This window comes from Salvelinus alpinus, chromosome 1, assembly GCF_045679555.1.
Source record: "Salvelinus alpinus chromosome 1, SLU_Salpinus.1, whole genome shotgun sequence".
NCBI lineage: Eukaryota > Metazoa > Chordata > Actinopteri > Salmoniformes > Salmonidae > Salvelinus > Salvelinus alpinus.
The window spans coordinates 36,833,144-37,117,528 of record NC_092086.1 but is presented as its reverse complement, the minus strand read 5'-3'; the positions used below and the strand labels follow the sequence as shown (position 1 = coordinate 37,117,528).

At 44.0% G+C, this 284,385-nt stretch overlaps 18 protein-coding genes across 35 annotated transcripts in view; 8 read left to right on the top strand and 10 right to left on the bottom strand.

Moving 5' to 3' along the window:
- The window catches only part of hsd3b7 (hydroxy-delta-5-steroid dehydrogenase, 3 beta- and steroid delta-isomerase), a 19,047-nt gene extending 1,745 nt beyond the window's left edge, over nt 1-17,302 (bottom strand). Inside the window, exons 1-7 of one of the 2 annotated variants that reach the window (XM_071399738.1) lie at nt 17,149-17,302; nt 9,001-9,263; nt 4,381-4,536; nt 3,162-3,270; nt 1,259-1,358; nt 530-692; nt 1-350 (exon numbers count right to left, since the gene is read on the bottom strand). The exon at nt 1-350 is cut by the window's left edge and continues 1,745 nt beyond it. In XM_071399738.1, the coding sequence (XP_071255839.1) occupies nt 1-350; nt 530-692; nt 1,259-1,358; nt 3,162-3,270; nt 4,381-4,536; nt 9,001-9,160 (1,038 nt within the window). In that variant the 5' untranslated portion in view covers nt 9,161-9,263; nt 17,149-17,302. Of the gene's footprint in view, nt 351-529; nt 693-1,258; nt 1,359-3,161; nt 3,271-4,380; nt 4,537-9,000; nt 9,264-16,755; nt 17,118-17,148 lie in introns of those variants that run through there. The other variant, XM_071399728.1, reaches the window with a different exon arrangement.
- Nucleotides 17,303-24,516: 7,214 nt separating this feature from the next.
- On the bottom strand, nt 24,517-39,566 carry setd1a (SET domain containing 1A, histone lysine methyltransferase). 3 transcript variants are annotated; one of them, XM_071399696.1, is made up of 21 exons: nt 39,412-39,566; nt 38,393-38,537; nt 38,188-38,286; nt 37,808-38,078; nt 37,489-37,613; nt 37,066-37,322; nt 35,163-36,894; nt 34,112-35,053; nt 33,110-33,283; nt 32,252-32,333; nt 31,981-32,141; nt 31,637-31,673; nt 31,320-31,512; nt 31,104-31,159; nt 29,686-30,998; nt 28,926-29,277; nt 28,329-28,510; nt 27,797-27,907; nt 27,297-27,416; nt 26,977-27,114; nt 24,517-26,755 (listed from the first exon to the last, which is right to left on the bottom strand). In XM_071399696.1, exons 2-21 carry the CDS (start codon nt 38,528-38,530, stop codon nt 26,582-26,584), a joined length of 6,657 nt encoding a protein of 2,218 aa, XP_071255797.1. In that variant the 5' UTR covers nt 38,531-38,537; nt 39,412-39,566; the 3' UTR covers nt 24,517-26,581. The 3 variants fall into 3 exon arrangements, with proteins under 3 accessions (XP_071255797.1, XP_071255817.1, XP_071255808.1); XM_071399716.1 differs by having other exon boundaries at nt 28,926-29,274; XM_071399707.1 differs by lacking the exon at nt 39,412-39,566 and adding an exon at nt 38,739-39,405.
- A 2,185-nt stretch (nt 39,567-41,751) lies between these two features.
- Nucleotides 41,752-46,493, bottom strand: LOC139574775 (PAT complex subunit CCDC47). 2 transcript variants are annotated; one of them, XM_071399664.1, is made up of 12 exons: nt 46,346-46,493; nt 44,931-45,223; nt 44,711-44,803; nt 44,234-44,530; nt 44,082-44,147; nt 43,841-43,942; nt 43,603-43,713; nt 43,332-43,417; nt 43,107-43,165; nt 42,875-42,984; nt 42,558-42,725; nt 41,752-42,409 (listed from the first exon to the last, which is right to left on the bottom strand). In XM_071399664.1, exons 2-12 carry the CDS (start codon nt 45,213-45,215, stop codon nt 42,329-42,331), a joined length of 1,458 nt encoding a protein of 485 aa, XP_071255765.1. In that variant the 5' UTR covers nt 45,216-45,223; nt 46,346-46,493; the 3' UTR covers nt 41,752-42,328. The 2 variants fall into 2 exon arrangements, with proteins under 2 accessions (XP_071255765.1, XP_071255758.1); XM_071399657.1 differs by lacking the exon at nt 46,346-46,493 and adding an exon at nt 46,189-46,340.
- A 164-nt stretch (nt 46,494-46,657) lies between these two features.
- LOC139574789 (DDB1- and CUL4-associated factor 7-like) lies at nt 46,658-53,921 on the top strand. Of its 2 annotated transcripts, XM_071399683.1 has the most exons (7): nt 46,658-47,736; nt 49,626-49,784; nt 49,998-50,109; nt 51,019-51,137; nt 51,971-52,180; nt 52,304-52,421; nt 52,528-53,921. In XM_071399683.1, the coding sequence occupies exons 1-7, from the start codon at nt 47,599-47,601 to the stop codon at nt 52,698-52,700; spliced, it is 1,029 nt and encodes a 342-aa protein (XP_071255784.1). In that variant the 5' UTR covers nt 46,658-47,598; the 3' UTR covers nt 52,701-53,921. The 2 variants fall into 2 exon arrangements, with proteins under 2 accessions (XP_071255784.1, XP_071255777.1); XM_071399676.1 differs by having other exon boundaries at nt 52,304-53,921.
- Nucleotides 53,922-55,603: 1,682 nt separating this feature from the next.
- Nucleotides 55,604-93,508, bottom strand: LOC139574760 (voltage-gated inwardly rectifying potassium channel KCNH6-like). 3 transcript variants are annotated; one of them, XM_071399631.1, is made up of 17 exons: nt 92,841-93,508; nt 88,628-88,858; nt 83,513-83,677; nt 83,247-83,350; nt 82,693-83,032; nt 82,545-82,595; nt 81,696-81,910; nt 64,406-64,831; nt 63,823-64,240; nt 63,416-63,615; nt 62,564-62,816; nt 59,529-59,722; nt 59,080-59,167; nt 58,664-58,948; nt 58,348-58,537; nt 57,776-57,983; nt 55,604-57,566 (listed from the first exon to the last, which is right to left on the bottom strand). In XM_071399631.1, exons 1-17 carry the CDS (start codon nt 92,914-92,916, stop codon nt 57,285-57,287), a joined length of 3,726 nt encoding a protein of 1,241 aa, XP_071255732.1. In that variant the 5' UTR covers nt 92,917-93,508; the 3' UTR covers nt 55,604-57,284. The 3 variants fall into 3 exon arrangements, with proteins under 3 accessions (XP_071255732.1, XP_071255740.1, XP_071255748.1); XM_071399639.1 differs by having other exon boundaries at nt 83,525-83,677; XM_071399647.1 differs by lacking the exon at nt 82,545-82,595.
- An 18,488-nt stretch (nt 93,509-111,996) lies between these two features.
- On the bottom strand, nt 111,997-117,411 carry LOC139574754 (glial fibrillary acidic protein-like). The gene is made up of 9 exons (XM_071399623.1): nt 116,834-117,411; nt 114,329-114,389; nt 114,093-114,188; nt 113,786-113,947; nt 113,462-113,587; nt 113,076-113,296; nt 112,781-112,824; nt 112,518-112,603; nt 111,997-112,291 (listed from the first exon to the last, which is right to left on the bottom strand). The coding sequence occupies exons 1-9, from the start codon at nt 117,358-117,360 to the stop codon at nt 112,241-112,243; spliced, it is 1,374 nt and encodes a 457-aa protein (XP_071255724.1). The 5' UTR covers nt 117,361-117,411; the 3' UTR covers nt 111,997-112,240.
- Nucleotides 117,412-125,066: 7,655 nt separating this feature from the next.
- Nucleotides 125,067-144,962, bottom strand: LOC139574649 (mitogen-activated protein kinase kinase kinase 3-like). Its single transcript, XM_071399409.1, has 17 exons — nt 143,231-144,962; nt 139,341-139,440; nt 138,091-138,221; nt 137,889-137,929; nt 137,327-137,426; nt 136,970-137,083; nt 136,676-136,814; nt 135,564-135,694; nt 135,289-135,362; nt 132,842-132,915; nt 131,696-131,791; nt 131,369-131,530; nt 130,992-131,140; nt 129,630-129,761; nt 129,361-129,490; nt 129,011-129,188; nt 125,067-127,836 (listed from the first exon to the last, which is right to left on the bottom strand). Exons 2-17 carry the CDS (start codon nt 139,342-139,344, stop codon nt 127,608-127,610), a joined length of 1,884 nt encoding a protein of 627 aa, XP_071255510.1. The 5' UTR covers nt 139,345-139,440; nt 143,231-144,962; the 3' UTR covers nt 125,067-127,607.
- Nucleotides 144,963-145,932: 970 nt separating this feature from the next.
- LOC139574735 (LIM domain-containing protein 2-like) lies at nt 145,933-161,068 on the bottom strand. 4 transcript variants are annotated; one of them, XM_071399600.1, is made up of 4 exons: nt 160,817-161,068; nt 150,204-150,248; nt 149,742-149,878; nt 145,933-149,663 (listed from the first exon to the last, which is right to left on the bottom strand). In XM_071399600.1, exons 1-4 carry the CDS (start codon nt 160,817-160,819, stop codon nt 149,504-149,506), a joined length of 345 nt encoding a protein of 114 aa, XP_071255701.1. In that variant the 5' UTR covers nt 160,820-161,068; the 3' UTR covers nt 145,933-149,503. The 4 variants fall into 4 exon arrangements, with proteins under 4 accessions (XP_071255701.1, XP_071255685.1, XP_071255693.1 ...); XM_071399584.1 differs by lacking the exon at nt 160,817-161,068 and adding an exon at nt 152,004-156,405; XM_071399592.1 differs by lacking the exon at nt 160,817-161,068 and adding an exon at nt 150,346-151,955.
- A 9,540-nt stretch (nt 161,069-170,608) lies between these two features.
- LOC139574669 (ATP-dependent RNA helicase DDX42-like) lies at nt 170,609-177,736 on the bottom strand. 2 transcript variants are annotated; one of them, XM_071399449.1, is made up of 18 exons: nt 177,608-177,736; nt 176,936-177,175; nt 176,652-176,799; nt 176,439-176,500; nt 175,907-175,943; nt 175,141-175,293; nt 174,914-175,018; nt 174,645-174,764; nt 174,365-174,541; nt 174,144-174,272; nt 173,926-174,025; nt 173,762-173,809; nt 173,571-173,668; nt 173,141-173,417; nt 172,729-172,955; nt 172,516-172,626; nt 172,295-172,393; nt 170,609-172,179 (listed from the first exon to the last, which is right to left on the bottom strand). In XM_071399449.1, exons 2-18 carry the CDS (start codon nt 177,166-177,168, stop codon nt 171,511-171,513), a joined length of 2,793 nt encoding a protein of 930 aa, XP_071255550.1. In that variant the 5' UTR covers nt 177,169-177,175; nt 177,608-177,736; the 3' UTR covers nt 170,609-171,510. The 2 variants fall into 2 exon arrangements, with proteins under 2 accessions (XP_071255550.1, XP_071255556.1); XM_071399455.1 differs by lacking the exons at nt 175,907-175,943; nt 176,652-176,799; nt 176,936-177,175; nt 177,608-177,736 and having other exon boundaries at nt 176,439-176,475.
- Nucleotides 177,737-177,746: 10 nt separating this feature from the next.
- LOC139574683 (STE20-related kinase adapter protein alpha-like) lies at nt 177,747-186,215 on the top strand. 4 transcript variants are annotated; one of them, XM_071399484.1, is made up of 13 exons: nt 177,753-177,864; nt 178,184-178,263; nt 178,432-178,489; nt 179,568-179,596; nt 183,164-183,266; nt 183,393-183,514; nt 183,782-183,890; nt 184,088-184,211; nt 184,287-184,458; nt 184,560-184,664; nt 184,779-185,029; nt 185,122-185,164; nt 185,241-186,215. In XM_071399484.1, exons 2-13 carry the CDS (start codon nt 178,252-178,254, stop codon nt 185,394-185,396), a joined length of 1,284 nt encoding a protein of 427 aa, XP_071255585.1. In that variant the 5' UTR covers nt 177,753-177,864; nt 178,184-178,251; the 3' UTR covers nt 185,397-186,215. The 4 variants fall into 4 exon arrangements, with proteins under 4 accessions (XP_071255603.1, XP_071255585.1, XP_071255612.1 ...); XM_071399502.1 differs by lacking the exon at nt 179,568-179,596 and having other exon boundaries at nt 177,747-177,864; XM_071399511.1 differs by lacking the exon at nt 185,122-185,164 and having other exon boundaries at nt 185,241-185,432.
- A 39-nt stretch (nt 186,216-186,254) lies between these two features.
- Nucleotides 186,255-189,197, bottom strand: LOC139574715 (E3 ubiquitin-protein ligase RNF113A-like). Its single transcript, XM_071399540.1, has 10 exons — nt 188,996-189,197; nt 188,609-188,688; nt 188,424-188,522; nt 188,162-188,269; nt 187,896-188,005; nt 187,680-187,786; nt 187,463-187,552; nt 187,257-187,350; nt 187,031-187,137; nt 186,255-186,411 (listed from the first exon to the last, which is right to left on the bottom strand). The coding sequence occupies exons 1-10, from the start codon at nt 189,096-189,098 to the stop codon at nt 186,344-186,346; spliced, it is 966 nt and encodes a 321-aa protein (XP_071255641.1). The 5' UTR covers nt 189,099-189,197; the 3' UTR covers nt 186,255-186,343.
- Nucleotides 189,198-189,562: 365 nt separating this feature from the next.
- LOC139574680 (RUN domain-containing protein 3A-like) lies at nt 189,563-203,977 on the top strand. Its single transcript, XM_071399471.1, has 11 exons — nt 189,563-189,768; nt 198,663-198,778; nt 199,088-199,221; nt 199,363-199,448; nt 199,552-199,641; nt 199,731-199,811; nt 199,919-200,084; nt 201,459-201,616; nt 201,756-201,875; nt 202,319-202,410; nt 202,718-203,977. Exons 1-11 carry the CDS (start codon nt 189,662-189,664, stop codon nt 202,858-202,860), a joined length of 1,293 nt encoding a protein of 430 aa, XP_071255572.1. The 5' UTR covers nt 189,563-189,661; the 3' UTR covers nt 202,861-203,977.
- On the bottom strand, nt 191,438-196,202 carry LOC139574720 (autotransporter adhesin UpaG-like). Of its 3 annotated transcripts, XM_071399563.1 has the most exons (3): nt 195,483-196,190; nt 194,650-194,734; nt 191,438-193,490 (listed from the first exon to the last, which is right to left on the bottom strand). In XM_071399563.1, the coding sequence occupies exon 1, from the start codon at nt 195,936-195,938 to the stop codon at nt 195,690-195,692; it is 249 nt and encodes an 82-aa protein (XP_071255664.1). In that variant the 5' UTR covers nt 195,939-196,190; the 3' UTR covers nt 191,438-193,490; nt 194,650-194,734; nt 195,483-195,689. The 3 variants fall into 3 exon arrangements, with proteins under 3 accessions (XP_071255664.1, XP_071255654.1, XP_071255674.1); XM_071399553.1 differs by having other exon boundaries at nt 191,438-194,734; nt 195,483-196,202; XM_071399573.1 differs by lacking the exon at nt 194,650-194,734.
- Nucleotides 203,978-204,412: 435 nt separating the features above from the next.
- On the top strand, nt 204,413-209,189 carry LOC139574702 (glycoprotein-N-acetylgalactosamine 3-beta-galactosyltransferase 1-like). 2 transcript variants are annotated; one of them, XM_071399529.1, is made up of 5 exons: nt 204,413-204,545; nt 205,675-205,858; nt 206,014-206,296; nt 208,397-208,811; nt 208,914-209,189. In XM_071399529.1, the coding sequence occupies exons 2-5, from the start codon at nt 205,675-205,677 to the stop codon at nt 209,052-209,054; spliced, it is 1,023 nt and encodes a 340-aa protein (XP_071255630.1). In that variant the 5' UTR covers nt 204,413-204,545; the 3' UTR covers nt 209,055-209,189. The 2 variants fall into 2 exon arrangements, with proteins under 2 accessions (XP_071255630.1, XP_071255625.1); XM_071399524.1 differs by having other exon boundaries at nt 204,415-204,541.
- Nucleotides 209,190-211,422: 2,233 nt separating this feature from the next.
- On the top strand, nt 211,423-220,033 carry LOC139574642 (protein FAM117A-like). The gene is made up of 8 exons (XM_071399400.1): nt 211,423-211,958; nt 215,278-215,423; nt 217,511-217,606; nt 217,854-217,967; nt 218,457-218,573; nt 218,747-218,930; nt 219,019-219,175; nt 219,256-220,033. Exons 1-8 carry the CDS (start codon nt 211,841-211,843, stop codon nt 219,515-219,517), a joined length of 1,194 nt encoding a protein of 397 aa, XP_071255501.1. The 5' UTR covers nt 211,423-211,840; the 3' UTR covers nt 219,518-220,033.
- Nucleotides 220,034-228,706: 8,673 nt separating this feature from the next.
- Nucleotides 228,707-234,089, top strand: LOC139574636 (solute carrier family 35 member B1-like). The gene is made up of 9 exons (XM_071399389.1): nt 228,707-229,301; nt 229,821-229,924; nt 230,079-230,209; nt 230,313-230,343; nt 231,239-231,396; nt 231,534-231,660; nt 232,284-232,390; nt 232,609-232,762; nt 233,067-234,089. The coding sequence occupies exons 1-9, from the start codon at nt 229,180-229,182 to the stop codon at nt 233,117-233,119; spliced, it is 987 nt and encodes a 328-aa protein (XP_071255490.1). The 5' UTR covers nt 228,707-229,179; the 3' UTR covers nt 233,120-234,089.
- A 3,683-nt stretch (nt 234,090-237,772) lies between these two features.
- LOC139574662 (cytochrome c oxidase subunit NDUFA4-like) lies at nt 237,773-242,582 on the top strand. The gene is made up of 4 exons (XM_071399436.1): nt 237,773-237,996; nt 241,570-241,655; nt 241,842-241,902; nt 242,322-242,582. The coding sequence occupies exons 1-4, from the start codon at nt 237,955-237,957 to the stop codon at nt 242,376-242,378; spliced, it is 246 nt and encodes an 81-aa protein (XP_071255537.1). The 5' UTR covers nt 237,773-237,954; the 3' UTR covers nt 242,379-242,582.
- A 28,169-nt stretch (nt 242,583-270,751) lies between these two features.
- LOC139574656 (speckle-type POZ protein) overlaps nt 270,752-284,385 on the top strand; it is a 150,711-nt gene continuing 137,077 nt past the window's right edge. The window contains exon 1 of the mRNA XM_071399423.1: nt 270,752-270,848. The gene's annotated coding sequence lies outside the window, so the exon portion shown is untranslated. The remainder of the gene's footprint in view (nt 270,849-284,385) is intronic.

Here is a 284,385-nt window from a genome sequence, read left to right as displayed (position 1 = left end):
CTGGTCCCAGTCATAGAGGGGGCGGTACTGGAAGTGGCGCTGGGCCTTGTCTGAACCCACTGTGAAGGAGGTGCTGGCCACAGCGAGTGTGTAGCGGTTGAGTAATGGTGTGTAGCTGCACACAGGCTTCAGCACCCAGCGGAGCAGGTCATTCAGGCACGCCACCAACCACAGCACCAATAGCGGCACACGGACCTGGCGGAAGTTGAACCCAGACAGGAACTGCATGTTGAAATCCTCATAACTCTTGTAGGGTGAGTCGTCATAGCAGAAGTAAACTTCCCCTCCAAGCCTTTGGGGGTGCTCTCTCAGGGAGCGAGCAGCCAGCAGATGCATCCAAGCCACGTTACCTAAAAAAAAAAAGACTATGATGAGAACGTGCATACCACTAGCCTAATCCACTAGGGCTGTGGAACAAGTTAAGTAGCCACCTTGGTACATAACCAAGAGCCCAGTAGAAAATCAGCTAAAAGGACGACTCAAGATCTTGTAGGTGTGGCTAGGTATCAGCATGCGTTTCAGGACTCACCTGCATAGACACGACCATGTTCCGTGTCCTTTGGGACGCCTCGAATGATCCAGCCCCCTGTACTCACACCCATCTGATAGAAGTCCCTCATCAGCTGGTGCTGCTCACCATAGATCCCTGTGGGACGGAGGGAGCATGTGTACAAGCAGGCCCCTTCATTCACCTGGCCAGAGAGAGGAAAGGAAGGATGTGGTAACAGAGCATTAGAAACCGATGGGAAAGGACGGGAAATGAAAACAGTTTTGAAACCCAGAATCCCAAATATGCAGTTTTAACTCAACATGTTAACAGAAGGGTGGAGTAGACTAACACACAAGGCCACAAGGGAACACTTAAACAGCTTTTTGGCAGAGTAACAGTCGAAAATAATTCTACCATTTATCATAACTCTGAAATATTAGTTTTTCGCGCAGAGTAACAGCACAAATATGGCCATTGGGCGAAAAAATCTTACATGTATCATAAGCTCCAAAACATTTTTTTCATGGATTACTATAGTATATTTGTGTTCTGCGGTACCTTTTGGAGCATTTCAGTCAAAGAGAGAGAATAAGTATCTGAATAAGGTCCATGAAGGGCTTCCCTATCTGAATCAGGCTATTAATGAGGATACCTTTAAAGGCAACTATCCCCCGGATCTTTCAAATGTCCATCAAATAAAAGTGTGAGTTAGTCTGTGTGTGTTATTACCGCGTCTTTGTATGAAGTGTGATGTGTTAATACAAGTACCTTATTGCCGTTGGCCTCCAGCACCAGTTCCTCTGCCTTGGCCTTGCTCCTGGGGTAGGGCATATCGTGATAAACATTGTAGATGGTGTCTTCATCACCTCTGTGCATGAAAGAGAGAGAGGGAGACGGGGGGGAGACGGGGGGGGGTGTTATTATTTGATGACCTTGGAACAGAATATCACATTCACATGTGAAATGTGGAATGATGCAGTATAATAGCCAGATGGACATTGGCAGTTTTATGGTGTTGTTTCTCCTTGCTGGCTGTGCAGGACTCATCCTGTTGTTTCTGTGAATATTTTAGCAAAGTCAGTCATGCATGTAAAGGCTAACAGACATTTTTACAGACACTGAGTGCTGATGTGAAAGGAAGAGAATGGCAAACACATCTGCAAATCCACAGTGTGTGTGCGCGGGTCTGTCTGCCTCTGGAAAATATCTTCAACATGCAACAGCTGGCAGGACGATTTCAGGGTTGGCTGGTGATTAACTATTTCTCTCATCCCTCGCTCTCTGTCACTCTAATTCCTTGGTATGACAGGAATGAGTTTTTAACACCTGAAATGTTACGTAAGAGAATCAATGACGCTACACAAAAACATCTACGGCTCCCAGGACCTGCCAGCCTAAAACAGGTATAACCAGACAGTGCTTTAAGGCTTTGTGTACCTGAGCCTATTACCTAACACAGGGCTGTTATTATGATTTAGTTATTGTTGCCACACAGTTTTCCTGACATCATCACAGAGCATTGCAAAGTACATCGGCCTGGCTATGTTCATATTGAACTGGCAATGTGCAGCTTCAATTCAATGGTGCAGATGAATTCTATCCTGTGATGTTCCTAATACTGACTGTCATTATCTTTGTCACATATCCACTTGTCTTCTTATAGGGACCATATGTGATAAGTACATTCCTAAACACACCTAGTTTACCAAACATTAGGAACACCTTCCTGATATTGAGTTTCACCCCCCCACTTTCTCCCTCAGAACAACCTCAATTTGTCGGGGCATGGGCTCTACAAGGTGTTGAAAGCATTCCACATGGATGCCGGCCCATGTTGATTCCAATGCTTCCCACAGTTGGCTGGATGTCCTTTGGGTGGTGGACCATTCTTGATACACACGGGAAACTGTTGAGTGTGAAAAACTCAACAGTGTTGCAGTTCTTGATACAAACCGGTGCGCCTGGCACCTACTACCATAACCCGTTCAAAAGGCACTTAAATATTTTGTCTTGCCCATTCACCCTCTGAATGACACACATACACAATCCATGTCTCAATAATCTCAAGGCTTAAAAATCCTTCCCCTTCATCTACACTGATTTATGTGGATTTGACATCAATAAGGGATCATCGCTTTCACCTGGTCAGTGTCGTGGAATGAGCAGGTGTTCTTAATATTTTGTATACTCTGTGTATAGCATAACATGTCTGCCACATCAGAGAGGCTAGTGTTTTTGTCTGTGTAAGAGAGGGAAGGATGAGAGAGAGAGGGATGAAGGAAGCGTGCCTTGATGTGGGCTCTGCTTAATGTCCATCATCTACTAGACCTTAACGCAACACTATGACTGGAATGCTCTATCTTTCATTTCTCTCATAATATAATATTTATAGTCTCTCTCTATTCCTGTCTCCCATCTTTCCCCTGACCATCTCTCCTCGCAGTAAATGTCTCTCGATGGAGAATTAGGGAAGAATAGAGACATACAAGTTCATAGAGAAATCAGAAAATAAAATAAATAGTCACATGCCTGATATAATACAGATAAGGGAAATCTCGACCATACGGGCTAGACAAAAGACAGATGGAGGAGAGGTAGTGATTTAGTGGAAAGAGGAAGAAAATAACGAAAGCCTAAAGGAGAAACAGATATTTGTGAAGTAAAACTCTACCTGATAAAGGGGTCTCCTTTCACATTGGGGCCGACCACCTCCATGCTGCTGGTGTAGACCAGATACTGAATACCATTCTCCACACAGGCATTGATCACATTCACAGTTCCTGTTAGAGACGGAGGGAGGAAGAGAAACATTCTAGAGGCCGATAACGAGAGGTTATCATTGATTTAATTCCAGAAAGAAAGGGCTAGGGTGTGATGCGGTCAACAGGAAGTGCGTGCAGAACATCTGGACAGAGACGTTGGCAGAAGATGAGCACCTGGAGGAGCATGTTCTAGGAACTAGCCCCGGATGAAAAGTGTTTTCTCAGAGCTCAACACAAACATCCTAGAAGGATTTGAAACATCTGATATACAGTAATTACACTAACTAATACAAACAACTATTCCTGTGAGGACAATGTCACATTTTCCAAGAAATGAAGAGCAGAAATATGGGACAGATACCCAGATCTGGGACAGTGAGACACACACACACCACAGTAGGCCACCCAGGAGACGGGGAATAGACAGAATAACTACAAACTGGAAACAAAGTGTCAGTGTTCAATTAATTGGGCTTATATAATGCTTCGAAGGGCTTGCTATTTTAATTTGATGTTGTTAGTTTAATAGAAACCAGATGACTTGCAGTGGATCACAGAGAGCAGCAGAATCCCTTCAATAAGTGACTATAAAACCATTGTTGTAGTTGTCATCCTTTAACAGACTCAAGGGGCAGTTTTATAGTCAGAATGTTCAGAGGAAAACACCACGCACTATAGGAAGGGAGAGGCGACAAGCAAACAGGAAAACCGTGGGTTATACCATGAATCACAATAACTTTAGGGAACACTATTTCATGGGTTTTCATGAATCTCCATAACAGTTCCTGTTGTGGTATTAATTTACAGTCAAGAGAAGCCAACCACCCCTCCTATGTTTGTCTCGTTCTATCATCAATCATCTCCAAGGCAACCATTTCTCCCTCTTTTCCTTTCCCTCAACATATTTTCCATTCCCTTCTTCGTAAATCCTCCTGTGTCTTAAGGCTTCCACACATCGCTCCGAATGTGGATCTAGTGTTCGTCTGCCCACCGTTCAGCGCGCTGTGTTTTAGGGACCACCCGCTGTAGACGTCTGACTGACCACATTTTTTATGCAATTCTACATGTAAAAATCGGTGCGTATTCTCGGCCAGTGAATGCTATTGCTGTGTCTGTCTGAGCCCTTACCTTGAACATTCACAGCCTGGATGACTGTCTCAGGGACTCTGTGCCAGACATCCACCAGGCTGGCCGTGTGGATGACCAGGTCTGCCCCCTTGGACACCTCCAGGACACTGGAGTAATCTGTGATGTCCCCCTGCGTCACCACCACCTTTACCCGCTCTGACGGGGGAGAGAGGGAGAAAAGTGGAGGGGGGGGTTGGAAAATGTTAGATATAATGTAAAAGAGATTGTTTTCACCGGAATGAAATATCTATAAACTGATCTACAATGCACAATAATACAATTGATCCTAGATTGAGATTGGACAACAAGACATGGACATCATGTACAGAATAATAGCCTAAGAGAAGAATCAGACATATTGTGGTTAGAAGGTCTAGGTACATATGTTGTGTGAGGAGGAACCAAGTCTTTCTATGCATAGCTATATGAAGTATTCTTTGACTTGAGTGTTAATTTGTTTCCTCTAAATCAGATCCTACATCGCCTAGCTACCTAACCAAAGCTGGGTCCACTGAGGAACTCTGTCTCTGTTTCTGGGAAAAATTTAATCTGACTGTTGCTATAAAAGACCCAATCACCCCACCACAATTAACGTCTTCTCATACAAGGTCTTTATGTTTATTGGAACACCGGTAGGTGGATCACAACAAAATCACGTTCTTCACAAATGTGCCTTTTGAGAGTATTTGTCTGTTTGTTCCGTCTTTCCTTCTTGGAATGATAAGATGGAAAAGAAGCTGCCCTTATTCTCAATGTGCTGTCCCTGGCTTGGCTTATCTAGATCATGGCCTTGAAATATATCTGATGACCATGAAGCCAGGACGGGGCAGGAGTCCAAGTAACCACAGGAATGGGCACGACTCTTAAAAAACACACTCTTGCCTTGAAGTCACACTACTGCAGCTGTCTCTTTCAGCTCTGCCTCAGTGGCTTGGTTAAGTAGCAAATCAAATCAAATTAGTCACATGCGCCGAATACAACAGGTGTAGTAGACCTTACAGTGAAGTGCTTACTTACGAGCCCCTAACCGACAGTGCAGTTTAAAAAAAATACAGATAAGAATAAGAGATAAAAGTAACAAGTAATTAAAGAGCAGCAGTAAAAAAAATAACAATATATACAGGTGGTACATAGTCAATGTGCGGGGGCACCAGTTAGTTGAGGTAGTATGTACATGTAGGTAGAGTTAATTAAAGTGACTATGGATAGATGACAACAGAGAGTGGCAGTGGTGTGGAGATGGGAGGGGGGGGGAAATGTGAATAGTCTGGGTAGCCATTTGACTAGATGTTCAGGAGTTTTATGGCTTGGGGGTAGAAGCTGTTTAGAAGCCTCTTGGACCTAGACTTGGTGCTCCGGTACCGTTTGCCGTGTGGTAGCAGAGAGAACAGTCTATGACTAGGGTGGCTGGAGTCTTTGACAATTTTCAGGGCCTTCCTCTGACACCGCCTGGTATAAAGGTCCTGGATGGCAGGAAGCTTGCCCCAGTGATGTTTTGGGCCATTCACACTATCCTCTGTAGTGTTTTGCGGTCGGGGGCCGAGCAGTTGCCATACCAGGCAGTGATGCAACCAGTCAGGATGCTCTCGATGGTGCAGCTGTAGAACCTTTTAAGGATCTGACATTATTTGATGATTCCATTGAACCAAACCAAAGCTAGGTTCTGTAATTACCCAGTAACTACAGCAACTGTAATTGAAGTAATTACAGGAAGTGAAAGCTTCAGTCAACCTTGTCCTCTGAAGTTTACAAGCCCCTCTCTTACTAGGCTACTGTAACTACATGAGATGCAGCAGCAGTTCCCATGCTACGCAACATATACACCAATAACCAAGCTAAATTCTTGGTTTTGGTTATCGTTTTAATCACTCATACACCTTCTCTGTGAAAACATATGTATGCTTCATATCTAAAGAGAACCTACAGAACGTAAATAGTTTAGAAACATTTCAAGCAAATGCTCAAAGTTAAGTTGCAAATCTCATTCAATCACAGCATCTTGGTCGTCTCAGTTCACTGTTACAGCGAGATTAGAACTAGACTATGAGCTCTGATTACATAAAGTGTACTATAGGCCTCCCCCTGGCTGGGCTATATGAATACTACCAGCCACCAGGCTTTGTGCACGCCTTGGAATAGCCTACATCCCTCAAACTCAAGTCTGGGCCTTGAAGCCAGCTCCACTGCGTTTTTTCAATGTTCCCTTCTAATCAGTGACTGATTTAGACCTGGGTGCAATTATTAATCAGGTAGAGCAGAAAACCAGCAAGCTCCAGACATAGTAGGAGGTGAATACCACTGGCCTACATAATGAATGGTAAGCAAATCATTTTTTCAATTTTTCCTCAGCCCCTACATCTCCTCTACTTGAAAAGCACATTCTCACCACATTCTCATCATGCCGTCCCTAGGAGGGGTGCGTCACTTGAGTGGGTTGAGTTACTGACGTGATCTTCCTGTCTGGGTTGGCGCCCCCCCTTGGTTTGTGCTGTGGTGGAGATCTTTGTGGGCTATACTCGGCCTTGTCTCAGGATTGTAAGTTGGTGGTTGAAGATATCCCTCTAGTGGTGCGGGGGCTGTGCTTTGGCAAAGTGGGTGGGGTTATATCCTTCCTGTTTGGCCCTGTCCGGGGGTATCATCGGATGGGGCCACAGTGTCTCCTGACCCCTCCTGTCTCAGCCACCAGTATTTATGCTGCAGTAGTTTATGTGTCGGGGGGCTAGGGTCAGTTGGTTATATCTGGTGTACTTCTCCTGTCTTATCCAGTGTCCTGTGTGAATTTAAGTATGCTCTCTCTAATTCTCTCCTTCTCTCTTTCTTTCTCGCTCTCGGAGAACCTGAGCCCTAGGACCATACGTCAGGACTACCGGGCATGATGACTCCTTGCTGTCCCCAGTCCACCTGGCCTTGCTGCTGTTCCAGTTTCAACTGTTCTGCCTGCGGTTATGGAACCCCTACATGTCCCAGACCTGCTGCTTTCAACTCTTAATGATCGGCTATGAAAAGCCAAATGACATTTATTCCTGATTATTATTTGACCATGCTTGTCACTTATGAACATTTTGAACATCTTCTGTTATAATCTCCACCCGGCACAGCCAGAAGAGGACTGGCCACCCCTCATAGCCTGGTTCCTCTCTAGGTTTCTTCCTAGGTTTTGGCCTTTCTAGGGAGTTTTTCCTAGCCACCGTGCTTCTACACCTGCATTGCTTGCTGTTTGGGGTTTTAGGCTGGGTTTCTGTACAGCACTTCGAGATATTAGCTGATGTACGAAGGGCTATATAAAATAAACTTGATTTGATATATGTTTGATACTTACGAAAAAACAAGGTGTTCTAATATTACCTGGATGTAGCCTATGGCAATATAGAGGTTAAAGACTAACAATGTAAGCCTATATGGGCGATTTCATTTGTAATCAATGCCATGTATTTAGCTCATCAGTCAAACACATCTATGGAGTGATCGTCTATCACTGAGTTTGGAGGAAGGCTCTGTCCAACAAACCTGTCACTCTGTGATGAGCGCAACCTTCCCCACATACCGCCCTGCCTTTGATTCATATTCCACAGAAACTGAAAAGTCACACAAGGTGACAGGGTGCAGGTGGAGATTCCTGTTATGACAGTGACATGTCACAGGTTAGGGGAAATTACATAGGCCGGCTGCAGTGTTCAAGAACAGGAAATGGAATTAGGATGGGTGTGGGCCATCTGTGTCCATGACCCCATCATGTTATGACATTGTTCATGCAGACCGATGCAGTCAAATCAAATCAAACGCATTTATAAAAGAGCTTTACATCAGCAGATGTCACAAAGTGCTTATACAGAAACCCAGCCTAAACCCCCAAACAGCAAGCAATGCAGATGTAGAAGTGACCTCAGCAGAGTGTAGATGTGTTGTTTACTATCCTAACATTTCCTTTCAGTGACATTCGCTAACTCTCATCTCTGTCACACTCTAGTATGTATCTGACTTTCAGCTTTCCCATCTCTCCCTCCTATCCCATATATGGCTCTGTTTCTGTAGTGAAGACTGACAATGGAATAAAAGTTTGTACAAAGTTAGTAAATTAAAATGTGCATGTTCTTATGCCTGCGAATATATGAGTAAGAAAGGTGTAAGCCAAAAATAAACGGTGTCAGAAAAGAGTTTATGGAATACAGCTGATATCCAGAATCTATTTGATTGGGTATGTATGTGGGTAAAGGTCTGTGATGCTAGTCTAGGTTATTGCACTAACTGTTTCACTGAGGAGTTGACACCCCACCTCTTCTCAGTGCATAAACCCCTGAACATTCAAGATTAGAGGTCTTGCCCACTTGAGCCTCTATATATCTTGCTAGGAGTAGCTTAGCCCAATAATAATTGTCACCATGAATAAGGGTTAAGAGTAGCTTAACTTTCATGTTTAAAACTCCACCAGTCCCACAACTGCAAATCATTCTGGACATTTATGAGCCGTTTTCAACTCAGCAGCCTCGTGTGGTGTATGGTTATGGCAATGAAATATGCATAAAACATTATTAAACAAGAAAACTACAAATGGTGTTTGAGCATGTCAGTGAAGTGCCAGACATTTACAATTTATGTTTGAAGCATATATTTTTGTTTTACCTGTGCTGTGGCCATTTAAACTTGAGTCGATGTGTTTGTCAAAAAGCCGAATTTCTGTTACCGCATCCTCTTTCTCCAAAAGGACCTGTAACAGGTGTTGTCCGAGGAACCCACAGCCCCCGGTGACGAGATAAACCAGGCCCCGTTCTTTAGTCGACATTCTTCACTGTTGCTAGTTGCTACTATCAACAATTGATGTTAGGTTGATTAGTTACTGAGTCGTCCTTGTTGATCTTCTACAACTCCCTCTGCGATCCAACGTTCTAAAAGAGCGGAGATAAACAACGAGAGAACAAAAGTAAAAAAGACAGGGAGAGGTAGAGGTGCGTTCAGTCCTCTTAAACGTTTGCTGCGTTGAACAGCGGTTTGTACTGAACGACACGTTCCCCCAAAAGGTTCTTGTACGTCCTTGAATAGACTACCGTTTGGTAGATGTGGCGAGGTGTGGCTAGAAGCAATGAGTGACGTGTTTTAAAAGGCACGTGGTCATGCTGACAGTGTTCCCCAACCCTCCTCGTTCCCCAACCCTGGTCGTTCAGTACAGCACCGTTTCCATTCAAATGAACGTTCCAGAACGTAAAAACGTACTGAACGCAGCCCTGATCGGTTTGTACACAGCGATCGTAAACTGGACTTAATTGATGACCTTCGACTTAGTGTTTGTTCTATCATCAAAGAAAGGCAAAGATCACTATGCAAAATTAACTCGATTGGTCTTCTCGATTAAATGTAGCTTACTGTAGATAGGCTATATGCCACCATGATTAGATTAGAGTTTATTAGTCACATGCATGCACAGGGTTGCAGATGTAGTAGCAGGGTACAGTAAAATTCTTACACTCTGAGCTCCGACAGTGCAGGTCAAAGGGAAGTGATTGAAACAATACACCAAAAAATATATACACATATTTCCAACTGTAACAGTGATAAATGTCCATTGGGGTGGGGGCAGGATACATGTTTGTTGAGGTGGAAAATGTCCATAGAGGGAGCAAATAGCTGACTAGTGGTGGCTATTCAGCAGCATTATGGTCTGGTGGTTGAAGCTATTGGCCAGTCTGTCAGTTTTTGCTATTATGCTCCTATACTGCCCGCGTCTGAGTGATGGAAGCGGGGAGAACAGGCCGTGGCTCGGGTGGCTGAGGTTCCTGATGATCTTTTTGCCCTTCCTGTGAGACCTGGTGTTGTAGGTGTCCTGGAGGGCAGGCAGTGTGCACCCAATGGTGCGTTCAGCTGAGCGTACCACACTCTGTAGCGCCTTACCGTCAGCAGCGGTGGAGTTGCCATACCAGGCTGTGATGCAGCCCGACAGTATGCTCTCGATTGTGCTCCTGTATAACACTGCTGCTGGCTGTTGCCATGAAATTCTACTGTATCCTACACCCCGCCCACGCAAGTTCACATTCCAAACAAAAAAACTACAGGAAGGCAACATCTATGTAGAGCACTGAATTATTTATTTATTGAGTTAGCTATATGACAGAGGGAATCTGGTTTGGGGACTAGAACAGTCATAATCAGTACGGACCTGCTATGTTCATTAGAAATATATTATTCACTGTCAGCAGTGGCGTGTATTCATGGACGCCAAGGGAAACCAGGCTTTCCCAAATATATAACCAATAAAATAAAATAAAAAATAATGTATCTTTCATCTCTGTGTTTTCATAAATTTACGTCAATTCGCAAGTAGCTGAATCTCACCGGAGAAATCATCCGAGCGAACGCAACAGCGTCCCTCTGTCTCAGAATGTGTAGCCCATGTATCTGATGCTGTCTGGACCAAATGACAAATTATTTTTTTTTTTAATTTTTTTTCACCTTTATTTAACCAGGTAGGCTAGTTGAGAACAAGTTCTCATTTGCAACTGCGACCTGGCCAAGATAAAGCATAGCAGTGTGAACAGACAACACAGAGTTACACATGGAGTAAACAATAAACAAGTCAATAACATGGTAGAAAAAAAAGAGAATCTATATACAATGTGTGCAAAAGGCATGAGGTAGGCAATAAATCGAATAATTACAATTTAGCAGATTAACACTGGAGTGATAAATCATCAGATGATCATGTGCAAGAAGAGATACTGGTGTGCAAAAGAGCAGAAAAGTAAATAAATAAAAGCAGTATGGGGGGTGAGGTAGGTAAATTGGGTGGGTAGTTTACAGATGGACTATGTACAGCTGCAGCGATCGGTTAGCTGCTCGGATAGCAGATTTTTAAAGTTGTTGAGGGAGATAAAAGTCTCCAACTTCAGAGATTTTTGCAATTCGTTCCAGTCGCAGGCAGCAGAGAACTGGAAGGAAAGGCGTCCAAATGAGGTTTTGGCTTTAGGGATGATCAGTGAGATACACCTGCTGGAGCGCGTGCTGCGGGTGGGTGTAGCCATCGTGACCAGTGAACTGAGATAAGGCGGCACTTTACCTAGCATAGCCTTGTAGATGACCTGGAGCCAGTGGGTCTGACGACGAACATGTAGCGAGGGCCAGCCGACTAGGGCATACAGGTCGCAGTGGTGGGTCGTATAAGGTGCTTTAGTAACAAAACGAATGGCACTGTGATAAACTGCATCCAGTTTGCTGAGTAGAGTATTGGAAGCTATTTTGTAGATGACATCGCCGAAGTCGAGGATCGGTAGGATAGTCAGTTTTACTAGGGTAAGTTTGGCGGCGTGAGTGAAGGAGGCTTTGTTGCGGAATAGAAAGCCGATTCTTGATTTGATTTTGGATTGGAGATGTTTGATATGAGTCTGGAAGGAGAGTTTGCAGTCTAGCCAGACACCTAGGTACTTATAGATTACATGTTGCCGCCATAGCATTTGATTGATTGATGCCAGCAAGCATTTGGCCTCCCTTGATTAAATAAATAAATAATTAATTAATAATAATTAGCCAATCAGCACTGAGCTGAGCTCAACTGTGGGTTGTCCTGGTGCCACAAAACGCCACCCAAGGGAGGCCAGTTTGGATTTGGCTTCAGACCATTCAAATAACTTCCTAAGCAAAACGTAATTTTCTGGTCTGCTTGTGTTGATGTCCTGCAGTAACTAGCTTGCTAAATCCGCCCTTTCCTAAGCCATGGATGGAAAAGGGATTTGGACTTAATTATCTGCACAGGCCAATGATTATGACATCAATTCTGATCTAACCATAAATGAATATGTTGTGCCACTGGCCTGAGACGATTGAAGTTCAATATGTAGCCGAGTAGGCTCACGGTAACTAACTAGCTAGCTAACTTAGCTGGTTCATTGTTGCCCATGCCAGGTAGTTAGGCTAGCAAGCATTTTAGCTAGGTATCCTATAACAACAAAAACTAAAAGTGTATGACAGAGTCATAGACCGATTTCCCAAAATGAAAGAGAGGATGGCATTAGCGTTCAACTAGTCTACAAGTAGGGTGAGTTAACATGTTATGTTTTACTTGCACACACACACGTCACCAAAGATCCTGGCATACAGCAAAGCTACAGGATAAGGCACAGAGAGCCATTTCAGAGACGTCCACCTAAAATGATAGGTGGTACTACATTTAAAGCAATGCATATGAACACTCGACATACAGGCACGCCACAGACACGGACACAGACACACACCAATTCCATTAACACATTTATCTCCAGGCCATCAGACTGTTAAATAGTCACCACTAGCCGGCCTACTCTACCATGCACCTTAGACTGCTGCCCTATGTACATAGTCATTGAACACTGGTCACTATAATGTTTATAATAATGTTTATATTCTGTTTTACCCACTTCATACGTATATACCAGTGGAGGCTGCTGAGGGGAGGACGGCTCATAATATTGTCTGGAATGGAGTCAATGGAATGGTATCAACCACATCAAAAACGTGGTTTCCATGTGGTTGATACCACTCCATTCCAGCCATTATTATGAGCCATCCTCCCCTCAGCAGCCTCCACTGGTATATACTGTATTCTATTAAAGGCTTATCCTATATAACTACTGCTGTACACACCTTTTCGATTCATATACTGTCCATACACACACCATTATGTACATAAAGGACACTGACATTGCACGTTCTGATATTTCTTCATTTATTTTATAGTTTTGAGATGTTAATTATTACTGCACTGTTGAAGCTACAAACGTAAACATTTCGCATTACCTGCGATAACATCTGCAAAATGTGTAACAGACCAATCAAATGTGATTTGATCTAACAAGGTTATTTTTTATTTTTGAGTGTGATAGCTGGCCTCAGCCTTGAGATTGGGAGCTTAGTTATGGCACCTCATCAATAAATACACTGAGAACACTTTGTTGATAGTTACTGATGCCTCGACTGATCGTTGTCAAGGGGTCGTAATCAAGGGGTCAAACAATAAGGAATCACTGTTGGGATTATGAATATTACTCATAAGAAAAAGGGATATATTTACGATAGACAGGGAAGTTTACATACACTTAGGTTGGAGTCATTAAAACTCGTTTTTCAACCACTCCACAAATTTCTTGTTAACAAACTATAGTTTTGGCAAGTCAGTTAGGACATCTACTTTGTGCATGACAGAAGTAATTTTTCCAACAATTGTTTACAGACAGATTATTTCACTATCACAATTCAAGTGGGTCAGAAGTTTACATACACTAAGTTGACTGTGCCTTTAAACAGCTTGGACAATTCCAGAACATGATGTCAAGGCTTTAGAAGCTTCTGATAGGCTAATTGACATCATTTGAGTCAATTGGAAGTGTCCCTGTGGATGTATTTCAAGGCCTACCTTAGGCCTACCTTTCAAGGCCTTCAAGGCCTACCTTTCAAGGCCTACCCTACCTTTCAAGGCCTACCTTGTACAAACAATAGTACGCACGTATAAACACCATGGGACACGCAGCCGTCATACCGCTCAGGAAGGAGACATGTTCTGTCTCCTAGAGATGAACGTACTTTGGTGCAAAAAGTGCAATTCAATCCCAGAACAACAGCAAAGGACCTTGTGAAGATGCTGGAGGAAACAGGTACAAATGATCTATATCCACAGTAAAACGAGTCCTATATCGAAATAACCTGAAAGGCCGCTCAGCAAGGAAGAAGCCACTGCTACAAAACCGCCGAGAAATGTCCTCTGGTCTGATGAAACTGTTTGGCTGTAATGACCATCGTTATGTTTGGAGGAAAAAGGGGGAGGCTTGCAAGCCGAAGAACACCATCCCAACCGTGAAGCACGGGGGTGGCGGCATCATGTTGTGGGGGTGCTTTGCTGCAGGAGGGACTGGTGCACTTCACAAAATAGATGACATCATGAGGTAGGAAAATTATGAGGATATATTGAAGCAACATCTCAAGACATCAGTCAGGAAGTTAAAGCTTGGTCACAAATGGGTCTTCCAAATGGACAATGACTCCAAGCATACTTCCAACGTTGTGGAAAAATGGCTTAAGGACAACAAAGTCAAGGGATTAGAGTGGCCATCACAAAGCCCTGACCTCAATCATATAGAAAATTTGTGGGCAGAACTGAAAAAGTGTGTACGAACAAGGAGGCCTTCAAACCTGACTCAGTTACACCAGCTCTGTCAGGAGGAATGGGCCAAAATTCACCCAACTTATTGTGGGAAGCTTGTGGAAGGCTACCCAAAACGTTTGACCCAAGTTAAACAATTTAAAGGCAATGCTACCAAATACTAATTGAGTTTATGTAAACTTCTGACCCACTGGGAACGTGATAAAAGAAATAAAAGCTGAAATAAATCATTCTCTCTACTATTATTCTGACATTTCACATTCTTAAAATAAAGTGCTGATCCTAACTGAAAACAGGGAATTTTTCTTGGATTAAATGTCAGGAATTGTGAAAAACTGAGTTTAAATGTATTTGGCTAAGGTGTATGTAAACTTCCGACTTCAACCCTACATAAGTATATGGAAAAGCATCTATTCTCATTATAAACTGAGACAACTGTGGTTCAGAACACACAACCCAGTTGGTCATCAGTGTCTGTCTAAAAGTGTATGACAGTCACAGACCGATTTCCCAACATGAAAGAGAGGAGGATGGCATTGGCGTTCAACTAGTCTACAAGTAGGGTGTTGCTCACACACACACACACACACACACGATATTTAACATCGATTGAACTAAATTGTTTTTGGTATCTTTAAGTTTGTTTTCAGTCTATTAAACTAAGCATATATAGCCTTGTTGATTTTATGATGTTTAAATGTTTAAGTTGAATTGGTGCTGGAATGGCGGAGGCAGTGCTCCTGTTGATTTTGTGCTGACTTGCAGTAACTCTGTGGTTGTAAATCAATAGTTTGTTTATTTAGTAAACTGTCAAACGTTAACTTGCTTGAGAGAACTGTTTGTTACATGCGATATTTGCATTGTGGACTTCACACAGATGTGGCTCTCCGGTTTTGTGATGAAACAAACAGTATGTGTAGTTGAATTTATTCCGCAACTGTGACTGTTGTCTTCTAGCTGTCATGGCCTTATTGTATATAACGGTGGTGTATGAACTAATGGCTATAGAGCAAACAACGCAATTGTCACAACAGGTTGAATATGTCTTTTTTAGTGGCTTGGCTTGGCTTGCTCAATGATTTTAACCACAGAACTCTACTACCTGTGAGTCTGGGGCAATGAAGCAGACAGCCCCAGTGGTCTGAAAAAGTCTTAATTCCTTTAATTCTTTCTCTCTGACTGGACTGGATTGAATATCATGTCAAATGTCAGAAGCCTTATTGTTATCCTGTTTTAACAACATGGCCATTCATCCAACATCTCTCTGTGTCCAATAATAGCCTTCTTGAACAGCCCTGTAAGTCATGCACACAGCAACATTTGAATGGACAACATGTTGTGAAACAGATATTGTACTAGCCTAGACCTACATGGAAAGTGACACACACGGTATTGTATTTCCATTCCTTGCAAATTTCCAGACAGTCACATGATTCACAGACAAGTTACCTATAGTCTCAGCTACAGAATGCAAAACATTGTCATTGCCAGGTTAAACGAGAGCATATTACTCACAGCGCAGAATCAGGCAGTATTTACTGGTTAAACAGCCTCGTTATACCCATCCTGAACTTTAAGTTACCATCTGCTAAACAGTCTCATTGATTTGGTTGAATGTGGACTATAACTGATTTTGACAATCTTGATCAATTATCAATGAAGATTGCAAATTATTATTTTAAAATGCATGTCAAAGTGCCCCCAAAAGAACAGACCAAGCTTGTAAGTGTCCTAGGTAGGGAGAAACCTCAGCGCCTCATCGGTTTAATTTTGAAGGCCACTAGATGCTTGAAGACAAAGTGAAACCGATGCAACTCCAGTAAATCATTTAGCCATTATGTTTGGGTTATGCTCATTCAATGAGGTATGTCCTAAATGGATGAATGATAAACATTCAATAAATAACTTCTAAAATGTCCTATTTAGGGTTTTACAACTTGGCTTCACATAGTTTTGTAAATTATTTTACAACATGCAACTTTGCATAATAACATATTGGTTATCATGAGTGAGTTCAATCACCCTTGTTATAGAAGCAGAGTTCATGAAGTTAAAAAATAACAAAACCAGCTCAGAAAATGCATACTTCTTCGCCACATAATGGCGTCTTCCTTATTTGTGTTTCCTCCTCCTCTGACACTACACTTTGCAATCCACTTGGCTTCATTTAGAAAGCACCAAGATTTCTCCATCTCTATCGCTCTCACACACACAGGAAACACTCCGTTTTTCAGGTGGAACTTGACTGACAAACGTACCTTCTGTTGTATCCTCTCTATGCACGAGAGCATTGCAGTTTCCGGCAAGCCTGCAAGTTCCTGTACGACATTGTGTGCGTTCCACTATGCACACTCACCCTGATGACATACAGTATAGTACCACACAGGTACGGGAAAGACGATATCAAAAAGACTACTATGTATTACAAAATCGCTTGACGACCCTAAATGGATATTATTCTACTAGGGTCTGGTACTTCCCCCCTGAAAGCTAGATTGCAGATGATTAAGAAAACGGAAATCTAATATCCCATAACTCTTTGCACCAATGGGACGGCGCTAGTCCAATGAATTTGTTTATTTTCGAAAGCTGCCGCAAGCAATTATTACGTTCATTGTAAGACTATCTTATCTCTGTGTTCGTAAAATCACCTTGGAGTGCCAGAGTGCGCTCTGTGCGTTCGTAAATTCAGTGCGTTGTCAGATTGTCCGTTTGTATATTCGGAGCCGTCAGAGAGGAGTAGGGTTGGTCCGAGCGTTCTGACCTCACAACCGCAGTCAATCACCTAAACTAATTGGCTAAAATTGGCTAGCTACTTCCAGACAGAAATTAGAGAACCTAGTCTGACCATTTAACTCGCTCTAGCAGAGCTGCTTAGGCTATTTTCATGTTATCTAGAGCGTTGGTGACTAACTGTGCTGCTGGCAACAATTGAATGAAGTTTTTTTGACGACGTTTTTTTTTTTTTTTATGCAACAATTTAAATTCTTACATCATACAAAACAGAACGCAGGTATTAACGAGAAAATACTAAAAAAAAAAAAAAAAATTCTTGTTAGTCTTGTTATTCACTAGGGTTAATGTTTTAATAAAATAGTTAAATTCAAATTTAAAAAATGTGTAATTTTGCTATATAAGTTTGGAATTTTTGTTTGTGTATAAACTATTTGGCAACAAGAATTAAAAAAAAATCACAATCATTTCAATGGTCTTGTTATCATTGCAATAGTAAAATATTATATCTTTCAAGTCAAAAACATGGTTAGTGTTCATAATGGTAAACAAGTATTTTGCAAGGTTTTCCCAAAATTCTGACACAAATTTACATTCAAAGAACAAGTGAGACAGATTCTCACCTTCTTTTTCACAGAAAACGCAGATATCATCAATAGCCACAAATCTGGATATCATAGAATTACATGAATATATCTTATGTAAAATGTTTAAGTGCACTTCCTTAACTTTGTTTGGTATACAATATTTGTAAGGCCTTAACCATGCATTTTTCCAGACAATGTCAGGAATAAGCATGTTCCAGAAAATTTTTCCTCTCGGTGTAAGTTGGTTTTGTGAATGAAGAATTTGTCTTATATATTTATTATAACAAGATTTCTCAAGTAAGCCCACACCTTCCAATCTGAGTTCTGGATAAACTTTGTGATCATTACCAAAGCTAAGATGAGTTTTCATTAATGTAGTTAGACCACTGGGAACGGCTTTGATCACAGAAATAAACTCTCTGAAAGGTATTGGAACCTCGTTCAATGTTATAAATTGTTCATATGTGAGAATATTACCCATGTGGTCGAAAATATCAAGAACAAAGTCAATATTCCTCTCATGCCAGCTGGGGTAGAACAATTACTTATTCTTTACAGTTATGTCTGAATTATTTCACAAAAGAGCTTTATGTGGGAAAAAAATTGTGCAGGAAACATATTTTCCAGGCCATTAAAGCTTGTTGGTGAAACCTAGCCAATTTAGCAGGTAATCTTTCAGGAATATAATTACATTTCAGTAAAAATTGAAGACCTCCCAACTTATTAAACACATTATTTGGAATGAAATACCATATTGAATCAGTATTGATCAAACATCTTTTCAACCAGTTGATCTTGAAAGTGTTATTTATGTCAACAAAATCCAACACTTCTAGACCGCCTTCAGCTCTTTTGTTAGAAAGAACTGACTTTTTTAGTTTGTGAGACTTATTTCCCAGATGAAGTCAAGAAAGGTCTTATTGATCTCTTTACAAGTAGCAGGATTTACACATGAAGATAATGAGGGTTACACAAAACGAGACAGTCCCTCTGCCTTGGACAGAAGTACTCTCCCAAGTATAGAAAGATCTCTTTGTAGCCAATTATTAAATATATTTTTGGCTTTCTTAATTTTAGGAGAGAAATTCAAATGTTGTCTAAGTGTTTTTATGACAGATGTATTCGTAAATATTTAACACAGTCCTCTACAGGAATATTTTCTATTTCTTTATCATCAGAGTCAAATAAACACAAGATTTCACATTTAGAAACATTCAGTTTTAATCCTGATGCAATAGAAAATGCAGTTATAGCATTAAGGGCATGGGCGACCTGGTCTTTGTCTCTTAAAAAAGGAGTAGTAGCATCAGCCAGTTGGGAAATGTTGATTTCTTTGTTAAAAATGGTTAAGCCATACAAATTTGCATTATTCAGAATATCTAGAGAAAGAAGTTCCACAACCAAAATGAATAAAAATTGCGAAATTGGGCATCCCTGTCGTACACTTGATACTGAATCTTTTGGAAGTATTAAGGTTTAGTAACACAGAACTATTTATATCTTTGTAAAACATGCAAATTACTTTGATAACATTTTCACCGAATCCAAAAAAGTTTGAGGCCTAAAGAGAAATTCATGTTCAATTGTGTCAAAGGCTTTACAGAAGTCCAAAAATAAGACAACCGCATCTGAGTCAATTGCATCTGAATAATCTATAAGGTCCAAGACTAAACGAATGTTAGAGTTTACGTAACGGCCCTTCATAAATCCTGTTTGAGTCTCATTGATAATGGTATCTATTCCTTTCATTAAACTTTTGGCATTAACCAGAGCAATCAATTTGTAATCAATATTTAATAAAGTAATTGGTCTCCAATTGTCAATGAGACAAGGGTCTTTATCGGGCTTCGGAATCAATTAAATAAGGCCCTGTTTCATAGTGGAGACCATTTCCCCACTTTTAATGCAATCTTGAAACATATTAAAAATCGGGTCTTCTAGTAACTCCCAAAACCAGGTGATTTCCCTTTTTTCATTGAATTCAGAGCCTCTCTAATTTCTTCAATTGACACAGGTGAATCGCAAAATGAGTGGAAATCATCCTCACAGGGACATAATTCTGAATGTGGCAAATGTAGCTTTCACAACCATTTTCCTGAAATTGAGAGCTGTAAAGGTTTTCATAAAAGGAATTGACAAATGATGATATTGTAATGGGATCTTTGCATAAAACATTGTTAATTTTGAGTGCAGTTATAGATTTTCTTTTGTAGTTTCTCTTTTCAAGTGCAAAAAAGTAACTAGTGTTTCTTTCCCTCTCTTCAATCCATTTTGCTCTTGACCTTACAAAGGCACCCTTTGCCAGATCCGTGTAAAGCTGTTCTAATTCTAGTTGTAAAGACTTGAATACAGACTCCTCTTCTTCAGATAGATTACCTTTCTTTAGAAAACTGTCAAGCTTGCTCATCTCTTTTTCTCTAAGGTTCTTTAAGTGCATCAGCTCTTTGGCGAGTTTAATGGCTACCACTCTGACTTTATATTTGAAAAATTCCCATCTATTTCCATGACCCAAGTCTTTTCTTGCAAAAATATCTTTAGCTAACGATTTGATTTTTTCAATTAGAGTAGAATCTTTAAGAAGTGTGATTTTTAATTTCCAATATCCTCGAGTACCTTTTGATTTTTTAGTAGCTTGTAAACTCAGGGAAATCAAGTGATGTTCAGAAAAGGGAGCCAACTGATGATCTACATCTATAACAAATTGTAACAAAAAGGCGGAAATTAGGAATAAATCTATTCTAGATTTACGTGACATAGTTTTGTTGGTCCAGGTATAACCCTTTGCATCCGGATTGAAATAACGCCAAGCATCCTCAACACAGAGATCCTTGCATAAAGTAGTGATAATATTGCTATTTTGAGGGCTTTGACTCGTTCTTGGAGGAAAACGATCAGCAGATGCATCAGGTGTTCATTTAAATCCCCTGACATAATTAGAAAAGCCTCTGAGTATTTGATGCTTAAATCCTGTACTTTCCGGTTAAGTTGGGTAAAAAAGGTCATTATTATTTGGAGAATGTGAGTTATGTCCGTATACATTACAAATGATGAAAATAGCATTGTCAAGTTTAACAGTTACTATGACCCATCTCCCATCTTGTGAAGATGTGGATTCTAGAACGTCACCTTTAAACTTGTGAATAAGTGTCAAAACACCAGCAGAGTGATTTGATCCATGACTGAAATAGGCCATATCTCCCCATTGTGCTTTCCAAAATTTCAAATCACTTTCACCCGAATTAGTTTCCTGAAGGACAAAATCTGCGTTACTGCGTTTACAATGTAAAAATAAAGCTTTCCTTTTAAGATTTCTCAAACCCCTAGTATTCAGACTAACGATATTGAGTGAATTGACAACGAACTCCTGCATTAAAAAAGAAAGAACACAAATTAGATAACACAAGTAGTAATGTGAATAAAACAAACAGTGAACCTTGAAAGGATTACTCCGACGGAAAACCACTCAAATCAAATTTTATTTGTCACATACACATGGTTAGCAGATGTTAATGCGAGTGTAGCGAAATGCTTGTGCTTCTAGTTCCGACAATGCAGTAATAACCAACAAGTAATCTAACCTAACAATTCCACAACTACTACCTTATACACACAAGTGTAAAGGGATAAAGAATATATACATAAAGATATATGAATGAGTGATGGTACAGAACGGCATAGGCAAGATGCAGTAGATGGTATAGAGTACAGTATATACATATGAGATGAGTAATGTAGGGTATGTAAACATAAAGTGGCATAGTTTAAAGTGGCTAGTGATACATGTATTACATAAAGATGGCAAGATGCAGTAGATGATATAGAGTACAGTATATACATATACATATGAGATGAGTAATGTAGGGTATGTAAACATTATATTAAGTGGCATTGTTTAAAGTGGCTAGTGGTACATTTTTACATAATTTCCATCAATTCCCATTATTAAAGTGGCTGGAGTTGAGTCAGTATGTTGGCAGCGGCCACTAAATGTTAGTGGTGGCTGTTTAACAGTCTGATGGCCTTGAGATAGAAGATGTTTTTCAGTCTCTCGGTCCCTGCTTTTATGCACCTGTACTGACCTCGCCTTCTGGATGATAGCGGGGTGAACAGGCAGTGGCTTGGGTGGTTGTTGTCCTTGATGATCTTTATGGCCTTCCTGTGACATCGGGTGGTGTAGGTGTCCTGGAGGGCAGGTAGTTTGCCCCCGGTGATGCGTTGTGCAGACCTCACTACCCTCTGGAGAGCCTTACGGTTGTGGGCGGAGCAGTTGCCGTACCAGGCGGTGATACAGCCCGACAGGATGCTCTCGATTGTGCATCTGTAGAAGTTTGTGAGTGCTTTTGGTGACAAGCCGAATTTCTTCAGCCTCCTGAGGTTGAAGAGGCGCTGCTGCGCCTTCTTCACAACGCTGTCTGTGTGGGTGGACCAATTCAGTTTGTCCGTGATGTGTACACCGAGGAACTTAAAACTTTCCACCTTCTCCACTACTGTCCCGTCGATGTGGATAGGGGGGTGCTCCCTCTGCTGTTTCCTGAAGTCCACAATCATCTCCTTTGTTTTGTTGACGTTGAGTGTGAGGTTATTTTCCTGACACCACACTCCGAGGGCCCTCACCTCCTCCCTGTAGGCCGTCTCGTCGTTGTTGGTAATCAAGCCTACCACTGTAGTGTCGTCCGCAAACTTGATGATTGAGTTGGAGGCGTGCATGGCCACGCAGTCGTGGGTGAACAGGGAGTACAGGAGAGGGCTCAGAACGCACCCTTGTGGGGCCCCAGTGTTGAGGATCAGCGGGGTGGAGATGTTGTTACCTACCCTCACCACCTGGGGGCGGCCCGTCAGGAAGTCCAGGACCCAGTTGCACAGGGCGGGGTCGAGACCCAGGGTCTCGAGCTTGATGACGAGTTTGGAGGGTACTATGGTGTTAAATGCTGAGCTGTAGTCGATGAACAGCATTCTCACATAGGTATTCCTCTTGTCCAGATGGGTTAGGGCAGTGTGCAGTGTGGTTGCGATTGCGTCGTCTGTGGTCCTATTGGGTCGGTAAGCAAATTGGAGTGGGTCTAGGGTGTCAGGTAGGGTGGAGGTGATATGGTCCTTGACTAGTCTCTCAAAGCACTTTATGATGACGGAAGTGAGTGCTACGGGGCGGTAGTCGTTTAGCTCAGTTACCTTAGCTTTCTTGGGAACAGGAACAATGGTGGCCCTCTTGAAGCATGTGGGAACAGCAGACTGGGATAAGGATTGATTGAATATGTCCTTAAACACACCAGCCAGCTGGTCTGCGCATGCTCTGAGGACACGGCTGGGAATGCCGTCTGGGCCTGCAGCCTTGCGAGGGTTAACACGTTTAAATGTTTTACTCACCTCGGCTGCAGTGAAGGAGAGCCCGCAGGTTTTGGTAGCGGGCCGTGTCAGTGGCACTGTATTGTCCTCAAAGCGAGCAAAAAAGTTATTTAGCCTGTCTGGGAGCAAGACATCCTGGTCCGCGACGGGCTGGTTTTCTTTTTGTAATCCGTGATTGACTGTAGACCCTGCCACATACCTCTTGTGTCTGAGCTGTTGAATTGCGACTCTACTTTGTCTCTATACTGGGATTTAGCTTGTTTGATTGCCTTGCGGAGAGAATAGCTACACTGTTTGTATTCGGTCATGTTTCCGGTCACCTTGCCCTGGTTAAAAGCAGTGGTTCGTGCTTTCAGTTTCACGCGAATGCTGCCATCAATCCACGGTTTCTGGTTTGGGAATGTTTTAATCGTTGCTGTGGGTACGACATCGTCAATGCACTTTCTAATGAACTCGCTCACCGAATCAGCGTATTCGTCAATATTGTTGTTGGACGCAGCTGAGGTAGCGGTGGTTAATAGTATAACAAATCGATTTACTTCCTTTTTTTTTAGTTGGCAAGTGTTCATCAAGTGTAGTTCGAACAGTACATTTATTCGTGGTAGTACATTAACTGTACTCTTGGCAGTACTCACAGTTCCAGTTTGGTTAATGTCAGTTACCCAGTAATCATACATCATTCGATAAACGCGTGTGGGCCCTTGAACCCAGCCTTCTTTCCTTCTTGTCGTGCCTTCTGTATAAGCAGCCACAGTTTCTCCCTGGCAGCCTGATCCTGCGGTATGAGAGCTTCTTTGATGCGGAGCTTCTTCTCGTCCAGAAACGTGTTCCCCTTGGCCGTTCTCCAGACGATGTCCCTGTAATTGCGCTTAGTTAAGTGCAAGATGATATTGCGAGGGGGTCCATCAGATCTTTGTTTCCCAAGTCGATGTACCACATCAATCACGTCTCTTAGCCTGTCTTTGATGCACGGAGCCACCTTTCCCAGGATATTAATGACTGTTTCCCTAATATCCTCTCCCTCTACCTCTTTTACACCTCGGATTTTCAGATTCCACCTGCGAGAGTACCTTTGAAGTTCAGCTACATTCTCACACAGCTCATTATTTAGGATTGCATTTTCTTCAACTCATTCTCTAGGAACGTTATCTTTTTTGCCGACGGTTACTGACACAGTCAACCATTGTTGCGCTTTCGTAAATTCCTCAGTTATTCTGCACTCTGGCACACTTGGACGAGAGTGCTCTGAAACCGCATTAGATAGCCAGAGTGAATATAACAACACCTATAGACAACCCAGGTGCTAGGGGAAAATCCAGACACTCAACCAAGGCTTTAAAAAAACAAAGCTTTCACTTTAATTAAAAAATATTTTAATGCACCATTAATAAAAGAGTCCAACGCATTAATACAAGAGAAATATTGCAAATAATATTAAAATCTAATTAAAAGGAAAAACAAAAAAGAACAATGGAAGGTATGTACAGTTTTCCTCATGGGAAGTAGGAGAGGAACAACGTATTTACAGACTGGAACCAGTGTGTTTCTACGAGAAACAAACACCTCTACAATATGTACATTTGTCAGAACTTTTTTTCCATCTTTTTATTTTAAAGTTAGAGGGTTGGTTTGTACTGAAAAGCGCCTGTTGCAACAAGAAATATAGATTACTTTTCTGCTGTGGAAGAAACAGAACACGGAGGGGCCTTGTGACATTTAAAACATCTCAATCAAAGATTAAAACTTGTGACAGCGACTGCTTGAGTTGAGAGAGCATGGATAACAGTGAAAAATGACCCCTCGAGATCGACTTAACTAGATTTACCAGATCTGATCTACACAAGTTCACCCTTTAAAACCATTCAGAACACACACTCAATGACAAAGTCCAACATACACAGACCTCAACACTTGTATAGAGGTCAATGGGGCAGAGTTATGTTTGGGCTCCCGAGTGGCGCAGCGGTCTAAGGCACTGCATCTCAGTACAAGAGGCGTCACTACAGTCCCCGGTTTGATTACAGGCTGTATCACATCCGGCCGTGATTGGAAGTCCCATAGGGTGGTGCAAAATTGGCCCAGCATCGTCCGGGTAGGCCATCATTGTAAATAAAAATTTGTTCTTAATAACTGACTTGCCTAGTTAAATAAAGGTTACATTTAAATTAAAAACATTTTTTGAACAGATTTGTCTGTAATGGTTTGCCAAATAAGGGAGATTTCATAGAAACAGTTTTCCTGACAGTGTGCCTTGACCATGTCATACAAAAAGCGCAGACAACCTGACATTTGCAGGTTGTTCAATAGCACAAAACTTCTAATTGACAGTGAGAGCACATTCACACGACAGGAATAAAATCACTCGCTCCCGTAAGAATACATTCTCTTAACACAGATACACACGGGTCAGGTCCTTTCTCTGCTTCCTAATGTGAGGAGGGACAACATCACAATGGGGAAAGGGGAACGTAAAAGGAACAAACAATGCATTCCAAATTGAGATAAACCTGCAGACTAAAACTCAGCAGCCATCTTAAGCTTTAAAGATAAACTGATGTGACGCCACACACTATTTGATCTACAAATTATTTGTTCTTATTTAGCATTTAAGTCTATGGTCTCACATCCAAACAAACTGGTGAGGGGAGAGTCACACACCCACCTACAGCTCACGCAACTAAATCAGAACAAGAATAAGAATATGCAATACTATAAAATGACAAAGCTCAAACAATCTTCATGTTTGGAAATCTTGCATAACTGAAGTCCCAATGGATTAGAGTGTGTAACTAAAACTGCGCTGCGAACGAGCGCCTTTAAAACCCTGAATATGTTTGTAAATCCTGTGCGTCTATGTGCGGATTGGTGTGGGTAGAGAGTTTGGGTTAGCGGGAGCTTTCGGACCACTCCCTATCTGTGCGGAGGCAGACAAGACACACAAAACCAGTTCTGATAGGTTACGGTTGCATTCTCTATTCCAAGGAAAGGCTGTTGGCAGGGGGGGGGGGGGGAAATTGCCACCCTTGATCGAACGGGAACAAGTGGTCCTAAGTTATTAAATCCTGCTACAGCGGAGACTACTGCTGCATTTCAAGGGTTTGGGGTACAGGAGGGGGCCCTATTATTAATCACACCCCTGGGAAGGAGAGTCTCACAGCCCCTAAGATAATAAACCATAACCCCAGGTAAATTAAAGCATGTGAACAGTGCAAACGTTACATGTCTCTCTGTTTTCTGGATATGGTACAGACAACTGTTTGACAGTCTGGAGGAGCAGGTGGGCTTTGGGGTCAGGAAGGGGGCTGTTGGTGGTGGGTGTGGCTTTGTTCTTGGTTATAGTCGGAGGTTGTGGAGGGGGGACAGGAGGGACTGAAACGGGGAACTGCCACACCTCAGTGTGAGAGTGGTCATGCTGTGATATCTAGTTGAGCGTCCCACGGCAGTTCTCTGTTCCACACAGACAGGGAATCTTATTTTCCTCTAGAGGGAACTTGTAGTCGTAGGTAATCTCTTCATTCATGCCAATGGCCTGCTTGGAGTAGATCACGATCTTCTTCTGGGATTCTATGGTGATCACCTTTGCATAGCAGTTAGGCTGGGGAAGGAAGAGGACAGAGACCAGTTATAGGTAATTCAAAGAAAACAAAACGACTTAAGAGGATCTTACCAGTCAATGTTACTGTGAACATTGTGTGTGTATCAGAGTCACAAAATATCTATGATAGAAATATGTGTATTTCTATTTAGTCTTCACGTTGCTTCACTCCATTGTTATATCCTGTATTGTTTTGCTTGTGCAGGTATAGGCTGACTCACAGTGCAGCAGTGGTTGATGAAGCGTGCCAGGTTGCCTAACTTGGTAGCATCAATGATGGTGTCGTGGTCCACTCTGAACAGGTAGCTGCTCCCAATGCCCTGCTGGGCATAACGCTTCTCTCTGTTGTCAGCCACCATCTGGCAAAGAAACGGGCACAAACAGCCAAACAATGATGCCAGATGAACACCCAGGAAAGACAAACACTGATGTTTGCCATGTGTCTATTGCTAATGCTGACACAACACTATGGCTGAATGACGTACAGACTACAATATGGCCCTACACACATACACTCCTCAAGCAGTACAATGACCAGTACCTGTCTGATATTCTGGCCCACATACTCAATGACCATCTCGTCAGCAGCAATGGGTTCCATGGTGAACAGGCCCCATTCATGGATCCTACTGCGGCCAAATCGAAGCTTCTTCTTACGGAACTGAGGAAGGAAGCAAGAGTTAGTGCCATAGTGGTGCAATACTCATTTAGTTACTCTAGTCCAGGGTTTCACAAACTCAGTCCTGCACCCCCCCAGCACTACACAACTGATTAAAATAACCAACTCATCAAGCTTTGTCTAGACAACCGGATTGAATGCAATATCACCCTTATCTCTAGATTTCACCATAGTCCTGGATCAAAGTCTCATTATCAACACACTGGCATGGGTTTAAAAGGTCAAGGTCTTCATTACACAGTAACAGAAGTGAGTTCTCAGAATGAAACCCATGGGAAATGACATGGTGGTTGTAGAGCAGAGGTAACACAGCAGTTAGATAATATCAGTGGTACACACAGTTCCAGGCTGCTGTTGTGTACCTTGAGCTGATTGAGTTTGAGCAGGTCAGAGTCCATGACTGCAGGGATGCCTATGGCACTGAGGAGGCGGCGCTGCTCCGACCGTCTCTCTGACAGCAGCCGGTTTGAGCCCTGAGGGGGAGGACAGAAGGAGAGTTACATTGTGCCAGTGACACACACAATCACATGGCCTTGAGTTAAATACTATCTGGTCAGAGGCACTTTGCCCTAAATGCTCAATAAAATAGTTAATCTGAGGTTAAGCGAGTTCATTTTCATTGCCTCGAGCAGACGCCGCAAAGCTGTTGAATACATCTGCATGACAAACTCTGCGGGACTTCCTACAGCATTGTGAAGCATATGCTAAAATAAGAAATACACTACTTGTTCACCAACTTTCCTGTATTCAATGACCAAAGGTCATCAATCTTATTGGAACAAAACCTGTGACCACAGAGCCTATGACAAGCAACAACATGACACCATTGTATGAAAAGCCAGAGACTATATATAGTATAAAAAGGAGAGAGATGGTAAAGAGAGGTGTGCGTACCGAGGCGTCGTAGTCGGCAGCCTCCAGTAGGGCCTGCTCAGGCAGTTCCAGATCCAGGTAGACATCCTTCTCCTTCCTGCTGATGGCGTAGTAGCCCTCGCTCCTGGCACAGCCTGTCACGTGCTCCCGCAGCTGCCCGTCTGCACTCTTCTTCTTACGCCGCGGGTTGGGGATGTTGGTAAGTGCAGGCCACACGTTAAGGCTAACAACAGTTACTGTTGAACACACACCAGTCCATCTTAATACACATGCATCATTACACACCATTTCATCTACTTCCACCACAGGAGGTTGGTGGCACCTTAATTGGGGAGGATGGGCTTATGGTAATGGCTGGAGCAGAATAGGTGGAATGGTATCAAATACATCAATCACAAGGTTTCCAGGTGAATGATGCCATTCTATTTGCGCCGCTCAAGCCATTATTATGAGCCGTCCTCCCCTCAGAAGCCTCCACTGACTTCCGCATACCGGTACATTACTTAACACACAGCTCAACTGTTCATAAGAGGCATCAACACATGGAAGATCCTAAACCACAAGCAGGGCTTCTAACCCTCATTCCAAACCCCCTGCCCTGCCAGTAGTAAAGGATATCAGTGTGGTGGACCCAGTGTGTGTCGTTGAGCCAGTCGGTGCTGTGGTCGTCCTGCAGCAGCTTCTCGTAGGTCGTCTTCAGCAGCGTCATGTCCTCCATGTCTAGACCAGAGTTCCAGATGTCATACAGGATGGTCATCTGCTCAAACTCGCTGCGCTGGTCAAACGTGACGGGCTCCGGGGCAGGGATGGGCTTGGGCCAACGCTGCGACGAAGTCAACCCGGCCTCCTGGAGGAAGAGGCGCTCGCTCTTCCTCACATCATCCCACTCTTCATCTTCCTCGTCCTCTGTGTTAGACAGCTCACCCGGCTCCAGCTGCTCCACGTCCACATCCTCCTCCAGGTCCACCTCCTGACAGGAACCGGGGGCAGGAAGAGGGAGAGAGTGGGAGAGGGACAGGAACAAGGAGAGAGTGGAAGATGTCAACTCAGGAACTAAAATTAGCCTGTAACAGGTTCTTAAATACTGGTCAATACAGGCCATAGGATGGGACTTTCTAGATTAGACTGTAATTTACTAGTAATTTGTTTGACATTATTAATATATATTTACATGACAATTTGGCCATGTAACTGTCAAGCTGTGAAACTTTGTGCAATTGAGGAAAGACGTTGCTTTGCATGTCATTTTAAGACAACAAAGTTACAGTAAATGTAAGCTGTGGTTGAGCAACACCCCATCTTTACATGTTGATGCACCATGCTCAACACTTCTTAGTTGTGACACTTGACTCAAGCACAAACCCACAAAACCTCACACCTCTAGTTTCCTCTTCTGTTTCTTGGTCTGATGTTCCTTCTGCTTTTTCGTTTGCTGCAACTCCAGATTTTCCTTATCTTTCCTCCTCCTCTTCTTGTTCTTCTCTTTCCCCATCTCCTCCAGTTCCCTGCCCCTCGCCGCCATTCCCTTCCTCTTGGCTGATGGGGTGAGAGGTGTCAGCACAAAGGCCTTGGCCATGTCTCCATCCTCACACAGCAGCCCCATGCCAGACAGACACTCAGCCTGGTGTCTGTCCCTAGAGGGCAGGGGTTCCCCTATGACCTCCTCAGGAGCTTCCAGCACCCCAGAGATGGCGTGATGGTTGAAGTCTGCAGGGAGGAGCACCCCAGGCTCCTGTTTGGAGACACTCCTCTTTTGGGCAGGGATGAGGTGGAAGGGGGCTTTGGAATAGTTGTGTTCCTGCAGGGCAGACAGGCCCTGTGGGTCCATAACCAGGGGGAGGGCTTTGGGAGAGAGTAGCATCTCCTCCTCCATCTTTTGCTCCTCTGCCTCGTCTGACGTCTCCGTCTCCTCTGAGTCTCCAGCGTCTGGGTCCAGCTTCAGGGCCACAGCCAGGACAGACAGATCAGCCGTGGGGGCCGAGCCCAGTTGTAGCAGGCTGGATGCTCCCAGCTGCTCACTGAGTCTCAGCCTCTGCAGTCCCTCCTCCTCCTCCTCTCTGAGGGTGTGGAAGGAGGGGAGAGGGGTGGGGGTCGACAGGCTGACAGTCCTGGGGCGTCCCCTGCCCCGGCCCTTTGTGACAGGGGGCGGGGCCTCCTCGAAGGCCATCTTGACCATGGAGGCGTGGTCCAGGGGGAGGTTCTGCACGGTGCGACACACCCACACTGGAGCGGAGGATTTGGGGGAGGCCCCCCGTTTGTTGGGGGACTTGGTGGGGGTGATTGGGGGGGACACCAGAGGGACAGGGCTCTTTTTTGAGTCTTCTGGGCGTACAGGCGAGGGAACAGTGAGAACAGGGGAGGGAGAGAGGGCATTGCCTTCGCCTGGTTTGGAGGCAAAGGGGAGGAGTGAGAGAGTCTTGGAGGGGGTGGTTCCAGGTGTGGAGGCGATGAAAATGGAGTCTGGAAGGTGAGATTTCATGTGGGACAAGAGAGGAGAGGCAGTGGAGGGAGGTGGGGACAAGGGGACCGTTGGAAGGTGGGGTTTGTAGTCGCTCTCCCTGGTAGAGAACGAGACGGTCTTCCTTCGCTTCTTGAGAGGAGGCACAATGACAATTGGGGAGGAGGGGCGGGGGGCTGGAGGACGAGCGTTTGAGCTGAGTGTTGATGAATCCTTCTTGCTGGCAGCAATTTCTGAGATATGGGCACATATTTGAATTATGAATCAGGTGAAAAACAACATTGGCACTTGCCATGGAAATGAACATCAGTAACAGAGAAACTAAATGTGTGACTAACCAGCTTTGATCTCGGCGCTGAGCGGTGCTTTTGGAACAGCAGCTGCAGACTTTTCTCTGGAGTGCACAACAAGTGGAATGGTCAGTATCAACCCAGACACACAATGAGCAACAAATCAAGTTTCAATAAAGATACTTCCATAGAAAATATATAGAAAACATTTTGGATACTTATATACAGGTATATTCAAAATCAGGAATACTGTTCAAAACGTACCGGTCATCCCCCTTCTCTGTATCCAGAGCTGTGCTGTCCATCGTAGACTCATCCATGGTGTCCAGTCCACTGCCGGCCTGCTCTCCTTCCTCCTCGTCTTCAGAGGAAGAGGAGGATGATGATGTTGAGGAGGAAGAACTCTCTGTGGATGAGGAGAGGCTCTCATCATCGCTGTCCGCACTCAAGGCCTCATCTGAAGAAAGAAGTGAGAGGAAGTGAGAGATGATAAGATGGCATGATGGAAAAGGTAGATAAGAAAGCCTGTGATGGGGGCACATTGGCTTCAATAAGGACAACATGAAGAATGCTAGATTTACCTTCTGACCCCTTGTCACTTCCCTCCTCCTCATCCTCCTACAGAGAGGAACAGAAGGACACAGTTTGTGATAATATACAACAGTGTCTCAGGTTCAACCCAAGTCAATGAAGCCAAAGTACAGCAGAGTATGAAGAGGTATACAGTGAAATGCTGCCATCTAGCCAGCACTATGGGGAAATACAACAACACTGCCAGTATGTACTGCTTGCGGAAATCATCAACTGATTAGAAGAATCCTGCATTATTGTTTCTGTAGCCATTTATTCAATTTTTGAGATAAGATAAACTTTATTATGTGGAGAAACATTTTCATGCTAAATTATCCCTTGCACATGCACACACCTTATCTGAAGAAGAACCGTCAGAAGTCTCTTCTCCTTCGCTGTCCAGGTCCCAAGGTTTCCGACTTCTCGTCTTCTTCTTCCTCCGCCTGCTGTCCCTCTCAGCCCTGTGGCCCTCCCCATCTGCCATTCTTCCCTCTAGACCCTTGTCATGGTACGAGTCTGGGGGGAGAAGGAGAGAGAAGGTGAGCAAACATAGGAAACACAAAGACGGTCGGTGACAAATCCCCAAAGGGATTCCCAAAGGAGGGGGTCATTGATGAAAAGCTCACCTTCGTCGTCATCCTCTGGCGGTGTCTTGGGTCTCTTCATCTCTCCTACCTCTGCTAGCTCCAGAGGTTCTTTCCTCTTCACCTGGACACAATACACACACACAGTTAATATCATGATAAGTTATGGTGGAAAAAATCCCTAAGTGAATGGATGGATACATTGGAGTAATGTCTATATACATGAACATGTATTAGTGTAATGTCTATATACATGAACATGTATTAGTGTAATGTCTATATACATGAACATGTATTAGTGTAATGTCTATATACATGAACATGTATTAGTGTAATGTCTATATACATGAACATGTATTAGTGTAATGTCTATATACATGAACATGTATTAGTGTAATGTCTATATACATGAACATGTATTAGTGTAATGTCTATATACATGAACATGTATTAGTGTAATGTCTATATACATGAACATGTATTAGTGTAATGTCTATATACATGAACATGTATTAGTGTAATGTCTATATACATGAACATGTATTAGTGTAATGTCTATACATGAACATGTATTAGTGTAATGTCTATACATGAACATGTATTAGTGTAATGTCTATACATGAACATGTATTAGTGTAATGTCTATACATGAACATGTATTAGTGTAATGTCTATACATGAACATGTATTAGTGTAATGTCTATACATGAACATGTATTAGTGTAATGTCTATACATGAACATGTATTAGTGTAATGTCTATACATGAACATGTATTAGTGTAATGTCTATACATGTACAGTACTAATCCATCTCTATTTCCTATGCACAGTACAAACATGTATGTATCAGTAACTGACAATTCCCCAGTTCCAACTGCTGCCTCTGTGTACTTGTTTACCTTGAATGAGGGAAGTCGTAGCGCCCCTCTCAGTGAGAAGCCTTCCATTCCTCCACTCTTGGCCCAGTCCACCAGAGACATGAGGGGCTCCCGGGGCTTGCTGCTGGCCTTGTTCTCCTCCTTCTTGTCCTCGTCCCTCACTGCAGCCACACCCCGAACCATGGTCTGGAACGGCTGGGGAGGGAGGACAGATGTGGATTTACAAAAGCCAATGGGTATCACAGAAAATCAAATAATGGATAAAAAAAATAAAAAATAACAGGAAAACCATGTATGACTTAAAAAACAGAAATCAGAAACCCATTTAAATTGACCAGATGGGTATACTACGATGCAAGCTAGATCTACTCAGGGTTTTCAGAAACTAGCCAGCTTCAGTTAGCTTCACATTCCAGCTCAGATTTCATCCGTAATACAACGGTGGATATTGCTTGTCCGCCTGCCGCTAACTCTAGCAGGCTTGTAACTGCGCTTGCATGTCGCACGTCGCTAATCGAACAACAAACTCGTCGAGACAATACTGAAACATCAATCCATGGGCGAGAAAGTGACACATTTTAATTTGTCCCAAAATCTATAGATACATGTTTTATTGTGCGTCAAGTTTCAAATGCATTCTGTCATTACTAATTGTAATGCGATAGGTATTTTAACATTTATGTTTAACATACAAAAAAACATTTGATTAATAAAATGAGGGGGATGATGGAGGGAGGGAATCTTGATGAGAGGGAGGGAATCGGATTCATTTGGTCCTCAACTCATGGCAGACACTTCATTCAGGATAAATGGAGTTAGCCCTAAGTTAGCCTGCAGGTTAGTTCTGAAGGATTCGTTGCCATAGAAATGTACCTGGCTGAAGGGTGAGTCACTTTCATGGTACCAGTTATCCCGAGTTGAACTCAAGGGTTGACCAAAGTTACCTCACTAACTCCTCAAACCAGTTATGTAGTATAGGGCATTTTTTCTGTGCTTTCTGAACATGTTGTTCCACTCTCTTACCTTGGCTTTGGTCTCCTTGCGCTCCCACCACTCGTCAAAGGTTCCAAAGGCGATGTTCTCCACCATCTTGCGGTTGAGGTCCCTCTGCATGATGCTCTTCATCTCCTGGATGAGGGTGGCCAGCACCAGCTGCACTGTGGCCTCGTGGGGGTTCTCTGTTAGCAGGGGCATTTGGGGGTCCCCCTCCGCCCCGTACTGGGCCTCTCCCCCCACAGGAGGCATAGTCCCATAGGGCGGAGGGGTGTGGTACGCGTAGTGTTCGGGTAAGACATGCGGGGCCCAGCCCGTGTGTGGAGGGGGGATGGCGTGGTGGTGGGGCATCTGAGAGGGGCCAGGGTAGGCGTAGGGCATGTGGGGGGGCATGTATTGCTGGTCCTGCTCATAGCCACCCCCTTCTTGGTCCATGTAGGGGTGGTGGGTGTGTGGGGGAGGGGGCATGGAGTGGTAGTAGTCTGAAGGGGGGGCGTCGCCAGGGGCAGCGGTGCCATTAGAGGACATCCTCAGCTGGTGCAGCCGACTCAGCATCTGGGTCTGCATCTGGAAGGACATGGGGGCTCCGCCACTGTACTGGTTCATAAGCTCCATACTGCTGGCATAGTCATACATGTGTGGGGGCATGGGAGGAGGGTACTCAGAGTGCAGCTCCATGTGGCCCAGCGGTGGGGGGATGCAGGGGGGTGGAGGGGGCTGCAGGGAAAAGCCCGGGGGAGGGAGGTGAGGGGGGTAAGAGGGGATGGGTGGAGCAGGCATGGACGTGCCAAAGTGCTGTGTGGGGTCAGTGGGGGAGGCAGAGGGGTCTGTCTGGGAGGGCAGGGGGGCCTGGGATGAAGATGGAGAAGAGACGGAGGAAGGAGTGGCGTGGTGGGTGGTCACTGCTGTAATGGTGTGTTCTTCATCCTCGTCGGAGATCTCCATGTCTTCCCCAGAGGAATGAGGGGATGACTGCAGGAAGGAAAGAGGAGAGAATTCACAAATTTCCCACACTTTTGCATCAACTGACAATCCCTGCTAATACACCAACGTTTCCATACAATCTGTAAGATGTTCTTACCTGACTCTTTCCGTTGTAGGGGGGTGTCTGTGCCCCTTGTCTGGTCCTTGGATCAATAGGCTCAGGTTGGGCTGTCTCCTCCTGCAGAGGTCCTGTTCCATGGAGACTAGTATGGTCATCTGTGGTGGGGACGCGGGGTGAGAAGGTGGAGGAGGAGGAGGGGGTAGCTTGTGCTACTACAGTGGGACTCTTCCTCCCCTCTCCCCCCGTTCTCTGCTTCCTCCCTCTACGGCCGTCTCTATCCCTCTCTCCTTTCCTCCTCTGCTGGCCTCCACCATCTCCTCCTTGTCTCCTCCGCCTGTCTTTCTCCCCATCCTGCTCCCTCTGCTTATTGCTCCTGCCTTCGCCTGCTGCTCCTCCCTTCCCTGCTCCTCCCTCTCCTGCTGCTGCCACCTTCTCTCTCTGCCTTTCGTCCTTCCTGTCCTCTTCCTCATCTTCATCGGAGGGCAGGAAGGAGAACTTAGCTTTCTGCTCTTTCAGGAGCATCTCAATACGAGAGTCTAAGCTGCTGCTGTGGTAGACAAATGGCAGGCTTTCATTGGTGGAATCTGGCTCCGGGGAGGAGGAGTCTCGCTGGGGGGGTGGGGAGAGGGAAGTGGAGGAGGGGAGATGGTGTGGGAGGGAGGTGGAGGAGGGTGAAGTGGAGGAGGAAGCGATGGAGGAGTGGGGTGGAGAAGAGGGAGGGGTGGAGGGATGCTGAGGAGGGGGAGGTGGGGTGGTGGGCTGGCGTTTGGGCTTGGTCCACGTCTCCTCTCTGACTGGGCTCTCCTGGCCAAAGTCAAGAGTGCTGAGCGTCTCTGCTACAGCCGCCGCTATCACAGAGGCAGGGGGGAGGGGAGGTGGTGGAGGGGGCGGCAGAGGGGTGAGGTGGGATCGGGGGTCCTTGTCAGACACAGACCCCCTCTCCCCAGAACCAGCACCACTAGGCTGGGCACGATACACTGAGGAGGGCTCTAGGCGGGAGGACACAGAGGGGTTGTGGGGAGGGGGTTGGTCTTTGGAGGAGGAGTAGGAGGGGTAGGCAGATGGAGGCGGGGACAGGCTGTTGGAGGAGGAGCGGTGGGAGTTGGAGTTGAATCTGGGGTCGGAGCTGTTTGAGTAGTCGCTGTCTCTGTCCCTCTCCCTGCTGTCTCGGTCGTGGCTGCTCCGTCGCCGGCTGCTGCTACTACTACTACTACTACTGCTGCTGTGATTGTGTGAGTGGTGGTTACGGTGTCTGCCGTGTTCTCTGGAGCCCAGGCTGTCCCGTCTGTAGCCCCTCTCCCTCTCTGAGTGATGCGAGTGGTGGGAATACTTGGAGGAAGAGTTGGCCTCCTGGTAAGATGACCTTCTAGAGCCAATCCCACCGGCACCGTACCGCCCTCCTGAGTCCCTGTCCCGCTCTCTGTCCCTCTCTCTGTCCCGGTCTGTCAGAGGAGGCTGCTCGTACTGGGGTGCAAGAGGTGGGGGAGGCATTGCAGGGTGGTGTGCCATGTGCTGTCCAGCCCCTCCAGTGTTTGGGTATGTGGGGTAGAGCGGGGGCTCGTTAGGACGGAAAGGGCCGGTAGGGGGGTATGTGGGGCGACACCTTTGGTAGGGGTCTTGAGGGGGTGCATGGGGGTCCTCCGAGTACCGGGGAGCTTTGTATGCCCCGACTGAGGAGGAGACGGTAGAGGAGGAGCAGGAGGAGGAGGGAAGCATGTCCTGGGGAGGGTAGCCACTGGTCAATGGGCCAGCACTGTATCCAACTTGTCTAAGAAACAAAAGGAGAAAGAGGGTTCATAGAGGGTTTATATATAACACAAGTTACCACATTGACTATTACTATCCTAATAAAGAGAAATGTGTATATCTTTTTGGAATGACAAACACATTTTTGGATAAATGAACAACTGAGCTACTATGCATTCTCCCCAATACTGACCTGGCAACAGCGTAACCCGAGTCCTGTGAGACAGAGCGAGGGGTGTAGGGCGTTCCTCCTCCCTGCGAGGAAGCGGAGGAGCCTGGGGTGTAGGGCCCCCCCATGGAGGAGGGGGTCGTGTCTAGACGCTGCTCACTGAAGCCTGTGTCCACAGAGCAGGGGGTGGTGCTCCCAGGGGTGAGAGCCGGTACCCCTGCAGCCAAGCCCACAGCCAGGCCAGCTATCTCAGAGGACAGTCTCCGCCTGATATCTGACGACTGCACAGAGAGAGAGGAACAGGAAGATGGGAGAATTAGACAATGAAAGTAAAAAACATTACACAGTAGAAATTTATGAAAGCCTCTCAAGAATGATGGACCATAAAGGTAAATCCTCCATGAAACTGTCAGTAGGATGGTTGTGATGAGCCCTTGGTGAGTGTACCGTGTCTGGTTGTGTTGGCGCTGGGGGCTGGAACCGCTCTGTCAGGGCCTTGCCTCCTGTGGGCACAGTCTGGGGCGTGTAGGAGCCACTCACTATCAGGTCATAATACTTCTGCCTCTGCTGGCCTGCAGATACACACAAACATACCCATAAGACAAGGATGTAGCTAATATCTTCACAAAATTCAAATGTGACAACAATTATGTCTCCATAAAACACCTCTATACTTCAATAGTAATTGCAATAGAAGTTATTTTTATACAAAATAGATTTTATATCAAATCAAACATAGATATTAAGCCATGAATCCATGTCATACCTTTGATGTCCAGCTGAGCGTGAATGATGTTACCCATGACGGAGGTGTTGTGCAGGTGTTTGACCGTGTCCTTCGCCCCCCTGGTGCTGGTGAAGAGCACGCGGGCCAGGCCCAGGTGCTTACGGGTCTTGGGGTGAAACAATATCTCCATCTCCTCCACCTCTCCAAACTTTGCGCACATCTCAGCTAGGAAGGGTTCCTTGATGTTGTCATTGAGGCGAGCGAAGGTCACCTCCTTGAGGGGAATGGGGCCCACGTAGAACTCATCCAGCTTTGGGAACAAAATAAGGAAATTAGAGATAGCATGCTACAGTGCAGCTTTTAGAGAGTGAGGCTGGTGTGAGTGTATGATGAGTCAGCAAGTTAGTTAGGGTCCTAACTTTGAACTTGGGTACTGGCAGGGCCATCTCTGTGTGCCTGGACCAGATTCTACGAGGTCGAGGGTCCCGCAAATCTCCCACTGGGGGGAACCCCGAGTCCTGGAGAGATGACAAGTAAAAGTCAAAGGCTCATGTTACAATTCAGGACATGTACAACAAGCCTACTCCAAAAAAAAAAAAAAAGGTATGTAAAAACAATACCAACCGGCACACTGAAATGCACCCCATCATATCGGTATATTTTGTTGTTAACCCTCCGGATGGCTGGGTCTTGGACGAGCTTATAGCTCTTCCATTGCAAACTGAGAGCTCGTTGTGTATCCGGCTCACTGTCTGGATCCATGCTATAACTGTAAGAGTGAAATGCAACTGAATTAAGTGTTTTGGCACTAACGTTTCCATAATTTTGTATCCTCATAACAGGCACAAGTATACATGACGCTAGCTACATACTCGTATTTGGTTAAATAAAACATGTTTTAGAAAACCTTTGATAAAACAGGTCACATCAATGTAACATCAAACGTCAGTTCTTGTCATTGGTAACCTACCTCTGGCATACTGTAAACTCGCTCCAGCCTGGTGCTGCTGTCAAAACATTGACAACGTCACACGCTAGCTAGCTGTGTTTTGATAGGATTCCACTATTTTCAACCCGCTAGTTATGATTTAGATAACTACGGTAGCTTATTGTAACGTTAGTTATATACTTCGGATCACCTTAACTAACTAGCTATATCTAAACTAGATTAGCATGTGTAGCTAGCGTTAGCTGCTACCATACTCAGTTTCATTTAACAAGTTAGCTTGTTACCTAGCTAGCTATTCAAATCCCAACTAGCTAGTTAAGTTTCATAAATTTTAAAGTGGTTATTCAAAATATTATTTCTGTACAACGATGCAAAGATCGACCTAAGTTAGCTTGCTAATCGTCATTCACTCGCCTAACCGAACCTGCCTCTTTCAAACCGATTGCCCGTTTCATCCGAAACTACCAACCCGCCGCTCAAGTGAACCTAGGCCTAGGACGAGCGGGGAAAAACACTGAGTATCAAACTGAAAAGATAACTCCGTTTTTGCCAGTGGGCACAATAGCTCAGTTCTAACAATGTCGATACTTTCCCGGTGCTGTGTAGTTACCATACAAAGCGTAATATTTCACGAACTATTTGTTTATGTCCTAAAACAAAATAATGTTAAACGAGCGGCCATCGCGTAACAAACCTGAAAGCCTCGCCTGCACTCCATCAGTCTTTGCGAATACATTTCGTCATTCGAAGTCAGCACTTTCCTCATACTCCATCCAGATACACGAAAATAAACGGAATAGTCAACTCAGTCAAAATACAAACGTCACCGACTAAAAATATATTAACATTTTTTCTGTTGGGTGTGCCTACTACATACAGGTAGCTATAGGATTTTAAAAACTATTCGTCTGTGCCTTCTCTTGTCTATGACTACTTGTGGCGAATGTAAGGATCAATGTATCAGATGTGGCCTTAGAGATACCCATTCCATATAGTATAACTTGCAGGACATTGACACAGAAAAATGTATTATTTAATTATCCTCATACCTCCAGTTTTGAACGTCTTTACTTAGTTATATTATGCATACGGAGTACCAAAGAAGTTTCAAAAGAACTACTGCACAAGTAAACTATTAAGGGACAACACTGCCATCATGTGGCCAAACATGGCACCGCAGGGAAACGAGACACATGATCACATACGTCACACAAGTAACAAGGGTTATGTTCATAGCTGCGGGAAGTAGGGTTTCTGCAGCACCCCCTTAAACAAAAACATTACTCCTGTGTGAGCGGACAAAAACAAAATATTCCTCAGCAAAGCACAACTAGCTAGTGTGTGACGTTGCCATTGTTTTGACAACAGCGCCAGGCTGGTATACAACGAGAAGTATACAACGGACGTTTAAAGCTACATTGGTGTGGTCCTTTTTATCAAAGGTTTGCGAAAACATGTTTATTTATTAATCAAATACGAGTATGTAGCTAGCATCATGTATACCTGTGCCTGCTATGACGATTTAAAAAAGGTAACATTACTGACAAACACTTAAGTTCCATCTCCTACTTCACTCTTCCAGTTATCACATGGGTCCAGACAGTGAGCTGAATACACAACGAGCTTTCAGTTTGCAATGGAAGTGCTATAAGCTCATCCAAGACCAAGCCATCCGGACAGTTAACAAAATATACATGATACAGTGCATTCAGAAAGTATTCAGAACGCTCTACTTTTACCACATGTTGTTTCTCATAATACACACAATACTCCATAATGACAAATCTAAAGCAGGTTTAGAAATTTTGGCAAATTTATTACAAATAAAACATAACATTTACATATGTAATCAGACCCTTTACTCAGTACTTTGTTTAAGCACCTTTGGCAGCGATTACAGCATTGAGTCTTCTTGGGTATGACACTACAAGTTTGGCACAGATGTTAGGGTTCAAGTCTTGGCTCTGGATGGCCCACTCAAGGACATTCAGACTTGCCGCGAAGCCACTCCTGTGTAGTCTTGGCTGTGTGCTTAGGGTCGTCCTGTTGGAAGGTGAACCTTCGCCCCAGTCTGATGTCCTGAGCGCTCTGGAGCAGGTTGTCATCAAGGATCTCTGTATTATGCTGCTTTGATCTTTCCCTCATTCCTGACTAGTCTCCCAGTCCCTGCCGCTGAAAAACATACCCACAACAGGATGCTGCCACCACCATGCTTCACCGTAGGGATGGTGCCAGGATTCCTCCAGACGTAACGCTTGGCATTCAGGGCAAGGAGTTCAATCTTGGTTTCATTAGACCAGAGAATCTTGTTTCATGGTCTGAGTGTCTTTAGGTGTCTTTTGGCAAACTCCAAGTGGGCTGTCATGTGCCTTTTACTGAGCAGTGGCTTCAGTCTGGCCACTCTACCATAAAGGCCTGATTGGTAGAATGCTGCAGAGATGGTTGTCCTTCTGGATTATTCCCCAATCTCCACATTGGAGCGCTGTCAGGGACCATCGGGGTCTTGGTCACCTCCCTGACCAAGGTCATTCTCATGTGCATTTACCACAGGTGGACTCCAATCAAGTTGTAGAAACATCAAGGATGATCAATGGAAACAGGATGCACCTGAGCTCAATTTCGAGTCTCATAGCAAAGGGTCTGAATACTTTTATGTGTTACTGCAGATTTTTTTTTTCAGTGACCTTGAAACATCCTTAATTAAATTGTCCTCAACATGACTTCCTAGGTGGGTTTTTGTTAAACTACAGTACTAGGTCATAAAAATTACAATACTTACTCCCCAATAAGAATCAACATGCTGGCAGAAATGGTGGTTTCCAAAAAAGGCTATTGTAGAATATAGGAGACAAGGGAGTTGACATTAAGCCCACCAGGACAGCTTAGTTTGAACCCAGTAGCCTAGACAATCTCTCTGCGCACTCAATCTTTGGGTCAAATTTAGCGCTAGACTTACCGTCCCATTGGTCCATTTATAATCACCTACCCGCAAGACACAACTCCTCTAAAAAAAGACAGAAATTAGATTGTTCAATAGCTTCCAGTGCATTTTATTGTTTGCTTAGAAATTCACCAGACAGACATAGCTTGTAAGGACTGTCACTTAGATATAAATTAAAATGGGTTACTTTGCATCTCGTCTTGTAGCATCCACAGTGTTAACTTAATAACTCAAACAGGCCTCACATGCCTTCATTCCTATTAAAATATGAACATTTTATTTCCCACCAAGAGGTGCAACCCCCAATCCCTGTCGTTTCGATTAATAAGCTCATTGAGCCGACTTGCTTTGAAAAGAGCAATGAAGACCTAGGCAGAAGAAACGTCAAAACAGGAAAAAAAAAACTGGCACGGGTCGTCATGGCGACAGACTTGATATACAAAACTCCTCTGTCCCTCTCGCTTGTCACTAGCAGCTCACTCACAGCCAAGGAAAACCCCACTCTGATTGGACAAAGTGTTTCCATGAGAACAGAAACAGCTACGCTTGACACACCCATGGAGAAGGGAATGTCTGTGTGAGCCAGAACTGGGCGCTGAAGTGAGAGAGATGGATGGAAGCAGTGGAAACCGTCTGAGCTGTGTGATTGAATCCCTGTAGCTGTCTGTCCTCACATGGCTTTGACTTTGATCTGCTTCATCTTCATCTGCTTCTTCTCAATCTTCTTCTGATCACGACGTTGAGCAGCCTCCTGGAAAAGGGGGCAACACCATAGAGACAGTTAGAGCAAGAGGTACAAAGAAGGCCAAGATGAACAGTGTGCTGTGTTCCAATGTGTAATGTTACAGTGTGTAGCGTTCCAGTGTGTTATTCTGCTGGTGGGCTGTGGTGGAGCTGACCTCCAGGCGGCGCTGTCTCTCAGGATCCTCCTCGCTCATGATCCTCTCCTTCTCAGCCCTCTTCTTCTCCTCCCGCCGGGTCTGAGCAGCCTCCTGGCGCTGATTGTGGGTCTGCTTCAGGAAGTTCTCCTCCACACGGGCACGGTTCTTATCCGCCTTCTGTTTTCCCTGGAGGACAGACACAGGGAGAGAGGGTGAGCAAGGAGATGCAGTGATGGATGAAAGGAAGACTGTAGATAATCAGAAATAAAAAGTCTGCCAATAGGCCAGATTGAGGGTGTACTAGGAGACTAGTGTAATTATCTTGCCATTCTCACCTCTCTGTTGAGGCGGAGCTTCTTGACCTTGTCGATGCTGTAGATGACCATGTTCATCAGGGGTAGCAGAGTGTCCATGTCTTTGGGAGACGTGTTCCCCATGCCAGGCACTACATGCACAAACACAGGAAAACATTTGTTAACATTTCATTCAGTCACTACGTATCAAATATGGTGAATCGGCTGCATGCCAAGTGTTGGAAAGCACTTCAAGTGGAAACAATTGGCTCACCATTAAATGTAAACAGCAGCGTCTTCTTGGTCTCAGGCAGCTTTAAGGGCTGTCCATCCCTGAAACACAACAGGGTTGAGAAGGAAGCTTCAGGTAACAGAAACAGCTGTACATCATTTCATAAGAAGCTTTAATACAAGACCAGAGGTAGGGGTTGAGTAAGGACATTGGTGTGATATAGTTAGTATGTTGTGGAAAAACTGACTTGCTTGCAGGCACACTTACTCTTGCACAACTTTTGAACCAGAAAATTGGTCAGAGAAATGGATGGACTCGATCTTGTCAGCATGGTTGGTGATATAATGAACCATCTGAAAGACAAAGACAGTGGAAGGTGAATGAAAGAAAAACAAGGGGTCTGTCAAATTGTGGCACACTGTACTCTACATGTCATATTCTCCCACTACAAACAATAAGAGACCACTCTGCAATAGCCTAGTGACAAAGTCCCCACTGTAGTGAGTAGGCCACAACAGAGGTCCCCTTCCTTGCTCACCTTGCTGTCCATCACACCATCCGTGACCTCACCCATCTCTGTCAGGATGGCCAGGAGCTCAGGAAGGCCGTACTTTGCTCCTGACTTGGGCTTGTCACTGCAGAACTCACTCTGGGGACAGACAGACACACAAATAAAGACGGGTCAATACATACACCCACGCAGCCTGAGGCTTATAGATGGTTAATAGTGTCTGGAAGGCTGAATGAAACTATAGTGATGTTGGCCCGCCCCTCACCAAGTCCTGCATCTCTTTCTGCATCCGGGCCATGGCCTTTTTGGTGCCCACAGCAAACACAAACGTATCCATGTCCTCATCATTCAGAGTAACTTTGATTTGCTACAAAGAAAAATAGACAGAAATATACAGCAAGTCAGACAACAGAAAAGGTCTACCTTTAGGAAAGTATTTGTAAGCGCTGAGGTGAGTGACAATGTGACTGGTGATGTACATGTATGCAGGCATCATATGTACCCACCACTTGATCACAGACTGGCCTCATCATCCTGGCCAGTACATTCAGCAGGTCCTGCCTCTTCACAAACTGGAACAGACCAGAGAAAACATTGAAACAGCAGCTAGTTCTCACACAAACACTTTCTCTATCTTACTCACACACACTGTAAATACCTTAAGCTGGATGAGCATGCCTTCACAACACACTCGACCTGAGCACCACAGGTTGTAGATGTGCTCATTCTCCTGGTTCAGCTTCCCGGTGCTCACTGCATCCTTACTGGTGCCATCGTCACCCACCAAGGCAAAGTTGCTCTCCAGGAGCTCTCGGTGGGAGTTGAACCAGGCTGTGGCCAGACGGCTGTTCTTGTTCTTGCCGATGATGTAGTTCATGATATAGGCCAGCAGGCCCGTCACCATTAGAATTTCCATGTAGTAGCTCTCCCAGCTGTTCTGAAGGTGGGCCGGCACCTGGAAGGGGAAGACGGACAGACTTCATCACCTTGACAACCACAACATTAAGGATGTTTGATCTTGGAACTCACATTTAAGAGGGATGTTCTTCTTGGTTGTCAGAGTACAGTTTAAGAAATAGGTCTAGAATCAATGGCTTCATATTGGTCACTAGTCTGGTGTTAACAGTGAACTTACTGTGTGGATGATCAGAGGGTCTTTAAGGGACTGGCTGGGCTTCTCCATGCCATCAAACTCGTCTGGATCGTACTTGCTGTACATGTCTTGATCCTACAGCAATACACAATTAAATAATGATTCGTTCTGGCACAAACCAAAAACACAGGTGCATGGGATAGTGTGCAAACTAAGTTGTCCCTGGTCATATGCAAGCTACCAGGCCACTGCAGCCCCTAACCTGTGTATCGGAATCCTCAAAGCCGTCCTCCTGTCCGTCTTCCTCCAGCTCCACTGTGGCCTCGTCCTCATCATCCTCAGCAGGCTGAGCCGCACGGGGTGGAGGGGCTGTCTCTGGCTCGGCCGCAGTGTCCTCGCTCACATCCTCAAACTCAGCAAAGTCATTGTCATCTGCAAAGTCTGCCAGGTCTTCCCCATCGTCAAAGTCATCATTGTAGCGTCCCCTGGAGACGGGCAGTGCTAGGAGAAGTAGCAGCGCGGGCAGCAGGAGGTACACACTCCTCATGGTTGAAGCTGTGCCAGCACAGGTGAGAGGAGAAGAAGAGCAGGAGGAAGATAAGGTGGGAAAGGTAAATTCAGGTCAAACCAGGTGGGTTTGGAGGTGACAGAAGGTCCAACCAGCAATAGACAGAATGCCTCAGTCAGTCTCACACAGGCTGGCTGTCACAAAGACGTTTCCAACAAACATCTGCATTACTGTGAGTTGATTTAGTTACATGCCCAGGATAGTAACTTGTTTGTTTATAACACATATCTATAATTTCATGCCTCTTACATCCACTCCCACTGAAAAGGTCAACATCCAAGAGAGTGGTAGCTAGGTCTGGACACTGTCAAATTACCTAAATCAAAAATGTGTCAGTCTGAACGCCATATAATCTGTCCATCAATCGGATTGGACATGGATAGTGGTTATTGGTAATGACCCAGTGACCCTATGATTCACAAGTCATCAATATTCTAAATATATGGCTCGCGTTGCCTTCTTTATAGACACATCTTCATTCTAGACACCGTAGTCCATTTATGCTAGTTATTAACTACCAGCTTAACTAACCACAGCTACAAATATCTTGCTTAGCATTCAGGTGCGCTAACTAACGTTAGCTGTCTGTTGCTAGCCAAATCCACTCTCTGACTCTGTTAGCTAGCAAGCTTGACTTGGAGTAGATAGCTGAAATCATAGAACATTTCAGATGGCTAAGACTACAAAGAGTTAGCAAATATGCAACCACAGTTGACGATTTCTGGTTAACAAACTAACGTTAGTCTAGCAAGCTAGATAACTCACTGATTAGACAACGTGTCCCATCCCCCCCATCTCTTCCCATTCTAACCGAGCAAGCTAGCTAACGTTTCCAACCAAGTTATTGCCACCCTATAGCTAATAAGTGGTTGACAATATAACAATAGCCGGATTTATCAAGTTGAATCAAACTAAAGCAAAACAACACATGTAACGTTAGCTGTATGAATACCTATGGAGTGTTAAAATATGTTCCTATGGAAAACGCTGAGGTCGTCGTTAGCTTAACTGTTCAATACAGTCCTCTTGACAGTAGATTCTACCACAGAGTTTCTAAAAACCCAGAGGCGCAACCTCGCGAGACTTCCTGGACCGCTTGCGAAACTTACCAGGCCGGGGTTTGAGAAGTCAAATATTCTTCCTTGTTGTTGTTTTTCTCGAAATCTAAAGACACAGCCTAGATTCAAGCCAATGTTGTAAGTAGTTAAATATGTTATTACTCCAACCTTATGAAAGTGACAAACTGACACTCTTTCATGTTCGTTAAAAACAACTTTATAGCGAAGAAGTGCCTTTGAGTTGACGGCGTGCACATGCGCAGTTTGGCCGATACGTTACCCGTTGACGTTCAGCTAGCCTACCAACGTCGCCATGACACCGCCTACAAGTGTGATTAGGGGTTTCTATTGGATAATCAGTTTATGGCGCTTTCAATACAACTGGGAACTCCGGGGGAAAAAAGAGGTCGAATAATAACACCAGTGATCTTCGGGTCGGAAAGCATGAAAGATGCCAGAGTTTCAGACTTGGAATTCCGAGTTGCATGACTGTTCAAAAGTTTTTTCCCAGTTGTATAGAGTTTATCAACTATATATATTTTTGTTCATTTTAAATAAGCCTAACTCTTTTCCTAACCTTAACCTAATTATCGTAACCCGCTACGTTAATTCTCCTAACCTGTTACGAAAAGTTAATTGTGACATAAACTGTATCCAAAATCCCTAAGCAGAGTCCACCACCCTTGTTACGCTGTTAAAATAGTAAAAACAATATTTGCATATTTTAGAATGGTGTGATTGGTATGATGATTTCCACACTTTAATGGAGTGATTGTAGTCTATGAGCTAGCGAGCGTCACACCGCCGACATTTTCTTCGATGGGAGGAGATTTGAGGAGAGTGATGACCCACCCCTCTTTGTGGTTAGTGTTGTTGAAGTCGGAGTCGGGTCAAAGCTAGCAGGGGACTCAATTAGAAAAGCAGGCTCACTTACCCGGATCATCAAAATCGAGCGAATAGCAAATTCAGACTATTGGCCGTAAGCTAACGTGTGTCTCGAAGCTTCATTTAAGCTTAAACGTCGCCTTCGTTATCCGACAGTGATAGCTATTACGCGCTACTAGCTAGCTAATGGCGTTAACTGGGCTAGTGTAGTATCCATAACTAACGACTGTTTGCTAGCTAGCTGTCGTTTGACAGCCTTTGTCATTTGAACTGTTCAAGTCTTCAATTCGGAAAGTCTTTAACGAGCCGTGGGGTGTATTTTGTTCCAAGGAAACAGTTGTTTTGTTTTATATAGGTAAGGATTTGATATGGTTAAATAAAGGTTAAATAAAAAAATATAAGAGCTCGTTTATTGAGCTATGTCTCTCCACGGTAAGCGAAAAGAGATCTACAAATACGAAGCGCCATGGACGGTGTATGCCATGAACTGGAGCGTTCGTCCCGACAAACGCTTTCGCCTGGCCCTTGGAAGTTTCGTTGAAGAATATAACAATAAGGTGAGTGAGAAGATGACCTGTATATTTTTGTTAACCAGTCCCAGTGTAGAATCAGAACGAATTAGTTGGGACCACCGTGACTCCCACAATGCTGTGATTACATTTACATTTAAGTCATTTAGCAGACGATCTTATCCTGTGATGTGGGCTACCCAGAACAGATCTTAGGTATAAACAGAACTCAGAACAAGAACAGATCTTCGCTTCTACAGTTGTAGAAGACCTCACCCACAAAGAATGAACATGATCAAAAAGTTAATAAAAACAGTATGAAGTGTGTTTAAGCTCTGAGTTATTTGTTCCTTGTTAAATACAGTCGTGGCCAAAAGTTGAGAATGACACAAATATTGATTTCCACAAAGTTTGCTGCTTCAGTGTCTTTAGATATTTTTGTCAGATGTTACTATGGAATACTGAAGTATAATTACAAGCATTTCATAAGTGTCAAAGGCTTTTATTGACAATTACATGAAGTTGATGCAAAGAGTCAATATTTGCAGTGTTGACCCTTCTTTTTCAAGACCTCTGCAATCCGCCCTGGCATGCTGTCAATTAACTTCTGGGCCACATCCTGACTGATGGCAGCACATTCTTGCATAATCAATGCTTGGAGTTTGTCAGAATTTGTGAGGTTTTGTTTGTCCACCCATCTCTTGAGGATTGACCACAAGTTCTCAATGGGATTAAGGTCTGGGGAGTTTCCTGGGCATGGACCCAAAATATCGATGTTTTGTTCCCCGAGCCACTTAGAGCACCTTGCCATAAGGAAAAAGTGATAACTATCATGCTGGAAAAGGCATTGTTCGTCACCAAACTGTTCCTGGATGGTTGGGAGAAGTTGCTCTCGGAGGATGTGTTGGTACCATTCTTTATTCATGGCTGTGTTCTTTTGCAAAATTGTGAGTGAGCCCACTCCCTTGGCTGAGAAGCAACCCCACACATGAATGGTCTCAGGATGCTTTACTGTTGGCATGCCACAGGACTGATGGTAGCGCTCACCTTGTCTTCTCCGGACAAGCTTTTTTCCGGATGCCCCAAACAATCGGAAAGGGGATTCATCAGAGAAAATGACTTTACCTCAGTCCTCAGCAATCCAATCCCTGTACCTTTTGCAGAATATCAGTCTGTTCCTGATGTTTTTCCTGGAGAGAAGTGGCTTCTTTGCTGCCCTTCTTGACACCAGGCCATCCTCCAAAAATCTTTGCCTCACTGTGCGTGCAGATGCACTCACATCTGCCTGCTGCCATTCCTGAGCAAGCTCTGTACTGGTGGTGCCCCGATCCCGCAGCTGAATCAACTTAAGGAGACGGTCCTGGCGCTTGCTGGACTTTCTTGGGCGCCCTGAAGCCTTCTTCACAACAATTGAACCGCCCTCCTTGAAGTTCTTGATGATCTGATAAATGGATGATTTAGGTGCAATCTTACTGGCAGCATTATCCTTGCCTGTGAAGCCCTTTTTCTGCAAAGCAATGATGACGGCACGTGTTTCCTTGCAGGTAACCATGGTTGACAGAGGAAGAACAATGATTCCAAGCACCACCCTTCCTTTGAAACTTCCAGTCTGTTATTTGAACTCAATCAGCATGAGAGTGATCTCCAGCCTTGTCCTCGTCAACACTCACACCTGTGTTAACGACAGAATCACTGACTTGATGTCAGCTGGTCCTTTTGTGGCAGAGCTGAAATGCAGTGGAAATGTTTTTGGGGGATTCAGTTAATTTGCATGGCAAAGAGGGACTTTGCAATTAATTGCAATTCATCTGATCTCTCTTCATAACATTCTGAGGCAGCAGACTTTGTGAAAATTAATATTTGTGTCATTCTCAACTTTTGGCCACGACTGCATATCAAGAGCGGTTTCTGATTTAATTATTGTTGTTTCTCTTCAGGTGCAGATTGTGGGTCTGGAGGAGGAGAGTTCAGAGTTCATCTGCAGGAACACCTTTGACCACCCCTACCCCACCACCAAGATCATGTGGATCCCGGACAGCAAGGGTGTTTACCCAGACCTGCTTGCCACTAGCGGGGACTACCTGCGCATCTGGAGGGTATGCATGCACCCACAGCCTCCTTGATACTAAATCATACGTAAACATAATAGATGTCATATGTTGGGCGCTCCCTGGCCTGCACCCTCTTCTAACTATTGTGTCCCTCTTGCAGCATCTGGAGTTGCACTCTAGCTCAGTTACTTGCCCAGAGGGGACTATTTTCTACGTAGTTGTATAGCATCTCATGGCTTGTTAAATCTTACCCCTTAGGTCAGTGAAACAGAGACGCGTTTGGAATGCTTGCTGAATAACAACAAGAACTCTGACTTCTGTGCCCCACTCACCTCGTTTGACTGGAATGAAGTGGATCCTAATCTGCTGGGTAAGAGATGGGGCATATGCATATAGTAGAGCTGGGACTATAAACTGAAAAGTATTGACACCGACCAAATATCATGGACATTTTGCTGATCTCGTTCATTACAATAAATAACCTATAGGTGCCCTAGTAGAGAAATGTGAAGTTTCAAATGAAATAAGTTTGCTAATATGGGTGATTGTTAATACAACAATTGATAGCTACAACATTCAAAGTAGTAGATTAAAGAGTAATATAAAAAAATAACTGTGGTGCACATAACTTGAACAACAAGGTTATGACATTTATCGTGATAATTTAGTCCATTGTGACATGGATGTTTGTCCATATCGCCCAGCTCTAGCATATAGTCTATTGGTTTTCTGTCAGTGTCTACAGCATGTCAGAGTAAGTAGCGTAAAACAATTTAAATGCAATCTCAAATAGCTGCCTGTCACTTAAAATCTGGGCATTGTCACATATTTCAGCATATAAATGCTGGGTCTAAATTAATTGTTTACAACTGTTACCATGGACACAGCTCTGATATTCCCACAGTCGTGCATTACATTTTTCATTTTGTCAATATTGCAACCGATGGCTCCTCCAAAAATAAAACACACCATCAAATTAATGGTGCTAAAGCGTGAAATGGAGGGTGTGTGATAGGCAGCCTTTGCAGGTCTGATCTGCGATGGATTTGTTATTATAATGTTTATACTGGTCAAACTGGTAGTCTTTTCAACATTTTATTGAGCTGTGTGCATAATGGAAATAGATTCCTGGGTATAAAAGAAGCCTGTCTCAAATAAGCGCCGGTTGTGTAGAGTGATTAATGCAAATAAACACCCATGCTATTAATTTAGTTTTACAGTATGTCTTGTTTGGTGAGTGTCAGTGTTTTTAATCCTGGTTCTGATCTGTCCATTACAGGCACCTCCAGCATTGACACCACCTGTACTATCTGGGGGTTGGAGACTGGCCAAGTGCTGGGCAGAGTCAACCTCGTATCCGGCCACGTCAAGACCCAGCTCATTGCTCATGACAAAGAGGTGTGAGGGCTGAGGGGGAATATAGGCCTTGCCTTGAAGTTTAGTTTGCTTGTATGAATGTGCATGTTTGAGACTGTATGAATGTGCATGTTTCAGACTGTATGAATGAGTAAGTAAAGGCTAGTTGTCGTGAGCAGGGGCTAGAACCTGTTCAGGGAGCAGAACCAAAAACCGGAAAATAATGACATTTTTTGAGGAACGGAATTGGGAACGAAACTGGTGTCTCTAGTGTTCCGTAACAATCCTTTATTCCAAATCTTGAGAACCGATTGATGTTATTTTTTGTTCAAAAAATATTCCTGATGTGTAATGTTTAATTATGTAATTCAGTGAAGTTACGTCTCTAAAGGTATTCTAGTAATAGCCTAAACACATCCCAATTCAGATGATATTTAGCGCTTCAAACCAAGCCCCCGCCATGTCCACCCCTCTCTCTCCCCACCCATGAAATTGTCTTCTCTCGCGCCTGCACTTAAATGGCCAATTAAACATGTAAACAAATAGCTTGCGCATACACTGCAAGCTGCTCCATCCAAACTAATTGATGAAGCAAATGAATGAGCTAAATGTGAAAACGGTTTATTTTACAGCTTAAACATTTTACCAAAAGGAGCGATATGAACTGTAACTTTTTTGGGGTTCCAACCAGTTCAGAATTGTATTATGCTGGTCGGACCACTGGAACAAAACAAATAGGGGTTCTTTTCGGAACCGAACGACTGGAAAATCATTTTGGTTCCAACCCCTGGTCTTGAGATCATAAAGTGTGAATGTGTGTCCGTGGGTATACCAGTGTAATAACTCTGCATGTTGGTGGTGTTCTCTGTCTGTAGGTGTATGACATCGCGTTCAGCCGCGCAGGCGGTGGTCGGGACATGTTTGCGTCGGTCGGAGCGGACGGCTCAGTACGCATGTTTGACCTGCGGCACCTGGAACACAGCACCATAATCTATGAAGATCCCCAGCACCACCCCCTACTGCGCCTCTGCTGGAACAAACAGGACCCCAACTACCTGGCCACCATGGCTATGGACGGCATGGAGGTCAGTCTATTTAACTCTACTTTCTCATTCCTCTTTCAGTTTGGTTTTGTCCATTCTCTCTTTGTTGCTCCCTCTCCTTATCCCCATCTAATGTGTTTATCTCTCCTGTGCTGTGTGTCTCAGGTTGTGATTCTGGACGTGCGTGTTCCCTGCACGCCGGTGGCCCGCCTCAACAACCACCGGGCCTGTGTCAACGGCATCGCCTGGGCTCCCCACTCCTCCTGTCACATCTGCACTGCAGGCAAAGCACAAACAGCTTCTTCACCAGTTCACCTTTCCTCAGACCCCATTCTAAGTCTTCTCACCTTCTCCCTTCAGTGTAATAATAATGTCTTGTCTTTCCTCAGCCGACGACCACCAGGCGCTGATATGGGACATCCAGCAAATGCCCAGGGCCATCGAGGACCCTATTCTGGCCTACACAGCCGAGGGGGAGATCAACAACGTCCAGTGGGCCTCCACCCAGCCTGACTGGATCGCCATCGGCTACAACAACTGCCTAGAGATCCTGCGGGTCTAAAGCCAACCTTCACCTCAGGTGTGGATGAGGACAATGTGTGGATTCAGAACTTGGACATGTTTTTTTGAGTGGAAGTAAATCTTGCAGGACTGCCTCAAACCACTACTCTGTCCTGGCTGATTTGATGTACGTATGGGAGGCGGTGTGAACTCTTTGTCCCACTCCACAATGTCCTGGTTTACTCTGTTTTTGATAGAACTAATCCCTGTGTCAAAAGGAGTATGTTGTCATCTTTATTGTTTTGGTAATCATCAGTGTCTGTACAGCGCCAAAATGCATCAGTGGGTTCAACAATTCTAGATGGTCAATTCATTATGGAGTGAAACAGTGCAGTTTGAACTGAAGACTGCCTCTTGAGTGTGTTTAACCTGTTGTTTTAGCCATCTCTATAACATAATGACATATTTAGTGTCAGGAAACTGGATTTAAAATGACACTCACTGTCAGAAAATGTCATCTGGGTGTATTTCTGAACTGGTTTGAATCCAGTTATAGACTTCTGAATTTGAAACCATAAGGCTAATTTTAAGGCCTCATAATAATTTTTTTTAATGGTTTGCTGGTACCAGATCACTTCCATGATTATACTGTGATAATCTGACATATAGTGAAGTGTTATGGTTCAATACCACAGGAAGTTGGTGGCACTTTAATTGGGGAGAACAGGCTCATTCTAACAACTGGAGCGAAATAGGTGGAAATACATATAACACATGGTTTCCAGGTGTTTGATGCCTTTCCATTTGCTTCGTTCTAGCCATTATTATGAGCTGTCCTCCCCTCAGCAGCCTCCTGTGTTCAACACACAGTTGCATGTCTCACAGTTTGGATACTTTGCCATCAGCCCCTTTGGACTAGACCAGAACCTACCAAAAACAAGCTTAATAACGTTTTCTTCATTTTGAGTAGAGTTGCTTGGAACAACTGCAGTTCCTATTCAAGATTGTGTGAAACAAATACGTTTACTTAGCCTAGTACTGAAGGAGAGTGAAACCTTTTTTTCTCGTGTCTCGCTCTCCCTATCTTTTTATTGTTCTCTGTACTCGAAGGTCAACCCCCTTTTCGCATGTTTGTACAAGGGGAAATGTACATTCTTATAAATATATGAACCAAGATATTGATCCAAGATATTGATAAGGCAAATCTACATGTAGCTTTTTTCATAAAAGTTTGTATTACCAAATTTGCTTGAACTAATAAATATTCCTTTGTGTTTTTGTAGATGTTAATTGCATCACTGAATACACACTGATAGGTCAGGATGTCATGATTTATTTAGGTGGGCATAACGTCACTTCAATGTGCAGATGGCAATGTATTTCAGTGAGCAGGTATAGTTCTGTCAGCTCCTAACATTACATTCCCTCTGCAGTGTTCTTAAAGGTCTAATACGGCTGTTTTGATCTCAACATTAAATCGTTTATGGGTAACAGTTAAGTACGTTAGTGATTATTTTAAATTAAAATGGTCAAAAAGAGCAATTTCTGTTATGTAGGGGGAAACTGTCCGGTTGGCATTTATTGTCATGAACGTTGCACTGGAGGCAGCTCTACAGAGTGGTCACTAGCTGCTGACAGCCACATAGTCATAATGTCTCATTTTAAACCTAACCTTAACCACACTGCGAACCTTAATGCCTAACCTTAAATTAAGACCAAAAAGCTAATTTAGTTTACATACATTTTTTTTGATATAACCAATTTTGACTTTGCAACTGGCCCATTTAGCAGAAATAGCTCAGTTCTGCTTCCAGGGCAATATTCATGACAAATGTCAACCTGCTGAAAACTAGCTGTTATCGGCAGAGAGTTTGGGAACTCTCTTTTTGATCAATTAACTAATTTACTTCCTGGTGATGACACCAGGCAGGCCAGAACTCCATCCCACCAACATTTCTCACTCATAATTTTCACAATTTGAGTATTAGTGTCTTTGGCTATTTCAGCTACACCCGTTACTGACAGGAATATAAGATCTAGTAGACAACCATGCGATCTCCATAGACAAACATTGGCAGTAAAATGGCCTAACTGAAGAGCTCAGTTTGTCAGATTTCTGTCCTGCTATAGCTGCCCCGGTCAACTGTAATGCTGTTATTGTGAAGTGGAATCGTCTAGGAGCAACAACGGCTCCACAAGCTCAAAGAACGAGACCGCCGAGTGGTGAAAATCAACTGTCCTCGGTTGCAACACTCACTACCGAGTTCCAAACTGCCTCTGGAAGCAACGTCAGCACAATAACTGTTCGTCGGAAGCTGTTTCTGTGGCCGAGCAGCCGCACACAAGCCTAAGATCATCAAGCGCCGGCTAGAGTGATGTAAAGCTTGCTGCCATTGGACTCTGAAGCAGTAGAAACGCGTCAGTCCGACGGCCAAATCTGGGTTTGGTGGATGCCAGGAGAACGCTACCTGCTCTAATGCGTAGTGCCAACTGTAAAGTTTGGTGGAGGAGGAATAAGGGTCTGGGGATGTTTTTCATGGTTCGGGCTAGGTCCCTTAGTTCCAGTGAAGGGAAATCTTAACTCTACAGCATACAATGACATTCTAGAAGATTCTGTGCTTCCAACATTGTGGCAACAGTTTGGGGAAGGCGCTTTCCTGTTTCAGCATGACAATGTCCCCATGCATAAAGCGAGGTCCATACAGAAATGGTTTGTCGAGATCGTGTGGAAGAAGAATTTGACTAGCCTACACAGAGCCCTGACCTCAACCCCATCAAACACCTTTGGGATGAACTGGGCGTTTAACATGGCCCAACTGAATGAATTCCTGGTTTTAAAATATGATTTATAAGTTCATGTCTATGAATTCCACAAAAGTAAGCCCAACTGAAGAATAGTAAATGGTGCAAACCACTTAAGTCCAAGCCCTCAACCAAAAATAAACAACTTGTCAGTAGTTGAAGTTTCTGTATTATTTGTTATAAATAATCTTTAATCTAAAAAAGATGAATAAGAATTATGATTTTGTGCTTCAAGAAACCTTTACAGAACAAGAAAGGCTTAAAAAACATTGTTACATTCTCCTGAAACTGTCAAAAATATCTTGACACTGGGATTCTGGGAAAATGACACTATCCCAGTGACATCACTTGATTGGCAGATTACATCCACATCACTTCCTCCCAGGTGGGCATCAAACATCCACTAACTTTGGCACCTTGAGTCATTACACACATTTGGGCCAGGATCCATTCTGATTGCAGATTTGGACAATGCACCACTTGAACGTAATTTCCGATTGAGCCGACATATGCAGCGTTTACCGATAATGTGGTCTCTTCAAAAGCGGGAACATTGTCTTGTAGAATCAGATTGAATCCGGGCCTTTCAAAAGGGTGATGTTAAATATGTGACCATGTGTCTTACTCAAACATAGTCAACAAACATTGCGCACACACACATACACACACACACCTGAAAAAGAGATGATGCATCCTTGGTGTAACAACAGTCCTGTGAAACAGAACAGATATATAGACATACACAAACATGATGACCCAAGCAAAGCAGTAATGGCTGTATAAATGAAAGTGTTTATAATGCTTCACAAGTGCTACATAACTACAGCATAAAAGAGATGACAAAACTGTCCGTTATGCTTTTTCCCCATGTCAATTATCTGTTCTCATGACCCCTGACAATGTTGACTCAAAAATGCGACATGTCACTTCATGTTAACAAATATTGCTTTCCATTAAGTCATATGATGGTAGAACATGAGAGTAGAATTACTGTATTCAAAAATGGCCACTTTTACAGTAGTCATTCCTACCATACAGACATCAACAGTATTTAGATGGCATTTATACCATCTCTTTATATCATCTGTTGATAATATGTTACACCAACATAGCAATAGTGTGAAAGAAATAACTATTTGATTTTCCAGATTGACGGTAAGATCCTCATGATACTATAAAAATACATTTCAGTTCAACTTATAAACAGCACTGAGCCTGAATGTGCAGTTCCTCTACAGTGTAAACATACAGTACACACAGTTATATGTATTTTTGGCCAAATTCTTATCTCCCAACAAAAAGGACCATGGCATAAAAGGACCATCACTTAACAAAAGGAAAACGAGAGAGGAATGACAATACTACAGCTTTGAGATCCAGGGAAAAGGGGGTTTGGGGTTATTGTTAGTGTCCGTGTGACGTGTGTGTACGTGTGCTTCTAGTCAGCCCAGTTTCATATCAGTTCTCCATAGGCAGTGCCAGGCCCCCAGGCTTTGTGGGGTCTGGGTTGCAGAAATCCTAAACCCCCTCTCAATAATGCCCTAGGCTCTGATAGAGAGGAGAGGTTGTTTGTCGCACAGGACCAGAGGTGCCTCAGCCCCGGGCACTGTGAGTCAGTGAGAGGGGGCCCTCCATAGAAATTCCTCTCAGCTATGTGGAAGGCAACCCACGTTGATCAGCAGCATCTTACAGGTTAGGGGGTTGGGTGGGGATTGGAGAGGAGGAATGAGAGAGGCGACGATTAGAGAAGTGACTCTGCCAACATGTGATTGTTCTCCTGTGGTGGTGCAGGGGGTGCTAGGAGTGAGGGATGATCAGGTTCAAGGTTAAAGGTCAGAGGGTTTTAGCTGCCTGGCAGGATGGGGTCAGAAACGTGCCTCTGAATCTCCTGCCCCTCTGTGGAGGTCTCCAGGTTGTCAGGGAGGGAGGGGAAACGCAGGCTGCCACACAGCAGTCCAGAGGGCCCCAGGGTTTGGCAGGAGACATGGGGGGGGTTGAGGCCCATGGAGGACCCTGGAAGGGGCTCTGTCTCAGGGGACATGGACATGGTGTCATCAGAGGCCACCGTGAGGTGGATCCCACTGGACAGGGAGTCCTTGGACTTGTGCTTGTCTGAGTCCGGGCTCTGCAAAGGAAAAAAACGGGTAGAGAGGTGAAGCACAAAAGCGATTCAGTAACTCGGTATACTGACCAACCTTTAATACCAATACCTCGCTCTCACTCATATTATCAGCCCACTGTTTCACAATATCATATAGCTCTTCGAGGACAGAGCATTGTAGCAAGCAAAAACTGATATATACTGTACTATCTGTACACCATACCAGTACCCACCTGCAGTGGCGAAAGCATGCTGTCAATCTTGATTGGGGGCATGGAGGGGACAGTGTGGATGATGGGGGCTGCTGTGCTGTACAGGGTGGTGGGGTGAGCAGGGTGAGGGCTGGGCAACACAGTGCTGTAGGCCGGGGGCACTGGGGTTATCTGCCTTTGGAGCAGCTGCAGGATCACGTGGATGTCTGCAGTCATCCGAGTCTCCAGTCTGGGCAGGGCCAAGGATGGAGGCAGGGTGGGAGAGGAAAGACCAAAGATGAATAAAGTCAATCATTTCTTCCTCTGTAATCTCTCTCAATCATTTCTTGGTCTTCCTCCATTATTTATTTTGGCTTCTTCTCCAATTATTATCTTCCTTTACCTGTCTGTAAATCTTCTCCTCTCCTCTCCTCTCCTCTCCTCTCCTCTCCTCTCCTCTCCTCTCCTCTCCTCTCCTCTCCTCACAATTCCTTTCTAAAGATCCCCTTTGCTGTGCCCTCGTCACTTTTCCTCTCCTTTCCTGTCATCCCTTTTCCCCTCCTCTTCTCTCCTCTCCTCACTTTTCCTCTCCTCTTCTCTCATCTCCTCTATACCTGCGGAGCTGGGACTGTAGCAGCTCCACTCTGGACTCCAGTTCATTGGGCCTTTCCTCTGCACAGGGAGGAGAGTGGTAGGTGCCCCTGACTGAGGAGCAGCGCCGCTGGGGATCTGACAACTGACTGGTCCTCCGGTCAGGCCAATACCCATACACCCCTGGGCCTGGCATGTTGATGGGGGCTGCAGCTGGGATGTAGAGAAAGAGCAGAGATGCCTGTGGGAATGCTTTGATGCAGGTTATAACATAGTACAGTCCATTGATCTTAGTTAGTTCATGCCTAATACTGTGTATCTATATCTCAGTCTCTTTACCTGTGTATTGGTGACTTCCTCGGTCCAGGGGCGGCCCCATGCTGGCTGAGGGTTCGCTGGGAGGCAGCAGGCTGACCACAGCAGGGGGGTAGTCATCGGTGTCGTCCACAGAGGGGTACAGCTCTGCTATGCTATGACCCAGGGGCTTCATCTCATCGTCACTGGACTGGGAGCAGGCGCTGGCGCTGCTACACATGCCCTCCCAGTGGGAGCTTGTGTCCGGGCCGCTGTGGTTCCCCAAAGGACACGACTGGTCTGGAAATGAGTCCTCACGGTCCATGCCGTCTACACACAACCAGGACAGGTACAATGATCACCACAACTTTAGACATATCATTGATAGTAACACTACTTTAACTTTTAACAATGTATAAGAAACCCATGAGGACATAATGAGCAGAAGCACACACACTCACCAGGCCGGTTTCTCGTGCGTCGTGGCCGCGGCCGTCGGTATCCACATTCAGAGTCCTCACTGGGAGGTGCCTGGTTCATTCTATCTACCTAATACACATCAGCTTCAGTAACTCAACAAAAAACAACTTACACTTTACAACACATTACACACACATCATCAATCATCAGCTTTATACACAATAAATATTCAAGAAGTAATGCTTTTGCATTAGTTTGCCTAACTAAAACTCATTGACCTTGTGTTAAGCTCTCTTTATGACTAAGGGCTGGTTTCCCAGACACAGACTAAGACTAGTCCTGGGCTAAAAAGCACTTTCATAGGAGATTCTCCATTGAGAATGATTTTTAGTCCAAGACTACACAGTCTGTGTCCAGGAAACCGGCCCAACATGAACAGTACCTACTAGTGGTTGGAGGGTGCTCTCTGTCTCCCCCTGATGGTACTCACATCTCGGAGGTTGAAGGTGATCTCCAGGTTGGTCCAGAAGCAGTCTGAGAAGTCTGGGTACATGTCCAGCACCTCCAGCAGGTCCTCCCTCAGGATCCTATGGAGGTCACAGTAGGTCAAAGCCCTGACGTCTGCACTGGACTTCCCTGGACGCCCAAAAAGATAGATGGGTTCGCCGAAGATATCATTCTGACCTACGCAGAGAACGAGAAAGAGAGAATGGAGAGATGAGAGGTTGAAAGGCGTGACACAGGTGAAGAGGAAACGGAGGTAAATAGAGGGACAATGGAGAAAGCAATGTTTGAACAAAAAAATTATTGGACAACATAAGCATTAAAAACACTCATAAACTCACTCACATACACCACCAGGGGGAGTGAAAGACTCCGTCTACAAGACTACCCGGATTTTTCAGAGAGTAGAACAATAACACTAATGCTCTACATTATTCCAGTTAGGCCTGACTTTGTGTCCACTTAAATGCAGAGGGGAGACGAATCAAAGCGAGACAGGCTAGCATAGAGAGAGTGGGTCTGAGCAATCGGGTGATCGGTAATCAATGACACTGTGGAATGGAAGTGGAGCCGTGCCCAAACACCTCTGGCTAAACAGCACACCACAACACAGCAGTGTGTGTGTGTGTGTGTGTGTGTGTGTGTGTGTGTGTGTGTGTGTGTGTGTGTGTGTGTGTGTGTGTGTGTGTGTGTGTGTGTGTGTGTGTGTGTGTGTGTGTGTGTGAGAGAGGGAGAGAGAGAGAGAGAGAGAGAGAGAGAGAGAGAGAGAGAGAGAGAGAGAGAGAGAGAGAGCGAGAGCGAAACAGACAGACAGAGACAGGAAGACAGGCAGAGAATGCACTAAACCACATAAGCTTGAAAGGGAAGAACGAGGGGAAGACTTAAGAAAGAAGGAGAGGCTACCCAGTAACCACCACCACCCTTCAGTCTACCCAGTAACCACCAACACCCTTCAGCCAACCCAGTATGGCCACCACCACCCTTCAGTCTACCCAGTATGGCCACCACCCTTCAGTCTACCCAGTAACCACCACCACCCTTCAGACTACCCAGTAACCACCACCACCCTTCAGCCTACCCAGTAACCACCACCACCCTTCAGCCTACCCAGTAACCACCACCACCCTTCAGCCTACCCAGTAACCACCACCACCCTTCAGTCTACCCAGTAACCACCACCACCCTTCAGTCTACCCAGTAACCACCAACACCCTTCAGTCTACCCAGTAACCACCAACACCCTTCAGCCTACCCAGTAACCACCACCACCCTTCAGTCTACCCAGTAACCACCACCACCCTTCAGCCTACCCAGTAACCACCACCACCCTTCAGTCTACCCAGTAACCACCACCACCCTTCAGTCTACCCAGTAACCACCACCACCCTTCAGCCTACCCAGTATGGCCACCACCCTTCAGCCTACCCAGTAACCACCACCACCCTTCAGCCTACCCAGTAACCACCACCACCCTTCAGCCTACCCAGTAACCACCAACACCCTTCAGTCTACCCAGTAACCACCAACACCCTTCAGTCTACCCAGTAACCACCAACACCCTTCAGCCTACCCAGTAACCACCACCACCCTTCAGTCTACCCAGTAATCACCACCACCCTTCAGTCTACCCAGTAACCACCACCACCCTTCAGCCTACCCAGTAACCACCACCGCCCTTCAGCCTACCCAGTAACCACCACCACCCTTCAGCCTACCCAGTAACCACCACCACCCTTCAGCCTACCCAGTAACCACCACCACCCTTCAGTCTACCCAGTAACCACCACCACCTTTCAGCCTACCCAGTAACCACCACCGCCCTTCAGCCTACCCAGTAACCACCACCACCCTTCAGCCTACCCAGTAACCACCACCACCCTTCAGCCTACCCAGTAATCACCACCACCCTTCAGCCTACCCAGTAACCACCACCACCCTTCAGTCTACCCAGTAACCACCACCACCCTTCAGTCTACCCAGTAACCACCACCACCCTTCAGCCTACCCAGTATGGCCACCACCCTTCAGCCTACCCAGTAACCACCACCACCCTTCAGCCTACCCAGTAACCACCACCACCCTTCAGCCTACCCAGTAACCACCAACACCCTTCAGTCTACCCAGTAACCACCAACACCCTTCAGTCTACCCAGTAACCACCAACACCCTTCAGCCTACCCAGTAACCACCACCACCCTTCAGTCTACCCAGTAATCACCACCACCCTTCAGTCTACCCAGTAACCACCACCACCCTTCAGCCTACCCAGTAACCACCACCACCCTTCAGCCTACCCAGTAACCACCAACACCCTTCAGCCTACCCAGTAACCACCACCACCCTTCAGTCTACCCAGTAATCACCACCACCCTTCAGTCTACCCAGTAACCACCACCACCCTTCAGCCTACCCAGTAACCACCACCGCCCTTCAGCCTACCCAGTAACCACCACCACCCTTCAGCCTACCCAGTAACCACCACCACCCTTCAGCCTACCCAGTAACCACCACCACCCTTCAGCCTACCCAGTAACCACCAACACCCTTCAGTCTACCCAGTAACCACCACCGCCCTTCAGCCTACCCAGTAACCACCACCACCCTTCAGCCTACCCAGTAACCACCACCACCCTTCAGCCTACCCAGTAACCACCACCACCCTTCAGTCTACCCAGTAACCACCACCACCCTTCAGCCTACCCAGTAACCACCACCACCCTTCAGCCTACCCAGTATGGCCACCACTACCCTTCAGCCTACCCAGTAACCACCACCACCCTTCAGCCTACCCAGTAATCACCACCACCCTTCAGCCTACCCAGTAACCACCAACACCCTTCAGCCTACCCAGTAATCACCACCACCCTTCAGCCTACCCAGTAACCACCACCACCCTTCAGCCTACCCAGTAATCACCACCACCCTTCAGCCTACCCAGTAACCACCACCACCCTTCAGCCTACCCAGTAACCACCACCACCCTTCAGCCTACCCAGTAACCACCACCACCCTTCAGCCTACCCAGTATGGCCACCACCACATCGTCTCTCAGAATCTCTATGGACCCTCTAGAGATGAAGTAGAGAGCTGAGAGGACGTCTCCCATGTGGACCAGGGTGTCGCCCGGAGGGGCGTGGGTGGTCTTAAACCTCATGGCCAGCGCCCGCAGACAGCCGTTACTGGCCCCCTTGAAGGCCCTGCAGTTCTGGAGCAGGCAGCGGTTCAGGTGGAGGCAGATATCAGCCTGCAGACACTCAGGGAAACCCTTCAGCACCTAGAGAAATGGGAGAGGGAGAAAGAGCGAAGAGAGAGAGACAGAGAGAGAGACAGAGAGAGAGAGAGAGACAGAGAGAGAGAGAGAGAGAGAGAGAGAGAGAGAGAGAGAGAGAGAGAGAGAGAGAGAGAGAGAGAGAGAGAGAGAGAGAGAGAGAGAGAGAGAGAGAGAGAGAGAGAGAGAGAGAGAGAGAGAGAGAGAGAGAGAGAGAGAGAGATAGTGGGGGAGAGCTGTTTCAATTGATGCTCACTATTGACAAGGGGACACATGCACACACACAGTGTCTATGTGATCAACTCTGTTCAGATTGAATTGACAGGTGTGCTCTCTGCTACGTCATGTTCCTGTGGTGTTAGATGGCTAATGCTTTTCTCTTCTCTGCAACCAGCAGGACGCTATCTATCTACTAACACAAAGGATATGACGCACATCATTTCCATTGTTAGGTCTCCCTGTCTGAGCACCTAATGTCGGCAAAACTCAGGTGGCAATTAGGGAATATGTGTTTTTCGTGCGAATATGAACGTGTGTGTTTTCCGCGTGCGTATGGATGTGTGTGTGTTTGGCTGTATATGAATGTGTGTTTGAGAGTGACTCACAGCGTTCATGTCGATGCCATTGGTATAGGACCAGGCATGTTGGAAGTACTCCTCCAGTCTCTGGCGTAGTCCCTCTGGGATCTGGTGGAAGCGGATGAACTCTTTGACACGCAGCATCTGGGTGTGGTAACGGGCTGTGCCGGAGTACAGCCTCTGGATGATAGCCGACACGTTACCAAAGATACTGGCATACATCAGAGCTACAGGAGACGACAGAGAGACATGTCAGTGACATCCACCTAAAATGATCGGTGGTACTACACTCAAAGTAATGCAGCAATGCATATGAACACTCTGGACACACAGGCACAATACAGACACAGACACACTGGTGACATACTCAGACACACTGGTGACGTACTCAGACACACTGGTGACGTACTCAGACACACTGGTGACGTACTCACAGCCGATTAGCATGATGCAGATGGAGAAGATCTTCTCAGGGTTGGTGTTGGGGGAAACGTTGCCGAAGCCCACGCTGGTCAAGCTGCTGAAGGTAAAGTAAAGCGCTGTGACGTATTTATCCTTGGTGGAGGGGCCGGAGGCAGGGTCTGTGTCGTTGTATGGTTTACCAATCTGTTCAGCCAGGTTGTCCAGCCAGCCGATCTTCATGCCTCCGATGCGGGCCGAGTTGGTGCGCTCCGCGTTGCCGATGGCGTACCAGATACAGGCCAGCCAATGGGCGATGAGGGCAAAGGTGCACATGAGGAGGAAGAGAACGGCAGCGCCGTACTCTGAGTAGTGGTCCAGCTTCCGCGCCACACGCACCAATCGCAGCAGCCGAGCAGTCTTCAGCAAGCCAATCAGAGTGGTCGTCTGGGGCTGAGAGGAGAGAGGTTCAATGTACAAACAAAGCAATTAATGTAAAAGAACAAGAAGATTTATGAGAGAGGCTTTGTTGAATTGGTACACCGACCAACACTGCAAAAAAAGGACCAATACTACACATAGATTAAAATGATCCACCTTTTCCTCCATCCATCTCACCTCATCAGAGCCAGAGCGGAATATGAGCAAGTCAAAGGGGATGGCTGCCACTATATCAATGAGGAACCAGCCTTTGAAGTAGTGCTGGGCGATGCGCCCCGGGTGGCTGACCACCTCGTCATTGTGATTGACATATGTGGTCCGGAAGTTGATGAGAATGTCCACGATAAACATGACGTCCACCACCAGATCCACCACGTTGAGGGGGTTGCAGGTGTAGCCACAGGAGCGCCGGAGCTCGTCCTCCACCTCGTTGAGCAGGAAGGCAGCGGAGTAGGGGGTGAAGACGGCCGTGTAGATGACCAGCAGGAGGATGACCCAGTCCCACACCGCCTTGAAGGGACTGTAGTGGAGGATGGTCCACTTGTGGATGCGAGGCGCCTGGAGCTTGTACTCTGGCAGGACATCAGCCCCTAGGGACAGTACCTAGAAGGGGAGAGGGCAGAGACGGTCAGAGAGTCCTGCTGAATCTAGATTAATCATGGGCAGTAAAAGTGAAACAGAATTGAAACGGAATATCGTCACAATGGCCCCTCACCACCCTGCTGAAAAGGCCTTGATTAGAACCCCAATAATATGAGATGATAAGCCAAACAGCCTTAGCAAAATGGAAAGCTGTATAAGAAATGGGAAAGAGAGTGAGTCATGTCAGAGAATTGTGCCGAGAAACCCGAGGGACGTGGGTTCAGGGAACCAGAGCAGAAGACAGTTCAGAAGAGAGGAGCAGAACAGGACCTGATATTGTCTTTGTTGTGCCCTTTGGGGGAAGGGGAGCAACTGTGTTCTGTCTAACTACCTACTGTGTCTGACACCGCGGGCCTCCAACCCACGTCTATCACCTCAGCACAACTAGAACAGCAGCAGCAAAAAAACACAACAACCCTCCATTAGCTGTTCAAGCACTGTCACAAATCAATCAGAGTTAATGTGTAGTCCAGAGTGAGTGACAAAGAGGGAGTAGTGTGTGTGTGTGTGTGTGTGTGTGTGTGTGTGTGTGTGTGTGTGTGTGTGTGTGTGTGTGTGTGTGTGTGTGTGTGTGTGTGTGTGTGTGTGTGTGTGTGTGTGTGTGTGTGTGTGTGTGTAATACAATGCAATGAGTGTAAATGTTCACACAAACATCCCTCAGTCTCACAGCTAGCCAGTCATGTTGTCATGAAGACAATTATGTCCTGGAGTATAAACAATATCTGTCTCAAAGGACTCAACACAAACACTGTAGAAGCCAACGCACAGCTTTTCACAAGACAAATATCTACATGGTTGACGGGGGTCTGATTTCTGAGTGTTCAACGCAGTCAGTACAGCCAAATAGGAACCAAATCAACTATAATAACCAGTATGTAAATCCTAGGTGCAAATTGAAATACAGAGAGGACCTTAGTGATTGTGTTCTCATAGTGACAGCACAGACCATAATATTACCACATTTTTTAAATTTTCCTCACACGCCATCATCGAAACTACAGTATCTGAATCGACAACAATAACCCAAGAGATCACACTCACATAGATAATTTCAATCAGTCTGACCCTAGTGCTCCTACTAACCGGTACAACGATGAGAGCCTCCATATCCAGGAGCTCCAGTTTATTCTGGTCCCGACCACAGCAGCAGCAGGAGGAGGAGGAGCACGACACCCTGGTCCCCCTCAAATTCCCCAGCAGCCCACCCTGTCTCCCCCGGAACATATAGGTCCTCCCCTGCTCCATCCTAGCCCGCTATGTGCAGCACAATGCTCCAGATCAGCTACCCAGTGGCCCAGTGCCTATGTGCCCAGCTCTAACAGACCACTGCTGGGGAGTGGACCCTCTCTGGCTGCCTGGCTGTCTGTACCCTTCTCCCCCGCCCCACCTCGCTCACTGGCCATTTAAAAGACCCTGCTGCAGCTCACCTGCCACACCATGTGACCCCCTTCACTGTCCCTCGGCCAATGGCAGAGCAGGGTAAGTGCCCTAATTTACAAGCAAATCGACAGGGATTGTTACAAAGAGCTGGGTGATTTTGGTTCATTTTCACTAACACCTTTTGTGAGTGCTTGTGTAGGAGGGCAGTATTGGTCAAAACTGTCTGTGTGCTTGACGTAGAGGCTGTATGGATGACATGGGATGTTCTCTTGATAAGTGTGTGAATTAGACCATTTTCCTGTCCTGCTAACCATTCAAAATGTAATGAGTACTTTTGGGTGTCAGGGAAAATGTATGGAGTAAAAAGTATATAATTTTCTTTCGGAAAATAAAAGTAAAAGTAAAAGTTGTCAAAAATATAAAAAGTAAAGTAAAGTACAGATACCCCAAGAAACTACTTAAGTAGTACTTTCAAGTATTTTTACAGCTCTGGACATAGGCAGACCATGGTGCACAATGTGCTCTCTGATATCACCCATATGGGCTCCCGAATGGTGCAGCGGTCTAAGGCCCTGCATCTCAGTGCAAAGAGAAGTCACTACAGTCCCTGGTTCGATTGCAGGCTGTATCACATCCGGATGTGATTGGGAGTCCCATAGGGCGCCGCACAATTGGCCCAGCGTCGGCTGGGTTTGGCCGGGGTAGGCTGTCATTGTAAATAAGAATTTGTTCTTAACTGACTTGCTTATTTAAATAAAGGTTAAATAGAAAATAAATAAAAATCTGTTGTTGTCTCACTCGAGAGTCATGACAGTTAACATGTGCTGCAGGCTAGGCTGGTGCAACCTCCCTGATCAACATGTGCTGCACACTAGGCTGGTGGAACCACCACAGTCAACATGTGCTGCAGGCTGGGCTGGTGGAACCTCCACAGTCAACATGTGCTGCAGGCTAGGCTGGTGGAACCTCCACAGTCAACATGTGCTGCAGGCTAGGCTGGTGGAACATCCGCAGTCAACATGTGCTGCAGGCTAGTCTGGTGGAACCTCTGCAGTCAACATGTGCTGCAGGCTAGGCTGGTGGAACATTCGCAGTCAACATGTGCTGCAGGCTAGGCTGGTGGAACCTACACAGTCAACATGTGCTGGAGGCTAGTCTGGTGGAACCTCCACAGTCAACATGTGCTGGAGGCTAGTCTGGTGGAACCTCCACAGTCAACATGTGCTGGAGGCTAGTCTGGTGGAACCTCCACAGTCAACATGTGCTGGAGGCTAGTCTGGTGGAACCTCAACAGTCAACATGTTCTGCAGGCTAGTCTGGTGGAACCTCAACAGTCAACATGTTCTGCAGGCTAGACTGGTGGAACCTCAACAGTCAACATGTTCTGCAGGCTAGTCTGGTGGAACCTCCACAGTCAACATGTTCTGCAGGCTAGTCTGGTGGAACCTCCACTGGCTCATCCTACTTTGCATGTATAGTTTGCATAACTATGAACATAGCCATGGTGACAGAATAATCTGTAATAACACACAGCGTTACCATGGTGCCCTTGCTGCCAACCCTCTCCAATGTCCCTACTTAGCTGGATCACAAAATACAGGTACATTAAATGCGGCATGTTTAGTGCTACAAGGTTTTTGCCCTACTAAATAACCTGAGAGTACAAGGTGAAAGCTTCCTATGACAATTTCCATCTCTTTCCAGAACATCTGACCTCTCTCAACCCTCACAGCTTTGATTCTTAAATGGAAAAGATGTTCAGACTCAAAGTAAGAGAACAAACCTGTCCCCACATACAGTCAGTCCTAGAGGTGATAAAATGACACCACATGGTTAGCCTCCTATCAATTCCCATCCAGACTACACACTGCCCACTTACCGCTCTATGACCCAACTCTCGCCCAGTCCAGGGGGTGCTGCTCCAGTAGTCAGTAAACTAATCGAATACAGGGAATAGTAGGACTGAGCTTTAATTAAATGGATAGATCAGTTAATGCATTTCTTACCCTGAATAAACAATTTGAAACAACAAACTGAAACGATTGACTGAAGACTGGGGATGTCAAAATGCACTGCAGAACCTCTCATAGCAGAGCATTTAAAGTACTGTACAGATGTAGGATCTTAATTTTAGCCAGTTCGATACAGCAGGAAAATAACTCTGCAGCAACAGGAAATGTGAATTATTATGTGGATTATAATTAATGGCATTTCAAAGTGGAAATTATAAACTTCAGAAGCCTTTTTAAACCTCAAATACACAACACGTTTTACATTTTCTGCATTGCAGGAAAGTTCTCCTGCAACAGGGTGATCAAATGAAGATTCTACACCTGCAGTACTGTTTGCTACATACCGTATGAAAGGAGACCTGACTGCTGGGGGCTACATAGGGCTCAGGACCTTAGGCCTTATTGCTATCAATGTTTGTGGCTAAATGAGGGTTGTGATTCCACGTGTCACTGTGCTCTTTCTCTGACAGATGCACTCTCGTACCAACGATCAGGATTCTCCCCCTGAGGACTGAATTTAACATCTAACATGATGAACCTGTGGGAGCAAGCTGAGGGATGGGCAGTGTGTGTGTGTGTGTGTGTGTGTGTGTGTGTGTGTGTGTGTGTGTGTGTGTGTGTGTGTGTGTGTGTGTGTGTGTGTGTGTGTGTGTGTGTGTGTGTGTGTGTGTGTGTGTGTGTGTGTGTGTGTGTGTGTGTGTGTGTGTTACCCAGATTCACTCATCTGGGTAATTTCAGATTATTGACATAATTTCCAGTCCTGTTTCATAATGACAGCCTGAATAAGATCCATGCCGTCTGCACCACAATGTTTTACCCAAACCACTCAGGGCTTATAACAGTTAACAGTCCTTATTGGAAAATACAATGACATCTGACATAGAATACAACAAATACCTTTTTAAAGATTAAAAACAAACACTAGCTATTTGCATAAAGAACACCTAACTATGTTAATACTTCAGTAACAATCCAGTCTGAAATTAAAAACCTGTGACACTAGTTTTGTTTCATACACCAAAACAAACACCTCTAAGGTACTGTGAACTGTTCTCTTGAAATTAGAATAATAATTTTCAGAACAAAATGAAATTTGATTCATGCTAATCAAATGAACATTCCAAATTCCAGAGACCAACAAGTACCCTGGAGCCCACAAAACATCAACATAATTATCACCTATGAAAACAAAGTGGGCGACAAGTGACACAAGACAAATTATGACGACAACAAGATGACATCAGCACTAACAACATCCATCACAGTCCCTGCCTCACTGTCAATACGGAGGATGGAGCTAGGTAGCCTGCTACGAACCACCAGATGACCATGAGGGTAAGAGGAGAGGCAGAAAAGGACAGGAGTGAGACAGGAAGAGAAAGAAAGAAGAGAATAGGGAGTGAGAGAGTAGAGTTGGAGTACTCACAGGTTGGAGTTTCTGTTTCAGGCTCATGTTGAGGAGTGTGGCTGGAAGAGAGGGCGGGAGAAAACTGAGAGAGGGGAACGTTTGTAAACACCGCCCTCCCTCTCCCTCTCCCTCTGCACCCCAGCCCTCACAGCTGGAGCCCCGCGGCAACACTGCTGCTAATACAGTATGCACAACACACACACAGACTCCCACACACACTCACACTCACATACAAACACATACATACAGTACACTCAGACACAAACTGAGACACACACACAAACTGAGACACACATGCACACAAACTTATAGCTAACACAAACAAATACAGTATACGCAGAATCATGAAGCATGTTTTAATTTAGAAAAACATAAACAATATCCGTAGGGAACGTCTGGAGCAGTGGAGGCTGCTGAGGGGAGGACGGCTCATAACAATGGCTGGAACGGAGCGAATGGAATGGTATTCAACCATGTGTTTGAGGTATTTGATACCATTCCATCAATCCCACTCCTGCCATTAGCATGAGCCCATCCTCCCCAATGAAGGTGCCCCCAACCTCCTGTTGTCTGGAGTTATTTTAGTAAGAATTGTTCTACCCTACAGACTTAGTCAGAGACAGGGGGCGCAGTAGGGGGAGATGTAGGGTCTGTCTCTCTCACTGACTGTCATTCACCATCTGTCACTCTTCTACGGACCACTGATTGTACAGTCAATCACAAAATGTGCTTAATCTTACGCAGACTAATCAATACCAGCAAAGATCAATGACAGGGATTATTTCCCTCTTTTTGTAAGGCGCAAATCGAAATTCAATTATAAAAGAGGGGATTACCAAGAAGCTCAGTTGCGTAATGAGACATAACCCAGGCAAAATCCTACATGCATTCTGTACTCATAATAGATAAGGTAACTGCCATGTTGACTGCTTTTTCAGACCATTTATTTTGACCAATGGATAGTTGTTTAGTAGTTAGCCACCGTAATGTGCTCTTGCAGTGATAACGATCTGTTTGACCTAAAAACGGACCATTATGTCATGGTGGAGATTTTCCTTGTTCAGAACATTGTAGCTCTTCAAACGATACAGGGATACGGTAAGAACAACATGTAGAGAGAATGGACTGGAGGTGGAGAAAAGGAGAAAGGGAAGGGGAGAACCAGAGAGATAGATGAGAGAAGATGGAAGATAATGACTGACATCTTGTAGACACCAACAAACATAAAGGAGATAGTGGAGGGCGGGCGGGCGGGCGGGCGGGCGGGCGGGCGGACAGACAGACAGAAAGAGACAGATGAGAGAGAGAGACCTCTGCTGCCCTCTACTTCCATTAGTACCAGAGGCCAAGGTCATCGTCAGTGTCAGGCCGCGCAGAGGGCCGCTCGATACCCCCCTGCCTCCCAACGCCTCCCCTTCCAGCATCACCAGAGGGCCACTCGATACCCCCCTGCCTCCCAACGCCTCCCCTTCCAGCATCGCCAGAGGGCCGCTCGATACCCCCCGGCCTCCCAACGCCTCCCCTTCCAGCATCGCCAGAGGGCCGCTCGATACCCCCCTGCCTCCCAACGCCTCCCCTTCCAGCATCGCCAGAGGGCCACTCGATACCCCCCTGCCTCCCAACGCCTCCCCTTCCAGCATCGCCAGAGGGCCGCTCGATACCCCCCTGCCTCCCAACGCCTCCCCTTCCAACATCGCCAGAGGGCCACTCGATACCCCCCTGCCTCCCAACGCCTCCCCTTCCAGCATCACCAGAGGGCCGCTCGATACCCCCCTGCCTCCCAACGCCTCCCATTCCAGCATCACCAGAGCATAGGGCTGTTACGGTGACCGTATTACCGTCACACCGGCAGTCATGAGTCATATGACCGCAGTCAAATTCCATGTGACTGTAGTCACGGTAACTAGGCTTCTCCAAGCTCTGATGCTGATGGTCATTAGCAGCCTACCAAACTTGTTAACTGCCTGGTACTGAGCACTCTATTGTCCCTCTAATCACTCTGACATCAATGCAAATGTTATCAAAAAATAAAATAAAACACTTCATGAGAGCCCATGAGCTCATGTTGAGCAACATTTCTATAGGCTATGCAATTGCGTGAGAAAACAGAGTTTTGATGGCCTCTATTAAAAAGAGGAGGCTCCCATCAGCTTTCTATAGGCTAGGCCTACTATATTTATTTATCAACTTTCCTAATATTAAGCACACTGCTTCGCTTTACAACAAGAGTATAGTCGACCTGGCTGGCATGAAAAGGAACCACGGGAAAAGCGTTTTCCATTCTCTATTTAAGTGCATAGATTACATGTATTTTTCCCCCTGCCCCTGTTCCGAGACAGGTGCATGATGATGGTCCATTCTAAATCAAAACAAATTTCACACATATGCTATTTAGTACATGTAAAGACAAGATTAAATCAAGAATAGTCTGATGGTGACAATATTAGCCTATCACTTCTGAATTATATATTATCACTTGTGAATGATGCCCAGCTTGTAAGGCAAGAAACAGTTCATGCCTTTTTTTGCGATTTTTTCAAATCATAGTCGCACACCTCATGTAGCCTAGCCCAAAGGCCTATGTGTTTTGTTAAGGTTTGTATCACAACTAAAGTGGCCAAATAACTTCTTAAAATTAAGCACATTAATCCACTTTATAACCATGTAGAGCAGGGGTTGGTAAACTTTTTGGCTCGAGGGCCAAATCCGGATTTTGAAATTCTACAGTGGGCCGCATTTTTTGGGGGACCAATTACTTGTTAAAATCAATTTGTGGTGTCCTCCCGAGTGGCGCAGCGGTCTAAGGCACTGCATTACAGTGCTTGAGGCATCACTACAGACCCAGGTTTGATCCCAGGCTGTATCACAGCTGGCCGTGACTGACGGCCACAACGGGACATAAAAAACTGTAATATCTTATGTTTCACCGAGTCGTGGCTGAACGACGACATGGATAACATAGAGCTGGGTGGGTTTTTGGTCCATCAGCAAGATAGAACACCTGCCTCTGGTAAGAGAAGTGGCGGTCACAGTCTATTTGTAAATAACAGCTGGTGCACAAAATCGAATATTAAGGAAGTCTCAAGGTTTTACTCGGCTGAGGTAGAGTATCTCATGATAAGCTGTAGACCATACCATTGTACGAAGAGAGTTTTCATCTATATTTTTCATAGCTGTCTATATACCACCATAAACTGATGCTGGCACTAAGACGGCACTCAATGAGATGTATAAGGCCATAAGCAAACAGGAAAATGCTCATCCAGAAGCGGTGCTCCCAGTGGCCGGGGACTTTAACGTAGGGAAACTTAAATCCATTTTACCTAATTTCTACCAGCATGTTAAATGTGCAACCAGAGGGGAAAAAAACTCTCGACCACCTTTACTCCACACACAGAGATGAATACAAAGCTCTCCCTCGCCCTCCATTTGGCAAATCTGACCATAACTCTATCCTCCTGATTCCTGCTTACAAGCAAAAATAAAGCAGGAAGTACCAGTGACTCACTCAATACGGAAGTGGTCAGAGGACGCAGATGCTAATAAGAAATCCCTCTATGCCCTCCGATGAACCATCAAACAGGCAAAGCGTCAATACAGGACTAAGATTGAATCATACTATACCGGCTCCTATGCTCGTCGGATGTGGCAGGGCTTGCAACACTGTTTTCCCGCTAATTGATTGCATTTTGGAACATTTACACTTATAGCCTACTGCCGTGTGCTCATTTCTGCGCTTATAATGTGAAGAAATAGCATAATAGTTTATCAACATTTTAAGGTAAATGTTATGATCTGTTGCGTCAGCCTCATTGCTTTCCACAGTTTTTTTGATGCGAGTTGTATTAGTTTGGGATCTATCGCATCTCACAACTTTCCCAGAGTATGTTTGTATTATTTATTTATTGCACAGAAGGACAAGTTGACCAATAGAATAGGTCAACTTTTGTACTATGGGGGATAGTAGATTAACATAGGCTAGTGATTTTGCTGTTTGTTAGGCCTACTCATCTTCTTGGCTGACGAAAACATGGACTGTTCTAACATCTTCAATATGCGCTTCGGAATTCGCACAGTTGCGTCCCCAATGTGTCTTCACTTGTAGCCTCCTTCTTAGATTAAATGCCTGTGAGAAGGACCCAATCACATGACAAGCATTGGCAAATAATCATTGAAATATTCGAGAGAGCCATGTGAGTGAGAGGTGTTTCGGAGCACGGCAGCCAGGAATTATAATTATTATATTCAGCCTAAGGGCACAACGGCCACTTTGGCCTTCAAAAGGGATGGATTTTTTAGGGGGCATTACTGCCATACAAGGGGGATGCCGCCGGGAAATCCGAGGCCTGGTTAGAATATTATCAAGTGCTTGTCAAATTGTGACAAGTGTGTAGCCTGCACAAGAAACAAATCAGAGCTCATGCCTTTCATGTGACTTTTTTCAAATCATCATTTGAGTCCCATCATGCAGCCTGAGAATGTATTAAAAATCAAAACATTTGCCCAACATTTGTATCACCACTAAAGTTCCATTAATAACTCTAAATTAAGCATACAGGAGGACCAAATTCTTTGTTAACCACTCAACACAGAATAGCCACATGTGTGCACTCCCTCAAATAGTTTAGAGAAAATATCCTTTCCATTTTATTAAGCTATGTTCAATTGTATTCTTCATACTATAAAATAATAAAATATAATGTCACAGAAATTTAAGCAAATCTCGTCTCCTAACTAGTGTAGCCCATAGCCATATGGCATAGCCAGAACAGGGCCTAACACTCAGAGTATGCTATTCTGTTCTGAAATAGACCACATTTTCTTCATATCATGTTTCTTTAGACCTGTCTGAAATAAATAATGGATTTATTGTGATGGTGTAGGCTATATTACATGGATTTATTAGACTTTTTAAAATGTAGATGTTCCAAAGGTCTGCATCAGTGGCTTGTAGGCTACAGTATGCATGGAAGCCAGGAGATCCTAAACGTATTTATGTTAATTAACGGTCAATTACTGTGAGACCGGCAGTTATTTGCATGACTGCCACCGCCCTACCAGAGCAACATGTTTCATAACAACCCACCTTGACCCCTTCCACCCCTGCCAGCAACACACACAGACACATGATAGCAGAACAGCTGAAATACTCACATACACAGTCACGGATGAAAGTGGGAAATAATCGTGGGAACGGGAAGTAGAGGGATTGAGTATGAACTGCACGTCTTAACAATAGGGCTCAAGCCCCATACTGTATATCGTGCTTTGATATGATGATATATATATATATATTTATATATATACAGTCGTGGCCATAAGTTTTGAGAATGAAACAAATATTAATTTCCACAAAGTTTGCTGCTTCAGTGTCTTTAGATATTTTTGTCAGATGTTACTATGGAATACTGAAGTATAATTACAAGCATTTCACAAGTGTCAAAGGCTTTTATTGACAATTACATGAAGTTGATGCAAAGAGTCAATATTTGCAGTGTTGACCCTTCTTTTTCAAGACCTCTGCAATCCGCCCTGGCATGCTGTCAATTAACTTTCTGTCAATTAGCACATTCTTGCATAATCAATGCTTGGAGTTTGTCAGAATTTGTGAGGTTTTGTTTGTCCACCCACCTCTTGAGGATTGACCACAAGTTCTCAATGGGATTAAGGTCTGGGGAGTTTCCTGGGCATGGACCCAAAATATCGATGTTTTGTTCCCCGAGCCACTTAGAGCACCTTGCCATAAGGAAAAAGTGATAACTATCATGCTGGAAAAGGCATTGTTCATCACCAAACTGTTCCTGGATGGTTGGGAGAAGTTGCTCTCGGAGGATGTGTTGGTACCATTCTTTATTCATGGCTGTGTTCTTTGGCAAAATTGTGAGTGAGCCCACTCCCTTGGCTGAGAGGCAACCCCACACATGAATGGTCTCAGGATGCTTTACTGTTGTCATGCCACAGGACTGAAGGTAGCGCTCACTTCCGGATGCCCCAAACAATCGGAAAGGGGATTCATCAGAGAAAATGACTTTACCCCAGTCCTCAGCAGTCCAATCCCTGTACCTTTTGCAGAATATCAGTCTGTCCCTGATGTTTTTCCTGGAAAGAAGTGGCTTCTTTGCTGCCCTTCTTGACACCAGGCCATCCTCCAGAAGTCTTCGCCTCACTGTGTGTGCAGATGCACTCACACCTGCCTGCTGCCATTCCTGAGCAAACTCTGTACTGGTGGTGCCCCGATCCCGCAGCTGAATCAACTTAAGGATATGGTCCTGGCGCTTGCTGGACTTTCTTGGGCGCCCTGAAGCCTTCTTCACAACAATTGAACCGCCCTCCTTGAAGTTCTTGATGATCCGATAAATGGTTGATTTAGGTGCAATCTTGCTGGCAGCATTATCCTTGCCTGTGAAGCCCTTTTTCTGCAAAGCAATGATGACGGCACGTGTTTCCTTGCAGGTAACCATGGTTGACAGAGGAAGAACAATGATTCCAAGCACCACCCTCCTTTTGAAGCTTCCAGTCTGTTATTCGAACTCAATCAGCATGACAGAGTGATCTCCAGCCTTGTCCTCATCAACACTCACACCTGTGTTAACGAGAGAATCACTGACATGATGTCAGCTGGTCCTTTTGTGGCAGGGTTGAAATGCAGTGGAAATGTTTTTGGGGGATTCAGTTCATTCATACAAACTGAGGCAGCACACTTTGTGAAAATTAATATTTGTGTCATTCTCAAAACTTTTGGCCACGACTGTACAGTACCAGTCAGTTTGGACACACCTACTCATTCAAGGGTTTTTCTATATTTTTACTATTTTTTACATTGTAGAATAGTAGTGAAGACATCAAAACTATTAAATAACACATATCGAATCATGTAGTATCCAAAAAAGTGTTAAACAAATCAAAATATATTTGAGATTTGAGATTCTATAAAGGAGCCACCCTTTGCCTGGATGACAGCTTTGCACACTCTTGGCATTCTCTCAACTAGCTTCATTCATGAGGAATGCATTTTAATTAACAGGTGTGCCTTGTTAAAAGTACATTTGTGGAATGTCTTTCCTTCTTAATGCGTTTTAGCCAATCAGTTTTGTTGTCACAAGGTAGGGGTGGTATACAGAAGATAGCCTTATTTGGTAAAATACCAAGTCCATATTATGGAAAGAACAGCTCAAATAAGCAAAGAGAAATGACAGTCCATCCTTACTTTAAGACATGAAGGTCAGTCAATGAGGAAAATTTCAACGTTTCTTCAAGTGCAGTCGCAAAAACCATCAAGCGCTAAGATGAAACTGGCTCTCATGAGAACCGCCGCAGGAAAGGACGACCCAGAGTTACCTCTGCTGCAGAGATAAGTTCATTAGAGTTACCAGCCTCAGAAATTGCAGCCCAAATAAATGCTTCACAGAGTTCAAGTAACAGACACATCTCAACATCAACTGTCCAGAGGTAACTGTGTGAATCAGGCCTTCATGGTTGAATTGCTGCAAAGAAACCAATAATAAAGGACACCAATAAGAAGAAGAGACTTCCTTGGGCCAAGAAACACAAGCAATGGACATTAGTCCGGTGGAAATCTGTCCTTTGGTCTGATGAGTCCAAATTTTAGATTTTTGGTTCCAACCGCCGTGTCTTTGTGAGAAGCACAGTAGGTGAACGGATGATCGCTGTATGTGTGGTTCCCACCATGAAGCATGGAGGAGGAGGTGTGATGGTGTGGGGGTGCTTTGCTGGTGACATTGTCTTTGATTGATTTAGAATTCAACGCACACTTAACCAGCATGGCTACCACAGCATTCTGCAGCGATATGCCATCCCATCTGATTTGCGCTTAGTGGGACTATTATTTGCTTTTCAACAGGACAATGACCCAACACACCTCCAGGCTGTGTAAGGGCTATTTGATCAAGAACGAGAGTGATGGAGTGCTGTATCAGATGACATGGCCTCCACAATCACCCGACCTCAACCCAATTTAGATGGTTTGGGATAAGTTGGACCGCACGCAGAGTGAAGGAAAAGCAGCCACCAAGTGCTCAGCACATGTGGGAACTCCTTCAAGACTGTTGTAAAAGCATTCCAGGTAAAGCTGGTTGAGAGAATGATAAGAGTGTGCAACGCTGTCATCAAGGCAAAGCGTGACTATATGAAGAATCTCAAAAAATATATATATTTTGATTTGTTTAACTTGTTTTTGGTTACTACATGATTCCATATGTGTTATTTCATAGTTTTGATGTCTAAAGAAAAACCCTGGAATGAGTAGTGGTGCCCAAACTTTTGACTGGTGCTGTATATATATTTTTTCATCATGTCAGAGCACGATATATATATATATATATATATATATTGTTTCTATACTGAACAAAAATATAAACCAACATGCAACAATTTCAAAGATTTTACTGAGTATGAGGAAATCAGTGAATTTAAATTAAATCATTTGGCCCTAATCTATGGATTTCACATAACTGGGAATACAGATACGCAACTGTTGGTTACAGATACCTAAAAAAATGGGCCTCAGGATATCGTCACGGTATTTTTGGTAATTAAAAATGCCATCAATAAAATTCAATTGTGTTTGTTATCCATAGCTTATGACTACCCATACCATAACCCGACTGCCACCATGGGGCATTCTGTTCACAACATTGACATCAGCAAACCGCTCACCCACACAACACCGTACACATGGTCTGGTCTGCGCTTGTGAGGCCGATTGGATGTATTGCCAAATTCTCTAAAACGACGTTGGAGGCGGCTTATAGTGGGGAAATTAACATTCAATTATCTGGCAACAGCTCTGGTTGACATTCCTGCAGTCAGCATGCCAATTGCACGCTCCCTCAACATTTTTGACATCTGTGGCATTGTGTTGTGTGACAAAACTGCACATTTTAGAGTGGCCTTTTATTGTCCCCAGCACAAGCTTCTTGATATGCCACACCTGTCAGGTAGATGGGTCATATTTGAACAGGAGAAATGCTCACTATCAGGGATGTAAACAAATTTGTGCACAACATTTTAGAGAAATAAGCTTTTTGTGGGTATGGAACATTTCTGGGATCTTTTATTATTATTACTATTATTTCAGCTCATGAAATATGGGACCGACACTTTACATGTTGCGTTTATATTTTTGTTTCGTGTACATTATCTCTAAAACACTTACTTTTTAGAAAGAAATTGTTGAAATCGTCAAATATCAGTTGGAAAGGTACAAGGTTGGGGTAAATTCCATTTCCAATTCCAGTCAATTCAGGAATTCACTGAAATTTCAATTCTCTTCAATGCTTTTCAATGAGGACAATTTGGAATTGAAACGTGGTTTACTTTCTGAATTGACTGGAATTGAAATGGATTTGACCCCAACCCTGGGAAGGCAACATAATTAGCCTGGAGAAATCCAGTATGTTTGTGCTAACATTTCACTCCTTGCCACTCCATGTCATGCCAAACATGATGATTTCTCCAGGCTAATTATCTTCTAGATGTGTGAACTTGTTGGTGAGGGTGATTAAAAAACAAACACCACAGCTCACATCATGTGAGAGTACATGTGTGTGGTATTTATAGTGATCAGCAGCTGAGGACTCTACCAGGAGCAGGTTTGGAGGAAGTGGAGAGGGGGGCATCTATTGGCCCGATCGATTTTTCCATTGGTAGGAAATAGAGGCACGCCAAATTGCCTCCCATGTGCACCCAGCGAGCAAGACAGGGGGCATTGACACGGCAACCTAAAGAGCTCACCTCTCACTCAGAGCAATGCTAACATTAGCAGCAAGTCAAACTGCCCATTCACAATCAATCAACTAAATTCTGATGACATAAACCCCCGTTATAACACTCAAATGTACTGTCATAAGACATGTATGTTCACTTGACACACACACATCTAGTAATACCACAAAAATCCCTAATATTGAGTCACATTGCTCCACTTGTAGTGGACAAGTGAAGTCAGGGCAGCCAGGGTTAGCGTGTGGGTTCATCTGGCTGGTGGCCACTCTGACTGTCCCACCACAGACATGTGGGCCAGTGTGCTACGCAGTGGTGTTGTGGGGCCATCTCACTGCGTTAGTGTTTCCATGGCATTACAGGTTATGACAATGTACTCAAACTTAGTGTGATGACATGTGGGTGTGAGAAGTTCTTCTGCTGGCACAGATGTCACACTATGGAAGGTGGGATCTTTCTTTCACACATACAAACTGTCTTTTCCCCATTCTCCCTCTTTCATATACATGCAGAGACAAGAGCATATAGTACAGTAGTGATGCTAAATAACATCTCCATACATGTAGCCAACAAAATGTTCATACAGGAGATAATATCCTCTTACACACTGCATGACAAAAGTATGTGGACACCTGCTCGTCGAACATCTCATTCCAAGATCATGGGCATTAATATGGAGTTGGTCCCCCCTTTGCTGCCTAAACTGCCTCCACTATTCTGGGAAGGCTTTCCACTAGATGTTTGAACATTGCTGCGGGGACTTACTTCATTCAGCCACAAGAGCAATAGGGAGGTCGTGCACTGATGTTGGGCTATTAGGCCTGGCTCGCAGTCACCGTTCCAATTCATCCCAAAGGTGTTTGATGGGGTTACATTGGGGCAGGTAGCGTTCTCCTGGCATCCACCAAATCCAGATTTGTCCGTCTGACTGATAGTGAAGTGTGATGCATCACTCCAGAGAATGCGTTTCCACTGCTCCAGAGTCCAATGGCGGCAAGCTTTACACCACTCCAGCCGACACTTGGCACTGCACATGGTGATCTGGCCAGTACAGTAGTGTAATACTGCAATATATGCCATTTACGTAGCAGATGCTTTTATCCTAAGTGGCAACAGTGAATCTTTATATTTCCGTAAGTGACACAAGTGGAAATCGAACCCACAGCCCTGGTCTTGCTAGTGCCATGCTCTTATGAACTGAGCCACATACAGGACCACTACAATTCATAAGTACAATACAATACTGTAAAATACAATACATATTACAGTACAGGTGGAAGATATATGATTGTCATCCCCATGAGCGTACCACCCTCCTTCAGGCCATGAATGAGTCATGTAATGACATCAATCCAGACTTTGTCAGGCTTGGATTCTCCATGCCAAAAGGTTTATCCCCAGGTGCATGAACAATGAGGACATTTACTGCGATGTCGATGAGAACCAATGGCCAAATGCTCAAGACAGACTTGATGCAAACTAATGCTTGCTAAATGTTATGTTTCTTTCATTTGATTACAGTACACCTATGTTGGAATTATATCTGAACAATACAGACACTTTTTTCATCAATTGTGTAAGGTTTGATGTTCAGTCAATTTCAATAGATAGTGCAAGTGTATTGTCTAATGTGAAAACAGTACTGTGGCATATTATATTCAAAGGGCATTTTGAAACACGTATCTATTGGATTAACTAGCTGTTAAAATAACTACATTGAGAAGATATTAATATGTTGTGTTTTGATGATTAAATAAATGTTCACATGGTATTTCACAGTACATTTATTTTTTTGAATGAATGGTTGGGTGGTGAAAGATGCATTCAAACTAAATAAATGCACAATAAAATGTTTTATGAGACTTGCCGTGTTACAAGTGTTACCAGTTTGGAGTTTTGTATTAAAAAAGTTCACCACATACTTTTGAAAATAACACCAAAGTGACTGAAAAAATTTTAGTATTATATATATCCTTCCTGTTTGTGTGTTTGTGTGTGTATGTGTGTGTGTGGATGCATGTGGAAACTCTTGAGTGACATGCAGCTGTTTCTTCAGCAGAAAGCTTGCAACACAGGAAGTCAGACCGAAGAGATGTAATCCACCACTTCTCAATAACCCAACGTTCCTTTTACACAACGTCCTGTGTACACAATATCGCACATGCCGTTCTGAAAAAGCTCACTTTAAAAATCCCTGAATATATAAGCAGAATACAGGTTGAGTCAGGCAATCACATGGTTGTGGTTGTGTGATATGAGTGCTAGTGAGGACCTTGTGTCTCACCTGTGTGACATGTGTGACCTTCTCTGTGACGTCTCGGTGACGGTCCTTTACTTTGCTGGGAGCGATGATCTCGATCTCAGTGGGCGAGGGTGGTCGCAAGAGGTCGGAGGCGAAACTGAGTGTGAGGGGGTTACGAGTGCTGGTCCTGCGAGTGCTGGTCCTGCGTCGCATCAGGTCCGAGTCTGAGGTGGAGCTCAGAGTACCGGCCTTCAAGTCTGCACACAACAACACTCATCTCTCATTACTGTGTCTCTATCTACTTTCATCGACTAGTTTACATATTATATTATCATTCAAATCCTTTATTTAAACTGCAAGTAACACATTCAGAACTAAAAATATAATGTGTTATTATGCAATTTCCATTCCTCTAGGTGAGAAACATCTTGGTTTATACTGAGCAAAGCATCTGAGTGAGAAAGATACAGAGAAAGTGTATTATCTATTTCACTTGTTTTGGCAATGTAAACATATGTTTCTCATGCCAATAAAGCCAATTAAATTGAATTGATAGAGTAATGAAATGAGAGGGAGTGTGTTAATGCATTGCGGGGATGTATGTATTCCTCTACATTATTTCCCTGGGGTAGATGGGAAGTCCACAGCCCTACACTCCATCCATAGCCCATAGTATTAGGTGTGTGATGAGTAAAGGCGCACAGACACACAGACACACACACACACACACACACACACACACACACACACACACACACACACACACACACACACACACACACACACACACAGGCTATAGGTTAGAGGCATTGATTAGTGACCCTGCTGCTGCACATGCTCAGTGCTTGAGTAATGGGAGTGAGGATTCACATTTTCTAGAGAACAGAATACCTCCAACAGGCCCAGGTAGCTTTGGCTTGGTTTGTTTTGATTCAGATGGAACTGTAAGAGGAGACAGCCACATTTCTTCCTGTCAGAGGGGGTACAAAAATGGCAACAGACTACACTTTTGACTGGGTACACACACACACAAACTCACTGCTGATGGAGCGTGGGTCTCCTGGTCGGCCCGACTCGGCCCTCATGCTGTCGAGGTCATCCAGGGAGGAAGCTTTGCGGAGGCTGCCGACAGTCTCTCTGGAGCGGCTCCGGGGCAGGACCGTCCTGGGAAAGGCTGCACTGGAGAAGGGGCTGCTGGGGAGGAAGGGCACGCTGGGTTCCAGCCGCTCCGACAATAGGGACAGCAGTTTGGGGGAGTAGTGGCTTGCAGGCTGGGAGGACTCATGGTCCTGCTCTATCAGCGCCTCTGTCTCAGACTGCATGCAGCTCTCCTTGGACGGGATACGTAACTCTTTCAGTGGGATCTCTTCACTGTTGGGCTGAATTAGGGAAGGAGGAAGAGGACAATCATAGGTTAAATATTGTACTAGATTTCTACTTACTGCTAAATGTATGTGACTGAAGCTATATTCATTACAAAACATAAAGGATACAGGAACTGAGATAATCAAGATATATTATATGTAAGGTCATATTTAGACGAGTACTGTGTGTATAGGCCTATGTGTGTATGGGAGTCTCTGGGCACCTTACCTGTAGGTAGTCCACCACCACCCCCTCAAACTGGTCTTTGGCGAGGGAAGACCGACGCATTGCACGTACCAATGGCAGTCTCAACTTCAGCCTGCGACTCTGCCCTGAGAAACCACAGAGGGCTTATACATACACTTTACATAAATACACCTACAGTACCAGGATGTAGTCACATTCTGTATGTTATAACACAGCTACATTCAACATGGAATAAACAGGTTGATGCAGACAGACAGACAGACAGTATCACACACACACACACGTACTTCCACACTGACCTGCCCATACCCAGCCCTGGGCCACCCTCTGTCTCAGACCTGGTTTCTTGAGGGAGGGGTCAATGATTTCCTGGAAGTTGAGGATGAACATGATGACCTGTCCCTCCGCTTTCTTCACTGGAACAACATCAATCAGACAGGGCCTGCAGGTCCCTGCAGGGGGGAGAGACATAACATTATAAAGCTGCTAATGGCCATCCTAACCTGGGCTCAAAGGTAACTAAGTAGACTTCAGGACAGCTCAAGTAACTATAAATATTGTTTCATCTTATCTGACTGTGCTCTCTTTAACACTGAACACATTTAGACTCAGAGTCTCAGGTTTCATGGTTGGTGGGCTGTTACTGCCATCTCATTTCAGTTTTATGTGGAGAGGCCTTTCAAACAGCAGTACAGTCTTGTAGTTTCTTTCCATGACTGGATGTTTTCCCAGGGCATTTATGAGACCCTCCTTTCTGTTTAAGTGAAGCCAGGGTGGGGGCTGTCAACATGTCCTAGCATAGGAGAAACAGATAGAGGGGGGAGGCAGCAAATGAGATATAGAGGGAGATAGAGAATAAGACCAATCAAAATGTAGACAGACTGTAGGAAGAGGGGGGGGGAGAGAGTGGGAGAGAGGGAGAGCTAGAGAAAGAGAGAGAGGAAGAAAGAAAGCAAGAGAACTACAGAAGAGAGGGGAATAGAGTGGCATATCAATCGTAGTACTGAGCGATTAGTGCTTTTGAGGTGCATTCTTCTGTCTCTTCTGTAGTAGGCGTAAATGAAACACAGACCGAACAAGTAGATGTGCAATGGATTATAGTCAGTGTAGTTAATTACCATGTTTTATGCACTAAACTATGTAGAATATTGGCTTGTTCGAAACTACAACTCCATACTACAAGTTCTTGAAATGTTCCGCATTGACCTCTGCAGCAGAGGTAACTCTAGCTCGTCCTTTCCTGCGGCGTTCCTCATGAGAGCCAGTTTCATCATAGCACTTCATGGTTTTTGCGACTGCACTTGAAGAAACGTTGAAATTTTCCTCATTGACTGACCTTCATGTCTTAAAGTAATGATGAACTGTCGTTTCTCTTTGCTTATTTGAGCTGTTCTTTCCATAATATGGACTTGGTATTTTACCAAATAGGGCTATATTTTGTATACTTCCCCTACCTTGTCACAACACAACTGATTGGCTCAAACGCATTAAGAAGTAAAGAAATTCCACAAATGAACTTTTAACAAGGCACACCTGTTAATTGAAAGGCATTCCAGGTGACTACCTCATGAAGCTGGTTGAGAGAATGCCAAGAGTGTGCAAAGTTGTCATCAAGGCAAAGGGTGGCTCCTTTGAAGAATCTCAAATATAAAATATATTTTGTTTTGTTTAACACTTTTTTGGTTATTACATGATTTCATATGTGTTATTTCATAGTTTTTCTACAATGTAGAAAATAGTAGAAAATTAAGAAAAACCCTTGAATGAGTAAGTGTGTCCAAACCTTTGACTGGTACTGTAGGTAGAAGCTTACAAATAACATTTTGGGTGAGTTTGGACATTTACGCAAGGAAATCAAAAGATAGCAATGGCAGATGTACAGATAACTCATCCAAAGTGCTTTGACTTCTCAAACATGGCAGAAAGCTAACACAATATGATGCCCCGTCACCTTATTAATTCAGCACTTACTTAGATACTGTGCATTCGGAAAGTATTCAGACCCCTTCACTTTTTCCACATTTTGTTACGTTACAGCCTTATTTGTCCTCACCCATCTACACACAATACCCCAGAAGGACAGAACAAAAACTTGTAGCAAATTTATTAAAAATAAAAAACTGAAATATCACATTTACTGTACATAAATATTCAGACCCTTTACTCAGTACTTTGTTGAAGCACCTTTGGCATTGTTGACTTTCAATATAAAACACAACCCCGTCAATACACAGATGGACTCACCTGTTCCTGCTTACTCCCATTGTGCTATAACACAAACAAACATGTGACTGGCTCAACTGATCTGGGGAACTACGGTAAGTCTCATAATGTAAAATAATGTGACAGGTGAAAAGAAGAACATGATCTGCTTTATCTCCTAACGCTCTCCTAACATATTGCACAAGTTGACTGCAGGTACTTACATAAAAAACAGACACAAATATTACAATTTATTGAAAAACTTCAAAGAAACAGTTTCAAAGGTATTGACGGTATTGAAAAACCATCCTGTAGCTATTTCCAAATACCCTGGTATACGGGGTATACCTCCCAAGCCTAATTGATTCCCATTCAAAATCCTATTTTCCCTAACCCCTAAACCTAACCCTTAACCAAACTCTAACCCTAACTCCAGCTCTTAACCCCTAATCCTAATTGTAACCCTAACCCCTAAACCTAACCCCTAAGCCTAAAACAGCCATTTTCATTTTGGGGACCGGCAAAACATCCCCGGAGTAATGTCCCCAGGAAATGTCCTTGTTTTACACTCACACACACACACACATTAACAAACAAACCCATTCATTCAGTTTTAGGATCAATTAAGATCAATCAAGTACAGCAGCATAATGCATTTTTATTGTGTATGATGAATTGTACCCATTTACAATTCATTCGTGCTTGTGTGCGCACCTGCGTTCATGACCGTATGCATTACTGGGATACAAAATAAATAGATATTCAGTGGATTTGAGCTGGCACACTGACAATATTTCCATGACAACAAGCTCTCCGACACGGCACTTCTCATGCCCAACGTAACGGCATTGTGTCTACAGCCTCACTAGCCAGGTCTGTTTGGTTGTCCCTCTGTCCTTTGTAGGGGTCGCGAACAAACTGGAAAATAATGACATTTTTAAGGAACAGAATCAGAACCAGACCAGGGAACGAAAGTGATCTATATTGTTCTGGAACAGAACCATTATTTAAAAGTCCCATAAAAAAATGCAACAAAGCGCCTATGCAAAGCTCTTCCTCTGTCAATCATTAACTTCTTCCAAAGTCTGCCAGCTGAAAATCTTTGCCAGTGTGTGTGCTTGTAGTCTATCTGCCCCTCAGAAGCATAGCTGCAGCCTGCGGACATTACAAACATAATTCAGAAGATAGGGAGAGAGATTTTTTATTACAGAAGGATGGATTAACTTTTTCAATGCTAGTTAGGGATCCTAAAGTTCACATTGGATTTATTAAGGTAAGATGTGTTTTTAATTCAGGTGCCGCTCTGCACACGCAAGCTTGTTAGCTAGCCAGCTACGCTGGTCCAACGTTAAGCCAACTCTAAAGTTCAAAGACATTCAAAATTCTTCCATAGAAGCCGCTCCTTCGTAGGTATAATTCTGTGGGCCTGATTCAAATAATGCATGTCATCACAAGATCCCCAGCGTTTCAAGCCAAGCCTCCTCCTCCACCCTCTCTCGCTGTCTCCCCACTCGCAAAATTTTAGTTGCATCTCACGCCCTACACTTGTCTTTCTATAACGCATGTGAACAATTCACTGAGCTATAGCGTGCCAGCTCTATAGCAAGCTTGTAAGGGGTGCGTAACCGATGGCAGGGAAGTCAGACGCAGGAGAGCAGAACTTGGTAATAGCCTCAGCAGTTAAATAGCAAAACCAACGGCATAAAAAATAACAAGCTATTGGGTACAAAAACCCGTCGCGGACCAATCAACACGTGCACAAGCACTTACAATAAACAATCCCACACAAAGACATGGGGGGAACAGAGGGTTAAATACACAACAAGTGATTGAGGGAATAGAAACCAGGTGTGAGGAAAAACAAGACAAAACACATGGAAAATGAAAAGTGGATCGATTATGGCTAGAAGACCGCCGAGCGCAGCCCGAACAAGGAGAGGACCCGACTTCAGCGGAAATCCTGACAAAGCTACTCTATCCATACTGCATGATTGGAAAAGTAATTTAATGTCGAGCTAAATGGAAAATAAATAAAGGTTTAAAAAGGAACAGAAAGTAACGATATAAACGGGTACTTTGGGTGGGTTGAACCGGTTCAGAACTGTATTTTGCTGGTCGGAACAGTGTAACGAAAAAATGTATATATGGTTCTTTTCAGAACAAAACGATTGGAAAATTATTTTGGTTCCAACCCAGGGTCCTGTGTTGATGTACAAGAGACAAAACACAGGAGCATACAAGTATTTTTAATTTTTTAAATAAAACAAAATCACAAAAGTAGTGCACGGGGCCTTTACTTGTCCTGTATTAGTGGACCTATATAGCCTTCCGTAGCACGGGCAAAAAATAAATAATCTGCACCCCCCTCATCCCCCTGCAGCACCCCCAAACTACTTAGTGCAGCTATGCGCAGGATGGGAATGGGGAGTGGGGATGTCACGCCCTGATCTGTTTCACCTGTCTTTGTGATTGTCTCCACCCACCTCCAGGTGTTACCCGTCTTCCCAATTATTCCCAGGGTATTTATTCCTGTGTTCTCTGTTTGTCTGTGCCAGTTTGTCTTGTCAAGTCAACCAGCGTGTTTTTCTGTGCTCCTGCTTTTTCTTGTCTCTGTTTTTCTAGTCCTCCTGGTTTTGACCTTTTGCCTGCCCTGACACTGAGCCCGCCTGCCTGACCATTCAGCCTGCCCTGCCCTGACCTTGAGCTTGCCTGCCTCCCTGTACTGTTTGAAACTCTGACCTGGTTCTGAACTTTTACCTGTCCTCAACCTGCCTCTTGCCTGCCCTTTGTTGTTGAATAAATATCAGAGACTCGAACCCTCTGCCTCCTGTGTCTGCATCTGGGTCTTGCCCTGTGTTGTTATAGGGGATGAATAAACATGTTGCATGTGAGGTAAGCAGGCCAAGATAGCTCCACCATGTCCACTCCTCAGACAGATAAATTAGTAGATGAGAGTTCACTGAGTCTGCAGCAGCTGGCTCCACATTCTGTAACACTGCATCATACAGTAGCATTACATAAAAGTGAGAGGGAGACAGCCATGAAACTTGGAGGGACCAAAATATTCTGTATGTGACCTTTACAGCACTCCCCACTATAAAGAAGGGGAGTAATGTTGTCACTTTGACTCTCTTGCTCTTTCCATCTCTTTCCATCTCTTTCTCTCTGAATCTCAGTCTAACCCTCCACCTTCTCCTTACCTTCTTTGTTGTAGTAGAGGATCTCCACCTTGCGCTCCTCTGACCCTAGCAGGGCCTGTGCCAGCTGTGTCAGGGCAGTCTTCATGGTGCCAGGCCCCACCAAGAACTGGCAGGTGCAGGGCTGCTGCATGATCTCTGCCCGCGAGAAGCCAAACATCTGGCAGAAGCCCTCGTTACAGTAGATAATGCCACAGTTCTTCATCTGAGCGTTGGCTATCAGGAACTTACGATCTGGGAGGAAACCAAGGGGAGAGTCAGAGCAGATATGAAAATGTACGAATATGGTGGGAATGTGGGAAATTACAGTACAATTATCATTGAAGGCTTATTACATCAAATGCAATATGCAAAATCGGACATTCTGTCACGTTCTGACCTTAGTTTCTTTTTATGTCTTTGTGTTAGGTTGGTCAGGTCGTGAGTTGGGGTGGGTAGTCTATGTTCTGTTTTCTATGTTGTTGTATTTCTATGTCTGGCCTGATATGGTTCTCAATCAGAGGCAGCTGTCGATCGTTGTCTCTGATTGAGAATCATATTTAGGTAGCCTGTTTTCCCCATTTTGGTTGTGGGTGGTTGTTTCCTGTTTTTGTGTTTGTGTCACCATTCAGGACTGTTTCGGTTTTCGTTTTCATTCACTTTGTTATTTTTGTATTTTGTAGTGTTCAATTGTTATTAAAATATGACGAACACTTACCACGCTGCATATTGGTCCGATCCTTCATACTCCTCAGACGAAGAGGACGAGAATCGTTACACATTCAAAGTTTATCCAACTTTAGAAACATTGATTTATCATATTCAGGTAATGATCATTTCAAGGAGAAGTCTCTCAATCAGATCCAATTCAAGTCTGGACTGTGTTTATTTCAGTTTCGCATTCAACTAACCACATTCACCTCAACATCAATTTCCATTGAAATTGGAGTAATCAAGTCTGGGTCTCTGCGGCACAAATCATATCAGTGCTGTCACGCCCTGACCTTAGAGATCCTTTTATGTCTCTATTTTGGTTTGGTCAGGGTGTGAGTTGGGGTGGGTATTCTATGTTCTATTATTTGTATTTTTATGTTTTGGCCGGGTAGGGTTCTCAATCAGGGACAGCTGTCTATCGTTGTCTCTGATTGAGAACCATACTTAGGTAGCCCTTTTTCCCACCTGTCTTTGTGGGAAGTTGACTTTGTTTATGGCACATAGCCTTTAGCTTCACGGTTTGTTTTGTAGTGTTTATTGTTTTTGTCGGCATTTCCAATAATAAAGGAATATGTACGCCCACCACGCTGCACCTTGGTCCAATTCAATTAACGGCCGTGACAAGTGCAATGATTCAAGATGGCCCCAGAGGGACTAATACGGAGCAGCTGGACTCAGCAATGACAGTCCGCAATCAAGATTATAATATACTGCAATAGGTTTCAGCCGTCCTTACCTAGGTTCATGAGTGTGGCTATTGTCTCCAGCGCTAATGACAATTGCCTTCGAAGTCACATCAGCTACACTGATATTGTCGTACAGCGTGATATTCAATCAGTACAGTTTATATTGAAAAGCTGCTCAAACATCTGTGCCTCTGACTCTGTCTCTACTCTTCTTTTTATCCCCTCGTGAAACTGAGTTACACAACTCTCATTCTTCCCCATTTAAACAAATATGAGGAGAGCGATTTGGAGCTTCACCCAGAAAAAGCAGAACCCCTTCCCCCTCCTTGCTCCTCTGTGTAGAGTAAATAGGTGAGGTCGTTTGGTGGAAAGTACATCCTATCCTAAGTCATTATCAATGCCTCAGAACACAGACACCCAGACTCAGATTGTTGCTAAGCAGCAGTGGTCTGGCACACGCATCACCCGGCAGGGTGCTTACGCACGCACACACGCACACAGAGATAAGGAAGACATCAGTTTGATGGGACTTATCGGTCTGTCTCTGAGGACCCCTCTGCAGAGAGTTTTGAAAATCTCAGAGTAACACAATTAATTCCGAAATGTCACCTGCCAGGACAGCAAATTAAACAAGCTGAAATCCTTTAACATGAAATTGAGGTGAAAAGTGGAACATTGCATCTTCTCTCTTTAATGTGGAGCAGCGGTTGAGAGGGTTATTTTGAGCCGTACCCCTGTGGTCAACAGACTGCCTTCACACTGTGACTGAAGAACACTGACAGTGACAGGCACAGTAGTCACAGTCAGACTTACAGTAGCATAGAGATAGGCCACTACTGAGCTAGGGTATAGGCCACTACTGAGCTAGGTTATAGGCCTCTACTGAGCTAGGTTATAGGCCACTACTGAGCTAGGTTATAGGCCACTACTGAGCTAGGTTATAGGTCACTACTGAGCTAGGTTATAAACCACTACTGAGCTAGGTTATAGGTCACTACTGAGCTAGGTTATAAACCACTACTGAGCTAGGTTATAGGTCACTACTGAGCTAGGTTATAGGTCACTACTGAGCTAGGTTATAGGTCACTACTGAGCTAGGTTATAGGTCACTACTGAGCTAGGTTATAGGTCACTACTGAGCTAGGTTATAGGTCACTACTGAGCTAGGTTATAGGTCACTACTGAGCTAGGTTATAGTCCACTACTGAGCTAGGTTATAAACCACTACTGAGCTAGGTTATAAACCACTACTGAGCTAGGTTATAAACCACTACTGAGCTAGGTTATAGTCCACTACTGAGCTAGGTTATAGGTCACTACTGAGCTAGGTTATAAACCACTACTGAGCTAGGTTATAAACCACTACTGAGCTAGGTTATAAACCACTACTGAGCTAGGTTATAGGTCACTACTGAGCTAGGTTATAGGTCACTACTGAGCTAGGTTATAAACCACTACTGAGCTAGGTTATAGGTCACTACTGAGCTAGGTTATAAACCACTACTGAGCTAGGTTATAGGTCACTACTGAGCTAGGTTATAAACCACTACTGAGCTAGGTTATAAACCACTACTGAGCTAGGTTATAGGTCACTACTGAGCTAGGTTATAGGTCACTACTGAGCTAGGTTATAGGTCACTACTGAGCTAGGTTATAAACCACTACTGAGCTAGGTTATAGGTCACTACTGAGCTAGGTTATAGGCCACTACTGAGCTAGGTTATAGGTCACTACTGAGCTAGGTTATAGGTCACTACTGAGCTAGGTTATAAACCACTACTGAGCTAGGTTATAAACCACTACTGAGCTAGGTTATAAACCACTACTGAGCTAGGTTATAGGTCACTACTGAGCTAGGTTATAAACCACTACTGAGCTAGGTTATAAACCACTACTGAGCTAGGTTATAGGTCATTGAGCTAGGTTATAGGCCACTACTGAGCTAGGTTATAGGTCACTACTGAGCTAGGTTATAAACCACTACTGAGCTAGGTTATAAACCACTACTGAGCTAGGTTATAAACCACTACTGAGCTAGGTTATAGGTCACTACTGAGCTAGGTTATAAACCACTACTGAGCTAGGTTATAGGTCACTACTGAGCTAGGTTATAAACCACTACTGAGCTAGGTTATAGGCCACTACTGTAATTGAAGTTCAGTGCTAATCAGAGCCATTCCTCTTATTTAAACAACTGGATTTCTTCTTTGCTGAATGGATCAATAATGTTTTGTTTGAGTGGGTTGCAAAGAAATTCTGGGGCAGTTTCTGAGTGCGCAATAGTCAACTACGATACCATTTAATTCAAGACAAAAGCACGAAAACGAAGAGGCACTGTGGGTGTAAAGTGTGCTATGATGTGCTGCATAAGGCCCTGTTCAAGAAGGATATCACTCAGTTATATACACTAACAGAGTGTGTAGTAGTGGTTAGTGGTCACATGCAAACTCTGTAAAGTAAAGACATTATGTACTCTTTCTATCAGGATCCAGTGGTCTGACCAGTTTAAGGACAGAGAACATGTTACACCAACAGGCAGGCAGACAGACAGACAGACAGACTTAAACTGAAGCATCTACTTGATTACAGAAACAGCCATGTAGCACTCATATTAGGATCAATAGAAACTGGGAGGCACAAGGGAGCACTAGACAAATGCATTTGTCTTTACATTTTATTACACTTTGCATGGTTGAAAGGTTACATGGAAAAGGCATTCACTTTCATTTCTACCCAGTCTAATTGTTTGTTGTTGGGATTATACAGTTAAAACAGCTTGCTCATGGTCACATTATGTTATTACTTTTTCAGTCATAATACAAAGTGTGTCCACTTACTTTGTCCATCGAATTTCCGGATAATGGTGTCCAGATAAGTGTTCTGGAGGGCTACATGACCGCGTCTCACAGGCATTTTGACGCAGAAAGATGAGACTTCTCCGACGCATGAACCTCCAGAGTTTTAAATAAATCAAATTAAAGACGAGGTAGGGAAATACCCTATGCAAAAATGCCCCCGCATACAGGCGGGTGCAAAAAGGCGAATTCAATATGCGATGGCTGGTGAGTAAAGCGACAAGGAAATGTCACAAGGCAGCAGCCACGAGGACCAGTTGCTAGGGCGATACAAAAAAAGGCGCTCGCTCCACAGGAGAGAGAACTGGAATCCGGTTTTTGCGTGCGGTACACAGGAAAGTGTAAAAACGTTATTTCATAAGTCATAAAACGTTTCACTTTGCCTACAAAATAGTAAACAGGCTCTACAATTAGTCTTGCCTTGCCAGTCGTTTTCATCTAATGAAGAGAAAAACCAACACCGCCCTCCCCGTCAACAAGATCAAAGAGAAGTGAAAGAAAAAGGGTAAATCGAAGTCTTCACCGCTACGTTTCATCCGGACAGTAGAAGAAGCTACTATTTGGCGAATCTCGGATGCCCTCCCCATTTGACAGGGTTGACCAAGCACTGCACGGGGCAGGGGGAGTTATCATCCCACCAGACGCGCCTGCCACTTTTTGACAGTGAGCAGAGACACCCTCATCAACTGCTTCGCTGCACATCACACGTCTCTACGCTCAAAATAGTCCCCCCCCTCTCTCTTTGGCCTCTGTAATGTTTTTGTTCATTTCTTTCATCTCAATAAATGACTGGGTGAAGGTATTAGTCCAGTGTGTTTGTGTATGATCCATAAATATTTCATTTGGGGAATTCATGCTATAAGTGACCACACAGTTAATGGTCCAATGCAGCTGTTTTTATCTCAGTATCAAATCATTTCTGGGTAACAATTAAGTACCTTACTGTGATTGTTTTAAATGAAAATGATCAAAAAGAAACAAAAGTAGCTTCTTCGCAAAGAGCAATTTCTCAAGACAGAGTTTTGCTACACTCTCTTACACTAAAAGGGCATTATCATCATTTTCACAATTTCACAGTTTTATTCCAACATCATAGGGTGGAAATATATATAAAACACAGAGAAATCACGTTTTTGACTACACTGGGCCTTTAATAAAATAAAAAAGACAAACAAGATCACAGTTCTGGGAACCGGCATCCCCCTCCTCATAAACAGCCACTGAACCAAGAGGCAGATAAGAAAAGATACAGATAAAGGTGAGAAAACTTAACATGGGCTGGAAGGTGTCATCAACACATGTCAAGTAGAATGCCTTATGCATGCCTCAAGTCATCCTGTCAAACCATTGGTACAAATTCTCCAGTCTCACGTCTCAAAGCTCCTTCAACCTTCTGCTCCCTGAGCCAGTCACTGATAACACTGGCGACGGCTGAGAAGATTGGAGAAGATTCACCGAAAATTATGTGAAACGGCGAGGGCACTTCGACTTAACAAGAGACACAGTCTGGGTATGTTTTGATGACAGTATATAGCAGGGCCCCAACCTAACCATTATACTACATGCTAATTACCAATATGGCAAGAGCCTGGACCTGTGGAGGATGGTGGGAGGAGTTATAGGAGGACGGGCTCGTTGTAATGTCTGGAATGGATATCAAACACATCAAACATATGGAAACCACGTTTGACTCCATTTATTCCATTCCAGACATTACAATGGACTTGTCCTCCTATAGCTACTCCCACCAGCCTCCTCTGGCCTGGACATACACTTGCACACACCCACAGACACACACCCACACAGGCACTACGTTTTTTTTATGATGACAGTGTGGCAGCAGGTGCAGGTGTAGATTATTGAGGGGACACAGGAGAGGGCCCAAGTGCCCACATGGGATCTGTGCCAGAGAAGAGACAGGCACTAATGACCAACTGGGGTGTGTGTTCCGAACAACACTTGTCTCAGTTTCTAAGGAGAACAGATGAATTCCATATACTGTACGTACAGTTGAAGTCGGAAGTTTACATACACCTTAGCCAAATACATTTAAACTCAGTTTTTCACAATTCCAGACATTTAATCCAAGTAAAAAATTCCTGTCTTAGGTCAGTTAGGATCACCACTTTATTTTAAGAATGTGAAATATCAGAATAATAGTAGAGAGAATCATTTATTTTAGCTTTTATTTCTTTCATCACATTCCCAGTGGGTCAGACGTTTACATACACTCAATTAGTATTTGGTAGCATTGCCTTTAAATTGTTTAACTTGGGTAAAACATTTTGGGTAGCCTTCCACAAGCTTCCCACAATAAGTTGGGTGAATTTTGGTCCATTCCTCCTGACAGAGCTGGTGTAACTGAGTCAGGTTTGTAGGCCTCCTTGCTCGCAACAAGCTTTTTCAGTTCTGCCCACAAATTTTCTATAGGATTGAGGTCAGGGCTTTGGGATGGCCACTCCAATACCTTGACTTTGTTGTCCTTAAGCCATTTTTCCACAACTTTGGAAGTATGCTTGGGGTCATTGTCCATTTGGAAGACCCATTTGTGACCAAGCTTTAACTTCCTGACTGATGTCTTGAGCTGTTTCTTCAATATATCCACAATTTTCCTCATTCATGATGCCATCTATTTTGTGAAGTGCACCAGTCCCTCCTGCAGCAAAGCACCCCCACAACATGATGCTGCCTCCCCCATGCTTCACGGTTGGGATGGTGTTCTTCGGCTTGCAAGCATTCCCCTTTTTCCTCCAAACATAACAATGGTCATTATGGCCAAACAGTTCTATTTTTGTTTCATCAGACCAGAGGACATTTCACCCAGAAAGTACGATCTTTGTCCCCATGTGCAGTTGCAAACCGTAGTCTGGCTTTGTTATGGCGGATTTGGAGCAGTGTATTCTTCCTTGCTGAGCGGCCTTTCAGGTTATGTCGACATAGGACTCGTTTTACTGTGGATATAGATACTTTTGTACCTGTTTCCTCCAGCATCTTCACAAGGTCCTTTGCTGTTGTTCTGGGATTGATTTGCACTTTTTGCACCAAAGTACGTTCATCTCTAGGAGACAGAACACATCTCCTTCCTGAGCGGTATGATGGCTGCGTGGTCCCATGGTGTTTACACTTGCGTACTATTGTTTGTACAGATGAACGTGGTACCATCAGACGTTTGGAAATTGCTTCCAAGGATGAACCAGACTTGTGGAGGTCTACAATTTTTTTCTGAGGTCTTGGCTGATTTCTTTTGATTTTCCCATGGTCAAGCAAAGAGGCACTGAGTTTGAAGGTATGCCTTGAAATACATCCACAGGTACACCTGCAATTGACTCAAATGATGTCAATTAGCCTAACAGTAGCTTCTAAAGCCATGACATAATTTTCTGGAATTTTCCAAGCTGTTTAAAGGCACAGTCAACTTAGTGTATGTAAACTTCTGACCCACTGGAAGTGAAAAAATCTGTCTGTAAAAAATAGTTGGAAAAATTACTTGGGTCATGCACAAAGTAGATGTCCTAACCGACTTGCCAAAACTATAGTTTGTTAACAAGAAATTTGCGGAGTGGTTGAAAAACGAGTTTTAATGACTGCAACCTAAGTGTATGTAAACTTCCGTCTTCAACTGTATGTACCTGTCCACCGGTCTATATATCCCTTTTTCTTATGATTACAGTTTTCTACAATCACTTTGGCACTAATTTCAGGGGCGGCAGGTAGCCTAGTGGTTAGAGCATTGGGTCAGTAACCAAAAGGTTGCTAGATCAAATCCCTAAGCTGACAAGAACAAGGCAGTTACCCCACTGTTCATAAGCTGTCATTGTAAATAAGAATTTGTGCTTAACTGACTTGCCTAGTTAAATAGTAATTTCAGAACCTTGTAGTCATTTTTCAAAACTCTAGACACAAAACTCAAAACAGTCATCACTTGTAACACAGGCTGTCCAATGTTCAAAACATTGCATTGTAGATTCATATCTTTAAAGAAACCTTGCACTAATTTGTCATGAAATACCATAGGAACATTAATTTAGATCACCCACACACAAGATACCGATAGTTTCACTGTGTAGTTCTTTGTACAATCATTCAATATTGTAGTACAAAATATGTGATACATGTTTCATTATGGTACTACACGTAAATACATCACTGTAAAAGGACTAGTAGAGAGAATACTACAGACACAGTGGAATCATTGAACAAAACTTGACATTTATTGATGAAATACAATAAAATCACAACATAGGTTTCTTTGAATTAAAGCAAAAATAATTAGCTATAAAAAAAAAAATCAAAATACAGTAAAACGTCAACTGCAGTGTTCCTCACCTGGCTTACTGTAAAAAGAAAAACAAAGGATCAATTACTGTACTTCTATATTTCCATCAACCCTGTCTTGTGGATTTGGCCACAGGTTCTCATCCACATCGCAATGGATGTTTTCATTAGCCAAACAGCTTGGGAAGAATTTTCGGGCATGGCGAAGCCAGGCCTGACACTGGTCTGCCGTGATGTCGTTGCATGCGTCATTCATGGCCTGGAGAAGGGTGGCTTGTTCATGAGGGAGCCTATCATATACCTTCCACCCCCATGTGGAGAAAGATTCCTCAATCGGCTTAAGGAAAGGAGAGTAAGAGGTAAGTACAGTGTGGTAAATTGTGGATGGGCCTGAAACCATGCTTGCACCATTTGAGCATGATGGAACCTGACATTATCCCACACAATGACATAGGTCACGCCATCAGCTCTACAGACCTGATTTAGGTCATCAAGGAAGGTTACAAGGAGAGCTGCTGTCACGTTCCTGACCTGTTTTCAGTTGTTTTTGTATGTGTTTAGTTGGTCAGGGCGTGAGTTGGGGTGGGCATTCTATGTTATGTGTTTCTATGTTGGTTAATGGGTTACCTGATATGGTTCTCAATTAGAGGCAGGTGTAATTCATTTCCTCTGATTGAGAACCATATTAAGGTAGGATGTTCTCACTGTTTGTTTGTGGGTGATTGTCTTCCGTGTCTGTGTTTGTCGCGCCACACGGGACTGTTTCGGTTTGTGTAGTCTATTCCTGTTCTGCGTGTTTATGTAAGTTTTTCCAGTTCAGGTCTGTCTACGTCGTTTTGTTGTTGCCCGCTGGCCAATAAAATTCTGACCTCTCCTCCTTGTCTTGGCCAGGTTGAAGCCTGCCTCATCCAAAAAGAGGAATTTGTGATGGTTTTCGTCAGCATCCAGCTCCATCATCCTCTAAAAATACATTTTGGAAAGAGAATTACTGATTACAATGATGTAGAACTTTTTGGGAATTTTTCACAACAGGCATCTTGAAACTGAACATGCCTGAAGACACTCAGTCCTCAGTTGTTTCACTCTGTCTGCATTTCTTTCAAAAGGCACATGGTATAGCTGTTTTAGAGACACCTGGTGCCTTTTCAGCATGCGTGCAATAGTCAGCAAACTTATGGCATCCACATTGTTGAACATGTGGTCATTGTCCAAGATGTGCTGCCGAATTTCTGTAAGGCGAATATAATTTCCGTGCCGAACCAAATTGACCACAGCCCGTTCTTGTTGGTCAGTCAGAATTTTGCCTCTGCCTCCCCTATTTGGCCTAGTCTCAATTCTGCAGGGAAACAGTAAGAACACATTTAGTCACATCACCTACTCTGTGGTACACATTGGCATGCAGTATACAGTAATTTGACAATTGAGAGTAGCCTAATGTTTAGTGCATGCTGAAGACTTACCGGTTCTCATTGCGGAAAGTTCTGATGATTGAGGCCACGGTTGAACTTCTGAGGTTTGGTTTAATCATTGTAGCTGCCTCAGTCATTGTCATGCCATTATTTACGACATGGTCTACAACTACTGCTCGGATTTCATTGGACACTCTGCTGTTGCTGCCGCTGTCTTGGTCCGTGGCCTTGTCCTCTACCACGTTCCCCCACACCTCTCAAACGAGGCCCACAACCACCTCTCAGAAGGGGTGCTTGTCCCCTGCCATTCCTTTGACCACCACGTCTTCCTCGTCTTCCTCCTCCCACTGCTTGACTTCTATTACCTGCCGGCTCCGTGTTATCGCTATGTTGTTGTAGGTGGATACCACTCATTTCACTATATACTCGTACCACAATGTGAAATCAATCATCAGTAACGAGTTGGCAGCATTGGAAAATAAATTACAAGGGCCTGCATACATACACTCACCGGCCACTTTATTAGGTACACCTGCGTGTTAACGCAAATAGCCTGCTCCTTCGAACAGCGAATCATGTGGCTGCCTGCAACTCAGTATATAGAGTATAGAGAGCTTTAGTTGTTGTTCAACCAAACATTAGAACGGGCAAGGTGCCACACATGGTGGTTCCAGCATGTCAGAAACAGCTGCCCTAATGGGATTTTTACGCACCACAGTCTCTAGAGTTTACAGAGAATGATGCGATAAACAAAACACATTCAGTGAGCGGCAGTTCTGTGGGCAAAACACCTTGTTAATGAGAGAGGTCAGAGGAGAATGTCCAGACTCATTCAAGCTAAAAGAAAGGCCACAAATACTCAAATAACAGCCGTTTAAAACAGTGGTGTGCAGAAGGGCATCTCTTAACGTACAACACCGTGAATAATTCAGGCTGTTGTGGAGGTAAAATGGGATCCTACCCAGTACTAGATAGGTGTACCTAATAAAGTGAGTGTACAGTGATATCAAATCTGAAAACATGGTCTGGAAAAGTGGTACATGGGACCATAGAAACAGTGTCTAATAAAGAATGATGATGAAATATTACATCCATAGATAATGTAGTGCAATTGGTTCATGTTCGACGGTAATTGGTGTCAATGGATCTCGTTATCCTGAAACTTTCATGATCTAAACATGGAGTATTGTTTGTCAGTTTCCATAAAACTATGCATTAACAATAATGCAACAGTTACTTATCATTTTGTGCAGTTGTATCAATTGATAGTTAGATCATTGTAATGAAATTAATAGACAGTCATCTCAGATGTAATGTGTGAATTGCATTTTGAAATGGTAATGCTTTGATGTTAAGTTGTGTCATTTTGAACAGGTGATTTTAGTTCAATTAACAAATTATCTTAGCTGTATGTGTATTGTAGCCAAGCAATTGTAAAAAGTGTTAGTTTTGAAAAATTTTCATTTTGATCATCGGTTGTGAGTTTTGTGTCTAAAGTTTTGAAAAATGACATCAAGGTTCGGAAATTAGTGCCAAAGTGATTGTAAAAAACTGTAATATGAATCATCCCAACACTGATGTGTTATCACAGGTGCAGCGAAATGCTTATGTTTCTAGCTCCAACAGTGCAGTAATATCTAACAATACAAAACAATACACACAAATCCCAAATATAAAATAAAATTTATTAAGAAATATCAGAATGAGCAATGTCAGAGTCCAGTATGGATATAATGGTGTGTTTATAGACAGTATGGACAGTATATGAATAGAAAAGGTGTGTACAGCAGTAGTTATATAGGATGAGCCTTTACTAGAATACAGTATATACATATGAAATGGGTTCAGTGACAATGTACGTAGGGCAGCAGTCTCAAAGGTACAGGGTAGTAACAGTGATTAAGGTTCAGGGCAGTTGCAGGGTACTGGGCGGAGGCCGGCTACTGGTGACTATTACAGTTTTTTCCAACTGCTTACACAAGTTTTCAAAACTGTCTCCTTTTTTCAAAACTCTACTCACAAAATGCAAAATGCCTCACATCTCCTTCAAAATGTAACAGGGCATTCAAAATGCCATAAACACATGTCAGAATGAAGCATTTGCATCAAATGGCAAACACTGCTTTCATAATAGTACATTTTTGGATATACCATGTAAACACTGTTGTTCTAAATCTAAAGCTCTTTGGCCTTTCATCGGCTTATATCTACATTTCAATACAATGTTCTACAGTGAAAGTAATCTGCTGAGAGGGGTAACAAGTACACTGTAAACACCAATGCAATGTAGAAACAGAAAATATTTATTAGGCCACATGACTGTTGTATACAGTAGCATACAACAAAACCATAAACATATGTAAACCACAAGTATATTCTTTAGAATACAGTAAAGAACACAATTGTGTGTGTGGGGTCCCGGGGGGGCAGTCCAGGAATTGGTGGGGGTGGGGGGGGGGCAGTCACCAGTGCTAAGCTATGCTTCATCTCTTCTCCGGCCTGGGTCTGGTCACAATACTTCGTCCACATCACAAGATACGTTTTCTCTTGCCAAACATCGAGGGAAGTATCTCCTAGCATGGCGTATCCAACCTTGGACAGAGGCAACCTCTATGTCCCCACATGCGTTTTCCATTGCCTGGAGAAGCGGCATGCGGGCATAGGGTTGGCGATCATACACTTTCCAGCGCCAGGCTGAGAAGAATTCCTCTATGGGATTTAGAAAAGGTGAATATGGGGGTAGGTACAAAACTACAAATTGTGGATGGGTGGCAAACCAGTTTTGGACCAGAACAGCCCGGTGAAATCTAACATTGTCCCATAAAACCACAAATCTAGCAGGCTCCTGATCTGGATCAGGGACAAGCATTGTGTAAATTGCATCCAGAAAAGTGAGCATATGGCCGGTGTTGTACTGTGATGGAGGACCCCGTTTTGAGTGATGGCAGCACACATAGTTATATTACCCCCACGCTGTCCAGGGACATTAGTAATTGCCCTCTGTCCTATTACATTTCTTCCGCGGCGCCTGGTTTTGGTGAGCTTGAAGCCAACCTCATCCACATAAATAAACTAATGGCGAATTACATGGGCATCCAGCTCCAATACTCTCTGTAACAGACAAAATTATATACAGATGAGTAAATATGGCATGTCTGAAGTACTGGAAGTAGTGTTGCATACATACCTCTACAAAGTCATGTCGCATATTCTTGACTCTGTCAGAGTTTCTCTCAAATGGCACCTTGTAAAGTTGTTTCATCGTCACTCGGTGCCGTTGGAGGATGCGTTGTATGGTCGACAGGCTTACAGCATTGATGTTGTTAAATATGGTGTCATTATTCAAGATATGCTCTCTTATCTCTCGAATCCTAATTGCATTGTTGGCCAAAACCATATTTATAATTGCAGTCTCTTGTACATCTGTAAACAAGCGTCCTCGTCCTCCATGATGTCTTTGCCTTTCCACTCTGTACAGAATTCAAACACAGTATGTGTTCAGCATAGGAACTGTAAACAATGTACAAAAACATGTAGTACAGCATGATAACCAACCTCATTCATTCAATGCAGTGCAGTAAATGGATGGCTTAGAGTTACAAATGTTTATGCAATACTATGCAGTCATACGTATTTTACAGTACATTACTGTAATGCTAAAATAGTCATTAGATAGTTGCATACCTGTTCTCATTTCTGAAGGTTCGAATTATGGACGCCACTGTAAATCGACTCAAGTTGGACTCTCAGTCCAGCTTCTCTCATGGTCAAACCGTGGTTGATCACATGATCAACAAGTGTTGCCCTAATCTCATCAGAGATGGCTCTCCTTCCTTCTCTTCTTTGCCCTCGTCCTCTTCTTCCTCTTCCTCTCCCTCCTACTCCTCTTGCTCTCTGTCCATTGTTGGCATCCACTGTTCAAAACAGGTAATCTGACCTTTGACCTATTTATAGGCCTATACTACAGTAAAGCAGTGATTGGTTAGTGATCAGTTAAGCTATTAGTGTTTGCACATGTGAGGAGTGTGTGTGTGACCTGGTGAATAAGTGTAGCATTTTCATTGGTTGTGTTTGGAAAAGGAAAGCAAGTCACTTCCTGTTAGATTTTTGTGTTTTAGGTAGAGAATTGTGTGTAGTGTTTTGAAAAAAGTGTTTTATGCAATTGACAACTGAGTCAAAGGGTGAGAAATAGCTTATGGTTTTGGATATTTGGTGTGTAGTTTTGCACTTTGAGTGAGAGGTTTCAAAAATCGTGTGACATGAAAAGATTTTGTGTGTAAGCAGTTGGAAAAAACTGTAAACAGTCAGATGGCCTGGAGTTGTTAACGGACTTGGTGGGTGTGAGTTTGAGTCCGTGTCCGTGTCCGTGTCCGTGTCCGTGTCCGTGTCCGTGTCCGTGTCCGTGTCCGTGTCCGTGTCCGTGTCCGTGTCCGTGTCCGTGTCCGTGTCTGTAGTGTGCCTGTGTGTCCAGAGTGTTCATATTGCTTTAAATGTAGTACCACCGATCATTTTAGGTGGATGTCACTGACATGTCTCTCTGTCGTCTCCTGTAGCTCTGATGTATGCCAGTATCTTTGGTAACGTGTGTGTGTGTGTGTGTGTGTGTGTGTGTGTGTGTGTGTGTGTGTGTGTGTGTGTGTGTGTGTGTGTGTGTGTGTGTGTGTGTGTGTGTGTGTGTGTGTGTGTGTGTGTGTGTGTGTGTGTGTGTGTGTGTGTGGCTGAGTTTACACAGTCACACACACAGTTTACAGAGTTTTGACCAATCAGATCAGCTCTGAAAAACCTCTGATGTGAAAAGATCTGATGTGATTGGTCAAAAGAGCAATTAGTGGAAGAAATATCAGAATTGGGCTGCCTATGTAAATGTAGCCTTAGTGTGTCAAAAGTCACTGCAGTTGTTTATGGAGTCTGCTAGAGAATCAAAGAGACAGAGAGAGTTGCTTTAGGGTGGTGGTGTTTGGTGGAGGGGTTGACGTGCTTGTTCTGTGTTTTGTCTCAATGGGCTTGATGAAATGAGGGCTAAAATTAACCATCAAGCACACATGCCTTCCCATGACCCTTTGGTGACAGGGCCGAGTAGTGCAGGAATGTGTAGTGAAGAGGGGAGAGGACAAGGGGGCTGAGAGGAGAAGGGTGCTGGCTGCAACACAGAGATAGGGCATGTGTATGATGCTCACACATCTAGCATCTCATTACCAGCATTAGTTCTCTGTGTACCTTTACATAATAAGAGCTGAGTACTGAAGTAGTGATTGATGAGAAAGAGTGCTTGATGTTCTGCGCTGATACAAACAAATGCATTAGGGAGCTCATTATGGATTCTGTTAGTGTAGAGAGCTAACAAACACACACGAGTGTCTAAAAGTGTCAAGGAAAGAAGATGGCAGCATACTCATTATCCTCATTTGAATGATTATTTGAGTACAAATGATGGGTAATTTTAGACATCCTCTCTCATGGAGTGAAGAGGTCTGTATTGCCAGGAGCCCTGTGAGTGCATAAGCTGTGGTTGGATTGTACAGGGTTGTGTGATGTTTGGGGTCAATAAGCCGTGGTTGGATTGTACAGGGTTGAGTGATGTTTGGGGTCAATAAGCCGTGGGTGGATTGTACAGGGTTGTGTGATGTTTGGGGTCAATAAGCCGTGGTTGGATTGTACAGGGTTGAGTGATGTTTGGGGTCAATAAGCCGTGGGTGGATTGTACAGGGTTGAGTGATGTTTGGGGTCAATAAGCCGTGGGTGGATTGTACAGGGTTGTGTGATGTTTGGGGTCAATAAGCCGTGGTTGGATTGTACAGGGTTGAGTGATGTTTGGGGTCAATAAGCCGTGGGTGGATTGTACAGGGTTGTGTGATGTTTGGGGTCAATAAGCCGTGGGTGGATTGTACAGGGTTGTGTGATGTTTGGGGTCAATAAGCCGTGGTTGGATTGTACAGGGTTGAGTGATGTTTGGGGTCAATAAGCCGTGGGTGGATTGTACAGGGTTGAGTGATGTTTGGGGTCAATAAGCCGTGGGTGGATTGTACAGGGTTGAGTGATGTTTGGGGTCAATAAGCCGTGGGTGGATTGTACAGGGTTGAGTGATGTTTGGGGTCAATAAGCCGTGGGTGGATTGTACAGGGTTGAGTGATGTTTGGGGTCAATAAGCCGTGGGTGGATTGTACAGGGTTGAGTGATGTTTGGGGTCAATAAGCCGTGGGTGGATTGTACAGGGTTGAGTGATGTTTGGGGTCAATAAGGGAACTGATGTCGTGTGGATGAGAAGCACACTCTTTAGCTAACTTCATTGTCACCCCTTTCTCTTCGTAGTTCTACAGTACGTATAGCTGCTGAGGAGAAAAAGCTCTTCAATAGTAACCAGTCCTTACCCCCACCTCTGAAAGATTGGCTGGAAAAGTTGCAGTGGGCCAAACATCAGGGCCCACACCCTGGTGGAGTGAGTGTTTTATCTGGCCAGAATTCCTTCAGCTCGAGGCCACCTCCATCCCAGACCTGAGACACGCCAGTCCACTGACAAGAACCAGGCTAAATAGACACATCAAATCAAATCTAATTTTATTTGTCACATGCGCCAAATACAACAGGTGTAGGTAGACCTTACAGTGAAATGCTTACTTACAAGCCCTTAACCAACAATGCAGTTTCAAGAAAAGTAAGTGTTAAGTAAAAAATAGATAAGTAAAAAAATAAATAATAAAAGTAACAAATAATTAAAGAGCAGCAGTAAAATAACAGTAGCAAGGCTATATACAGGGGTGCCGGTACATAGTCAATGTGTGGGGGCGCAGGTTAGTCGAGGTAATTGAGGTAATATGTACATGTAGGTAAAGTTAAAATGACTATGCATAGATAATAAACAGAGAATAGCAGCAGCGTAAAAGAGGGGGGGGGGGGGGGGCAATGCAAATAGTCTGGGTAGCCATTTGATTAGCTTTTCAGGAGTCTTCTGGCTTGGGGGTAGAAGCTGTTAAGAACCCTTTTGGAACTTGACTTGGTGCTCCGGTACCACTTGCCGTGCGGTAGCAGAGAGGACAGTCTATGACTAGGGTAACTGTAGTCTTTGGCAATTTGACACTGCCTGGTATAGAGGTCCTGGATGGCAGGAAGCTTGGCCCCAGTGATGTACCCTCTGTGATGTACCCTCTGTGGTGCCTTGCGGTCGGAGGCCGAGCAGTTGCCATACCAGGCAGTGATGCGACCAGTCAGGATGCTCTCGATAGTGCAGCTGTAGAACTTTTTGAGGATCTGTGAACCCATGCCAAATCTTTTCAGTCTGCTGAGTAGGCATTGTCGTGCCCTCTTCCTCTTCATGTCTTGGTGTGTTTGGACCGTGTTAGTTTGTTGGTAATGTGGACACCAAGGAACTTGAAGCTCTCAACCTGCTCCACTACAGTACTGTACTGCACACACACACACAAACACACATACACATGTGCACATACACACCAGTGGTGGCTTCTGAGAGGAGCTACAGGAGGACGGGCTCATTGAAATGGCTGGAACGGTATAAATGGGACAGTATCAAACACATAAAACATATGGAAAGCACATGTTTGACGCCGTTCCATTTTTCCATTCCAGCCATTACAATGAACCTGTCCTCCTATAGCTCCTCCCTCCAGCCTCCACTGATACACACACACTAACACACAGAAATACATTAGCTGTACAATGAGTAAAGGATGGCCTCTGCGTGACTGGGACTCCTATATACCTGCACCCCACATACATACACACGTACGCATATCTCCTCCTTCAACTCCTTTCTGGCTGTTTGTCAGAAGGGGCCCAGAGAACAGTGTATATGGTGAGGTTGTGTGTGGGGGGCCACTGAGAGCACTTATATAATCTCTGTTTGAGTCATTGTCCACACAGGAAGACTCATAGAGTCTGGGCAGGGAGTGAAGTGAAGGGTCCTTGAGGGCTGAATGTGTGGATAGGTTGTTGGATCATTCAACACAGTGTTACAGTCTGACCCCGTCTGTGAGAGAATATACTGTCTATATGCTTCTGTAGGGGCCTGGGCAGAGCACTGACAATGACACTGGCAAGTGACGATGACAGTACTGTAAATCTAGGCTTTGGTGCTGTCATGACGTTGGCCTGGGGGTAGGTTTATGACATTCATAAATACCTCTTCCCCCCTTTTTCCTCTCTCTACTCTACTGATGTGACATTAGAAAACCCCTTGGTTAACATAGAGATTCTGGGAACATCAGAAGTTGGGGGGAAATTAACTATATTCTGGTAATCCGACCAATTGAACATATGCGGTGGTACTTAATGTATATTATGTCAGTTCGGTTGTCATCTGGCACATTCTCATCAATGATAGAATGACATAAACTCTACAGTGGAAAGTCTACACATCAGAGTTATCGGATTCACATGGAATTGTTGTTCAATTGAAATGTTTGAATATGAAATTGTACAGGGTTGTGTGATGTTTGGGGTCAATAAGCCGTGGGTGGATTGTACAGGGTTGTGTGATGTTTGGGGTCAATAAGCCGTGGTTGGATTGTACAGGGTTGAGTGATGTTTGGGGTCAATAAGCCGTGGGTGGATTGTACAGGGTTGAGTGATGTTTGGGGTCAATAAGCCGTGGGTGGATTGTACAGGGTTGAGTGATGTTTGGGGTCAATAAGCCGTGGGTGGATTGTACAGGGTTGAGTGATGTTTGGGGTCAATAAGCCGTGGGTGGATTGTACAGGGTTGAGTGATGTTTGGGGTCAATAAGCCGTGGGTGGATTGTACAGGGTTGAGTGATGTTTGGGGTCAATAAGCCGTGGGTGGATTGTACAGGGTTGAGTGATGTTTGGGGTCAATAAGGGAACTGATGTCGTGTGGATGAGAAGCACACTCTTTAGATAACTTCATTGTCACCCCTTTCTCTTCGTAGTTCTACAGTACGTATAGCTGCTGAGGAGAAAAAGCTCTTCAATAGTAACCAGTCCTTACCCCCACCTCTGAAAGATTGGCTGGAAAAGTTGCAGTGGGCCAAACATCAGGGCCCACACCCTGGTGGAGTGAGTGTTTTATCTGGCCAGAATTCCTTCAGCTCGAGGCCACCTCCATCCCAGACCTGAGACACGCCAGTCCACTGACAAGAACCAGGCTAAATAGACACATCAAATCAAATCTAATTTTATTTGTCACATGCGCCAAATACAACAGGTGTAGGTAGACCTTACAGTGAAATGCTTACTTACAAGCCCTTAACCAACAATGCAGTTTCAAGAAAAGTAAGTGTTAAGTAAAAAATAGATAAGTAAAAAAATAAATAATAAAAGTAACAAATAATTAAAGAGCAGCAGTAAAATAACAGTAGCAAGGCTATATACAGGGGTGCCGGTACATAGTCAATGTGTGGGGGCGCAGGTTAGTCGAGGTAATTGAGGTAATATGTACATGTAGGTAAAGTTAAAATGACTATGCATAGATAATAAACAGAGAATAGCAGCAGCGTAAAAGAGGGGGGGGGGGGGGGGGGGCAATGCAAATAGTCTGGGTAGCCATTTGATTAGCTGTTCAGGAGTCTTATGGCTTGGGGGTAGAAGCTGTTAAGAACCCTTTTGGAACTTGACTTGGTGCTCCGGTACCACTTGCCGTGCGGTAGCAGAGAGGACAGTCTATGACTAGGGTAACTGTAGTCTTTGGCAATTTGACACTGCCTGGTATAGAGGTCCTGGATGGCAGGAAGCTTGGCCCCAGTGATGTACCCTCTGTGATGTACCCTCTGTGGTGCCTTGCGGTCGGAGGCCGAGCAGTTGCCATACCAGGCAGTGATGCGACCAGTCAGGATGCTCTCGATAGTGCAGCTGTAGAACTTTTTGAGGATCTGTGAACCCATGCCAAATCTTTTCAGTCTGCTGAGTAGGCATTGTCGTGCCCTCTTCCTCTTCATGTCTTGGTGTGTTTGGACCGTGTTAGTTTGTTGGTAATGTGGACACCAAGGAACTTGAAGCTCTCAACCTGCTCCACTACAGTACTGTACTGCACACACACACACAAACACACATACACATGTGCACATACACACCAGTGGTGGCTTCTGAGAGGAGCTACAGGAGGACGGGCTCATTGAAATGGCTGGAACGGTATAAATGGGACAGTATCAAACACATAAAACATATGGAAAGCACATGTTTGACGCCGTTCCATTTTTCCATTCCAGCCATTACAATGAACCTGTCCTCCTATAGCTCCTCCCTCCAGCCTCCACTGATACACACACACTAACACACAGAAATACATTAGCTGTACAATGAGTAAAGGATGGCCTCTGCGTGACTGGGACTCCTATATACCTGCACCCCACATACATACACACGTACGCATATCTCCTCCTTCAACTCCTTTCTGGCTGTTTGTCAGAAGGGGCCCAGAGAACAGTGTATATGGTGAGGTTGTGTGTGGGGGGCCACTGAGAGCACTTATATAATCTCTGTTTGAGTCATTGTCCACACAGGAAGACTCATAGAGTCTGGGCAGGGAGTGAAGTGAAGGGTCCTTGAGGGCTGAATGTGTGGATAGGTTGTTGGATCATTCAACACAGTGTTACAGTCTGACCCCGTCTGTGAGAGAATATACTGTCTATATGCTTCTGTAGGGGCCTGGGCAGAGCACTGACAATGACACTGGCAAGTGACGATGACAGTACTGTAAATCTAGGCTTTGGTGCTGTCATGACGTTGGCCTGGGGGTAGGTTTATGACATTCATAAATACCTCTTCCCCCCCTTTTTCCTCTCTCTACTCTACTGATGTGACATTAGAAAACCCCTTGGTTAACATAGAGATTCTGGGAACATCAGAAGTTGGGGGGAAATTAACTATATTCTGGTAATCCGACCAATTGAACATATGCGGTGGTACTTAATGTATATTATGTCAGTTCGGTTGTCATCTGGCACATTCTCATCAATGATAGAATGACATAAACTCTACAGTGGAAAGTCTACACATCAGAGTTATCGGATTCACATGGAATTGTTGTTCAATTGAAATGTTTGAATATGAAATTATTCGTGATGGGATGAAATGTGATTTTAGCTTCTAAGATGTGAGATTTGGATTTTCATGAGTGAATTAGGCCCGACTCAGTGGTCCGCCCACGTGAAGAGACATAGGTTGTAAACTATGAAACACACCCCTTTTCTCCCTCCACTATATAAGCTCTTGACGAAAATTTAACCTCCTGTTCCGAGGATGTGAGGACGACGGTCCGATGTCAGAATGGTTCAGATAATAACTACAGAACGAAGCCAACCTCAGCGTGAGCTTTGGTTGCGAATGGTATGAACTTTGAACTCTTATTCACTATAGAAGTGATACCTCCTAGACGTTGAGTTAGCAACAGCAGCTGCAAACGTAAATTAGGATAGGACAGACAGAGTATTCCGTCTACCACACAACAACGTTACTACAACGTACCCGATTGACCAGCAGAGACATTCTTCAAAGGACAAAGGACTCGGTTGGGCAACACGGCCTTCCACCTACCACCAACCTACCGAAGCGCAGCTCAGAGTAAATATTTATTGCATTTTCCTTTTCCAAATGGGCGGTAATTTAGAATGCATAGGATACTGTATTTACGATAGCATGGCTTCTTTCTTTGTTCCTCAAGTCTTCCCGCTCTTTCACTCAAACCCAGCCCCCTTTTCTTTTGTGTAACCAGCTGTCATATCTGTTTCGCCCGCTAGGGACGTTTTCCTTTATGACGTAATTTGTAATCAAGGTATGATTCATTCTGTGTATATGTAATTCTGTGTGATTAGTTAGGTATTTAGTAAATAAATAATTAAACCCAATTTTGTATTGCTGATTCAACTTGTTAGCCAGGGTTCGTGAAGATAACCAAGAATTTACAACTTTCAGATGAGACTGAAATAAGGTGACGATTAATATTGACTGCTATTGATTTAAAATATTATTAGGTCTTTAAGAGTTTATTCGGAAGATGACAGCTCTATAAATATTCTTTCTGGCGCCCCACACAACGAGTTTCTAACGTGGTGTATGCACATCAACAACTTGGAGGTGCTGGGTATATAAAATAAAGTCATGAAAAAATGTCCATCAGTGAGCTGGTACTGTATCTATCTTAATTTCATGAGCTCACACAATCATACAACGGTACACATTCAATCCAAGCAACAGCTTGTGTTGGACTAAAGAAAGCAAATAAAAACTGTCATTAACAAAAGACTCATTCAGACACAAATACTAATCAAACAAAATGGCTTTATTGTTGTTAGCGGGTTGTCATAATGTTTGTCAAATCTAAGGTTATATTCACATCTTGTAGGTTTTTCTTAGACCTACTGCAGTGTGGTTCAGCTGTGGCTACTGTAAGATGCAGACAAGAAGAGAATAAATAGTATCTAGAGCTGACGGATGAAGACACGAAGGCAAAGCAGAGGGACGGGAGAGAAAGGCAGGCACATTAGAAGACGGTTACGGTTTGTCCTTAGTGAAGAATGAAAAGCCGTCTGTAGGCACTATCTGTACTGAATGGTAGGTGACAGGGGTGTCAGTTTGTTTATGTCAGCAGGGGTTCTAAGCAGATGGAGAGAGCTGGGATTAACAGTTAGTGTTGTGACAGCCACCCGCCAACCCTCTTCCTCTCCTCCAACCCTCCTCCTCTCCTCCCCTCCTCCAACCCTCCAACCCCCCTCCTCCACCCTCCAAGCCCCCCCAGGGCCCCCCCAGGGCTTCCACCACCAAGCTATCTCAGCAACACCCTCTTTTGTGTCTCTCTACAATCACTGACACTCCAGAGATGGGGCTGGGGGAGGAACAGGGGATTTCAGAGGTAAGGGTCTCATCAATACTCCCTGTCTCACCTCCATCTTGTCCCTCTCACCCCTGGTGTGTAAGTGGATGTGCCCAGGCACTGTTCTAGTGTTAAAATATGATGTTGCAATGAAACAGTGGAGCTAGAGACACTCCAGAGAGGGGGGGGGGGGGGGGGGGGGCAGTGTATGACGGAGGGATGAAATGGATATGGTGTTTGGCCCTAGAGGAGAGTTACATCAGCTTCTTTCTTTTCACCAACAGTTCTGCCAAAAGCACTGTCATTCACTCGTCATCTTCCTTGTCTGAGACCCATCCTGTCCACTGCTAACCCCAGCAACTATACTTTCATCTTGACTTCTCACATCCACTCAAACCACACAACTTCAGCACGACTCCTGCCACTAGCTGAATAACAATCACTACATTTCAAGGACTCCTCTCTGGCTACTATCCAAACACAATGAAAACATTTCCCATTCTGAGCATCTGATGGAGGGGATCTGTCACTGATCTGAACAAAAAATAAATTTCCAAGCATTAATCACAAAGGGTAGTAGTCCAAGACCCTTCTTTCTAAGGTGCATGGCCACACTTCCCAGCACTAAAGCCTATCTCCAGTTACAGCAAAAATGCTAACAAGGATGCAATGAGGGATTTTTTTTGTTTCAACAAAATGCAACTCCTAAGTATTTAATGATGTAGCATGGTCTGGGGGTGATGATGAAGAGGGGAGGAAGGGGATGGTGAAGTGGTTGCAACTGGGGGGACTTTGAGGTTTGGAGAAGAGGGAGGTGCCTGGTCAGGAAAGGGTGTCATTATCATGCAAGGCCTCTAAGCGTTACTGGGGAGTGGGGACAGTATGACAGACATATACTGTAGCTAGCACCATTTGTGTCCTTTAAGGACTGTCAGGAATCTCCTTCCTCTCAGCCGTAGACTCCTTAATGATCTGAAACACAGAGAGCAGGGAACAGGGCATGTTAGGTTGTAGATGCAGCAGTAGGGAGGGACTGTCTATAAGTGATCTGAAAGCTTGTGAAATTGCATGTATTGAATAATACAATGTAGCATGCTGCCCTCTGGAGGAGCTAAGCAGGAAGGAAGCACATTCACACATCTGATATGGGAATAAATCCCCCATGGATTCATTCAATGATCTATGATGTTCTACATACCTCCCCGTCTCTAGTCTCCACAGTCCGCACTATGATGCTCCTCTTGACATGGGCCTCTGGAGAGAACTTAGTGTCCATACTGGTCTCTATACTCAGGGAGAGGGTGAGAGAGACCTTTAGCTTTCAGATGCCCATGAATCCAGTCAGAGCCGAATCCTAACTTGAGATTTATGCATCAGCACATCATTCATATGGCTGGGGTAAATTATTATATGCCATGATAGACCATGCTAATATGTCTGGGTCAGGATACCCTTACTCACCTCTGAACTGCAGGTTGGAGAAGCTCTGCATTGGAACAGTGATCCTGAGGAAGAGGAAGAGAGAGTATCAGTAACTACCAGCCACCACCTATTGTCTTTTCTTTCTTCATCACGCTGTCTCCTCCCGACCCAGCTCATTAGATCCACATTATTTTTTTTCACTTTATTCCCTCCAACACCCTCTCTCTCCTTCCCTCCTCCCTCCTCCCTCCTCTCTTCCTACCTTCTACCCTCCTTCCTCTCCACCCTCCTCTCCCTCCACCATCCTCCTCCCTCTCCACCGTTATCTCCTCACCTGCTCTCCTCTCCCTCCAGCAGCTTCCTGTAGGTAGCGATCTCTATGTCCAGGGCCAGTTTGACGTTGAGCAGGTCCTGGTACTCCTGCAGGTGTCTGGCCATCCCCTCCTTCAGAGTCTGGATCTCCTCCTCCAGATGACCCACCGTATCCTGGTAACAAGCCGTCTCCATGGAGAAACGGTCCTCCATCTCGCGCAGCTGCTGCTCCAGAGACTCGTTCTGCAGGAGAGGAGGAAGAGAGGGAGAAGGAAAGGAAGGGGGTAGAGGTTTGGAAAGAGATGAAAGAGGAGAGGTGGTTCAGTTAGAGAGGGGAGTCATGGAACTCATGGTCTTCTCATGTCTCATTGTTGATACAGCACACTCTGCTCTGATTGGACAACTCACTGTTCCACGGAGCGCCTCCACGTCACAGGTCATGGCCTGGAGTTGCCGTCGGTACTCGTTGCCCTCCTGTTTGGCCAATCGCAAGGCGTCTGCATTCCGAGTAGCTGCGTCGGTCAAGTCGGTAAACTGTGCATAACAACAAAAGGAGAGACAGGACAGTTTAAAAGTCCGCATCTTATAGTGTGTTGTCAATGTGTGCATTGTGCAACACCAGGCTGTATGCATGTTTATCTGTATGGTAGTGTGTCTGCCTGTGTGTCTGCCTACAGGCGTACAGTAATGTGTGTACATGTATGTGCAATAGCCCAAGCTTTCTGATATGACCTTGGAGCGGTACCACTCCTCCGTCTCCTGAATGTTCGAGGAGGCCACGGATTCATACTGGACCCGGATGTCCCTCAGAGCAGCAGTCAGGTCTGGCTTGGACACGTCCACATCCACATGGACCTGCTGGGCCATCAGCTGCTCCTGCAGCTCACGCAGCTCCTATAGAGAACCAACCACAGGCTTACAGGTTAAAGGTCACCTCTTTCACTCTCTGAATATTCACTATTTACTTTAGAGATGGAAACAAAGGTTGGTCAGTAAGGACTAGAGATTGCCATAGAGACGAGGGGAAGCTGAAGCGCACCTCCTCGTGGATCTTCTTGAGGAAGGCAATCTCATCCTGCAGCGCGTCTATCTTCCTCTCCAACTGGACACGGTTCAGAGACGCCTCATCCACGTCCTGCACACAGAGAATCCTTCAATGGTCAATGTGACATGTATATTCCTCATATAAAAACACGGGCTGTGAAGATCACATGCAAACAGGGACATGGTCAATAATAGTGAAATTGATACAAATTATGAGAGAAATGACCTCACCTGTCTAAAGGCGTTCAAGTTGCCCTCTGCATCCTGTCTAAGAACCATCTCATCTTGCAGTCTGATTGAAAGAGAAAGGGAGAGTGAGGAAAAATAGAAGACAGACAGATAAAAGGAGAGGCAGTGTTAGGGTGCACACTAAGTCCACTCATTGGTCACGCAAAGAGGATCAATGCACCTCAGATAAAGCATAGTTTCAATCTATTCTCTATTGATACAAAGTCAATGAATCCCAGTCAGGAACCCACCAATGACCCAATATATATGATCATGTTTTCCATCCAGAAAAGTGAAGGGATCATGATCAGGATATGATTAAATGTGTTTATGTATGAATATCCTTGTATACATAATGACATGAATAAACTGATGATAAGGACTGTGTGAGTACCACTTGTCTTCCATGCTGCAGTAGCAGAGTTGGCAGTAGGTGGGCTGAGCTCAGCGGAATGGAGAGCTTACACATCATTAGCCATTCACTTCTATACATCAGCCTGCCATCAGCCTTTCAGCCTTGCAAAGAGCAGTCTACGCAAACAGTGAATCTGAGAAAAATGGCTTTAAAGTATTTTTTTTACTCTCCAGCCAAATATGTTGTAGGTAGATAAGTGATAATGCACTGATATATTATCTTATTATAACCATGACCACTTACCTGACCTATGACCCCTAACATGCTGATACTGCACTCTGCCTTTGTATGACAAACAACTATATGGGTAATGCAAAAGAAAAGTACAGTATCTACAATCTAAATGTGTTTATCAAACGTTTTGACTGTCTCATGGTGTGTGTGAGGGTGTGTTATGATCGGGATGGCCTGAACTCAGAACCAGATAGAATACCAAGGCAAACTGCACAAACTTCACTTAGTAACTTCACTTACTGCTGTTTGCGTTGGTTCTTACGTGGATATTGTAGTTACTTCACATTTTAAACTAAATTTTCTTTGAAAATGGAAGATAATTCAACCAGGAGACTACAAAGCCTGATTTCAGTCTTAACTCAATTTGACCAAATGTGTAGTTACTGCTGTTTTCAATTGTATGACAGAGAACATCTTTGATCTTGTCAATATCAGATTCTAAATGTTTTGCAGTGAAGTAAAATCCTAATAGTCAAATCAAAGTGTATTGGTTGCGTACACAGATTTGCAGATGTTATCGCAGATGCACTAGTACTGGTACCCATTGTGTAATTTTTCTCTTTTTCTCTCTGCATTGTAGGGAAGGGACCATAAGTAAGCATTTCACTGTTAATCTACACCTGTTGTTTAAGAAGTGACAAATACAATTTTATTTTATTTTATTTGTGCAGCGAAATGCTTATAAAATGCTTATAAATGCTTCATCATCATAATAGTACATTATAGTATATATATATATTTATACTTTACAAACATACTTTTTCATTATTTAGTTCTCTAAAACTGTAGTAGAATTATTTATTTTTTTATCTATAGGTTTACCAAACGGTTAAGTGATTACCAATTTAGATTAGTCGGTTAATAGTAAAATGTATTTAAAAAAATGAGAAGACTATCATAGCAAAAGTAAAGTGAGTATTGCATTGTGAAAATAAATTACTTTAAACCAACATGTACTGCATTGTGAATGTGAAACATGTATTTCCAGACGAAACACTAATTAAGTTTGGTAAAAAAGTGACTATGATTTGATGTTGTACTTACTCAATTGAGTTGAGAAATGACTGCCTTTCTGATGATGTGGTTTGAGTTCTGTACTAAGTGTTGTGAAAATCTACCACATACTGCACCAAGGAAAAGATCTGTATTCAGAGAGCAGTGACACTCACACACACGTCTCTGATCCATAGTATACACAGGCTCAGAAACCAATACACTTAGATGTTCCCTTTATCCTTGGCAACAACAAAAAACACCCTGTGAAAACATAAGCTATAACCTCATAACTATAAACTATGCCACTTAAGCAATAAACCAATAAGCCTAACTTAGAAGCGTGTATTTTATGAATGAGTATTAAGGGGGATCAGGCAACAACAGAACATCTGCCTGGCTCCCTGGTCTCTTTGTGGAAATCAGCTCGAATGTGTTTCCTCCATTCCTCCACACTCATTGAATGGCTGTAGGGGTCTGGTCAGGATCACGTTTAGAAAGAGGGACACACATTGAGTAACGCTTTCTCAGAGCACAGTGTTTTCAATAACTAACAAGCCAAAGCATCTACTGAGCAATTGTATCATGTAACACGATATCCAGTCATACTGAATTGTGTTATGGCAACTATCCACTTGTTGGTTTTAGACTATAGCAAAGATTCCAATTCAAAACTAACATATTGACCAATACACATGCAAAACACTAGGAATCCACTAAATCAAATTACGAATCCACTTTTAAGTGGACAGACTGCTGAAGCAATTAGAACTCCACAATATCAATTGGAACTCCAAAATACTAAAACAAAGTAGACTGATCAATGCCCAATTGTAGTGATGGAAATGAGACTGCCTCATTCTCACCTCTGTTTGAGCGTGGCCACGTCAGCAGCCATGTTGTCCCTCTCTATCTCCAGCCGGGCCTTCCCAGCGCTGAGTCCATCCACCTGCCTGCGCAGCTCCCTCAGCTCCTCCTGGAAGATGTCCCCCAGACGGCTGGGCTCCTTCCCCCTCAGTTGGTTCAGCTCCGTCACCAGCACCGTGTTCTGCTGCTCCAGGAAGCGCACCTTCTCTATAAAGCTGGCGAAGCGGTCGTTCAGACCCATCATCTCCACCTTCTCGTTGGTGCGAGTCTCCCGGTACTGGGCCTTGAGGAGTGAGTCAGCCGAGAAGTCCAGCCGGTTCCCAGGGGTCCCCAGGAGCAGGGCCCCTCCAGCCGACCCCAGGGAGAGACGGGAAATGGTGCTGGAGTGGGTCAGGTGGCGGGGGCTCCCATGGAGGGAGAAGCGGCTGGAGGAGAGACTGCTGAGCCGCACGCCCCCACCCACACTGCCGGCCCCCTGGGGCCCGAAACGCTTCCTGTAAGACGACAGGACTCTCTGACTCTCCATGGCTGGAATGAAACCCTGTTAGGGCTCACACATGCCTTTTATAGGGATAGACATCCGCATCCTGAGAGAGAGTACACAGGGAGGGGCGAAAGGGACGGGCCGGTCACTGAATAGGACAGAGAGGGACAGACAGAAAGAGAGAGTGAGAGACAGACAGAGAAAGAGAGAGTGAGAGACAGACAGAGAAAGAGAGAGTGAGAGACAGAGAGAGAAAGAGAGAGAGCGAGAGAGAGAGAGAGAGAGAGAGAGAGAGAGAGAGAGAGAGAGAGAGAGAGAGAGAGAGAGAGAGAGAGAGAGAGAGAGAGAGAGAGAGAGTGGTTTATGTGACACTCAAAAGCTGTGTGCCAGGGATTGTTTGTGCTCGTCCACTCAGCTACAAATGTCTCCTGGCCTTTCTCTCTCTCCTTCTCTCTCTCGTCCTTGTTTGAATAGGATTTGGTGCGACAGAGCTTGGCTACCAAATCAAAGCTGCCTCCCACACATGCTCAGTCACACAGACACAGATGGGGACAGAGTGTGATTGAAAGGGAAGAAAAGAAGCAGGGAGGTGAAGGAATGAGATCTCTTTTCCTCCATCCCTGTTAGTTGGTGACTAATAGGGTCAGAAAAAGAGAGCGACAGAGAAAAAGGGGACAGAGAGAGGGTCAGATAGTAGCTGTGTTCTTGTGTGGCACTCTGTCTCGCTTGGCGTCCAAAATATCCCACTAAGCCCTCCAGATGTATTGGTATTACTCTGATTGGCCTGCGCCACTCTGTGTGTGACAGTAGCACCGTCTAGGAGCATCTCGCACCCCATCCCTGTTCCTCTGCTCCTCTTTAGTCTTCTCCTTGTCTGAGTCAAAATGGGAATAAGTACAATTACATAACACAGCAAGAAAAGAGCAAGTTAGTTAAGGTTGCCTCTCTTTCTTGTCTTATCTAGGTACATCAAATAGAAGTCAAGAACAGTTAATCAATTATTGAATATCTACATTGACCACAGTATGTCCAAACTATTGTGAGATACTGAAGACAAAAGTAGGAGAGCAAACAGAGGGGAGTAGAAACAAAATCACGTTATAATAGCTAAATGGCATTATTAGATGAACTCTTATTCAACAGCTGACTCGCATATCAGTATGCAAAAATCATACTGGGGAAATGTTTTTGAATCATTGTCCTTGTAGTCATGGATACATAATAAATGCCAGTGTACTAAACAGTCAACAAGCAACACCATTACAGTGTGCTAGCCAATAGGAGAAGCTTTGGGGCCACAGGGCTGAACAGTAGCAGCTATACATCTCCACCTCTTTGTCCCCCCTGGAGTTTCTGACAACCTACAGATGGATACATAAGACCTATAGGCCACATCTATCAGTGGGTTGGAGGGCTTCTCTTTGGAGAGACACACAGCCACACACAGGAGCATGGCAACATAACACACACACACATTATTAATCCATCACTATCACTACCATTATTAACTGTGATCAACTACAAAGGAAGCTATGTGTCAGAGGATGGGCCAGTAAGATCAGAGGCAGCCAGTTGGATTGCAGCCTCTTAGCAACAATACGACCACTCCCTCTTCCACAAGTCACATCTCATAAAGCCCTGTTGTAAGTGATGGCAGCTCATTCAATCAGACTTAATGACTGCTTAGCCTGAAAAGAGGGCAATTGGACCTGGAGAAAGAAGTCTGTGTTGGGCATGGTCAAAAAGCCCAACGAGTTCTGGGTACCTATCCAAACAACAATATGTATGGCAAAGTAAGTATTAGGTTACTATAAAGGGGACCACCTGGTCAGCTGAATGCATCTTCCACATTTAACCTAAACCCTCTGGATCTGAGCAGTGCCTTAATTGATGTCATCAGCACCCAAGAGTAGTTGATGGGGATGAATGACCTTTCTCTAGCACAGAACGACAGGTTATTCAACCTTGCTGACTCAGGGATTCAAACCAGCAACCTTTCAGTTACTAGCACAACGCTCTTAACCACTAAGCTACCTGAGGGTGAGACAGTCTGTGAGTTATTAGATAGTTGAAACTGTCACAGGACTCCAGCAGATGGATGGTTGGAGAATGGGGGGATTGGACATGAAACCTAGTTTGAAGCCGACAAACCAGCAGCCAGTCCGCTACGAATCAATTTCCATCCATTGTCATGGCAACCCCAGGGCCAGTTACTTCAAAACATGTTAAACTCTTGTTGACTCTCATCTAATAGGGATGTGACTCTGGGATGGGATGAAGCCTTATATAAACATTCACAGCTATTATACAGTCATGCTGCCCAGATATGATCCTAACATGCTCAAACAACCAGGTCTATGATCTCTCAAGCTACTATACCAGCAAGATCCTAGGGCATTCTCCATCCTGCTCGCCTCTGTTCTCCCTCTCCCCTCCAACCAACTCTGGCCCTGCAACAGGTAGTAAAACCCACATCGCAGACCATAGAAACCCTCGTTGTTACCAACACACTCTGTTAAAAGAAATGTGTAGCCAGTGGGAACCAGTATGACTGGAAGACTGTAAATACAGAAAACAACAGAGTGACTTGAATTCCAATTGGTCCCTGTTGATAGAGGTTAACTGAGTGGGCCAACTGTAAGTCTGGCTGGATGTGTTGTTTTAAAAGCTTCTATCTAGCAGGATTAATAACGTGGTCTCATCATTAAGGTGACAGTAATTGTATCGCCCCCTGAATTTCTGAGACAGTCACTGTGGTTGCCTCAGATCTGGTCACTTAGGCAATATCTGTCAGAGGAGAAGCATTCAGAAAGAGAGAAAGATGGAAAGAGACAAGAGAGAGAGAGAGAGAGAGAGAGAGAGAGAGAGAGAGAGAGAGAGAGAGAGAGAGAGAGAGAGAGAGAGAGAGAGAGAGAGAGAGAGAGAGAGAGAGAGAGAGAGAGAGAGAGAAAGAAAGAAAGAAAGAAAGAAAGAAAGAAAGAAAGAAAGAAAGAAAGAAAGAAAGAAAGAAAGAAAGAAAGAAAGAAAGAAAGAAAGAAAGAAAGAGAGAGATTGGTCGGAGTGAAAGAGGGTGTCCCCCTCTCTCCTCTCAGAGCCAGTGGAAGGCCAACAAAACATCTGATTCCTGTGGGGCAACATGAGGAGGAGCCCATCTCATTTGCAAGGAGCAGAAGAAAAGACGCCTTTCCTGGGTGTAGAGCAGAATCTTAATGCTGTTCCTCCAGACTGATCTCCCTCCAGAACCACAGGGACGCCAGCTCTGTTTGCCTGCACACGGCTCCCCCCACCTCACCATTCAGGCCTTTTAGACCCTTTCTGTTACTGCTGGTTTAAACCCCTTTCCCCTCTCTCCTATGGGAGCTACCCCCTACCTCAGACCCCCTTGCACCCCCAGCCTCCTCTCTATGCAAATGAGCACACCCCAAATTCTGACCATTCAGCTGGATACACCTCATCCCCCACCCACAACAAAACTCACACAGCAGCCCCTCCTTCTCCACTAGATTAAGCGCGCCCCATCAACTCAATGATATGGGCCCCCAGTCAGCTCAATCACGTATAAATCCCCCCGTCACATTACTTAATCTTAGTCCTCACATGGAGCTCAGGGACCCGGGACCCCATCCTCTCTGCCAACAAAGAGCCCATTGATAACAGCAGAGCCCGGGGAATGGGGGTCCCAGTGGCCCATGGGTCTCACCTCAACTCACACACACATACTATGCCCACACACAGCATGCAGTGTACTTATCACTGATGTACAATATCACTGATGGACAGTATCACTGATGTGCATTATCACTGATGTACAGTATCACTGATGTGCATTATCACTAATGTACAATATCACTGATGTGCATTATCACTGATGTGCATTATCACTGATGTACAATATCACTGATGTGCATTATAACTGATGTGCAGTATCACTGATGTACAGTATCACTGATGTACAGTATCACTGATGTGCATGCTAGCATTAACACAGGCCCTCTCAGGTATGACGTTGTATGTAGTTGTTAGTGGTAGAAGGTGCAGTTGTGAAATCATAATATGCCAGATGTGGCTGCATAGATCCAGTCCCCGCTGGTGCCCCCTGTGTGTGTGTGTGTGTGTGTGTGTGTGTGTGTGTGTGTGTGTGTGTGTGTGTGTGTGTGTGTGTGTGTGTGTGTGTGTGTGTGTGTGTGTGTGTGTGTATGTGTGGCCTCTGTCCAGCAGTCTGCCTGTCAGCACTAATGCTGGGCCCCAGCGGCCCAGAGACATACCTAGCAAACAGAACTGCAACAAACAGACCCAGACACATAGCACACGAAGAGAACCACATACCTTCCAAACACTACCACTGACCACAATAACATACTGACTACAATAACTCACTGACCACAATAACACTACCAGTGACCACAATAACACTACCACTGACGCCAATAACATTACCACTGACCACAATAACACTACCACTGACCACAATAACATACTGACCACAATAACACTACCACTGACCACAATAACATACTGACCACAATAACACTACCACTGACCACAATAACACTACCACTGACCACAATAACATTACCACTGACCACAATAACACTACCACTGACTACAATAACACTACCACTGACCACAATAACACTACCACTGATCACAATAACACTACCACTGACCACAATAAGACTGCCACTGACCACAATAACAATACCACTGACTACCACAACACTACCACTGACAACAATAACACTACCACTGACCACAATAACACTACCACTGACTACAATAACACTACCACTGACCCCAATAACACTACCACTGACCACGCTAAACACTACCACTGACCCCAATAACACTACCACTGACCACAATAACACTACCACTGACCACAATAACACTACCACTGACCCCAATAACACTACCACTGACCACAATAACACTACCACTGACTACAATAACACTACCACTGACTACAATAACACAACCACTGATCACAATAACACTACCACTGACTACAATAACACTACCACTGACTACAATAACACTACCACTGACCACAATAACACTACCACTGACCACAATAACACTACCACTGACCCCAATAACACTACCACTGACCCCAATAACACTACCACTGACCCCAATAACACTACCACTGACCACAATAACACTACCACTGACCCCAATAACACTACCACTGACTACAATAACACTACCACTGACCACAATAACACTACCACTGACTACAATAACATTACCACTGACCACAATAACATACTGACCACAACAACACTACCACTGACCACAATAACACTACCACTGACCCCAATAACACTACCACTGACCACAATAACACTACCACTGACTACAATAACACTACCACTGACCACAATAACATACTGACCACAACAACACTACCACTGACTACAATAACACTACCACTGACCCCAATAACACTACCACTGACTACAATAACACTACCACTGACTACAATAACACTACCACTGACCACAATAACATACTGACCACAACAACACCACCACTGACTACAATAACACTACAACTGACCACAATAACACTACCACTGACAACAATAACACTACCACTGACCACAATAACACTACCACTGACCCCAATAACACTACCACTGACCACAATAACACTACCACTGACCCCAATAACACTACCACTGACCACAATAACACTACCACTGACCCCAATAACACTACCACTGACCACAATAACACTACCACTGACCCCAATAACACTACCACTGACCACAATAACACTACCACTGACTACATAAACACTACCACTGACTACAATAACACTACCACTGACCCCAATAACATACTGACCACAACAACACTACCACTGACTACAATAACACTACCACTGACAACAATAACACTACCACTGACCCCAATAACACTACCACTGATCACAATAACACTACCACTAACTACAATAACACTACCACTAACTACAATAACACCACCACTGACTACAATAACACTACCACTGATTACAATAACACTACCACTGACCCCAATAACACTACCACTGACTACAATAACACTACCACTGACCACAATAACACTACCACTGACCCCAATAACACTACCACTGATCACAATAACACTACCACTGACTACAATAACATTACCACTGATCACAATAACACTACCACTGACCACAATAACACTACCACTGATCACAATAACACTACCACTGACTACAATAACACTACCACTGACCCCAATAACACTACCACTGATCACAATAACATACTGACCACAATAACACCACCACTGACTACAATAACACTACCACTGACCCCAATAACACTACCACTGATCACAATAACATACTGACCACAATAACACCACCACTGACTACAATAACACTACCACTGACCCCAATAACACTACCACTGACCACAATAACACTACCACTGACTACAATAACACTACCACTGACCCCAATAACCCTACCACTGACTACAATAACACTACCACTGACCACAATTACACTACCACTGACTACAATAACACGACCACTGACTACAATAACACTACCACTGACTACAATAACACTACCACTGACCCCAATAACACTACCACTGACCCCAATAACACTACCACTGACTACAATAACACTACCACTGACCACAATAACACTACCACTGACCACAATAACACTACCACTGACCCCAATAACACTACCACTGACCACAATAACACTACCACTGACTACAATAACACTACCACTGACTACAATAACACTACCACTGACCACAATAACACTACCACTGACCCCAATAACACTACCACTGACCACAATAACACTATCACTGACTACAATAACACTACCACTGACTACAATAACACTACCACTGACTACAATAACACTACCACTGACCCCAATAACACTACCACTGACCCCAATAACACTACCACTGACTACAATAACACTACCACTGACCACAATAACACTACCACTGACCACAATAACACTACCACTGACCCCAATAACACTACCACTGACCACAATAACACTACAACTGACCCCAATAACACTGCCACTGACCCCAATAACACTACCACTGACCAAATAACACTAACACTGATCACAATAACACTGCCATTAACCACATCAACAGACCTGCGGGCCACATGGAGCGGTGCATTGCAGGTGTAGGGGAAGGTTATGTAACTGGTATCAGATCCTGGTAGTCAGGGGCCATGGGTCAGATCTACAGGAAGAAAATGGAACAAGCAGCATGCTAAACACACACAGAGAAAGTGCATTACCAGAAAAACAAAGCAATAAAGTATTATCTGCATCCATCCCCTTGTCACAGTAGCTAAGAAAAGGAACCTTTGTTGGGTCCAAGCTTTCCTCTGTCCCATGGCCACACAGATTAACAGAGCTCTCTCCGCCTCCTCTTCTGTCTTAAAGGGAGGGAGAAAGAGATGGAGCAAGCATCAGTCGGGTTGCTTCTTTCTCCCAACAATGAGCTCTATTCAGTGAGATGTTCTTTTATTTACTGGACTGGGCCAGTCTGACTTTCCAACCTGCTGGCTGCTCAAAGATAATGAAGACATGCATGGACAGACTAGCCAGTGTCTCCCAGAGCCGCTGGCCCCAAAACATCTTCTACAATACCAAACACACCTCCATCAGAGCGGTGTACATGACTGGAACGTACACCAAACATTACGCAAACAAACAAGTAAGCAGGTCAGAATATTGGACCAGAGACAAAGAACATTTATTTGTTTTTGAAATTAGGCTCAAAGATATAGAAAAACAATGGCATTTAACATACTGTTCTTTTTTCTACGTAAATACATTTGATACACTGGAGTGACTTTGCACTGCAAGTCCCCTGTCATTAAACATACTCATTTATACATTTACATACATGTATATATCTAAACGTTTAACTCCTGTTTCATTTGCTTACCCCAGGGTTCTTCTGTTAACAGAAACATTTGTTTTGGCTCTTTGTATATAACAGGACCATTTCTAATACTGAACTGATTCTTAGCTGCCTTCTTTAACATCTAGCAGCCACATGATATCCATTTGATTCACTTATGAAAGTATTTTAGAGCCAGTAACATTGAAATAAATGGAAAATAAAACTAAAATAAGGTAATTGTAGAAAGCCCTTTGCTCAGTGTGGAGGGCCCCAGACATTGGGCACCGGTCGGTCTCTCGAACCCTGAGCTAAACAAAGTCGTCATGTTGGGTGGAACCCCGGTCTCTGGCATCTACCTGATCAGAACTCCTCCATCCCTGCCCTGCTCAGCTCAGTCTAACTAACGCACACATTCAGTCGCTCTGCTCTGCAAGAATGACACTAAGAGAAGGTTATTCTGGTGAGACACAGCATTCTAGTTACACTTCACTTCACTGTAGTTACACTACATCATTCTAAATTACACTTCACTTCACTGCATTCTAAATTACACTTCACATACTTCCCCTCTATTTCCCACACATCACGCCAGCAAGGAGAAATAGGGAGGAACTTCAGTAGCCTTTAACTCCTAGGCGGTGGCCTTGTTAAAGAAGTACTGAAACTGTGAGAGGTTTGACAGGGCAGTCCAACAGAAAGGGTCCAATGGAAAAGTGTTGCCATTTAATAAAGCATGGACCTTTAGACATAATATATTATACTGGAGCCAGGAATGTGGATATGTTTCTTGTTTTGGAGCAGAGACCAGGTAAGATAGCCAGAGGTCGTTTTCCACCCAAAGTGTTTCACTAATAAACCCCAATGTTGTAATTTCTGCAAAACCAGCTGCTTTAACAATTTATCATTTCGAACGGCAACATTTATCTCATAGGTCTAAATGCATCCTCATTAGATTTCAAATTGTCTAGAGTCAATATATAAAAAATATATTTATACATATATATTTGAATATAAAAATTCAGGAATGGATGAACATAGGGATTTAAATAAAAGTGAAAAAAATGTAATATTTAAAGTAAAAAAAAAAAAAGTTAATTTCGTAAGGCGAACAATAACCAACAACATTAATTTTACATAAAAGTGCATCTGACTCAAATAAATCCTAAATGGCAGAGTTCCACTGTTTGGCGTAGCGTTTTCCTAGATACACTTGTCAACACATAGAAAGCTGGTAAACCTAATGGCAACTCACTTTCAAATCAAGGCATTAGGATTGTATTTGTCTAGGACTAAAATAAAATCTCTCTTTCAATCACAAAGTACAATATAATTTGTAATATTGTGTAGTTAGCATATCCTCCAACCAAACTGGAAACCAACCCCTTCATGAATGAAATCGGTCATTTTTGGTACACTCAGAAAACACTGGGCTGTGATACTGAGGGGCTGCAGTGGAGAGCTGGAGTATAAGGCACAGTCATCACAATGGTCTACTGTGAAGGTCATAATGACAACACAAAAACACTGATGGCTCTGGTTCTATGTTGTATGGTGAGGACAGGACAGATCAGCTTGGGCTTCCATCAGGGACTGTGAGTCTTCAAAAGACCATCAAGAGGCACTTTCTCAAAAATACGAAGAATATCAGAGACGGATCAGAGGAGAAAGTGAAAAATAAAATCCATCCCGTCTCCATAACACTGAGTGGTGCATCTGTTGGTTTCATCAGTTAGCATGTTGAAGCACTGAGCTGTGGCTGTGGGTCTGCTGTCTTGGCCTAAGTAGACCAGACACTGCTCTGCTCAAGCTTACTGTAAGTCCCATATGAAACAGTTCAGACCCTCAGGGGTCTCACCTAACAGCCCATCTAGAGAATGTAAACTTAGGAGGGGACACTTTGGCATATTTGAAAGGCACATTCGGTGGTGGTGCTTGATCAAATCCCATCTTGAGCCACATACAATAGATTTGATGTGTTTGGAGTGTCTGTGTGTGTGTGTGTGTGTGTGTTTGATCCTCTCACAGACCACCAAGGTGATAGCTGAAGATACAGTTCGTATGGAGTTGGTGGGTCCAGTTCTCCACAGCAGACAGCTGAACACTGATCAGTCATATAGCTCCCCCTAGTGGGGGAAGTTGGAGGTGAATTTGATAGTTGTCGTTAACAGCTTGGAATAATGGCACTGTGCTATTATCCATCATAATGGATCATGTGTATTTGAGGGTTAAGTAATGAGTGTGACTGGTGGTGAGTCTGGTTTGGGGAGAGAGCTGTAGGATGGAAAGGGCCAAGTCTAGAGTCTAGATGTCAGCTGTAGGCCTTGAGTCCTGAGGAGCGGCTGAGACAGAGAGAGTGTACTAGTACTTCCCCTCAGCAGAGGATCTGGGAGAAGGGGTGTCTGAGCAGCTCCTCAGCACTGGGCCGGTGCTTGGCCTCCACAAAGATGCGGTGGATGAAGTCACGGGTGTGGTCCGAGGTGTGTGAGGGCAGCAGGGGTTTGGTGGGCTGGGTGGCGATCTTAAAGATGGCTGCCATGGCCTCGTATTCGGCCCAGGGAGGCTTCTCTGTCAGCATCTCCACCACTGTGCAGCCCAGGCTCCTGGGGAAGGAGACACACAAACAGGGTTAAGAGAACACCCATACGAGCTCAAATACACAATTTAAACACGTGCCGTCCAATCTCCCCTTCCACAAAACATGTGTAAATATTGGAATATAAATGGTGCCTTCCTGTATTATACTTATGCTAAAACATGTATTCTATTCTAATGAGCCATTTACTTTATGTTTGTATTCTTATCTATTATTATTTCTTATTGTTGTTGCATTGTTGAGAAGGAACCTGCAAGTAAGCATTTTGTCAGACGGTGTATCCTGTACATACGACTAATACAACACGAAACTTGAAACACGCTCCCACTCAAACATCAGAATAGGACATTCAATGCGATACACAATCGTATAACTTATTGACTTGTGTGAATTGACAAAAACAGTGTTAACACACTGAAAAAACAAAGGGCAGCTTTTCCTCACTACAGGCACGAAGGGAAAAGGCCATCCCTCTGCTCTTCTGCTTTCCCAGGCCCCACTGGAATGTTTTGGTGGAAACTTTTTCCCTGTTGACAATTAAAGTGTGCTTTTGCTGGCTACGGGAGGCCACTTCAGTCCTGAAGTCAGACAGAGCAGAGGGCTGGTGAGGGGAGCTGGGTTTAGGGACAGACTCCCCTTTGGACCTGTTACCCCCTACCGACGCTCCCGGCCTGGTCTGGCCCCCCAGGGGAGCAATGAAGTCGGAACATTCCGAACCCTGTCACAAGCTGGCTGGTTGACTGGCCAATCACATCCCTCCCCTGATGGGATACTACACAATCAGATTGCACAGGGGAATTCCTGGACAGCAGGTGGGCCCGACCCATTTCAGGGCCCTGTACGTGGGAGTGGGGCAGTCCTTCTCGACATTCTCTTTTAAATATAGCACTTTTACTATTTTATATATAGCACTTTTTCCCTTGAAGAATAATGGTTTCCCCCTTTTAGAACAGCTATTTTCCCTCCCTTCACATTCCAGCAGTCTAGCCACTCTATCAGGGAAGGAGCCTACTTATATGAGCACATGGAAAGCATCTGACACTTGACCTGAAGATACATTCACACACTCCCAGTTGAGACATCTATCCCCCACCTCCCCCTATCAACACAACTAATCAGAATCACCTGCATGTGTATAAGACCTCTTACCCAACCCCAACCCCATGTGTCTCGGTCCTTACCAGACGTCAGCCTTCCTGCCGTAGCCCTCTCCGCTGATCACCTCGGGGCTCATCCAGTAGGGGGTGCCAGTGACAGAGCGGATGCCCGTGCCAGACATGCAGATGGTCTGCAGCCTCTTGCTGGCGCCAAAATCTCCCAGCTTCACGTTTCCCGCCGAATCCCGCAGGATGTTGGCACCTGGATAAGGAGACGACAGAGTAACACCATGTGACACAGACTCACCCAACCATCTTCCTTGTATTTTAAATGTAGCTTGTAGGTCCTTGTGCTTGAGTCTGGAAGTCTATAGCCATTTAGTTCACTATCTTTACTACAAATGGCCATCTGAGCAGCGTGTTGACATAACTACCTTTGATGTCACGGTGAACGATCATGTTGCTGTGCAGATAGGACATGCCCTCCAGGATCTGCCGTGTGTACTTCCGCGTCACGTTTTCCGTCAGCGCCCCGTAGGCCTTCAACTGGTCTTTGACTGAACCCTGAAAGACAAGAAGGAAGTGCATGGTTTATAATCCTATACCCTGGAGAGACTGGGACACAGTCCAGGACTGAACACCACAGATACCCTTTAACCCCCAACACTCCAGCCCTGAGCCGATGTGTGAAGAATAGACTGACCCCCGGCATGTACTCCATGAAGATGGTGAGGGTCTTTTCGTTGTGGTCCCTCAGACAGCCGTAGTACTGGACGATGCGTTCGTGGTGGAGGTTCTTTAACAACTGGATCTCACACTCCAGAGCACTCACCTCCTACAGACAGACAGACAGACAGACAGACAGACAGACAGACAGACAGACAGACAGACAGACAGACAGACAGACAGACAGACAGACAGACAGACAGACAGACAGACAGACAGACAGACAGACAGGGAACAACAGGTTGAGGGTTGTTGTACTCGACAACAACAACATAAAAATCCTCAACATTACATGATATGAATGAGTCATCTGTCCACCAAAAGCTATACAAAGACAACTAAAAAATCTGACAAATGGAAAAAGCATTTCAGACACACAGACCAGCTCTCTCTGCAAATAGGACATTAGCGGTAACTGTCCAGTTCCTCAAAAGCAGTTCCTCTGTTTACCTCAGAGAATATGGCCACAGAGATCACATCACAGAGAGAGAGAGCGGAAGAGGGAAATGGAGATATATACAAAGTATCCACAACACAAAGACCCACTAAATAGATAAAAACAACAACAACAGATTAACATCCGCTGCAGGCTGGGGGGCCAGAGACAGAGAGAGAGAGAGAGAGAGAGAGAGAAAGAGAATGGAAGAGAGAGAATAGGAGCGAGAGGGAGAGCGCAAAAGAGACAGTGGAGTTTAAGGGGTGATTGGAGGCCAAGGCAAAGCTGGCTCTGCTACTCTCCCCCTCCTCACCCCCCTGCAAATACTCCACTCAGATACAGGAAGTGACCGTGCATGTTTTCTCTGTGGCAGACAGGAAAAGACATTAAAGAGGGGGGAGAGAGAAAGGAAAGAAAGTCCCTTGAATCTCCTCAAAGTTCATTGGTCTCAGAGACAGAGATGAGCACTCAGTCAGGATTTGACTATGTTAGTGATTCAGAGCATGTGTTTATCTGATTCCTGACCACAGATCGTTGAATAGCGCCTTTTGTGCTTAAGACAGTTGACCAACAATTTGCTAGTAAAACTCAGTCAGGTTAAACACAGCACCATACTGCATTCCTCCACAATCGCCTCTTAAGAGTAAAGTAGCTTGCTGAACACATTACCTCATTCTTGGCATTGCTCCAGGCTAAAGGTGCTCCAGGCTAAGCCTCTCTGCACCAATCTTTAACAATACACGGGAACTCAAGTCATACAGAGTTCTCCTTCAGGCTGGGGAGTCTGAGTCATCTTGGCATAAATACATTACAGTAGCCTGGCTGTGAACAGTAGACTTTGATATAAAAGCAGAAAACAATCTGTGTAGTAGCATACTGTTCCGGCATCCCCTGCTGTCTCACCTTGCTGGTGTCAGGACTGTCCGGGTCAAACACCACCTGCTTGGCGGCCAGCTCCCGTCCCGTGTCCACATCGTAACACAGGTAAACCCTCCCAAACGCCCCCTGACCCAGCAGCTTGCCCCGCCTCCACGTCATTGGAGCACTGGGGGCTGTGGAGGGAGGGGCATACACCATACATATCATCCTCTCCATATAGCAAACATGACACCATACTCTCAAAACACACTGCATTCATCATACAAACTAATTCCCTTATTTAAAATGTGTAGGATACAAAAATAGATTTATTATTATGAAATCTCTAATAACTATAAAATATATGTAAAATATGTGTAATATATGTAAATATAAGATGAAGAGGCAGGGTCGGGACTCACACTTGTGGGCGACAGGGCGCTCCTGTGGGCGGAGCCTGCCCTGCTTGTCCACTAGCTGCCAGCTGCCCAGACTCTCCTCGCTGCCGTTGAGGGAGCGCCGTGAGGGCACCAGGGTGAACAGGTTACCCTGGGGGCGACGGATCCGCGGGAACGTTCTCCGACCTGGGGGGATGAGAGGAGAGTTGAGGGTGAAGGAGTGATGAGAGAAGAACCAAGAGAAAAAGAGAAGGAGGAGATGGTTCAAGAGAGGGGTCAGGGAAAAGGTCAAATACAAAGTAATATGGCACAAAGTGGTTTGGTGAGAGGAACAGTGAAAAGTGCCCCTACCTTCACTATGGTCCTTGTGATGCAGGGAGACATGGTACCTGCGGGGGTATGTCCCTCCCTTCCCCACCACCTTATCATACACATGGTTCTCCCGGTCTGAGAGGGAGGAAGGAGTAAAGAGAGCGAGAGAGAGGGTGAAGGTTAGACTACTACAGGATTCAGACTCAGCTCAGTCATACAGCATTCACGTGAGGCTCTGCTGCTAAGAGCTGCCTTGTTTCTCTGTGCTGTTGCTTGGGACTACGTTGTTGCTTTGTTGCTAGGAGCTGCATTGTGGTTTAGGCCTGTTGCTAAGGGGCTTGAGAGCGGCTCTCTTGCCAGCACTGTAAAGGGGTTACCGGGAATTTGACAGTAGCTTACAGGCAGCTTGGATGAAAGTATAATTCTGTATTTCATATTACCGTACACCTGATGTAATATGAATACAGAATCAAAGCAAGTACTGTGTACTGACACAAAGTAAAATATCATAAAATTGACTGTATTATACTGTAAAAAACTAAATGCTACCGTAATCGGAATGAATTAATGAATACGTGGATGACAGTATTTTACTGAAATTACATGGGATTGGTGCAAGCAGGTTGGCTGCTAAGTGTTTACACATTACAGCATATTAATTCATATTTGGTGCTTTATATCACTTGCACTTCTAGAGGCCTTAACAAAGGCTTCCAAACTGGCAGCGACTACAGGTCAAAACAGACCAAAAGTACATGGCAAAATGCTCAACCATTTGCTGCCACTCCAATCTGCCCTTATACATTTTTTATTGATGGGCCACTTTAACCACATAAGAGTAAATTTGGTACAGCATTCTCACTCACGGGTGCAACAAATATAGCCTCTTACAAGGCACGCCTCAAAATATAGTAATAAGCCCGAGACAACAATACCATGCACCCACTAGTGGTCATAAGGTTTTTGGCGCTCTAAAGATACAGTATGGTACTGTATTCGTGGGGTGGAATTACAGTACCATTCGAAATACAACAAATTTCCCATAATTTACAGTATGCTACAGTAAAACTTCCAATGTTTTTTACTGTTGATAATACCTCAAATTACTGTATAAATTACAGTTTTCCGTTACAGTGAGGATCTATATCTTATGTAGTGATATCAGGATTCCTCCTGGGCACCCACCTGAGACGTTCTCCTGCTGCCGGTTATCAGGGTAGCTCTTGGCTCGGTGCATGCGTGACTTCCTCAGGGAGGGGCTGGGAGGAAGGACAAATAAAGAGAGTGAGAGGTGCTGATCACTTCCTCAAAATACATACTTAACCAAAGTCAAGTATTGTGTACAAGTATTGTGTACGTGGGAGGTAGAATCAGGGGTAAAAGTAGATTTAATTTCTTACCGGTATCGCGCACACACTTTTTATAGGTGTAATTATATAATTACATATAGAATCCTTATTAATTTCAAATATGATCTCTGTAAAGATTTGTCATATCACTTTTAACATGTTATACCTGTTTTTTTAAATGTATAATTATCCCCAATTGGTAGTCCCATCGCTGCAACTCCCCTACGAACTCGGAAAAGGCGACGGTCGAAACAAGACCCTGCCTAACCACACTGCTGGCTTAACCCGGAAGAGGAAACACTGTCCAGCTTGAAGGCGCTCGGCCCGCCACAAAGAGTCACTAGAATGCAATGGGACAAGGAAATACCGGCTGGCCAAACTCTCCGCTAACCCGGACGACGCAGGGCCATTTGTGCACCACCTCAAGGGTCTCCCAGTCACTGCAGGCTGTGACACAGCCTGGGATCAAACCCGGGTCTGTAGTGAAGCCTCAAGCTCTGCGATGCAGTGCCTTAGACCACTGCACCACTCGGGAGACCTATTAACATAGGCAGCACATGGGTTTCAAGTTTGGGGAAGCTAATTTTCACCATAAAAATGTACCTTTATAATAAACATTCCATCCATCCTCACATTTGCAGACTTATTAAAGATAGCCTACTATTCCTAATGTGATGATTAGATTGGATAGTCATAATTTAAGCGAATAATATAAAAATAAATGTTACTAAGAAATACTTCAATGCAGTGCGTAATGGATAGAGTAAGCCTAGACTATAGGCTATATCAGATACACTTCTCCTCCTTTCCATGCACAGGAAAATGTTGGCCTTTCATGCAATTCCACTACACTTTTTATGACTGGTGACATTAGCAGAATATTTTTTTTATACAACAAAAATTACAGGGTAGCCTACTCTGCTGAAACTGACAACCTGATCAATTAAAACAACGTTGTCTGATCCATATAATGGGCCTACAAAAAGGGGAAACATAAAATACAATATAGTACATCTAACCTGGAGGAGGAAATGATTGTCCAAAAACAAACAAAAATGTCACTGACCCAATGATAAATTGAATATGCAGACTGACCGGGGATATGGACGATGTTCTCCACTTGTGCCAATAAGAGTGGCAGGTAGCCTAGTGGTTAGAGCATTGGGCCAGTAACCGAAAGATTGGTGGATCGAATCCCCGAGCTGACAAAGTAATAATCTGTTGTTTAACCCCTGAACAAGGCAGTTTACCCCCTGTCCCAAGGCTGTCATTGTAAATAATAACTGGTTCTTAACTGATCTGCCGAGTTAAAAAAAGATAGGCTACTGTTTGCTCAATCTCTTCACAGATATAGCCATTTGCTTTCCAAACAGTTTTTCAAAAAAACATTTTTTTAGATCGTCTGCCTGGGTCTCTCTGCTTTTCACTGACAGTTGCAACTCAAATGTGGTATTTGCCACATGCTGCCCAAATTGCGGGCCCTTCCAACTGTAGGCTATACAAAACAAAAAGAAGCTAATGATCCTCTGTGGCCAAATCATGCTTTCTGGTTTAGTAGCCTATTTTTATGATTTAATTTATTTCTGTATAGACAGGAGTAGGCTAATTAGGCTATATCATTTTGGGAATTTAACTCAATTTACTTCAGTGAAAGCTTCCCCTAGCCTTATGGACACACCGCCTATGCCTTTTAATGTGGTATAAACACAACCAGTCATGTTTTCATCTGATTGTCAAACAAATAATCACTTCAAAAAAGCGGTCCTGTAGGCTAACAGCACACGTTCGTCCACTCACAAAATAATTCCAGCATCCAAATCCCAACAGTGCACTGATGAATGGAAAGAGACATCTGTTACAAAACACCTACATGTATTCTAATGACATTGTCATTAGGCCTAAACTTGGAGCCTGAATTGATGCATCCACTGTTGGTCGCGTGCCTCGGTCTTGGCCACTCATCTCCACCTTGTCCTCCCGTGTTTTGGTCTCGGCCTCTCATCTCCAAGGCATGTAAGTGTTCTCCTCGAACCACAACACAATTTGGGCGTATACCACCCGGTTTCAAGTCAATTCACTCATTTTTCATGTAGCTGACATTAGGTCATGTTTTATAATGCCATAATAGCCTATAGTTTTCTTGCCATTTTGTGTTAATAGTGATAGGCTCATGTTTTACCAGTACGGAGTACCCCCACTATTTATTTTGCCGGGACGCCGCACCAGACCGTACTAGCTTACTTTCACCCCTGGGTAGAATGTGGGGTAGAGTCCTGCACTCACCTGTCTGAGCTACTGTCCAGCGACTGGCAGCTTCCTGAGACAGAGTTCTCTGCACTGCTCCAGGGGTCCAGCACCTAGGGAGAGGAGACACAGTATTAGCCCTATGGTGTGTGTGTGTGTGTGTGTGTGTGTGTGTGTGTGTGTGTGTGTGTGTGTGTGTGTGTGTGTGTGTGTGTGTGTGTGTGTGTGTGTGTGTGTGTGTGTGTGTGTGTGTGTGTGTGTTTGTGTGTTTGTGTGTGTCTGCGCACTTGTTTGTGTACAGTGCAATGACTCACACACTGGTCGCTCTCTGGGATGAACTCTCCCTCACTGTTGATGCTGGTGTAGGAGCCCTGGCGGGCGATCCTCTGCTGCCGCTCAGGGACATAGCCAGGAGGGGGGGAGCTACGGCCTGTGTTCTGAGAGCCTGGGACGGGAGAGAGGAGGAGGAGGAGGATAAGAAATAGGACTGTGACTTGGCCATATTACACTGTTCTAAACCAATGGAAATCAATACATGAGATACATGAGATAATGGGATTCTGGTGTACCAAGATCAATGACAGGTAGCCTAGTGGTTAAAAGTGTTTGGGCCAGTAACCGAAAGGTCGTGGGTTCGAATCCCTGAGCAGACTAGGTGAAAAATCTGTCAATGTGCCCTTGAGCAAGGAACTTAATCCTAATTGCTTTGGATAAGAGCATCTGCTAAATGAAAAAAATAGATACACAAAAAAAAGTTCAACAATGGATTATGTGGGAGAAAAGAAGATACATCCCTAACACTGATAACAGATATTCTCTCTCTCTCTCTCCAACCAAAGAATGAAATGAGGGGAAAAAATATCTAAATGATTAATAATGTGATTGTTTGAAATGTAACTCTGCCTCAGGTGGTGGATCTGCAGAGAATTTAGGATTTGTCCAGTTTCCCTCACACAGCACTAATTTCAACCCTCTCCCAAAACAGCCAGTGTTTCTAAAACCAGGACATTGACCCGCCATGCTAATAGTGTCTCTAAATCTGATTGGCTTGTGGCCAGCAGGCCATTGTAGAGCAGCCAGTGATGGTTGACAGGAAGAGGAAGAGGACCTACTGCTAAGAGGGGAAGCCAGAGAAATAACAGCAGCTAGAGAGAAGGGGGGTGGAAATGAGAGAGAGTGGGGGGGATAGAGAGAGAGACAAAGAGAAAGCTAGCAAAATAAATTAGTTAAGAGAGCAAGACATGACAAACACCAAACCAGACAATATACAACATTACTGTCTCTCCATATTGAGAGATACCACTACCCTTCCCTTGCTATTGTAAAAAAAAGTTATAGCGAGAGAAATGGAGAAAGAGGATGTTGAAAGCAAAGGCAGAAGAATAGAGGAAGCAGCTATGAGTTGAATCTGCTTGTTCATACTCACTGGTGGAGAGGTGGCGCCCCCTGGGCTCGGAGGGCTGGTACACCGTGCTGACATCACCCGTGGACTGGGAGGCTTTAATCCTCACCTGCTTACTCACCGTGTGGTGGGAGGAGGGAGAGGGAGAGGGGGATGGGGAGGCCTAGGGGTGGGATGAGAGGGGTGTGGTCAGTGTCCACATATAGACTGTACACACTACCCCATTACATATGATTTTAATAACATCTTATTGATTAATGTGTGTGTTTATTTCTGTATGTCTGTGTATTTATGTGTGTGTGTGTGTGTGTGTAGTACATTGCACTGCTCCTGCGTCAGCAGCAAGATCTTGATGCTCTTAATCTTGGAGCTGCGGTCCAGCAGGTCAATGGCCTTGTCCAGGTCGTCCTGACCACGCAGAGGGATGGACAGCTGGAAACACAGCACACAGAGATAACTCAACCAAAACACAGAGACACTAAGGGAGAATATCCATTAAACATGCATCTTAGTACTTAGGACTAAATGTCCAGGAAACTGGCCGTAAATGTTACCTACATCAAGTGGGTTGCTGTGAGGGCCAGTGTTTGTGTGTGTATGCATTGTGTTGGTGTTTGTCTGAGAGAGTGTTTGTAGGTGAGAAATGCAGAGAAAGAGATGTGGGGTTAGCTGTACCTCATTGTTCATATAGTGCAAGTCCAGCTGTTGGCCAAAGACAGTCTTGACCTTCTGCTGGATTTCTTCAAACTGCACAGGCCTCCCAAACATCAGTATCCTACACAAATAAAAAAGATGGAGACAAACAGTGGGTTAGATGGACAGACAAACAGACAGAAGGAAAAAAAGTGTTTCGGTCTGGAAACTATATCCTCTTTAGATCTGCAACATAAGCGTGCACACACACTTTTACAAACATATTCCGTTTCCAGTGTGTGCAGATTCCTCTAAGCACACCTAACATAGCTGTGGTTTCTGCTGGCTGCCACAGCTAAACCACAGTCCTTTCCCTTTCCATTCTCCGCTTCACATACCATTCTGACTGGAGATCTGGAGTGCATTTGAGCCGAGCTGACCATGCTCTTCTCACAGACAAAAACGTGATAAAACAAGCACACACACACACACAAACAAAGACACACACACACACACACACACACACACACACACACACACACACACACACACACACACACACACACACAAAGACACACATCCAAAAACAAGAAAACCCACTCACCTCCTCTCTCCACTGAACTCAAACTTTATTCTGACATCGTCCTGAGGGAGTAAAGAAGAAGCTCCGTCAAGAGGGTTCATGAGAGGTCACAGGGTCATGATGGGGTCATGAAGGGAAACAAGATGTCATGTAGAGATGATGATGACCTGCCTGTCTGAGGAGAGTGTGTGTTGTTGACTGAGTGGGGTGGTAGATGGTTTACCTGTCTCTTAGCAGGGGCAGGGTTGGGCAGAGTCTTGGGTTTCCCCGTGTCATAAGAGGGCCCAGGCTGGCGCCTCGTCATCTGGAGGGCCACTAGGTCCTTCATTATGGAGTGGAGAGCCTGGCGCTCATCTGTAGGGGAGAATGGTTGGTGGAAACACACATTTACCATGAGATCAAATTGAAGTGTAATTGTGTGTGTGTGTGTGTGTGCGCGTGCACGTATAGCCATATAAATCCCGCTTCTAGTTGTGTACACAGAAAATGTGTGTTTTTATATATACCCACATTGAGAGTGTTCAGCTAGCGACAGGGTAATGGAGCCCGTGAGAGGACAGACTGCAGTGTTTTATATAAACCCACATTGAGAGTGTTCAGCTAGCGACAGGGTAATGGAGCCCGTGAGAGGACAGACTGCAGTGTTTTTATATAAACCCACATTGAGAGTGTTCAGCTAGCGACAGGGTAATGGAGCCCGTGAGAGGACAGACTGCAGTGTTTTTATATAAACCCACATTGAGAGTGTTCAGCTAGCGACAGGGTAATGGAGCCCGTGAGAGGACAGACTGCAGTGTTTTTATATAAACCCACATTGAGAGTGTTCAGCTAGCGACAGGGTAATGGAGCCCGTGAGAGGACAGACTGCAGTGTTTTTATATAAACCCACATTGAGAGTGTTCAGCTAGCGACAGGGTAATGGAGCCCGTGAGAGGACAGACTGCAGTGTTTTTATATAAACACACATTGAGAGTGTTCAGCTAGCGACAGGGTAATGGAGCCCGTGAGAGGACAGACTGCAGAGTTTTTGATATCTCTATTCCCATGTTTGATCTCTGAGTGATCTCTGCATTGGCTGTGTTAGCTCACGAAGGGAAATATTCCCCTCATGTAGTTTGGACAGACATCACACAGCAGTAGGGCAGGAGAGAGAACCAGAGCCCCGTCTCCATAACACTGAAAATCAATCCTTCACCTGCCGGCCCGGCCAGCGTCTGGAAAATCAGCTCAGCTCAACTCACACAGGCCCGGGTGTGTGTGTGTGTGTGTGTGTGTGTGTGTGTGTGTGTGTGTGTGTGTGTGTGTGTGTGTGTGTGTGTGTGTGTGTGTGTGTGTGTGTGTGTGTGTGTGTGTGTGTGTGTGTGTGTGTGTGTGTGTGTGTGTGTGTTCATCTGAGTGTACATTTATGAGATGTAATATTGTGAGGGTTTCAAGTGTGTTCCAACATCATCATAATCAACACAAAGAACTCACTCATTTTGGCGATGTGTGTGTGAGCGCTGTCTAAGCCAACCACCTTCAGAGATCTTCAGATCTTCAGACTCCTCACTCTGCAGTGCCACCCATCAACATCCTGCAGGGAATGCACCAATATGTTAACATGGGGAATATATTTCAGAACCTAAGCTGCAGTTGTCATCAAATTCACAAGTCATCATCATATTCATCATCTTTATGTTCAACATATTTTGTAGCACTGGCAATATATTATCTTTGAGTGTGAAGTGTACGACATCATCAGTCCTTAAAAAACATTCTGTTTATCTTTGATATAAACATACTAAGTGGTTTGTAATGCATTTAAAGATAGGGTGCATGGAGAATGTATATAAGAAAATGTCATTCCTGAAGTACCATCCATTTCTCAAGGAAAGCATGGAACATAAACTAAAATGACTTTTCTGGGACGAGGCCTGGCCGATCAGGAAACTGCACTGGAGCTGTGTGTGTGTATGTGTGTGTGTGTGTGTGTGTGTGTGTGTGTGTGTGTGTGTGTGTGTGTGTGTGTGTGTGTGTGTGTGTGTGTGTGTGTGTGTGTGTGTGTGTGTGTGTGTGTGTGTGTGTGTGTGTGTGTGTGTGTGTGTGTGTGTGAGAGAGAGATACTTTGCACATGAGAAAAAGTGAGAGTTGTAAAGGTCTGAAACTTGAGCTCCACTGGCACTGACAGATCTGGCACGAAGCACATGAAAAAGTTTAACTGTGAATATTCTGACAGCTTTAAACTTCTCAGACTGCATGAGCCATAAAACACTCACTCAACCACGTCATAACTCCACTGTTAATGTTAAGAGGGCATTATTCTATTAAAAAGGATGACAGAGTTGTGCCAGGTATACATTTTTCCCTGATTTACCATTAACCCCTGACAAGGTCAAGTATTAAGGTGTATAATGTATCCAAGAAGACAACAGCATTAGAGATTCTCATATGTCCTTTAGCGGAGTACGTTGCCATATCTATGACAAAGAAACCCTAGAATTAAAAAAAAACACTGACACAACGATAAGACTTTAATTCAGCAGAGATTAGTGTGCTTGGAAAATGTGTGCTTTCTTTGGTAAGTGAAAGGGTATTTTAGTATTCTCTTTACCTAAAGTGGACGAGACACATCACATATATGGGCCTTACACTACAGTAACAATCAGCACAATAGCATTGGTCTTATTACACTGTAACAACTTAGTAAATACAAAAAGATATTGAGGACTCACCGATATAGTGCTCAGAAGGGGAGCACAATATCATTTAGCTATGCTAGTTATTACTATATAGTTTCGTTACTTCCTTTTATTACACGAACTGGATTCATCATCAGAGAATACTGCCTATGTGAGGTAAAGTGTTGCCCAAAGCACTGCTGTTCCTATTTTTTATAAGGTCAGCCCCTCAATCTTCTCTGGTCTCTCTGATCAATATTGTTCTATTATTGATCCAAATAGAGCCGGTCGGGAGAGGAACCCAATCCAGAAGGCACTAGTGTCAACACAGCAGTTATCACCAGTCACCTCCCAATGACCTGAGCATGCCTGGCTACTTTGCCCAGGGGGGTTAGCACACTGTAACTCAACTCTAAGTTCATTTATAAATTCAGAGAAACACATTGGACCCTAAGGTGAGTGAAATATATTAACCAAATGAAATGTATTGTTATTAGAATCTGAGAGGACTGATGTTGAAATGGAATGAAACAGGTATGCTGCTGATTGAGCATTCTTGTGAAAAATACACTACTGCACATGTGCCAAATGTCAACCCTGCCCCTGCCTCACAAACAACAGGAAAGAGAGGAGGATGAAGATGGGAGGTGAGTGGCTGAGGAGGTAGAGTGGTATGATGAAGAGGGGTGGAAGTATAAACGGGCAACAGCAACAGCACCTGAAGCGCTTCAGTGGCCCTTTGGAATTCTGGGTAATAATCACTAACTGGAATGCCGGGTATGTCCATCTGGCCCCCTCGCCACACTCACATTCTCCTCACCCAAGAGAAACACTAAATGTGTCTACCCTTTGTACCCCCAAACCAAAGGCCTGCTACCATTGGCCCTCCCTCCTCCTATAAAAACATGGAGTGAAATCCCAGGATCGCAGATAGCTTCAGGACACACCAACCAAACATCTTATCTATCTCTGTTATACATTGACTGGCCTCTCAGGTCCGTCGTTCTGCTCCCCCGCTCTCCTGATTTTAATTACCTTCACAGAGGAATGTGGGGAATTCAGCGAGGAGAGAGGCCGTACACTGCCAGCCCAGTCAGCTGTGCCCCCTTTATTTTACTTGCATCGCATTTCCAGGACTCACCGGATTTACATGGATTTTCCTCCCTCCACTTCTCTCTGCCTGCTTTTAGGTGTTTAGTCTAAGGCTGTTTTTCCCAACCACGGCCCTTGCTCTGTCTCAGTGCCTTACATCCAAAAAACCCTGAGCAGTCCCTGGCCTCACGTCTCTCCTTGCTTAACATGCTCAAGTGCTCTGGGTTGGTGTGACCTGCTATGTTCACAGCTGCACTGCAAGGCTTGAGTAAAAACTTGCCATAAAAGTTTGTAGTGCGGCCTAGTGGTGCAACTCAGAGTACCGTCTGCCAAGTTTTTTGTTCAACAAAACAAAAATAAAGATCCAAAACAGCCTCCCAGAAGAGTTAGCTGGAACCACACTTATGGATTGACTACCACCTCCAGGAGTAATGGCAGAGGGGAAAGAGAAGAGGCAGAGGATCAAGGGAAAGTTCAGAATCATAATATTGCACAATGCTTTGTCATTTCTCCATAACTGTATGCATCCACTAAGTTCTGTAGGGAGGAAAATTCCCTTGCAAAACGTTAGTTGGACAAAATTGCATGCATAGAACTGTCCTGTACTGGTTCAGATGTAGGATCTTAATTTGATCACTCTTCTGTTGCTGAGAATTTTCCTGCACTACAGGGAATGCAAACTTGCAGTGTATTTCAGTTTTAAGAAGTATTCTAAAATTTGTAATTTCCACTTTGAAAGGTCAGACTTGTTTTGCCCTAACGAAAAATGTATCAACCACTACAGAAATGTCCATTAAAGGAGCAATATGCAGAAATTGCTCAGCCATTTTCTGGTTTTTAAAAATCTAATAGTTCGCCTAACTTCAGTTTATGTGGCAAAACAAGCAATGTAATGTGTAGAGAATCATTGTACCATCTAAACCAGTGTGAAATATATTTTCAATAACCAGAAATATTGTATTTTCAGCTGTTTGAAGCTGGTGTACAAAACCAAAAGTTTAAAGAAGCAAAAAAAAAACAAGAGAACGGGAAGCATAGAAATAGCTCACAGAACAGATCTACTGCTTCTTAGACTTGCTTTCAATGAGAATGACAGATATATAACTCAGATTTCTATGTGAATTTGGTTGGGCCACCCAAAAAGTTACAGATTGTAACAATCCACATAATAATTCACTTTTTCTGTTGGCGCAGGGTAATTTTCCTGCTGTAGTAAACTGGCTTAAATTAAGATCCTACATCTGTATCATTCTAAACTCCAGTTATTGTGGGCCACAGTGTCTGCTGGTTTTCATCATTGCTTTTTAGGGAGTAATTCACTTTGACTTGGGGGACCGGAACTGGGGACTGTCCAATTGATCAAGTAATGTCATAGAGGAAGGAGAGAAACTATAGGCTATGAGAATTACAGTTGATGTACAACTAGGCCTTAAGAGGCATAAGGACACTTAACTATTCATTAATTTGATTAAAAAATAAATGATATCACTTTGAGTGGAGCTTATTGAGTGGAGTCCTTTAGACATATTCAGCATATAAGGGTGTGAGTGTTTCAATAGGTTGGATTCCTTTTGAAATTGTTCTGTGATGTGTTGAATATGCATGAGCTCTCACCTGTGCGGTTGCCCTGATGATTAACCTCTGTCTGGAAGATGAGAGCCGTTCCCTCTAGCGGGGTCCTGGTTCAACTTCTAACTGGGTCGCTCAGGAGAGATGCTGCAGCGTCAGTTTGAACCGTTATCTCCAGAGCATCATCCTCAGCTTTGATCCCGAGTCTTTGTTGTTGATTCACTCACACAACCACACCGAGATACAGAGGGATGAGGGCGCCATGGCAGGGTTGCCCCCAGGTGCGGGGGCACTAGTGCGCGCGCTGGTCCACGAAAGTTTGTTACGCACTAGCTAGTAAATATAAATTCTAATGAGCAGTAGGCCTAGAAAACACAATGTCGTCACATCGAGATCGTCACTGTATACGTATACATTTGGATTTCTCTAATGCCAAATTAATTTAACAGAAATATAGTCCAAAATCCGATACATTAGACTGCTCTCAGAAAGTGACCAAAAAGAAAAGTGTCAACCTTCCGTCACCACAAAAACGTTCGACAACTTGCCCATATTTCCAAACTTTATCAAAAAAGAAAAACGTCCGATGGCATTTCATTGTGGAACAAGAAGCCCAACTTACACGCTAGAATACAAAAAACGAACATAGGCCATCATAATTCTCTCTATTCAGTAATCAATATTTCCCAGTGACATTTTGTCAGCATGGAAAGGGTGAACTAACACAAAAGATGTAACAATAACCGTGTTGCCTTTATGAAATCCATTTGCAACAGTGTAACAGTACACCAAAGGAAAAGGACGAAGCGATTTCCGTGATTTTGATGGCCTCTTTTCCTGCTACATTTGCAGATTTTTACTTTTTGTTCTATGCCCTTTTTCTCTCCAAACTGTATTGTTCCATCTCTATACAGAATTATTATTATTAATCCATAAACAGCAAACAGGCACCAGACTTTTTATAACAAAGAAACCAGGTGAAAAAAATGTAATTCAACACACAACATGGTGGATGGGAGATGAAGATTCAACTACGAAAGCAGGCTATTATTTTCGGAATAATGGTGTAAAATTATAGGAGGCAGATGTAACACATAGTTGACCACACACAATTAATACATTTGCATCAATAACAAGTTATGATCGGATGGTTTTATCGAGAAAATATATTGTGCGCATAACTGAACTTTTACCATCTCCGCGGTGCAGTGGTAGAACTCAACAAAAGTGGAAAAAACTGTGCTTTCTTTGTGCAATAGAAGTGATAAACATGCACCAACTGTTCAGAAGACTTGAGCGAAAGATATTCCATAAATTCAGGTCCTGATGCTCACCGACATAAAGTAAAATGTATTTTTAATGCAACCAATTTCCTGACAGAAAAAACAATCCGTCACCGGAACCCCTATAGAACGCTTCTTACAAAACGAGAAAACGGTGTATATTCCCAATGCTTTGTAGGCTTATGATTCAATATTCTGAATGCAGTGGTTGGTCATGGGCAAAGGTGCATCATAATAACTTGTGTGTTCCATTTGGGTAAAGCATACAGTAACTAAAACGACTCCGTGCTTTTCTCGGGGGCGCGCTGTTCCTCTGTCGATTTCTTGCTCCTGGTAGCGCGCACAATATTAATGGCGCGCTCAAAACCAGACTTTTTTTATTTTTTATTTTTGTATTTATTTTTAATACATTTTATCCCCTTTTCTCCCCAATTTTTCGTGGTATCCAATCGCTAGTAATTACTATCTTGTCTCATCGCTACAACTCCCGTACGGGCTCGGGAGAGACGAAGCTCAAAACCAGACTTGCGACCATCCACACATACATTGATGACGTAGGCTGCATGAAAGGTAAAGGCCTACAAATTTCACTTACGCGTTCTCCATCACATAAGGACTTTTTAGACAGAGCGCTGACAACAAATACCATGAGCAGATACCATTATGAAGATCAAATATCATCCTTAATTAAAAGTATATGGCATTTGACTTCAACTTGACTGAACCCATGAACTTGAGTGACATTTGACACATTCAATTCAATATAGGGTCTTACAAATCTGCACCCAGGGCTGTAATATAGTTTGTGTGAGTGTAGATTATTCCATAGAACTATAGGGTCAGCAAGACTTGATGAATGATGCCACAAAAGCCATATTTTATAGTGTTTCATCCATGGTTCAATAGAAAAAAACAACATGGCCTATAAAAAGTGAAAGAAACTACAGATGTTCTATTTTAATTTGATCAGTCTGTTCTCTCAGAGAATTTTCCTGCACAGCAGGAAATGCAAACTTGCATGTATTCAAGGTTCAAAAAGGCTTCTAAAGATTGTAATTTCCACTTTTCCACAGACTTGATTTGCACTAACAAAACATTTACAGATGTAGAATCTTAATATGAGCCTGTTTGCTACAGCAGGAAGAGAATCTGATACAGATATAGGATCTTAATTTGATCACCCTGTTGGAGCATAAATGTAAAATGTCTAGTGTATTTGAGATTTTAAAAGGATTCTGAAGTTCGTCATTTCCACTATGAAATTTCAACTTTGATTTTCCCTTATGAAAAATGTAATGTCAAATCAAGTCTGAAATTTCTAAGTGGAAATTTAACAGTATAACAGTATATATGAAACACACTAGCTCCTATACTCATAAAAAAGGCCTACTATTTACCCAACAAATGACTAGTATCAAATATGCACTGCATTTACTCATCATGTAATAAAGACAACCACCTCACTTATCAACACCAGCATCTTCATTTATTTTTCCAAAAGCATGTAAAAACTAAAATAAACTACTGAAAGAAAATGATTGAACAAAATACATTTGATTGTGTGTATGTGTAGGTTGGGACAAATCACATTATTATCATGTTCTTCTACAACACAATTTAACTGGAGTAATAATCCAAAAGAAGAAGAGAGTAGAGATGAAAGACGAGTAAGAGCCAAAACGTCCTTTTGCTTGTAAGGCCACCATCCACAGGTCAAGTTACACAGAATGTTTTTGTTTTTAAATGCATACATTTACATTGACAACAGTGACACCTGCATTGAAAAATAAATGTTAAGTCTACATCCAATTTTGCACACAACTACATGACTCGCAGAACACAGTCACACAGCTCTCATAGACCTGAACCTCCTCGCAGTATGGAAAAGTACCTTCTTTCTTTCCGTTTGTTTCTCTATACAAAGAATGTTTATTCACAGGATAACGCCATTGTACCTTGGCACACTCCTCACACATAATAGACGATACGGACACAGTGTTATTTGATATGATGTTCTTGGTTACAAAGCATTCTGGGTGATCTCGAGGACCGTTACAACATTTTAAAAACAAATAGATAACTTTACAACTTGAGGAAATGTAATGACAAAATGAAAACCATTCAAGAGAGTGGAGGATGAGCGGGTACGTAAACTTCTGGCTGAGTTAAGCCACTCATATCCACCACAAGGACTAAGTGGAAAACAAGCAGAAGGATTATTTTCATTCACAGGGGATAGGCTGGAACAGGAAGAAAGGTATGTGCACTCAAAAAAAATTAAAAATTAAATTTGTTTTGAAAAGCAATAATGTTGGGCCATGGTTTTTGCCATTTATTTTTAAGGCTTTACTTATCAAAAAGTAAAATTTTATTTTCTATTCTGCACAGCATGCTCTAATTAAGCAATGAAGCCCGAGGTGTGGTATATGCCCAACATAGCACAAACCCCCAAGGCGCCTTATTGCTATTATAAACTGGTTACCAATGTAATTAGATCAGTAAAAATAGATTTGTCATACCTGTGGTATGCGGTCTGATATACCACGGCTTTCAGCCAATCAGCATGCAGGGCTCGAACTACCCAGTATATAATTCACAGTAAACTTTCCATCACAATATACATTGTGTCATTCAAGTGTTGTGGCATTGAATACTTCCCAAATGATGTAATTCAATGGCTTTAGTCTCATTCCAAAGCAAGAATGAAGAAAATAAAATCTTGTCTATTGAGTTTGTTGGCCAAAGCAGGTGTCGCTTTAGAACATTCCAACCTAAAAATACCTGTTGCACAACAGTTTCATCCCGAGGCCACTCCCACATCTTTAAAAAATTAGTAAAAGCCATACAGAAGAAATTACTGGGGGCAAACGTGTTTATTGACAATTGTGTGATATGTAATATCTCAAGCCTTGACTGGGATTTGCTGAACTGACTCAAGCATTTCCTACCGCTCTTCTCCCACCAGGAGGCGCTACTCTGAGGTTCAGGGCACTGTTGGCCTGGGCTTTACGCACTGCGTAGGAATTCCCCTGAACATGCCCTAGGTCAAACAACATTCCCTGTTAGCGCCCACCCCTCATATAGTACTAGGTCCTGGTGCTCAAAATCAAAGATGAAGAAGCAGGGAGACATCCCACGCCCTCATTTTCTGGTTACATTAGTCAATAAAGTAGACCAGACGCAGCTGCTATCTATCACATTGGTGTCGATGGGAGATCCACCCTGTTCAGCAGACTGAAACTGACGTTTTCCCCCAATGGTAAACAGCCTGAAGTGAACCATCTTCACAAATCCACCACCTCTGCTCAGAATCACGTGATGCAGTCGAGACAAGAAAGCCCTGCGGCATTTATGAAAAAAAATATATATATTTATGTTCGCAGATCTGATGTCACTGGAGAAGCAAGATAATATATATATATTTTTTTACATTATGTGATTTCACTTGTGGCCCCATCAGGACATCCCAGTCATATGTGAATTTCTGCCTCATTCAGAACACGGAATTCTCTGACTTTCAAGCATTCAAGGCAACAGGGAACTCAAAAATAAAAAAGCTGGATGGGATTTTTTTTCTCCAAACGGTCATCCAACTCATAATTCTGCGTCAGGAACTCTGGCCTCTTTCTAGAGCTGACTTTCCCAATTGGCAGATAACAGACATCAGGATTTGACATTGTTGCCCCACCAGAGTTCACAGTTGTCTTGAAAGATCCAAAAGTCCCGCTTAGTTTTACACACCAACTTAGCACATGAACAGACAGCTCTGCATGGACAGGAAGCAGCAGGGGATATTAGCGTGGCAGTTGTGGTTTCCTGTTAGGCTATATTCCCTGCCAATCAAACATTGACCTGTCTGGTTAACATGCATGGTCATACGTGCACAGTATAGTGCGATATGTTCACTAAGCACAAGCTATGTACAAACACCTATGAGATACTTCTCATTCAGAATAAAGACAAAAAAGCCTCTACGAGTGAGAGCAACTTATCGCATGACAGTCAAACCCAGCAAATAACAGAGCAAAGAGTGCATTTTAAAACCAGTAAAGTGAGATTAAGAGTCAATGAAGCGGATTAGTTGTAAAAAGTCATCCAGAACACAGGAGGGCAGTACAGACTAAAGGTATGACAGCTAAGACTCATACAGGACAAACATGCAGAACTGAAACCTAGCAGCCATTCAGATCATAGGAGCAAAAAAACATTTGAACAGTAAGACAGAATTCAACTAACTGTACCCAGAGAGAGAGAGAATGTGTGACAGTTTCACAGTACCGTGTTTGTTTCTCAGATAAGTGAACCCTGACAAACTCACAAATTGGCTTCCGCCGGTGCTACCGCAATGCAGAGGACTGGTCGTTAAAATTGGTGTTAGATTTAATTGACTATATGGAACTAAAAAGAGGTCATAAAATACAAAGTTGCTAATGAACCTAGCTCAGTATGGTTGACCTGAGTATGCACTACAGCTTAGAGTGAACTCCAGCTTCTCTAACCATATGTTCACCTGAGCATACGGTCCTTGCACCTGTTGCGTCAAAAGGGTGCAAATTTATCCGAAAAATAAACAAGAAAACAATGATAATGTAGTCCGCAGACAGCAAAAACATACCACTGGTTTGTGAATAAGCAGTTTGGTCCCAATCAACAATTTCAGAAGAGCAAATGTAAAATGATACTAAAACCAAATGAAAGTAATAAACACCCCACTAAATAAAATGTCGAGCAACAGGGGCGTGACTGGCCAGTCATAGTGGGTGTGTCTGTCTTCCATGATGTGGAGCGAGCGCACAGGAGCGTTGACTGCTCCCCTCATGACATGTTGGTGCTCTTTATGACATGTTGGAGGTGGAGAAGAGGCAGCTTTGGGGATGAGATGGGAAATACCAGCAGGATACTGCTGACCTGCAAAACTACCCAAAATCTAAAACTAACCCCGACCGTTACCAATTCTGAAAATAAGTGGGTTTGCAGGTCAGGAGTGTCCGTATAGCCTTTCCCGTGGGAGAAGGGTTGGGACAGACAGGCGTGGCTACGCAGTCTTTGTTATGTTCTCTCCCTCCTTGGAGGTCCAAAGCTCCTTGTGCTGCTTGCGGCCAAAGCCCTCATCATAGTTGCCTTTGCTCTTGAAGAGCTGCTGGAAGTGCGGCTTGCAGTAGAAATCACCCGAAAGGGCAGCAAATGTGCCCAGGCTGCAGGGAGGGAGGGGCAGAATATAAACAAAAGAACAACACAGTCTGATATGGAGTGAGTGAGTGAGAGAGTCTCACCTGAGTTTGGTGTTGCAGTGTTTGCAGCAGAAACAGGCCGAGTGGAATATCAGGTTGTTAGCCACCAATCTCTCCATGGGGTAGACGGTCTTCTCACATGACGAGCACACCTCCCTCGGTGTCTTGAAGCTGAAGGACTACGCACATGAACAAAAACCACACCGTTACTATGGCTTCAAACATGTGTTTCAATGGATAAATGCAGCATCATCTCAACTTGCTCAGTTGTCTATAACCAATCTATCGAATGGAGTTGCTGTTGAGTGTATGTGAAAACATATACTGGTATATAAACTGTAGTTCCATTATGCATGACGTTTAAATGACATCTGAGTAAAGGTCAGTAGGGTGAGACACACTGGGCCAGACAGACAGGTAATGGAGAAGGATAGTGATTAAAAGATAATGTCCTACTGGGTTGAAACCGGGACAAGGGGGGGGTGATAATGGAGGTATATTTACTTTGGAGCGCTGGACAGGTTTATCTTCAGGGGCATTTCTGTTGTCCTGGAATAAAAATGAGTAAACCTCAGTACTTTCCTATTTAGTGTTATTACAACAGAAGTGTGAGCATTCAGGATTTCCCCTGTTATATTGACAATACCGTGTCCATAATATCCTTCTTTCATCTCAGTAGTTTCCCCACTCCCGCTCTCTCCCTCCCGGCAGCTCCATCTGTCAGTGTACTGTACTCCCCAGAGGGCAGGTCAGCTACCTTCTGTCTGGACATGTGAGTAGGTACACTGAACACACACAGGGTAGCACAACCATTTCAAATATTAACCCCAAGCGTGATGTTACGGACATCCGTAGGATGCTCTCGACTTGCACACAGCACAGCGGTTTAAGAAAGCAACCAATGCCAGTGTTACACTAAATCACTAAGCTGGAATTCTGATGTACAACTTCAAGTCAATAAAAAAACATTTGTTCACAAACCTTACAACAGTTCAGTGTGAGAGCTTGGCCTTTACAGAGAGCACCATTCAGGTCTATAGAACTAAAGGCCTTATGTAATGGAGGCCTGTCTCATGTCTCTACTCGTGGCTCCAAAGCCCTATGCTCTGACACAACATCCATGGACTTCCTGCTTCAACTTGACTCTACAGAGAGACCCTGAACACTCATTCCTATCCATGAAAACTGCATTATACCGTACACAAACAAGTTACTTTCAACATACACAAACTCCTTGATCCTACTGTTGGCACTGACTCCCATGAGGGCAGGATCGGTATCATATTGTCTGCCATATTGCTAACAGATGTTGACCTAGCAGATCATTGTGGAGTGGCTTAGAGTTGGTTTGAAACTAGGTCACAAAAGTCTGAACGTCCACAGGACAGACATGGGTCAAGCAATTGGTCAAAGCGGTCACACCTGGCTCCCAACACGCCTGGTGAAGAACTATACTTCAAAACTATGTGACCGTCAGGCTTCAGCAATTTCTCCACATTGACGTCCACGCCCTGAAGCTGGACTAGCAGGTCAATTAGCAGACAGACACACGCATTTAGGCAGACGCACTGAAAAGGCTGTGTCCGCTTGTGTGCAGGCCAGACTGCTCTCTGGGAAAGTCCACTGCAGACATCTAAACCCTGACTGTTATGTAAGGAGATTGGTGGTAGTAGTCAGAGGGTTACTCCTCATTTGACAGACAACTGTGCGCCACCACATTCTCGCCACAGCCCTTTCATGAAGCCTGTGCAGCAGAAAGGGACATTTCGGCTACATTCACACACATTGAAGGGGAGAGGACACAGAGCACTGATCCACAGGGAAATGGGTTGTTCACTACAAATCCAGCTCCTCATTGGTCTGCTCAATTAGAATACGTTGGAACGGCCCGAAAAACTCCATTAAACTGAAATAATGTTGAGCCGTTACAAGCGGTTGAGTGTGAAACCCATCAGCCACTGATTCAATCATGTTGCACTTCACAACTGGCAGCCATTAGGGTCAAAGAAGAGCTCCCCAAAAGCCCTTACACATCACCTAGCATGTGCACAGATACAGTTACCAGAGACTTTGGGAATCCAATTGGTAGTCTTAAATTGAAATGATCAAATGAGTAATTTTTGCATTGGCGTAACTGTCGCCCACTCACTACTGAACCCTGATGTGAAAATCATGTCAGATATCTTTAAACTGAATGACTGAGGAAGCTGGGGTGTTGCCTTAGTTTGTGAGAACGGAATGTCTGATGGAGGGACTGCAACTTCCTGTAGATGCAATCACCATCCGGACCATCTTCCTCCTCACCAAGTCTCCTTCATTCTCATATTTGGGTAGGGTACAGGGTGCACTGCTTGGTTGGCTGCATGGTAAACTCACTTCCTGTTGCAACAAGAGAGCAACCATGAGTAACACTCAACAGGAGCCTCATATGTCATAAGATAAATAAACTGCTTCAAAAAGGCAATGGTTTCCTGTTTTAGCACAGCATGCAACGTACAGTACCTTACAGAAAAGTTAATCACCAATTCAGGCTGCACAAGATAAAACTGAAGCCCAGAATCGCCATAGCCACTAAAAGATAATGAAAACAAGAATAGATTCCATGGCAGGCAGGCAGTCAGTCCTGGAAGGCTTCTACATGGCTGGTGCCATCTGTCTTCTTTTGCCTTATTTGTACATGAAGACACGCCACTGACAGCCGACCAAAAACTGACGTTGTGGCAGGAAGTAGTGATGACACATACTTTAAGAGTCCCTGTGGGGAGCCTGCTACAGCTAACTGCCCCCCACTGGGCTTAGAGCATAGGCTGATTACAGCAGATAACTACCACAGGGAATGATGTGTGCACAGACCAAACCTCTCCTTAAATGGTGAGAAGGACAGAGGGACAATATGAACATTGTGGTGTGCCAACCATGCGCACAACTAAATGTGCTCAAAAACAGTACGCTAGATGCAGCCTTCCCATTAGATTAACACATGGTAATTCAATTACAATTTGGTGTACCCATTTAGATTAGTTTGAAGTTGGAACCACTTACTAAAGTCTCCAGCCAGAGAGAAAATAACTTTTGCTAGATCAGGCTCCCACCGTTAGCAACATTAAAATTCAGTCTCTTACCTGTCATTTATTCACACCACATCTCTGTTTGAGTTTCAGGTAGGCCACACTTACTGCATGTGAGATTCTTCCATGCAGCAGTTAGGCCCTGCTGTGCTACACCCACAGTCAGATCAGGTTGAGACTCTCCCTCTCTGATGAGGAGCTCCTAATCTCATTACAATGATAAATCCCATTGCCTGTTCCCCTGGAGCTCAGCTCACCCCAACAATGGCAGGGGGTCTGTGGGTGACAGCAACCTGCTTCGAAGAAAGAGGCCTTCACCAGGGGATGTCTGTTCAGGCCCAGGGAAACCACACTGGGGCTAGCTCTTCCCTAATAAAAGTATTGAGGGAAGGGTTGGGAGCATCAAGTGCGTGCTTGCACGGGTAAGCATCGTCTATGAATTCCATTTACAACTTTGAAACGGTCAGCATTAGAAAGCATAAGCCAGACCTCTGTCCAATATTTGCGTATGTTTATACAGAGATAACTAGCCTAAATCTGCCCCTTTTAAAAAGGTTACAGCTACAGTCAGGAATATTAACAGTCATGGGACATCAATGTTTCCATCTAGAGTAGAAAGGCTAAGGGACTTGGTGCTGGTAAGTTTCCTTAACTTTTCCTTTTCCTAACTTCTCACCCCAGGCTGTGTGACACACACACACGGAGCGAGAGATCACCTAGTGTTCTTACGGTAACGTACACATAGTAGTGAAACTGGCCCTAGACGTTGAAAGAAGTCAGTGGCCATTAATTTCAGTTAGTCTCTGCGCATCTTATTTTTAGAACGCTGACCTGCACCCCTTGATGAGACCGAGGGATGGAAAATAAACAGTAAAAATGCACTACGACTACACCAGCCTGTTAATTAAAGGGCCACCCATTCTGAATGTTATATTCAGAATGGGTGAACGGCGCCATGAAAAAAATGGTAGACGTTATACATCCCCCCAACCAATTGTTTATTTTGTTAGTTTGCTTGCTTTTTTTATTTAGTACATAATGTTCCCACTAGTCTCTTATGACCGAAAAGAACTGGACATCAGGACCACGATTACTCAGCATGGACAGGCAGAATCCTTTTTTTCCCCTTTAACGATTCTGACAAGCCCGACGCGAACAATATACTGCTTTCCTCGGGAACAGGTCCAGATCCGCGTGATTTGCATGAAGAGGCAGAGAAGGTGGCCAAAGGGCAGACTGCCTTCTGAGAATTTGTAGGCGATCGAATAAACCCCCACTTCCTTCCATTCTGCTAGCAAACGTGCAATCTCTGGAGAATAAAATCGACGAGTTACGCTGAAGATTAAACTACCAACGGGACATTAAAACTAACATCTTATACTTCATGGAGTAATGGCTGAACGACGACACCATCAACATACAGCTGGCTAGTTATACGCTGTACCGGCAGGATAGAACAGCGGCGTCTGGTAAGAAGGGGCGGCGTACTTTGTATTTTTGTAAATAACAGCTGGTGCACGATATCTAAGGAAGTCTCGAGCTATTGCTTGCCTGAGGTAGAGTATCTCATGATAAGCTGTAGACCACACTATCTACCTAGAGAGTTTGTCTGTATTTTTCACAGCTGTTTATATACCACCACAGTCAGAGGCTGGCACTAAGACAGCATTGAATGAGCTGTATTCCGTCATAAGCAAACAAGAAAAAAGCTCACCCAGAGGCGGCGCTCCTAGTAGCCGGGGACTTTAATGCAGGGAAACTTAAATCCGTCCTACCAAATTTCTATCAGCATGTTAAATGTGCAACCAGAAAAAAAAAGAAAAAAGCAGAAAGCAGAAAGCACCAGTGACTAGATCAATAAAAATGTAAAAAGTGGTCAGATGAAGCAGATGCTAAGCTACAGGAGTTTTGCTAGCACAGACTGGAATATGTTCCGGGATTCCTCCAATGGCATTGAGGAATACACTACATCAGTCATTGGATTCATCAATAAGTGCATCAATGACGTCGTCCCCACAGTGACCATACGTACATACCCCAACCTGAAGCCATGGATTACAGGCAACATCCGCACTGAGCTAAAGCTGCCACTTTCAAGGAGTGGGACTCTACCCCCGGAAGCTTATGAAATCCTGCTATGCCTGCCGACAAACCATCAAACAGGCAAAGCGTCAATACAGGACTAAGATTGAATCGTAGTACACCGGCTCTGACGCTCGTCAGATGTGGCAGGACTTTCAAACCATTACAGACTACAAAGGGAAGCACAGTCGAGAGCTGCCCAGTGACACGAGCTAAACTACTTTATGCTCGCTGCGAGGCAAATGGCACTGAAACATGCATGAGAGCACCAGCTGTTCCAGAAGACTGATCATGCGCTCCGCAGCTGATGTGAGTAAGACCTTTAGACAGGTCATCATTCACAAGGCCGCATGGCCAGACAGATTACCAGGATGTGTACGGCGAGCATGCGCTGACCAACTGGCAAGTGTCTTTACTGACATTTAACCTCTCCCTGTCCGCGTGTGTAATACCAACATGTTTTAAGCAGACCACCATAGTGCCTGTGCCCAAGAACACCAAGGCAACTTTCCTAAATGACTACAGACCCGTAGCACTCACGTCTGTAGCCATGAAGTTCTTTGAAAGGCTGGACATGGCTCACATCAACACCATCATCCCAGAAACCCTAGACCCACTCCAATTTGCATACCGGCCCAACCTCTAATGCACTCCACACTGGACAAAAGGAACACCTACGTGAGAATGCTATTCATTGACTACAGCACAGCGTTCAATACCGTAGTGCCCTCAAAGCTCATCAATAAGCTAAGGACCCTGGGACTAAACACCTCCCTTTGCAACTGGATCCTGGACTTCCTGACGGGCCACCCCCAGGTAATAAGGGTAGGTAACAACACATCCACCAAGCTGATCCTCAACACAGGGGCCCCTCAGGGGTGCGTGCTCAGTCCCCTCCTGTACTCCCTGTTCACTCATGACTGCGTGGCCAGGCACAACAATGGTAGGCCTGATCACTGACAACAACGAGACAGCCTATAGGGAGAAGGTCAGAGACATGGCCTTGTGGTGCCAGGACAACAACCTCTCCCTCAACGTGATCAAGACAAAGGAGATGATTGAGGACTACAGGAAAATGAGAGCCGAGCACACCCCCCGTTCTCATCGACGGGGCTGCAGTTTAGCAGGTCGAGAGCTTCAAGTTCCTTGGTGTCCACATCACCAACAAACTAACATGGTCCAAGCACACCAAGACAGTCGTGAAGAGGGCATGACAAAACCTATTCCCCCTCAGAAGACTGAAAAGATTTGGCACGGGTCCTCAGATCCTCATAAGGTTCTACAGCTGCACCATTGAGAGCATCCTGACTGGTTGCATCACTGCCTGGTATGGCAACTGCTCGGCCTATGACCGCAAGGCACTACAGAGGGTAGTGTGTATGGCCCAGTACATCACCGGGCGAAGCTTCCTGCCATCCAGGACCTCTATACAAGGCAGTGTGAGAGGAAGGCCCTAAAAATAGTCAAAGAGTCCAGCCACCCTAGTCATAGACTGTTCTCTCTGCTACTGCACAGCAAGCGGTACCGGAGCGCCAGGTCTAGGCCCAAGAGGCTTCTAAACAGCTTCTACCCCCAAGCCATAAGACTCCTGAACATCTACTCAAATGACTACCCAGACTACTTGCATTGCCCCCCCCCCCCCCCCCCTTCTTTTACACCGCTGCTACTCTTATCTTCTATGCATAGTCACTTTACTAGCTCTACCTACATGTACATATTACCTCAACTAACCGGTGCCCCCGCACATTGACTCTGTACCGGTACCCCCCCCCCCTATATATAGTCTCGCTATTGTTATTTTACAGCTGCTCTTTAATTACTTGTTAGTTTTATTTATTATCTGTATTTTTAAAATTTTATTTAAACCGCACTGTTGGTTAGGGACTTGTAAGTAGGCATTTCACTGTAAGGTCTACACCTGTTGTATGCGGCGCATGTGACAAATACAATTTGATATTTGGGATCCGAGTGATGTTCTATCGATTCCCTGGGTCATTTCATGTTTTCATATGCATCCGAGTTGATGGTGTTCAAGCAGGCAGAAATCCGTCTGGTATGACGTAACAGTGATAAAGTCTCACCACACTGGAAGTTAATAGGAATACCTTTAGATTACAACAACATCTATCATACATGTCAGATTTCGGGAGGACGTCTTCTCTCAAATGAGCCATTCGTGCCAATTCATTTTTTTTTTTTTTACTGGAGCCAAATAGACTCCTAGTCACTCCTTGAAGGAGAGCACTCCTTGTCCCAGAATCGGACGCGTGGCCCATTGACGAAGCATGGACAACTTTTGCACTGTATATCTGCCGTTGTGAATGTCAGTCTCCACTCTGAGGCACATCGAACTGCAGGTTAAACATGGTGAGATTGTAAACACCTAAATTGATAGTGCAGTACGTTAAGGCGATTTCACAGCTAACTAGCTAGAGATGGATGGTACTGGGGTGAGAAGGGAAAGTCAGTGGACTTTTTTGGTCACAGGTGGATCTGAAACAAGGCCACCATGTGCAATGAACAAGCCTCAGCTAACAAATAAGTGAAGCAGTATCGAGGCAGTATCGAGGCTGTAAAACCACTAAATTAGCAGGTTTCTTTCCGACCTCTGTCAGTTGAAAAGTCTTTCTTCACTTACACACGTCAGGGGAGGCCATTTCCTGTGAGGCTGCGGTGAGAGAGGTTGTCCTTATATGACTAGTGACAGAGAGCCTCAATGCCATAATCACGGATGTGAAACCTGTCTAGGGAGGTAACAGCTGAGACTGAAAAACAGGGGTCAAGATTGCCTAAGGAAAACCTCTGAATAACATCTACTCAGCTTTCACACATTCCCACTGGCATAACCAAACATTTTACGGACATCCCGTCTCAAAAAGGTGAACGAGAAATGTTTAATCTGAGATTTGAACCCACAACCTTTGGCTCGAGGTCAGCCTTTAACAATATTGCGCTCTATTGACTTTAGCATGTAGTGACCCAGCGAGAAGCCGCTGATCATGCATTTAATGAAGTCACTCAAAAAACATCCCTCAGCGTCAAACCTCAGACCTGATACAACGTACCGCACAGAAGAGAAAGTTGCGCAACCAAAGCCTGTGGAGGGACAGGAATTCAGGAAGACAGGTCCCATCGCTTTGACCAAAACACATGCAAATCTGAAGTCTACCATTCCATTGGAATTTCACAAAACATGGGAGATTTCACAACTACAGCGTAAGATAACAGGCAAAGGGGGCAGAAGGTGTGTCAGGCGGTGTGACAGCAGAGGCAGGAGACAAAAGCATGAACTTTTAAGCCTACGCATCCCAAGATATGAAAAGTGGGTGGTGTGTGATGCAGTAGGCATTCCTCAGTAAACCAGGTTGCCCACAGTATATACTGCACATGTAGACACTTTGCTGCTTCATTCTCACGTGAGGCGAGGTTGCTGTGGAAAATGTTTAATTTTTTACTGGGCAGTGTGTACAGTTTGTCCTTGGGTCCTCCCAATGTGATTGCAATTGCTTGGTACTAGGTTGTAAGAACAGCCAATAGGAAGGTTATCTAACCGATGAAAACGTTTAAACGTCTTGTTGAGTTTGCATTTAAAAAAAAAAATGTTATTCACAACGATACAATAGAGCAGGTGTAAACACAATGAACCGTTAGTGCCATTTAGGAAGTTTGTTCAAGAGGCTTCCATGTCACAATAATAAAGACAGGAGCGGAAAAGTTTGGGGCAGAAACAGCTGGGATAAATCCCATAATGCTGTGTGAATGAAGTCTTACATCCCTCCAGGGCATTAAAAACAATGATTGGATTATTTCAGACATGTTTATTTCCCGACTATGGTTCATTGCTAGTTAACTATATTTGGGACTTCTACCCAAGTGCGCTACATAATGACTGAATCAAATTAAATGTTTCAAAAAACATTAATTGTTAAAATGCAATCTACAAGGGAATGGCATTTCTCTTAGTTCAGCTTATGTCAGGCTATTGTTCAATGATACCCTGACTCAAAGACTGAGGTATCAAAAACTATGAATAATTTAACTGTACCATTAGGCTAGCTAAAATGGCCATAACCAACTGGGCAGCTTTGGCTACCTACCTTTACTCATTCATAGTCCTCTTCTATCTAGCACACAACAGCTGATGCATCTCCCACTCACACCCTCCATTGATCTGCACCTAAAACATACAGCACCTGACCGTTCTCTTTTTGCACTCCTTGTCCAATGACTGTAGTTGGGATGGTGTAGCTGACAGTACCTAACAGACCGTCTCTGTGACGTCTGTAAAAAAAAGAATCTGACACCATGAGGACCCGCCAGCTATGGAGGAAAGCAAAATGAAGTGCATTTGGAGCTGTTCACTCAAAAAAAAGTGTAAACATTTCCCATAGTTGTGTAAAGGAAACATGTGCACTATATGGTTACTTCAATTGGACCTGCGAGTAATGTAATGAACACATTTTACATTGTCTGAGGGAAGGCTTTGGTCACAGAGGCAGTATGTGCCTTTGACAAGTCATTGGGCAATGGTGCATATGGCTGTCCAATGGAAATGTTTCAAGCAAACTGCAGGTGCAATTCTCAATGCAGCCTAGGTGTCAATACAAGTAGACGCAGAAGTCCATCACTCAGAACAAACGTCCTCGCCACAGAAGCTTGCCCCACAAATCCGCCAGCATTGACGTAAATCTGTCTTCAATCCATGTGTCAATCCTCGGCAAACACTGGGCCAAAATTACAGACAGCACATCTACAGATCCCCAGTCTTTACCCACAAAGTGGCGGTAAACGAAAATGATCATATGCCAAGGCAGTCATTATGGAGATCGGCATCTTGATTTGATAGAGCTGGTCTGGCAAGACCGCAGGTAGCGCTGTAAATGTGTTCTCCAAGGTCTCAACTCGGAGAACATTATGCGGGAATGGAAGAGAAGACCATTTGAAACAGGTACTTTACCCACTCTGCTACTGCTGGGCCATGCTGCTACTGTCATGAGCTCGCAGGGAGCCAGATAATTCACAGGGGTGTTACAGTAAATAAAGATATGATATAATTGATGCATTTCTAGGCTAATACTGTTCACCATGACACTGCGTTGGCTTGCAAAGATGCGGTCGGCTCATTGCCTTCCAGTTCTTAACCGCCTTGCGCCCACCACACCAGAATCCCTTCCACAGCACTTTATGTAACAGGGGAGAGACGCCAGGTTCTGTGCACCAACTAATGGCTGGCATGATTAGGTAATAACAGTACGTAGACATTAAGATTTTCAGCCAGCCAGAGAGCGCTTCTGAAGCCAAACTGGGTGATGTATATGATTGGCAGGCGTTAACTTCATAAATTGTCAAAATAAAAACATTTATACTATGCACAGCCACAATCTGTTGAGAAAACCAACAAAGGCGATCGACAGTGCACATTTCCTTCTGATTCTACATCAGAATGATCAAACTAACGTTAATCAAGTGCACTTTAACCTAAAACATGACAGACAATATGACTGTTTAAAGCTTCACTTGAGGCATAACATAAAACAAAGCCTCAACCAGTGAGAATAGTGCTCCGCTATTGCGCTAGCTCGCAAGCTAACGTAACCAGTAAATATGGATCGTTCGAGATACTCATTTTGAGTGAAATGCTGGGTAGCTGCACAATGCCGTACATAATGCCGGATTGATTAATTAGCGTGCAACAAAAAAAATATCAGAGATGGCAAGTTGGAACAGTGCAATAAAATAACGTTACATTGCACGTTTTTGCCCTATTTAAGAACAGAACAGCAGGGTAAACATGAGTCATTCCACCAAAAAACGGAATGGGTGGCTAGCAACCTTGGTAGCTAGCGAGTTAGCATCGAGTGGACATCACCTCATCACAAAAGGAGAGGGAGGGGGGAGAGAGGGTATGCTGTCGCTAGCTAGCCATCTCTGTACAAGAACCGCGAGAAATGGCCGAGAAGCACTTACCATCTGTGTACTTTAGTCAACGTTTAAATACAAAGACAATTTGGTGATCGATTGCTTTCTCATTCGTTTCCCCGATTTCTGCTGTCAGGATTCTTCCTACAGACCCGGCGAGTTACCTCAGCTTGGCTCCCCTGCTCTTGTTTTTCGAGAGTCGTTTTTTTTGTTCTTTATATTAGCAGGATGTTGCACGCTATTGGTTCTAGTCGCCCCCCGGGTCTCTCTCCTTCACCCCACCCCGCTCTCTTAACCCACCTCCCTGTACTGAAACGGTAATTCTTTTGAAAAAGGGATTCAAAAAAGATTAACAGTGTAAATCAGTCCTAGGTTTAAAATAAAAAAGAAACTAACACATGAATATGCATACATCACAACTAATTGTCATCCCTTTTGCTGACAGGGTTAAAAAAAGCACCTTTCGACTCTTTAAAAAATATATTAACAAATCAATACAAGTAGTACATGGGGGAAACACCTTTCGACTCTCATCTACACATAGTCTGACTGCACTGCCACTAATGTTTTGTGTGCTGCAGATGACAAAGAACCCAAAGTGCACTGTACATGTAACAAGTCTCAGCACATTTCTGTCCAAAGTCCAGTGACTGAGGTTTATGTCTGGGTAGGTAGGTATGAACCACTCTTTGGCCTGTGGTCCAGCATAGAACAAGTTCCACATTTAAGAGGCTGAGAAATCCTGCCGAATTCAAATCATTTGTAATAGCTCGAAGAATAGCACACAACCCTTAATTCCTGCTCAGCGTAACTAACATTCACAGCACAAGTCTGTTATGCCCAGTCTTGCCAACAGTTGGCTTTGTGATGGAAACCTGTGTTTAAATATGACATGCATGCAAAAGTTGAGCATGATAATAGTAGCGCTTAAAATACCATGAAAGCAATTGGTTGTGTATGGTAATAAAAAAAGACTAAAGAGTTAAGTGTGAAATGGCTGTGTCGTTTTCTGCTGACGTCTTCATTAACTGTTAGGTCCATGTAAGTGCATTTTGTGTGGAGTCAAGGGTGACCCAGAGTCCAGTTATTGAAAACAGATGTTGAGAGGCCTTCATCACACTAGAAGTAGAAGGGTGTGTGGGTCTAAGTGGGGGATGGTGTATAGACTATTCTGTACTGAGAGAAAAGTGTTGGAGTTGTTACTCTTGAGAGTGGAAAACACCTACCATCTAGTGGGGGGTTATTGTGATTGCATTATGGTTGTCGGTGGTGTGGGATAATTTACAATGTTTTATACCAGAGCCCAGTGGCCTGTACACACATTACTTTCAGTATCAGACATACTGTACGCTCTAACTAACTGTTTTTGAGGAGACTCAAGTCTGAAGACCCTGCAGGTCTATGGCAATACCTGCAATAGTATTGCACGTAACACATTGATGTTGGCTCGATGAGTATCAGATAGATTGTATGTAAGGCTGCAGATCAGAGGTGTTGTGTGGCTGCATTAAGAAAGAGTTACTGGTACGATGAAAATAAAAACTGGTACTTTACACAAGGTCTTTGGAAACAAACACATGAATGTCACTTAGTAAAAGCAGAAGCAGCCCGTGTCCACCACCTTTTTCCTGTCATCCATCCAGCTAGTTTTTCACCCTGTATTTGAATACTGAGTATTGACATTAGTGCACCATTGACTATGAATCCTGCTAACATTCAGAAAGCACGGCAGTGGGGTGTTTAGTTACTTCAGTGAGGAGTGTCACCAAGGGTTTTGCTGGAGCCATCCAGTGCAGTGAATGACTCACTACATAATCTGGTAGAATTTGCAATCAGAAGAGCCACGGCTCTTACCTCTGATGTCTCCCTGCACCACACGGATGAGTCCACCAGAATATCTTTGGCCAACCTCTCAATCTAACGGAGCTGAACAAAAGAGCTGAAAGGACAAGAGTGATGTTTAGGTTCATAGGATGGGGTTGTCTTTTCTAAATACAAAATAAAAGGACGGGTGGGAGGTAAAGCCATGGGTAGCTCTGCAAAGCTTATCGACATGGGCACTAAATTAAATCCACTTGAACAAAAAGGGTTAAGATGCTACAATGCTATTCGATTAGCAAACGAGTAAAGTGCAAAAGTATGCATGGCAATAAGTTAAATCAGGGATTCTCAAACTTTTTGGGGCCATGGACCCCTTAAATTAGCAAATTCATCAGGGATCCCCACAATCTGAACACAACTCTAGTGAGATAATAGCATACAAGGAGTTTTACTATGACTTCGGGGAGTGAATGGCCAGACAACGCACGTCTCAGGCCCATGGAAGGAAGATTTGAAAGGCCCATCTCTTGGCATCGGAGAGAACATTTAGCAGTTTATGCTAAATTTCTGAAATTCTACAGATTGCCATGTGGCAAAGAGATGTTGTTGTTGCAGTTTTAAAGCTAATATCCTGCAAGAGAGAAAACTTAGCAGTTTTAAAGCTAAAATTACAGTGCATTCATGTAAAAAAAACAATGGGTGGGGGAATACAAGTATTGAGTTGAAAAATGTATAATTGGCAGAGAACTGTGGATACCAATATTCCTGTGAGCCTCCCAGGCCCATGTTGCCCAGGGTTAAGAACATATATTGTAAATTAATAATATTACATTGTATTACACCCTCTAAATTTATTCCGTGGATCCCTTGGCCAAAATTTGTTTAATCGGTTAGTAATATTCATTTAAAAAATGAAGTACATTTTTGATATACACCGAACAAAAATATAAACACAACATGCAACAATTTCAAAGATTGTACTGAGTTACAGTTCATATAAGGATATCAGTTAATATAAAAACATTAGGCCCTAATCTATGGATTTCACATAACTGGAAATCCATAGATTGTCCGTAGTTAATGCCTGCCCATACCATAATCACACCACCACTCCGTTCACCATGCTGACGTCAGCAAACCGCTCACCCACACAACACCAAACACACTGTCTAGCATCTGCCCGGTACAGTTGAAACCGGGATTCATCCTTGAAGAGCACACTTCTTTGACGAAAAGATCATGATCATTAGACTCCTCTTTAAATCTGCGTATTTCTCCAAAGCTCAGTTGTCCTGAGTCTGCACAATACTGCCAGGACCTATGATCAAGAGAGACACTCAAGTTTTTCATACTATATCTCTTGACACATTGATGAAAATAGTCTTGGCCTCTAAACCTTCAAGCTGCATACTGGACCCTATTCCAACTAAACTACTGAAAGAGCTGCTTCCTTTGCCCTCCTATGTTGAATATAATAAACAGCTCCCTATCCACCGGATATGTACCAAACTCACTAAAAGTGGCCGTAATAAAGCCTCTCTTGAAAAAGCCAAATCTTGACCCAGAAAATATAAAAAACGATTGGCCTTATCGAATCTCCCATTCCTCTCAAAAATGTTAGAAAAAGCTGTTGCGCAGCAACTCACTGCCTTCCTGAAGACAAACAATGTATATTAAACACTTCAGTCTGGTTTTAGACCCCATCATAGTACTGAGACTGCACTCGTGAAGGTGGTAAATTACCTTTTAATGGCGTCAGACCAAGGCTCTGCATCTGTCCTCGTGCTCCTAGACCTTAGTACTGCTTTTGATACCATCGATCACCACATTCTTTTGGAGAGATTGGAAACCCAAATTGGTATACACGGACAAGTTCTGGCCTGGTTTAGATCTTATGTCGGAAAGATATGTTTGTCTCTGTGGATGGTTTGTCCTCTGACAAATCAACTGTACATTTCGGTGTTCCTCAAGGTTCCGTTTTATGTCCACTATTATTTTACCTCTTGGTGATGTCATTTGGAAACAATGTTAACTTTCACTGCTTTGCGGACGACACAGCCGTACATTTCAATGAAACATGGTGAAGCCCAAAAATTACCCACCCTGGAAGCCAATGTTTAAGACATAAGTGGACAGCGACAAATGTTTTACTTTTAAACTCGGACAAAACAGAGATGCTAGTTCTCGGTCCCAAGAAACAAAGATCTTCTGTTGGATCTGACACTTAATCTTGATGGTTGTACAGTCACCTAAAAAAAAACTGAAGGACCTCGGCGTTACTCTGGACCCTGATCTCTCTTTTGACGAACATATCAAGAATATTTCAAGGACAGCCTTTTTCCATCTTCGATACATTGCAAAAATCTGAAAGTTTCTGTCCAAAAATTATGCTGAAAAAATAATCCATGCTTTTGTCACTTCTAGATTAGACTACTGCAATGCGCTACTTTCCGGCTACCCGGATAAAGCACTAAATAAACTTCAGTTAGTACTAAACACGGCTGCTAGAATCTTGACTAGAACCAACATTTTTTATCATATTACTCCAGTGCTAGCCTCTACACTGGCTTCCTGTTAAGGCTAGGGCTGATTAAGGTTTTACTGCTAACCTACAAAGCATTACATGGGCTTGCTCCTACCTACCTTTACGATTTGGTCCTGCCATACATACCTACACGTACGCTACGGTCACAAGACACAGGCCTCCTTACTGTCCCTAGAATTTCTAAGTAAACAGCTGGAGGCAGGGCTTTCTCCTATAGAGCTTCAATTTTATGGAATGGTCTGCCTATCCTTGTCAGAGATGCAGACTGTCTCGACCTTTAAGTCTTTATTGAAGACTCATCTCTTCAGTAAGTCTGGCCGAGGGGTGTGAAGCTGAACAGAAAGGCACTGGAGCGACGAACCGCCCTTGCTGTCTCTGCCTGGCCGGTTCCCATCTCTCCACTGGGATTCTCTGCCTCTAACCCTATTACGGCGGCTGCATCACTGGCTTACTGGTGCACTTCCATGCATCACTTGAGTGGGTTGAGTCACTGACATGATCTTCCTGTCCGGGTTGGCGCCCCCCTCGGGTTCGTGCCGGGGGGAAGATCTTTGTGGGCTATACTCGGCCTTGTCTCAGGATGGTAAGTTGGTGGTTGAACATATCCCTCTAGTGGTGTGGGGGCTGTGCTTTGGCAAAGTGGGTGGGGTTATATCCTGCCTGTTTGGCCTTGTCCGTGGGGATCGTCGGACAGGGCCAAGGTGTCTCCCAACCCCTACTGCGTCAGCCTCCAGTATTTATGCTGCAATAGTTTGTGTCGGGGGGCTAGGTTCAGTCTGTTATATCTGGAGTATTTCTCCTGTCTCGTTCGGTGTCCTTTGTGAATTTAAGTATGCTCCCTCTAATTCTTTCTCTCAATTTTCTCTCTTGTCGTTTTGAGAGAATTTGGCAATACGTCCAACCGGCCTTACAACCGCAGACCACGTGTATGACATTATGTGGGTGAGCAGTTTGCTGATGTCAACGTTGTGAACAGAGTACCCCATTGCGGCGGTTGTGGTTTGGGCAGGCATAACGAACACAATTGCATTTTATTGATGGCAATTTGAATGACAATCCTGAGGCCCATTGTTGTGCCATTCATCCGCCGCCATCACCCTCATGTTTCAGCATGATAATACACAGCCCCATGTCACAAGGATCTGTACACAATTCCTGGAAGCTTATAATGTCACAGTTCTTCCACGGCCTGCATACTCACCAGACATGTTTCCCATTGAGCATGTTTGGGATGCTCTGGATCAACCTGTATACTTTGGACGGTATCAATACACAGCAGTCACTGCAAAGATACAGGTGTCCTTCCCAATCAGTTGCCTGAGAGGAAGGAAACAACTCAGAGATTTCACCATGAAGCCAACGGTGACTATAAAACAGTTCCAGAGTATAATGGGTTTGATAGAAGAAACTATAGATGGATCAACAACATTGTAGTTTCTCCACAATACTAACCCTAATTGACAGTTTAGAGAAGGAAGCCTGTAGAGAATAAAACAATATTCCAAAACATGCATCCTGTTTGCAACAAGGCACTAAAGTAATACAGCAAAAAAAAAGTGGCAAACTAATTAACTTGTGTTTTGAATACAAAGTGTTATGTTTGAGGAAAATCCAATACTTTACCAAGTACCACGCCATATGTTCAAGCATAGTGGTGGCTGCATCATCGTATGGGTATGCTTGTCATCGTGAGGATCGGACCCTTTTTTTACATTCTCACCTAAAATTACATACCCAAATCTAACTGCCTGTAGCTCAGGACCTGAAGTAAGGATATGCATATTCTTGATACCATTTGAAAGGAAACACTGAAGTTTGGAAATGTTAAATTAATGTAGGAGAATATAACACATTAGATCTGGTAAAAGATAATACAAAGAAAAAACATGTTACATTTTTTTTTTTAACCATCATCTTTGAAATGCAAGAGAAAGGCCATAATGTATTATTCCAGCCCAGGCGCAATTTAGATTTTGGACACTAGTTGGCAGCAGTATATGTGCAAAGTTTGACTGATCCAATGAACTATTGTATTTATTTTCAAAATGTTGTATCAAGACTGCCCAAATGTGCCTAATTGTTTTTTTAATACATTTTCAAGTTCAGAACTGTGCACGCTCCTCAAACAATAGTATGTTATTATTTCACTGTAATAGCTACTGTAAATTGGACAGTGCAGTTAGATTAACAATAATTTAAGCTTTCTGCCAATATCAGATATGTCTACGTCCTGGGAAATTCTCTTTTTACTTACAACCTCATGCTAATCACATTAGCCTACGTTAGCTCAACTGTCCCGCAGGCGGGAAACCAATCCTTTATAACTGAACTAAGCACAGGCAAAATCCTAGAGGAAAATATGGTTCAGTCTGCGTTCCACAAGACCCTGGGAGATGAATTCACTTTTCAGCAGGACAATAACCTAAAAAACAAGGCCAAATCTACACTGGAGTTGCTTACCAATAAGACAGTGACTGTTCCGGAGTGGCCGAGTTAAAGTTAACTTAAATCTACTTGAAAATATATGGCAAGACCTGAAAACCAATTTGACAGAGCTCGAAGAATTTTGAAGAGAATATAGGTAAATGTTGCACAATCCAGGTGTAGAAAGCTCTTAGAGACTTACCCAGAAAGACTCAGCTGTAGTCGGTGCCAAAGGTGCTTCTACAAAGTATTGACTCAGGGGTGTCAACAACTTGTGCAAATGAGATTTCTATATTTCATTTTCAATACATTTGCCAAAATAAATTTAAAATATTTTTTCCCTGTCATCATGAGGTATTATGTTCAGATGGTAGAAAAAAAATCCTCACCTGTTTTGAATAACAACTAAATGTGGAATAGGTCAAGGGGTATGAATACTTTCTGAATGTACTGTAGGCTGCAACTAGCTGGAGGAGGAGCGCTCTGGGGGGTTTGGTACACTGACCACTGGAAGGAGAGCGCCTTGGCGGGGTGTAGCTGGTAGCCTGCGGCGGGGGTAGCAGGTAGCCTGCGGGTAGCCAATTGGCAGGTCATTTAGGAGACCATATGGTACGGCGCTTGGTAGGCCTCCTGGTAGCATGCTTTATTGGCCACTTGGTAGGCCGGGGTGGCTGCTTGGTATGCTGCTACACTCACCCCATTGTGTTACCATCCCAGGTTTTGGCACCATACAAAACAGCTTAAAGTCTGATTCGGCTGGGTGGGAGTTAACACAATGGGTAGGTCTTCAAGAAAACAGGGAGGTGGTAGCCTTTGGACATTTTAAAACAGGCTTGGTCTTTATGGCTTCATTTATGGGTAAGTGTTCATTGCTAGTTTGGTTTGAAAGGGGCTAGTTATTGCAGGTGGGGATATTTAAGGAGGTAGTCCCGCCTCTTTCAGGTGTACGTGATTTGGTTGATTACATTGACTGAGGTGTGTGGCGACCAATAAGTAGCAGACTCCACCCCAGGTAGGTGGGGTTTTGTACACTAAGGCTGCGTTTAGACAGGCAACCCAATTATGATATTTTTTGCATTAATTGGGTCTTTTAACCAATCACCAATCAAATATTTTCACATCAGCTCTTTTTCATTGCTGATCTGATTGGTCAAAAGACCAATTAGTGAGTGAAAAAAATCTGAATGGAGCTGCCTGTGTAAATGCACCCTGTGCCTTTAACAAGTGTACATGGGCACATAGGGAGAATCTCAATTGCATACTCCTCGAGTCCTCTCTCCTCAAAACTCATTGGATGAGAAAGCAAAGGGTCCCTCCTCTCTGACCTCTTCTAATGGGTTTTGGGAAGGAGGCGAAAACAGAGGTGTCACAGTCTGTCCTTTTGAATCAGAATCTTTACCTGCCAAAGTCATGTTACGATATATCAGTTATCCTGTTAGAGCTTTCGTGCCGAATCCACTGCAGTGTTTCAGGTGCCACGTCACACCAGTGTGTAGGAGGGAGATTCCAAGACGTGGGAAGTGTGCAGGAGGGCATGGGACAGAGGATTGTGTAGATTCTGTGGGAAAAGTTGTGTGTGCAACTGTAGAGGTGCCCATGTTGCTAGGGATTGGAAGTGTCCGGTGCGAGAGAGGCAGGTTGAGGTGGCCAGAGTCAGAGTAGTGTAGAAGGTGTCATACGCTGAGGCTGTGAAGAAAGTAGAGGAGGATGGGTCAAGGGTGAGGGATCCTGGCAGGATCCCTGTGAGTAGGAGATCTGTGCCAGCAAAGAGGGATAGGCCAACAAGTGATATATACTTCAGTAACAAAAAATAAATGTTCTGGTGGCAGCTGCAGAAAAGTATTTGGTTGTATGAAATTTGACTTCAGAAGAGTTAGTGTGTTGAGTGGTGGTGTCCCGTCCTCTCAGGCCATTGGCATGGTGTAGGAGCAGATAGGGTCAAAGTAGTGGAATGGGCTAGTGGGTTTTTAATGAGTGTAGGGTTAGTTGAAGGGTGTTTTTATTTTATTTAGTATTTTCTATCACAAAGTATAATGGGGGCGGTAAGGCAACATATTGGATGCCAACTGCCGTTAAACCCCACCGAAGAGGAGGGGACGCGAGGAGTATACAATTAAGATTCTTCCTTACACAGGCACACACTTACTCTGTCGATCAGGCATTGGCTGGCGTTGAACCTCACTTGATACTCTGAAAAAGGATACCAAAAGAATATATAAATAGGTGACAAAATACAGACCAGTCTTTGGTAAAGTAAAGACAGTCAACTTACCAAAACCAACATCATACATTCTATCTGCCTCACAAACACCAGTAACCAGCAGAGTGTGTTAATCTAAACAGGAGGCCTGTCCTACTCTAGTTCAGCTGTAAGCAAGTGGGTCGGATCTGCTAGCTAAAACACCAGGAATACCACTCTCTTCCGGGTGGTGGCCTTCTCTCAATTGCATACTCCTCACGCCCTCCCTCTTCCTCAAAACCCATTGGAAGAGAAGATCAGAGGGGAGGGACCTCTGGATTTCTCATCCAATGGGTATGAGGTGGCGGTAAGGAGAGCACATACAAGGAGATTGCAATTGAGATTCTCCATATGTGTGAGGATAGAGATGCACTAAGAGTTGTGGCTGGCTATGGATACCTTCTAAAAAGGTACCCTACAAACCACGACTAAAAACCACATTTTATTAACAAAAATTAGACCATTGTTTTTTCACATGTATCTACTCAGTCTTAACCCTATTGTCTATGGAAGTTACATGTCCACCGAGGAGCAAAAATGCCTCAAGGGTTAAATGCAAAAAGGAATTGCCAATTATATCCTCACAATGACAGCTGCTTGTGTCACATCTTGTGTGCAAATTACAGATATAACAGAGAACCTCACGGGTACTGTCATGCCTAAGACTAGTCATTTTCAAGACAGAAGCCGATTCCAAAATGGAAGCTTTTGAAACAGAATGTTATGGAGTTTGAGTTCAGTTTTTCACTAGCATATAACCACTTCTACAATATCAGGTGTCAAAACGTAGTGAGTGTTGACAAATGTGGGACCAAGTGAATTTATGTTTATTACAGTTCAGAACTTCTGTGTCAGATGCAGCTAAGTTTAGAATGCACACTTATAGAACTTCCATTGACAAATTACAAACAGAAAAGGAAACTATAGACAAACAAAATAAACTGCCAAAGACATTTTTTTAATCAAAAATACTTGACATCCTCCTGTGAATGAACTCAAGCGTAGCCTCACACAAAAATGAACAAATACATTTTACAGACACTCCACTTTCAAAAGCATAAAAAACACCTAAGTGACACAGAGGCACTTTACGAAGAAGTGAATACAAGCTGCAAAGTTCACAAACACAGATGGATTCACAGGAAGTAGTACACTTATATATAAAAAAAGAAGGAGATCTGTCATTAACGTGGGTTGATAATATACACTCACATTTAGTCCAATAGGGCTGTGTTGGGTTACTCAGGGCTAAGAGTTTAACTAGAACGACGGGGGTGTCCAGTGAGAAAGGACGTAAGAATACAACAGACATCTCAATCACAAGTGTTTTCTGTGGCGTCAGGACTGCATAACAGCTCCACTGCTTCCTTCTATTGACCAGAAAGATTGACCATCTCACTTATGGTGAGGTTAAAACTATCTGGATGGTATATTTACAGTAGATTTCTTTCTCCATGCACAGTAGAGTGGAACTCTATCCAAAATCTCAACACTTCTTCAGACAAGCTGACAATCAGGAGCCATGTTACTGAATCCCCAACCAATGCAGGATAGCATGTCTTTCCCCTTGCATTTAGACCGCGCAGTAGGGTCGGTTCACACATTAACCTTTAAATTCTGTGCATGTTTCAGCTGAAATGACCAGCTGTGCATCTACAGACAATGCATGCTCATCTAAGAACAGTTGGTTGGTTGCTTTTCAGGTGATGTGTTTTAGTTGTCCCACCTACTCTTTTTGCGTTTTGGTGGATCTGGGACTGCAAAGCTGTCTTCCTCTCGGTCTCCTTTCCCCTCAGCTCTGTCCCCCCTTCCTTCACTCCCTGCCCTGTCTCCACTCTCCCTGTCACCTCTACAATCGTCTCGCTCTCTGTCCCTTCTACTTCCGTCTCCATTACGACTATCGCCATGGCGCCCGCTGCTGCCATGGCGATCCTTGTCCCCGTATCTATCGCGGTCTGCGTGGCGGTCCCGCTCCCCATAGCGCTCCCGCTCTCCCCCGCCACTGTGCCGCTCGCTCCTGTCTCTCCTGTCACGATAGTGGCCATCTCCATGGCGACTCCTGTCATCACCATGTCTGTCACGGGGCCCTTCCCTGGGTGAGGGTGGGGCGGCATACCCCTGAGGAGCAGTGGCCTGGCTGTCTGACACAGAGCTCAGGGAGCCGGCGCTGGTGAAGCCTGCCATCTTGGTGCCCATGCCGAGGGCTGCTGGAGGGGCCATGGCTAAGGATGGGGGTCCACGTGGCCGGTCTGGGCCCTCAGGGGCCCCGGTGGGGACGGAGCTCAGACTTCCAGCGCTGGTCCAGCCTGAAGAGCTACTGGACTTAGTGGTGAGTTTAGGAACCATGCCGGACGCCGCCACAAAGTGGTTCTTATACTGAGACTGGGGAAAAATAGACAACGATTAAAGAGGGACTTCTAGACGTACAGAAATAATTCATGATAAAAAGGGATAATTTAAAGCTAACAGAATAGATAGTGAGTGACAGTTTAATTACCTGGAAGGCTGACTTCATTGCTGACATGCGGTCTCCCATGGCTCCGGTAGGCTTGCTGTAGCCCTCATAGTTACCCATGGCAGCACCACCACTACGCTCCTGGATAAACAACAAAATGTCAACAACCACCAAGAGTTACACTATTATGCCACTGACCTACCAACAAGATAAAACACTACAAATAACAGAATTTATGTTACAAATAAACATGGCCAACTCACAGAACTTTCAGCTCCCAATCCTGGCCTCTCTCTGTAGCCCAGACCACCTCCTCCAATGTTTAGCTTCTTCCCTTTGCCACCCTTGAAGCGTGATTTCCTGAACCAGGGATTCTGAGAGGAATACATCAAAGGAGGTCAGTAAAGACATCATATAAAATGAACCTTTCCATAGCCGTCCTCAATGGTCAGTCAGGGACATGTAGAATGGCTTACCTGCATTGCCAAGTCCATCAGTTCCTTAGAGACGCTTTGATTGGCTCCCTCCAGGTTACGCACAAGGTCTCCTGCAAATGATGTGTCTTTACTGGTGAGAAGGGTGTAGGCAACACCCTTTTCTCCAGCACGACCTGTTCGGCCAATTCGGTGTGTGTGTGTGTCGATGTCCCGAGCCACGTCATAGTTCACTACTGTGCGTATTGAAGGGATATCCAGACCACGAGCTAGGGAGGAAATGACAAAGAAGCAGTGAATGATAGAATGACAAGTATGTAGTAGCACTGGAATTCAGGCAAAAACAATCAAATCATTGTCAGTGTCTGTGTAATCATACACAGATCTCTGATAATTGGAACGTTGTGCCACATTCATTCCCCACCCCCTCGTCTGCAGCCCATCCCCACCTCACCTGCCACGTCGGTGGCCACCAGCACGGGCAGACTCTTCTTCTTGAAGTCAGCGATGACCTTGTTCCTCTCACTCTGGTCCATGTCTCCGTGCAGCAGGCCCAGGCTGTGGCCCTCCTGGGTCAGGTTGGTGGCCAGCTCGTCACAGTTGGCCTTCTTGGTGACGAAGATAAGTACAGAGCCAGAGGAGGTAAACTCCACCAGGCGGCGGGTCAGCCAGCCCCACTTCTCCACCCCACTGGGCATGATCTCCACTACCTGGGTCACATCCTCATTGGCCTGGGGAGGAAGGATGGAGGATTGAAGAGCATTAGATGACTAAACTCCAGAAAATGTTCTGCCGCCAGCTGGTTGACTGTTCTGGCAATGTAGAACTTTAAATAAATGACAGAAGTGGCAATCAGATGGTGTTAGAAGAGCCACTGGTCTGACCTCCCCGATGTCTCCCTGCACCACACGGATGGGGTCCACCAGGATATCTCTAGCCAGCCTCTCAATCTTCTTACGGAAGGTGGCGCTGAACAGAAGAGCTGTGAGGACAGGAGTAAAGTTAAGGTTCATAGGACGGTGTTGTCTTATCTAAAGCCTCTAACAAGTGTACATGCACACATTCACACACTTACTCTGTCGATCAGGTCGGACATGGCTGGCAATGGATCTCACTTGATACTCTGAAAAAAGTTTCCAAAAGTATATGATATAAATAGGTGTCAAACCAACTTCAGTGAACAATCTTCTGGGCCTAGTGGTCATTGGGAACAAAATAAATAAGGGAAAGCCAACTTACCAAAGCCCATATCAAACATTCTATCTGCCTCATCAAACACCAGGTATGTCACTCTCTGCAGAGAGGTGGCCTTCTTTTTCACATGGTCAATCAGACGACCCTGTGTGAAGAACAACATACACAACCCAATAAGTGAAATGACCTCAGGGGATTCTTTTCCTCCAATACATAAAGACTAAACACAGTCTACCACAGTGATTGTCAACTAGAGCTCTTACCGGGGTGCACACAACTATCTCTGCCCCCTCCTGAAGAGCCTTGGCCTGCTCCCACATGCTGCCGCCTCCATACACCGCCACCGAGCGCAGGGAGTAGGCTTTCCCAAAACGCTTACACTCCGCGTGGATCTAGGGAGCACAACCATCATTTTCACGGGCCTAATCAACTTTTTGTCATGGAAATGTTTTGTTCCTGACCCATCTCTCCCTGGCTGTCTTACCTGCTGACAGAGCTCCCTGGTGGGGCACACGATGACTGCGATGGGCCCCTCTCCAGTCTCCAGTTCCTTCTGGTCCATGATGTGAACTAGCATGGGCCAGATGAAGGCTGCAGTCTTGCCACTACCCGTTTTCGCAATGCCAATCATGTCACGTCCACTCAGGGCAATGGGAACTCCCTACAGGACAGATGGGGAAGAAAATACAGGTGAGGCCTATTTGCTACTAAAGCAATATGAAAGTACCAAAAAGAAAGACCTAGGAAACAAGCTGCTTAGGTACCTGGCACTGAATAGGTGTTGGCTGAGTGTACTCCGACTTGCGGATTATGTGCATCAGCTGCTCGTCAAACCCAAAGTGGGCGAAGCTGGTGGAGAGTTTAGGAGGGGCGGCACCAGACACCTGCCAAAGTCAATGAAGCAAAATAAATAGACAAGAGGCTTTCGGTTAAAGAGACAATGGGATCATACAACAGTTGTCTGTAAGTGGTATGTTGGCTAGGATTGTGTGGTTGGGTTTAGATGTGGTTGTGTCCTTCTCCGGACACTTACCCGCAGGTTGAGTTTGTGTCTCAGCTCAAACACCTCTGTGCCTGTCAGGCTGAGAAGCTCCTCATGCTCGTTGTAGAAGTTCCTCTCAAAAGGTGGGTAGTCAATCTATAAGGGGATGACATAAATGTAGGACCTCAGACACTAAAATAAAATAAAAACTCCAATTGACAAGATAAGATATAACTTCCTGCCTCTTGGCTCAGATAGGTGCAGTATGCAGCTGTTACCTCAGAGTGGTCCATCGGGGGCAGGGGCATGATGATCTTCTTAGTGGTGGGGGCAATGGGATTCCCATCACTGTCGTAGTCTATGTTCTCATCCTCGTCCTCTGCGGTCAGCCCAGCTGTGGGATTCTCTGCCATGTAGCGGAAGTAGGCTTCCTGCACAGAGCACAGCCGCATGAGTCAACCAGAGTCAGCTTAAACGCCTAATGAAGCACACATTCATGCAGGCACTCTTACCACTCTCATAACCGGGGGATATACATTCAAATACAGTCAACGGCAAAATGCTCTGATGATCGCCCATATCAATGTCGGAGTCTAAGCCATTTTATGTTTTAACACTCAGTTTAAACCAGTCTTTGCGTTATTCGGGCTGAAATTGATCAGTGTCAGACTTTATAACCCCCCTTCACAAAGTAGTAAGAACAGCAACAGTTAATAGCAAACATTCATTACAGTATGGCATATTTGAAAAGAGATGATAAACTATTAATCAACATGCTTAGTTTAGGCATGGGTATATTAAAAAAAATATATATAATTGACATCACAAGTATGCATGTAGATATCCAAGAAGGATAGGGTGAAGGATTCAACCTGCAATTGGGTTTGTTAGCATAGTGTGAGAGAGCGAGAGTAAAAGAGAGAAAAAAAGAGCGAGAGATGTGGTAGGTGGTGAGACTTGGCCATAGATGGGTCGGGAGGGGAGGTTGGGGTCTGGAGGCTCTCTGATCAGTAGTAAATTAGGAACGTTGGATGGATCACTTACTTGTTCATCTTCCTCTTCAATGTCATCACGTATACCCCTGTAAAAACAAGCGGAGAAAAAAAAACTTCCCTGCGACTCGTTTGTTCACCCATGATTCCCCACAACCTGTCTAATGTCACGCTTATCCCCTCCCTACAAAGTCGCCATGCAAGGCAGGCTTGATTAGTTACCTACAGTATGGACCAACTGGGGAAATTTAAGGTAATTGAATGGCAAGACAGATTATTTAAAATGAGACATATCTTTGCTCCACAGTGGTGAATGATTGCAGTTGAAGTGGGAACTTTATATCTACAGTATCTTAATAACATGCTAGAGTTTTGGGATGAGAATAGATTAATAATTTTGACACTTGACTAATTACAATGGAAATATGTGCAAATCAATACACAGGTGCATGGGAAGAATGTACTACACCTGCCTGCCTGGTGGCCTTGAATAGGGCATTTGCTAATAATATTTTAGCTTATATTATTGAGAAGGTAATTTTGAAGGACCTAAGCTTAAAGGGTAGAAATTGAAGGGATCTTACTTTTCAACCTTCTTTTCCTTCTCTTTTTCCTCCAGTTTCTTCATGTCTTTAGCTGCTTGGTCCTAGAGCAGACAAGAGGGTGAACAATATACCCCCCTGCAATATTTCCCAAAAGCTCTGTGACAATAACCACAGATTTTAAACAGACAAACTACGGAGAAAATGTGTATATTCCTACATGATCCAGGTCTAAGAGGGGAATCCTTGACTCACCTCCACTTGGGCCATGAAGGCATCCAGAGGATCATCCTCACTGTCTGAGCCCCCTCTAGACTGGAATTGTTGCCGTGTGGGGGAGTTCTCAGCTGGGATATATGGCAAATCTGTGCTGCTTGACTCCTCTTCATCATCTTCAAAATACCTGGAAATGGGTTAGGAACGTTATCACCAGTCAAATGTAATTGAAATCAATGTAATACATCCTGCATAACTGGTTGATCATACAGCATACGAAGCACACCAAACCCACCCTAAAGGAAAGATAAGTCTATACTCACGCATTCTCTTCATCAAAATTTGCTCTTTTTGTTCCTATCTTGTAGAATGCAGGGAGTTGCTGGTTCTTGCCATAACCTCCAGCTGTCCCTGCGCCTCCGAAGGACGTGTGGGATTTCTGAGGCACGCGCAGTTCTTCTTTCTTTCCCCCTCCTCCACCACCACCACCACCAAGGGAAAATCCTCCAAACCCGAATCCTCGCTTACCACTTGGGCCACCCTTGCTCCAGTTCATAGCTGTCCTACAGACATAAGGGGAAAAGAAAGATAATCACATTTGGTATTTGACTGTTGTACATTGCTGTTGCATTCCAGTCCATTCATCGCAGGCCTTGTGTCACCCACAAACGTCTGCTAAATGCTAATCATCTCGTAAATCACTGTCTGGGGGATGTCAAAGATTATCTGTGGCTTCTGGCAAATGAAGATATAAAATATCGCATTAATCTGTGTCTAGCTAATGTTTGGATCTCATTAATTGGCTAAATTAAACTAGCTAACGTTAGCATGCTACGCTTCTCTAGGGCCGCAGCAGCACGACGAAGAAGTGGGTGTGTGACAAATGATTGACTGAGCAAATATGGCTTGTCAAAGGATATTTGCAAAATCAGTTAAATCTAGTGTACGTTATACACTATAAACTAACCTCATGGTTTCATGTACTGTTTATTTACCTGTTTTCACCACCAATAAAGATCTGTTTACCACTGCCAAATCTCACAGCGCGACTCGAAAGTGTTTTGCGTCATTACCGTGTGTAGACGTAGATTACGCGCGACGGATTGCTTCTCACAACAACGAACCAATCAACGCAAACATGTGACATTAGTTACCGCCCCTTTTCGATTATAGTTGTTTGTTGAAAATGGTAGCTAACAAACTCGCTCCACCAGATACTAGCTAGCTAATTCTTCAAGTTATTAACATACAGGTAGGTTACTAGCTATCGTGGTTTATATAGCTACCTAGCTAATCTGTTTTTTAATGTATTGAAAAAGATAGCGTAAGCTAGCCACGCTAACGTTAGTTATGATTTTTTTATATAGCTATATGTTACTGTAGCTAGCTAACGTTAGCTAGTAGTCCTGCTAATAAAATGTTTTTGGGCCTATCTATTATACTATTTGTGAAATGGTTTTCACATTAACATTACAACTTAAATTATTCTATAGGCAGGTTATAGTTAGCTACATGTCTTGTTCATAGCGAAGTAACGTTAACGTGTTTCCTTTCCTCTGTTACTGTGTTAGTATTTCTTTTGGAGGGATTTTTTCTGGATGGGGTTTCAGCGGTTCTAGCTGCCACAATCGACAGATCCATGTCTTTTCTGGTGAGTAAACTCAGTTAGCGCTCCCCTGCCTGTTGACGTTAGCGCTCCGCCTAGAAAATATATCAAATACTTGTGCTGAATCCTTACAGTGTCACAGCAATGATCAGTTATTGGAGAAGTGATTGACCTGTGGTATCTGCACTTTCTTTCTCCCTCTCTCAATCCCAGCGTTGGGTCTCAGAGAAATTGAGTGTGGAGAGCCTGAGGGATTTTGAGTTTTTTGGAGGTAAGGTCAAAGGTTATGCTGAAAAGGCTTCCCCAATCAACTGCTGCTTACACACAAGACCTATCATCAGCTATGAAGTTGCCCAACCCTCATACAGAACCTGCTAGCTATAAGTGCAGCTTTGCTTTCAAAACAAGATATTGCATTGCACAGTTTTTAAAAAGCAACACACTCTAACAAACAATTCGCATAATACAATTTAAACCTACTGGAATCCAATCAGCATTGGTTCTTTGGCAATATGTGGCTGGATACCTCTGTCTCCCACATAGATTCAGGACACATAAGAGCTACTGCTTGCTTCAATGTTCTGCAGGTGTCAAGTGTCTCACTGTACCTTACATGTGTGCCATGAAGAGAGTTTGTTCAGGTGTGATGTCTCCTTGTCTGGCAGACTTGATCAATGCAGTAAATGTGCAGCCTCAGAATACTGCATGTCAGATTAATATTCTGTTGCGCCGTCGGTCTTTGTAGTATATACGAAGTTGACATGATACCTAGGTCAAATATTTATTAAGGAAATCATATTTTATGGGTAACAAGTGTGGTGGAGATGAGGCATGTTCAAAGAGATGTTTCTACAGTATGTGGGTCTTATTAGACACTAACATGAGGACAGGAAAGCACTGTCAATTTATCAGTGGTTGAAGAATCGGTTTACATAGAGAGGAACTGAATAGCTGGGGAGGGGTGGCTTCACTATCAAGCTTTGCATTATCTTCATATTTCTGTGCGCTCAGCTCACATTGCATAATTGTTCTGTGTTCGTTCATACGCTTGATTTCAAGTTTGGTTTTGGCTGCTTCCTGTTCCCATGGCAATGCATAATCACTCAATCCCGCTAGACTGAATCCTCAGATTCCTCGCTGATTTAACAGATGCGTCAGAGGTATCTAATTAGCCTAAACTGAATCCTCCTTGTTATGGGAGCCAGCTAGCAGCATTGATCCGACTCCTGCAACAAACACCACATGCTATACTTTACACTTACAGTGTACCTAATGGTTCCTGAGCTGCTCTAAACACATATCCTTCTCTTGTGTGTGTGTTTGTCATTGATGTGGTTTCTCTACCACAGAGCAAGCTCAGGGAAGCTCTCACAGGAAAGTAAGTGCAGTACTCCAGTTACGGCTCTCGATCGTTCCATCTGCCTGTGTGTGAGGGTGGAGCCAACGTGAATGTATTCACAAGCCCTGTGTGCTTTTGTGCATGGGCATCTGATTCACAATGCTGTGCTGTATGTGCTTTGTATTTTGAGGCCTATCCAACTTCACCCACCAGGGTTTCCTATTGGGGGAGTTGGGAGATTGGTGGAGCTTACAGTAGTGATGTCCTCTTGATGAGACATGGTTGGGTTGGAGAGAGCAACTGAGGTTGTCAAGTCTGATGAAAAAAAGATGTGATCAGTATAAGTGGACAGATGGATCACCTCATGTAAGTCGCTCTGGATAAGAGCGTCTGCTAAATGACTTAAATGTAAATGTAAATTAATACTACTTGTTACCTGATGGCTCCATCGGTTGCTCCAGATACCAAAACAGTCCTTCCTGATTCATAAAGTTGACCTCAGTTTGTGTCTTTTAGAGTGGGCAATGATGGGTCATCCGTAATTACCAGGCTTAATTGACCTGCACTTGTCTTTCCCGGCTGTCACGGAAAACGGCTTTTTGGTGTCAGCTGACAGATAATCTCCCTGTAAAGCCGGCCTTAATGGGCCCTTAGGAACTTCGGTGTGGTCTTAACATGGTGTTACTATTTGATTTATGGTTTCTGTTGTTCTTCACTGAAAGTCCTCACTAATTTTGACCAAGCCTGTTTCATGTTTGTGAAGTAGTTTAAGTGTGGACACTTTGTCTATTGCCTGTGTTCACTGTACTTCTCCCTTACTAGAAAGCAGACGGCATGTAGGTGGGTGGTGGGAGGGTATGAGCAACTGGTTATTTGTTCATGTCTAATGTGTCACTGTTGTGGAAATCTCTGGATCCACCAATGGTTGTGAACTGGAGTTGAATGGAATGGATCGAGTTCCATGTGTTCCATTTTTGGCAACGCATGGCAACCCCGTCTGAGTGATTTAACGTGATGGGCATCTACCTCGCAATGCTGGCTGGAAATTGGTAGAGAAATGGTTATTAAGCTGTTACTACATATTTTTATTTTTTTATTTTTTATTAAAAAAAATAACCTCGTACATTTGAAGTCGGAAGTTTGCATACACCTTAGCCAAATACATTTAAACTCCGTTTTTCACAATTCCTGACATTTAATCCTAGTAAAAATTCCCTGTCTTAGGTCAGTTAGGATCACCATTTTATTTTCAGAATGTGAAATGTCAGAATATTAGTACAGTATGATTTATTTCAGCTTTTATTTATTTTATCACATTCCCAGTGAGTTAGAAGTTTTCATGCACTCAGTTAGTATTTGGTAGCATTGCCTTTAAATTGTTTAGCTTGGGTCAAACATCTCTGGTAGCCTTCCACAAGCTTCCCACAATATGTTGGGTGAATTTTGGCCCATTCCTCTTGACAGAGCTGGTGTAACTGAGTCAGGTTTGCAGGCCTCCTTGCTCGCACACGCTTTTTCAGTTCGGCCCACAAATTTTCTATAGGATATAGGTCAGGGCTTTGTGATGGCCACTCAATACCTTGACTTTGTTGTCCTTAAGCCATTTTGCCACAACTTTGGCAGTATGCTTGGGGGGGTCATTGTCCATTTGGAAGACCCATTTGCAACCAAGCTTTAACTTCCTGACTGATGTCTTGAAATGTTGCTTCAATATATCCACATAATTTTACTTCTTCATGATGCCATCTATTTTGTGAAGTGCACCAGTCCCTCCTGCAGCAAAGCACCCACACAACATGATGCTGCCACCCCCGTGCTTCACAGTTGGGATGGTGTTCTTTGGCTTGCAAGCCTCCCCAATTTTCCTTCAAACATAACGATGTTCATTATGGGCAAACAGTTCTATTTTTGTTTCCTCAGACCAGAGGACATTTCTCCAAAAAGTATGATTTTTATCCCCATGTGCAGTTGCAAACCGTAGTCTGGCTTTATGGCATTTTGGAGCACTGGCTTCTTCCTTGCTGAGCGGCCTTTCAGGTTATGTTGATATAGGACTCGTTTTACTGTGGATATAGATACTTTTGTACCTGTTTCCTCCAGCATTTTCACAAGGTCCTTTGCTGTTCTGGGATTGATTTGCACTTTTCGCACCAAAGTACGTTCATCTCTAGGAGACAGAACACATCTCCTTCCTGAGCGGTATGACGGCTGCGTGTCCCATGGTACTATTGTTTGTACAGATGAACGTGGTACCTTCATGCGTTTGGAAATTGCTCCCAAGGATGAGCCAGACTTGTGGAGGTCTACAATTGTTTTTCTGAGGTCTTTGCTGATTTCTTTTGATATTCCCATGATGTCAAGCAAAGAGGCACTGAGTTTGAAGCTAGGTTTTGAAATGCATCCACAGGTACACCTCCAACTGACTTAATGATGTCAATTAGCCTATCAGAAGCTTCTAAAGCCATCATTTTCTGGAATTGTCCAAGCTGTTTAAAGGCACAGTCAACTTAGTGTATGTAAACTTCTGACCCACTGGAATTGTGAAACAGTGAAATAATCTGTCTGTAAACAATTGTTGGAAAAATGACTTGTGTCATGCACAAAGTAGATGTCCTAACCGACTTGCCAAAATGATAGGTTAACAAGAAATTAGTGGTTGAAACACTTAGGTTGCAGTCATTAAAACTCGTTTATGTAAACTTCCGACTTCAACCGTATGTTTAGGCCAACACCCCGTACCAGGGCTCTACAGTGGTACCATTTTGGTCGCATATGCATCGAAATATTTTACTGTTACCTGGAATCTTAATTTGGGAGCACCAGTGCCCCTCGGTGGAAAAAATATTTTGTCTTTGTTGTCAATTCTTGTCAATAATACCTAAAATATTTTGCATTGTGCTCCTACATTTTAACATAGGAGCAAGTGCTCCTTGTAAAGATTTTTTTATTTTTTATTATAGAGCCCTGCATATTTTTTCCCCAGTCAAACATTTTGACAGTGAAAATAGTTTTATTTCTGAGCATCTTTTAAGACTGTTATTGGATCCCTATTTTCATCTTTTGAGATGATACACGAGATGCTCACGTCTCCGCACAACAAGGGGAGTCATTGTTCCAAAGGCGGGAAGGCAGGAAACAAGCTTAAGTCCAAAATAAGCCCATAGAACACATTGGGCTCATTTTGGACACATTTTGGCGAGAGTGCAACCTCTTGCTTCGCCTCTTCCTCGCTGAACACACACACACATTATTATTTTTGGGTACCCACTCTGCATGTATCTTACCATGAGTGTTAATATTTCAAGCACTATGGTGTGATAAGGTTTAGAGAAGGCATGATTCATAAATGATGTAGCTTCTTGCTTATAATTTGCCACCAACAGAATTCAAACCTGAAGTTAGATGTTCTCCACTCAGTTCCACAAGTACTGCTCGTACACACTCTTCTGTAGTCTGCCTGTATATGATTTAGCATCAACCATCACGTCTGACCAAGCCTGTGCAGGCCACTCTCACAATGCCACAAGTAAAGCCCAACACTAAGGGCCAATATATGCTATCATTTCCAATGCTAACTCCTTCCCTGCTGCCGCCTCTCCCCCCCAGGCCCATGAAGACAGCCACGAGAGCCTGACCTCAGTCCCACGGCGGGACACCATGGGAAGCTTCCTCCCTGACAGCAGCGCCTATGAGCTCCTGACCATCCTAGGTCAGTCAGTCTCAGGCTTCCAACCCCAGTGACTTGGCTGCCAAGGCGCTTGTGTGTTTGTTGTTGAATACATTGTTTGTGCTCCTGTCTATAGTCTAATTTGGTGTGTGTGTTTTGCTGTGCTAGGTCGAGGCCTGGAGGACTTGATGACCGTCAACCTTGCCAGATACAGACCCACAGGGGAACATGTAGCAATCCGTCGGATTGACCTGGAGTCCTGCACCAATGAAATGGTCAACTACCTGCAGGTCTGGACCTGTCACCATCCATCTATCATTCTACCATCCATCTGTCACATTTCCCTTTGCCAGGCAGACAGACATCCGTCAAATCATCCTTGTCTTGATATACCTCTTTCACTCCTCCACTCTGAATGCATTCATCCCTTGCTTTATGACATCACCTGTTATGTAATCCAACCTCCCATCTCTCTGTCTAATTTGTATCTATTACATAACTCAATGTAATCTCCCTCTCTGTCCATTAAACCTAACCCAGTCGAATCTCTGTCTCAGGCTGAGCTCCATGTATCTAAGCTGTTCCACCACTCCAGCATCCTGCCCTACAGGAGCATCTTCATAGCAGAGAATGAGCTGTGGGTCATCTCTCCCTTCATGGCCTATGGTGAGGATTCACAGACAGGAGAGCACTGACTGTAACACTACACCACTCTGGTCCTAGTCAAATGTAGTCAAAAGCTAAATGTAGACCGGAGGACTCTAGTTACCATTCCCACACTAAGGTAATTTGTCTCCACCTAATCCTACTATTCACAGTCCTCTGCTCTCTCACTGACTAATGTAGTGTCTAACATGTCCTAGGGTCGGCCAGAGACCTGATCAGCAGCCACTTCACTGATGGGATGAATGAGCTGGCCATCGCCTACATCCTACTGGGCATGCTCAAAGCCCTGGACTACATCCACCACATGGGCTATGTACACCGGTAAGTACAAAGTACACACAGGCCCAGGACCTTTCATGCAGGATTGTGACATGGCGTCTAATTGTGTGTGTTTAGGAGCGTGAAGGCCAGTCACGTGTTGATCTCGGTAGACGGTCAGGTGTGTATGTCTGGTCTGAGGAGCATCATCAGTCTGATCCGTCACGGCCAGCGAGCCAGAGTGGTCCATGACTTCCCCCAGTACAGCATCAAGGTGCTGCCCTGGCTCAGCCCAGAGGTGCTGCAGCAGGTAACTCCATACCACACCTGGCTAACATACAATACCTTGCTTTTAAACTATAATACCTTAATTTGTTTCTATCGGTCAACCCTGGTGTGTGTGCATGTCAGAATCTGCAGGGATACGACTTCCGGTCAGACATCTACAGTCTTGGCATCACAGCCTGTGAGCTAGCCAATGGACATGTGCCCTTCAAAGACATGCCAGCCACACAGGTGACTAGTGGCCTGATCAACCCCTCACCCTACCTTTATTCTGAAAGATCTATATTCTGCCCCTCACTTGACTGGTATCTCTCTCCATTCCTCTTCCTCCCCTCTGTCCTCTAGATGTTGCTGGAGAAGCTGAACGGGACAGTCCCCTGTCTGTTGGACACCACCACCATCCCCCCAGAGGAGCTGACCATGAAGCCCTCCCGCTCTGGGGCTGACTCTGGGATCTGTGAGGGCCCCAGCACCGGAGGGGCCCACCACTCTAACGGAGAGCCCTCCTCCTCGGGGAGCCACCCCTACAGTCGTACCTTCTCTCCCCACTTCCATGCTTTTGTGGAGCTATGTCTACAGAGGGACCCAGAGAAGAGGTGAACCATGCCAAGCTAGGCTGCTGGTCCTCACATTGATTGTCTTATGAATTTTAGCTAATTTAATTGTTTATTTCCTCCCCCCCCCTCAGACCCTCAGCCAGTGCTCTCATTGGTCATTCCTTCTTCAAACAGGTCAGTAGGATCTAGTTCCTCAACATCAATGTACAACATTTCAGTCACCCCAATGAGATTTCTTTCCATTCCCTAGATCAAGCGTCGGCCATCGGAGGCTCTGCCTGAGCTGTTCCGGCCCGTAACGCCCATCACGGGCTTTGAGAGTACCCAGCCTCAGGATGCTGCCTCTGGACTGGCCAGCCTGGAGTCTGGCCTCAGCCACATGGATGTGGATGACTGGGACTTCTGACCACAGAGGAACAGGAAGGAGGTGTAGTAACCAAGAGGTTAACAGGAGACGCTCTGAGAAGACTTCGGACTGGATTTACGCTTTGTTCTTATTAAATGGCCCATGTAAATAATTCAAACTAAGCAGTTTCTCCTCCCTTTGACTGGGTTAACGCCAGCTTCCATCTCACCTCCTTGCTATCGCTCTAGTCTAAAAGATGCATGAGCAGACAGACCCTTGCACTGACTGACACCCAATTCCTCTCACGCTCACATCTCTCCAGATTCTACTAAAGCTCTGGACCCATCGAAGAACCGTATGGGGGAGTATGTCCATTCAGCTCTTTCACTTGCCAATGGAGATGTTCCATTAAAGGTAAAGCAGGGAGACTACCTCTTATTTGATCTGAGCTGTACTTGACCCTATCTAGAGCCATCTGTTGACATTAAAGACCAGGAACTGACCGCATTACCAAGGGTTGATCCAATCAGCCATCTAGCCAGCACAACAGATGGAAGATTCCAGAAGTTTGTCCAAGGCTATCACGAACCAGACAGTGTTTGCATTTCCTCACAGCTGAGAAGAGGCTCTCATACTGAACCATCAGTTTTACAGGAGAGGGAAGAAAAAATCTGTTTCTACCTGAAACCCTCAACTGAAGATGGCAAAGCAAGTTAACACTAGACTGTGCCAACAGGTCCATGTATTTGATTAACCTTCCTGTTATTGGCCATTTATGTCCTGCAAAAAAGTGAATGTTACAATGGTGCTTGTTTCACGAAGGGAAAGTGTTGGGAGTGTCAACTATTTTACTTGATAATAAATACCTTTCACCTCGGGGCTCTCACTCTCATTGTATTGTAAGTAATCAGTCAACTATTTAAAAATCAAGTTTTATTTCGGAAGGCTTGACATTGACCCAATGAAACAACACGGAGACGGACAGGTACTGTATTTACAGTAGGTTGCTAATCTTCTTCATCAGAGGGTGGCTGGTCTAGCATGGCTTGGTGTTTGGCGATCTTGGCTGCCAGCTCTGTAGAGAGAAAACACTTAGGGCTACTGCCTGGAGCTCAATAACGCCACGGGGCTGAATATTCGAGCAGTGAGCTTTTTCTATTTGACTGACTATAGACTAGTCCTTTACCCGATGCGCATAAGTTTTTGCCTGTCTACCAAAACTCCTTGCTCCGGCCAAACGCCACTGAACATGAGTTTCTGGAGCTGAGTACCTCCCCTAAGATTTCTAGAATGGAAATACATTCTAGACCGTCTGATTGGTCCCAGAAACCTATGGTTGGGCCAGAACGCACGTGGGTAAAGTAACATTTAGAAAATGTGTCATTGGTACTCTGGTTATAGATTATCCAATTGCTGATGACCTTGTTTTGTACAACACCACTCATTTTAACGTCACCACAAACGACTTCAATGATTGCGGTCTCAGACTGAAGTATGTAGCAAATGATAGAGCAGAGGAGGAATTCAGCTTGGAGTCAGGCAACATAAGCTCCATGGTCAACAACAAACTACTGTAGCTTTAGTTTAGTTTTCTTAGCTCAAAGTGATGCTTTGGTGGACCATCCAAGGCCATTACCTAATGTACATGCCATATCACGATGCTGACCATGGTAATTGAGATGCATTATCCTCACCTTTAGCTGGGTTGAAGACGCCGTTGGTCTGGACATTACACACATAGCAGCGCTGGGACTTGCGGTAGTGCTGAAGAGCACAGGTCTCACAGAAGTAGTGCCGACACCTGCGGGAGAGAAGACATGAGTGGTTTGATTAGCTGGAAGTTTCTCTCCACACAATTAAGCTGGAAGTTTCTCTACACACAATTAATGGTGAAGGAGTTCTTAAGGAGCATTGTCTTACTTGGTGATGACGGGGTTCTTAAAGGACTCTCGGCAGATGAAGCATTTGAAGGGCATGTCCTCCTCGTCACTGCTCACCTCGTAGTTCTCATCATCTACATACAGACCACACATTACTGAGCAGCTGTATCACACACACATCAACTCTCTAATCGGATGAATCTTAAATCTACACAGCCCTGTGTTTCTCCCCTGTTGTGAACTCACCGTTGGCCCCATAGCGCCCCTCGTCCAGCTCCCTCTCAATCTGCCAACCATGTTTGTAGTCTGAGCGGTCATGGAGGAACTTGCAGCTGTCTAAGAGGGGAAAAGAAACACAAAGAAGACTTTCAGAGACTTCCACAGATGATTAATTCAAGTTGGAAGAGGACCTGTGCAAAGCTCGACATTGGTGGAGGCAACCTTCCAGCAAAGTCCCACTCACCTCCAAAGCCACAGAAGCCAGTCTCTTTGTAGTCCTTACAGATGTCTGGCTGGTAGTCCCACCTCACTGTGGCCCTCAGGTGCTCTGGGGCCCGGATTGGGCCCTTCCTGACAAAAGAAAAGAGAAAACACTGATGATGCAAATACATAGCAAAAACTATTAAAACTTTCCCCAAGACATTTCAACTTTACTCTGTCACATAACATGCATCCACACCTGACCATGCCAGAGGATGCATTTCCCATGGTGGAGTCTTTGGGCTTAATGTGCTTTTTGTAGTTGTTCATTCCTCTGTAGATCTTATCATCCTCTTTACCGGTCAGCTCCTGGTGAGGGAGAGGATAGAGACCCTTATTAGGCATTTGCGGACCAACGCTGTCCCAATTTACAACAAAACTGGGGGAAGAATGCAAATGATACAATACTAAGATGTAGATACACGAAGGAAACAAAGTTCCTCCAACAAGAGGCAGATGTCTTGCCTCCTGGATCTTCTGACTCCTCTCAAAGATGGCCTGAGCATCATTGTCCTTTGCTGTATCCAGCTCATAGATTGCAGTTGCTCCCATGTCATCTGGCCCCTCTGGTTTCTAAACACAGCGAAGGGAGGAGGACGAGATGGATAGCTTTATATGGGGCTGAGCAATAAAGGGGTAGGTAGAATATAAATACAAAACATTGTTAATAGGTGAATTAATTAATAGATTAATGGGTAGAGGAGATGTCTTTTTCAAAATTACTCACCGCTGACCGTGTGGACTTGTAAGCGACAGTGACTTTCTTTCTTTCTTTCTCCTCGTCACTTTCAGCAGATGACACCTCCTCTCTCTCTACTTTTTTTGTCTGGGGGGAAGAGAATAATGATTTCACACTATAAAAAATGTTTCGTATAAAGACTGATTCGTTTGTAGTCAGTCATGGGACGTTACCCTTTGAATCATAGGGTTTGCTGAACCCGTCTTTTTTTCTTTTCTGACGACGGCATTCTTGTCTTCGTCACTGTTGCCATCTGACAATGGAGGAGGCAATGAGGCAAGCATCAGCATGTGAGTGGGACATTTCCGTGTTTACAGTACTCGGCCACTTGCACAATCATTTCCATGGCTTGGGTGTTTTATAGTTGGCAGTAGTTTTGTTTTTACTTAGCCCAATCTTTATGCCTTACTAAATAAACTTAAAATGTTAGCTAACTAGGTTAGTTAGCTACTATAGCTAGCTCGAGGACTATTACTAATAGCCATTGTTTTCATGCACAATGCAGTTTTTTGGTTAGCTTTTGAAACAACACTGAGCTGGACTTAAACACGGTAGCTCACCTTTGTCGCTGTCACTGGCTTTTCTCTTCCGAGCGTTGCATTTTTTGGTAGATTTTTTAAATAGAAAAGTACAGGTTGCCTTGGGTTCCCCCGACTCCGCCATCTTTCATTCTGTTTACAAAAAAAATGGTGACGTAACGATTTTAGAGCGACCTCTAGCGTAGAGGAGTCACACAATCATTTGGCACAGTATTCCACCTTGTGGCCAATTATCTACAGGCCAACATATACAATTAAGTAGACTACATTTGCATTTATTTCATGCCAATTTCTAATTGTTTTATTACATATTATTTGTAGATATGTTGTGGCGCAACTAAATAATATCCTATATAGTCAGTCATCATTTTCTATAGTGTTATAAAACCGCAAAGCACATTATGATAAAATGTAGGATTATTCAATGATGGGATATTTTATGTAGGCTAAATCAACGTATGTGCATTGGGTATCTTGATGCAGAGGGTATTTTAATTATACTCTCTGTCTATTCACCCTGCACAACTCGACCCTACACAACTCCATCGTTGTGCGTCAACGTAGAGCCCACTAATTAAGCATCAGCTTCTCGCGGAGAACTGAGGACACCGGAATATATGGCATAGGCCTGCGGAGGGAGGGGTCTTGGTGGTGCTGGGCTACCGGAAGGCTCCGTACCGCCGCTGAATGGAATCCGGCTGTGTCCGAAAAGCAATGGCTATGGGTTTGACATCGAAAAAGGCATCTTCTCGGAGCGTCGGCGTAGAGCGAAAAAATCTCATCACCGTATGCAGGTAAACACAAGGGAGCAGAGGTTTCGTGTGGTTGGCACGTCATGTGTTAACCACACATATTAGTTAATGCATGCATGGAAATAAATGTGTAATGGCTTAGGCTACAATGCATTAAGCGTTCGAATAATTTGCGGCTGCAATAGTTAAGTGTTAGTGCCAGCTCTGTGTCCTGTGTTGTTTGTTCCCAAACATACATTCTCATAAGAAAACGAAAAGAAAAACAAAAGGCAACATATTTCACAGCTATGGGCACTGTGGTAGCCTATACATTAGGCTACTTGGGGAAATTTAAATGGATAAACGTTTTATGTTTAAAAAAAAAAATCTTGGTAAATAACGGTGAGAGAGAATCAGATCGCCTTATAAATAAACAGCCACATATGCGGTTTCACCTTGGTGGACACCCCGCTGTCTCCGCCGCTATGTCGGCCTATTTGAAAGGAAAGTGGATTAAATGGGGTGTGTGAGGCCTATGTTTGAGAGGGCATTGGTCCACCAGAATTCCCCAGGTCGGTGATGTAGCAATGACGACAACCTTCTTGAAACGAGGACATGATTTACCGCTTATAGAAATGCTGCTCCAAGAAATGACATCACAGTGAAATCGGATGTTTATTATGGTCATTGAATGCTGCTGTGCTGTACTCCTTATGCACTAAAAACACCCAGAGGAATTTCACCCGGTAGCCTGAGAGAGTTCTCAGAAAAAAGTATAGGCCTACAACATTTTTGCCAGCTCATCTATACCAGAGTAACTGATACCTACAGCTGATAATATACTTGCATAGCAGTCATACCCCTTTGTCTGGTTGTCATGGGAATGCTATTTGATAACTTGGTGAAGGAGAAGTTATGTTTTACCCAATGTAGGCTAATGTATCATCAGTGCTCCATCCTAGAATATTCCTATTTGTAAAGGCATCATTCATGTGAATACTTCATGATGATTAACATTTGTCATGTAAATTAATATAATACTATATTCAATTTTATATATATATATTCACAATTATTTCAAGAGTGCATATGTGTTTTTGCGAAATACCTAATGTGTCTTATCTCTTTGTCCTTATGCATCTATACTGTAAGCTTCCTCTTCACTGTGTGTCCTCATGTCCGTCTGAGTCATCATGGTTTATATCCCTGTCTTCATATAAGGAGCTCCAGTAGGAACAGCAACTGGATTGTTGCCTCAGAAACGTGTGGGTCTGTGGCTTGTAGCTTGTATGTTAGCAATGTGAATATATTATCTGTGGGCACCCTCATGATGAGACGTGAACCTATCAGACGAGGCATGTATGTGTCCAGTGTGTGCTGTCACTCTGAGCGGCCAGGAGACCCATTGTCTTGCTGTCAGGGACACAACATTTTATCTCCTGAGGGAGGCATTGTTCTACAGAGGACCAACGGGAGTGACATCACTCAAGCTCCTGGTGCTCTCACTAAATACTTTATAGACAAAGAAATGAGCAGAAAATGAGTTACGCATTCTGTGTAGTGTTGGTAGGCGTATATGGTTCATGACATTGTTACTAATCATGGATATCTTGTCATCCTTCCAATCCCATGACATCGACATTGGCCACATCCTCATGATATGACATGTTGAGTTTAGTGTTTGTTTGCTGCTTGGATAGAAGAATAAAGAGACAAATGAAAACTCCAGGAACACGATCAAGCACTTTTTATTACAGCGCCTCTCTGTCAAGGGTTCTGTCTGCATTTAGTGGAACATAGTGTAATAGAACAGACATAGATCATGACCAAAAATAAAGAATGTTTTCAAAGACACAGACTTCAGACTCCAAGAAGGATTAGCGAGAGAACAAAGAGACATTTGTTGCAGTTCGGTCATTTTTCAGACACTGACCGTGCCAAGAACATTTAATCCAAGACATTTAAAGACACAGGCACAGGACACAAACCAAAACAAAAAATGTTCACAACAGTTTTTCATCAGTAATGCTAATCATACAGTTTTCTCCACTGGGAAAGACATTAATTACTTTTCAAGGAGAGCTATGAATTAAGTTTAATGCAAGGGTAATACATGTATTCCCCAGGCTTTGAATATCTGAAAGCATCTGTGTCGATGTCAAGTCTACCTTTTGTATTGTGCAGTCTAAGATGGGCTGTAAGTCATAGAGGCCTCTTTTCCTGCCAGACAGACGTATACCACTTCCATGTGTCAGCCAATGACAGCCCTTGTCCCAGGTGGTGTTCAAGTTGACAAAGGTTGTGAATGTTTGTGACCTCAGGACCTCTGGCTGTGCATAGAGTCAGGCTGATGTTGTGTGTGTCTCATTGTGCAGGCAGGGCTGCCAGCAGGGCAGAGCAGGGCAGCCTTGGGGCAAAGAATAGAGGGTGGATCTGTGCTCCAGACTAATGCCAAGAGTAATGGAGGGAGTCATGAAAAAGGTTTGACTGATATGGACACAGTTATCTTCAGATCATTAGCCATCCCTCCCAACGAAGCCCAAATTAGTGTTCAGTTAGCACACCAGCCCAAGCATGATCCTTCTTCTAACACTAATGCACGTGTATATATTCAATTTGAATACAAAACATTTCCTCCACTATCACAACATACACATTTACCAGACATCGACACACAGATTAACATGTTTGGATTTCCTATTTTTCATTTTTTGGAAGTAAATCCTTGTCTTGAGGCCTATTTGTGAATGTTCTATTATCATAGAGAGTTGTTCTTGATTACTGAATTTGAATGTGTTTACTGTGTCATTGACCCTTGGTGAAATGCTGGACCCAGTGCTTCATCCCCATGTCAATTTGTCATCAGGGATAATAATGGATTTTGTCAAACTGGCATCACACTCCCATTCAAAGCTCTTCCTCCAAGTCATTAACATGGTTGTTTTAGTGCTATACTGATATAGTAGGGCTCAGTAATACTAGTAGGCCTACTCTGTGATGGCACATCTCATGGGTTGGCCCTGTTTTTGACACCAAAGCCAAGCTATAGTGACTTCTAAAATGCAGTGATCTGATGTGTCAAAGTGACCTCCCCATTACATCATGTTTCATCGACTGAACTTATTTTGATGACAGAGATTTCCATGCACAGCAATAGACAGTACAGTGACGGAAATCTGGAAATACTCTCAACATCACAGGGAACTATTGTTGCTTCCCTGGGTCAAAGGTCTTAGGTTAATAGTTAAGTCAGCAGAGGTCATAGATATACAGTATGGTCCAGCTGGTAGTCTCCAAGTGGAAAAGTCATCTATTCATGTACTAATTTGATGTGTGTTTGAAAATGACTGAAGAAGTCTCCGTTGGAACTTGGCACCATGAACTTTTCAAGTCCTGAGAAAAAAATAACTTTTGAAGGAGATACCACTCATGCCTTAAGCTGGCTTTCATTTATAAGTATTTACCACGGCCAGAATAATAATAAAATGTCAAGCATAAAAGAAAAGTCTTACATAACAGTATAGCTGTTGCTATGGGATACATATGTTTTTAAAACATGGCGGGACCAGAGCGTCATCTGTACTTGGTTCATCTGAGAGAAACGGACTGTACCAATAGCTGCTATTTTACCTTATTGAAAAGAGGCCAAACCAGGAGAAACAGCTATCACTAGGGAATCTTGTTACAGGCCAGTTGATATATTACTTTGTTGCATATTCTGGCCTAAGAGCTCTCATGACGAGGTCCATGACTGGATGAACACTGTTGGTGCCAACACGTTGAACCTAAGAAAACAACATAAATAAGATAGTTAAAGATTTGGCGGTCCTACCCTATTGCACCCTTGCTCCCTGTAAATAAAAGTGGATGAGAAGAGAAGGAAGAGCAAGTCATATTTTGAATATTGAAGCCTTCAATTGTTTTGGGTGTGGCTGGGGAGAATGTGCCATTACTGTCTCTGTTGCAATGTCCTGAAGAGGACATATAAAGTGGAACCAGCTGCACAACGATTGTAAAGTACTTTGAAACTTGAATGTGGGTTCTGTGAGGGACTGTACAGTATGGTTCTTCACTCTGAGTGTGTCCTTTCTTGTGTTAAACAATGGCAAAGCACCACAAATGGTCCCACTCTTCACCCCTCTCTCTCTCTCTCTCTCTCTCTCTCTCAGGGTTCAACTGCTCTACTTTTTTCCTCATAAAAACCCTTCTCATCCACTCAGAAGTTGCTGTCCCATTGTTCATTGTGCACATTAAAGCAGCACTCGGAGCCTGCCATCCTAGAATAACAAAAGAGGATCGTAATATTGGTGTTCCTTTCAGCCTAATTATCCTCTTGTTTTCACATATTTCTAGCATATTATTGCACAAATGACCTCTGCCTTACTAAACATAAGCAAGGTTCATTGGCATTGCAATGTGAACGTTACCAGCAAGACCAAACACTTAACATTAGTATATATACACTATTATACAAGTTCAGATATCACTTGAACCTTTCCCCACCTACCTTCTCTCCTATTACCATATCTACTGTCTCTGTGACATACTATATCCTTCATATCACATCCCCTCATCATGTTCATTATTATGAATTATGCCTTCAGTTCTTCCCAGCCCAGCACCTCTATTTTTCTACTCTTCCAAATGCACATACACTGGCCATGAGACACCCTGCCTGGCTCCTCATTCCCTTCACATTCACTTCACTGAGATGTGAGGCACACCCTTCCATTTATCGATATTGCTTGATGTGACACATCATTTTGGTCATAACGTTTGTAATCTCTCCGTCCGAGCAAATAAGTCAATTAATACTATCTCCTCCCATGATATTGCATGGCGCATAGACACAGGGCTTGGATCTCCTCCCTTGGCTGAGCTCATCTCCCCTATGGGAGGGATCCTCCAGGTGCGCACACACCCAGTAGAGAATCTGAAACACACCATCAGACAGACAGTGTTCACTTCACATGGCCGTGGCCAGGGAGGAATCCTCCAGTGTCAGCTGATCCTGCTGGTTAGGCCAAGACTGGAGAGGGAGAGGGGAGGGGGGCGATGAGGAAGAGAGTTAGTCAGACAAAGTGGGGAAGAGATAAAATTGTGATTGAGAGCTGTCAATCCTAATCTTCTGAGATAATTTTGGACAAATTAGAGAACCTTGATCCTAAATTGTATTGTAAATTGAGCACAACTGAACGTAAGTACAGTAGGAAAGGTAACAAAAAGAACAAGAGGACGTTTGAAGAGAGCTGAGAGTGGGTTTGGCTGAGATCCAAGAGGAGTGAGAGGGGGCACAAAAGATGTTTGTTTTAAGGCTGGGCAGTTGTTTTTCAGTGACAAATCGTACCAAGTATATCGTACTGTGGCACTCAATCCATTAGCATTTAAGGCATACATGATCAATTTCTAATCATTCAACCACAGTATTAGATTCTGATGTAATCACATAAAGTGATTTTACTGATAATCAGGATGACCATCTTGCTAACTATGGATTTCCTTGACATATCAGGACTGCAGAAATACCTAAAGTGCCTAATTGTCATAGAATATTGCAACAATGTAGTAGGCCAAATGTTCTCAAAGTTTTGTTCTAGGCAACTGAATAGGGTGTCTAACAATAACATGTACAACAGACATTGACTTCTGCACATTTACATTTAAGTCATTTAGCAAACGCTCTTATCCAGAGCGACTTACAAACAACACATAACTCAAAGACTCACCTGGAATCATGGGTAGAGTAGAACACATCTAAGAATTCTAAAACCACTGACCTGTTTCCTTGATAAATTCCTGTTTGATCGAAAAAGTAAAATGGTCCAAAGCAAAATAATCCAGTGTTTTAGAAGTCAGTTTAGATATAGCCTGTGTAGATGTTGCGGTGATGTCCTTGTGTCCCCTGTGATGGTGTTGTTGTATGTTGTCTTTACGTTTTGTTGAGTTAGCCACCAGTCCCTCCACCCAATGATGTCCCCTCTCATCTAGAGGGTCTTGCGTTTGGCGAAAAAGGCTTTTCGAAACGAGGTGGTGGTGGTGCCCCTGCTGAAGGAGGCATTGCCCATAGTGAGCTTGGTCTTGGCACTGGCGATGGTGGAGGCGCCCAGAGAAGTGGTCTTCTTGCCCCTGGTGATAGACGAGTTGCCCACAGTGAGCTTGGTCTTGCCCCTCTTGATAGTGGTGTTTCCCAGGGAGAGGGCCGTCTTCCCCTCGGTGATGCTGCTGTTGCCCATTGAGAAGGTTGAATTCCTGACCCTGCTGAGGTGGTGGATTTTGGGGTTCACTCGGCGCGACACATTGCACGCTCATGCAGCACACCCCGCTCAGTAAAGCTTGGGTGTGATAGTAACAGTAACAAGAGTCCAGAGTAGACCAGAATGCTAAGCGTGGATAGTGCTACCCCCGTGTCACATAATGCCTTCGTTGAGCTTATAGACGTGGGCTCTGGAAGGCCACATACCACCCATGTGTCCCTGTGAATGGACAGAGGCAGCCGTAGGTGGCTGTAGCCTATCTGAGGGCTTGGTACAGTGGAACGATTGTCCCATCACCACCACGACGAGGCTGAAGGAGACATTGTTGCCCAGAGGACAATATGTGGTGACATCACTTGATCCTGCGGCATTGTTGCCTATATCCCCTGATTGTAAATCCTTGGTTCTGTGTGAAGCTGTATGGAACATGTGCATCATGAAACATATAATGTAAGACATTATTATATAGGCAAGGATGTTGACGTAAGTTCATGTTTTCCATCAATAGCCTATGACCGCTCTTCTCAAATGTGCAATGTGCCTCTTGGCTTCAGTCTCCAATATGGGTGTGGCTCTTAGGATTTTTCCAAGTGTCTGTGTCCGTAAAATTGTTTATTCCATTTAGAGATGATCAGATAATCTTATATTGCATTTGTCTATTTGTCCTTGTCCTTTAGTATGAAAATAATTCATTATTCCACTTCAGGACAGTACATATATGTTTCCTACTACTTGTATGTTATATAATAAGTCAAATTTGCAAACAAACAAAATCAAGCCAAGCAGTGTTGAAGCAGTTATTTTATAAGCATCAGGTTACGTCAATCAATCAGTTATGACAGACGCATTTCCTAGTTTAAGACTGCCCTTATAATCTGAACATAGCATAGTTATTGTAATGCGTTCAACCTTGAAACAGACCAATTTAATCAGCATCCAATTGTTGTTTTATAACACATGGGGACATTTAAACTGTATTTTTGCTTCAGGGAATTACCGTTGAGGTTCTCTGTTGAACAGCACACTGATGATGACACATGCTCTGTCCAGTGTCTCCACATACACCACACACAGCTGTGTCCTCCTGCCTCCCTTCCTGCCAACACACCACCAACCTCATCTCCTCTGTCACACATCTGAATATCTGATTTCAAGCCTGTTAGATCCGTAACACATCCTAACAATACTCTCATCATGTGGGATTCATTTTGAAAGACATGCTAAGTGTTTTTCTTTGAAAACATGAATGCTTCATTGACACTCGAGCTGCAGAATGCTGCACATTGATCAGACACATGGAATAATTTATTACAAATGGACATGATTTAAGCTACTACTGACCTGCTGAAACTGAGCAGATAAAAGTCCCTCTGTTTTGAGTGTAACCGTATACAATAATCACAGGTGGAAATCCCAGTAGATGTTCCGTGTAGTTTGTCTGCCCCTAGTGAGGCTGGATTTGACCACAGACACAGACTTCTCTCCATGGATGAAGGTGAGAGTGGTCAGAGAGCTGGTGGTCTGGTCTCGTGTCACGGAGGTCTTTCCCATGGTCACAGTGATCTTTCCCAGGGTAACGGTGGTTCTGCTCCAAGAGACAGAGGACTTGCCCCAGGAGATGGCGTACTTAGTCTTCAGAATCAAGATCCTGCCCTTAGTGAAGCTAGTCTTGCTGGACAGGAAGGTGACTTTCCACTCCTCCTCTTCAGTCAAGTCTTTTTTTGACGTCCTGGTTGCTTTGGGAGTCTTGGCCCTGGCGTCTGAGCTCCTGTCCATTTATTCTAGGTGGTCCTGCGCTTTGGCATCAGAGCCTTCCGGAAGGAGGTGGTGGTGGTTCCCCTGGTGAAACTAGCTTGGCCAAGAGCTACTGTGGTCTTCTCCCTACTGATGGTGGAGTCCCCCATGGAGGTGGTGGTCACTCCTCTGGAGACGGAGGTGTTGCCCATCGCGACCGTGGTCTTGCCCCTGGCTATGGAAGTTTTTCCCACTGCCAGGGCAGTCTTGCCCTCGGTGATGCTAGTGTTTCCCATGGAACAAGAGGCAGTCAGCCCTAGTCTGTGCCTGGACTCTCTCTTAGCTTACACTCAGCAGGCACAGCATAGCCTCTAGCGCTTAGCTCTCAGTGGGATGTGCAGTGAAATCTTGAGGTCATCAACCAAACTAAATCAGTGACTACAGCTGTCCTAAATAGATCGGACCACCGTGTATAGAGAGGGTGGGGGGGGGGGGTCGTATTTGGTCATACTCTGATGCCAGCTGGTTCCTTACAGGGATCAGACCAAGGGACGGACAGGACCTGGGAGCCCATACTGAACAAAGGCTGCCACGCCGACAACCGTGTCATCTGCCATTGGTTGAGACAAGGGGGTTAATTGTGTTGTTGTCACGGACACTTTGCGGAGCATCTGAAGGGGGACATTGTGTTGCACGCAAGACAATTGGGGGTGACCTCAGATGCATTCGATGGCATTGCTCCCAAAGAACTCCTCTCAGCTATTGTTTAGCACAAGTCAAGTACAGTAGTACATTTGTCTCTGCCTGTCTGCTTCTACTGTTGTTTTTTTACATGATTTCTTTACTTTCAACATACTGTACCTCTTTGCTACTTGCATTTTTATTGCATATATAATAGTTTCACAAATACGTACGTAGTTATCTTGTTTGTTTCTCATTCCTCTGTCTATCTCTTCTCCTCTCTTTTAGATTCTCGGTGAAGACACTCCTGGAAAAGTACACAGCCGAGCCCATCGATGACTCGTCCGAGGAGTTTGTCAACTTCGCTGCAATCTTGGAACACATCCTCAGCCACCGCTTCAAAGGTAACATGGCAGGTACAGGACATGGAAGTGTCCATCAGTCTCTCGGTCTTCTAATTCAGGATACGAAAGCCTCAAGGCTTAGCCTAGTTTCAAATGTTACTATTTACCTATTTACATAATATGTATAATGTCACACATATAATAGGCAAATGTAATGATTTTTACATGAGCTCATGGCATGCCCATCTGTTTTGACTGAGCTAAAGTTCTGGATGCAAAGCCAATCTGCTGTGGTGCGTTGAGCGACAGGGACACTGTGGGCTGTTGTAGGAGATGGGAGTCATTGTCAGTGTTTTATCTTTGGACCAGGTCCAGGAAGCTGGTTCATCTCAGATGGCCAGCGAAGTTTCTGGGACTACATCCGGCTGGCGTGCAGCAAGGTGCAGAACAACTGCATCGCCAGCATCGAAAACATTGAGAACATCAGCACCTCACGAGCCAAGGCAAGGACGGGGATCATCTCTGTGTGTGTGTCACCAGAGCTTCAAAGTAAAAAATCCCTTAGCTGGCACTCACGCTCTCGTTCCCACTGACCCACCTCTTTCTCTCTTTTTCTCTTTCTCTCCTTCCATTGTTTCCTGCAGGGTCGGGCATGGATCCGTGTGGCGCTGATGGAGAAGCGTCTGTCTGAGTATGTGGCCACAGCCCTGAGGGACACACGGACAACCAGGTCAGATATACCACAAAATAGTATCCCATCTAGCCTATTAACTACCAAGCTACCTTAGAAACAACATGCAAAACATAACTAATCATAAGGCTTTGCACTGCAGGAGGTTCTATGATGACGGAGCCATCATACTGAGAGAGGAGGCCACTGTTCTGACAGGCATGCTCATTGGCCTCAGTGCCATAGACTTCAGGTGAGGCAGCATTACTCAGGCCTGCAGAATCATAGCATTGTTATTTGTTACATTGTTATCTTAAAGTTCACAATTCTTTCTCTGTCCAGTTTTTGCTTGAAGGGGGAGGCGCTGGATGGGAAGTCCCCTGCAGTGATTGACTTCACACCTTACCTGAAGTTCACTCAGAGGTGAGACAACCACATGCCCACTTTGCGAATATATGTCATACTAGTCAGTAGCTTAGTCATAGCCATAAATGACTATAAGCAGTGTGTAACTCCCCTGCTGCTTACAGCTATGACTACCTGAGTGATGAGGATGACCGGTGCAGTGTGGACAGCAGTGCCAGTGACGAAAGTGTCCCAGAACACCCCTACATCCCCCTGGTCACCGACGAGGAGAGCTGGAGGAACAAGTGTCGCAAGATGGAGCAGAGGTTTAAGATCGTGTACGCCCAGAAGGTGACCTTTTGACCTTCTGATAACCTGACATTCCTAAAGACATAGGGCATAGAATCTCTTCCAGCTTTTCAGGTCTCTCCAGAGATGTTCCATCGGGTTCAAGTCCAGGCTCTGGCTGGGCCACTCAAGGACATTTCAAGACTTGTCCCCGAAGCCACTCCTGCGTTGTCTTGGCTGTGTGCTTAGGGTTGTTGTCCTGTTGTAAGGTGAACCTTCACCCCAGTCTGAGGTCTTGAGCGCTCTGTAGCAGGTTTTCATCAAGGATCTCTCTGTACTTTGCTCCGTTCATCTTTCCCTCAATCCTGACCAGTCTCCCAGTCCCTGCTGCTGAAAAATATACCCACAACAGGATGCTGCCACCACCATGCTTCACCGTAGGGATGGTGCCAGGTTTCCTCCAGACGTAACGCTTGGCATTCAGGCCAAATAGTTCAATCTTGGTTTCATCAGACCAGATAATCTTGTTTCTCATGGTCTGAGAGTCTTTTGGCAAATTCCAAGTGGACTTTCATATGCCTTTTACTGAGCAGTGGCTTCCATCTGGCCACTCAACCATAAAGGCCTGATTGGTAAAGTGCTGCAGAGATGGTTGTCCTTCTGGAAGGTTCTCCTATCTTCACAGAGGAACTCTAGAGCTCTGTCAGAGTGACCATCGGGTTCTTGGTCACCTCCATAACCAAGGCCCTTCTCCCTCGATTGCTCAGTTTGGCCGGGCGGGCAGCTCAGGGAAGAGTCTTGGTGGTTCTAAATTTCTTCAATTTAAGAATGATGGAAGCCACTGTGTTTTTGGGGGCCTTTAATGCTGCAGACATTTTTTGGTACCCTTCCCCAGATCTGTGCCTCGACACAGTCCTGTCTCTGAGCTCAACGGACAATTCCTTCGACCTCATGGCTTGGTTTTTGCTCTGCACTGTGGAACCTTATGTAGACAGGTGTGAGCCTTTCCAAATCATGTCCAATCAATTGAATTTACGACAAGTGGAAACCAATCAAGTTGTAGAAACATCTCAAGGATGATCAATGGAAACAGAATGCATCTGAGCTCAATTTCGAGTTTCGTAGTAAAGGGTTTGAATATTTATGTAAATAAGGTATTTCAGTTTTTAAGATTGCCTAAATTTAAAAAAATTGGTCACTATGGTGTATTGTGTGTAGATTGATGAGGAATTTATTTGATTTTAACCATTTTAGAATCAGGCTGTAACGTAACAAAATGTGGAAAAAGTCAAGGGGTCTGAATACTTTCCGAAGGCACTGTATATAGAGTAATAACTTTATGTACTTTTGGGGTATGCAGAACACAGTCTATCTGTATGCACTCCAGTCCTATCTTCTAACTTTGTGTCTGAGTCTGTGCCCGTGTCTGTGCTGCAGGGCTACCTGGAGGAGCTGGTGCGTCTGCGGGAGTCCCAGCTGAAGAATGTGGAGACTGAGAACAAGAAGCTGAGTGCCAGGCTGGAGGAGCTCAGAGTCCAGAGCCTGCAAGAGAAAAAGGAGCTGGAGTCCATTGTACTGGAGCTGCAGGCACAACTGTGAGAGCAGTATAGAAATCCACACACACTAGTATACATTGACGGGGACACATACAAACATCCTAAACAGACACACACAAATGCAGTACATCACATATCAGATGATGTTAAGAGTTAATTACAAGCGTGTTCCTTCCAGCACTGCCCTCATCCCCTGTGATTCCTCCCACCTGACTAAGGATCTGTCCATCCCTCTGGTCAACCAGTGGCCCTCCATACGAGGCTACAACAACCAGGGGGACGTCAAGCTCTTCCGCAGGTATATCTACTGTATGAGTGTGTGTATATGTGTGTGATTTTGTGATACTGTACATTTAAAGCTGCAATATGTAACTTTTTGGGCGACCCAACCAAATTCACATAGAAATGGGTGATATAGACATGTCATTCTCATTGAAAGGAAGTATAAGAAGTGCATATCTGTTCTATGTGTGGTATTTCTATGCTTCCTATTCTTAAGTTTCATTTTTGCATCTTTTACTTTCGGTTTTGTACAGCATCTTCAAACAGCTGGTTTTGGTTATGGAAAATATATTTCACAGCGGTTTAGATGGTACAATGATTCTCTACACTATACTTACTTGTTTTGTCACAAACTAAAATTAGGCAAACTTTTATAATTTTAGCAAACAAGAAATGTCGAAGCGATTTCTACACAGATGTTATTGTAACAGTATTTCATGATGTCACTCATCCCTTCAGGAGAAGCTTCCACAGTTTGGAGCAGCTCTCAGCTGACGTCAGTCTGAACTCTGATTCCCAGAAGACAGATTGGCAACAGAACGGAGATACAGGTTGGTGCTCAACAGATAAATGTACATTATACAAACACATTTGTAGACGCACAGCAATGCATACTGATGCTGCAGAAATATGTGAACCGAGTCACCCACTGTCATGCATGCACCAACACAAAACCACACAGAAACAGAAACCCACTTAGAAGAATGCATCCACATGTCCTCACAAACACACACATACAAAGGCATGTTTGAACAGTGTCTATGGTGTATTTTGTGTGGGTGTTTAAGGTATGCTGATAGCCAAAGTGTGCTTTAGGGACAGAGTTTTATTGTGTTTTGTCTATTCTCTCCTCTGTAGGAAAAGACTACACCCCTTCTATGCTGGGTCTCTGTGGCTCTCTGGCCTCTCTCCCCAGCTGTAAGTCCATGTCCAGCCTCAAGTCCAGTGAGTGTCTGGTCAACATCAGCATGGAACCCAGCCCTGCACTCTCACCCAGCTAGGGGGCGCCATGCCAACAGAGCTCTGTCTGCCCAGCGCAAAGCCAACAACCAACCAACCCCACCCGCCTGCCTCAACCTGGAGACACTCAATAGATCATGAACATCTACCTACCTACTGTCACTATTAACACAGTTACCAACCAAACCCTTTTCAACCAAACCCTTTTCAACCAAACCCTTTTCAACCAAACCCTTTTCAACCAAACCCTTCTCAACCAACTCCACTCAACCCACTGCTTCATGTCTGCAAAGATTAGAAGGGAAAAAGCTCTTCAATATTTCTGGATTTTTGTGTGGATTAAATTTAAGTTATAATGAAACTAAAAGGATCCTAGTTCTTCTGTGCCCCTCCTCACCCACACCCTCTCTCATATCATCACACTGTCCATCCTGCTCTTTCACTGTTGTGTGTGTGAATTCCTATGTCAAAATGTTGGCTTGTATTTAATGCCTTTTGGACACATCTAACTAGCTCAATTCAAAGCTACAAAACTATCCAAAAGCATATATTTATTTATCCATTTAAATTCTCCTCTCCTCTAGATCTCCTTATCCAACTCTTTCTCTGCACCTGACACATCTGGTCATTGTACTGTCTGTGTGTCAGTCTGTCCCAGCCCTGCCTCAGCCTATACTATCCTCTTGCCTGCCTGTCAAAATGACAGACAAACTGGAATGACGCACTTGCGATTAAGTCAGAACACTTGGAGAAGGCTGAACTGAATTCTAACAAAAACATCAGCTATTCTTAGGTGTTTGTGAGTGGATGCAGGTTGAGTGTTGCTAACATAGTGGCTAGATGTGTATTTGATGCATGTGGCTGAATGATATTTGCATTGTTCCTCCATTATACTGGGTTTTGGATGGCCTGACTCTCCAAATCATTGACCTGCTTGAGTAGTCAGACATTACTGTTTCAGTATGTGTTCATGTGTGCAGCAATTGGTTATGTCTGTCTATCAACAGTTTTGTTGTCACTTTGCTTTTTATATTTTGTTGATGAATCTGATTTTATAAATCAAGTGTTCTGTTATTTTTACACATGAATATTTGGTTATTTTTGTTCAATGACCTATGCTATTAGTTGCAATAAACTGCCTTATTTTTGTTATGTCAATCCCTTTTCAGTGAGTATTTTTTTCTCTGCAAAGTGTGTAAACATTATTAAAGTATGTTTACCCTCAACTACTCCACTGGTTTCTACAGTATACATCTGTAACACTCATGTTGATTTTCTACTAACAAAAGGATTCCATTTAAGCAGCCCTTGATTAGTTGAGACAAGTGTGTTAGTAAGCTATTGGGCCAAGAAAAAAGTAATTGATTTCAGTACATTGTGCTGCAAACCTGCAGGACCATCGCTCAGATTTTGCCTATCGGATATGATTAAATGAACAGAAATAGAATAAATAGAATGGACAAATCATTGTCTTGAATGTGGATACCTTTCTATTCAATATATTTCTATGCATTTAATCCTGTACGAAAGGTGAAATCCAGAAGGATCATTTTTGATAAACTGGGCCCAGGATTGAATGTGTCCAAGGTGCTCTATATCACCATCTAGTGGTCCATTTACTAATGTGTCCTCAATCAATCAATTGGTGGGCAGTGCGTCTGCAGGGGTGGTGTCCAATTAACCGTCACATCAGTTCATTGTTCTGTTTCTGGAAGGCAGAGGGTTGGTATGTTTGATAGAACTTTGTAAAACCAAATGTAAGATTTAGGATTGATTTGTAGGTCTATGCATGTTGGTAATGGGACATTTAGATCACTAAAGTTCATATTTAGTTTAGAGTGATTAACACTATGTTTAGCATATTTATATTTTCCCTTTCTGTAATACACTTGACTCCCAGTGTTTGTGTGGGTTGATGGTCGGTCAATAGACTTATCATAATAATCCATAACATATCTGTTGATAGTGGGTGATGCCAGACGATGTACAAGGACACACTTATTATTCACTGTAGTATTGTATTTATGACACTGTGATTCTGAAGCAGCTGACCAAGTCAATGCCTTCTGTTTGGACTAACTACAAGCTTCTTGGGCTGGTGTTTCCATAGCTTAATAAATCAGACTTTGATACCAATTATTGGTATACAGTCTGAAGCAAAGCACTGCAGAATTGTGGTAATGTTCCTTACAAGCCAGAATGTTGAATAAAATTACATTTGAACTTACTCTTGGTTGTCTGTGCAGTTGGTCCTTCAGCTGTTTGAAATTTGAGACAAAATATCCATCGGAAAGTATTGTTTACCCAACTTTTTAGCGCACCGGTACTGAAGTAGAAATTTCTAGCACTTGGCACATGCACAAAACCATATAAATACCTTGTATTATGTGTGCATGTACTTCCATCTCGTGTGTTCAGGCATGGGCAAACACATCTTAATTGCAACACACAGAGCCATGTTTTGAAGTCTGTTTAATACTTTCCTGTGGATATTTTGTCATATTCTGACTAGCTGAACGACAAACACCCAGGACAAAAGGATCAGCAGAGTACGTTCCAATAATTGTATTCAACATTCGTGACAGACGAGGGACGTTTCGTTCTTTTTTTTTTCTGTGTGTGTGGTATTGCCTACACAATTGAAGGCCCATGTTTGTGACTAGAACATTTGGTGCTGTCTGATTAGTATATAAAGGGCCAGTCTCCAAGATGTCAGTTAGACATTTTCTGTGCTGGATGTGTCTCCTTGTTGCAACTTCTTATAAACCAGATTGGTTTTTGATTGACTTTGTCTGTTAATGCTCTTTTTTGTAAACCTAGACATTACTTTTACAATATGATTTTGTCTTGTGCAGATGATTATGTCCAAGTCCACTTCAAAGCCTTCCAGGCTCTTGGATTTTATGTTCTGTGCTGGCTTTGTGTTGGGGTTCTGTCTCTGTTTCATGGCCATTGCTTACTACAGAGCATATCAGATCTCTCAGGAGACAGTGCTCTTGCCCTCACGGACAAGCAGCCTCATGGGTGAGCTCCCTTCAGGTAAATTGGAGCTACAGTATTTTTATACACCTCTCTGAATATCTCTAATACACTCAGCCACATGATCTCGATCTCTCTCTCTCTCTCTTTCTCTCTCTCTCTCTCTCTCTCTCTCTCTCTCTCTCTCTCTCTCTCTCTCTCTCTCTCTCTCTCAGTACACCACTCTGCTGTTGCCACTAATGCCTCAGTCCTCTCGCCATTGCCCCCCTCCCCCTCTTCGGGTCGACTGCTCTGCTGGGTGTTGACCTCACCCCAGACTCTGTGGACCAGAGCTAAACACATAGTGAACACCTGGGGGCCTCGCTGTGACACACTGCTCTTCATGAGCTCTAAGCCGGACCTCCTGTTCCCTGGGACCGTGCTGGCTCTGGCAACAGAGGAGGGACGGGCCAACCTGTACAATAAGACCATGGCCGCTTTCAACTTACTGCATGACGGGTAATGCTCCCACAACACCAGTATGTTCTCCTAATCTCTCTCACATTGATGGAGGACATGATTCTGGTGGTCTAGTATTCATGTGGTATGGGAGATCTACAGTGCATTTTGGAAAGTATTCAGACCCCTTCAATTTTTTCACATTTTGTTCTTTTACAGCTGTATTCTAAAATTGATCAAATTAAATATACACACAATATCCTATAATGACAAAGTGAAAACAGGTTTTTAGAAATGTTTGCAAATATCTTAAACTGAAACACCTTATTTACATAAGTACCCTTTGCTATGAGACTTTCTATTGATTATCCTTGAGATGTTTCTTCAACTTGATTGGAGTCCACCTGTGGTAAATTCAATTGATTGGACATGATTTGAAAAGGCACACACCTGTCTATATAAGGTCCCACAGTTGACAGTGCATGTCAGAGCAAAACCAAGCTATGAACTCGTAGGAATTGTCCGTAGAGCTCTGAGATAGGATTGTGTCGAGGCACAGATCTGGGAAAGGGTCACAACATTTTTGCAGCATTGAAGTTCCCCAAGAACACAGTGGCCTCCATCGGAAGATGTTTGTAACCACCAAGACTCTCACTAGAGCTAGCCGCCTGGCCAAACTGAGCAATCGGGGGTGACCAAGAACCCGATGGTCACTCTGACAGAGATCCAGAGTTCCACTGTGGAGATGGGAGAATCTTCCAGAATGACAACCAACTCTGCAACACTCCAATCAGTTATTTATGGTAGAGTGGCCAGACGAAAGCCACTCCTCAGTAAAAGACACACAGCCCGCTTGAAGTTTGCCAAAAGACACCTAAAGGACTCTCAGACCATGAGAAACAAGATTCCCTGGTCTGATGAAACCAAGATTGAACTCTTTGGCCTGAATGCCAAGCGTCACGTCTGATGGAAGCCTCATGCTGTGGGGATTTTTTTCAGCGGGAGGGACAGGGAGACTAGTCAGTATCGAGGGAAAGGAAAGATGAACGGAGCAAAGTACAGAGAGATCCTTGATGAAAACCTGCTCCAGAGCGCTCAGGACCTCAGACTGGGGCGAAGGTTCACCTGCCAACAGGATAAAGGCCCTGAGCACACAGCCAATGCAATGCAGGAGTGGCTTCGGGACAAGTCTCAATGCTCTTAAGTGGCCTAGCCAGATCCTGGGCTTTAACCTGATCGAACATGAATATAGCTGTGCAGCGACGCTCCTCATCCAACCTGACAGCTTGAGAGGATCTGCAGAGAAGAAGGTGAGATACTCCCCAAATACAGGTGTGCCAAGCTTGTACCCAAGAAGACTCGAGACTGTAATTGCTGCCAAAGGTGCTTCAACAACAGGTCTGAATACTTATGCAAATGTAATATTACAGTTTATATTTTATACATTTACAAAAATGTATAAAAATAGTTTTTGTTTTGTGATGGAGTATTGTGTGTAGATTGATGAAGAAAATAAACTATTTAATCAATTTTAGAATAAGGCTGTGATGTAAGAAAAAGTGAAGGTCTGAATACTTTCCAAATGCACTGAATGTATGTAGTGCAATGTGGATGGATGGGCTGATGACAGACTGTCAGGCAGGTGACCTATGTAAAGATGCCATTTTTTTGGTCACCCATCGACACACAATGTCCCATAAATTTGCAAACATTTCTAAAAACATTATCTCGTTTACATGAGTATTCACACACCGGAGTCGATACATGTTAGAATCATATTTGGCAGTGACTACAGCTGTGAGTTTTTCTGGGTAAGTCTCTAAGAACTTTGTACACCTGGATTGTACAATATTTGTACATTATTCTTTTTTAAAGATCTTTAAGTTTTGTTGATTGTTGATCATTGCTAGACAGCCATTATGAAGTCTTGTCATAGATTTCTAAAAAAAATAATTCCACTTCGACATTATGGGGTGTTGTGTGTAAGCCAGTAACACACAATCTCAAATTAATCCATTTTAAATTCAGGCTGTAACACAACAAAATGTTGGGAAGGTCAAGGGGTGTGAATGTGTTCTGAAAGCACTATTTGTATGTGCTGGTGAAGGAGACAAACTCTACCTTCAGTCTTTGACCTCTCGTCTTTCCCTCCATTTCCAGTTACCTAGACAAGGCTGACTGGTTCCTCAAAGCTGATGATGACACCTATGTAATTGTGGAAAACTTGCGTCTGCTCCTGTCTCGGTTCAGCCCAGACAAGCCTGTGTATCTGGGCAGACGTTTTCGCCGCTTTGTCCATCAAGGCTACATGAGTGGTGGTGCTGGCTATGTACTGAGCCGCGAGTCTGTGAGACGCTACGTCAGGGCCCTGCACCATGGAACCTGCACCAAGTCCACCTCTGCAGAGGACCTACTGCTGGGCTTCTGCCTCCAGAAGCTGGGAGTCCCGGCAGGGGACTCTAGAGACCACCAACACAGGGAAACCTTCCACCCCCTGTGGCTGGGTAAACTTCTCTGTACCGAAGACATACTGCCCAAATGGTTCCACCAGTACAACTATTACCCTTCCAAAGTGGTAAGTAGGTCTACACTCTCAGTAGAACACATATCAAATGACCTCCCTTCAGTGCCATTGAGCTTCCTGCTCATCTGTTTTTTTCCTTTCTCCCTCTGTCAGGGTCCAGACTGTTGCTCCAATTCATCTGTATCCTTCCATTACGTTGAGCCGGTCAGAATGTACATGCTAGATTACTTCCTGTACCATCTCAGTCCAGTGGGTGGCCACAGCCCAAAGCTGGGTGAGACCAGAGAGGAATAAGCAGAGACCCCTTTCTATGGATTTGACAGTGACATCCCTCATAATAAATAATAATATACATGCTCGCACCGTAATTGATGTCATTCTCTTGTAAAGAGTTGTCTTGCAAACATTAAAATCAATGTTGTTACTAAAGTCTTTGATAAGGTCCATGCTAGTTCAAACCAATTCATCATGATCTAGTCTGGATATTTGCCTAGTTACAGTATGTATTCATACATTGAGTCTGTCATTAAAGTCATAGAGATCCTATTAAATACTATTTTAATTCCTAATTATATGGTTAAAATACTGTCTTCCAGTGACATACTATGTTAGCTGAGGTTCCAAATTGGTGGGTGCGATTTAAAAAATAAATAATAATTTAACCTCAACCCGGGTAGTTTGAACTGTTTAAGAGGCCCTTTGGAGCCCGCAGATCACTGAAGCGTTACTGGCCATTTGATTTACGTTTTCTTCTCCAACGCAGGTCTTTTGCATCATATTTTTTCAGAATATATGATAAGAGCTCTGATTTTCAATGTGTTACTTCAGCAGCATCAGCTAACATCATTTGGTAGATCGATGGGCAAGCTGCAAGATCTGAACAGAACTCAACATTCTGCCTTGTATATAGGCCTTTTTAACACTCAAGTTGATCCAATATTGACAATGTCTTGATAAATGTTATACTAAACAAAAATATAAACGCAACATGTAAAGTGTTGGTCCCATGTTTCATTAGCTGAAATAAAAGATCCCAGCCATTTTCCATATGCACAAAAAAAGCTTCTCTCTCAAATGTTGTGCACAAATGTGTTTACGTCCCTGTTAGTGAGAATTCCTCCTTTTCCAAGATATGCCACGCCTGTCAGGTGGATGATTATCAAGAAGCTTATTAAACAACATGATCATTATACAAATGCACCTTGTGCTGGGGACAATAAAATGCCATTCTAAAATGTGCAGTTTTGTCACACAACGCAATGCCACAGATGTCTCAAGTTTTGAGGGAGCATGCAGTTGCCATGCATACTGCAGGAATGTCCACCAGAGCTGTGCCAGAGAATTTAATGTTAATTTCTTTACTATTATCCACCTCGACGTCGTCCTAGAGAATGTCCAACCGGCTTCACAACCGCAGACCACGAGTAACCACACCAACCCAGGACCTCCACATTCGGCTTCTTCACCTGCGGGCTCGTCTTAGACCAACCAACCGGACAGCTGATGAAACTGGATTTGCCCAACCGAAGAATTTCTGCTCAAACTGTCAGAAACCATCTCGGGAAGTTCATCTGAGTGCACGTCGTCCACACCAAGGTCTTGACCTGACTGCATTTCGGTTTCGTAACTGACGTCAGTGGATAAATGCTCACTTTCGATGGCCACTGGCACACTGGAGAAGTGTGCTCTTCGTGGATGAATCCCGGTTTCAGCTGTACCGTGCAGACTGCGTGTATGATGTTGTGTGGGCGAACGGTTTGCTGATGTCTATGTTGTGAACAGAATACCCCATGGTGGGGTTATGGTATGGGAAGGCATAAGCTAAGGACAACGAACACATTTGCATTTTATCGATGGCAATTTGAATGCACAGAGATACCGTGACGAGATCCTGAGGCCCATTGTCATGCGGTTCATCTGCTGCCACCACCACCTCATATTTCATCATGATAATGCATGGCCCTATGTCGCAAGGATCTGCACACAATTCCTGGAAGCTGAAACTGTCTCAGTTCTTCCATGGCCTGCATACTCACCAGACATGTCACCCTTTGAGCCTGTTTGGTATGCTCTGGATCGACGTATACGGCAGTGTGTTACAGTTCCCGCCAATATCCAGAAACTTTGCACAGCCATTGAAGAGTAGGGTAACAGGCCTGAAAAATTATATGCGAAGGAGATGTGTCGCTCTGTGTGAGGGAAATGGTCACACCAGATATTGACTGGTTTTCTGATCCACACCTGCCCTTTTTTTTAAGGTATCTGTGAACAACAAATGCATATCTGTATTCCCAGTCATGGAAATCAATAGATTAGGGCCTAACTCAATTATTTCAATTGACTGATTTCCTTATATGAACTAACAAACTAAAATCTTTGAAATTGTTGCATGTTGCTTTTGTATTTTTTTAAATCTGTGTTGATAAGGAGTTTAACCCATAATGTTCGAACATTAAAGACGAATGTGTGTGAATGTATTGTGGGGGCATAGGAGTGGGAGGCCCTGGTGTACACTGCAGGTTTGAGATTTAATAAACTGGGAGGGAATATTATGACTTTCGAGGGCAGACCCTTGATAGATAGAGTTTATGACCAATAGAAGTTAAGTCGTATTTTTCAGTACCCAACCAGATCAAGAATGTGTCATTCGCCTCGCCCACTTGTAAGTAAATTGGACACGAGAATTTAGCTAGTTGAGCTGTTGTCAGGCACAATATTTGGCAATATTTTGTCAACTGTGTAGCCTGATACTTTACATAAAGTAAAGTTATAATAGCCAATGGTGGATGATCAGGTTGGGCATTTAATAGTTTTATTGTGAACTAAATGCAGGGCTAATATTTTTTAGATGTATTTATTTTAGTTCGAGAGAAAAGTTGGAGGAAATCATGGTCATCACAAAAGAAGGCTGGCTGCTAGCAAGAAGCTAACCATGTTGGATACTTATCATAAATAAAAATTGAAATACTGGCTAATTTAAACTGAAGAAGAGGTAGCTAAAACTACTGATTGTGAACTTTGATACGGTTGCCTGCTGAAGTCGAAGTGTTTTCGGCTGCTTCATTTTGCACTTGGGGGGGATGTCGTGCAGAAGTGAAGCGGCTCGGGGGGGCACCCCTTGTCTACAACCACTTCGAGCCACTGTCCCATTCCAGCTTCACAACAAAGCACAACCGCGCTGCAAAGATTCCAAGACTGGTAAATAAAAATTCTCATTTTGGTGCCAAATAATGTCACTTGCCAAATATTACACTATGGTGGGAATGTCGCTAGAGTTTGCATTGTTATTGCTGTCTATCACTAGTCTAACGGGTATGTGGGCTATCTATTATGATTAACTGTTATAGTATCTTACTGCTTAGCTACATGGGTCTATTTTACGTGCAGTAGCCTCTGGCCTCAATTTTTTCTAAACAGACCACCGACTTTCAGTGAATATAGCCTAATTTCCACCATGCATCAGCCATCCCCCACCCTGCTCAAGCATGTGTTTTGATGTGGGTCTCTGTAGGACCCTATAAAATGAAGTGTTATAAAAGCAGAAATGTGCTACTTGATTTGAGAATGTCATGTTTTTTCCAATTCATTATTACACCACATAACTGGAACATCATCATATACATAGTTCTCCGTCAGTTACATCCATGTTTTTTATTACATCACAAATGATTGGAATGGCATCATAAAGAGTTCTCAGTAAAAGGAACACCTATGTGAGAATGCTATTCATTGACTACAGCTCAGCGTTCAATACCGTAGTGCCCTCAAAGCTCATCAATAAGCTAAGGACCCTGGGACTAAACACCTCCCTCTGCAACTGGATCCTGGACTTCCTGACGCGCTACCGCTAGGTGGTAAGGGTAGGTAACAACACATCCGCAACGCTGATCCTCAGCACAGGGGCCCCTCAGGGGTGCGTGCTCAGTCCACTCCTGTACTCCCTGTTTACTCATGACTGCATGACCAGGCACGACTCCAACACCACCATTAAATTAGCCGATCACACAACAATGGTAGGCCTGATCACTGACAACAACGAGACAGCCTATAGGGAGGAGGTCAGAGATATGGCCGTGTGGTGCCAGGACAACAACCTCTCAACGTGATCAAGACAAAGGAGATGAATGTGGACTACAGGAAAAAGAGGACTGAGCACGCCCCCATTCTCGTCGACGGGGCTGCAGTGGAGCATGTTGAGAGCTTCAAGTTCCTTGGTGTCCACATCACCAACAAACTAACATGGTCCAAGCACACCAAGACCGTCGTGAAGAGGGCACAACAAAACCTGTTCCAGGATATATGGATCCTCAGATCCTCAAAAGGTTCTACAGCTGCACCATCGAGAGCATCCTGACTGGTTGCATCACTGCCTGGTATTGCAACTGCTCGGCCTCCGATCGCAAGGCACTACAGAGGGTAGTGCGAACGGCCCAGTACATCACCGGGGCCAAGCTTCCTGCCATCCAGGACCTCTATACCAGGCGGTGTCAGAGGAAGACTCCAGCCAGCCTAGTCATAGACTGTTCTCTCTGCTACCGCACGGCAAGTGGTACCGGAGCGTCAAGTCTAGGTCCATGAGGCTTCTAAACAGCTTCTACCCCCAAGCCATGAGACTGCTGAACATCTAATCAAATGGCTACCCAGGCTATTTGCATTCCCCCCCTTACACCGCTGCTACTCTCTGTTGTTATCGTCTATGCATAGTCACTTTAATAACTCTACCTACATGTACATATTACCTCGACTAACCGGTGCACCCGCAAATTGACTCTGTACCGGTACCCCCCTGTATATAGTCTCGCTATTGTTATTTTACTGCTGCTCTTTAAGTAGTTGTTACTTTTATTTATTATTCATATTTTTTTAAACTGCATTGTTGGTTAAGGACTTGTAAGTAAGCATTGCACTGTGAGGTCTACACCTGTTGTATTCGGCTCGTGACTAATACGATTTGATTAACCACATTTCCATCCACAGTATTAATGCGACTAAAGTGGTACCATATAAAAAAATAAGTCACTACAGGTAGTTTCGCTACAATTTTATAAATGCCGACAGGTTATTTGTTCGTTTCAAATGGTGGGATCTTTTTGTGTCAGTAAAATGTATTATGTGAGAAATACTGGTGGAAATGCCTTTTATTAGCAAATATTGATATAATAACCACAGTGGAGGCTGGTGGGAGGTGCTATAGGAGGACGGGCTCATTGTAAAGACTGGAACGGTATAAATGGAACAGTATCAAACACATCAAATATACGGAAACCACATGTATGACTCCGTTCCATTAATTCTGTTACAGCCATTGCAATGAGCCCATCCTCCTATAGCTCCTCCCACCAGCCTCCACTGAATAACCATCATATCGAAGTGAACTTAGAGTCGAGATGATATGGTGTGTGTGGTCCTCCCATTATTACTGGGGGAAACCATACAGTTTATTAGGCTACAGATGAAATAAGTTCTGAACTTCACAGGGTGATGAAAGTGCATGGTGATCTTGATGCTCCATTGCAATAGAGGGTATTGTTCTGGTGACATGATTGATGCTTGACTGCCGTTTGACAAATTAAAATATTCTCGTTCTTATCCATTTTAATCTCATCGTGTAGAACACCCTACCCGCACTGTATCTTTGAGCTGTTGGCTAGAGCCAGAGTAAGCACATTTTCTATTTAACGCATCAGTTTTGGTGACAACTATCAAACATCACATAGCTTTAGTATACGCTACATATCGTGATTATTTTAATCAGTAAAATATCCTTGATAAGTGGTCAGTGTTGTTCTTTTTATTGCCCCAGCTCTAATTGATCCTGAACTCTCTAAAGGTGTTTTAAGAGTGTCATATTCTATTACACTACTTACCTCTGTGACCTCATGTGCCAATGTCAATAGAGGTTTAAAGGGACCTTTGTTTTAGGCCCTGTGGCCTGTAATTCCACAGTGTGTTTCAACAGTACACTGTAATGATGCACCAGTAACTCGAGTGCTCGTTCTGTGGTGTATATTTCTACATCCTGTCTGCCCTGGGAAGTGGGGTGGAGGGAAGTGGTATGAGTTGGGGAATAGGTTTCAGGAGTAGAATCGTTGCCAGTCTTGTGCAACATGTCTTTGGATGGCTTTGCTGTAGGCTCAGTGGCTTGGCTCACACCTGCCAGAGATTACTTACAAAGAGCTGCCAATACACACCTACTTGTACTACGAGTTAACCAAACCTCTGCGAGGGATGGGGGTGGTGCTGGGGGAGGCCTTTTTATGAACTCCTGCTGGTGCTAAAGTAGTTCTGAGCCTACTTTATGATGTGACTTTTTGTTCCAACTACGTTGCACCGGTAGGCTGAGCATGGAGTTTGTCAGACCAATATGCTGTCAAACTGGGGCACCGTCACACAAAACAGCCCTCCATACAAGATTAGCATCTGTCTTCTGTTACAAATATTGACCTCACACACTCACAGTATAAAGCAGACACGTTTCATATCAGTAAATGTGATTTCTTTTGGCTGTTTCCTTAAGGCGACAGGAGCAAGTCTCGCCCCCCAAAGCCGACCATTCGTCGCACCCTGTCCCTGGATACAATTGTTGGACCATATCTGCAGGGCCGGTGGCCCAAGGAGGCAGAGAGCCAAGGAGTCACCTGTGTCAATGACAAGGCCACACAGGTAAACTCACCGGACTCAATCACAGCCCAAATGTGAATTTAACATTAACATCCATTAACTCCTATAGATCTGAAACCGAGAGGAATATACTCTTGTCAAGCCTGTATTGATATTGCTTAAAAGCCGTTTGTAGCTCCCCATTCAATTTGTCACCGTTGTTGCTTACAATGGCCAGACTTCTAATCTATGAAAATGTGTGTTATAAACACTGTTGTCCTATTCTGTAATATAAAGACCAAGTGAGCTATCTGAGGCTGGCGCTGCAGGTGTCTAGCAGTTCCATTCTGAAGCTGAGGAGCAGTGGAAGGCAGCCAACTGGAAATAGTTGTTTTGTTCTCTTCAACCTCAACCCCCCCCCCCCCCCCCCTCTACTGTATCCACCCCCCATCTAGTGCACAAAGCCTGGGCTAACCTAACCACACTCCAACACTGTGCCCTCAATCTTGACACAGTTTATACTGAACAAACCCCCTGCCCTCTATTGTACAGAACAGACCCCTCCCGACCTCATTATACAGCCCGCCCCCCCTCCCCTCATTGCTTTATTTAAGATGATATAACTGTCTCCTATTGTCTGCCATTATCTCCTTTCTTCAGTAATGAAACTGTCACATTTTCACATACAACCAGCTTCTTGTGGATTTGGGGGAGTTCCCCTCTGCCACAAACTAAAGAGATACACAATCTAAACAATTTGTAGTAACAGGTTCAAAACCCCTTTTTTAATATTTAAAAGTAAATATACATCAAATCAAACACGAGGCTGAACTGGCATTCAAAGCGTTAGACACCCAGAACATTCCATCACCTTTTGACCGGATCTTTTTATAGCCCTGTGTCCCGTGATCTCTCCGGTCATGTTTGGTGGAGGACGGGAGGAGGAGGGAGGAGTAGGGAGCAGTAACACTACACCGACAGGGTTGGTAACTGACTGTCCCTCCATGACACATTTAGCCATGATGTTTGACCACGGCTCCACCAGATAGGGCGGAAGATGGCGTCAAGGTTTTTTGTCATTTATAGCCTGGGACCGACTCTGTTACACTACTGTGCGTCATGACATCAGTGTGGAACTCTGTGAGAGGACTGAGCGCTTTAGGAGACTAGACCCAGAGCGAAGACTGCATTTTGGGGAAACGTGACCCGGAGAGGAACCTGATTTGGAGGAGAGGAGGCCCAGAGAAAATAGCTAAGTTAGGGGCAGCAGAACAGAAAAAAGGAATAGATGTTGAGGAGAAATTGGGCATCAGCAAGAGGATCCTGTCCAGGCTGTGTGTGAAGCAGGAGTGTGGAGACGAGGGAGGGCAGCTCAGCAGATAGACCGCCACACACCCAGATCCTCCCGTCTGCCAGCAACGCTCACCCCAGGGCTTGTGGGCATTAGAAGAGTGGGGCCTATGTCGGTAGGAACTCTCCACTGTCCTCTCTTCTTCCTCCTCCTCTTGCATGTGAAGACATGGAGCTCAGTTGTGATGAATGAAGGAGGGACAGCACAGGATGTCACCTTGTTGATTACCCAAACTCTGTGGCGGTCTCCTATTCTGTGTGAATACAGCTGTCAGTGTACTTATGTTAAACTGTGTCTGTGCTGTTGTAGTCTTTGTTGATGTAGCTGACGTGTGTCGCTTGTGTATTTGCATTGCTGTGGTTTTTGTTTTACTCATTTGTAGGGGGTGTTGTCAGCAACAGTGGTTTACTCCTCGTCTGCCTCTGCACAGCTGTGTAACTGGCAGGTGTGCCTGACAGCTGTAGGGCACCACTTCTGTACTCTAGTCAAATCATGTAGCTCGGGTGATGTTTCACTTCCAAAGGTGTAAATTGTACAGCGAGAGAAGAGCAAAACGGGTTCACTGCTCTGTAATGTTCTATTGAAAGGTCAATCTTAGAACTCGTAGATAAAGTTACCAGTTGTGTAGTTAAATGATCGTCAAGAACATAATGCTGTCTGACTCATATTCAATCAGCAAAGTTTCCACAGCAAAAAACTATTTTAAAGTCAGTTTAGTTTTTCAGAAAGTGTGTGTTTTGTGCAGAGTTGTATAAGCAACGTGTGGCTGGTTACTATAACAACCCTGCTCCTTCCATAGACTCCCAGCTCCTGGGCAGAGGAGACTCGGGGAAGAAGAAGTGTTGGCGGACACAAACGCTCAGCATCATGGGGCAGCGCGGAACACTTGAGGGATGTGAGTACTTCCTTTGAATGTAAATGTTTACTAAAAAGGTCCTTTAACCAGGAGCTTGTCAATCAAACATCATTCTCACAATATACCAGTAAAACTCAGAGATGGTACTATTTTTACTCTCCTGTTGTCAGCGGTGACTCGGCCAGTCACACCCTTCTCTCCCAGTTTAATTATTCCTCCCCTCATTCTTTCCTCTGAAAGACAAGCCTCTCTTCTAAGTCCTTTCCCCTCTATGACTTGGCCTCAGGTGGTTAAGCTCAAGCACCAGCTGCAGAAACGCTCCCGACACGCCCCTCCCTCTGGGGGATATGAGCGTCCCCACCACCCCCTACCTGGAGGCCATGTACCAGGCGCTACACAGGTACGTCCTATACAGCCCTCCCCATAATACTGTGGATTTGATCTGCACTCTGAACCCGTCCTTATTGAAACTGCAACTTGTTTACTTGAATTCAAAATGTTCTTTTTGAATTTGAATGCCCCCTGGATGACTGTAACGTAAGATCATGTATGCAGACAGTGGGACCCAGGAGGTGTTCGGAGTATTCACTGACACAGAACACTGATGGTTGGCCTCCTGAGTTTCTCAGGCAGAGTAGAGAGACGTTAGCAACAGGGCTAGAAAAACAGCACTGCTTTTCTTAGGAGCTGGTGTCATCAAGCTGCCTGGTTGCACCATCGCCACGCTATGACAGGAATGCATATTGACAGGAATACACTCGTACTCATACGCGTAGCTGGATGGCCTTTGGTACATACCCTCACTCAAGCCCCTTTATGTGGAACAGATAAAATCAGACCATACACACTCCTGTGCTCCATTTTCATGTGTCTTTGGTGCCCCCCCCAGACGGTGCCCCTGACGCCCCTGAGCAGGTTGGCCCCTCGGCTGCGGCGCAGTGTGGAAGGTCTGAACCTGGAGCTGGAGGGGGTCTTTGTGTCAGAGACACCTGAGGACCAGCACAAGGTGAGCATGTTTAAATACAGCCTATCTGCTTGGGTACCGGCTGGCTTAGATCCATGATCTCAACCCTCTATGGATCCACTGGATCCCCCTAGTGACAGCCAATTAGACCTTATTTCTCTCCAGTGGCCAGTGTCCCATAACCTCACCGTACCCTCTCCCTGTTCCCCTGTTAGATCCTGGATGTCCCAGATGGCCACAGAGCCCCAGTTCCTGCCCAGAGGTGCAGCAGTGGTACCCAGAGTGAGCCCTCCCCTGCCTCATTCGACTCTGCTTTGCTCTCTCCATCTGAGTCTCCCTGTGCCCTGAACCCAGCTCTACTCTCCCCATCTCAGTCTCCCTGCCCCATGGGAGAGCCAGGTGAGTAAATGGATGGTTTGTTGAATGACTTAAATTACTAAAATACCGTAGTGGACTTTTTAAATCATGTTTTTTCCTCTCTGTGCAGACCCTGTGGACTGTGAGACCGTGTGCCCCTCTCCAGTAGTTCTGGACCCCTCCCTGTTGCAGCCCTCCTCCTCCCCTCGTCCCAACAAGACCTACTCCTTCCAGAGGGAGCCCCCTGAAGGCTGTGAGCGAGTACGCGTAGTGTGTGAAGAGGCTATGTGAGTATTGAAACACACACAGACTTGGTGTAATTAGAAATGATTTGGGCTAATCATCTCTTTCTGTCCCTCAAACCAAGGTCTCCCTGTCAGAGAGAGCCTCTCCTCCAGGTATCCTGCCCTGACCCCAACAAGGTGAATTTCACTCCCCATGGAGGCTCTGCCTTCTGCCCTGTCAGTCTGCTCAAGCCACTGCTGCCCTCTATGGACCTCCTGTTCCGCGGCCTGTCAGTCTCGCCTGTCACAGGCTGCTCAGGTCAAGGCTCTGCCCCCTACCAGACAGTTGGGCATTCGGTTGGGGGCTTCATGAGTGGACCCCTCCAGGACACAACCACCATGTGACCGTGGAGATGAGATTGTTTTCAGACTACTGAGGATGGATTTATCCTAATAGGAGATTAAATCAAGATGGCTGCCACCACCTTGTCAGGGACTGTTATGACAAGCCTCCAGATCTATTCAACTAAGATCAACAAAAATAGAGACCTCTACAGTGGGTTCTCTGTGGGATCCAGATCAAATCTGTCATTGGTGTTCTATCCTGATTCTCAGAGGGACTTGCTGCTCTGGGTACTTTGATTGTCACTTGCCCCCTTGGTTAGGGGGGGTAAATAAGTTGTCGGATGTTTGTGTGTGACATATTTTTATTCTACACAACTTGGCCTTGCTCTGATATCCTTAGATTTGTTATAGCTAGAGCTTGGAGTCAGAGATGTACTAATTAGTGATGCCCGGGTTGACTCATAACCTGCAGTCCCCGGGGTTATATCCGCGGGGTGGACGGGTTTAGAGACATTAAATATTGTGTGGCAGGTGGGTGGCAGGCTGGTTGAATAAAGAGAAACAATACCTTAAAAATCCATAAATGTGTAATTATTGTGCGATTTATAAAGGCTACATTGAGGTTCATCTTTCATTTTTTTAGGCTATCTGGTATTAGTGCATAAACCTAATCTTCAGGCCTTAACTGTAGGCATGCCAAATAGCCCACACAGCCAATCGCCAAATAATACTTTTGGGAACAGGCAGAAAAAGTTAACATCAATCCACGGAGGCAAAAAGGACATTGTTGAAGTTCTAATTCAATAAGACGAAAGCTACGACAGGAGAGCTGAAAACAAAGAGAAGGGAGGGACAGAAAAGTCATGTTTGGAAAATATTTGGTGAAGTGGTAAAAGAGGATGATGGCAGTGTTATGTGTGATATGTGTGATGTTATGTGTGATTGTGAGGCGCTATACAAACTTGACAGTCACAAGACGGGACTTCAAATAGGCCAATGGCATGTCAAGGGAACTGTGAAATCTGGGTACTGACTTGTAGGTCTATAACCTCTCACATAGCCTTATTAATAATAACGCCTGCAGAATTAAGCATTTCTTGCAGTAAAATTATACACTGAATGTAGGGCTAAATTTGGAACAGGAGTGGAGAAATATGATTTATTAATGCATCCTGAGAGAATGCAATGCTCAGATAACATCTGTAGAGGTGCTGTCTTCATCATAAAAGCTGATAGTATTTCAACCACATAAAAAATGCATCAAAGCCAAGCTGAAATCTTATCAGAAACACGTTGGGTCGTTTTCACAGCTTTTTTTTCCCATGCAGCCGGTCAAACTGATGTCATTTGGACAGAAAATCTTACCCTTATTATTTTTGTTGTTGCGTTATTGTATTTTCTCCCCTGTCCTTAAATGTCTTTGCTCCACGGAAGATGACAGAGAGAACTTTACCGATGTCAACTAGATTGAAGCATTCATTCCATCTATTACATTATTCTGTTGAGCAAGGGTTTATTTAGTCTTCTAGGGCAACATAAACTCAGCAAAAATAAACGTCCTCTCACTGTCAACTGAGTTCATTTTCAGCAAACTTAACATGTGTAAATATTTGTATGAACATAAGATTCAACAACTGAGACACAAACTGAACAAGTTCCACAGACATGTGACTAACAGAAATGGAAAAATGTGTCCCTGAACAAAATCAAAAGTCACAGTCAGTAGCTGGTGTGGCCACCAGCTGCATTAAGTACTGCAGTGCATCTCCTCCTCATGGACTGCACCGGATTTGCCAGTTCTTGCTGTGAGATGTTACCCCACTCTTCCACCAAGGCACCTACAAGTTCCCGGACATTTCTGGGGGGAATGGCCCTAGCCCTCACACTCCGATCCAACAGGTCCCAGACGTGCTCAATGGGATTGAGATCTGGGCTCTTCGCTGGCCATGGCAGAACGCTGACATTCCTGCCTTGCTGGAAATCACGCACAGAATGAGCAGTATGGCTGGTGGCATTGTCATGCTGGAGGGTCATGTCAGGATGAGCCTGCAGGAAGGGTACCACATGAGGGAGGAGGATGTCTTCCCTGTAACGCACAGCGTTGAGATTGCCTGCAATGACAACAAGCTCAGTCCGATGATGCTGTAACACACCGACCCCAGACGGACCCTCCACCTCCAAATCAATCCCGTTCCAGAGACTCATTCCTTCGACGATAAACGCAAATCTGACCATCACCCCTGGTGAGACATAACCGTGACTCGTCAGTGAAGAGCACTTTTTGCCAGTCCTATCTGGTCCAGCGATGGTGGGTTTGTGCCCATTGGCGACATTGTTGCCAGTGAGGACCTGCCTTACAACAGGCCTACAAGCCCTCAGTCCAGCCTCTCTCAGCCTACTGCTGACTGTCTGAGCACTGATGGAGGGATTGTGCGTTCCTGGTGTAACTCGGGCAGTTGTTGTTGCCATCCTGTACCTGTCCCACAGGTGTGATGTTCGGATGTACCGATCCTGTGCAGGTGTTGTTACACGTGGTCTGCCACTGCGAGGACCATCAGCTGTCCGTCCTGTCTCCCTGTAGCGCTGTCCTGGGCGTCTCACAGTACGGGCATTGCAATTTATTGCCCTGGCCACACCTGCAGTCCTCATGCCTCCTTACAGCATGCCTAAGGCACGTTCATGCAGATGAGCAGGGACCCTGGGCATCTTTCTTTTGGTGTTTTTCAGAGTTTTTTAAAGAGAAAGACCTCTTTAGTGTCCTAAGTTTTCATAACTGTGACCTTAATTGCCTACTGTCTGTAAGCTGTAAGTTTCTTAACTACCGTTCCACAGGTGCATGTTCATTAATTGTTTATTGGTCATTGAACAAGCATGGGAAACAGAGTTTAAACCCTTTATAATGAAGATCTATGAAGTTATTTGGATTTTTACATGTTATCTTTGAAAGACAGGGTTCTGAAAAAGGGACGTTTCTTTTTTTGCTGAGTTTATAATGACAAAAGAGAAGCTACATGTATCTAATTATAGACAAGTTGACTAACAAATAGCCTACCAATGTGTCAGAAATTATAAGCAGAAACACACTATATATACAAAAGTATATGGGCACCCCTTCAAATTAGTGGATTTGGCTATTTCAGCCACACTCGTTGCTGACAGGTGTATAGAATCGAGCACACGGCCATGCAATCTCAATAGACAAACATTGGCGGAAGGATGGCTTTAATGACGAGGTCAGTGACTTTCAACATGGCACTGTCATAAGATGCCACCTATACGACAATTCAGTTTATCAAATTTCTGACCTGCTAGAGCTGCCCTGGTCAACTGTATGTGCTGTTATTGTGAAGTGGAAACAACTAAGAGCAACAACGGCTCAGCTGCGAAGTGGTAGGCCACACAAGCTCAAAGAACGGGACCTCTGAAGCGCGTAAAAAAACGTCTGTCCTTGGTTGCAACACTCACTACCGAGTTCCAAACTGCCTCTGGAAGCAACGTCAGCACAAGAACTGTTCATTGGGAGCTTCATGAAATGGTTTTCCATGGCCAAGCAGCTGCACATAATTGGAACGCCGACTGCGAGCCAGGCCTAATCGCCCAACATCAGTGACTAATCACTAATGGTCTTGTGGCTGAATGGAATCAAGTCCCTCCAGCAATGTTACAACATCTAGTGGAAAGCCTTCCCAGAAGAGTGGAGGCTGTTATAGCAGAAAATAGGGGACCAATTCCATATTAATCCCCAGGATTTTGGAATGGGATGTTCGACTGAGGTGTCCACATACTTTTGTCCATGTAGTGTATCTATCGAAATCAGGCAACAAAAAAATCCTGAACCAACTGTCAAAAAAATTGTTATGCCATGTTTGACTGTGGCCTATAGTGTGTTTTCTGTATTTGCGGGTTGAGTACGGGCCTCAGAATTTCCCTCTACATGATCGGTGGGTCCGGTTGAACAAATGTAGGCTAATGCGATTAGCATGAGGTTGTAAGTAACAAGAACATTTCCCAGGACATAGACATATCTGATATTGGCAGAAAGCTTAAATTGTTGTTAATCTAACTGCACTGTCCAATTTACAGTAGCTATTACAGTGAAAGAATACCCTGCTATTGTTTGAGGAGAGTGCACAGTTTTGAACTTTAAAAAGTTATTAATAAACCAATTAGGCATATTTGGGCAGTCTTGATACAACATTTTGAACATAAATGCAATGGTTCATTGGATCAGTCTAAAATTTTGCACATTGATTGCTGCCGTTTAGTGGCCAAAATCGAAATTGCGCTGGGCTGGAATAATACAGTCGTGGCCAAGAGTTTTGAGAATTACACAAATATTAATTTTCACAAAGTCTGCTGCCCCAGTTTGTATGATGGCAATTTACATATACTCCAGAATGTTATGAAGAGTGATCAGATGAATTGCAATTAATTGCAAAGTCCCTCTTTGCCATGCAAATTAACTGAATCCCCCAAAAACATTTCCACTGCATTTCAGCTCTGCCACAAAAGGACCAGCTGACATCATGTCAGTGATTCTCTCGTTAACACAGGTATGAGTGTTGACGAGGACAAGGCTGGAGATCACTCTGTCATGCTGATTGAGATCAAATAACAGACTGGAAGTTTCAAAGGAAGGGTGGTGCTTGGAATCATTGTTCTTCCTCTGTCAACCATGGTTACCTGCAAGGAAACACATGCCATCATCATTGCTTTGCAGAAAAAAGGCTTCACAGGCAAGGATATTGCTGCCAGTAAGATTGCACCTAAATCAACCATTTATCAGATCATCAAGAACTTCAAGGAGGGCGGTTCAATTGTTGTGAAGAAGGCTTCAGGGCGCCCAAGAAAGTCCAGCAAGCGCCAGGACCGTCTCCTTAAGTTGATTCAGCTGCGGGATCGGGGCACCACCAGTACAGAGCTTGCTCAGGAATGGCAGCAGGCAGGTGTGAGTGCATCTGCACGCACAGTGAGGCAAAGATTTTTGGAGGATGGCCTGGTGTCAAGAAGGGCAGCAAAGAAGCTACTTCTCCCCAGGAAAAACGTCTGGGACAGACTGATATTCTGCAAAAGGTACAGGGATTGGACTGCTGAGGACTGGGGTAAAGTCATTTTCTCTGATGAATCCCCTTTCCGATTGTTTGGGGCATCTGGAAAAAAGCTTGTCCGGAGAAGACAAGGTGAGTACTACCATCAGTCCTGTGTCATGCCAACAGTAAAGCATCCTGAGACCATTCATGTGTGGGGTTGCTTATCAGCCAAGGGAGTGGGCTCACTCACAATTTTGCCTAAGAACACAGCCAAGAATAAAGAATGGTACCAACACATCCTCCGAGAGCAACTTCTCCCAACCATCCAGGAACAGTTTGGTGACGAACAATTCCTTTTCCAGCATGATGGAGCACCTTGCCATAAGGAAAAAGTGATAACTAAGTGGCTCGGGGAACAAAATATCGATATTTTGGGTCCATGCCCAGGAAACTCCCCAGACCTTAATCCCATTGAGAACTTGTGGTCAATCCTCAAGAGGCGGGTGGACAAACAAAAACCCACAAATTCTGACAAACTCCAAGCATTGATTATGCAAGAATGTGCTGCCATCAGTCAGGATGTGGCCCAGAAGTTAATTGACAGCATGCCAGGGTGGATTGCAGAGGTCTTGAAAAAGAAGGGTCAACACTGCAAATATTGACTCTTTGCATCAACTTCATGTAATTGTCAATAAAAGCCTTTGACACTTATGAAATGCTTGTAATTATACTTCAGTATTCCATAGTAACATCTGACAAAAATATCTAAAGACACTGAAGCAGCAAACTTTGTGTAAAATAATATTTGTGTCATTCTCAAAACTTTTGGCCACGACTGTACATTATGGCCTTTCTATTGCATTTCAAAGATGATGGTACAAAAACAAAATACAAAAAACGCATGTTTTTTTCTTTGTATTATCTTTAACCAGGTCTAATGTGTTATTCTCTGAAATTCTTTTCACATTTCCACAAACTTCAAAGTGTTTCCTTTCAAATGGTATCAATAATATGCATATCCTTGCTTTAGGTCCTGAGCTACAGATAGTTAGATTTGGGTATGTCATTTTAGGTGAAATTTGGAAAAAAGGGGCAGATCCTTAAGAAGTTTTTAATCACATATAGTGCGGCGATGGCGGATGGGTTATTAAGAATTGCGGGAGGGTACGGGTGAACGAACACACAGCTGACCTGCACACCACTAGTACTTATGGTAGCAATACGCATGCCCCGCACACCTACAGTAAGGATCTCTCCTTTTTCAGCCATCTATTTCCTGTGTTTGAGGGGTGTAAAACCCCATTTGTCATGTTTGAGGGGTGTAAAACCCCATTTGTCATTTCCTTGGATTGATTGCTTTTATTTTACTCTGGTGACTCTTTCCCACTCTTGTTTGTGCCATTTGTTTTTCCCCTGTTAATGTAACGACCGCGGAAATGTTTGTAATGACCTGTGAAACACACTGGCTGAAATAGGTTCAATGTTGTACATTGGCTTTACATTGCATCTATAAAAAAGCTAACGCTTTGTCAGGCATTTAAAGCACCATCTCGACAGTTGCATCACAAGAAAGATAACTGTATTATTGTGGGTGTGGATATTTTTGTGCAATTTAAAAAAATGAACGATTTAATGCAGTGTAAATATTTACACATTTGATGCGCTAAAATAAAAGCAACTTCAGAAAAGGAACACTCGGACTATAGTGATATTATGTATGGTCTCAAGAACAATGTAAAGAATGCATTGATCGGTGTGATCTAGAGCCATGCGTTTTGAATTTAAATGCATTTTTGATTGCGGCCCTGTTCCTACCCTTTATATAACTGTATTGGTGTATGCAAATACACCCAGTGTATGTATGCAACTGAGGCACATATAGTGATATTTTTTTATCACAAAATATTTAAAAAATGCGTGATGTACACAAAATAAAATGTACATCAACCCCCCCAGTCAGGGCATGGACCTTACACGGTGTACAAAGCGTTCCTCAGGAATACTGGCCCATGTCGACGCGAATGCTTCCCACAGGTGTCAAGTTTGCTGGATGTCTTTTGGGTGGTGGACCCTTCTTGATACACAAAGGAAACTTTTGGGTGTGAAAAACCCAGCAGCGTTGCAGTTCTTGACACAAACCGGTGCGTCTTGCACCTAACGTTACTACCATAGCCCATATGTATGTGGGCACTCCAAAGAGTAAATATGTTATTCATACCCTGATTATTAATCTCCCTTTACAATACGTATGTATTCTCATGAACATTTTAACTGAAAGTTGAACAAGTTAATTGGGCCTCAGTGAGTTATTAATACTGCATGTCTGAATTGTACTGACTGTCAGTATACTAGCTAGCTACATCTACTACCATTTCTAAGTGCTTAACTCATCATGGAGACTTTGCTTAGTAGGCCTATGACACACTCATTTTGCATTAAAAAATTATAAAATTCATAAAGTTTAACAATAATCTTTGCTACAAACATTTAGGATTATGTCAATTTTTGCCATCACACAAACCTGTAAGAAAATACACATTATACAGTATGGATGCAACATAAAATGTGGTATTGGAAGGCAGCTTCATGAACACCATGCAGGAGATCATAACTGAACCAAAAATGTGGCTTCCGGATCACTTCCCCAAGATATAGTTCATGGAACTTTTGTTCACAATACCTAAGTGCTCATTAGACTTCCATATGTCTATTTAACATTCCCATAAGTTAGCAAGGGTCAGCAAAATTGTTAAAAGGTTTAAAAAAGTATATAACAGTTGGACAATGAATGAAGATACTCCAAACATTTTGAATTTTTTATCAAATCAGATATTGTTCAGACATTTTGGTGGGAAATCATATATTTAATTTATTGCAAAATGTATCATTTTTTTATTGTAATGTATTCATATACATGAGGTATACAAAACATGACAGACTATCCAGGTGAAAGCCATGATCTCTTATTGATGTCACTTGTTAAATCCACTTCAAATGTGTAGATGAAGGGGAGGAGACAGGTTAAAGAAGGATTTTTAAGCCTTGAGACATGGTGTGTCCATTCAGAGGGTGAATGGGCAAGACAAAAGATGGAACGGGGTATGTCCATTTCTGGGTCCCAATGTTTATCATGAATTTGGATATTGTCTTTCTGTTATCTTGTCCCATTGATGGGGGTGAATGTATTGTTTTTTAATCTGTTTGTGAAGTAATTGTTCATTATTTATTACATTACATTACATTACATTTCCCATATTTAGGGCCTAGTAGAATGTTTTTACAGTTGGTTTGTGAGTATACCAAGTGAGTACTCACTTTGTGACTTGACCTATCCCTTGCTCAGGTTGATGATGATCTATGTTTAGGACAATATAGTGGCTGTTCCTATATCAGTTTGAAATGCATGTAGTGTCATGCATGAGCATGGACCTCTGCTCTCTTCTGATGTAAAGGTACAGTCTGAATCATTTGGACATAGTTGTCTTTTCCCCCAGCTTCAGATACGTTTTACCTTACTGTTTTGTGATGTAAAATGACATTGTATCACCAACATGTAAGTGTTCTTCCATTACTTTCCTGTATAATTTCACGTTTTAAGCATTGAAGTTGTTTAAACATGTTTTTAGTTTGACAGTGGACACTAACACTAAATGGACATTAAACCAATAGGGAATGGGTTCAGTCATGATTATTGAACAATGCTAAAATGTGGTGGTGCATTTCATTGTTGTCAAAATTCCCTTTGACACGTGTAGCTGTGTCTCTGGAGTAGAAGCCCCGCCTTTTCACTATTCCGTCTGTTTCAATGGCCGAATCAAGTGGTTTATTGCCTTATTTGGACCAATAGAATCCATCCACATCCCAGTACGAAAAAGACACGCGACAAGTTCGAGAAAGCCCCGCAAATGTTTTCAATAGTCGTCTGTGTAGACTCCCATTGAAATGAACAATAAATCAAAGAGTATAGATCACATATATATTACAGCTGAATATTTTGATACATCAACAAAAATAAGAACATTTTCGAGCTACCTTGTATGCTGCATATAAGTTGATTCAAATGAGAAAACAAATCCATGGTTCATGTATAGTTATAAAATTGTAGCATCTGCGTTCTACCAGCACTGTATTATATGAACGGTATAGTAGCTACAAGTTCAGGCATATCCGTTGAGGGCTCTTAATGAACCACTGAGGTCTTTGAGCAAGCTTGTTCTCTGACGTATCTCAATGAAAACAACTACACTCCGGTATCCTTTTCACCGGGAAAATTGTCTGAATGGGATGCCTTTGACATAACCTGGATCGGGACAGGAGTACCGTTTGCTAGTACGAGAGACCTGCAATTAAGGACACATATTCCAGATTCAACACTATACTGCGACAGCTGGATTGACAACAATGATGGATTAAGCTAATTGCTAGCTAACAACCAACCCACCAATCTAACGTTGGCTAACTAACGTTAGCTAGCTAGCAAAGTCGGCTCGCTAACAGGCACATTTAGCTAAATCTTTGAAGAGGAACCACGGACTGATCTGTAGTCACATTAGCAACTGTCTGCCCAGTTAGAGTAACAGCGTCACCATTTCCGGGCTTGTGATATCTGGGATTGTGGAGCGGGACGTTGCTTTGAGGGGTACGGGGATCGGATCTGTATCTGTTTCTATACCCGGACAGCTAGAGGACAGCATGGCTGCAGGAAAGGGAGCAGGGAAGCCCTCGCTATTACAGAACGAGCGTGTACGATTCATTGTCTGTTTTCTCGGAGTCTTCGTTTGTTATTTTTACTATGGCATATTACAAGAGACAATGTAAGTCGTTTTCTGGTCTGACATCTGAGCGACATCATTGATTTCAAACCATAGGCTTTTAATGCACATTGCTTTTATTGGCTGTTTCTTTGTGCACCTATGTTAGTTGGTGATGCTGTAGTGCAACAAGTTCATGTCATTATTGAATGTAGGCGAGCCATCTCTACAGAGCTGAAAATGTTCAAAAAACTATATTCCTATGTTATTAGCTTGCTACATACTGTAGATATGTCTTGAATGGTATGTCACTCAAGGGTGAGAAATCTCATCTTGTTTCCAGTGATGATTTGTATCTGTAGTCAACTAGAGCAGACTACTACTGCCCTCTCATTCTCTTTTTATAGCTACAGATACTCCACAGTTTAATTAACAAATAATTCCCTTGCTGAATATCAAGGCCTGTGTGTTGTTGTGTGTCACACCTGTCTTATATGTGTAATAAGAAGTGGATTAACTCTGGATTAACATGAGTGGTTGCACTGATACATTGTCATAATGCTGTTTGTCTGATTTACCCAGTACCCGAGGACAGTATGGTGAGGGGGAGAAGAAGGAGAAGTTTGTTTATGCCACAACGCTGGTGTTCATCCAATGCATCATCAATGCTGGGTTTGCCAAGATCTGTGAGTAAACCACACATAGTCATCAGTCGTGGCCTTCCACCTTCTGCCCAACACAGTTATCTCCAACATATCTTACCCCCCATGGGTGTTTCAATGGTCTGTTGGTAGTGAATCTCCATTTATTATAATCTCTTCTCTGCCTCCTCCCCATTAGTGATTCAGTTTTTTGAGGGTTCCAGACCAGACCACACCAAGAGCTGGCTCTATGGAGTGTGTTCCCTATCTTATCTTGGAGCCATGGTATCCAGCAACTCTGCCCTACAGTATGTCAACTACCCCACACAGGTCAGTCTTATCCCTCAGCCCATACAGTGTCTCCGTGTCATCATAATTTGTTGTGATATTTTATTATTTTAATATCTAAACAACCTCTCTATTGTTGTCACAGGTGTTGGGGAAGTCTTGTAAGCCCATCCCAGGTAGGTGTAATAATTATATTATTGCTCATCCTGACCCCACTCTCAACACCTGAATATGTAATTAACAAGTCATATGCAGCCTTTGGCTTGGTAACTAGTGCAGGTTTGAGGGGTTAGTTTGCCTTATTTTATTGCATGGCCTCTTACTGCAGCCGTGTGTCATGTTTCAGTGTCAGCCGGACTCCCTTATCTGCATTTCTAGTGCCATTTTTAAAGTTGCAATATGTAACTTTATGGGCGACCGAATCAAATTCACATTGAAATATGAGTTATAGATTTGTCATTCTCATTGCAAGCCAGTCTAAGAAGCGGTGTATCTGTTCTATGTGCACTATTTCTATCCTTCCCGTTCTTAAGTTTTGTTTTTGCACCTTTTACTTTCGGTTTTGTATGGTACAATGATTATTTACTCTATACATGGCTTGTTTTGTCACATACACTGAAATTTGACAAACAAAATTTTAGCAACCAGGAAATATCTGTGTGATTTCTGCATATTGCACCTTTTTTAAACTACACATCCCATCAGCCCTTCCAAACTCAGTGTCCCTGTTTAATGAACATACATTCTATTTGTATGCACCTGCTGTGAGTCTCTGACTCCCCATGTAGACTACCCTATGACTGCAAGTGTCATGCTAACAATAAGTACATGAGCCTAGTCTTCTGTCCCGCCCAGTATGTTGCAATATGTAAACACTGTCTAAGGTTAGTGTGTTCTATAGTAATACACTGACCAGTCTTATCCCTTGAGCACGTGCAGCCCATTAATCTACATAGCCATGGTTTGTACCCCCTGACTGACTTGTCTTTCTATGTGCACATCAACCTAATAGACCAGTGATGGCTGCTGCTGATAACCACCCCTCACATCCCTTTGCCTTTGGTTCCACAGTGATGATTCTGGGTGTATTTGTACTGAGGAAGAAATACCCACTGGCCAAGTACCTGTGTGTGCTGTTGATCGTCAGCGGGGTGGCCCTGTTCCTCTATAAACCCAACAAGAGTGTCACTTCCACAGAATCTGCTTTTGGCTTCGGGGAGATCCTGTTGGTGAGTGTAACTGTCCTCATCTGCCTGTGGTATTATCTCTGTGACCTGGTCTGTGTTTCTCTCTGCCTATATGTGTATTTTGCTGTCTGTGCCTCTGTTGGTTTGTAAATGTGACCTTCTCTCTCCCTGTATCCTAGCTGCTATCTCTGACCATGGACGGTTTGACTGGTGTGGCCCAGGACCACATGAGGAGTCTCTTCCAGACCAGTGCCAACCACATGATGCTCAACATCAACATGTGGTCCACCCTGGTGCTGGGACTAGGTGAGACACCTGTTTCCCCCCACTAGTGTGAAAATATACACTTTGTCTGATCTCTCTGCTTTGTGTTTCTTCTGTATCTCTATCTCTGCCAGCTCCACGTCTCTACTAAATACACCATTATTTATACAATAAAATATCTTCATCTCAGATCTTCCTTCTCAGTCTAAGTGTCCCAATCTCATGCTTTTCTACAGCCTTACTTTTATCAGAAACCCTTTTTCGGTTTTGGCCAAAGCAGTCCCCACTTCCCCAGTTCTATTCAACCCAATCAAACTGCTGTTACTGCTCTGTACCAGTAGGGGGAGCCCTTAATCCACTGTTGATTTTGATTTTGGAACAGGCATTTTCACCATAAAGTCATGGAACCAAATCTCAGCATGGGTTTGATTCCAAAACAATTAAAGTAATTAATTGGCTTCTCCCCCCATTTGTAGCAGAAGAAAAGGCTAACCAATCCTATAACTTGAGATTAAAAAATAAGAATCAAGCAGCCTAGTTAAATAAAGGTTAAATAAAAAAGAATTAAAAAAAAAAGAAGCAATTGTTACATGCAGGATAAAATTAGTCAATTTATGCTGAATTGTGTCACTTTCAGTAAATGATCCCATGTGTTTTTCTTTCAGGGGTGTTGTGGACAGGTGAGGTATGGGACTTCCTGAGCTTCACAGACCGTCACCCCAGCATCTTCTGGAACATCCTTTTGTTTGGAATAACTAGTGCTTTAGGCCAGGTGGGTCTCACATGGGTGTGACTGTGTGTGTGTTAAAGGGAAAACATTTCCATGTCTGCAAATCACATTATACATTTTAATTGGTTCACATGCGTGTGATTCTTATGGATAAGTGCCAGTATGTGGTTTACAGTGGGTTTTTTCCCGCTATTTTGCTCTCATTCTCATTGCAGAGGGTCTTTTATAGTAACAGTCGTTCACTCCTCTTCCTCTCTTAGACCTTCATCTTCATGACTGTGGTGTACTTCGGCCCTCTCACCTGCTCCATCGTCACTACCACACGGAAGTTCTTTACCATCCTGGGCTCTGTCCTTCTGTTCGGCAACGTCCTCAACACCATGCAGTGGGTCGGCACTATCCTGGTGTTCCTTGGTGATTAACAACATTAACTTGTTAACTCTTAATATCTCTCTGATGTTGTGACTATCTCTCTGTTTCAATCTCTCCCTCTTTCTCACACTCGCTCGCTCGCCATCTCCCTCGACCATGTGCTCCTGTGTCTGTAGTAACTTTATGCTTCACCTCATAGTTGAAATAGTGAGCTGCTCTTCAGCTGCTTATGGAAATGTTCCATTAGAGCTCATAGGCCTCAACTAGTAGTGAAGTCTCTTTTTGGTTGATGAGATGACTAGACACCTCTACTGTCTTAATAGTATCCTGTGCTTTTTCATTTAAGGTCTCGGGTTTGATGCCAAATTTGGCAAGACACCAAAGAAGACCACACACTAAGGAACCTGGAATATGTGTCATGGCAAAACTGACAAACTGAAAGTCCAGTGGACAGAAATCTATATCTCTCTGATTTTCTTACCACATCCTGCCTAGGCAGTACACCTACATACACTGAGTCATTGTTAGTTACCATATTTTTATTTTTATTTTTTACATAATCATGAAAGAAACCCCTATGTTTTCAAACGTCCCCATTCTCCTGAACCTACTAAGACAGACAAGCATCATCTACTTAGACTGCAAGACCACATCCACATGAAGAGGAAATGGGGCAGAATGAGATGGGTGGGCAGAGGAAAGATGACAACATGCACGTCAAATCCCTTGTGGTTGTTGAGGCTGCTCCTCCCTTTGGACTACAACTAAACCACACAGGCCTATGAATCTCAGCTCCAAGATTTACCTCATGAACTCATCACCAAGGAATGCCTGGTTTTCACTAGTATTTGTAATCATAGTAAAGAAATTGGTTACAGAAAAACACCCTAATAAACGGGTCGATTGTCTTGTCAGTTAGTAGAAGTTTTCCAAGTAAAGCTCTATTATCAGATCTCAAGTTGTTGAGACCTGCACAAGATTCTGAAAGTTGACATGCTGTAGATGAGGAGTTTTAACACTTCCATGTAGTTGACTCAGGATGTTAGTCTTCATTTCCATTATTATCTTGGCAGACAACTAGCCTCTCTGTATTATGGAAATAATAAACATAAAATACTGTAAATGAACCAATTTGTTTAGGATACTCATGGCCAATCTGACAGCTAAATGTTGTTGCTTTTTTAAAATGAAAGTAGGATATGCCATGAATACATAGTAAAAGGGAAACCATAATATGGTATCAGCCTAGCTATATGTTTAATAAATTGCTATTATTGAAAGTTTTGGCCAAACTGGATGAAAATCTGCCAACGTACAATTATTTTCCAGAGAATTAAAACCAGATGAAATTAAACAGAAGGAGACATGATTTGGCTTGTATCTGTGTTTTGATATGACAATTAAACATGTTTTCCATGGTTCTAGGATTGTAACACCAGGCTGACAATGACCTAGTTCTTTCTCAAAATTATAAATGCATCATGTATACATGTCATGGGAGTGCATTTGTTTTACATAATACTGAAAGACTTTTGGAAGGTTCGTTCGTTGTAGTCTATCAAATTAGGTCTACTTCACTGGTTGGAACTTTCCCACACAGCATCATAGACAGGCTGTGCAGAAACTCTTATGAGATGTTAATGACCAATTTTCTGTGAAAATACAATTCAGAGGAAACTAACGTTGGTAGATGTTGGCGAGGCAATCTGATTAACAGGGTGAGCTGCAGGACGCTGGCAGAGCACACAGAAAACTAAATTGTCCAGCCCACTGTTTGGGCAAGCTATCCCAAGGTCCTGCTGATAAAGACAGATGAATTACAACACATGTAGTGTGAGGATGCTGTTCTCTGATGTAGCATCACCCTTATAATATACAAGAATGCTGTCAAATAGCAGTAGTTGAACAGTACTATACTGTTTTATAGACTCCTTCGTTCAACACCAGAGGACCTGATGGTGCAGTGGTTTGGACGCAGGTTTGAGTCCCGGTCGGCTACCCAACAAAATTGCTGTGTTGGTATCAGAAGTGGGATGATGTCGTTGTGCGCTTCCCAGGGGATAGTGTTGCATCCCACCTAGTTAAGAGCTTCCGACAGCTAGGCATAGTGGCTCAGGTATTGGATGAACAGATGAAGGGTTAGTTTGAGTCTAGCTTGGTCTACCCCTGAAGACGCTGGAGTGTCATTACTGAAAGTACTGTAGGTGTGTGAGACAGAGTCAAGTGAAAGTAATCTGACATCCCTCTACAAATATTCTCCCATGAATGCTTCTGTTGTATGACTGGTGGGATTCATCTTCAAACCTACTGAGGCCTTGTTCAAATACTTTGAAAAAGCATCCTTCCTTATTCCCTTCCTTGAAGTAGGCTAATCAGTGATTGAATATAATCAGATATAATTGGACTGGTAAAAGCTTTAGTAGGTTGAGGTACTTTATTTACTGCCAGATGACAAACATATTATGTGGTGGGATTAACTAAACCATCTCTGCCTACTGGTTGAAAATTAAAATAAAACTCTGCAGTGTAAAATGTTGTACTTTGTTGAGGAGAGGAATGGAGACTTTGATCAAGGGAGAAGGAAAGTGAGTCCCTTGAGAGGGTAAAAAATGAGATGTATGTTAGGAGAAGTGCAGTATTATCACACGGAGACGTATTTATGGAATACTGTGGAAGAATTGTCGTGGAATATTGCCATATTATGTTATAGTGCTTGTAAGATTATATTATAATCTTTGTATTGCATCAGAATGATTGTTTTATTCGACAGAATAGAGGATTCTGTCGACTATTGTGTGTGTGTGTTCCACTGAGGATGGGCCTCTATGAGATAGCACTGACAGAGGAGATTTACGATGTCTTTGGGTAATAAAGCCTAAAGAGCATTCCAGATAGTAAAGCTAATGTTTTTGTGCTATACCGTACCAGGGTGAGACGGGTTCCAGTTTGGAGTAGGACACTGGTCTTTACAATGAAAACTGTTGACACAGCAGTAACTGTCTGCTATGTTTTATAGATATCTTTCATACAAATCTTAAACTTTGTGAACTGTTCCTAAGATCTGTGGTTCGTCATGTAAGTTGAGAGGGGTGTATCTTGTCTATAAAAGATCTTTGTATTCTTATGTAGGGACTCTCAGAATTCATTATAGACACTGAATTGATCTGAGAGTCAAAGGGCTATTGTAAAGCTCATATTATTAAAGATGAAGTTTAAGTATAACTCTGACTGGTGTGTGGTTTGTAACTCTCCTCATTTGGTAATACAGGAAATTGCCATCACAGAATGGAGGGAAAGAGAGAGGTGGCAGTTGAAGAGAGTGAGTGTGGCAGAGGGTGAGATTGAATCTGTTGAAGATGGCGAAAAAAAGGGAGATGGTAGGTCGAAGAAGGCTGGTGGCAAGTGCAAACAGAGTGAGCCGTACACCGGATCCAGTTCTGGAGTCAAAATGGAAGTGAATGAGGGCGAATTACCAGAGATGGCCCAGTTTTTGGTACCAGGTTTGGTGAGGTTCTTGGAGCCTAAGCCTTGTACCGATGGTCAGGATAATTATGAGTCTGTTACAGTAGGAGTGACATTTTTGGAGAAAGTAGGCACTGCTTTTTGGCTGATCCATATGTGGTTTCAGGGTGGGTGAAAATGGAGTTGGGTGCTGTGGAGTCAGTGAAGATAACCCGAAGTGGGCTTGTGATAATTATTTGTATTTCTGTCAGTCAGAGGAAGCGGTAGCTCCGCGCCACACAAATGGGGACAAGAGTGGTGACTTGTTTTTTTCTCAAGAACAGGGTGCCATTGAAAGGAGTTATTACTGGGGTAGCGGTAAATGTGAATGTGGACCAGATGAAGGGGAAGATACCCGGTGTTTGTTTGGTGCGACTCAGACAGGGTGGCGTGAGTGGTGAAACAGAAGAGTCATTATCTGTTCTTTTGAGTTTTGATGTTGAGTCTTTGCCTGACAAAGTGATGTTAGGATATTTCAGTTATCCCATACAAGCTTTTGTGCTGAATCCATTAGGTTGTTACAGGTGTCAAGCTTATGGGCACGTGGCAGCAGTGTGTAGGAGGTAGGTTCCTAGGTGTGAGAAGTGTGCAGAAGGACATGAGACAAAGGAATGTGTACTATTGGGGAAAGAAGCGCTACGTGTTAATTGTAGGGGTGCCCATGGATCAGACGTGTCTGTTGCGAGAGAGGCAGGTTGAGGTTACCAGGATTAGAGTAGTGCAGAGGGTGTCGTATGCTGAGGCAGTGAAGAAAGTAGAGGAAGATGATTCAAGGGGGAGGGATCCTGAGAGGATCCGTGTGAGTAGTAGATCTGTGCCAGCACAGAAGGATAGGCCTATGGGTGACATATGCTTCAGTAAGATTGGCTTCTTAATGTTTATAGCAATCGTTTTCAACCACAGGGATGGAACATAAGTCCCAGAAAATAGAGGTTCTGGTGGCTGCTGCAGAGAACTATTTGGGTGTACGAGATTTTACTTCAGAAGAGTCACAGGGTGTGTTGAGTGGTGGTGTCCAGATAGGGTTTTAAATATTGGAATTGGGTGGTGGGTTTATAATGGTTAGATGACAGTTTTTTCTTCATATTATTGTATTTAATTTTGTTCCGTAAAGTATAAGGGATTAGACCCGAGCGTAGTTAGGGGCAGTAATGCAACATATATTGGATGGATGCCAACCGCCGTTAAACCACACCAAAGAAGAAGAAGAACGAGTTGAGGACTCAAGGGCGTGAGGAATCTCCACAGATAGAACAATGAGACAGATATTTCACCGGATGTATAAATGTGAAGCATCCGGTTGTCATTTCCACTCACTACCAAATATGGTGACCAGAGGAAGCTTAGTGGCCGGCAGTGGGAGGAGATTGAACGAGATGGCCGAAATTCTGCAAATTTTCTCATCGCTGAAACATTTTATCTCCATACAGGTTTCTGTTTCCAAAACTAGAATCTGTAGACTTTACCAAAGAAAAAAAATGCATTGTTTAGAAGGAGTGCAAGGGCGAATGGATCTCACTGGCTCGTGCTTTGCTCCCACCTCCTTGCTTGTTCGACCCACTATGATTTGTTCATCTGCTCCCATTGGAAACGACAGACTGGTCTATCTTGGGTTAGTTATAAAAATCATTGATATCTCTGAAACGCATCTGAAAATACGCTCAGTTCCTGCCTGGCCAGGCCTACATTAATCCGGTTATTTCTGTACAAATTGGGAGAAGTAAACCCTCACAATGCTGAGCACAGTTAGCCGGCAACTTAAAAGCCACCCAGCAGTAAGTACATGTGAAATCGGGAAATTTGCTAAATCGTATAGATTTTTTTGGGGGGATTTGCGTCGTGCTAACGTTAACTTCAAAGCTAACCTCGATTTTTACTACGTTACTCGTTTCCCCCAAATGTCGCCTTTTTGTCATGTATTGTTGAGTGTTTGGAAAATGACAAGATTGAATATAACGATATGGTGTTTGTAGCATTGATCGTTGATTGACAAGTGATGGCATTTACCACAGACCTAAACGGCCCTGTTTGCTAACTAGTTAGCTACTGTAGCCAGTTGGCGCCAGTGTGGGTTATGTACTTGAAAGGGCAAGGTCTCAAAAATAATTGAATGTATAGTTACTATTATTTACACTTTAAGTGGGAGGGAGGGAGCGAGGGAGCGAGCGTGTTTAGCTAGATAGTTAGTTGCTGGAATTGCGACCTGCCAAAAAAGGCCTTAACTCAGTCAAGGACGAGGCGGTTAACCGAGGACATAACGTTACTATGCCAGTGCAGTGGCCCTTTATTGAAAAAGGTTAACTAGCTATGAAAGTACTTCATATATTTTTAATCAAGTTTTATTTGGTGGAAATCGGGTAACTGTAGTATCGGGACTTTGGCGAAAGTATTTTTTGGGGGACAAAAGCAATCCAGTTGACTAAATATTGTTATAGACGACCCTCCTCGGTCCTGCCATTATGCTCCTGAAATTGCCGGTAATAGGCTACACCAGGGGCAGGGAGTGTTTTTCATGTGGAGTGCCAATTTACAATTTATCTAACCAGTAATGGTTTTCATGCACATTTTCGTGGAACAGTTTAATTTCCATTACAATAACGTATTTGTTTAGTATTGCCAACTAGGTAAAAATTATCAACATAAAGCCAACAAATAACATTGCAAGTAAATAATATCCTGATTAAAAATAAATATCCTGTAAATCACATTGGCTTCAGTTCAATAGTGTTAATCTCTGCAACGAACTTGAAATATTGTATTAACTGTGTCTGGCCCACAGTTTGCACTGGCAACTGCATCAACTCTTCTTGGTCCTCAGAGTTTAATGAGCCACTGGATCAGAGCATTACTTTATTATTTTCATGCCGAGGCTCGTTGGTTATCGAAAGTGAGCAAGCTGGAAAGATTTTTTGAATACAGTGAGGAACTAACTATTGTCATTCTCAATGGATGTAAAGTAAACACACTTGACTTGTTGTTTGAGGAAGAAAAAAAATACTTTGAGAAGCTCATTAGTGGTGGTGAGTTAAGACCGTCAGAAATACTATCGGACATCCCCAAATGGGAACATTCATACATTTGCGTGTAGGCCAGGTAGCATAGATTTACTTCTGTGTAATCAGGTGTGTGTCCTTACTCAACATTGACAGAAGCGCTCCAAACAAAATACAATTAATAAATTGATAAAACTTGTAAATGGAATGAAACAAGTGTAGCATAAATTGTGAGCTCTGCAAAAGTGTCTGCTCCGACAATGAAAACGACTAATAATTATATATTGAATTAACATAAATGACCGTAACCAAACAAACAAAGATAGATTAGAAATTATTGGAATTAACGTAAAATGTACCACTGGTCATAAACGTCCCTTTTTCAGGACCCTGTCTTTCAAAGATAATTTGTAAAAATCCAAATAACTTCACAGATCTTCATTGTAAATCACTGTTTCCCATACTTGTTCAATGAACCATAAACAATTAATGAACATGCATCTGTGGAACGGTAGTTTACACATTAACAGCTTACAGAAGGTAGGCAATTATGGTCACAGTTATGGAAACCTAGGACACTAAAGAGGCCTTTCTACTGACTGGAAAAACACCAAAAGAAAGATGCCAAGGGTCCCTGCTCATCTGCGTAAATGTGCCATAGGCATGCTGCAAGGAGGCATGAGGACTGCAGATGTGGCCAGGACAATAAATTGCAATGTCCGTACTGAGACGCCTAAGACGGTGCTACAGGGAGACAGGAAGGACAGCTGATCGTCCTCGCAGTGGCAGACCATGTGTAACACCTGCACAGGATCGGAACATCCAAACATCACATCTGTGCGACAGGTACAGGATGGCAACAACTGCCCAAGAACGCACAATCCCTCCAAGTGCTCAGACTGTCTGCAATAGGCTGAGAGAGGCTGTACTGAGGGCTTGTAGGCCTGTTGTATGGCAGGTTCTCACCAGACATCACCTGCAACGACGTCGCCTATGGGCACAAACCCACCGTCGCTGGACCAGACAGGACTGAAAAACGTCTCAAAGTGCTCTTCGCTGACGAGTCGTGGTTTTGTCTCACCAGGGGTGATGGTTGGATTCGCGTTTATCGTCGAAGGAATGAGGGTTACACCGAGGCCTGTACTCTGGAGTTGGATCGATTTGGAGGTGGAGGGTCCGTCATGGTCTGGGGAGGTGTGTCACAGCATCATCAGACTGAGCTTGTTGTCATTGCAGGCAATCTCAACACTGCTTTACAGGGAAGACATCCTCCTCCCTCATGTGGTACCCTTCCTGCAGGCTCATCCTGACATGACCCTCCAGCATGACAATGCCACCAGCCATACTGCTCATTCTGTGCGTGATTTCCAGCAAGGCAGGAATGTCAGCGTTCTGCCATGGCCAGCGAAGAGCCCAGATCTCAATCCCATTGAGCACGTCTGGGACCTGTTGGATCGGAGTGTGAGGGCTAGGGCCATTCCCCCCAGAAATGTCCGGGAACTTGTAGGTGCCTTAGTGGAAGAGTGGGGTAACATCTCACAGCAAGAACTGGCAAATCTGGTGCAGTCCATGAGGAGGAGATGCACTGCAGCTGGTGGCCACGCTAGATACTGACTGTTACTTTTGATTTTGACCCTCCCTTGTTCAGGGACACATTATTCAATTTCTGTTAGTCACATGTCTGTGGAACCTATTCAGTTTGTCTCAGTTGTTGAATCTTATGCTAATACAAATATTTACACATGTTAAGTTTGCTGAAAATAAATGCAGTTGAGTGAGAGGACGTTTCTTTTTTTTGCTGAGTTTATGTGATCATGACTTGAAAGACACTCACAGGGCAAACCAATTCCCACAATGAAGTTATGAAACAATGAATGCACACAAATTGGCGGTAGAGAGCAGATTCTGGAGAGTCACAAATCTTGTACATCTAAGCCACACTTACCTTCTTCACTCAACATTTTTTAAATGATACCTAAGACACATTTTCTTCACACATACTATAGGCCTAAGGAATACTCTCACAAACAGCTTCAGGTCCAAAGCAGTAGCCATTTATTGAAAACAAATGGAATTTCATTTGTTTTCAACATTTTCTCTAATACCCTCACGGCACCTGTGCCTTGTGTTGCCGATGCTCATCTTAGTGTGATGGACTATGCCATCCCCAGCGGCCTCCGCAATGGATTAGTCCACTGAGACGGGCACGAATCAGACAGGTGTCTACTGTGCCATAAAAAAATCTATCGACCAAACAATCGGCCAGTTGACTGAATGGGGTCAGCCATATTTCCCGTGATTGCCACCTTACCCTGTCCTCTATTGTTCCCCCTAACTCTTTTCTATTCCCTCCAGCTGGTCCCCCTTTTCATCTTCATCGGTGGTGGGACGGTTATGTCTGGAGCGTATCTCTTGCGCCTGGCAATGGGACCCCATGTCAGGTAAGGGCCCTTGTAAAACACTCTGCTAATAAGGCTCCAGTCCAAATGGAAAACGTCTGAAATGAGAACCGCATAGAAACTGGTTTGACCTTGAGTGTTTTAGTCATAAGTCAGACGCCGGTGTCAATGTGCAGGACGGTTATATTGCTATTAGTTAAACTTTTCATTTCAATATGTATGTTGTAGTTGGAATCGCAATGGCAACCCCGAGCCATGGAACAAGACGGAACCCACACAGCAGCACAAGGTAGGTCACTCACTTACAGGATGGTCCGTTATGTCTGGATAAATGTATAACAATGGTCAGTGCATTAAACTTGGTCTCTGCCGCACATGGTAGTGAGCAGAGGTTGTACAGCGCAGTGAGGGAACATGTTAATGTAGTGGCTTGAGCCAAAAATGTCATTGAGCTGTCTGATTCCACTCATCCCATAGTATAATTAATTACACAGTATAATCCTGTTAGTTTAGTAAGTAATCTGATCAGCCAATCTAATTGTCAGTCACAACAACAAAGCAAGTTAAACACTGACTGAATAACAAACCTTGGGAATGATTCAGAAAGTAAAGGCAGGTTTTTGCTTAGAATATCTGCTGTTATTCATCAATATTTGATCTCTGATGGTCTTGTCCTTAAACTTTATTGTTCCTTTATTTCATTCATAGTTTTACTCAGTGAACATGGACTACAGCAAGCTGAAGAAAGAGGGTCCTGACTTCTAAACTCTTCTGCTGCACCAAAGGCTTGAGGAAAAAAATGACTTATTCTAACACTGACTTCCTTTACACCTCTAACTTGAAACCAGTGGATGCAAAGAGGCTAAACCGCACAAGTTCTGTCCCCTTTGACTGTCTCTTTTTCCCCTCATACCTCATGGTTGTGCAGCAATAAAGTGAAGGAGTCTTTTCTCCCGTGTACAGAGAAAATTATGTCTGTATTTATTTGTAGTCGGTGTTTAAAGGGGTTCAGGACTGATTTAATCCTAAAACGTGATATTCTGGTACCATGTTATATGTTTGTTCTGGTTTGAAATCATGAAGTCAGTCATTTTTGTTTCCCCACACTAGCTTGACTGTCAATATTTTGCTCTTGGTTTTTGCCTCATGACATCTTTTGTCGTCTGTGCCCTCCTTTTCTGCCTGGCGGCTTTGTCTGCATACATGTATATCATAATACGCTTGACTACGGTCCAGTGTTTAACTTACAGTATGACTACATGCTTGGTACTGCATATGCTCACCCACAAGTTATCAGATGAGCCCTTGACATGCGTGTGCTGTGTGCCTTTGATAGATCTTCACATGGTCTGACCATCTGTTCAAGGCTGCACTGCACCATTATAGGCCATGTTGTCTGAAGGTCTGCAATCACTCACTGACTAAAACCAGGCAGGTGGGAGTAAAGGATAACAGACAAACTATAAAGGTTGGCATTGTATTAGCAACCAATAAAGCAATGATAATGTTCCCAAGAGTAATAAATGGAGCAGATAAAACCGGGTTCTCAGGGAGACTGGTGCGGAGGTGTTTCTCCTAGAATGTCATGGCTCTGCCTGATGAGTTTATGAATGTCATCAGGTCACACGGTGTTTCTCAGGCTGGGAACACAACGCTGGAAATGTCAAGGATGGCTTCACATTGGAATAAAACGCCACATAGAACTTCCCCCACCCTGTTAAAGGTTGGAACAGGCTTTGTCTCCAATACAATAATTCTTTCAGTTGAGAGAAATGTTTCCTTCACAACTTTAATTTGTTTTACAAAGAACCCCTTTGATTACGCTGAAATATTCAGGTTGTAGAAAACTAATCTGAAGACTACTTTCTGTGCTTTATCAGAGACCACTATAATTGGGGCCATAAGTATTTTTCTGACCGTGAGACCTCTGCTTAGTCATACAAAATATTGTCACAATATAAAATTTGATATATATTATTGGTCCTCTATTACGTGGCGACGGCTCCCTAGAACTGGAAGACCAGTCAATAGTGAGAAACCGGCTGTGAGTCTACTGTACAAAGAAAAGTTTGCATGAATTCTTCAAGGGGTCTGGCTCACCTTAACCACTGGCCAGCATTTTTACTCTTTTTCACATGACACCTGACCTCTTGGTCACATTGGCCAGCAACACCAAAGACTAGCAACACACTGTCCATCTAGAATTAACTTTTTTTTTTTTAACGAGGCAAGTCAGTTAAGAACAAATTCTTATTTACAATAACAGCCTACTGGGGAACAGTGGGTTAACTGCCTTGTAAAGTGGCAGAACAACAGATTTTTACCATGTCAGCTCCAGGAGTCAGTCCAGCAACCTTTTGGTTACTGGCCCAACTCTAACCACTAGGCTACCTGCCGCCCCGTATACCTATCCCCTGCTTCATATCTTCTGACAATCTGAGTAGGTACTTGGAATGCTTCCACCGCAGTTTGTGTGTGTGCACACAGGTACTAATTACATATTTACATTAATGTGTACTTTATGCTATGCAGACAAAGTTTTATAATTTTTTATTTATAGTACCAGTCAAAAGTTTGGACACACCTACTCAATTTATTTGTACTATTTCTACATTGTAAAATAATAGTGAAGACATCAAAACTATGAAATAACACATGGAATCATGTAGTAACCAAAAAAGTGTTAAACAAATCAAAATATATTTTATATTTGAGATTCTTCAAAGTAGCCACCCTTTGCCTTGGTAACTACAGGATTCCATATGTGTTATTTCATAGTTTTGATGTCTTCACTATTATTCTACAATGTAGAAAATAATAAAAAATTAAGAAAAACCCTTGAATGAGTAGGTGTGTCCACACTTTTGACTGGTACTGCATGTCTGTACTCGAAAGACATTAGCTCTGTCACACAGTGATGTTTAGGTTACATAGCAGTTTAGCCTGGTATAATGTATAACTGGATGGCACTCAGCATTTGATGCCAATCCCAGACACCCAGGCAATCTGAGTCACATGATAATACATGCATGCACACACAGGCTAGCATGGTTTCAATAACAGCATGAACAATACAGAGATCTGTCTCCATGTTTGGTGAGTAGTGAATCTGAAGGTATTACGAATCGGTGGTTTCACTGGTAAACACAGCAACACTGTGGTCACATAGTTCACATGCCACCAGCCCACTTTCATTCGTTTTCAGCTTCAATATACAACAGCAATAATTCTGCAATGCCCCCCTCCCTCCCTTGCTCATTCCCCCAACATCACTGTGGTTCACAGAGTTCAACCGCAATTTCAAATCGGAAGTAAACATGACATTTAGTCTTCTGATATTAATCATGTTTTCTTTGACAATTTATAACCCATTAAGGCAAAGAGCCGGGGTTTCTATCTTTATCAGAACAGTCACTACTCTCTCTCTGGCTATATGAATGTTTACCCAGGATCATAGCATTCTTAGTAGAAGGATCCTCTGGTAAATCACGGATATGAATATCTTATATTAGATATCTTTGCAGAGATATTTAGAGATTTAGATGGCTTCAGTGCTTTGTGCTGTGTATTATTATTCGATTAAAACAATGAAGAATAGGAATCATGAGGTGGATTTTAATGATAAACTGTACAGTATATCAAGATTTATTGCACTACAAATTAGGTTTGACAGGCAGCAGGTGACCCCTCACACGTACAGCTGTGCTGTACCGACCCCAGTGTATAATACCAACGACACACCCTCATCTGACACGCACTGTGTGGTGATGACAGGTGGCAGGGGCTGCTAAAGGGGAAACCAGGCTCATGATTGAGTTACAGGCTGACGGTGCTAAAACCTGATTAAATTAGAGTGATGGATATGCTCATGTGTTGACAGCCCTCTCTGTCTCCAGAACTGTGGTTTCACAGGCACCCTACACACCGACCAGAAACAGCTGTAGTTTACCACTCCGTACATGATCACTCTCATAGTCACCCAACATGATTCTTCTAAATACCTGTCTTCCTTTGGCCTAGTTTCGTTCATTCAGAGAGAAAAGGGGCGAGGTTGTGGAGAGGTCATCCTAGCTATATTTTTCATGTCGAAATCTCTCTCTCTGCTCCCTTTCTCCCACTGATCACTATCGTTCTTCCTTTGCCATCATTTTGTATATCTAATACAACTCAATCATGCACAGACAAACCCATAGGCATGCATATATACAGAGTGAAGTCAATGCTGTTGTATACCAAGACAATTACATTGATCCTAGGGCTCCTTCACTCCCTCTGACAAAGTGCCATTTGCTGCAGACACCCAGAAAGGTCAAGGCTGTCGATGTAGTTTTGAGTGTTAGATTGAGTAAGGACACTGCAATTTAACAGCCAATTCAAAGGAAATACCATTGGAATGAATCAGGGACTGTGCTGGAGTCTAAGGTGCCGAGTCACTTTGGAAACATTTCCTGATTCTTTAGTTAAATGGCAGCTACTGTCTGTGTGTTATCAACACCTTTACTCAGAGGGGTAAGATACAATAGGAGAATATAGACAACAAAAAACCACAACAGATAAACAAACATCTATATCCAAGTTCTTATCATCCATGGCATCTGTGTGTTGATTGAAATCTAATCTAATCTTTTCTTCAACTGTGGAAAGAAAGCAGGTCAAAATTTAAATAGCTGAAAATAGAACATCTGGCTGGGCCTTGTCAGTCACCGGTGCGTAATGAAATATGGAAATGAGGGCTCTCTTCAAAGAGATGCGGGCCTTCCGTGCCGTCTTGGGTCTCCAGCAGGCCCCTCAACAGCCCTGGTAGAACCCCGCCCCCCTGAAACACACGGTGCATTTTCAGGTGCTGTGGCCCGAACCACCAGCGCTGCCAGCTCGTTAGCACTTGCAGACTGGCAAGGCTGGCAGGTGGCATCATTAAACTTCAAACCCGCTTTCGACCTGGGGTTTCGCCGCAAGGAGACCGCCCGCTCACACGCTTGCCAGCAGCTGATTAGCGCCACACCACCACCCACCACCCAACACACCTTACCCCCCTCTGCTACCATCACCAGCCCAAATAGAAAGCACCTGTCTCTGGCCAAGCATAATATCTTTATCAATAACACCAGTCTGTCTTCCTTTTGTTTTCGCCAACATCACTCTTCTCTTTTCTTCTCCTCTACTGAAGGCTGATGGCATGTCTTCCCCTGGCAATTTCCTCTGTGATTGAGTCATGAATGATAATGGCTGAATTATTTGCTGAAATGGTCTCGTAGGATTCATTTCATGTTCACTGATAATGGAAGGGCTTTGTCTGTCTTGATAATGGTAAACTGGTGAGAGAGATGGATCATATGTCTTTGTAGGCAGCCTGACTTTGTATTTTCATTGCCAAATTGTAGAATCATCAATGTATTTTTATATTTTGTGTAGTGGTTCAACCCATGGACGACAGGATCCATTTCCACATGTTCTACTTTATTACCACAATATCTAAGAGTGACCAGAAATCCTGTGAGTCTTTCAAACTTCTACTTTCAGATCCACATGATCTCGCCATCCCTTCAGATCCCAACAGGCTGTGTCACTGACCTCCCATCATGACATGCAAAGCCCCAGAGTGTTGTCAGGGATCTGTGGCCCTCCCATTGGCCCCCCTGGTCAATCTACATAGCACAGTCTGTCACTCTAACAGCCAGAGCCTTGAGGAGGTACAGTCTAGAATTTTAAGACCCAGTGAGATTCCCTCAGTCCTGTCTCTTAATATAAATCACAGACATTTCAGTTGGGACTCTTTCTTTAATGCTGAGAGGGAGCTTTTGCCAACTGTACCTTTTAACTGGACAGAAGAAGATCTGATAATGTGCTCCAAAAGCACCCCCGGGAGATGTAAGGACTGCTGTGAGGAGAAACAACAGTTTTGCTGCTGTAAGACTATAAGAAAAGGGGCCTTACTCATAATTCAGATCTGTAGCTAATGAACACAGACACCCACACAACTGAGGCAGACTCCAGGAGAAACTGGAACAGGACTGAACCAAAATGTCCTCTGACGGGGAGGGAGACAGATGTAGGTCTAAGGAAGCCCTAGAGTAAAAAATAAACACATTTAGAAATATGTGTAACTTGTCTCTCCTTCTGTCCTTCAGTATTTGGACTGTTATCTTTTATGCCACGTTGCTATCTTGGTACCAGTAATTAGTGTCCAGGGCATGAACACAAACGAATGAGCATGAGGCTAATAGGAAGACCAGTAGATCAAGCAACATTTGCTTGTTTATGTCTTATAACACTCCACTCTGTATGGCTGTAAAGATCTTCTCCATTGATTTGCCACATGAGCAGTGGCACAGAGATCACACAGTTACTCTCATCAACTTCACAGCCTTGGGGCTTTGACACAATCCAGTGAACCCCACTATGCTGTTCCTCCTGAGTCAGGACTGGCTTCTCATCATGTTGTCACACAGTGCACACAAGCCACGCGTACAAAGGTGTCATAGGGGACCACAGACAGAAATGTTCCATTGCCTTATTGCAGAGGATTGCTGGGTATGTTACTGTAGCTCTCAACATGACCGCTGATGAAAACGAATGTACATTCATACACATTCTGTGAGTTTGGGTGAAAAGCATAGGCCTCCGAAGATATTGTCACGACTTCCACCGATGTCGGTCCCTCTCCTTGTTCGGGCAGCGTTCGGCGGTCAACGTCACCGGCCTTCTAGCCATCGCCAATCCACTTTTCGTTTTCCATTTGTTTTGTCTTTGTCTTGCACACCTGGTTTCAATCCCCCAATTACCTGTTCATTATTTAACCCTCTGTTCCCCCATGTTTGTTTGTGAGTGTTTGTTTCTATGTAAGAAGGTCCGTTATTGTGGGCTCTGTTTTTGTATTGCATTTATTATATATTGAGTAAAATACGTTTGTTTACTCATATCTGCTGTCCTGCGCCTGACTGCTATACACCAGCTACACGCAGACTTCCTTACAGATATACAACACTCTTCTCTAATAGGAGTACATGCAACAGGGTATTCATCTTCATCACAATTATTTCTCTCTCTGCATTGTTGGGAAGGGCCCGTCAGTAAGCATTTCACTGGTAGTGTACACCTGTTGTCGACGAAGCATGTGATAAATAATATTTGATTTGAATTCACAGATTGCTTTGACAGAATAATTGATTTGTTGTTATTTCCTGTGTTTGTGTGTGTGTTTGTGTGTGTGTGTGTGTGTGTGTGTGTGTGTGTGTGTGTGTGTGTGTGTGTGTGTGTGTGTGTGTGTGTGTGTGTGTGTGTGTGTGTGTGTGTGTGTGTGTGTGTGTGTGTGTGTGTGTGGCAGCAGAGGTGAGCACTAGGCAGGGCGACCCCTCTCTGTAAGCGGTTGACCCCCGGGGCTGGGCATGGCCACCATGTTCCCCTGGCTGCTGGCCCTCATTCTGAGCAGTCAGAATGGTGGAGCAGCGCTGGGACTGGAGCAGAACCTTCGGACTCCATCTGTCGCCTTCTCCACAGTCACAGCAGAGCAGAGGGAGACAGCGAGAGCCACAGACAGGCGTGCACACCACCACCAGCTGCCAGCACTCCCAGCATCTGACTTTCCTTCCTCCTCATCTTCTCTATCACATCCTCTAGTTCTCCTTCCCGCTTTGCCTCATTCTGTTTAAGCTCAAAGTGTCTTCACCCAGGATGTTATTATTTTTGGGGCTATTTGTGATAACCTACAATTTCTACATTTGGAGTAAAAGTATCTGTAGAAAGCACCAGGTTAGAGGGGAAGTGCTCTTGCTCTTCTAGATGTTGCTACTGTGAGAATATGAGTGTGTGCAATATATGACGCTAGCCCTAGGGGGCGGTGTCACATCTTCTACATGCCAGCCACTGTATTTTAATTATGTGAATGTCCCAAACACTGCTGGGACACAAGAGTCGTGTTCTGCTACACTGGGACTAGGTTTTGTATTCTGAGCTCAAGTGCTTCTAAATGGTACCACAAGGTTTTCACATTGGGATTCACTATTCACATTCTGTCCTTCCCCTGTCTTACAGCCTACTGCAGAAATGAACCTGTGACCGCAGATGTGTTTGACTGAGAGAGAGAAAAAAACATGACTAATTCTGATACATCTCTGGTGGACCGTTCCCATTTAGTTACAAATTGATACAGGCTGGAGAGGAATTTTCAAAACAGACAATCAGCCAGACCTGATTAGGCTGTATGTAGCCAATTAACTCAGCCTCAACAGCTACAGACAAATCAGCTTGCTGTAGTTTTTGGTAGTATGCTACCCCGGTCCCCATAACACACTGGACATTCAATAGTATGGATGTGTAACTCCTTGTTATATCAGATTTAATTTGTCCACAAGGTTGATGTTACTTATTGAAAACTGAATCATATAGTCAAAGCAAAAATGTTATGAGACCTGGAGACTTCTAGCATGCTTAAAACCAAAACATTATGCACAGCTAAAGTGAAAACTCATCAGGAGCTATGCTGGTCATTATAGCTGGAGCCTGGAGGCAATGATATGAAAATGTAAAACAAATAAATAAACCAAACTATTTGTCTAGACTTTCATATCAGTTTTTCCTTCCTAACAAATTTGTACGTGCATGAGGCAGAGTTGAGATTATCAGAATATAGTATTCATGCTGGCAGTATTCTGATGAGAGACATGGATATAACCTAGGCCTACTTCCAAACCACTGTGCGTAGACTGCTGTTTATGGTCAGACGCCACACGGGGGACACGAAATGTACGCTTTCCTAAAACCGGAGAGCTAAACAATAATTTGTCCTTGCAAATATCCTCAGCAATAGCATCCACAGTCACGTAGTCCATTAAGCGACACATTGTGACATGGTGCGAATATGGCCTCTGATTTCTTAGGGCCTCTATTCCCCCAGACAGACCTGGCACTGATTGTGTCCCTGCTGGGTCACTAAACTCAGCGCTTGATGGATGTGCAGCAGAGCATTTATTCAACGGCCCAACATTACATTATTTGTTTAAAAATGCCTATGATGTGATGGTCATCCTCATTAAATCGTTTAAAACATATGCCTATGCTGATAGGTGCTTATACCTCTTTTCTAAACTCATTGACCTCTCTTACAGTGACAAATATTTGCCTATCCTCCCTGTCTTATTGACACATGGGTGGTTTGATATGTGAGTGAGGTGAAACATTTTCATTTTCTACCTTGGTTTGCTCTAACGTCCCGGGAGACGGCAGATGGTTGGGCTGCGGCTCAGCTCACAATCACACTGAAGAAATGGCCAAGCGCGCTATTGAGGCGATTACCGCATACACCTTTGACTTTCCGCTCCGGGCCTGCTGTGATGCATCGCATTCGGAATTCCGACAGTCGTTTTATAAAGCTATTTCAGCCACCCAGGTGCTTTTATACGCATGCTTCCCCCCTACCCACACAGAAGAACAACCATCCAACTAAAACCCCATTTTATCATCTCTCCGCGTGAGGATATTGGGCCACATATCAAAGAAGTCTGGTCTTATGTTTAGCCAACTGAAAAGAATATGGTGGATGTGTAACCAACCAGGCTAGCCTAGTACAGCTTGGCTCAGCTTGGTTTGGCTCAGTGGTGTGAAAAGGGTAATAGGCTAAGCAGCAAATGGGAGCGAGTACTAAATAGTAGCATAGCCATATGCTTTTCTTGTGTATTCTGTTAGAAATCTGTCTACATAAGTGACATCACTTATTTTCAATGAACATCTCCCTGTGTGTTTTACCTGAGTTGAGTAACAGCTGATGCAGGAATTCTGCTCTGGACCATGCTAATAATTGTAGGTCTATTCCTGATTTTTAAAGCACCAGGCTCGTTAACCATATGAGCCTACTGTATTGCTGCCATATTTGCACAATATAGTGGAGACAAATGCCCCAAATCGCCCATATCCGCACTTTCATAGGAAGTCTAATCCCATTGCAAGTTATTGCCTTCATTTGTCTCCCGTGTTATCATTAGTGCATGTGATTGACACTCCCGCGAGAGTCTATTTGGCAGGCTCACCTTCCGTTCCTCTCCTGTAATGTGCAAGCCCCGCGTGATGGAAGCTTCTCTCGGGGCCGATGCACCTATCTTCTGATCATCCTTTATCTCTGACTGAACATATTGGATTATTGATTTTGCGAAAGACTCGGCGTGTCAGGAGCGTTCAACAGACCCACATTCCTCTGTTGCAAGTTGCTCATAATAACCCTGACATCTATCAACATACAGACACAAAATGGGATATAAAGAGCAGGTTATCTATTATTTATTCCATCGCAGTTTAAATTCCATTCGCTATATAATTGGGCCTATGTAATAGGGGACAGAGCTGTCCATGGTGCTGAAATTTCTCACACGCAATATCGAATCTCAGAGAAGTGGCAAAAAGAGATTGAGAGCAGATGATTAAGGAAGCCCTTCCTTCCAAACCTTACTCTGCTCTCTGTGCTGTTGTTGGGTTGACTCAAGGTGCGCAAGGTAGGCGCACATATGGCTCCAATGTGGAAGTGGATTAGGCAAAGTGGAGCGAGGTCATTAAACAGAAGTTAATAATCCAATGAAACAACACACACACACACACACACACACACACACACACACACACACACACACACACACACACACACACACACACACACACACACACACACACACACACACACACACACACACACACACACACACACACACACACACCCACACCCACACACACACACACACACCATTAGAGACGGACCATCTGGAATCTCACTCGTCCTCTGAAGAGATTAATTACTGGACTGTAGCTCCAGCGCCAGCAGCATCCACAGGCAGTCCTCCTCAGCAGTACAGTGGAGGGAGGAGGAGAGGGGAAAGCTGGGAAGAGAACACAGACAAAACAGGTAGCACTTTCATGGCTCCTCAGGAGACTGTGTGAATTAGGGCAGTCTGATGGGGAAATCAGCAGGAGGAGGGAGGAGGCTTCAGTCAGGAGGAAGACATCAACTTGGGACATGGATTTTATTGATATTAGTGTGTAAACTCAGTCGGTGTTTGTGTGAGAGAGGGAAAGAGGCAGAGAGAGAGAGAGAGAGAAAGACAGAGAGTCAGATGGAGAGAGATATGGAGAGTATTTGTCTGCAAAGGCCTCCCCAAATGGGACGCCTCTCGCTGTTCACTGACGTCAATGGAGCAGTGACATGTGACTCATTAGAGCAGCAGACACGTGACTTGTTTGCTAGCTGTTCAGTTTCAAGGCATGCACCACACCACAACCAGCACCCTGTCCTCTACCCTCTCCCAGACAGCTTGTGGCATACAGTGTGTAAAGCAGAGAAAGCCCCAGGGACCCGCTCCCCGTGTCCCCCCGCTGTCTAAATGAATTAGTAACATGCAATGCTACAAACACTAGCAGATCACAGATTCATGCAAAGCAACATCTGTGCACACCTGAGCATCACAGTGACAGGAGCCCCCTTGAACTTGCTAGGGAAGTACACTTAAAGGAAACTTGTAACTGTCACCATATGGAATGTGTAATTGTTTGAGTACAAACACGCACATGATGTGCCAAAACTGAGTGTCTCAGCATAACTGCATAGACAATATGGTTGTCCTCCCTGTACTGTGTTTACCAGTGTGGTTGTCTTGCCTTGTCATATTTAGAACTCAGATAATTGGTGTGTGTTCAGGTGAAGTCATTCCCACTTGATTCACTGACTGTGTGTATAACTGGCTTGTGTTGACAAAGCCCTACCCCTCCCACTGCTTCCTCAACACTTCAGTTAGACTGCAGAGAATCTCAATATCTCGTCTCCTCTGCCTGGCTCTCTGTTAGGACTCTTTCTCTATCTCTTCTTGCTATCTCTCCATTTTCTCTCAACATTTCCACCTATGTCATGTTTCTTCTCCTCTCTTCCCCTCTTTCCTTCTCTCGTTCTCTCTCTCCTCCAGACAAATGCCACCAGCGACAGAAACAGCTCTGCTGGTCTGCTCTGAATTTGCATACTGTATGTAAATGAGTGCCAATGTTGTTCATAGATCTGTAATTAACCAAACAGCCGAAGCTTACAGACAAACGTCGGTCTCCATTACTTTTCCAATAATAGAGTTTCTGGTGCGCTGCTTTTAAGTGGCTAACCCGATTACCTTCTCTCCTGCCTTTCCACGATTGGTTGAAACTAATGTCCAGGACGGGACTGCAGGTCTTTGACTATTGGAGCTCGAGATTGTTTCAGGATGAAAAGAAGCTCCCCCCTCTGAATGCCTGAACGGATGCAATTATATTCATTATTGGTTCATGGGCCGAGCGTTTATATAATAATGTGATACTTTCATGTTTTTAATATACCACTGCCTGAGAATATGTGTCATCTATATGAATTATGTGCTGTACAAAGAAAACTGAAGCCATTCCCAGTCTGTCAGTTTATTTGAGGAGGTAGAACAGTTTGATCTGGTGATGTCATGTGAGAATGGCCCTAGGAGTGTGTCCCCCCCCCCCAAAAAAAGTGTTTTATTTTCATATACACCAGATAAGTGCAGTGAAATGTGTTGTTTTACAGGGTCAGCCATAGTAGTAGGGTGCACCTGGAGCAAATTGGGTAAAATGCCTTGCTCAAGAGCACATCAACATGTTTTTCAACTTGTCGGCTCAGGTATTCGAACCAGCGACCTCTTGGTTACTGGCCCAACACTCAAACCATTAGGCTACCTGCCAACCTACCAACCCTCTATTTGTCAGTAACATGTGTGATGATGGGTCAACCCAGGTCCTGCTCGTTCAGACTATGCATGAAGATTTGAGGTCAGTGTCCTGTCCCATGCGTGAGGTCTATGAAGGTTTTCCAATAACACCTTGACCCTGGATAACTCCTCTACAGACTGGGATTCAAAGGATTCAAAGGCCATTTGTGCCTCTGAGGAGTCAACGTCTGAAGCTATCCAAATCCAGGTCATGCATTTCTGATCTCTCTCTCTCTCTCTACAAATCAACAATGTGATTGATGGCTGAAGTGAAGAAGGAGCGGCAATAAGATAAGTCAGTATTGCTTTGGGAGATGATAAGGTATTACTAAGACACTGATGACAGAGATGTTAAATGTTTCAGCTCTTCTCTACGACACTGAAATGAGAACACACTATTCTCTGTGTCTCAGAATCTCTGAACACACAACTGAGATAGGATGGGCTTTACTCTGTATCACTTCATAGTGCCTTAATGAGACTTCATTAAAAAGTCGATGGCATCTTTAAAGGCCACAGCAGTTTCTGTTTGTCTATAAGCACTGCTGCACTAATGGTCTAATTTGGGGATGGAAGAGAAGACAAAGTGCATTGACCTGTGGCTCGGAGTCGTTACGCCCTTTCAATGTCAGGAAGACAGATTGATAAAGAAAAGTACAAACCCATACTGAGCTGATTGGTATCTACTGCAGTGAGCAGACATACAGTATGGGGGAAACAGTGTGAAGAACATGACTTGTGTGCCAGAATGTCTTAGTTGGAAGTGCAGCAGTGCAGGTACAGTATATGGCACATAGCCCTGAGATTCACCTTGCTGAGAAGTCAATCATAGCAGAATTGTTTTATTCCAGGCTTTATGAAGCAATTATCATTCCAATTGCATAGTGCTGGCTACAGCCTAACTGTGTCCAAGCAGCATCCACTTCAAATATTTCTCCCTCACCTTTCATCTCCTAGTAGCTAATTAAGATATTAGTAATTGGCTTCTTTGACAAGCAATGTGGGGAGAAAACTGAAATAGCAAATAGGACATCTATCTGGGAAGCATTATATTGGTTGGATTTAGAAGAGATTCCCTTCCCATCTTGGGCAAACTGAGAATCTGGTTCCCACAAATGTATGCTAATGTCCCAGAGCACACAAACTATCTTGTTATGCTCTCAGCCCTCATGAGGCCTTTCTGGAAATGTTCAAACTATCTTTTCAACTTAATCATTTCATTGCAGGACTCTTTTCCACTCGGCTGACTGATTGAGTATGCATTTCAAGCTCGTCATAAGAGAGGTAGCAAGCACAAACAGCACTGATTTCTTCTTTTCAATAACGAAAACGACCTCCGTTTGGAATAGTGGGACCGTCTCTAATTGGAGGAGAAAGAGACCCTTTCTAACAGCGTTGGGATTTTGAAAAAGTCAATTTGCCAGAGTAAGGAATCATTAAACACACCATTAAAGCCCTCTCCTTTAATATCGTTGAAGGGAGTTTTAGCCCATTTAATCTGTGGATTGGGCGTTGTGAGCTTTTTCTATGCATATTTTCATTTCCTTGGCAGGGAAGTCAAGGATACAAGCCTGATCAAGCAAACACACACTGAATATTTAGTCTTACAGTCTGCATTATCCATTGAGTGTAGGCCTAAAGTCCAGCATTCATTTCCATACAAACCACAGTGAAATAAAGTAGAATACCATGTGACAGTAGGCATCTAAATGACAGAGTCTGACTTGTAGTTTTTTGTTTCTGTCTTTACAGTTGATTTTTTTCACTCAGCGGTCTGACTTGGCCTGCAGCGAGGGGCTGGTGAGTCTCGGTGGATATGTTGGCCTAAGCAGCCGGGTCTGAAGTGATTATGTGAGTGCGGTGGGAGAGATTCCTTCAGGGCCTGTGGGAAGACTACACACAAGGCTACACGCCCTCTATGTTGACGAGAGAGAGAGAGAGAGATATATAGAGAGGGAGAGAGAGAGAGAGAGAGAGAAAGAAAGAAAGAAAGAAAGAAAGAAAGAAAGAAAGAAAGAAAGAAAGAAAGAAAGAAAGAAAGAAAGAAAGAAAGAAAGAAAGAAAGAAAGAAAAAGAAAGAAAGAAAGAAAGAAAGAAAGATCTGATCTGTTCTGATCTGTGGTCTCAAATCCCATTCTAATTATTATTATGCAAAGCATGTGGACAATGGACATATCATTGTAGGCCTATTACTTTCTAAATTAGTACAGGAGGCTAATGTGCTTCAAGTCATTCCTCTGTATCTGTTCACACATTTTGTGTAGGGATATATCAAAAAAATATATCTTTAAAAAAATAATACTTATGATATATTATGATATAAGTTTGACTGAAGAATTTTAAACAGATTTTTGCCACTGTATTGCCTCTGTTCAAGTTATCCCTTTGAAATGTTTTAATCTGAGTCTGTCTTGATTGTGTAAACAACACAAACAGTAATTAAGCAGTAAAAGCCCACCATAATGACCTGTAACAATTAATTATTCATATTATTTCGCTTTGTCTTTTAAAGTGCAGCCAAGCAATCAAATTAGTTTATTTTTCCCTTTTGCCATTGCCTTGTTTACTCTATAAGCACGTCCTTCAACGATCTCCTTTTCAGAACTCAGGAGCTAATCCGAAGAAAGGCAAGCTGTCGTTTATCGCTGCCTAACAGACAAATCCACTCTAAATGGCCGGAGATATTCACTCATTGGCTCAATAAATCCATTTGTGAATTTACCCAGGGACTCTGGTACATTGTTGTGGTTGATGTTGTTGTTTACTCTCCTTTTTTACTGACTCCTCAGTCTAGACTCTTCAACTTTAAGGATAATTATGTAAATAAACAGCACATAAATGGAAAATGGAGAGATAAACACTTCAACAGACAAAAAGTCCCTGTTGGACTGAGTGGTTGGTATCCACTTGCTTTTAATAAAACGTAGAGAAGTGCACTGGGAATGTATTCAACCTTCCTCTCTGCTCAATGTTTCATAATTCTCTTAATTTCTTAGGATCTTCCTTTTGCCTACCCCATCTATTATTTATTCTCACTCTCCTCACATGTCCTCAGTACAGTCCACTAAGTGACCTAAACTGCACTTCAGCCCCTCATCCTGTCATATCCAACCTTCCTTATTTCCTCCTGTACCTTCTCTCTCCTAACCCTAACCCTCCCGTTCCCCCTGCTGTCCCTCCTCCCATGGTGTGGTTGGTGAAGTAATTGAGTGAGAGCGGTGACCCTGGAGTGCTACGTGTAATCCACACTCTATAAGCACTCTAATTAAAGTGCAAATTCAATACTCCCTCATCAACATTTTACTGGCTGCACATTTGTTCGCCTGACACCCCTCAGGTAATTACAGGGAGACTGGCAGTTCAATCATTCACCAGAAAAAAACATGAGCAAAAAACATGCACAAATAACATGAGCAAAAAACATGAGCAAAAAAAGACAATGTGCTGCCTTTTTATGGTGTGGGGATAGGAGTGCACAACTGAAGCACGCTGACTGTACCACCACTTGACCTGCCCCCCGGAAATCTTGCCTCCACATTCAGGTAATCTAATTCCTTTCTTTCTAATGATAATGATTACATTATCAAAACCAATGAAGTGATAAGTGTGTCCACATGAGAGGATATTCTCCAGATGCTACACATAATGAAAGCCCATCCATGAGCACACACATGCACGCACACATAACGATTTTTCGCCAGTATGTGTTTGTTTGTGTGTTTCACTATGTGTGTGTGTGTGTGTGTGTGTGAGTAGGAGTATGGTTTTGCAGCTTTAATTAAACTTCCACTATTTTCTCTCAGCTTGTCCCCAAAGGGCCCAGTCTTCTTCCCCACCACATGCTTATTTATTTATAATTGCATTAAACTCCTTCAGAGTGGAGCTACCGGAGAACATGGTGCCAACCCTGCAGACTGAGCAGACACTGTCACAGGGTAATACACTACTATGTGGTGACTGCATTCTATTGGCTTGGAATAACAAGGATTTTGCATAACTCATGAACATGTGTGTTATGCTTGGTAGTAAAAATCACAAATGAAATATGTAATGGTATTCCTGTCAAGGCTGTTCCCCTTGCTATGAGTGGGAAAGAGCAAACATATCCACTGTTTCGGGAACATCACAAATGTTCAAGCCAACATCCAAATGCTGGTGCCAATGCATTTTTTTTATTTTAGTAAGAGTTCAATAAATGTTTAAAGTTATCTTTTTTCTTCTTGACAAATATTTTACATTTCTTTACTATATTTCTATAAAGTTATTCTGCCTTCAAAACCATATATCCCGGTAGACAACTGCTTGGAAGAAGATCACAAATATAGAATCTAAGAACTTCAGTTCAAGATGAATAATCCATGAAAGATTAAAGTCATCAAAATAATATGCAATCTGTCTGTGAAAATCACATCTTTCATGTCAACGCTGTGACATTGTCACTTTCTGCTTCAACAGTTTTGACCAGGGCTGTAACGGCAGTCTATTTCGTCCTCCTCATCGGACGAGGAGAGGCGAGAAGGATCAGAGGACCAATGTGCAGCGTGGTAAATTTCCATGATTTAATATAAACAAAGACAAGACACTATACAAAATAACAAAACTAACTAACCGTCACAGTCCCGTGTGGCACAAACACTGACACAGGAAACAACCACCTACAAAATCCCAACACAAAACAAGCCACCTATATATGATTCTCAATCAGGGACAACGATTGACAGCTGCCTCTGATTGAGAACCATATTAGGCTGAACACAGAAACAGACAAACTAGACACACAACATAGAATGCCCACCCAGCTCACGTCCTGACCAACACTAAAACAAGCAAAACACATAAGCACTATGGTCAGGACGTGACAAGGGCCACGTACAGGAGGACACAAAGTTTTGGAACGTTCAGATAGAACAAACATGCCTCTCTGACATCTAGAATAAGGAATCACATCAGCTCTATTTGTGGTATTTCTATCTACAACATTTTCGTAATGAACATGGCCCTGGAATGAGATCAAATGGCGGCGAGTAGTGAGGAAAAAGTGGAGGAAATGGAGAAAAGGTTGGGGAAGCAACAGCTGTGCTGGAATGCGATCTTTATGGGTGACAGTTCTGATGATATGGAGTGGAAGGATGAGGGTCAAGGATCTGAATGGTCTGTAGTGGAAAGACATAGGAAGAAGAGAGATCATGATACTGAAAGCAGTGGAGCGTCTAGTATGGAAAGCATAAAGACACCATAAGGTAGGAAGTAAGAGTAAAAATGTGTCGGAGTGGAAAGTTGTGATGGGGTTTGATGAGAACACAGGGCCTTATTTACACCCTATCCGATTAAGAAAGAGGCTAGACAGGCTCAGAGAAATAGAATCAGTCATGATGTATCATATGCAGATTGGTGGAACTACAGTGCGGACTCCTGTAGTAAGTGGACTTCCTTTCGGGGCTGGTGCTTCTGCTGGTCCTGGCATGGTTTCAAGATCTGTTCAGAAATCTTGCACTCTTGAATGTGCTTTGTCAAAGGACACTTTGATAATGAATAAAGTTGACTTCATAGCTTTCATTGGTAAGGTTATCAACACGACTTCAGTTGTGGAAAGCAGAAATGCCAGGTTGAAAGTTATTGTGGATATGGCAAAATAGTTATTGGAGGTAACAAATGTTACTGTGGAAAAGGTTGCTGACATGCTGAATAATCCTAAAGGTGGATTGTCTCAGAATGATATAGATTAAGATGAATGGGATTGGGGGGCCTGGGAGGGATTTTGGGGGGAGCATGTGCTAGAAGTTAGTAGGGATTTATTTGATTATTTTATACCTAACAAAAATATAAACACAACATGTAAAGTGTTGGTTCCATGTTTCATGAGCTAAAATAAAAGATCCCAGAAATCTTCCATATGCATAAAAAGCTTATTTCTCTCAAATGTGGTGCACATGTTTGTTTACATCTCTGTTAGTGAGCATTTCTTCTTTGCCAAGATAATCCATTGATTGGTGTGGCATATCAAGAAGCTGATTAAACAGCATGGTCATTACACAGGTGCACCTTGTGCTTGGGACAATTAAAGGCCACACTAAAATGTGCAGTTTTGTCACAAAACACAATGCCACAGAGGTCTCAAGTTTTGAGGGAGTGTGCAATTGGTATGCTAATTGTGGGAAGGTCCACCAGAACTGTTATGCTGGTGAATGAGGACCCAAAAGCGACTTAAGAGAAACAGAGTCTTTAATCCAGTCTTAAACAAACAATGATACTCCTGGATATTATCATAGGAAAATCCAAAACAGGAAACTGAAATCCTCTCGTCAGTAGAGAGGAACGACTGGAGACGCGACCACAGACTGCAGGTCGCTTCAGGAAGGCACAGGCCGTAGCTGACATAGACACCTGCTCACACGCAGCATCTGAAGAAGGCAAAAACACGACAGGGCGGAACAAGGACACAGAACAGCAAACATCAAACAAGAATCCGACAAGGACAGAAGCGGAAAACAGAGGGAGAAATAGGGACTCTAATCAGAGGGCAAAATAGGGGACAGGTGTGAAAGAGTAAATGAGGTAGTTAGGAGAATGAGAAACAGCTGGGAGCAGGAACGGAACGATAGAGAGAGAGAGCGAGAGAGGGAGAGAGGGAGGGGGAGAGAGAGGGATAGAAAGAGGGAAAGAACCTAATAAGACCAGCAGAGGGAAGCACAGGGACAAGACATGATGATCAAAGACAAAACATGACAGTACCCCCCCACTCACCGAGCGCCTCCTGGCGCACTCGAGGAGGAACCCTGGCGGCAACGAAGGAAATCATCAATCAACGAACGGTCCAGCACGTCCCGAGATGGAACCCAACTCCTCTCCTCAGGACCGTAACCCTCCCAATCCACTAAGTACTGGTGACCACGTCCCCGAGAACGCATGTCCATGATCTTCCGTACCTTGTAAATAGGTGCGCCCTCGACAAGGACGGGGGGGGGGGAGGGAAGACGAACGGGAGCGCGAAGAAAAGGCTTGACACAGGAGACATGGAAGACAGGGTGGACGCGACGAAGATGTCGCGGAAGAAGCAGTCGCACAGCGACAGGATTGACGACCTGAGAGACACGGAACGGACCAATGAACCGCGGAGTCAACTTGCGAGAAGCTGTCGTAAGGGGAAGGTTACGAGTGGAAAGCCACACTCTCTGACCGCGACAATACCTAGGACTCTTAATCCTACGTTTATTGGCGGCTCTCACAGTCTGCGCCCTGTAACGGCAAAGTGCAGACCTGACCCTCCTCCAGGTGCGCTCACAACGTTGGACAAAAGCCTGAGCGGAGGGAACGCTGGACTCGGCGAGCTGGGACGAGAACAGAGGAGGCTGGTACCCAAGACTACTCTGAAACGGAGATAGCCCGGTAGCAGACGAAGGAAGCGAGTTGTGAGCGTATTCTGCCCAGGGGAGCTGTTCTGCCCAAGACGCAGGGTTTCGAAAAGAAAGGCTGCGTAATATGCGACCAATCGACTGATTGGCCCTTTCTGCTTGACCGTTAGACTGGGGATGAAACCCGGAAGAGAGACTGACGGAAGCACCAATCAAACGACAGAACTCCCTCCAAAACTGTGACGTGAATTGCGGGCCTCTGTCTGAAACGGCGTCTAACGGGAGACCATGAATTCTGAACACATTCTCAATGATGATTTGTGCCGTCTCCTTAGCGGAAGGAAGCTTAGCGAGGGGAATGAAATGTGCCGCCTTAGAGAACCTATCGATAACCGTAAGAATCACAGTCTTCCCCGCAGACGAAGGCAGACCGGTAATAAAGTCTAAGGCGATGTGAGACCATGGTCGAGAAGGAATGGGAAGCGGTCTGAGACGACCGGCAGGAGGAGAGTTACCTGACTTAGTCTGCGCGCAGTCCGAACAAGCAGCCACGAAACGGCGCGTGTCACGCTCCTGAGTAGGCCACCAAAACCGCTGGCGAATAGAAGCAAGCGTACCCCGAACGCCGGGGTGGCCAGCTAACTTGGCAGAGTGAGCCCACTGAAGAACAGCCAGACGAGTAGAGACAGGAACGAACAGAAGGTTACTAGGACAAGCGCGCGGCGACGCAGTGTGAGTGAGTGCTTGCTTTACCTGTCTCTCAATTCCCCAGACAGTCAACCCGACAACACGCCCTTCAGGGAGAATCCCCTCGGGGTCGGTAGAAGCCACAGAAGAACTAAAGAGACGGGATAAGGCATCAGGCTTGGTGTTCTTATTTCCCGGGCGATAGGAAATCACGAACTCGAAACGAGCGAAAAACAACGCCCAACGAGCTTGACGTGCATTAAGTCGTTTGGCAGAACGGATGTACTCAAGGTTCTTATGGTCAGTCCAAACGACAAAAGGGACGGTCGCCCCCTCCAACCACTGTCGCCATTCGCCTATGGCTAAGCGGATGGCGAGCAGTTCGCGGTTACCCACATCATAGTTGCGTTCCGATGGCGACAGGCGATGAGAAAAGTAAGCGCAAGGATGGACCTTATCGTCAGAAAGGAAGCGCTGGGACAGAATGGCTCCCACGCCCACCTCTGAAGCGTCAACCTCGACAATGAATTGTTTAGTGACGTCAGGAGTAACAAGGATAGGAGCGGAAGTAAAACGCTTCTTGAGGAGATCAAAAGCTCCCTGGGCGGAACCGGACCACTTAAAGCAAGTCTTGACAGAAGTCAGAGCTGTGAGAGGGGCAGCCACTTGACCGAAATTACGAATGAAACGCCGATAGAAATTAGCGAAACCGAGAAAGCGTTGCAACTCGACACGTGACTTAGGAACGGGCCAATCGCTGACAGCCTGGACCTTAGCGGGATCCATCTGAATGCCTTCAGCGGAAATAACAGAACCGAGAAATGTGACAGAGGAGACATGAAAGGCGCACTTCTCAGCCTTCACGTAGAGACAATTCTCTAAAAGGCGCTGGAGTACACGTCGAACGTGCTGAACATGAATCTCGAGTGACGGTGAAAAAATCAGGATATCGTCAAGGTAAACGAAAACAAAGATGTTCAGCATGTCTCTCAGTACATCATTAACTAATGCCTGAAAGACAGCTGGAGCATTAGCGAGACCGAACGGCAGAACCCGGTATTCAAAATGCCCTAACGGAGTGTTAAACGCCGTTTTCCACTCGTCCCCCTCTCTGATGCGCACGAGATGGTAAGCGTTACGAAGGTCCAACTTAGTAAAGAACCTGGCTCCCTGCAGAATCTCGAAGGCTGACGACATAAGGGGAAGCGGATAACGATTCTTAACCGTTATGTCATTCAGCCCTCGATAATCCACGCAGGGGCGCAGAGTACCGTCCTTCTTCTTAACAAAAAAAAACCCCGCTCCGGCGGGAGAGGAAGAAGGCACCACGGTACCGGCGTCGAGAGAAACAGACAGATAATCCTCGAGAGCCTTACGTTCGGGAGCCGACAGAGAGTATAGTCTACCCCGAGGGGGAGTGGTCCCCGGAAGGAGATCAATACAACAATCATACGACCGGTGAGGAGGAAGAGAGTTGGCTCTGGACCGACTGAAGACCGTGCGCAGATCATGATATTCCTCCGGCACTCCTGTCAAATCACCAGGTTCCTCCTGAGTAGAGGGGACAGAAGAAACAGGAGGGATAGCAGACATTAAACACTTCACATGACAAGAAACGTTCCAGGATAGGATAGAATTACTAGACCAATTAATAGAAGGATTATGACATACTAGCCAGGGATGACCCAAAACAACAGGTGTAAAAGGTGAACGAAAAATCAAAAAGGAAATGGTCTCACTGTGGTTACCAGATACTGTGAGGGTTAAAGGTAGTGTCTCACATCTGATACTGGGGAGAAGACTACCATCTAAGGCGAACATGGGCGTGGGCTTCCCTAACTGTCTGAGAGGAATGTCATGTTTCCGAGCCCATGCTTCGTCCATAAAACAACCCTCAGCCCCAGAGTCTATCAAGGCACTGCAGGAAGCAGCCGAACCGGTCCAGCGTAGATGGACCGACAAGGTAGTACAGGATCTTGATGGAGAGACCTGAGTAGTAGCGCTCACCAGTAGCCCTCCGCTTACTGGTGAGCTCTGGCTTTTACTGGACATGACATGACAAAATGTCCAGCAGAACCGCAATAGAGGCAAAGGCGGTTGGTGATTCTCCGTTCCCTCTCCTTAGTCGAGATGCGAATACCTCCCAGCTGCATGGGCTCAGTCTCTGAGCCGGTGGGAGGAGATAGTTGAGATGCGGAGAGGGGAAACACCGTTAACGCGAGCTCTCTTCCACGAGCTCGGTGACGAAGATCTACCCGTCGTTCTATGCGGATGGCGAGTGCAATCAAAGAGTCCACGCTGGAAGGAACCTCCCGGGAGAGAATCTCATCCTTAACCTCAGCGTGGAGTCCCTCCAGAAAACGAGCGAGCAACGCCGGCTCGTTCCAGTCACTGGATGCAGCAAGAGTGCGAAACTCTATAGAGTAATCCGTTATGGATCGATCACCTTGACATAGGGAAGCCAGGGCCCTGGAAGCCTCCTTCCCAAAAACTGAACGATCAAAAACCCGTATCATCTCCTCTTTAAAGTTCTGATAAACGTTAGAACACTCAGCCCTTGCCTCCCAGATAGCTGTGCCCCACTCCCGAGCCCGACCAGTAAGGAGTGATATGACGTAAGCGATCCGAGCTCTCTCTCTTGAGTATGTGTTGGGCTGGAGAGAGAACACAATATCACACTGGGTGAGAAAGGAGCGACACTCAGTGGGCTGCCCAGAGTAACATGGTGGGTTATTAACCCTAGGTTCCGGAGACTCGGAAGACCAGGAAGTAGCTGGTGGCACGAGACGAAGACTCTGAAACTGTCCTGAGAGATCGGAGACCTGAGCGGCCAGGGTCTCAACGGCATGACGAGCAGCAAACAATTCCTGCTCGTGTCTGCCGAGCATTGCTCCCTGGAACTCGACGGCAGTGTTGCGAGAATCCGTAGTCGCTGGGTCCATTCTTGGTCGGATTCTTCTGTTATGCTGGTGAATGAGGACCCAAAAGCGACTTAAGAGAAACAGAGTCTTTAATCCAGTCTTAAACAAACAATGATACTCCTGGATATTATCATAGGAAAATCCAAAACAGGAAACTGAAATCCTCTCGTCAGTAGAGAGGAACGACTGGAGACGCGACCACAGACTGCAGGTCGCTTCAGGAAGGCACAGGCCGTAGCTGACATAGACACCTGCTCACACGCAGCATCTGAAGAAGGCAAAAACACGACAGGGCGGAACAAGGACACAGAACAGCAAACATCAAACAAGAATCCGACAAGGACAGAAGCGGAAAACAGAGGGAGAAATAGGGACTCTAATCAGAGGGCAAAATAGGGGACAGGTGTGAAAGAGTAAATGAGGTAGTTAGGAGAATGAGAAACAGCTGGGAGCAGGAACGGAACGATAGAGAGAGAGAGCGAGAGAGGGAGAGAGGGAGGGGGAGAGAGAGGGATAGAAAGAGGGAAAGAACCTAATAAGACCAGCAGAGGGAAGCACAGGGACAAGACATGATGATCAAAGACAAAACATGACAAGAACTGCTGCCAGAGAATTGAATGTTCATTTCTGTACCATAAGCTGCCTCCAATGTCAATTTGACAGTATGTCCAACCGGCCTCATAACAGTAGACCACGTGTAACCACGCCAGCCCAGGACCTCCACATCCGGCTTTTTCACCTGCGGGATCGTCTGAGACGAGCCACCCGTACAGCTGATGAAACTGTGGGTTTGCACAACTGAAGAATTTCTGCACAAACTGTCAGAAACCATCTCAGGGAAGCTCATCTGCGTGCTCATCATCCTCAACAGGGCAAATGCTCACCTTCGATGGCCACTGGCACACTGGAGAAGTGTGCTCTTCACGGATGAATCCTGGTTTCAACTGTACCGGGCAGATGGCAGACATGGGGTATGGCATGTGTGGGCGAGCGGTTTGCTGATGTCAATGTTGTGAACAGTGTACCCCACGGTGGGGTTATGGTATGGGCAGGCATAAGCTATGGACAACGAACACAATCGTATTTTATCAATGGCAATTTCAATGCACAGAGATACCGAGGAGATCCTGAGGCCCATTGTCGTGCCATTTATCTGCCACCATAACATCTTGTTTCAGCATGATAATACACGGTCCCATGTCGCAATTATCTGAAAACAATTTTTGGAAGCTGAAAATGTACCAGTTCTTCCATGGCCTGCATATTCACTAGACATGTCACCCATTGAGCATGTTTAGGATGCTTTGGATCGACATGTACGACAGCTTTTTACAGTTCCTGCAAATATCCAGCAACTTCACACAGCCACTGAAGAGGAGTGGGACAACATTTCACAGGCCACAATCAACAGGCTGATAAACTCTATGCGATGGAGATGTGCTGCGCTGCATGAGGCAAATGGTGTGACCAACAGATGCATATCTGTATTCCCATTCATGTGAAACCCATAGATTAGGGCCTAATGAAATCATTTCAATTGATTGATTTCCTTATATGAACTGTAACTCAGTAAAATCTTTGAAATTGTTGCATGTTCTTACAATGTTCTTATAATGGTGCCGGAGGGGATGGCTGCCGTTTTACAGGCTCCTAACCAACTGTGCTATTTTGTTCGTTTTTTTGCATTGTTTGTAACTTATTTTGTACATAAAGTTACTACCTCACCCCCATATTATTACTTACTCTCTTGCTTTTTTGCACCCCAGTATCTCTACTTGCACATTCATAATCTGCACATCTATCACTCCAGTATTAATGCTAAATTGTAATTATTTTTGCCTCTGGGCCTATTTATTGCCTACCTCCCTACTCTTCTACATTTGCACACACTGTGCATAGATTTTTCTATTTTTCTTTTATTTTGTGTTATTGACTGTACATTTGTTTATGTGTAACTCTGTGTTGTTGTTTTTGTCGCACTGCTTTGCTTTATCTTGACCAGGTTGCAGTTGTAAATGAGAACTTGTTCTCAACTGGCCTACCTGGTTAAATAAAGGTGAAATAAATGTTTTTTTAAATAAAGTTGCTGCTACTGTCTCTAATGACCAAAAATTGCTTCTGGACATCAACACAGTGATTTCTCACCTAGAACTGGACAAAGGGTTTTATTTAATCAGTCAGACGCAAAGGATATACTGCTTCCTGGAGACCAGGCCCAAATCCCTATCATTCGCGTGAAGAAAAAATACAGGGGGCGAAGGTCGGGGTGCCTTGTGAGGATTCGTAGGTTAGTGAGTAAATCGCCACCACCATCGGTTCTGTTGGCCAATGTGCAATCACTAGCAAACAAACTGGATTATCTACGGTCAAGACTATCCTACCAACGGGACATTAAAAACTGTAATATCTTATGTTTCACCGAGCCATGGCTGAACAACGACACGGATAATATAGAGTTGGCTGGGTTTTCGGTGCATCGGCAGGATAGAGAAGCTACATCTGGTAAGACGAGGGGCAGGGGTGTGTGTCTATTTGTCAATAACAGCTGGTGCGTAATGTCTAATATTAAAGAAGTCTTGAGGTATTGCTTGCCTGAGGTGGAGTACCTCATGATAAGCTGTAGACCACCCTATCTACCTAGAGAGATTTCATCTATCTTTTTTGTAGCCATCTATTTACCACCACAAACCGATGCTGGCACAACGAGCTGTATAAGTCCATAAGCAAACAAGAAAATGCTCATCCAGAAGCAGAGCTCCTAGCGCCTGGGTACTTTAATGGAGGCAAACTTATATCTATCTATTTTACCTCATTTCTACCAGCATGTCACATGTGCAACCAGAGGAAAGGAAAACTCAAGACCACCTCTACTCCACACACAGAGATGCATACAAAGCTCTCCCTCGCCCTCCATTTGGCAAAACCATAACTCTATCCTCCTGATTCCTGCTTACAAGCAAAAACTAAAGCAGGAAGTACCAGTGACTCGCTCAGTGCGGAAGTGGTCAGATGACGCGGATGCTACGCTACAGGACTATTTTGGTAGCACAGACTGGAATATGTTCCGAAATTCATCCAATGGCATTGAGAAGTAAACCACCTCAGTCACCGGCTTCATCAATAAGTGCATCGACAACATCGCCCACACAGTGACCGTACATACATATCCCAACAAGAAGCCACGGATTACAGGCAACATCCACACCGAGCTAAAGGCTAGAGCTGCTGCTTTCAAGGAGCGGAACACTAATCCGGACACTTATAATAAATCCCGCTATGCCCTCAGACAACCATCAAACAGGCAAAGCGTCAATACAGGACTAAGATTGAATCCTACTACACCGGCTCTGACGTGGCAGGGCTTGCAAACTACTACGGACTACAAAGGGAAACCCAGTCGCAAGCTGCCCAGTGACGCGAGTCTACGAGATGAGCTCAATTACTTTTATGCTTGCTTCGAGGCAAGCAACACTGAAGCATGTATGAGAGCACCAGCTGTTCCGGACGACTGTGTGATCATGCTCTCCGTAGCTGATGTGAACAAGACTTTTAAACAGGTCATCATTCACAAGGCCGCGGGGCCAGACGGATTACCAGGGCTTGTACTCAGAGCTTGCGTGGACCAACTGGCAAGTGTCTTCACTGACATTTTCAATCTCTCCCTGACCGACTCTGTAATACCTACATGTTTCAAGCAGACCACCATGGTCCCTGTGCCCAAGAATGCGAAGGTAAGACAAAATGACTACCGCCCCATAGCACTCACGTCGGTAGCCATGAAGTGCTTTGAAAGGCTGGTCATGGTTCACATCAACACCATCATCCCGGAAACCCTAGACCCACTCCAATTCGCATACCGCCCCAACAGATCCACAGATTACGCAATCTCAATCGCACTCCACACTGCCCTTTCCCACCTGGACAAAAGGAACACCTATGTGAGAATGCTGTTCATTGACTTCAGCTCATCGTTCAAGACCATAATGCCCACAAAGCTCATCGCTAAGCTAAGGACCCTGGGACTAAATACCTCCCTTTGCAACTGGATCCTGGACTTCCTGACTGGCTGCTTCCAGGTGGTAAATGGTAGGCAACAACATATCTGCCCCACTGATCCTCCATATGGGGGCCCCTCAGGGGTGCATGCTTAGCCCTCTCCTGTACTCCATGTTCACCCACGACTGCGTGGCTAAGCACGACTCCAACACCATCATTAAGTTTGCTGACGACACAACAGTGGCTGGCCTGATCACAGACAACGATGAGACAGCCTATAGGGAGGAGGTCAGATACCTGGCAGTGTGGTGCCAGGATAACAACCTCTCCCTCAATGTGAGGAAGACGAAGGAGATGATCGTGGACTACAGGAAAAGGATGGCTGAACAGGCCCCCATTAACATTGATGGGGCTGTAGTGGAGCGGGTCGAGAATTTCAAGTTCCTTGGTGTCCACATCACCAACAAACTATCATGGTCCAAACACACCACGACAGTCGTGAAGAGGGCACAACAACACCTTTTCTCCCTTCGGAGACTGAAAAGATTTGGCATTTGTCCGCAGATCCCAAAATTTCTACAACTGGGCCATCGAGAGCATCCGGACCGGTTGTATCACCTCTTGATATGGCAACTGCTCAGAATCTGACCGTAAGGTGCTACAGAGGGCAGTGCATACGGCCCAATACATCACTGGGTCCAAGATTCCTGCCATCCAGGACCTATATACTTGGCGGTGTCAGAGGAAGGCCCCAAAAATTGTCAAAGACTCCAGTCACCCAAGTCATAGACTGTTCTCTCTGCTACCGCACAACAAGCGGTACCGGAGCGCCAAGTCTAGGTCCAAAAGGCTCCTTAACAGCTTCTACCCCAAGCCATAAGACTGCTGAACAATTAATAAAATGACTCCCCTGACTATTTACACTGTTTTTACACTGCTGCTTCTTCACTGTTTATTATTTATGCATAGTCACTTTACCCCTACCTACATGTACAAATGACCTCGACTAATCTGTATCCCAGCATATTGACTCGGACCGGTACCCCCTGTTATGTAATTTTATTGAAGAAGAAGAAGAAGAAGAAGAGGAAGAAGAAGACTGTATTATCAGGCTTTTTCACATACTGACTGTCCTATCACAATATGGCAATTATATATATAATTTATACTTTATTTTAAACCAATTCAAAATATATAGAAAAACAATTACAAACGACAGTGAGGGGAATATAGACAATACATTATAAAAATAGCGTGTCTTGATAGTTTTGTGTTGTTGCTATGAGAAGAATGAATTGTGTTTATTTAATGTTCAATTTAATTCTCAAAAAGAATAAACAGAGGTTTTTGACTCTTATATTTACATGAATAAATGTATTAATAAGACATGTACATTCATGAATAAAGTATTTAGCTAAAATAACAAAGCGCGCGTGCTTACCAAAACATTGCCATGGGCGTGCATGCTTTCGTCACAGGCATAACCCGGATGTAAAGTGCCAGTGCTGACAAAAAAAAATCCTATCCTGTCGTGGAACATACTGAAAAAAGGTGAGTTTTAAAACAAAAGGAAACATCGCTTTGAAAAAATTCTAAACTTTGCTTGTACTTGCTTTCATTCTGAGACCAAACACCAGTGAACGTGTGAGTTTGGTATCTAACAGGAATACGGAAGGCACTTAGCCAACTTGTATCTATCTATTTTACCTTCTCAACAATCTCGACTGTTGACTTTCGAGATAGCAAGCTACACTTAGCTAGCTAACGTTAGCTCGCTAGCTAGTTAACTAGCCAGCAGACGGGTAGCTAGCTCGTTGGAAGTAAGCCCTGACAAATCGTCTACCAAACATTAGCTAATCGTGCTAAAATGTAGGAAACTACTTGTTGTAGTTTCCTACTTAGCCAGCTTGCTAGCTAGTTGTTTAGCCAGCTGAGCTAGTTAGCTAGCCAATCTACGCTGCCTCGCGCTTGTCTGACAATGGTTTGACAGCTGGTTTTAGCTTGACCATTTGTGAAGGAGAGATTCATTTTATGCAGTTGGTGTGCGGGAAAGAGGTGGGTTATTCCTAGAAATGAATACATGAGTAATTCTCACAGGGGCCCTGTGCTTCAGTAAAAGCATTTTTTTCCCTTCCACATTATGAACCCACAATTTGCTCTGAAGCCACCATCCCACAACTGCCTGTATCCTGCCAAATAGTGACCATCACTTGTCTCCCGTATTTGTTTGCATGAGTTGTGCAGCACAGTGTCCTTCGCCAGAAACTGAGCTCCATAGAGAATGTGAAGAGCCAGGCTGAGGGGTTGCTGCATTGCAGAATAAGGTCCTGCCTAAAGATGAGCAAACTGTGAAATTGTCAATATGGTTAACCACGCACAGACAGAGAGAATTCCAGTGGCAGATGTTTTTTAAGTGGGCGTTTTGGGGCACAGCTGATATTTAACCAAATAAAATGTTGACGCAAGATTAGTTTTAGTACATGAAGTGCTGTGGGAAATCTCAATCATTCTTGTGTGGTCCTTCAGCATTTTTCCAGATTGTAAACACATGCAGGTTGAAACTGAGGGAGCAATGTTGGAGTTTAGTTGAGCATCTGAGTGGTTTAGTGAGGTATGCTCTGAGACAGCATAGATAACAACAACTGGGACACCCACTACAGTCCCAGTCCTAAAAGCTGCCCTCAAGGAGCTGCACTAGAAGTACTCATTCACCTGCCACACACCTGCTCCAACAGACACCTCAAAACTGATAGGCCTACACTATTTCAGTGTAAGTGAGAGTTTTGGCTCTATTGATGAGGAAAATGGGGCCTGTGAAAGTCTGAAGACAGACAGGTGTTTAGTTGTGGCTTGAGTGCAGAGACTTCATCTTGGCAGCTGTTTAACTGAGAAAGTCATTTTGGTGTGAGTGGAGTACTTGTCTGACTGGAGTACTTACCTTGATTTGACATGCTGGCCTCACCAGTCAGTGTGGCTGTGCTGAGAGACAGCCATCTCATAACGGTAAGGAAAACCCTGTGGTTGTCAACAGGAATGTGCTTCTCTGTATGAAGACAAATTTTGTACATGCTTCCAGACTGCGTTGACGGGAAAGGATCCTCAGAGCAGGCACAGGGTTCCATTGTTCCGTAGTTAAAGTCAGGCTGTAATCAGTGATTAGGCCAAAATGGTAAAAGACTTTTCCGTTGCACAATACCTTCATGACAATGATTGGCGATGGAACACTTCAAAAGTTACCGGTACTGCAATGCCTACCTAGTCGTTTCACTGCACACAAACTCCTAGCCAGCCATCACTTCCCAGCCAACTCCATCCATTCTATGTTATGATATGTTAAATTGGACAGCACTCGATTTAGCGGAGATGCACTCTACACACCATCCCCCGGCCCTCCTCACCATCCATAGGACAGAACACTTTGTTTTATTTACGCGAGGTGCTTCTGTAACTGCTAGGAATAACAGCCAATGCATGGCGGAGGGCAAGCTAATGTAATCTGACAGCAATGGAGTGGTAGAGGCCGCTCAGGCATCGTAAAGCTGTCGCTGTTTAAGCTCCTAAATTTGTCGCTAATACCCGCCTGCTTCAGCTTCCACATGGCCACAGAGCTATGAGGAGAAGAGCACCGGAGTGTGCATCCAGGCAGTTTAGTTGTGTAACTGTGTCTTTCCACCTGTGTTAAGTATATATGTGGATAATGGTGGTAATAGGTGTGTGTGTGCAGCTCCAGTAAATGTGTGTGAATCACTGTGACACTACAGGTGCAGCTTTAGAAGAAGCCCATTTCTCACAATGCTGATTACTTGTGAGGGAATGCAACAACTATTGAATTAGTTTGCTGAGAGGTTGGAAATTGAAATATGGATTGGGGTCGCAAACGCCTGCCTGTGCTATTGGCTGTTTTGGATGTGTGGGATGAAATGTATTTTGTGTGACTGATGCAGACAGTGGCGGTATCTAATGGTTTTCCACTGCTCGTTCCTGCATTCCAATAACAGGATAGGAGCAGGAGTGACACAGACGAAGTGGATGTTTTTAGTCACCTTAAAGAGATGCCAGGCCATTTTTCAGCCAGACTAACACCAAGCCTGCTGCTCTTCCATTACATTATGGCATCCATTTTAAAGTGAAACACAAACCCAGGGCCTGTTTCCCAAAAGCATCATAAGGCTAAGTTCATCGTTAGAGCCTTCGTAGGAGCATTGTTAACTTCTTATGGCTGGGGGCAGTATTGAGTAGCTTGGATGAATAAGGTGCCCAGAGTAACCTGCCTGCTACTCAGGCCCAGAAGCTAAGATATGCATATTATTAGTAGATTTGGATAGAAAACACTCTGAAGTTTCTAAAACTGTTTGAATGATGTCTGTGAGTATAACATAACTCATATGGCAGGCAAAAACCTGAGAAAAAATCCAACCAGGAAGTGGAAAATCTGAGGTTTGTAGGTTTGCCTATCCAATATACAGTGTCTATGGGGTCATATTGCACTTCCTAAGGCTTCCACTAGATGTCAACAGTATTTAGAACCTTGTTTGATGCTTCCACTGTGAAGGATGAGGGAATGAGAGCTGATTGAGTCAGGGGTCTGGCAGAGTGCCACGAGCTCACTCAGGCGCACCCCCGTGAGAGGTAGCTGTGTTCCTTTTAGTTTCTAAAGACAAAGGAATTCTCTGGTTGAAACATTATTGAAGATTTATGTTAAAAACATCATAACGATTGATTCTATACATCGTTTAACATGTTTCTACGAACTGTAATGGAATTTTTTGACTTTTCGTCTGGCCTGCGCGAATTTGGATTTTTTAACTAAACGCGTGAACAAAAAGGAGGTATTTGGAGGTAAACCTGCTGTTTTCAACTCTCTAGAGACCGCAGGAGCGGTAGAGATACTCTTAATGATCGGCTATGAAAAGCCAACTGACATTTACTCCTGAGGTGCTGACTTGCTACACCCTCGATAACTTCTGTGATTATTATTATTTGACCATGCTGGTCATTTATGAACATTTGAACATCTTGGCCATGTTCTGTTATAATCTCCACCCGGCACAGCCAGAAGAGGACTGGCCACCCCTCATAGCCTGGTTCTTCTCTAGGTTTCTTCCTAGGTTTTGGCTTTTCTAGGGAGTTTTTCCTAGCCACCTTGCTTCTACACCTGTATTGCTTGCTGTTTGGGGTTTTAGGCTGGGTTTCTGTACAGCACTTTGAGATATTAGCTGATGTACGAAGGGCTATATAAAATAAATTTGATTGATTTGGACATAAAACATTTATTGTGGAACTGGGATTCCTGGGAATGCATTCTGATGAAGATCATCAAAGGTAAGTGAATATTTATAATGCTATTTCTGACTTGTTGACTCCACAACATGGCGGGTACCTGTATGGCTTGTTTTTGTGTCTGAGCGCCGTACTCAGATTATTGTATGGTGTGCTTTTTCCGTAAAGTTTTTTGGGAAATCTGACACAGCGGTTGCACTAAGGAGAAGTTTATCTAAAGTTCCATGTAAAGCACTTGTATCTTTTTATAAATGTTTATTATGAGTATGTCTGTAAATTGATGTGGCTCTCTGCAAAATCACCGGATGTTTTGGAGGCAAAACATTACTGAACACAACGTGCCAATGTAAACTAAGATTTTTGGATATGAATATGAACTTTATCGAACAAAACATGCATGAAGTCCTATGAGTGTCATCTGATGAAGATCATCAAAGGTAAGTGAATATTTATAATGCTATTTCTGACTTGTTGACTCCACAACATGGCGGGTACCTGTATGGCTTGTTTTTGTGTCTGAGCGCCGTACTCAGATTATTGTATGGTGTGCTTTTTCCGTAAAGTTTTTTGGGAAATCTGACACAGCGGTTGCACTAAGGAGAAGTTTATCTAAAGTTCCATGTAAAGCACTTGTATCTTTTTATAAATGTTTATTATGAGTATGTCTGTAAATTGATGTGGCTCTCTGCAAAATCACCGGATGTTTTGGAGGCAAAACATTACTGAACACAACGTGCCAATGTAAACTAAGATTTTTGGATATGAATATGAACTTTATCGAACAAAACATGCATGAAGTCCTATGAGTGTCATCTGATGAAGATCATCAAAGGTAAGTGAATATTTATAATGCTATTTCTGACTTGTTGACTCCACAACATGGCGGGTACCTGTATGGCTTGTTTTTGTGTCTGAGCGCCGTACTCAGATTATTGTATGGTGTGCTTTTTCCGTAAAGTTTTTTGGGAAATCTGACACAGCGGTTGCACTAAGGAGAAGTTTATCTAAAGTTCCATGTAAAGCACTTGTATCTTTTTATAAATGTTTATTATGAGTATGTCTGTAAATTGATGTGGCTCTCTGCAAAATCACCGGATGTTTTGGAGGCAAAACATTACTGAACACAACGTGCCAATGTAAACTAAGATTTTTGGATATGAATATGAACTTTATCGAACAAAACATGCATGAAGTCCTATGAGTGTCATCTGATGAAGATCATCAAAGGTTAGTGAATCATTTTATCTCTATTTCTGCTTTTTGTGACTCCTCTCTTTGGCTGGAAAAATGGCTGTGTTTTTCTGTGACTCGGTACTGACCTAACAGTAACATAATCGCGTGGTACGCTTTCGTCGTAAAGCCTTTTTGAAATCGGACACTCTGGTGGGATTAACAACAAGTTTATCTTTAAAATGGTGTATAATACTTGTATGTTTGAGGAATTGTAATTATGAGATTTCTATTTGAATTTGGTGCCCTGCGCTTTCACTGGCTGTTGTCAAGTCGATCCCGTTAACGGGATCTCAGCCGATCTCAGGCGTAAGAAGTTAAATCCAAGCTTTTTCCGCAAACCACCATTATTAACGTTGCACTTGAAAATGCTTGGAATTTAATGCTTGCCTCAGGCCACTCGTAGAACAGCTAAGTGCGCCGTTAGATGCCCTCCCACGTCATTTTAAACACAGAAGATCTCCGCTAAACAGAATCAAATGGTTTATCTGTCTCTCTGTGACTGCCGATAACTACAAATACAGAGTTGTCAATGTCTTTGCAATTAATTACAAGCTATGTTTAAAAAGGTTATTCAAATGAAAACTGAGAACTGCATTCAAATATAAACAATAAGCTATAGGCCTCATATCATATAGAAATACATTTCATGTTCAATCAATGGTTCTATTTTGCTAATTTCTCTAATTTGCCTCAATATATTTCATGATGTGTAGCCTAACATGCGCAATGATGTGCCAATCGGTGACTTAGTGCATTTTTATTAGGTAAGCATTAGAATAAGACGCCTCAATATTTGCAGCCTTGGGTGGTAACTTTTGTCTAAGTTCTGATCCGTCGTCAGTATTCTGAAATCATTCTAATGTTAAGGCAAGATTTTTAATGGAGAAAGCTGATCCGAGAACAGCACTGCTTTTCTTTCCAGCCTATCAGTATCGACACATGCTCCTACAACGGACTTAGGTACCTCTCTGGATGTTGTTTTGGGAAACGTGTATTACATCTTTGGCCGTTATAGGAAAGATGCATTGTTAAAACACTCGTAAGTGTAAATTCCATCGGTATCGGGAAACCGGGCACAGCTCATTCCATCTGCCATTTAGATGTATTTAAATGTGCTGCTGTGCTGGTGGCGGTTTAGCTTAGTGAGCGTCTGGCTGGCTGGGTGTGGAGAGTTGTGGGCTGGAGGCCTGCCTGGTCTGGGGGCTAGAGGCCTACTTCTCCCTGGCCGAGTAGCCTTGCCGCTGACCCCGGGAAGCTATCTGAATATCAATGACAATGCAGTGATTTAGAAGCAGCCGTGGCCCCAAAGTCAGATCTAATCGTGCTGGTATTTACTGCCATTTGAGCTTGGAAAGCAGCAGTAGACCATCTTGCTGTTGTGATGCGAGGCCAATTGAATTCAAAGGTAATTTCCATATGGCTGTTTGGTATTTGGGGAATGAATCACCCATCTAGGGGTAGTATCTCTGAGGGTTGGGTGAGACAGGGTTTAAGCGCTGTGCAAATTCAAGGTCAAAGGTGAAATTATACAAAGAGATGCCCAGACATGGATGGAGGGAGAAAGATAAGAGTGAGACTTTACAGAGGGAGATACTAAACTATGGTCTGGTAAATTGGGAGTGAAAGCAACGGGTTTAATGCAGGTGGAGTGAGGAGTGTTGTGTAAAGATGGAGATAAAAAGATGAACAAATTTAGATAAGATGGAACGAGAAAAGGAGTTATGTAGTAGGTGAGGCGGAGGTATAGAGAGAGCGAGTGAGATGGGGGGGGGGGAGAGAGAGGTGATGTTGGGGGTGGAAGAGGATTGCGGTAGTGAAATCGATAGTTCATACCATTCTGAAATTGAGTTTCTTTTTGTTTTTTTGTCAGAAACAGGTATGGCGGGTATAATATGAAATGGCTCTGGCTGAGGACCGTTACTCGAGCAGCAGTATTGATTCCTGGGCCGTGTTCCAATTATAGTTGGGTGTTTTTGTCCGAGGCCCTCGCTCTGCAGCCCTTAAAAAGCTGGGGACAAGGCCGGACAAAGTTTTTGGGTGCCGACTGACTTTGTCTTATCGCTTCCCCAAAGCGGCCCACTTTTTCAGTCATCAAAGAAGTTAGCTGGGTAATATAGTGTGCTGTCTCACTGGGTCTCTGAGGACATCACTAGAGAATGGAGATTTCCCCTATGGCCGTCTCTCTTAAGAGATTCACTGGCATTACAGCATAAAGAAAAAATAATCTTGTTTGTGTGTAGGGTTGTCAGTGTGTGTCTGTGGCTAAGTGGATTTGAGTTTATTTGTTGTGGGAGTGGGTTTGCATAACCTATGTGTAGGAAACTTACATTCTTTGTACACGTGTGTGTATTTGTGGGGGCAGCTTGGAAAAACAACACCAGGTTGCAGACTCTCTTCTCTGGCTGAATGGCAGTAGAATGACAGCAGATTGCTCTGTGGCTTCCTCCACGCTGCACTTAGCAGTTCATTGTGTGTGCAGCCAGACATGAGCAGAGAAATTGCAGCTGTTTGTTGCCTTTGTTCCTGGAGGATTTCCAAGGTAAACTGGCATGTAATTCCCAGCCTGATGTCCTTGCCTTTGCTCCTGCTTTTAGAGAGCCTTATCTGAGTTTGGAATTGGGGGAGAGGGGGCTGCTGGATCGTGGAACAATGTAGGACAACTTTCTGGTACTCTTGAGGTTCAGTAAAGAGTTGTGTTGTCTGTCTCTACTAGTGGACTCTCTCCTCTTTCTCTAGCATCTGTCCCATCTGTATTTTATTCCTTTTCTCTCCCTCCCATCTCTCCAAATAATTTCAGGCTCATGCAAAATGTTTCCCCACTTGTGTGTTAATGAAGTGGATGAATATTCATGAGGCAGAGCTGACATCGCTGTGGAGATCTTGTGAAGGGAATATGGAGTGGCAGGGCTAGACATTAACTTTTTGCTTGTCATGCCACTAACACCATTTGCACGTCATTGTATGATCAAGGACCCATGCATTACTATCTATTTTTACCATAGAGAATCAGACCAAAATGTATGCTACACTCTTTGAGTAGTCGAGCCTGTCTCAAAATACAACACTGCCCCTTTAAGGCTCTCCTGGAGGATGGTTAGCCACCCTTGGTAGCCTATAAAATAGTGCAACGTTAGAATTACATCAAAATACTTTTCCCTACAGGGCTCGACATTAAGGGAGTCCCGTTGTCCCTGTGATGATGATAAATGTATATGTTTTAAAACGGACTGTTTTAAAATTCATCCAACCACTGCACATCATATTTTTTTAAACCAATGAGGCTGATGCAACAGATCAGACCGTTTAGCTTAAAATGTTGATAGTTTTATTTCTTTATATTATAAGCTCAACAATGCGCACATGGCTGTAGGCTATGCGCGAATGTTCCCCAATGCAATTAGCAGGAAAAGATCTTCCTCAAAAGCGCACCGCATGCACCAGTGGGTTCATGTAAAAATGAAGGGGAGATCTAAAGATGCATTATCTAGCATGGCTTACTAATATGACTAGGATTATGCTGTTGGACAATAAAATAATGTTGATTTGAAAACCAGTAGAACATGAGAATCATGCTGTTTTCAATGGCGTATTAAGTGTTAATAAAATAATTCCCTCAACATTTCTATGGTTGTATTTTGGCTATGCTAGGTTACTTTGAAACAAGGTACATGCTTCATAAAATTACATTAAATGTCCAGGTTTTAAACAATTATGTTTACGGTTAAATAGTTTTAAAATGCGAACCGCCCCCGCTCAGATTTAAGGTGGGTGACTGTCCTTCACTCTCTTGTGACCATTTGATCTGAAGGAACCGTGCCTCCAGTATGTCGACAGAAGCCTTTAGATGCTCATGTTAATTATCCTTCATTATATTTGTCAATCATCACTATATTTTTGTAATTAAGTCTCATTAAAGTTTGGCCACATTTTTTGGCACCTCTTGTCGGCATCGGTTTGGACATGAAGCTGTAGCCAATATGCATATCACCTACATTTTGACATGTAGGATTTTTTATTTCTGTACATTAATAAAACTAGGGGTGTGAACATTTAAATGAAGTTGGGATCCTTAACGTTAAGAGAAATCCCTAACCGAACCCCCACCCCACATATTAAAGTCACAGTGCAGTTATCACACTTAAAAATAAATAAAAAATCCCAATTTTATAGCCTGACTATGGCTATAAAGGCCTACAGAAGGTAGTGTAATTTAAATAAACTCAGAGGAAGAGGTGAACTTTAGGCTACTTTGGCGAATTCGCGAGGCATGGAAGACAATTAAGACATTGCGAGATGCAGATTACCAAGCCGTGTACGGTTCTGCCTGCCTCTCTCTCCCTCATGCTGGCCTGCCTGCCCCTCTCTCTCCCTCATGCTGGCCTGCCTGCTCTTTCTCTTCGCTAATGACCCAAGTGTGTGTTCAGTCTTTGGTCTGTTGCATGTAGAATATCCTCGCTTAGGCTATTCATGGCACTGGTGTTGGCGGTATACAGTATCTTCGGGCCAGTCTTGCACGGGGTAGGCTTCTCTTAGTTGATTAGTGGGTAGGGGTGTTTCTGTCTCATATGAAATCACAGTAGGCTACTGGTGTAGCCTGTATTGATTACCCTTTTCAGATATAATGATATGTGTCCTCTTGAAAGTGCCTTGGTTACGACATGCTTGTTTGTCTGTTACACGGAACCCAAACCGGCTGTGCGCGTGCGCCATTGTGCATAAATGTATTTTGCCCCCCCCCACACCAAATGCGATCACGACACGCAGGTTTAAATATCAAAACAAATCGTTTCTAGTCATCTCTCCACCTTCCAGGCTTTGTCATCGTTTAACTTATATTGGGATCGCATCTAAACTTTAATTGTATTACCACGACTACCGGCAAAACAGTTCGTCTTTCAATCATCCACGTGGGTATAACCAATGAGGAGATGGCACGTGGGTACCTGCTTCTATAAACCAATGAGGAGATGGGAGAGGCAGGACTTGCAGCGCGATCTGCGTCAGAAATAGGAATGAGGTCTATTTTAGCCCTTGGCGTCGCAGACGCTCGTTGGCGCGCAATAATTGAATAAAATGGATTTCTAAATTTATATTGCAACGCTCGCGCACGCAATGTGTCCGGTCTGGTCAGCATGTTAGGGAAGGCTACACTACGGCTTTTAAAACGCCGACAAGAAACCTTCTCTGGAGACATGAACGCCATTTTACTTGTCTGTAAAGTAATGCCGAAGCGGGACTACCTTCCATCACTAGGCGACTAGAACTTTCAATCCTAGCATGCCTGCTGCCTGTGCTCTGACAAAAAAAAGTACTTTAAAGTATGTTAGTTATCGCGACTTACGAAGACATTTAATAGAAAGAAAGCACTTCTAGCTACCCTACCATAAAAAACAGCGTAAACGACACAGCAGCACATCAATCAGCAACGTTTGTTGTCAGGGAAACAATTGAACGTTCTATGCTGGAGCAGAATTTTAGTGTCTGAAAAGGTACATACGCTGCTGATGCGGCACTTTTTTTAAATTGTCAAAGTGATCAATTATGGACATGTTACTGTACTGCGTTCTGTGTGTGTAAAGGGTCGCGGTAGATAGAACTTCATTGCCCGGCCCTAACGGTCATACATCTGTAATAGGACCATTTCATTTGCATTATGAATAAATGTGGAGTTTTTTTTTTCTTATTGTTTTAAACGGAACCACCCCCCCCCAAACATGGCAGTTTAAACGTTAAGAAAAAATGTCCATTTGGCACATCCCTAAATAAAACATTACTCTGTTGGCCTCTGATCCAATTCTGATCAGAGTAATTGTTTGATATTGTGATTCTTGTGAGGCATTTTTACTTAAACTTAAATTTACTTAAATCTATATTCTTCTGCCCATTTCAGAAATAAAAGCTTGATGTATGCTGTGCTTACTTCTCTCACACATTGCCAATGTAGCTCTCATCTTCTTTCATTATGTCTGCTTTGTATTGCTTTTCAGTGTACAGATACTCTACCTCATTTTTGCTTGGCAGCCTTTCATTTGGATTCTCGCTCTCTCATTCTTCTTCCCTCTCTTCCTTTCTCTCTCTCCTCCATTGCTCCGTACCTCTGTCTCCGTGGCAGGGGATGTCAGACCCCTGCAGTCCACCGCTAAAGCATCTCATACGATCTGTAAAATCTTTGATCTCACGGTATCCATGCACTGAGCCACGACAGCAAAGTGTATGGATGTTGCGGCACAAGAAAGAAACGTGTGCATGTCATTGTCATTGTGTGTGTGCTCAAAAACCTTTCATTTGGCAGTGTGAGGCTGTCAGCATTTGTGGGAGAAACTCTTAATAAGAGGGAAGAGCTTGTCTCCTCTCTGCTTGTTCCTGCTGGGCTTTTTCCTATTCTGTCCTTTCCTTTCTTCTCTGTCGTTAGATAGAGCAGTAGTTTTATCAGTTGATTTTTAACCATGTCAGCTTCAGACAGTTTGACAGATATCCAGTCTCATTCTCCCAGACATGCTCCCTATGGTCAGGGAAGGGTGGAGGCTGGTCAATTCATCAACACTCTATTACAGGACCCCTCCATCTTCATAAATCCACTCACCAGCTATCTATAGGCTATACACAACCCACTGCTATAGGCTTTATACAACCCACTGTCACTTCACCTGTCTCACTAAAACTGCTGCTGGGATCACTAGCAAGAGCATGTTGTTGCTCAAGTTGATGATATTGAAGGCCATGGAATGGGGTTACATTCCCCCCTAACTTTGGGGGTAGCACCCTGACTTTGGGGGTAGCAGCCTAACTTAAGCAGTTACAGTGTAATTACAGTGTAATTGATCCAAGCTTCTTGGGGGCAGCTATGGAGGCAGACAGCCGTTTGAATATGCCCCTCTGTCATTTCCTTGGACACCTCCGGGTCCTGATGACAGTGAAGGACACTCGTCTGTCTCTCTGTCCCTCGCTCCTCTGACGGTGTGTGTGGGCTGTGTCCACGCCCCCCCCCCCCCTGTCTGTTTGCTCTCCTCGCCCCTCGACTGATCAAAGCCCCTTTGAGGGTCCTGAGTGGTTCTGGGCTAATATCCGATAGTGATCTGATGTGTGTGTGCGCATGTGTGTGTCTTCTCAGTGATTAGACACCCAATGACAGGCTGAGCCAGCCCTGTCTACCGTTTTTATCCTTTAAAGGGGCAATCTGCAGTTGCGGCATCCATTTTCTTTTTTAAACGTATGAATGATAAGTACCCATTTCATTCTTGAAGAATATAATTTAGAAATGCCTCATGAGCTTAGATCCACTGTCGTACCCCATCAGAACCCAAAATATAAGCTTGTTTTACTCCACTGTTTGTAAACTATATAGCCTCAAAACACATTTTGTCAGTCCTTGCATTCATAGCTCTGCCTATGAATTTCATAGTGGTTACATTTCTCCAGCCCCATCCCTCAATTGCAGATTGCCCCTTTTTAATGTTGCATCCTCCCCAGCAGCCGACTCAATTATCAGTGATTAAGTTAGTGTCAGTCTTTAGCGCTGAGCCATACCTCTCCTCCCCGCCGTGTGGCACAGAGGCCCCGAACAGAGCTACTGATCCCAAGTCAGCGCTGTGGTGGGACGTACAGTATGTAGACAGCTCTAAGTATAACCCCTGTCCTCAACTCTGATCCCCAGACAACAAGGTGACAGCGTACTGAAAGTTGGCAACACCCCCAAAGCCTTAACCTCAGCGAGGAGGAAGAGGCATTGCATTAAGTTATAGGATAACTGTGTAAAGTGAGGAGGAAGAGGCATTGCATTAAGTTATAGGATAACTGTGTAAAGCCTTAACCTCTGTGAGGAGGAAGAGGCATTGCATTAAGTTATAGGATAACTGTGTAAAGCCTTAACCTCAGTGAGGAGGAAGAGGCATTGCATTAAGTTATAGGATAACTGTGTAAAGCCTTAACCTCAGTGAGGAGGAAGAGGCATTGCATTAAGTTATAGGATAACTGTGTAAAGCCTTAACCTCAGTGAGGAGGAAGAGGCATTGCATTAAGTTATAGGATAACTGTGTAAAGCCTTAACCTCAGTGAGGAGGAAGAGGCATTGCATTAAGTTATAGGATAACTGTGTAAAGCCTTAACCTCAGTGAGGAGGAAGAGGCATTGCATTAAGTTATAGGATAACTGTGTAAAGCCTTAACCTCAGTGAGGAGGAAGAGGCATTGCATTAAGTTATAGGATAACTGTGTAAAGCCTTAACCTCAATGCAATGTCTCTTCCTCCTCACTAACTTATAGGATAACTGTGTAAAGCTATCCTGGTGCTTAGGTTCTTATCCAAGCTGAGATGACCCTGCTTTCAGAAGGAGAAACAAGGACCTTACACTGCAGAATGATATGAGTGATTCCTATTATTCCAGTTAGATTTTGAATTTGCAGGGAGTTACCGAAGACAGCATGGAGATATATAAGATCTGAGCCCTTGTCGCTCAGTCCTCACCCCCTTCTCTCCCCCCTCTCCACCAGCCTCTCTAGAGTAGAGGACTGGCCTTGGTGGTGGCACAGGCGTGTGTGTGGATTATTGTGAGGCGTCTCGTAAAAAACAAAAAACT

Excerpts from the sequence above, each read along its gene's own strand:
- setd1a (XM_071399696.1), bottom strand. The coding sequence starts at position 38,530 with ATGGATCCAGACAGTGAGCCGGATACACAACGAGCTCTCAGTTTGCAA. Across the intron at positions 35,054-35,162 it reads CCTACAACGGAAAGAGTCAG|TCATCCCCTCATTCCTCTGG; the intron begins GTAAGAACATCT and ends TCCTTCCTGCAG. Across the intron at positions 31,160-31,319 it reads ACAGAGAAGGGGGATGACCG|AGAAAAGTCTGCAGCTGCTG; the intron begins GTACGTTTTGAA and ends TGTGCACTCCAG.
- LOC139574775 (XM_071399664.1), bottom strand. The coding sequence starts at position 45,215 with ATGAGGAGTGTGTACCTCCTGCTGCCCGCGCTGCTACTTCTCCTAGCA. Across the intron at positions 43,714-43,840 it reads AGAAAGAGATGCAGGACTTG|AGTGAGTTCTGCAGTGACAA; the intron begins GTGAGGGGCGGG and ends GTCTGTCCCCAG. Across the intron at positions 42,985-43,106 it reads GCTGCTGTTTACATTTAATG|TGCCTGGCATGGGGAACACG; the intron begins GTGAGCCAATTG and ends TTGTGCATGTAG.
- LOC139574789 (XM_071399676.1), top strand. The coding sequence starts at position 47,599 with ATGTCTCTCCACGGTAAGCGAAAAGAGATCTACAAATACGAAGCGCCA. Across the intron at positions 51,138-51,970 it reads TCATTGCTCATGACAAAGAG|GTGTATGACATCGCGTTCAG; the intron begins GTGTGAGGGCTG and ends CTCTGTCTGTAG. Across the intron at positions 52,181-52,303 it reads TGGCTATGGACGGCATGGAG|GTTGTGATTCTGGACGTGCG; the intron begins GTCAGTCTATTT and ends TGTGTGTCTCAG.
- LOC139574760 (XM_071399631.1), bottom strand. The coding sequence starts at position 92,916 with ATGCCTGTGAGACGCGGTCATGTAGCCCTCCAGAACACTTATCTGGAC. Across the intron at positions 64,832-81,695 it reads AGGTCACACATGTCACACAG|GTACTGTCCCTAGGGGCTGA; the intron begins GTGAGACACAAG and ends CTCCCCTTCTAG. Across the intron at positions 59,723-62,563 it reads TGTGGTGGTGGCCATACTGG|GTCAGAATGATATCTTCGGC; the intron begins GTAGGCTGAAGG and ends TTCTCTGCGTAG.
- LOC139574754 (XM_071399623.1), bottom strand. The coding sequence starts at position 117,360 with ATGGAGAGTCAGAGAGTCCTGTCGTCTTACAGGAAGCGTTTCGGGCCC. Across the intron at positions 113,297-113,461 it reads TGGAGGCGCTCCGTGGAACA|AACGAGTCTCTGGAGCAGCA; the intron begins GTGAGTTGTCCA and ends CCTCTCCTGCAG. Across the intron at positions 112,604-112,780 it reads CTCCAACCTGCAGTTCAGAG|AGACCAGTATGGACACTAAG; the intron begins GTGAGTAAGGGT and ends CCCTGAGTATAG.
- LOC139574649 (XM_071399409.1), bottom strand. Across the intron at positions 132,916-135,288 it reads CTGGACAGTAGCTCAGACAG|CCCCTCCCTGAGGAAGTCAC; the intron begins GTGAGTGCAGGA and ends CCTTCCTCCCAG. Across the intron at positions 129,189-129,360 it reads CGTTCACCGTGACATCAAAG|GTGCCAACATCCTGCGGGAT; the intron begins GTAGTTATGTCA and ends CTCCTTATCCAG.
- LOC139574735 (XM_071399584.1), bottom strand. The coding sequence starts at position 152,102 with ATGGTTGCTCTCTTGTTGCAACAGGAAGTGAGTTTACCATGCAGCCAA. Across the intron at positions 149,879-150,203 it reads AACCTGTCCAGCGCTCCAAA|TCCTTCAGCTTCAAGACACC; the intron begins GTAAATATACCT and ends TCATGTGCGTAG. Across the intron at positions 149,664-149,741 it reads CACTGCAACACCAAACTCAG|CCTGGGCACATTTGCTGCCC; the intron begins GTGAGACTCTCT and ends CCCTCCCTGCAG.
- LOC139574669 (XM_071399449.1), bottom strand. The coding sequence starts at position 177,168 with ATGAACTGGAGCAAGGGTGGCCCAAGTGGTAAGCGAGGATTCGGGTTT. Across the intron at positions 175,944-176,438 it reads AAGGAAAAGAAGGTTGAAAA|GGGTATACGTGATGACATTG; the intron begins GTAAGATCCCTT and ends TTGTTTTTACAG. Across the intron at positions 173,418-173,570 it reads TGCAGGGAGACATCGGGGAG|GCCAATGAGGATGTGACCCA; the intron begins GTCAGACCAGTG and ends CTTCCTCCCCAG.
- LOC139574683 (XM_071399484.1), top strand. Across the intron at positions 179,597-183,163 it reads AGGGAAGCTCTCACAGGAAA|GCCCATGAAGACAGCCACGA; the intron begins GTAAGTGCAGTA and ends TCTCCCCCCCAG. Across the intron at positions 184,459-184,559 it reads GCCCAGAGGTGCTGCAGCAG|AATCTGCAGGGATACGACTT; the intron begins GTAACTCCATAC and ends TGTGCATGTCAG.
- LOC139574715 (XM_071399540.1), bottom strand. The coding sequence starts at position 189,098 with ATGGCGGAGTCGGGGGAACCCAAGGCAACCTGTACTTTTCTATTTAAA. Across the intron at positions 188,689-188,995 it reads AGCCAGTGACAGCGACAAAG|ATGGCAACAGTGACGAAGAC; the intron begins GTGAGCTACCGT and ends CTCCATTGTCAG. Across the intron at positions 187,787-187,895 it reads GCATCCTCTGGCATGGTCAG|GAAGGGCCCAATCCGGGCCC; the intron begins GTGTGGATGCAT and ends TTCTTTTGTCAG.
- LOC139574680 (XM_071399471.1), top strand. The coding sequence starts at position 189,662 with ATGGAATCCGGCTGTGTCCGAAAAGCAATGGCTATGGGTTTGACATCG. Across the intron at positions 199,812-199,918 it reads TACCTGAAGTTCACTCAGAG|CTATGACTACCTGAGTGATG; the intron begins GTGAGACAACCA and ends TGCTGCTTACAG. Across the intron at positions 202,411-202,717 it reads GCAACAGAACGGAGATACAG|GAAAAGACTACACCCCTTCT; the intron begins GTTGGTGCTCAA and ends TCTCCTCTGTAG.
- LOC139574720 (XM_071399553.1), bottom strand. The coding sequence starts at position 195,938 with ATGGGCAACAGCAGCATCACCGAGGGGAAGACGGCCCTCTCCCTGGGA.
- LOC139574702 (XM_071399529.1), top strand. The coding sequence starts at position 205,675 with ATGATTATGTCCAAGTCCACTTCAAAGCCTTCCAGGCTCTTGGATTTT. Across the intron at positions 205,859-206,013 it reads CATGGGTGAGCTCCCTTCAG|TACACCACTCTGCTGTTGCC; the intron begins GTAAATTGGAGC and ends TCTCTCTCTCAG. Across the intron at positions 208,812-208,913 it reads ACTATTACCCTTCCAAAGTG|GGTCCAGACTGTTGCTCCAA; the intron begins GTAAGTAGGTCT and ends TCCCTCTGTCAG.
- LOC139574642 (XM_071399400.1), top strand. The coding sequence starts at position 211,841 with ATGTCGTGCAGAAGTGAAGCGGCTCGGGGGGGCACCCCTTGTCTACAA. Across the intron at positions 217,607-217,853 it reads GCGCGGAACACTTGAGGGAT|GTGGTTAAGCTCAAGCACCA; the intron begins GTGAGTACTTCC and ends ACTTGGCCTCAG. Across the intron at positions 219,176-219,255 it reads GTAGTGTGTGAAGAGGCTAT|GTCTCCCTGTCAGAGAGAGC; the intron begins GTGAGTATTGAA and ends CCTCAAACCAAG.
- LOC139574636 (XM_071399389.1), top strand. The coding sequence starts at position 229,180 with ATGGCTGCAGGAAAGGGAGCAGGGAAGCCCTCGCTATTACAGAACGAG. Across the intron at positions 229,302-229,820 it reads GGCATATTACAAGAGACAAT|TACCCGAGGACAGTATGGTG; the intron begins GTAAGTCGTTTT and ends TGATTTACCCAG. Across the intron at positions 230,210-230,312 it reads ATGTCAACTACCCCACACAG|GTGTTGGGGAAGTCTTGTAA; the intron begins GTCAGTCTTATC and ends TTGTTGTCACAG.
- LOC139574662 (XM_071399436.1), top strand. The coding sequence starts at position 237,955 with ATGCTGAGCACAGTTAGCCGGCAACTTAAAAGCCACCCAGCA. Across the intron at positions 237,997-241,569 it reads AACTTAAAAGCCACCCAGCA|CTGGTCCCCCTTTTCATCTT; the intron begins GTAAGTACATGT and ends TATTCCCTCCAG. Across the intron at positions 241,656-241,841 it reads GCAATGGGACCCCATGTCAG|TTGGAATCGCAATGGCAACC; the intron begins GTAAGGGCCCTT and ends TGTATGTTGTAG.